The 257359-nt window shown below is 36.9% G+C and overlaps 3 protein-coding genes and 2 long non-coding RNA genes across 14 annotated transcripts; 2 read left to right on the top strand and 3 right to left on the bottom strand.

Annotated features, from left to right (window-relative positions):
• The first annotated feature begins 9634 nt into the window (after positions 1-9634).
• LOC124357866 lies at positions 9635-36840 on the top strand. Its single transcript, XM_046809949.1, has 2 exons — positions 9635-9835; positions 32597-36840. Exon 2 carries the CDS (start codon positions 32737-32739, stop codon positions 34216-34218), a length of 1482 nt encoding a protein of 493 aa, XP_046665905.1. The 5' UTR covers positions 9635-9835; positions 32597-32736; the 3' UTR covers positions 34219-36840.
• A 28186-nt stretch (positions 36841-65026) lies between these two features.
• Positions 65027-73799, bottom strand: LOC124357865. The gene is made up of 2 exons (XR_006922000.1): positions 72953-73799; positions 65027-65276 (listed from the first exon to the last, which is right to left on the bottom strand). It is a non-coding gene; the product is annotated as an uncharacterized LOC124357865 (long non-coding RNA).
• Positions 73800-77388: 3589 nt separating this feature from the next.
• LOC124357862 lies at positions 77389-179670 on the bottom strand. 10 transcript variants are annotated; one of them, XM_046809945.1, is made up of 5 exons: positions 178483-179670; positions 178181-178325; positions 175055-175884; positions 169370-169539; positions 77389-79570 (listed from the first exon to the last, which is right to left on the bottom strand). In XM_046809945.1, exon 5 carries the CDS (start codon positions 78359-78361, stop codon positions 77429-77431), a length of 933 nt encoding a protein of 310 aa, XP_046665901.1. In that variant the 5' UTR covers positions 78362-79570; positions 169370-169539; positions 175055-175884; positions 178181-178325; positions 178483-179670; the 3' UTR covers positions 77389-77428. The 10 variants fall into 10 exon arrangements, with proteins under 10 accessions (XP_046665901.1, XP_046665902.1, XP_046665900.1 ...); XM_046809946.1 differs by having other exon boundaries at positions 178181-178322; XM_046809944.1 differs by lacking the exon at positions 178181-178325 and having other exon boundaries at positions 178483-179668.
• Positions 169546-172907, bottom strand: LOC124357861 (piggyBac transposable element-derived protein 1-like). Its single transcript, XM_046809937.1, has 2 exons — positions 170469-172907; positions 169546-170277 (listed from the first exon to the last, which is right to left on the bottom strand). Exons 1-2 carry the CDS (start codon positions 172162-172164, stop codon positions 170123-170125), a joined length of 1851 nt encoding a protein of 616 aa, XP_046665893.1. The 5' UTR covers positions 172165-172907; the 3' UTR covers positions 169546-170122.
• Positions 179671-179700: 30 nt separating the features above from the next.
• LOC124357864 lies at positions 179701-182975 on the top strand. The gene is made up of 2 exons (XR_006921999.1): positions 179701-180480; positions 182774-182975. It is a non-coding gene; the product is annotated as an uncharacterized LOC124357864 (long non-coding RNA).
• The last annotated feature ends 74384 nt before the right edge of the window (positions 182976-257359 follow it).

Genomic DNA, 257359 nt, shown 5'->3' with positions numbered 1-257359 from the left:
GGGGGGGGGGTGGGGGGGGGGGGGGGTGGGGGGGGGGGGGGGTGGGGAAACTGAACTCATTTCAAAGAATGGCAAGTTGGTAGGCTTTGCCCAACAGGTCCAACAAATCCTTCGGTCCACTAGTTGGACCATCTAGCTTTTCCATTAAATGCCGTAACGGAAGTTCATTTGAATGCAATTGGCAAATAACCCACTGGCAGTGGTCTACCAAGTTTTTCTTCAAGGATTCGAATTACACCGTTGTATTTTCCTGTGTTTGTATTGCATCCATCACAACCAATGCAAACTATTTCGGACATTGTTAGATTGTTGTCAGGAAAGTACTCGAAGATAGAGTTCGCAATGTCTATGGCTTTCCCTGATGAAGGCACTGTAAATCCAATGAACCGCGATCGAGGCTCCTCTATAAGAGAAATTGTGATTCCTCTTTAAACAGTTGTTTCTGTGCATTTTGCCATCTTTCTGTTTGGCGTATATGAAGAGTCTCATCGATTCTTCCGTCAAAATACAGGGCTTGTATGTTAAAGGAATCAATGCTTAGCTCTTTCTTGACAACATCATGACGTGCTTTGATTCTCTCGCGTCTCACTTTACTCCTATCAATAAGTATCAATATGTAAAAGAGCAGATGCCAGTGCTGCTGCTGCTCGATCAGGTAACGCCATACCTATCACATACACGAGAAAACGATGGTATTTTAAGCCTTGTTTGGTTATTTACAGTTGTAGATGACGAAGGGCCGGAACTGGTTCTTCTAGAAGAACATCCAACTCTCCTGAAACGGAAACTACATCTTGAAGGGGGGTACTCATACTCAAGTCTAGAGGAGTTCTCTATTCTCGCCAGTTAAGTTATTGTCATTTCCGTCACAACGTTTTTTACGCAATCTTTCTTCTTCTGCCGTTTTTCTGGCAATTTCTTTTTTTATTTGCCAATGTCACTTTGGTATCAACACATCCAATTGCCATTTTTCGTACACTTCTTTGATTTGTCAAAAATTCACGTTCAAGAATCGGGACCTTTATATCGGGATTGCATGTACACAGTTGAAAATCTTTACATTTGCACGCACTCACATCAAACACAAACTCTCACCTGCGATTCTTGAAGACTGCTATTTTTTTTTCAAAACTGTCTTTGCCTTTGTCGCGACTGTAAGATTTGTTGAGGGTCTGAAGTAAATCTACTTCTTTTCTTAGTAAGTCAGTCATAGTTTTAGCAGTTACACACGGAATAGAAGCTTTTTTCCCACATAAAAAGTAATTTTGTCTACAACGATCTTGGATACTTATAAAAAAGAAGGGTTTTTCCCATTTTTGCTTTGCCTTTTCAGTTTTCCCAAACATAAGTGTAAAATTTTAAAACATCTAGACGGCTAGGAAGGACAGACTCACCCATATCCTGCCCACTACCTATAATAGGATGCGGTATAGTCTTCTCACGAGTTTCTTGGTGAAGCCATAGCGGAGTTATAAGTATCACAGATAACACACAACACTGTCACACCAACCAACAAATTAAACCTGATTTGAATTACGGACTCTCAACAAACATAACGCACCACTTGCCAGTATCGATGCCGAAGCACGACTAAAGTGGAAAAGTAGAGGGGGGGATTCAAGTCGCGACTTGTCTGTACCGTCAACGTCAAAACTACAGTCAGCGCTACCACCTCACTCGTTTCCGCACAGCGGCCGTCAGAAATGTTGACACATGCCTTCTTAAAACTTTTATTGAGCTTCATGAATGAGTTTTTTAATATGAGGTTGCGAAGATATTCACAGTATACAATTTGATTACAAAAGAAATAAGAAAAGTAAATTGTTAAACGAAAAACGCAAAAATCTGATATTTCGAGGATTGTTAATGCATAATGCGCAGACTAACACCCTATCCAGAAACCTTTGAAAAAAATTACGTGGGATATTTTACCCTCTTTGGAATTAATTGGCAACTACCCAACTGCAATTTTTTTATTTTTATACAAAATAAAAAAAGTATTTAAAAATCGAAAAAAATTTGAAAAATTAAAAACTTTATACCAAATGCGCAGACTGAAGATGATTATGATAAAAATTAAATATTTCACAGAATTGCTATTGGGCCTCATACACAATCATTGAAAGGTACCCGGTTCCGAAAAAGATTATTGATTTTTTTTCACTCCACCCTAGTGCAGAGCGACTGAGAAACAGAGGAACAAAGAGGCAGACAACCGACAATGACCTTGACTTGCCGCTAAAACCCCTCTCCCCACCAAGCAGCCCGAGCCATTCCGGCACACCCTTTCCCCTTCCCCTCCTTACTGCCACCCAACACTACTTTCACTCAATAACCTACAGAACTGATTGCGAATTTACTTTTTAGGGAACAACTAGGTGGGATGTAGGAATAAAATATTCGTGACTTATTCTAAGGCAACGTACATTATAAATTTCATCTACATCAATTCAATAGGTTATGACCTAGTATGAAACAATCTAACAACTTCAGTTCAGTTAGACGCCGAGTGGAGAGCGACTCAGTAAACAAAGAGGCAACCGACAATGACCTTCATTCAGTCGCCGCTAAAGCCCCTCCCCCCAAGCCACTCTTCGGCACCCCCCCCCCCAACCATACTGCCCACCAAACTACTTATATTATGTTCCCGATTAGTCTGGAATAGCTGACAACTGCAAACAATAAGGCAATATTCATAAACATAATTATGCGTATATACACGCATTTGAACGCTTGGCCAAAATAAGTGTATGCGTAAATATACGCATATGACCCCCGGGAAAAGTTAAATTAGGCGTATATAACCGTTATTGACCCGGGAAGGGTTAAGGGTTAATGAGGCAGATTGTCATAGGATGAATGATAATCTTTAGGTATAGTCTTCTTGGGCTCTTGCAGGTCTTGATATTTAGAATGTTTTATTTTTAGTCTTTCACCAAACAAATTAGGTAAGTCTTCCATATTCAAAGGTATTATTAAGGAAATATTGGCCCTGACAGGCAGAGGGCGCCAATGATCAGTAAAACGCAACTTGAAATTAATTTCATTTGGCTTGTAATGCAGGCAACAAGGTCAACAACACAAGGATCCCCTACTTTTTCCCCTGGTCTAATAGTTTGATCTCTTTTAAGGCATTTTCACAGTTAAAAAAAATGTGTGTAATCTATATACTTAACATTATGAGGTTTAGGATGTGTACGAGCTTTTTTCATAGCATCGCAATAGTCCGCTGGCACATTGAAGACTCTGTTTTTAACTTGCCTTTCGATTTGTGAATGAACCGAATCGGCGTCCATTTGAGTGTGCCCTTTTGTTAAATATTTTTGTTCTATAGTTATTTTGTGCACTTTTGGAAGATTGAACAGTGTATTTTATAAAACCGCATTGCGGTTTTGGTAGCAACAGCCATCACTAAACGATGTGAGTACTTGGTCATCACTTTGTAAAGGACACTGATTATTGACAAAATCAGAGATGATTGAGGCACACTCATTGGAAGAGAACACCTCCTTCTGACTCATTCCAACCATAGCATGTAACGTCTTTATTCTTGAGGTTAAAAAAGTTAAGTTATGCACAGCAAGTTTAGTTTTATAGTATAGACTTGAAACATTCGACTTGGGACACAATAACACACTCTGCAAGTCCATCGTGTATACATAGTCTCCTTGTGTTTTTGTCAGATTCTTTCTCTGCTCGGGCTTCATCTTTCTTTTTAAGATGAACGTCGTAAACTTCATTTGAAATCTGGCCAAGCCAGCACAGGTTTCACACTCATCTTTCTTTGGGCTGAATAAGCTCAAGTTCTTGTCCAGAAATTTATTGGAAAATACAAAATAAGACAATGATTTTTTATTGCACTCTTCACTCCATCTACAATATCCCCTATACAGATCTTGCTTACTAGTCCAGTTAGGCTCTAAATAATGCTTACTAGTAGACTTCCTACAATAATGTGACTTCATTTTAGGTAATTGATCAAAAAATTCATTTAAAGCAACATTAGCCTCAATGTTAGCTATTAATTTCCTTTTAGGTCTAGGTTCTAAATTATCATCACGATCCCGTTCACCATCCTCGCCCAAGTTTTGCTCTCCTTCATTTGGACAAGATTTTTTCCAGTTTCTGAATGATCTTTCCCCAATATCAATAGTATTCAAAAACATTGTCTTACATACCCTCAGTTTTGAATAATTTATGGGCAAATAATAAAAAACGTCGTACTTACTTGTACTTGTACTTGATGTCATGTCCAGTTGGCCTGGTAACGGCGTTGGACGAGTCATTAGTGCCCTAGGAAAGGGTCACGGGGGGGGGGGTGTTAACTTTCTGTTAAAAACTCTGACAATGAGTAATAACTTTTTTTTATTAAAAAATCTTTGAGTTCACTCTTGAATTTGTTTACAGGAATTATGTTTCTAATGGAAAGTGGTAGTTTTTGATAAATTTTAAGACCTGAGTAGAGTGGTTTTGTTTCAAACAGTTTTAGGTTATGCTGCTCAGAATACAAATGTTTGTTTCTAGTATTGTACCTATGGGTGTTATTAACAAATTCAAGATGGTTGAACTTAATGTAGTTTTGCCATTTCATAAATGTAAAGACTAGGTATAGTACAGATTTCCAGCCTTTGAAAGTGTTGCTTGCAATGGGCTTGAGGGGGCAGTCTCAGCATTGCTCGGATTGCCTTTTTTTGAATAATGAAAATTTTTGCTCAAGGCTGACTCCTTTGCTCCCCACAGGGCGATTGAGTAGGAGATGTGCGATTCGACCAAGCAGTGGTAGACATTTTTCAGGAGTTTCAGATTTTTGAAAGCACTGAGGCTTCGAATGACAAAGATTCCTTTTGAGAGCTTGCTTTCTAATGCCACCAACTGCTCAGTCCAACACAAACCCTCGTCCAACATCACCCCCAACAGTTTTGCTGTTGAGGTCGTTTCCAACTCAACATCACCAATGCAAATGACAGGGGCTCCTGAAAGCTCAGTTTTGGATTTTCTTTGCTGGGTCTGAATGACCATGCATTTTGTTTTTTCTGGGTTGAGTTTGAGAAAATTTTGGGAAAAGAATTGGGCCAAGATTGTTGATTTTGGTGAAAGAGTCAATTTCGAGAGCCTCCCTACTTCTTTGTTTGGTGATAAGAGTGGTATCGTCTGCAAAAATGAAAAGATTTTTTTCGGGAACGACATCTGCGATGTCGTTTATATAAATCAAAAAAAGCAATGGTCCTAGAATTGATCCCTGAGGTACCCCACACTGGATCAGTTCAGGGTTTGAGCGATAATTTTGAATTTTGTTGAATTTTGACTCGTGTTGGATCTCTACCACCTGGAATCGGTTTCTCAGGTATGAGGAGAACCAACCCAACTCTGGATTTTGGATGCCCAAGGAATTCAATTTTTGGATGAGTGTGTCTGCATCAACACAGTCGAAAGCCTTCGAGAGATCGGCATAGCAACCATGAACGATCTCCCCCGCATCAACTGCATCGATACATTCGTTTATGAAATCAATGAGTGCCAATTTTGTCGATTTGTTTTTTTAAAACCATACTGCCTGCCAACCAAGAGATTATTATCTTCTAGGTAGGCAGTCAGTTGGTCACAAACTGCTCTTTCGATAAATTTAGAAAAAATTGGTAAGAGGGATATCGGACGATAGTTGCACACCTCCAACCCATCCCCACCCTTAAAAAGTGGTCTGACCTTGGCCACCTTGCAACCGTCCGGAAAAAACGCCCCCGAGAGTGAGGCATTTATCAGGCTGACGAGAGGTACCTTTAACTCGTCTTTGCAGAATTTTACTGCTTTCATACACACACCATCAAGTCCTGTTGATGTTTTAGGAGAAAAAGTTTTAAAAATTTTTTCAATTTTTTCTTCATTTACCAAAATTCAAATCTATTAAAAATCTTGTCGGTTTTTATGTTTGGATTTTTTATGTTGTTTGTTGCAGTCAAGTTCCTGCCTGATGGTACTGGCAACATTTACAAAATAACTGCTAATTATATCACAGTTGTCTTTAGGATTTTTTAATACATTATTCCCTTGACGTAAAATTAAATTTTTAGCATTAGTGGATGTAGAGGCTCTGTGCTGGTTTACAATTTTCCAAGATTCTTTTGGTTTGTTTGAGGCATTTTCAATTCTCTGGTTTAACCAGGCTGCTTTGGTATCAAGTATACATTGTCTATATTTATTCAGTGAGCCTTTGTATATTTCTTTATTTTCAGTATTTCTAAATTGTAACCAGTGATTATAATGTTCGACCATTTCAGCTTTAAGTGTCATCACCTCATCGTTTTTCCACTTAATTTTAATATTTTCTTTTAAAATAGTTTCTTTTTCCGGACATGAGATGTTAAAGTAATATAAAAAAGTGTCAACAAATTTTTGATATTTTTTGTGTGGGTCTTTTTCATTTAATACATCCATCCAGTTTTCAGTTTTTAGTCTAAGTTTCAGTTCCTGCAAATTTTCATGTTTGAGGGATCTAATCTTTGATTTTTTATTTTTCAGTTTGTCTTTATGGTTTATGTTTACCGTAATTTCTATTGCTTGGTGGTCAGATATTAGTGGCTCAATAATATTGCTGGTAGTGTGAACTAAATTAGTGAAAAAGTTATCTATACAAGTCGCAGTATTTTCAGTGATCCTTGTAGCTGAGTTTATTTTTGGTTTTAATCCATAACTTTTAAAAGCATTTTTTAAAAGTACGGCATTGTTGTCATTTTGAAGAATATTTATATTATAGTCTCCTCCAATTACTATTTTGTTTAAAGTCTTTGTCGATTTAATTTTTGAGAGGTACTGGTTTAGTTTTCCAATAAAAGTATTTATGCAACTGTCTGGACTTCTGTAGATACCAGCTATCAGGAATTTTTCTATTCCAGAGTCAATTTTTATTTCACAACATTCAAACACTTTATTTTCCGATAAATTCTTTCCTATGTTCGAACGGATTGTTTTTAGAATTGTTTGTTTATTTCTGTAAATAGCTACTCCACCCATTTTCATGTTATTTCTCTCATAGCTACTTTCCAAAACAAAATTTTGAAAATTTACCATATTGATTTGTTCAGAGTCTAGCCCATGTTCACTAACAATAAAAAAGTCAGGATTTTCTTCTTCTAGGAAGATTTCAATTTGACCCATTTTCATAAGAAGACTTCTTACATTTAGATGGATGATCTTTAAATTTGTAATTTGATTGTTTTTGATATTTTTTTGTTTAGTGTGCCAATTTTTTAATCGTTTTCTATTTCTGTTGTGTTTAGTTTGTTTTTTTGATTTTGACAATTTTGATTTCCCATTAAACTTATGTAATTATTTATTAGGCTACACATGACATCTTTACCTGCCTGGTTCAAATGTAGGCCATGAGTGGTGTAACAGCTTCTATCAAGCATTGAGTTTAAGCTTAGATATGCCCATTTTCTTTTGGTACATTCATGTTTTATCTTTTCGTTTTGTTCTTTAATTAAAGGGTTTTTGGATACGTCATCAAACCTGAAAGGCGTCTCAACCCACAGGACGTCTCCCTTTCGGATGCCGGCCAACGAGTCAAATTTTTGCGTCAGACCCGAGATACTATCCTCTGAAACTTGGTTTGTCCCCCCCACCACTACCAGTAAATCCGCAGGACTCACCTCCTAAGCTCGTCTGCCTACGACTGGTTTCATCTCCTTTTCGATCTCTTGCTCTTGCAGATGGCTTGCTCATTGTTAAGGTGCTAACAAACATTTTTTTCTCCTCGCACGTCATCTTCCAAAAATTATTAAATACTTTCTTCCTGTCCTCTTCAGTTATCAATGAACATTTCAATACAGACTATTCTCCTCTATTACACTTACATCTTTCTTTGACAGACTTTCCTTCCTTTGGAATTGTGTAGTGCCATTTCCCGTCTATATTTTTCTTTCCCATATATTTTTTTTCCTTTTTCTCTGTTACTTTTATTTATATTAACAGTCCACTCCTCTTCACATACTTGATGACGTTTTTTTTCCGTTTTTCTGTCTTTAGCAACTTGATTTTCTTCATTATTAGGCTGAGTAATTATTTCAACTACGCCTGTTTCCACTATACCCTGAGGTCGATTGAGGCCCACTCCGTCTTGCCTAACTTCCAGTATTTTATCAATTTTGGACTGAATTATTTTGAAATATTTCACTAGTAGGCCTACTTTCAATGCTCACATTTTGTAAGCTTAGGTTATCAAAGCCTATTACTTCTTCCACAACACTTTCATCTAATAATATTATGTTATCAATATCAATACTTCCACTTACATCAAACTGGATATTTTTATTAAAATCATCACCTTCGTTAAGAACTCCAGAAGAAGTTTTTTCTGTTGTTGAAGTGTTCAGTTCAATTAAGTTAACTGAACTGGTAGTACTTACCAAAACGTCATTCACAATACTCGATTCAGCAAGAATAGGATTAGTCACAACTTCAACATCCACACAGTTGAAACCTACATCATACAAATTGGATACAGCACTTATTTCGTTATTTTTATTTAGACTACAAACTGCTTCAGTGTCACTGATAATTTATTAACATTTCACTTGCAGCAACTGCACTACTTAATAAGTCATCACTTATCCTAGGTTTATTAACACTCTTTACATTTTCATTACAAGCCATCTCAGGATTTGTATGAGGTGTTTTGGTTTTAACCTCAATTTTTTCATCTTCGGTCTCAGTATCATTGATTTTGGTCTGGTTTTTTTAACAGTTCCATAATTTTATCAGTCCTCCTGCTAGCCATGTTTAGTGACAATCTGTAAAAATCAATCCCTTTCAGTAATAGAAGTTAAATACATTTGTGAGGTTATGACAACAAGACATTATAAACATAAACAATAACAGCTGGTGTCATTACAACTTTGACTAAACCTAGAAAAAAAGGCAAAATAGTAGTTTCGTACACAGGAGTTACGACATTTGATAATTTGCTTCAAGAGAATTTGATAAAGAGAAAAAGACGTAACAATATTTTTCATTCAAAATTACACGTAATTAATTACGTTAAATACAATAATTTAAAAATACCTATTACATTATATACTTACCTAGTATATAAAACTACAATCAGTACTTTTTTCGCAGTGTAAACCAAGTAAATGAAGAAAACCTAGGCAGAACTCACTGCTCACAGCCACCACCTTGTGTTCTCAAATGGTCCCAATGGAGTTACAACTTTTGAACATTTATATTTTAGGGTGTTTCCGATACGACTTTTGATAATGGTGATTTTGAGGGCTTTAAACATTTTTTGGAGTTATACGGTTTTCTACATGTGTAGAGACCGAACGGAGGAATAAAGTAACACCAAAAAGTTGATTTTCGATTTTTTTGGAGTTACGACCTTTGATAACTAGACCGACGATAATAATATTTCAGGTCCATAAGCATTTGTATAGATCATAAGGAAGCCAATACTCGACGTAACTAACGACTGTATTATAAAGTGTTATTGTAATTAATGGATTATTTGTTACAATTAGATTAACTTTCTTTAGCTATTTTCAAATACAAAAAATGAAATGTAACTTTCATTTTTTCGAGGTAAATTTTACTCCCTAGATGAAAGGTTGGCATGACCGTAGCGTCACAGGCGTTGCTGGTGTCGGCCGAGGAAGTGAAATGGTAGAAATTATAATGGAGTCGTGTGAGTCGTCATTCTTCATGAAGGAAAGCGTTCAGATAATTACACTGGACTTAAAGAATATAATACACACGATCGATTCTGATAACGTGATGTTACGTTATTTTTCTAGGTGAAAAGTGAATAAGTAATAATTGAATATGCTGGCGCACTGGATTTAAGGTTAGTGTTTTTCTGTTATGTTAGATGCCCTGGTGACAGTGCAATTAACATAGGATAGTTAAAATAAATTATTTTGTTATATTCTTAGCTCTCTCTAATTGTCAACCTGAACAAAATGATAACATTTACTTTAGAAAGTTTGTTTGATTTTAGGCTAAGAGGACCATTATGAAGTTGTTTTCATTTTTTATAAAGACAAGGGTAAACTACCATGTGCATGGTAACTAGTAGGACTTCATACTTTAACATTTTTTACTATAGGCTAGGCCTACAATTCTGTTTGATAAAGTTGTTTTTACTTTTTATAAAGACTTAGGGTAAACTACCATGTACATGGTAACCTAGTAGGACTTCATACTTTAACATTTTTTACTATAGGCTAAGCCTACAATTCTGTGTGTTTTCACTTTTTATAAAGACTAGGGTAAACTCTTATGTGTATGGTAATTTAGTAGGACTTCATACTTTAACATTTGTACTATAGGCTAAAACCTACAATTCTGTCTGATGGACTATTTAAAAGTGTTCCAAAATGATCAGAAAATACTCAACAAGTACGTAGACATTGCTCTGTTTTAAAATATCCATATCAGAAAATAGGTGTTTTGAAAAATTTGTTACCTTATAGGCTATTTTAGCCACATTAGCTATAACAATCTCAAACCACGGGTAGGGTACAGTAAGTTGACGTGGTTTTGGTAATTGTCACATTAACGGCCGGAGCGGCAAAATACTAGTTTTGCGTTATTAACTAATTGGAATCATCCTACAGAACAAAACAATATAAGGTTTGACGGGGTGAAAATGAGAAATAACGAAATTCTAGAACATAAAAATGGAACAACTGTTCAAGCGCGGAGCAATATTTCCATGTTCTACATCCACATCGGGTATCACGTGACCTTTTGTAACCTCGTGTTGATGTCATCGGATGCGGCGCCATCTTTGCAAACGTAAATAAAAAATAATACTGAAATGAACAGAATTTTGATCCAAATGAACGTTTTTCTTAAATTTCGAGCTACAAATTAATTAGTTGTTATCGAGTTGAGACGAGTGCCTCCGGCCATCATTTTGGACTTCGGCAGCACCTTCAGTCTAATTATCTAGTGAAGCACTGACTTCTGCCCCGGAGCGTTCAGGGAACAGATATGCTATCAGTCCCAGCTGCAGTTATTATTTACAACACCAGTTCACTACAATTGGTCGAACCAGTGGATGGTTGATCCATGATTATCACACTCACTCGATCCAACCTACAGTACACATTAACTCTGACTTCTGCCCCAGAGCTCTCAGATAACAGATACACTATCAGTCCCATCTGCAGATAATACTTACAGATATCCAGACACAGCACACAAACAGGACATTAAACATTAAGAACTTAACTATTTATGTATATACCCTCTAAAGTCATGTTATTTGTCATTTGCACCCCCTAAAAACCATATATATATTTTGTTCAGGAGGATGAGCAGAATACGTTGATAACGTCAAATTCGTGATTTGCCAGGTCGCCCTTTAATCTTATAATTTCCCCGGTTTTTTAGATTGAAATTGGCAAACGATATTACTTAATCATAACCATTGATATAATCAATTGATACGGATTAATTATTTTGAACAATTAACTTAAATATTGTATATCATATATCAACTATTCTATATATCAACAGCTGTAATCACTTTTAAATAATTCTCGTAATGTAATATTTCAATGTTATATACCATTTGGGTACTTTGGGATTATACCGACCACACCCAGACATGAATCGTTATTTGAAATTTTGCTTCTACTGATTACTAGATTAGCGTAGAACAATATTTCGTCAATATAAAACAGGAATTGTCTTATCGCAAACCCCTCCCCATCCTCAGACAGAGGTCAAAGTCGAGCGGTCTAGTAGATAACGTGATTGCAGAGTCTCACCGCCCGTTCAGCTGGTGCGTCGCTTTGTTGTACTTTTGTATTTTACCCCTACATTTCCCTAAACACAAAAATTCAACAAAAACAAACATTACCAAACAAAAACTAAACTCTTTATTGAAAAAATCACACAAAACTTGTTTTTATTGTTGATCACACTCCGCCACCCAAAAATGCGAGTGCCTCCGGCCATCAGCGCCTTCGGTGCCCCGCGCTGATGTCTATCAGTAAAATATCAAATTCTAGAGGGGCTGATCAGAAATATAAATTTAATTGTAATGGAAAGGCAATTATGTACCGTGCAAAAAACTTAGATAACCATGTGATGCCGCGCGGCCTGCCGTAATCGGGATTCTCGAGAAAGATAAGATAACAGCGACAACAATACCAATCACAATACCTGGAAATGCTTGTTGATTGATGGAATGCTAGTTCTGTTACTCAAGTACATCGTTTTATAACGTTCTAAGTTCACCGACGTGAAACTGGCCATAGATTCCAACCATAAAAAGAACGAGTACCGGGAACTAGTTCCTAAATGAATCCTAACCTAGTTCATCAACTCAAACCATACAAAATATATATTTAATTAATAACGTGAAGATAAATACTACAAATAAAGATTTTAAATGAACAAACAGTACTTTTATGATAATAATCCCCTTTTATAGCGGCAATTTTCAAGACTATATTCAATTAAAAGGCAAGTTTTGAGAAACCCTATAAAAGGGCCCATACCTTAAAAACGTACAAACCGATTTTGATAAAACTTTCTACACACACTCACTACATGGTCTAGTATACTAAAATACAAGCCTCATTCTTAGGCCACGCCTATTTCCGGAGCTACATCGATTTTACAGGCCAAATGCTGTCAAAAATCAATCTATGGATAGCCATATCTCAAAAACGTACGAGCCAATTTTGATAAAACTTTCTGTACACATTCACTACATGGTCTAGTATACTAAAATACAAGCCTCATTCTTAGGCCACGCCTATTTCCGGAGCTACATCGATTTTACAGGCCAAATGCTGACAAAAATCAATCAATGGATAGCCACATCTCAAAAACGTACGAGCCAATTTTGATAAAACTTTCTCTACACATTCACTACATGGTCTAGTATACTAAAATACAAGCCTCATTATTAGGCCACGCCTATTTCCGGAGCTACATCGATTTTACAGGCCAAATGCTGACAAAAATCAATCTATGGATAGCCACATCTCAAAAACGTACGAGCCAATTTTGATAAAACTTTCTGTACACATTCACTACATGGTCTAGTTTACTAAAATACTAGCCTCATTCTTAGGCCACGCCTATTTCCGGAGCTACATCGATTTTACAGGCCAAATGCTGTCAAAAATCAATCTATGGATAGCCATATCTCAAAAACGTACGAGCCAATTTTGATAAAACTTTCTGTACACATTCACTACATGGTCTAGTTTACTAAAATACTAGCCTCATTCTTAGGCCACGCCTATTTCCGGAGCTACATCGATTTTACAGGCCAAATGCTGACAAAAATCAATCTATGGATAGCCATATCTCAAAAACGTACGAGCCAATTTTGATAAAACTTTCTGTACACATTCACTACATGGTCTAGTTTACTAAAATACTAGCCTCATTCTTAGGCCACGCCTATTTCCGGAGCTACATCGATTTTACAGGCCAAATGCTGTCAAAAATCAATCTATGGATAGCCATATCTCAAAAACGTACGAGCCAATTTTGATAAAACTTTTTCTACACATTCACTACATGGTCTAGTTTACTAAAATACTAGCCTCATTCTTAGGCCACGCCTATTTCCGGAGCTACATCGATTTTACAGGCCAAATGCTGACAAAAATCAATCTATCAATCTATGGAAGGCCATATCTCAAAAACGTACGAGCCAATTTTGATAAAACTTTCTGTACACATTCACTACATGGTCTAGTTTACTAAAATACTAGCCTCATTCTTAGGCCACGCCTATTTCCGGAGCTACATCGATTTTACAGGCCAAATGCTGTCAAAAATCAATCTATGGATAGCCATATCTCAAAAACGTACGAGCCAATTTTGATAAAACTTTCTGTACACATTCACTACATGGTCTAGTTTACTAAAATACTAGCCTCATTCTTAGGCCACGCCTATTTCCGGAGCTACATCGATTTTACAGGCCAAATGCTGTCAAAAATCAATCTATGGATAGCCATATCTCAAAAACGTACGAGCCAATTTTGATAAAACTTTCTGTACACATTCACTACATGGTCTAGTTTACTAAAATACTAGCCTCATTCTTAGGCCACGCCTATTTCCGGAGCTACATCGATTTTACAGGCCAAATGCTGACAAAAATCAATCTATCAATCTATGGAAGGCCATATCTCAAAAACGTACGAGCCAATTTTGATAAAACTTTCTGTACACATTCACTACATGGTCTAGTATTTTAACTAGACCATGTAGTGAATGTGTACAGAAAGTTTTATCAAAATTGGCTCGTACGTTTTTGAGATATGGCTATCCATAGATTGATTTTTGTCAGCATTTGGCCTGTAAAATCGATGTAGCTCCGGAAATAGGCGTGGCCTAAGAATGAGGCTAGTATTTTAGTATACTAGACCATGTAGTGAATGTGTACAGAAAGTGTTATCAAAATTGGCTCGTACGTTTTTGAGATATGGCCTTCCATAGATTGATTTTTGTCAGCACTTGGCCTGTAAAATCGATGTAGCTCAGGAAATAGGCGTGGCCTAAGAATGAGGCTAGTATTTTAGTAAACTAGACCATGTAGTGAATGTGTACAGAAAGTTTTATCAAAATTGGCTCGTACGTTTTTGAGATATGGCTATCCATAGATTGATTTTTGTCAGCATTTGGCCTGTAAAATCGATGTAGCTCCGGAAATAGGCGTGGCCTAAGAATGAGGCTTATATTTTAGTATACTAGTCCATGTAGTGAATGTGTACAGAAAGTTTTATCAAAATTGGCTCGTACGTTTTTGAGATATGGCCTTCCATAGATTGATTTTTGTCAGCACTTGGCCTGTAAAAATCGATGTAGCTCCGGAAATAGGCGTGGCCTAAGAATGAGGCTTGTATTTTAGTATACTAGACCATGTAGTGAATGTGTACAGAAAGTTTTATCAAAATTGGCTCGTACGTTTTTGAGATATGGCCTTCCATAGATTGATTTTTGTCAGCACTTGGCCTGTAAAATCGATGTAGCTCCGGAAATAGGCGTGGCCTAAGAATGAGGCTTGTATTTTAGTATACTAGACCATGTAGTGAATGTGTACAGAAAGTTTTATCAAAATTGGCTCGTACGTTTTTGAGATATGGCTATCCATAGATTGATTTTTGTCAGCATTTGGCCTGTAAAATCGATGTAGCTCCGGAAATAGGCGTGGCCTAAGAATGAGGCTTGTATTTTAGTATACTAGACCATGTAGTGAATGTGTACAGAAAGTTTTATCAAAATTGGCTCGTACGTTTTTGAGATATGGCCTTCCATAGATTGATTTTTGTCAGCACTTGGCCTGTAAAATCGATGTAGCTCCGGAAATAGGCGTGGCCTAAGAATGAGGCTAGTATTTTAGTAAACTAGACCATGTAGTGAATGTGTACAGAATGTGTTATCAAAATTGGCTCGTACGTTTTTGAGATATGGCCTTCCATAGATTGATTTTTGTCAGCACTTGGCCTGTAAAATCGATGTAGCTCCGGAAATAGGCGTGGCCTAAGAATGAGGCTTGTATTTTAGTATACTAGACCATGTAGTGAATGTGTACAGAAAGTTTTATCAAAATTGGCTCGTACGTTTTTGAGATATGGCTATCCATAGATTGATTTTTGTCAGCATTTGGCCTGTAAAATCGATGTAGCTCCGGAAATAGGCGTGGCCTAAGAATGAGGCTAGTATTTTAGTAAACTAGACCATGTAGTGAATGTGTACAGAAAGTTTTATCAAAATTGGCTCGTACGTTTTTGAGATATGGCCTTCCATAGATTGATTTTTGTCAGCACTTGGCCTGTAAAATCGATGTAGCTCCGGAAATAGGCGTGGCCTAAGAATGAGGCTAGTATTTTAGTAAACTAGACCATGTAGTGAATGTGTACAGAAAGTTTTATCAAAATTGGCTCGTACGTTTTTGAGATATGGCCTTCCATAGATTGATTTTTGTCAGCACTTGGCCTGTAAAATCGATGTAGCTCCGGAAATAGGCGTGGCCTAAGAATGAGGCTTGTATTTTAGTATACTAGACCATGTAGTGAATGTGTACAGAAAGTTTTATCAAAATTGGCTCGTACGTTTTTGAGATATGGCTATCCATAGATTGATTTTTGTCAGCATTTGGCCTGTAAAATCGATGTAGCTCCGGAAATAGGCGTGGCCTAAGAATGAGGCTAGTATTTTAGTAAACTAGACCATGTAGTGAATGTGTACAGAAAGTTTTATCAAAATTGGCTCGTACGTTTTTGAGATATGGCCTTCCATAGATTGATTTTTGTCAGCACTTGGCCTGTAAAATCGATGTAGCTCCGGAAATAGGCGTGGCCTAAGAATGAGGCTTGTATTTTAGTATACTAGACCATGTAGTGAATGTGTACAGAAAGTTTTATCAAAATTGGCTCGTACGTTTTTCAGATATGGCTATCCATAGATTGATTTTTGTCAGCATTTGGCCTGTAAAATCGATGTAGCTCCGGAAATAGGCGTGGCCTAAGAATGAGGCTAGTATTTTAGTAAACTAGACCATGTAGTGAATGTGTACAGAAAGTTTTATCAAAATTGGCTCGTACGTTTTTGAGATATGGCCTTCCATAGATTGATTTTTGTCAGCACTTGGCCTGTAAAATCGATGTAGCTCCGGAAATAGGCGTGGCCTAAGAATGAGGCTTGTATTTTAGTATACTAGACCATGTAGTGAATGTGTACAGAAAGTTTTATCAAAATTGGCTCGTACGTTTTTGAGATATGGCTATCCATAGATTGATTTTTGTCAGCACTTGGCCTGTAAAATCGATGTAGCTCCGGAAATAGGCGTGGCCTAAGAATGAGGCTTGTATTTTAGTATACTAGACCATGTAGTGAATGTGTACAGAAAGTTTTATCAAAATTGGCTCGTACGTTTTTGAGATATGGCCTTCCATAGATTGGTATTTGTCCAAAAATAGGAGAGGTCTAAAATGAGGGTAGTAATATAATACAGTAGACCATGTATTCAAAGTAATGTATTAAGTATAATCTATAGATATTTTTGTATTTGTTCATTTTTTAAATTATAAAATTTAATTTTAATAATATAATTTAATCCTGAAGTGATTGAACTGGTTCAGGAACTAGGTTAGTTGTAGTTCAGGAACTAGGTCAGGAGTAGTTCATGAACCAGGTTAGGATTCGAGTCAGCGGATTAGTTCTTTTTATGGATGGAATCTATGGCCAGTTTCACACTGCTCTAAGTTCATTGAAAAAAGTTTAAGCGTTGGGGGCATATAACGGAATCTGAACCCATTTAATCGTTGTAAGTTTGTAATTAAAGAGTTGTTTTTTTGTTCTATCATGTTCGTTTCTATAAATTTATATTTTTGTGTTCTTCATACTGGTGTGGTTGGTATAATCCCAAAGTACCAACATTTGATTATTAAAAATGGCAGTCAATTTTAGAAAACTACACTACATTGTTTTGAAAGATGATAAGATACATTGTGACTTCAACATGACTCGTACCTAAAAACGCATTATGTGAAATTAGTGGGAAAGAAACAACTGTAACTGTGAGAGGAGCAAATATGGTCGTCTTCAGTTTTCCTAATTTTGGTTATAATAATTTGTTTGATCACTGTAAATATTAAATTCATATTTTAATTTAAAACATATGATTGTTATTGAGGACTATAGATACTTTTATATCGATTGATAGTCTAGGATTTGAAATGCGAATATTAGGTATCAATGAATACATTCTTCAGTATAAAAAACCGGGTCTGCTTATCGTACCCTATCCCAAACCACTTTTTAAGACAGTATTTTTTCATTCCTAGAAAGAATATTTAAGAGATCGCGATCCATAATTGCACAATAACTGATAGGCTAATATGTTTCAAATTTTAGGTTATATCTCGAATAATCTGAACAATAGGGGACCGACAGGAATAAGGTTTTTGTTTGAGGGAGTATTACAATTTAAGGAGAGGTAGGAAGAATGTGGAGGGGATAAACAACACTCAACACAGGCTAACAAACAAACAAAGTATAAAAAACAGGCCAACAAAGTTGAAGAAATTTGTGAGGTCTTAACATTTTTGCAGCAGTATCTACCTCTGACAACGTTTATTCCTCGTGTCCTGTCCTCAGTTCCTATTTCTAGACGTTTTGCTTAACATTTTCTACCTATGCGTATCTATCTTGCGCATTTCATCATTAATTACTTATTTTTAGCTGTTTTGTGATTGCTCAGACTTTTTGTGTTTTACATTCCAAAATACAGACTTTGTGTTTACACAGCTAGTTCGGACTTTGGTGAAGAAGCGTCACTTATCATAGTTGCATTTTTCTGTGTTTTATAGAACTTAGTAATATACAATTTGTGTCTCAATTAAATTGTTTGAGTGGGTAAGGTAATATGTAAAAGTCTTCTTGCCTCTGTTTCTATTCTAAGTTAACAAATATAAGTTTTATTTCCTTTTAGTTTCATTATATTTTATTTTATTACAATACAAGTAATCAATAAGTAGTCTTCAACATATACCTGTTTAGGCCGGACCCTACATGACTCATTACTCTGACATTGAATACATTGATCGGGCCGATATAAAATCTATTGGTTGCGTCATGTAAAAAATATGAGGCAGCAAATAATTTAGTCGACTCCCAATATCTGTCACAATATAATGTTTTTATATGCTCTGTAAGAATTTACTCTGAAGGTGTAATATTTGTAGAACGTGAAGTATCTGATTAAGAAATTCTTGCAGATACTGAAAGCCCAAATAGAATAATTGAACCTCTTAGAATTAAAAGGCGAGTAAATAATGAACTTACACCCACACAATTTGTAAAACTAACATTTGACTCAGATAGACTACCTGAATATGTAAAACTGAATTATGTTCGAATCAATGTAGATAGGACATATCTCTGTTTTGCATATGGCCATGTAGCAAGTAACTCTTGTAACAACAACAGGTTATGTAGAACCTGTGGTGAAGCATATCACTCTGACGAAAGTAATGTGCCAGCAAAGTGTTTTCATTGTCAGGAACACACAATAGTAACTTCAGAACATGCTCCGAATATACCCGCGAAAGGAATATATATATCTGAATCCTTGTCGTCTTCATCAAAACTCAAGTTATGTCTAATATCCTCCTCATTTCCAGCATTTCTAGGCTGTTTGTATCATTTGATTTTGAAATAAAACAAGCCTTATAATATTGGTTGTAAGAGATGTATTTTGAACTTTACGTTCATAAGAAAATATTATAGCCTATTAACTTTTGAGGTTAAGTTTAATATTTAGAAAAATAACGAGCAAAAACCACCCAGTAATAATTGTTAATAAACGTAGTAGAATTTACAGAACCTTTTCATAAGAAAACATTACATTAACCTTTTGTGGTTATGTTTAATTTTTTTAATGATGTTCAAAACAGTAGCTTACCTATAAATGCAGTAGAAGAATTTGCAGAACTTTTTAGTAGTTCAAGTATCTTTCTCCCATGAGAATGTTTAATTTTTCATACTAATAGTAACAAACATCAAATTTTTAGACTTAACCCTGGAGCTGGCAACTAAAAATCCTGTAGTGGCAGGCTATTTTGGCTTACAAGTACTTATTCTTAATGATCTCTACACTTCAAATATTGTGTTTTTATAATGATGCTTTATGTTGTTTTATTCAGTAATATGTAGAATAACATAACCTACTAATAGATATGAATCAATGTTATACATACTTTTTAAATTAAGTGAAACGTGAAATAAAAAAATTAAATTTACGTAATTTTGAGACCATGCGTAGGAAACTAATAGAATAGAAAGTTTGAAATTTATAATTCCAAAATAACTAAAAGATAGCAAAACTTGTCTAGTTTTAGAAAATATATAGTTGTATGGGGGTTTTACAACAACAAAATTATTTGGTATGCATTTTTTCTAAAGCCATGCATATTTGTGAAAACGCGTTTTGAAAGAAAATTATACATAATATTTTTTTGGAACTAAAGTGCATAAGTTGGGTAGTAAACATGCCAAACATACTTACTAATGTACATAACAATACTAAACATTACAACCAGGACACCACCAAGATGATCTTTTTTTTATTTCGGGAGGACAAACACAGCAAACCCTTGTTTTTTTTTCCTGGAAGATGTTCAAGTTTGTGAGAACCATCTGGAGAGAGGGGTAAATGATGAGGGGCAACTGGTGTTCCAGTGCCTGCCAAGAAGTGAACAATTTGTAAAATGTATTTTCTTCTTGGCATTGGAGTTTGTGGAGTACACTGAAAACCGTATATACTATAAAAGAATTATGAAAGCACATGTCCAGGATGTTGAAGAAAATCTTCTTCCAATATCTTCTAGTAGGCCTAGTGCAAGAAAGGTGATAAATGGACTTATCTGTAGTGTCAACTCCACCCATTAGCTTGTTATAGTGGTCAATGAGCGTAGGTTTTTTTAGCCACAATGCCACTTCTACTTGTAATATCCCTGTCTTCAGCATGGTATCACTGTTTACCAGTACACTGGTTTTCTAGTGGGCTTTTGCTTATAGCCAGTCAAAAGCACTGGTCCCTTTCTAAAATAAACAGATTCTTGTGCCCCCAGTTTTGTGTTAAGCACACTTTTTGATAAGTCCTTAGTATTTTTGTTAGTTGTACCTGTCATAAAGGTGTTGTGTTGTAACAAGGTTTGTTCAATAGGTAACGTTGTATAAAAGTTATCTGTGAATACATAATAACCTTTATTCAAACACTGACCTCTCTCCATGAGATCATACACAACTCTGTGGGTAAAGCTGTCACCTACTCAGTCTTCAACTAAATAGTCTCTACCTGAGTAAAGCGCAGAGTGTATCATATTTGCAGTTTTTGAGTCAACCAACTCAAATTTTTTTATGCCATAGCGTGCATGTCTTTTATTGGGCATATACTGGATGAACGAGCATCTGTTCTTCATCCCTACCATACTCTCATCAATACTAAGATTTTGGTAGGGAGTCCAGTGCCTTTTGAAGGCAGCATTAGCAGCGTCCCAAAATGGCCTGATCTTGACCCAAGGGTCATACCCTGGTTGGCCTCTTTTGATGGGACCGTTGTGAAGTCAAATGCATCATGGCATGAATTGCCTGGAACCTACGTAAGGCCATAATTTTTCCATACCAGGGAATAAAGTCTGCAGGGTCTTGTGACCAATAATCTGCAATGTTTTTACATGAGGACAACCCATATTTATCACTAGCTAAAAACTGCTTCATTTCCTCAATTGTCACATTACGCCAAGTCTGAAGTCTAGATTGTTCTCTCATTTCCCAGATAACAGTTTTTTTTCCCAATCTGCTTTTGCAGCATATTTGTTGGTTTCTCTAGCCATGACATTTATCATGCCTTCATCTACAAATAATTAAAAATATTCTATTGGCTCGTGACTTATAGGACATTCTCTAGCTCCGGGGTTTCTTATCAAGAATTTTTTTTCAAGACTTCAAGAAGTTTTGTCTTGGTTCAGGAGGATAAATTTTTAACCATACATCATTTATGTGTGGAATCTCTTGTGATGGGGAGGAGGTCTGTCGTATAGACAGGTCTTATGGACGAGTTGGTAGTGAGAAATTAGGAAGAGATAGGCCTACATCTCCTTCTGATTCAGATCTAGGAATCTGTCGTTCAGGCCTATTGTTTGCCCTGGAGTCGTCAGAATCAAACTCAAATTGAAGACAATAATTGTCCTCACCACCAGAAGAAAAATCTAACAGGTTTTCATCATCCGATTAAAGATGACTACCAACACTAGCAATGCCACTGTCAGAATCTACTTCATTGTCACTAACTGGGTTTAGTAATTCCCGCAAATCACTTGATCTGTCTGTACAATTTTCCATCATGTATTAAATAACTAAAAATGTATGGTAAAATAGTCTAACAAGAAGTAAAAAGTGATAGACATGCTTTGAAGAAAAAACTACTTACACCACACTAGGCCTATTACAAAAAATGGATTAGGTTCAAAACAAGACATTGATAAGGTTACCAGCAAAACACCAACATTTCTGCCTCAAAAATTTCTAACACACAGTAAATAACGAGACAGACTTTGAAGACAAAACAATTTACATCACCATAGTTGAAAACACAGCTCAGTGAGGTAGACTGTTATACGCTTGCCGGCAAAACACTAACACATAACGTTGAAATATAAATAACCAATTACATAACTTTATTTCGTCACTTACAATCAAACTGAACTATATGTATCATTCTTCAGGTAATAAATACATCACATTCAAACACTGAAATAACTGTTTTACTGAACTAAAATAAGAATGCAGTAATCGTAACCTCAGTTAGCAGACGAGAATGGCAATGCCCACTCTGGACTAAACGACAAGTGAGTAAATAATAGCAGTTTAGAAGGGATAATAAGAACAAAAATCATATTATTTGGATAAAACAACTCTTCGTACAGCATGGTGATGGGCTTGTTGTCTAACCATCGTACAGCAACCAAAGAGTTTTTGAACCCTCTCCCGCTCGCAAGGCAATAATCGGCACGGCCACAACATAGCCACTGCAGCCTAAACGGCACAGATCGGCACGCACTGCTTTATCTACTAGAGCCGATAAGTGCTGCTCTCGAGTAGCAATAGTTTGTACTACTACGGGTTGTTTGCTATCAGGAGACCATTCACTTTACTTTTACAGTAGATTTATTCCATTATTTTGCTATTTATATTAGTTGTGCGGAAACAATGGCGGGTTGTAGTCGTGCACTTCGTGACAGTAAAATCGATCTCGTTATTAGTAGTGATTGCGACGATTCAAGTGAGTGTAGTGATGTACCAGAGCTTTGTGAAGTGGTTGCTGGCATTGCGGATGTAGTTCGGAGTGATCACAGTGGCAGGGGCAGTGACGGCGAGCCAGACAATGACCTTCACCAAGTAACTGCGCAAAAAACAACCCGGCGCCCAGCTGTCCGTGTGCCCCCTCCCTGGTCTCGTACAATTAACTTCATTGAATCAATATATAGTGAAATAATTAATATATATAATTATAGTTAATTACAATGACAGAATGTATGTAAGTTGAGACGCCGTGTATTTTGACCGAGCGCGACCGGCAGAGCGAATTAATTCAGGTTAGAAGCACCGTGAGCGCCTGGAAACAACGCGAGCGGGAGAGGGTTAAATCAACTACGCTGTCATAGGTATCTGAACAATTTAATGGATGTAAACCAATTGTCACAAAATAATCTGTGGCCAATGTTGTGAGCCAGATCCTGACACAAATGAATCACGATATCACCCCGAGAACCTCAAGTTGTACTGTGGACAAGTTTTCTCCTGGCCCACGTACACAGCAAAGTCATGCATCAAGCCAGATGTACCAAATCTCATAAAAGTTTTGTAACCCCATTTTTTTTTGTTTCTTTTTTATTAATTGTTTCATTCTGGAGGTTCCTTTGAAAGGGATCATGTGCTCTTCCACTGACTGGTTTTGCTCAGAGAGGATGTTTCTGCAAACATCTTGCAGATGGTAGAGTAACTGTGCTACTTTAATTAGTCTTTCTCAGCCTGGAACTTGTGTGGTGTTATGAACCACATGAAGATATTTTAAAATTAATTCAAATCTGTCACGTGACATAACATTTTCCACAGGGGGGAAACGGGTTTTGTTGGCCCAAAACATCCTATACTGGGGCATCGGATTAACCCCAGTGAAGACGAGAATGCCAATAAACTGTTTTATTTCAATATCAGTTACTTCCAGTATCCTACCTTGTTGTTGGGCATACAAATTACTCTGTTGTGTAAATAATTCAATGGTTTCATCGTCAATGAAAATCTTAAAATAGTTCAGCGAAGATTTATTTATCGTATCAGCTGGTGCATAATGAATATTTCCACTCCAATTTCCGTCTGGAGGAATAAATTGTTGCTTCCTCCATATTGCTGCTGGAGATACATGACGTCCACGTCCACCTCGACATCTAATACCTTTGATCCTTACTCTTCCTCTTTGCCTTGGTTCCACATAAGGAGTGGTAGCAGCAGTTTGCCTTCCTCCCCTAACTCTAGGCCTACCACGAGTTGGTCTTTGAGAGGAAAGTCCTCGTTCAACTTCTTCTGTCTGATCTTCAACCTCTCCAAAAATTAACTCAACCCTGCTGGTAACCTTTTCTTCACAAATAACTTCCTCAAGCCTGCAGACAACCTCTTCTTCACGAATAACTCTTAACACTGCCGTCAATCTCTTCTTCACCTTCTTCTGCCTCCTCTTCTACACCTTCTGGCCCTTTAACAGTTTTCTGTGTTTCTCTTCTTCAGAAATTGGGAACTGAAAAACCACATATAAATTAGAAATTGGTACTAAACTTTACTTAGTACATAGAACTAGGTTGCAGTACAATAAGCGGCCATCACCACAATCGAATAATTGTATAAATAAATATTGAATTTATCGATATTCATGATTATCTACAGAATAATTACATCATAGATATTTAAAACTCATAGTATAGGTTGCAGTATAATAAGCGGCGATAACCACAATAGAATAATCGTATATTGATTACAAATATCACTGTGTTTCAAACCTTTAACTTTTTTGTTGTTACAGTTCTGTAACCATTTCATCTATGAGAGTCACGAGAAAGCAGTTCCAATCATTTATGTATCGTCTCATGTCTAGTCAAAAACTCTCAAATACAATTTATTCATCAAAATAGTTTAAATTAACTAAATGTTACACTGTTTTGTTTTTTGGATTATATAAATACACACAACCAAGATAGTTTTATATCTCTTGTTAACAGGTTGGCCTCCACGTGCAGCACATATGCTGCATGACAGAATCTTGTCACAGACCATACTGATGGCGAGAGAAAAGAAGAGACCTGGATTCTGGCCTATCTGAAATTTGCAGGCGCTCTACTACTAGTATGTTGCCGCACCTTGTTTCGTAATTCCATTATTGTTTCACTGTTCCATTGCTAGGATAAACAATACGCAGGGTTGGCTGTGGGGCGAAGCGCCTGAAATTACCGCGCGGCAACACACTAGTACACAGCTGTGCGCCGGCACGGGCCAGGTCTCTTCTTTTCTCTCGCCATCAGTAGGTGAAATCGGTTATTATACCAACAGACCAAAGACTAATTAAGAAGTATTTGACATTATTTTTCAATATCTGTGATAAAGCATACATAAATATACTTCATACAATGGATTGTACAGCTTTATGTGAAGTGATCACATATGATACACATTGTCTGTGAATGTAAATTGTATGTGTTTCATATGTGATACACATCAAATCAAGCATGTTAGGTAAATAATAAATACTCCTTTATTACATTAATATTAAAAATAAGGTTTATTTTGCATTGGAAAACGGTTAATAGTTAAATGGTTAGTGGTTAAAATGGTAAATGTACCTTTATTACTTCTTTGCCTTAATAACATGTTTTTTTAAAAAAGCAGTCCGTACACATAGAAGTACTTGGGTTACACCCTGGGTACATTGTTTTAACTTGTTTCGCATGCTTAACAGCATGCCCCCGACCGAATTCACTTTTCATTCTTTCATAACACGAAGAACACCGACTCCTCTTATCTGTTTCATGATAATGTGGTTCAGCTGTGAAGTGTCTTCGGGTGGGGGGGGGGGGGGGGTGGTGTCTTCTGAATTAGGCATACCGTTACATAAAATCTGGGCTTTTTTGATGAGTCCAACAACCAGTTGCTCTCTAAATTCAGTAATTTCCATCTTCTTTTGTGTAAGAGTAGTGTACATAACATGGGCATTTACAATAGATGCGTTAGCAATAATTTCTAAAGCAATTTTTCGATACCATTAAACCGATCTTCTAATAGGTGAATTGTAAGATGCCATTTGATCAGATTGGTCAATGAAACCCTTAAATGCATTGCAGTCTATAATAGTGGATGGTTTTTCTACAATCTTTCCTCCTTTTGTTGTGATAGCCGTCATTTCTGGAACTGATTTAGTTGTTAAAAATAAAATATCCCTCTTATCCTTCCACTTACTCACGATTACATTAGAGTTACTTTGTAGCATTTTAATTTGGCCTTTCTTCAACTTTGCTTTAGTAACAGCTGTAGGGTTGTTTCTACGCATTTTCCTCAGCGTTCCTACTAAGTGAGTCTTTTTTTGCAGAAGGGTTTTAGCTAGATTTACAGAAGTGTAAAAATTATCAGTGTATAGTTCCCTACCCTCATTTACTAGATCTTTGGTCAAATCAAGTACAACATTCTCAGTAACTGTTCCAGTTGAATTTGAATTTCCTTCTTTCCCACCACAGACTTTAACGGTATAGGTATAACCTCTATCAATACATACCTTGTAGAGTTTAATACCGTATCTGTGACGCTTGTTAGGTATATACTGCCTAAATGACAGTCGTCCTCTGAAAGGCACCATAGATTCGTCGATACAACATTTGTCTTCCAACAGTGCAAGCTTTGTGGTATTGTTCATTCAATGCTTGAATTAGCTATTCAATTTTGTACAGTTTATTTCCAGGAATGATATTTTCATTATCTGAAAAATGTAACATGGAAAGCAAGAGCTGTTACCTGTTTCTGGTAATTTTTGTTTCCTGGACAAAGTAATTTTTGTACAAAATCAACTTTGACCAATAATCTGAAATTTGTGGTTTATTATCTAGGCCCATCCAAATAACCAGGGCAAGAAACGATAATACTTCTGATGGGTTAGTATCTGCCACGTAGCAAGTAAGGAATGTTTCGAAATTGATTCATTCAAAGTTCCTTTGATAATGTACTGATAAGCATAAAGATTTGTTTGCTCAACAATTCTATTAATAATGTCAGGGGTTATAAAAGACAGATAGTAGTCTGTGGGAGATTTATCTAAGTAATTTGGACCAACAATATCTGCATTGAAACCACTGTCTACATTAAAATCAAAGCTTTCTAACTTTCCTGTGACATTATACCAAACAACTTCACTTTGGTTACCCGGGTCATGACTAAGTAGATTCTGTGTTGGACTTACTTGCATAGGCCTAACCTCACTTTCTGACAGGTCATCAGAGGACTCGGCTCCCAGTGTTTCATGTGTCCCAGATAAAACATCATCAACATTGTTTGTTGTTACACTTGTATGTCTCTTCTTCGGCATAGACAAAGAACAATCACTACTGTTACTAAAATCATTAATGTTTGGCATGTACTCACGATCGGCATCACTATCATATTCAGAACTTGTGCTGTCATATCTGTCAATATAAATATCTTCACTTCTCAATAATTGTTCACCACTCATTATTTGCAAACTATTTACACAATATATACAAACACATAACCTACAACAGACTTATTAACATAAATATTTCTAACTAATAATAACTCAAACTGTTCCACTCAAATACCATTCATCACAGCTACAGTGTAGGGCAGGCTATTATTTACTAAGGTGGTGGGGGTAACAGGAGCGCCAACATAAAAAACCAAGACTGCCTTTCCCTTAACCACAGACCAGGCAAACACACAATATAGGTCAATAGACAGTAAACGTGCAGCAAATACGATTCATGTAGATAAATAAAGGACTAATATTTGTGATCGTATCTGCTACACACGGTCCGCCGGTAACAAAACTTGTGCAGCACATGTGATACATATGGTCTGCTACAAGGTATTGCCAAAAAAGGCCTGGAGGCCAAACTGTTAAATTATTAAAATTTGTATATATAAACAGGGGACCTATACTATGAGTTTTAAATATCTATGATGTATGTACAGAGCTCCTAACCTTGGCTATCTTGCTGAATTCGAACATGAACTTTCTTAACCTCTTGGCTCGCTGCAGTCATGTTATTGTGATGGGGGACTTTAACACTGATTTACTTGGACCAGCTACTTACGATCAAAACCTTTTTATCCGACATGTTTTTTTCTTGTAACATGACTATACTACCACTTCATGCCACTCACCATACTGCCGCTGCCGACACCTGGCTGGACATAATTGCTGTCGGTGACCCGACCCTCATTGCGCACCATGGACAACTGCCTGCCCCTGGACTTTCAAAACATGATTTGATATTTTGCAATCTACAAACTTCTTCTCCCCAAAACCCAAACCAAAGTTTATTAAATACAGAAACTACAAAAACATTGATCTTGACCTTCTGATTTTCGATACTTCCAATATTTCTTGGCATGAAAATACTATTTTCTCTGATGACGTAAATGATATGGTTTTTCAATTTAATTCCCTAATTCTTCAATTGTTTTGATTAAACCATGCTCCAATAGTCTTCAAACGTGTAACAAAAAAGCCTGCTCCCTGGATTACTGACTTTATATTCGCCATCTGTAAAGACAGAGAGACACTGCTTTCCGCAAGGCTAAGCGAACAAAGAATCAGCACGATTGGAGCTTATATAAAAGACTGAGAAATCAGACACAGCAACAAATTAGAAATTCTAAAATTAGATTTTACTACAATTCTCTTTCTCAGAAACAAAACAACTAAAACCTGTGGACGAAACTGAAAGAGCTGTGGAGTGGGCAAATCTGATGGTGACCAACAAACCCATTTAAAATCCAAATATAATCAATAACTTTTTTGCTAACGTCCCCATTGATCTGTCCCGTGCTCGTGATTATGTCATAGAGCTAGAGGCTTCTCGCTTGACAGACCTGTTCATCAGTTTTCTTTCACTCCGGTGACTGAGGCTGAGGTGTTCAGGGCGGTCATGAGGATGTCTAGCAATGCAGTCGGGGCCGACAACATTCCAATCAAGTTCATTAAGAGCACTCTGCCAGTCACCCTCCCAGTTATTACTGCAATATTTAATAAATCTTTAAGTCCTCAACTTTTCCAGATATATGGAAGCGAGCTCAAATCCGTCCCTTAAATAAGTGTTCTTCCCCTAAAGCTCCATCTGATTTAAGACCTATTAGTATACTGCCTGCGCTATCCAAGTGTTTAGAAAGAATAGTCCACCAACAATTCTCCCGTTTTATTGACAGTGGCAATATTTTGTCGGTATTTCAATCTGGGTTTCGCCCTCACCACAGTACTGCCACAGCCCTTTTAAAAATCACAGAAGATATAAGACTTGCTATGGACAAGCGACAAGCTACAATTTTGACTCTATTAGATTTTTTCCAAGGCCTTCAACTGCGTGTATCACCCTCTTTTACTGATCAAATTGAAGAGGTATGGTTTCTCTGATGGTTGTGTCAGGTGGGTGGGGTCATATCTCTCCGAGCGACAAGCAGCGTGTCAAGACTGACAATGGGTGCTCTGAGTGGAAACCTGTCACCCGAGGGGTGCCTCAGGGTTCTGTACTTGGACCACTTCTTTTTACACTCTACATTAATGACATAACTACTAGCATCCGACACTCAAAGTTCCATCTGTACGCTGACGATTTACAAATTTACCGCCACTTTTCACCTAATGAGATGGACACTTGTGTACAGGTAATGAACTCTGATATTGATTCAATAGCTTACTGGACTTGCAGACATGGACTGAAACTTAATGAAACCAAGACTAACTGTATTTTTAATAGGCTATAAAAGGCTTATTACTAAAATTGACATTAATACTGCTCCAAGACTGATACTGAACAATAAAGAAAATAGTTTTACAATGAAAAAGTAAAAAACCTGGGAATAACTATCAACAAAAACCCTGGGATGGGCTGATCAGGTGTCACAAATTTGTAATAGGGTTTTTGCCTGTATACATGGCCTCAAGCGATTTGCACAATACTTGCCGTTGGATGTTAGAGTGATGTTGGTGAAAACTCTAGTTTTACCTCACTTCAATTACTGTGACGTGGTTGATCAATGACATGACTGTTGACCTTTCTAGTAAAATTCAGCATGCACAGAATTATTGTATTCGGTTTATTTTCAACTTACGACGTGATGATCACGTATCTCCTTATTTTGAGCAATTATCCCTATTAAAATCCAAAGAACTTAGAGATCTTCATGTACTTAGTCTGTTGCACGCAATAATCCACAATGGTTGTCCAAGTTATTTGGCCCAAAGTTTCGTTTTTATGTCTGATATTAGTGCACGTAGAGAACTCGTAGGGGTGCATCTTTATTATCAACTCCAATTCATAGGACAACCTTATATAATAAATCTTTCACTGTTTCCGCATGTCGATTGTGGAACGCTCTCCCAGACAACATCAGAACTATTGACAAGCGCGATCGCTTTGGGGCGGAGGTTCGCGCCTTTCTGCTGCGGACTCTCGGAGGGAGTGGAGTGACGGTTGGTGGTTCTTGTGGTCACACTTGTGGTAACTGTATGTGAGTTGCGTGGATGGGGAATGAAAGCTGATTAGGATAGGATAGTTTTATTAGTTGCCTGTAAAGAGATTTATGTTAGAGTTTAATCTAAATGGTTAATTTTAATTATAATTTATATATATACATTATTATGTTACATCCAATATGTAATTAATTATTAAAGTGATTTAGTTCAAGTGTCAATTACAATGTTGTAATAGGTATGATAATATTTTACTTTGTTTGTTTTTTTTGGAGGTTAAGTGGTAGAGAGGACTTTTAAGTCCTAACTTCGCCTCTGTAAATAAAGGCATTTTTCATTTCATTTTTCATTTCATTCATTTTTCATGTAATTATTCTGTAGATAATCATGAATATCGATAAATTCAATATTTATTTATACAATTATTCAATTGTGGTGATGGCCGCTTATTGTACTACAGCCTAGGCATACTCAAAACATTACAAATAAAAATAATTAATAAATTAAATAATAACAAATAATAATATAATAGTAAATATTACATTTTATGCTCCAGGATTTAAAACGATATAGGCCTACATTGGGCCAAAAGAAACTATCTGCTGTGTACTGTAAATATAAACTAAAACAAGATCCACATAAGAAAATGTAGTTGTATAAGTGTATATATTCAATTACCTCCTCCAAATTATTGTACTGGACTACTTATTGTACATTCCACTTCTGCGTTAAAAATTTGGTTGAAAACTAGCTCATATGGCTCATCATCAGACATATCTTCTAAATCAGAGACATCACTGCTTGGCAACAACAGCCAATCCTCAATATTATCATTATTCATATGAAATAATACGACTATTATAATAACTAGGAAGTCAATTATAAACATTTTTTACATATTTTACAATAATTACAGAAACAATAAATAACCTAAACACTAAGAAGTGATTGTTGCTTAAAAGCAACTATAGGCACAAGACCTATTATTCAAGTATGACTGCTTCATAATCAATTGTTGCTTAGGAGCTACTATCTGCACAAATGCTACATTGTTTATAAAGGTTGTGAACTTCTTGTTCTAATAGTTGCTTCAAAGCAACAGATATCGTTAGACACATACTACATAATGGCATACAATAATCACCATAGCAACTAAATATTTCGGTTGTTTACATGTATAAAAAATTATTCTTCAAGAATAATTTTTCCCACTTCACCAAACATCTTTATAAATAAAAGCCATACCTTTGAAAACTGTGAATGAGTCCAGCTTCAGTAACAAGTGCTCCTCTGGATTTACAACTCAGCCATAATTCCATCAGCAGGGTGACCAACACAGTAAAATTAATTAACCTTTTCAAATGTGTGTTGTTTCTAGACAAAACAGAGTATATCCTGTGACTGCATTAGTTACTGCACAAAAAAATCACAAATATCTGTTGCTTTAAAGCAACAGCAGGAAGGAAAGGGTTAAATCAAATTACATCATTTTTAACTACGTTCCATTTCAGATTACAGTATAAATAGTATTAATGTTATGGTGAATAAAAAACAATCTAGGTGTAGGAGATGTGTATTTGTAATGTAACCTATAACAAACAAAACAGTGTATTTTAACTGTATGTGGCAGTAACAGTTAATTCCGTGGTAACCACTGGGATACTCTTCTTTCAGTAACAGCTGGGCTGAATGGTTTGTTCTCATAACGTTATTTTTGGTTTTGGTTACTCGGTAAATGGTAACAGCTGAGCTCATTTTGTGCAAAGAAAGAGGCTAGGAATAGAAATATTTCACTATGCAATGTTTTTATGCGATATAAGTGGGTTTACATTAGGTTATCATAGATATGTTGCTAGTAGTACCAAACTTAAGCATAACCTTTATAAGCGCTTATGTGATCTGAGCTTGAATTTGGATACTATCTTGAGGGATGTTTTTCCTTGCCGCACTGATGGCAAAAAGCATTTCCTCTCGGTACTTTCCCGATCTTGGATCACATCCTATATCTTACATCGAAGAAGTTTGACAATCTGATTCAGGAAAATACTGATCTGAAGTGCCCCTTGCCATCAGTGCAAGCTTCAGTAGCACCTCAGTACTACCCCGGACTTCTTTCGAAATAAGAAACTAAGATCCCGTGAGCATTTGAAAAGGTTTTATTTAACTTTTTATGTTTACAATACATGAGCAGTTTTGTAAATTTGAATGTAATGATTTGTTTTAATACTAATGAATAAACTGATTATTAATGATTTGTCAGTAATTATGTCTGTCATTTCATCCAGAATCGAGACTAAGCATTTTTTTTTGTTTCAGTTGGGACGATCAAACTGTGACCACATTACATCTTCAGTTGTGGACTATTACTTCTTCAGGCCACTGATTGTCATCTGTAAACAACAAAATCCTGGACATCATTTTGTGATCATTCCAAGAACAAATTTATGCCCTTATAAATGGAGTCTACAGTTGCTGTGTCCATACAAGATCTACCTCCAGAAATAATTGAAACCATTGCAACTTATCTGGGAAGTGACGATCTCCATAGTTGTTTCAGTGTCTGTAGAGATTGGGCGAAGATTTTAAACTCAAACAAAATTTGGAGAAAATACTGTGTTTATCCTGAAAAGTATTTTAAAACCTCAGGATGTACTTCAGGATCTAGTGGTAACAAAGACTTTGAAGATGTATGTTTTTGGAAGAAAAGTTATGATCGGCAAAAGTTGCTGTGGGAAAACTGGAGTAAGGGACGATTTACAAAGAAAAAGACTGATGTGTGTCCATCAAAGTTGAGTAATTTAGTTTACTTTGTTGATAATTTTTTCAATTATTGGTTAGTACATTCACATCATAGTACAGGTATATCAGTTTGGAAAGTAGATGAAATTCCAAGCTTTCATTCTAAACTTGAAAAGATAGATCAGTTTCGTACACTCCCTATTAAGAACAAGCTTATAGCACTCTATTCAGATTACATACGAATTTTTGAGTTTAAACCTCCAGAAAATGAGCTTCTGCTTCAGTATAGGTTTAAATTCAGTGAAGATACTATCATTCCTGAAGATAGTGAGTTCATAAATGAATATGTTTGCCGTCAGCGCTTCATAATTGTTGATAATTTCTTTATCGGGTATTGTGCCAATATCACTGATCTCCGTCACACTTATCTTCACATTTGGGACTGTGATTTAGGTAAAAAAGTAGCAAAACAAAGTATTTTTCAACAGTCATTTGTTGATTACATGTTATCATCAACTGGTATTGACATCACTAAAAATTTTGAAGATGGAAATTTGATGCTTTATGACAGTGATTCTAGACGGTTTCTTGTCAATACGATGGCCTGTGCATATAATCAGTGCGAAATAAGTTTATATAGTTTGGATGAGATGAAGTTTGTCAATGTGGTGGCTCGCATAGAGAGTGTAAGTGCTTGGTGTATCATGAAGGGAGATACGATCTGTATCTTATATTTAAGCAATTGCTACCAAGTGTGTGTATACAATACCAGAGGCACATTCTTGGCTCAAATGGATTTTCCTGGTTTCTATCATCCCTATGAATATCATTGGTTTTGGATGACAAGCACGAAAGTTATTCTCAGTTTCGGGGATACGATTCGTGTACTGGATATTATTGATTCCGAGAATGTGTGTGGAAGAAGTTTCACTACCAACACAAATAAGTTTATACTTGGGTATGTTGAACCAAGATTTTTATTGTTGTATGACAGAATTACCATTAATACATTTCAGTTGATCAGTTTTTATGTAAGTATCTGGGACGTTGAGTCTGGCTTGAGACTGTGGGACTTGGGACACTTAAAAAGTGTTGATTCATGTCGTTTTCTATTTACCGCATCAATCTATCCAAGTAAAGTAATTGTACATTTTGCAGGTGAGGAAGAAGTGAGCATGTTGGATTTTGAAGGTGCTTGATATTTGACAAGTCCCTTTGAGTGAAGTTACTAAATTACATTATATATTTAAATTAATGATTTTATTAGAAAAAAGCCTAGAAGTATTTTATAAAACTTTGACTTAAATCGATTAATAATAAAAATCATATTAGTAATAATCTCAGAAGTGCCAAATTGTAAGTAAAAATGTACAAATTATTTCATGTGTACTAACTTCACATTATTCACAATAATAGGTAATAATAAATTTAATAAAAAGAACTGATAATTTGAAGCACAAACTTGTACTTTATATGTTGATCTCTCTCAGACATAGATTTAAATTGAGAATAAACAATTTCTATCAATGGAATCTATACAGTTCACTATTTCCTTTGCTGCATAGTTTGGCCTGTTTTCAAAGCCCTGTATTGTTGGGAATGGGTTTGTGTCCATAGGTGAACTTGCACATTCATGTCCAGACCTCCTGTATTTCAATATCGTCTCATATCTGTTCTTAAAACAGTACATCTTTAGTATCCTAAATCCTTAATAGACATAGATTGTCAGACCTACTTCCCCATTCCCCTTTACACTTCTGCTGGCTGTAGACTTGTTCACTACTATTTCTGGGGTTCAAATATTTGTTCCTCAAGGGACAACTTGGTTGTCAGAGCATATAATGGTTCCCCCTATGTATGTCTTCAAACCTAGATCTTTTTCGTGCTTGCTATTGATCGATCAGTGTTCAGGCCCGGATCTTGGTTATCAAGTATACTGACATCTGATTATACACACATGTAACACATCACACATTGATGTCATGGAGAATCAGCGGAAGTTGTCATCTTTTATAAATAACTGTATGAATGTCAGAACCTTCCAGGTAAGATTAGGAATAATCAATTCTAGTTAGTAATTTTGTAAAATGGAGTACCCCAAGAGAGGATATAATATATGCTGCAGCAGAAGAATCCTGCTTATATTATGCACTACAGAAGTTATAGTGCATTTTGATTTCCAGACTAAGGAATACATCGGAACCTTCTCTTACACTGAATTATGCTTGTGTATCAATAACTCACACCTTAAAGTTCTTAATTACTCTGTACAATAAATTTACCTGGTGTTACTCCGGTTCCTTCGCAAATTTACCTACATACCATACTTGAAAAATCTAAAATTAAAATGTTAATGCCACTTTCACTTGCTAAAGGTGATGTCCTGTCAGCAAGTAGGCTGCAGCCAGGATTCAAATCCTCGACTTTCTCAAAGCATTTGTTGCTTATGGGCATCCGGTCTACTCTTCTGTTCATTCTAACTTCATCAAAATGTTTGACACCATACGTCACGATTCTATCAGATTGGCATTTGACTGCAAGCTGTGTGGTTAGTCTGTTGACTGAGTGTGGAGATTCACCGTTGTTGCAAAGGCTTTGTTTACTCTACAAACTTTAAGTTAAAAGAAAATTTTACTGAAAAGAACAAATTGTCCCACACATTTTTAATAGAGCACAGGTATGCTGACTAAACTTGTAATAAATATCTCAAATGTAGACATTTATGTAGTTCCATGGTCTGTTTGAAGTCTGACTATCGTAACTTATCTGGCAAGCCATTTGAAATAAATTATGCCTTGAAGCATTATAAATAGTATTTCCTTTCCAGTCAATTCATGAATACTAGAATTACTAAGTTTTTAATTAATTTTAGTCTAAACTGGGTAGGCTACATGCACTCATTTACAATACACTCAGTGATGTATTAAACTAGTTTTAAGTATTTTTAATTGTAATGAATAATGCATTGTTTATTGACTATCATCTAAGTTTTGTGGTTCACAACGCGTAAAAACATCTGTTACAAAAATGTCAAACTCGGTGAGATTAAAAGATAGCTCTCCACAGAGTGGCAATATATTACAAGAATTTTATTATATTAAAAATGTTTTGATGCGGTATGAATAAAAACACTTGGATAATAGTCATAACACCAACCATATAAGCACAAGATTCTAGAGAACAATATGTACTGATTTTTAATATCATATGAGTAAACTGTTAGGTTTTAATTGAACATATATCTAAGATAACTAGTAAGTCATGTTAGTTGATAGAATAGAGTTTTAAATTATTTATTAAATGAATATTTAAACATATCTCCCGATTTATTTGTGAAGTGACTCATGTTAATTTACAATGCTATTACTTTTATTAATAGTAATGTTTGTGTAAACATGTAAAAATTGAGTATGACTTGTACACATGACCGATTATTAACTGATAATGTAATAAACATGTAACAAATCTAGTATTTAATATTTCTTGTAATAAAATTATAATTATTATTGTAAAAGGTTCTAATTATATGAAGCAATAAAAGGAAAAGTGGTGTAAGTCATCTGAGGATCATTTTGAGATAAACAAGATTTTACTAGAAACATTGTAATAAGATATTTGTAACATTTATAAACACGATTGTAGTATAATTTTGTTTACTAAGAACATGCGTAACTCTACCAAAAGTTTTGTACTACGGTAAGGGACGCAATGATGATGTTTTGTTTTATAGGATGCAATGACTTTCTCTACTTCCTTTAAGATAATCTAAAGAAAACAAAACATGTTTATTGTTTGTAAATTAAAAAAAACAAGCTTTAATGTGATTTTTCTCAAATAAAAAGGTAAAACTGATTTAAAAAGTAATTTTTTATCGTGTAAAATTAGCTTAGCACTATCCTTCTGCAGTTCAGTCTAGATCTTTGCAAACATAAATTCACTAGTTTAGTAGTCATTGTTTTATTTTTCTACATCAGGCAGTGGTCCAGCTTCGTCATTGACTTGATCAGACGATGTAAGATTTCAAAATTAACCTTGACGGGAGGAATGTATGGTAGTAAATCACACATCCCTTTTTTAGCTTTACACACACCTGAGCGGTAAAGGTACTTTTGTACAGGTACTTCAGTTGAACATTTTTCAGCAATATTGGTCTTCCCTTCTGCTTGCTTGGAAGGATATTAACTCGTTAAATTGTCTTCATATAATGTTTATAGACAAGTGAGAATGGCTCATCTTGTTTGACTCTATCCACTGCATTTTTAACCATGGCACTGGTTGGTTATCTGTATTGGTTTTCCTTTTTGTGATTTAGTGAGATTTGCCAGATCTTTGAAGTCTTCCCTAAGCATTTTTGAGAAGATAAAAGCTTTTTTCTTTCGACACCGACCTTTGACTGAAAATCAGTCTTCAGGCACATAAATCTTTAGAGTGAGTTTCAGTTGAACCAAAATCTGAGTTGTTTGGTAAGAAAGAGTATCTGCTTACCATAAATTGTGATCAACTATTTCGATACTATTATTTTCACTTTGAACTAACTGTAACCAGGCCAAGGCAAAATTCCAGTTTCTATTTCGGCCGGTGCAGCTGTCACTGTACAACGCGTTTTGAATTAGCTGCATGTAATTCTGTGTGCTTTTTGATACAGGCACTGATTCTAAGTCTGTGTAGTGCGATTGGTAAGATGGAAAATGTTGTTCATTATGTTTCCAAACACAGTTCATACTTTCTTCAGATATTTTATTGGTATACGAGGCACATCCAGAAAGTAGGTGTACTAGTACTCTCACAGCTGTAAGAAATACTTTTTCGGCATCTTGGCAACACTGCCGCGTAGCCTGAATCCTCCCCTTCAAAACGAGACCAATCCGAGGTTATTGTGTTGAAAACTCTTGACGCAGTAGCATCTCTTGCGAAAAAAGTCGATCGTATCTCCCGCCAAGAGCGAAATTTGCGCCATCATTCGCTACCTCGTTGTGAAGTTAAAAGCTCAGGTTGAAATTTATAATGAGAGAAAACTGTTTACGGTAATGGAGCTATGAATCGTACGAGCGTGTACAAGTGGTGGCACGAGTTTAAAATGGCCGTACTTCCGTGCATGACGATCAGAGGAGCGGAAGACCTTCAACTGTGACTGACGAACTTGTGGAAAAAATCGGGAATGCGGTCCGTGACGATCGCAGATTGACGTTAGATGAACTTTCTGCGATGTTTCCGCAAACCTCCAGATCCCTCATACACGAAACAATCGCAGAAACTCTCGGATATCGGAAATTGTCTGCGAGGTGGGTCCCAAAACAGCGGACAGAACAGCACAAGTTGAATCGAGTGCAGAGCTCCAAAGAGTTTACGGAACGCTACGAACTTGAAGACTTCTCTATTCTCTACTATACTGTTAGGCCTACTGGATACGAAACTTGGGTTGCCCACTACACGCCTGAAAATAAGAGGCAATCTAAACAGTTTTCACCTCAAATTTCAACCGGAGCTTTTCCCTTCACAACGAGGTAGCGAATGACTGTGTAAAATGAACAATAGACTGGATGTGGGAAGAAAATAAATTTGTAAAAGTGAGAGCATTCCCGGAAGTATCTTGTCACTTACTTATCTTTTTTACATTTTAAAAGTTTTTTATTTATTTTTGTATTTTATAATTTTTTGACAGTTGTTATAAACATATGTTAATTTAGATATATTTGTTTGCATGACTTTCTTTTGGTCCAAACTTTCACAAAAATCACAACTCTTTATTCTTAAAGACTAGTGTTGTCTATGCAGGTGGTTGAAAAGAAACCCTACTTTTATTTAGTCGCAAGTGTTTTTTACATTTAATATACTATGTATTAAATGAAATGTAAAATGTGAGGAAGAATGTATTTAATCAAACAAGGTATTTTATAAAAATTAAGTATGAAACCTCTCAAAAATCGATGTAAGCCCGTATTTTCTACCAGTTTTGGTAACTTCCTGGAATATGGACTTTGCAGAATTTTTTAGGTATATTTGTAAGCACTTGCTGAATCCTTTTTTCCAGTTCATCAATATTGCTAGGATTTGTGCGATTGACCTCAACCTTTGCCTAACCCCAAAGGAAAAAATCACAAGCCGTGAGATCTGGACTACGAGTAGGCCATTCATGTGGTCCTTGACAATCAAACCAGCCTCCTGAGAAGCAGTTTCAGGTCACTCTCGAACACTCAATGTGAAGTGTGGTGGAACCCCATCTTGCATAAATGCCATGTTCTCAATGTTATCAAAAGCTGAAACAATTGGCCAAAATCTGTTTTCAAACATGTAGAGGTACCGCTCTCCATTATTGTGTCTCATAAGAAAAGGGCCAATAATTTGACTTGATGGCATATCACGCCAAACGGTGATCTTGGGACGGTTTTGCATCTTCTCAGCTGTAACAAGGGTAAACTCTGCTCAGTAGTATGAATTGTGGCAATTAAAACTACCAACATGAAAAACAGGATCAGTCCAGACATTGAACTCAAGAGCTCTGGCTAATCTTCATGCCACCCAAGCATAGTTTCTCCGTATTCTATCCGGTGATTAGTCTTCATGGCATTATTTTTGCAGTAATGTGGTTTCCAAGGATGAAAGACGAGAGACTTCAGGACTCTCGTAACAGTGTGCCGTGTAGGACCACTCTCACAAACTGCTTGTCGAGTTGACTTTCTGGGACTTACTGTGAGCATCTCTTCTACGATTTTAATGTTGTCTTCTGAACTGGATGTCGGCCGGTTTTCTACTGATTCACTGATCCAATAGTCATTAATTTTTAATGACAGATTTTTATTGTTTTGGATCCAACACAGCATGAGTTCCGTTTATATTGCACCACCACCTTTGCACTTCCATTACTGACTGCCACACCTCGTAACGGTAAGCAACTTGCGCTACCTCTTGAGGTGACAACCATCCTGTGTTAATTTTCTTGAATTTTATTTTAATTCTCAATCCGTGAGGCATAAAACTAAATAGATTTATTGCATTTGGCTGAAACTGGCTAAACTGATCGTCCGATGAAATAAGAAATTTCTTTTCTACCACCCAGTATAATTTATCGAGACGTAGCTGTAGGAACTAAATTTAAATTTATTTAGGAACTGTGTCAATTGAACAAAATTGTATTTGAGTTTTATATATTATATATAATTCATATTTCACTATTTCAAAAACATTTCAATTGTTTGTGATACAAAATAACAAGGTGTTTGTATAAATTTATACAAAGTAATTACTTTTATTTAAGCCGACTCCCCCTTTCCGGCGTTGTGCCTAACTAGGTAAACAAAGTGTAGAGATTTTCGTATTTTAATGAAACTAATCAAATAAAATTTGCTAAGTATGGCTAAAAAATTTTATTATTGGCAAAAGATGATTGTTTAAGGATAATAACATGCAGTTTTAGTCCAAAATAAGTTTTATAGGGTACCAATTGACGTATCACAATAAAACACAATCTATAGTTAGTAAAAGTAATAGTTTTATGCTTAAGAATTAATATTTAGTTTACAAAAAGTTATGTATTAACTTATGTTATGTATTAGTTGAAGGATATATAATGATATTGAAATTTGAAAATAAAATAAAAAATTTACTCTTCACAAAAATGTATATTTTTCACTTCCTAAATGTAGTGCAGATTTTTGTAATCTTTTCTGTGAAGAGAGTTTTGTCTTATGACGAGATGTAAGATATTCTTGCAGGACTAAGCTGGTACCCCATGCACGATAGTATAAAGAGACCACATGAAGGTTCGCGTTAATCATATTCATACCGCAGTAGAGTAAAACAGACACGTGTTATACAGTAATACTGAAGTAACTCAAGTACAAGATGTTTACACTCTCATCCCTAACTAAAGATTCCCGCTAATTATCTTTACAGTCAATGTAGAGTAAAATTATAGTTCGTTTAGGGTTGCAACCCTTTTTATAACTCTTTAAGGGTGTGTGATATTCATGAAATTACTTTTTCTTTATAGGTTATGAGGCACGATTGTGTCAAAATTCATCTTGCTATGATATCAAGAATCTGAAAAAATAAAATCCCCAAGGGCTCATACTCTTTTTGAGTACGAGGGTGGCGACCGCTGGGTACCCGAGCTGAGTACGTAATTAATTGCACTTAATTGTGACATCCTCCTTTCTTTGAATCTTCATTCTACTTCCTTTGGAAATGAGATTCTATTCTTGTTTTTGGCCAACTTTGGCTACCCTCTTCTTTTTTCGACACTTGAAATTTCCAGGAGACATTTAACCTTCCTTTATCTTACATGCCTTGTTTGACCGTCCCAGTACATGGCTCGCTGGGAGTGTTTAAGCCAACACTGGTAGCCCTACCTGGAGAGCAGACGTGAGCTTACTCTGCCGAAAGTCGTGTACTGGTTAAGAAGTCAGCCACTTCAGTTCTTGGTCAGGAAGTGCTGAATAGGCAGAAGTGTCGGAGCCCCTGTTGCCACGAGCGAGCCCAAGTTATGCGCGTTTTCCCGACGGAAACCGTGCCTTGGGGAACTGTGGTAGAGTCGTCATCCAAACTACGGTTTGTGTGATGCCCGAGGACATGTCCTGTTCTCGGTCAATCGTTCCGCTATTTTTAGCGGTGCGCTGGTAAACTACTATACGGTAAACACACCCACAACAACCACAGAGCAAATTTAGAAAGTTTTGTAGTCATGTATACTAATGATCCACAGCAGAAAAGATAATTGTCAGGTTCGGAAAATGAAATGGAGTTCGAACAAAGAAAACCCAACAAAATGAAACAATAAGATAGCATGACTCCTATTCCATTTTTCCTTATAGTGAGTTACAGAGAACATGGCAAATCCTTATCTAAGGTAAGCCCATTCTTAATAAATAAGGCGTTTGTAAGTCTAGGAGGCCAGTCAAAATTGATTCGGAAATTAAGGGGTGGCACCATCTTGGTGGAAGCAGCAAGTAGAGTTTCTTAAAATGAAGAGTTTTACAACCAGGTTGAAATATCTGTAGTCACATCTCTCGCCGAACTCATCTATCAGAATCGTTTTTTGTCGACACCTTATAGACTGCAGCGAGTATGAATTAAAGAGCAACTGCGGCTCACAGAAGTTGTTAGAACGTTCCGCACCGAAAACGGGGTAAAGGAGCCTACCCCGGGTCTGATTTTGAGTTTTGTAACACCCCAAACCCCCGAGAATATCAAAGCGGGATATCTGTCCTTGTCCATTCGGCTATATTTAAAAATCTACATCGGTGTTTCCGTTGCCAAAAGTTTGGGCACTCCAGCAAGGAGTGCGAGAACTCTAGTACATGTTCCCAATTTGGCGATGGACATCAGGAAGAGGTACGCCACAACGGAGCTTGGTGTGTACATAACAAGGAAAAGCACCCGTCGTCACTGAGAGATTGCAAGATTTATCTAGAAGAAAAAGAAATGCCAAAAATAATTACTGTGGGTGAACTTAATTTTAATCGCGCAAAGAATACAGAACAAGGGTTGCTTCATCTCCTTAAATAGAAGTTTTATACTCCGAAGCCGCACAAGTCCCTACCATGCCTACTCGATGCTCTTAATGACAAATGTTAGATGGTATGGAGCTTGGCTGAACAGGTTGCTGCTTTGGTGGGACAACTCGCCACTATGACAGGTCAACATTTCTTGTCGAACACCATTGACCCCCAAGCGCTCCTTGTAAACTTCAGACAAGGACCCCAGTAGTGATTACATACAGTGATAAAGCACAACAAAATATGAAACCCGACCTCTCCTTGGAAGGAAGAAGGAAGATTGCTGACAAATAAAAAAACCTTCAAACAAAATTAGATAATAGATCTAAAGTACCAGCAAAGAACTCTTAACCCTTTCATGCCCAAATGGTGAAAAAGTAAGAAAAAAAATTATTTTCTGTAAAAATGCTTTTATATATACTTTGAATAAACACTTTTCATTAATTATTTTGAAAATCCATTACAATTTAAACATTTAGGAAACTGTGTCCATATGGATTCTATAGGAACACAAGTATCCAATATCAATTACTTTGTCACTACACTATTATTTGCCCATAGGTGCCATATGGCACCAATTAAAAAAAAAAAATGGTAGATACATAGGAGAATAACAACAATAACATTTTGTCTTTTCATGAACAATGTATTATTTGCAATACTTGTCAAAATTATTACATATTGCAATATACACAGTTACACACTTGTCACAGGTATGAAAACTGTAAAAACAGTTGCTTACATTGGTCAAACACAGGTGGACTGCACACTTTTGACACCTAATCCTACTTTGTCCTTTGTTGCAATGTGCGCAACGCAACTTGTTCCCAACAGGCGTTGGCCAATGTGCTACGTTCCTCTTCGGTCCTCTTTTAGGAGTAATTGGAGGAGTATCAGTCCGAGGTCTTCCAGGTCCTTTTTTCTCCGTTATGACTCCTTTAGAGCACAGAGCTCTTTCAACATACAACTGAAATTGTACAAGCGTGTATTTACATTCTTGTCCAGTTTGCTTCATAAAGCGCCCATACAAAAGCCACCCATTTACAACTGAAACATTAAAACACCAGTGAAATATTCGCATATATCCACGTTTGCTCCTTATATCAATTCGATATAGTGAAATCAACATCCCAAACAAGTCAACACCTCCCATTGACTCATTGTAGGAGTGAACAGTGGCTTGTCGGGGAACATCTACCTGCTGGCGATCTTTTTTTGACCATCTCCTACATATTTCTATCGGTTCAATGTTGTCAATAGCAGTGAGCATAGTGATTGGTTTGTTATTATACCACCTAACTACCAAAAGATTGCCCTTGTATCCACAGCACTGTCATGTGACCCCCTTCCGAGCCGTTTCAGATCTTTCTCTTCGAACAGTGGGCAATGATTGGTTCGACCTGGACGAACTACTCCGGTACCCCATACCCCCTTCTCCTTTAAGTAATTGAATAACTTTATTGAGGTGAACCTGTTATCTGTAAAAAATTTAAAGCCCTTATCATTTGGCAAATCCAAGCAAAGTTCAACTACAATGTCACCGCTGAACCCGAGACCGTGGTCACCACAAGTCTTTTCACTCCCAATGTATATTGAGAAATCGTGCATCAAACCTGATGCTCCGCATCTCATAAATACTTTGTAGCCCAATTTTTTGGGCTTTTTCTTCACATATTGCTTCATGTGTGAAGTCCCTTTGAATGGTATCATGTGCTCATCAATGGATTGATTCTGTTCTGGTGGAATCGTTCTGCAAGCCTCAGCAATAGTATTTATCAAATGGCGAACTTTGAAAAGGCTGTCTCCAGGAATTCGTATGGTATTATCAACAAGATGAAAATGATTTAATGTATCATCAAACCTGTTCCTAGGCAAAACTTGCTGGGTAGCGAGTCTCCGCTGCCCAATACATACGATATTGGGGAACATTGACTACTCCACTGTACAACAATATGCCAATGTATTGTTGTATTTCAATAGTTGTAACACTCAAGTCCTTTCCCTTCTGCTGAGCATAAAGATTTGTTTGCTCTGTTATTAGTTGAATGGAGTCGTCAAATTACAAAACGTCCTTTGTCCACTTAGTAAAATTTGTGGGAAATCAAGATTTTTCTTTAAAATATTTTTCTACACTTCAAAATAAGCTAATTATGTTTTAAAAAATAGCAAATAAATATTTGAACACAATAAATATGATTAAATAGTCTAATTATGTGTATGTTGTTCATAAAAAGCAAAGTAAGATTGAACAAAAGACGTTTCGGAACTGTAAGAGGGACAAAAGACATTTTGGAACTGTATAACTTGGACAAAAGACACTTTGTTTCAAAAAAGGTAAAAACGAAAGAAACTTTAATACATTTGGTTCGAAACAAAATTGTATTTTATAATACATTATAAAGGCAAAAATTAAATACAAATCTTAACATTAACACTCGTAAAAAATTAAAACTCGGAACATTTTATTGTTCGTTCGTTTCTACATTTACAGTAGTTTTTAAACATTCTAAAATTAGTTTTCTTTGTAAAAAGGTTTATGAGTCCATTATGTACTTTTTACACAATATTGTCAATTTCTTCCATGTGGCCTCCTTCTTCTTCATTTTCTGATTCTTCTGGAAGCTGTTCGTCATTTATAATACGTTTGTAGAAACTGAATGTAGGGTTCTCCTCCCATCCGTCTCCAAAGTGCAGCTGAAGCAGTCGTTTAACATCGTTTTTCTTAGCAGGATTTACAGGTATTCCAACCATAACTTTTTCTATTGGAGCACTATTTACATCCATTGATGGCTTGAAAACCTTTTTAGCAGTTCCAGTATCAAACATGTAAGCAGGTTCTCCTTGGACAAGAACTGAAGTTGTTGGAGCCTTCCCTCGTGTGATAATGAATCGTTTTGTAGGAGCAAAACGAAAGTGCCAGTTAGCCGGAGTTTTCATGACAGTTTGGGCTGGTGTTTTCCAGTCATAAAATTCAAAGTCGGTAGATATTTTCAGAACAGTCCCATGCTTCTGTAAAACATAGTACTCCTCAGGCTGTATGATTGTTTCAATTTTTTTTAGGTCTCTTTCAATGAGTCCAAAAATCCTATCGGGCGGCAAGTATGAATGTCCTGCCACTGGAAAGGTTAACTTTATTCCTTTGATGTTACAAGGAGCACGGTTTGATAACCAATGCATCAACATGAAAATCAAAATAGAATTTTTGTTTTGTCCGCCAGCTCCATCAGCGAAAAGACGAACAAATTTATATCCATCCATGTTTGTGTTACAGAGCTTGTGGTACACAGCTGATGCAATCTGTGAGCCTTTTTTGTTATCGGCTTCAGTCCATGTAAAAATTGACACTTTTTCTTTACTAAGATTTTCTTTGGAAGTGCCTTCACAAACAGTAAAGTTATACAAGTAGAACTGACGGCTGTAATAACAAGCTTGGTCAGTGACTTTTGGCAGTACCAAATTTTTTTGACAATCAAAGGTGAACGTTATTTCACCCTCATTAGCTTCCTTTAGCAAAACATAAAATGAATTTGCTCTCTTTTTGTGCACATTGTATTCAACTGAACAGTTTTCTCCAGACTTTAACCTTTCTTTAAATTGAAGGTATTTTGAGCATTGGTCAGTCGCTGGTGATCCAAATCCAATATTGTAATCTTTAATGAAAATACCTCTAAAGAATTCATACTTAACTTTAAGATGATCTTCTATGGTTTTATTGTATTCTTCACAAAGAGAACTTATAGTTAAATGGCTGGGTAAGTACACTCTCCAGGACTGACGAGCTCTGCAATAATGTTTTTCCAAAGGAACTAAATTTTCAATAAACCTTTTCACACCTCCTCTCTGTTGTACCATCGCTTGAGATCGATGGTCACCTCCACGATTATCAGTAGCTAATGAGCCTGTACTAAAATGCCGTTTACACACTCTCTGGGCTCTTTTTTCAGTAATACCCAAGATCTTACAAAATACTGTCTTACAAACTTGAACCTTACTTTTAACACCTTGTCGAGAAATTGGAATGTAAAATGTATTGCTAACTTCATTGACATGTTTCCTATCGCCTCTAGCTCTATATCTTGCAGGAGACTCGCATGAAGAATACAAAATTATTTTATTATCCTGATCAATTTTAGATTTTGTTTCATAAAAACATTCATGAAACTTGCGGATATCTTGCATTGTTAATGTAGTACATTTAAATTTGGCATTTTTGTGCTGGCAAGTAGGTAAAGTAGGCAATTGCTTAGAAGAGTATCTTTTTTTCTTATTTTGATTCTTTTTCCATTGTTCTACATTTAACTTTCTTTTCCTAGCTTTACCTTCGGCCGCTGGTTGCACCTTCCTAGCTTGGAGAACTTCAATCTCTTCCTGACTATCCATTTGTTTATTGTTAGTTCTTTTCACTGGACACCTAAAGTACAAATTGTTTAATTACTTTAGTTTTCAATAAACATAGTATTTTGTCGAGATAACACAAAACAACTTAAACATTCAGCAAGAAAACTTTAGTAATCTTCAAAGGTACTAGCATAACACACCGAAAGAAAGGTTATGTTCAGTTTTACTTTCTGCTTTCATGCATCGTCTAAAAATCTTTACAGCTGTTTTTTTATACTCAGCAGGGTTGCCACTACATGTTTTAAACATGAATAATGCTCTAAATAATACATTGTTAGAGAAATAAGTGCTAAAACCAACAGCATACCCTTACTTAAACAAAGGACACTTTGAAACTGGAAGGATGTGACGGCATACTTACCAAGCTGAAGATAGGACAATTTGATTCTGTAGAGTTTATGTCCGCCATGTTGGAATTGTTAAAGTGGACAAAGAACGTTTTGGAAATTGGTGCTACTTTCAATATTAATTTTAAATAGGAAAGAGGACGTTTTGGAATACAAATGCTGTTGTTACTTATGCAGTGGATGTTCTGCTTCCATAAACCACCAAAACATCACTTTCCAAAAAAAATGGACATAGGACGTTTTGGAATTTGACGACTCAATTATTTCTTCATCAATAAACATTGAGAAAACGTCTTACTCTGGGGGCATTTTCTTGTCGTCTTCCCCTCCCTCTTCTATGTATACTGCCCTCCTAAGCCAAAAGGTCGTATCTCAACAACTTGTAACTCTCGGGAATTGAGGTTTTAGTAAACTCCTATTGCGCACCCACTATTTTATTAAAATTAGAAACTTTTATACGTTTATCATTGAATTTAGAGTGTGTAGTTTCATTGTATGTGCTTAAATTAAATAAATTGCTATATTTAAAAAAAATTAACGAGATACGCCCTTTTTGCTTACAAAAATATCTTTGAATGTAGTAAACCTAAAAGCCCTAACTCAATGAAATTTGTATTATTCATTGTTAATTTAACTTGTAAATAATATCAAATGTGTAGTCGTAGCATAGCTACATCTACCTACTTGTGTGCAGGTTTACCAAATGGAACAAAATATGTTAATAGTAAACATGTGTTTAAACTAATACCTACATAACACTTGCAACTTATTATAATTTGTAAAATATTACAAGAAAAATACCAGGTTAAATGACAATGCTTAATATCTGAAAATATGTAATGAGACTTTATTTACATCTTAATACAGAAAACAATCATTTGTACAACTAAAAAAGGCCAAACAATTTTGTATACTCATTGGTTTTTTAGCACTGAGGAATGGATATTCTCCCAAAATTTAAGTCTATTTTTTTTTCAATAAAACCTCCTAAGTTTTTTAGGATATTGGGTTTCTTTTCAACAGGTATTCCATTGAATTTAGTTTTACTTGTTGGCCCTGGAAACACTTGAGCTTTTGTTATTTTCGATCCGAGAAAGTCTAGGACAATGAATTCATCTTCTGCAAAGTCATTTTTGTACTTCATGGTTTTGACATACTTCTTCCCACCCTTTTTTTTGCTAGTCGTATAATGTCCCTAGCATTTAGCTGTGCAATTTGAAATTTTTGATAATTTACAGGTGTCATGTCTAGTTTGAAAATTTTTAGTGCTAATCTTCTTTGTGCGGGAACATTCTTGCGTCCACCATGCTTTAGGTTTAAACCCTATTTTATTATTAGGCCTAACTGATTTGATATTTGGTATATTTTCATCTGCTGCTTGATTAATAATTTCATACAGTTTGTCAATATAATCTTGCTGTTGAGTAATTAGAAAAAGAATTAGTTTTTAATTTGTGTATACCGTTCTCAACCGAGTCTGAATAGCCTGACCAGTTAAGTTCCTTTTGTTCGGTAGTCTGGTTTGTTGATTACATAGATTTGATGATGTACTAAGTATATTACTTAAATTTATTTTAAATTGCATGTAAATGGGGTAATGATCACTTCCCATGGGATCACTCCCTACCTTCCATGTCAATAGCTGAGAGTATAAACTAGGTGTAATGAAGGTTAAATCTAAGGTTGATTGCCTATTATATAAATTTGGTACCGTAGTATGGTTGTGATCGTTAACCAGAATGAAATTGGAGTTACTATATTCCTTGAATATTGCATTACCTCTAATATCCGCCTTATTACAATTCCAAAAGGGGTGGTGAGCATTAAAGTCCCCCCCCAATTAGTGTCTGACCACCATCATTCAAGAATAATTCATTGTACCAAAAGGATTGGTCTATATTTCTGTTAGTGCAATATACATTGTATACATTTATAGGTTGGTTAGTGTTTTCAATTCTTACAGCTAAAAACTGTAATGCATCGTTGTTATATTCTCTTATAACATTATATCTTATACTTCTGTGTATAATAATAATAAAATAATAATAAATTTAAATTTATTTCCAAATAACAAGAAATAATTACAATAAATCCAACAGTAATACAATAATTCAAAATAAGGTAAACATTACATAGCATATATAAAAAACATACAATAGCATATACAAAACAAAAATGATTTGCTCAGGCTGACCAATTAATTTTACACTTACCAGTTAATTAAAAGGAAAATACAATGAACATTATTTTTGTTGGTTGTTTTTGGAAAATGAAACCTCCAAGGCAAAGCCTGATTGGAGGAAATAACGTGTACTTATTGGATAAGAAATTGCCGTCAAGTAATACAGGGCTCTATATTCCAGTATCATTGACCCAACTCCCTAAGAATTAAAATAGTATATGAAATTTGAATTCTTATAAAAGACATTATTATGAATTATATAAACAATTTAATAAGTAGGCCTCATTGAACAATATAATATGAGAGACCTAGCAAAAAAAGTTGTATCTTGAGTTAACAAAATTAACCGCTTTAACTAAACGTAAACATCTAGAATATTAACATTAATAAATAAAAAATCCGACCTATACTCAAGCACAAGAATTCCTTCACAAATCTCACAATAGAATATCATCAATATGTATCCTTATATTCACTAATACAACTATGAACATGTACACATACATATTCTCAATACACACATACATTCACATTACACTTGCATATTCACAAAAATACATGCACACACACACCCTTGGATACAAATAGTATAGAATAATTTATAAAAATCACAGTAATTGTAGAAGTAATTTTTCAACTTTGGATTTCAAATAGCAATTCATTTATATCTTGCACTGTGATTAGCCAATCTTTGAGTTTTCTAATAAATTTGTGTGAAGTATCTACAATTTTTATTTCATTAGGCAATCTATTGAATATCAGAGGGGCTAAAAAGTTATATGTTTTAGTGAAAAAGGTTTTTGATGGTCTAGGTACAGCTACATTATCAGAATTTCTTAATTTTCCTTTATATGCATTATAACAATCATGACTATTCCTACTTCTGTTAAAAAAACCTTCATAACTTTATAAACATACATATTTCTTATTGGTAATACCTTTAATGATCTAAATATTGGCCAAGAGGAGTCATATTTATTTCCTTTAGCTACTATTCTTACAAAATACTTCTGCATTGTTATGAGTGATTTTAAATTGGTTATGTAAGTTCCACCCCAGCACTCTATACCATAACTTATTCGACTGTGAACCAAAGAAAAATAAAGTATCCTCATTAGGCCATTTTTACACATCCTTCTTAAAAAGTAAAAGATCCTAAGAATATTTATTAACTTTGTTTTAATCGATGAAATATGTGTTTTCCAATTTAATTCAGAATCCAATATCACACCTAAATATCTAATACTGTCTTCTTGTTTTATCTCTGCACAATATTCACTACATAGTCCACCATTGCAGAGACAAGTAGCGCATTTATAAACAATTTTATCAGAAAAAACCAATTTCCCTCTGAGGCTAAAGTTTATATAATTGGTTTTACTTACACTAAGGACTAAATTATTATTGGTAAACCACCAACGCAAAGCTTCCAAATCAGAATTCATGTCTAGTGCAATTTCGTCTAAATTGTCACCAGCATAGCTCAGAGCTGTATCATCAGCAAAGGAAACTACTTGTCCATGGAAGTCCCCTTTACATAAGTCGTTTATATAAATTAAGAACAATGTAGCCCCTAACACTGAACCTTGAGGAACTCCATGTTTAATCTCACCAAACTGACTAATATTTCCATTGATTTTAACACACTGCTTTCTTTTGGATAAATAACTTTGAAACCAATCATAAACCACTCCCCTTATAATAAAAGCAACTCCACTATACGAATCACCTCTATCTACCCTGACTAACCTATAATTATCATCGGTTAGCTTATCATATGTCTTGTATTAATGCTATATCAATACTATTTTGAGTTAATACATGTAACACCTCATGCCACTTAAGTTTAAGTGACCTAGCATTCCATTGCAAAATAGCAAGATTAGACATGTTTGTTGCTTTTAATTTATAGTTCAAAGTATTTAAATAAACTAACTATTTTTGTTTACTGAGTTTGATTTACTTGTAAACTGTGTAGGTCGTATCGTACTACTTTTACTACTTCTATTACTACCAGGTGTTATCCTCGTAGTTTGTTTACCAGATTCTAATGTATTTTATAAACATTCTCTAATTATATCTTCCACTCTTTTTTTATTTAGATTTCTTTCTTCTTGAATTCTACTAAGTAAGTCATTAATTTTACTGCGTAGCAGAATTTTTTGTTCCCTGTCAACTACAGTGCACTGTTCTGATACAGTTATTTTTCCCTCAACACTAGGACTGGACTGATTTGATTCAGAGTCCAGATTGATTAAATTTAGATTAGATTTAGTTCTATTACCCGCTCTATAGCTAGGTTTCCTGGAATTGTACACTCTATGTGAGCTATTAAAATTACTTTCGGTCTTAGATATACTATTCCCAATATTGTTGTCTACCTCGAATTCCTGATCCAAAAGTGGTAGGTACCGGTTGTTCTCGTGTGCATAACGATTATGCCGATATGTCAGTGCGGGAAAATTATTTACATCAATCTTTGTTACTTTTGCATAACTACCTTTTTTTAGTAAACTGTTATTGAATCTATTACCGACTCTAGAATCTACAGTGTGATTAGGTAAGTGATATTTACTGGCTTCTATATAGGATTCCTTGTATAGACTCATTCTTTCGACAATACATTTTTGTCTTTTAAATTCAGGACATCCTTTGCTATTACTAGGGTGATCTCCATTACAATTGATACATTTAGGTGGTTTTTCACAGTCCCCGCTGTGGTATTCTAGCCAAAATGTCCTACATATCCTAAGCTTTGTACAAGGGGAATTTGCTCCATGACCATAGCAAAAACATCTAAAGCATTGTCTAACCGGTAGTATATAATGATCTACAGTCATCCTAACATAATTTAGAGTCACATATTCTGGTAATTTTTCAGAATCAAATGTTATTCTCATGAAGTAATTATTCATTAGCTTTTTAACAGTCCATTTTTTAATCCTTTGAGCACTTATTATTGGGTATATGCTGTACCCATCTTGTAGTACTTCTTCCTCCGTGACCTCAGGTTCCACATACACTACTCCGATACTCTCAACTTTATTTGCGGGTATGAACACTAAGTATGATTTTAAGTATTGAGAATCTACCAGAGAATTAGCTGCGTAGTATGTTTTGCAAACTACCTTTAACCCTTCAACGCACTATTTAATTTGAACTGAACACCCCCTAAGTGGCCCACTTAATTTCTTGTTTTTCACAGTTTTGTGACAACATTACCTGTACATACATTAAATGATTTTCTATTAAGCCTATACTTGTAAAAGTGATTATATTGCTAAAATATAAGTATACCCATACAAAAATGTACAAAATACCATTACAAAAATGTTTAAGACATGTTTACTGGAAGTTATTTGCTGTACTTATATTAGAAATTTGCAACTGTGGGATATGTCTTGAAGCAGTCCACTAGGCATAGGCCAGCCTCACATTGGGGACACCAGTAGATTGTGTCCCTTCTTCTGCCATGTTTGTAGCAAACCACACATCTCCTTTGAGGCTTTGCTTTTTTTTCCAGTTGGTAGAATCTTTTCAATAAATTGCCTAGGCGCATTGGTGAAGGCTCAGTGGATGGTCTGCCTTGAACTGTACCTCTTGTTGAAATCTTTCCAAGATTTCTTTTACTAGGCCTAATCTAAATGTTAAGTGATCAATATTGTTGTGTTTTGACTTCCAAATGATGTATGAGTTCAGAATTGTAATGTTTAGCATACGCTTGAAGGCTTTCATGTACCATTTAGTACCTCTTTTCTTTTCCAGTAGATAGTTCTCTAGCATTTGATCTCCAAGGGCCACACTCCCGATATTCTTATTATATTCTACTACAATACCAAACATAACCAAACAGATAAACAGCTAAACACAAACACTATCATCGTCATGCCAGCAGACAAAGTAGTTTCACAGTCAATTGCGTAGTTAGAAACAGCTGACAGCAAGCGCCACCTTGATTGATGTTTTTCGTCTACTATAAACTACATGTTGAACGGCTTTCGATACATAGGTATCGATTCACCGATAGTTCATTTCATCTTCTTTCCAACGATGTATAACTCGAATGTATTACACAGAAAATAACCGAAATGTATTCGTTATAAGATCGGACTGCGCGATGCGTACTATGTTTCACATTTTCGTACTATGTTATACTCATATAATTTATGTTACATGTGTTTTTATAACTTGATATGTGTAGGGAAAACCTAGTTAGCTTTTTAACAATTCAACAATTGATAAACAATCTAATACAACAATACAAATAGAAATCACGGAAATACAACAAAATACATACTCAATATACATAAATCATGCACTATACATCTTTTCTTCTTTCTTAATTCACTTTATAATCTGAATCACCGCTATCCTTAAATCACTTATATTTAAGTCACCAAATAACTCCTAAATATTTTTTGGTTCTTTAAGATTTTTGTAAAAACTAAATATTTTATTACTTTGTCGACTTGTCTATTCCAGTTATTACAGAACTGAGTTCAGCATTGCCAACATACCTCCTAGCCATATTGCCATTAATGGTAGAACCGCATCCAGGTTTTGGTCTATTCACATTAAGTTGCATTATAGTTTTTAATTCCAACTCAATTTGCCGATTAGTAATTTCAATTTTTTTGCTTTACTTGCCATTTTTTGAAGGAAAATCTGCACGCAATAGGTAACGAGCATTCCAAACTGTGAATCCAGAGATGTGGAGTTGACAACCCGAGGTTGAAATTCTCAGCTTTAACAAGGCTTTTCGGCAATATCTTAACATTCATATCTGTAGGTTTTGCGTTTGTACATGATAAAATCTTAATACCAATACCATCTAACATATTAAACAACATTGAAAATTCAATTAAAAAAAAAAACCATCGTGTGAACCCTCAGGCATTTCAATACGAGGTAACTGACGAAGTCGTTCTTTTAGTTTCAGTTTTTCAGAACGAATTCAGTTAAGGCTCTAAGGATTTGTTACTTTATTTTAGACACATCTAATTATAAATATAAAACTAATACATCGCTTGGAGCTTTAGTCATAGTCGGGGCGAACTCAATACATTGACGGGTGAGCCATTTTTGGATTTCAGCCTTCAACGTCGCACTGTTTGGTTTTGTCGTGGTCCTTGTTATGGTTGCTTGCCTTGTCCATAACAACCAAACCTTTTACAGAGATTTGGAATTAGACATTGGTTGACCGACTTTGAACAATTGTTACATTTCACATCATCGTGAGATTCTTGAGACACATTGATTTTCTCCCTTCTTGTTACTGGCAGGCTGCCATATTCTTAAGTCATTTGAGACAAATAATTTTGGAGCAAGTCCTTGCCAACGTCGTTCATTATCCCGATTTCGGATTGAGACTGCCAACACCTATGGGTAACATACGACTTGTTAACATACTTTTTGTTTATGTACACTAAATTTTTCTTCTCGTGTCTCAGTTTCTGGATTTCGCATAAATAGTTGGCTTCCCCCGTCATCCCATAGCAATCGAGCTCAGCTCGAGGTCCAGATTTTTATACAAGGTAACCCTTTGTTGCAGTGGCTAAGTGAGAATTCTTTGTTCTAGCTAGTTGACACTGCCTTAGCTCAACCGCTATCCAGTGATAAAAACTGAGCTAGGTAAAGTTAACAACACAGTCACTAATGTAGTCCTAATGGGAAAAGGTAATTGTTATTTATATTCAATTCATTTCTTTTTATATTTCAATACATTTTCCATACATATTTGTACTACTTTTATCAATATATAAAAGAAGAATATTAGATTACATAACAAAAACATATTGGTTTAATTGTAAAGTACGTTGTAAAAAACTAACACTTGGTACATTTACTTTCTTCATTGAAATAGTTTGAAGTTAAAACGTTTAGAAATGCTTGTCCATTACACTGCACACAAATTAAATGCATTGAAATCCTTATATGCACTTTTCAATAATCTACATGCACTGTCACAGATTTCAAAAATATTTATGTGACCGTCATTTCTTTTAGTACTCGTCCAATTATTTGGCCTCATTTAGTTGAGTAACTCTTAAAATTGTAGAACATTTTTATCTATACCAGAACTGATTTAATCATAAACAAAAACCTTCTAGCCATATTCAATGTTAAGGCCGCATCCAGTCTTTGGCGTATATTAAGTTGCATTCTAGTTTCAAATTCCAACTGAATTTACCGTTTAGTAATTTCAAATTTCTCTTTGTTTTCTTGTTTTACTTGCCATTTTTTAAGGAAAGTGTATACGCAATATGTAACGAGCATTCCAAACTATCAATCCAGTGGTACAGAGTTGACAAACCAAGGTTGAATTCTCAGCTTTAACATACTTTTAGGCATTATCTGAACATACACATCTGTAGGCTTTGCGTTTGTACATGATAACATCTTAATACCAATACCATCTAACATAGTATTAAACAACATTGAAAATTCAATAAAATAAAACAAGTGTGTGAACCTGCAAGCATTTCAATACGAGGTAAATGACGAAGTTGTTCTTTTATTTTCAGTTCCTCATGACGAATTCAGTCAAGGCTCTAAGGATTTGTTACTTTATTTTAGACAAATCTAATTATAAATATAAAACTAATGCATCGCTTGGAGCTTTAGTCATAGTCGGGGCGAACTCAATACCTTGACGGGTGAGCCAGTTTTGGATGTCAGCCTTCAACGTCGCACTGTTTGGTTTTTTGTTATAACAAAATACCAAACATCCATAACAACCACACTTTTTTCAGGGAGATTTGGAATTAGACATTGGTTGACCGATTTTGAACAATTGTTACACTCCATATGGTCGTGATAGTCTTGAGACACATTGATTTTCTCCCTTCTTCTTACGGGCAGGCTGCCATATTCCCAAGGCATTTGAAACAAATCCCTTTGGAGCAAGCCCTTCCCAACGTCTTTCATTATCCCGATTTCGGATTGAGACTGCCAACACTTATGGGTAACATACGACTTGTTAACATACTTTTTGTTTATGTACACTAAATTTTTCTTCTCGTGTCTCAGTTTTTGGATATCGCGTAAATTGTTTGCTTCCCCCGTCATCTCATAGCAATCGAGCCCAGCTCGAGGTGCAGATTTTTATACAAGGCCGTAGCCCTTTGTTGCAGTGGCTAAGTTAGAATTCTTTGTTCTAGCTAGTTGACACTGGCTTAGCTCAGCCACTATCCGGTGATAAAAACTGAGCTAGGTAAAGTTAACAACACAGTCACTTATTTAGTCCTAATGGGAAAAGGTAATTGTTATTTATATTCAATTAATTTCTTTTTATGTTTCAATACATTTTCCATACATATTTTTACTACTTTTATCAATATATAAAAGAAGAATATTAGATTACATAACAAAAAAATATTGGTTTAATTGTAAAGTACGTTGTAAAAAATTAACACTTGCTTCATTTACTCTCTTCATTGTATTCGTCTGAAGTTAAAACGTTTAGAGATGCGTGCCCATTACACTGCACACAAATTAAAAAGCATCAAAATCATTATATGCACTTTTCGATAATCGACATGCACTGTCAGATTTGAAAGTATTTAAATATTTATACGAGTGTAACCGTAATTTTTATTAATAATCGTCCAATTACTTGGACTAGTTTAGTCGAGTAACTCGTAAAATTGTAGAAAATTTTAAATTACATTTTTCTCTATTCCATTTGTTAAAGAACTAACTGATTTATTTCATCATTACCAAAAAATCTTCTATCCATATTCAATTGTAGAGCCGCATCCAGGCTTTGGCGTATATTAAGTTGCATTATAGTTTTAAATTCCAACTGAATTTGCCGTTTAGTAATTTCAAATTTTTTGCTTTACTTGCCATTTTTGAAGGAAAACCTGCACGCAATAGGCAACGAGCATTCCAAACTCTGAATCCAGAGATGTGGAGTTGACAAACCAAGGATCAAATTCTCAGCTTTAACAAGGCTTTTTGGCAATATCTGAACATTCATATCTGTACATGGTAAAATGTTAATACGAATACCATGTAACATATTAAACAACTTTAAAAATTCAGTAAAAATCAATCGTGTGAAACCGCAAACATTACAATACGACGTAAATGACAAAGTCGTTCTTTTAGTTTCAGTTCTTCAAAACGAATTCAGTCAAGGCTCTAAGGATTTGTTACTTGATTTGTTACTAATACATAGCTTGGAGCTTTAGTCATAGTCGGGGCGAACTCAATACATTGTCGGTTGAGTCATTTTTTGATGTAAGCCTTCAACGTCGCACTGTTATTAGTTTTGTCGTGGTCCTTGTTATGGTAGCTTGCCTTGTTCATAACAACCACACTTTTCAGGGAGATTTGGAATTAGACATTGATTGACGACTTTGAACAATTGTTACACTCCATATCATCGTGAGATTCTTGAGACACATTGATTTTCTCCCTTCTTCTTACTGGCAGGCTGCCATATTCTTAAGGCATTTGAAACAAATAACTTTGGAGGAAGCTCTTGCCAACGTCTTTCATTATCCCGATTTCGAATTGAGACTGTCAACACTTATGGGGTCTCTTTCGTTAAGGGCCAGCACAAAAGACCCCAGCTTGCCTATTGAAAACTCAGATCACGCGATGCTTGCCTGCTCCGCAGCGCTTTGCGCTGCTTGCTCTTGTAGAAAAAAAAAATTAACTTGCAAAGTCCAAGCCCAGATCAACTAACCACGTTTTTTACAAGAAAAACTAAGTATAACTCACTCATGAGAAAATGGAAGTAATTAAGAGCAAAACTTGTTGTTCTGGAGGCCAATACAAATTGATATCCCTCCAAATGGCATTACACAAATCAACGTCTTTGTTCCTCTTCCTCCACATAAACTCACATAGATAGGAATCAACGTGACTACGACTCGTTCCACATTCCCGCTTGTTCCTGCGTTTGGCAGACGCCCACATACATTCAACAGACTGCGTGTTAGCACCAGTAACTGGGTCGACGAAATTTTCACTGTAATTTACAGTTAGGTGGTGGAAATTCATACCTGGCATATTTGGTATACCATTGTATGATCTCCATAAATCATAAATAATTGTCGTACCTGGCAAAATCGAGTCTAATAAAAAGCTCGGCCCTTAAACGAAAAAGACACCACTTATGGGTAACATACGACTTGTTAACATACGTTTTGTTTATGTACACTATATTTTTCTTCTCGTGTCTCAGTTTTTGGATATCGCGTAAGTAGTTTGCTTCCCCCCTCATCTTTTGAAGGAAAATCTGCACGTAATAGCTAACGAGCATTGCAAACTATGAATCCAGAGATTTAGAGTTGACAAACCAAGGTTGAAACTCTCAGCTTTAACAGGCTTTTCAGCATTATATGAGTCGTCCAATTCCAAAACCGGCTAGTTGTGTCAAATGTAATTTTTGGCAAAATGAGAAAAAACCGGATATTTTAATACTCTGTACAATAATTATATTATGTGAATACTTTAAAATGATGATAAGTGTCCAAAGATTTTCAAAAATGCAAGTTATTAGTCAATAAATTGTAATATAATCAAGATATTGTCAATTTCAATTTGCAACAAGCCAGTTTTTTGTATCAGTTTTTATTAATTAGCTAGTTTTTGAAATGGCCGCTTCGCAACTAGCTAGTTTTGGCAAAGTAAGAGCAACTAGCCACTTTTTGGAATTGAAAATAAATGCGTACATTAATAGGACAGGAAATTTCTGAATAAAGGCCAATTTTATTATTTTTTATGACTTTATTATACAATACAAGTTAACACGGTCTATACAAAACTTGTCAAATTGAAATGACATTTTTAAAATGAATTTTTAAAAAGCTAAAAATAAAAATGAAATGGTCATTTTTCTTACAACAATCAAGACGAATGCCTATAAATCTCATTATTTTATCTAAAACAAAAATTCTTGGGCAATTAGAACTATTGAAGATAAATTCAGACATACTGACCATAAAACACAATAGACCCTAGGTTATACAAAACTTTTACAATATTTTCATACAAAAAATTAAGTCCATCAAAGTCCATGTGTTAAAATTCTTGGCTGTACACATCAAACTCCTTGCATTCATTTCATCCATTGGCTCATCATTTTCTTCCTCATTTTCTAATACATGAGTAACTTCATTTGATGAAAAAACCTGCTGGAAATACTTTAGCTCTTCATTTTTTCGACTACTCCTTACCATAGAGAATCTGTTGAGGAACCTTCGCAAATCGTGAAGTTATACTGATATAGTTGTTTCGAGTAATAGTTACTCTGATCTAGCAGTTTTGGCAAGGGTAGTTTCTTCTGACAGTCGAAGGAAAGTTTTTTTTCACTCCATCCTTAGTGGTTCTAAGGTTTTCATAAAAATTACTTGCTCTCAGCTTATGCACCCCTAAGCTCAGTCATCAAGTTAAATTTTATCGTTACCTTGTGCACTTTTTATCTGATCCTTCAACTGCAAACAAGTGGAACAGACGTCTGTAGCAGGAGTCTTAAAACTTATATTGTACTCTCCGTTAAAACATTTTCCTGAAATATTCATATTTAACCTTACGATCATCAGGTGCACTAGCATTGTAGGCTAACCATAACTTCTTCACGGTCAAGGTCACTTGATAGGTAATTTCTATTACAACCTTTTTCCCTGCAGTAATGAGATTCAAGGGGTTCTAAGGACTCAATGAATGTTTTAAACCGAGCCATGTCTGTCAGAATACTTAGTTGTAAATCGATCCCCAACTCGCCTTTCCCTAGGGCTTCCAGAAGTTAACAGATTGCGCCTGCTAATAAGCTGCACTCGATGTTTTCGATATTGCTAGTATGTCTAAAAACTGTTTTTGGCAAACCTGCACGTCATGGTGTCCACATTCCACTCTAAATCTAGGGACAAAATATCTGTTTTGTACATACCCGTTTGACAAAATGTTCGGCAGGACCAGGATTATTGTTACCTTTACGATAACTAGGCCCAGGCCTGGTTGGCGTTACCTTTACGATAACTAGGCCCAGGCCTGGTTGGCGTTTCATTGCTAATGTATTTCAACAGGAATGCATCCTGTGTTTATTTTGTCACAAGAAGCATAGAAGGCCTGATGAAACTTTCGTACGTCTTGCATGTTCAAAGTGTCACATTTAAACAAAGATTTCTTCTTTTCATCATGATTGCACCTTTTAAGAGTAGGCAGTTTCTTAGAGACATGTCTTTGTCTCTTCTTAACATTTTTGTTCCACATAGTATGATCTCTTACCTTTTTACGGCTTTCCTTCCCACACACACTTTTTAATCACTCCATCCCTTCTTACTTCATCTTCCAAAATTATATTTGTACTCATTTTCACAAATTAAAATTAAATCAAAAACTGTTACCAAAGCAAGGAATAACCTACAAACCAAACTGCACACTTTTCAATGATCTCAAGCCAAGATAAATAATACAGGCAACAGAGTGAAAGTCAGTGTAGCCAACTGAAGAAATTAATGAACTTTTGAAAAAACATTGGTGTTACTACAAAAAGTGTAATAGATATTGTTGTATTAAGAATTTTTGAAAAGCTTACCAGATGAGTCAGTGCTACAACTAGCTAGTTTTGTAACTGACCCTTATAAAGGTGCTATAATTGAAAGCCAGGAACTAGCCAGTTTTTTAAACTGCTTATGGCATTTGCAACTGGGCAGTTTTGGAAAAGTTTTCAAATGCAATTAGACCGGTTTGAATCTGTATCCAGTTTTCACATTGAATTTTAAAAGGGAATTACCTACCTTTTGCCACTTGAAAAACTATTTGGACATGCGCAATTCAGTCTAATGAACATGTTTCAATAACAATCAAAGCTTTTTAAATTTTGTCAATTAGCCGGTTTTGGAATTGGAATCCTCATATAAACATTCATATCTGTAGGCTTTGCGTTTGAACATGATAAAATCTTAATACCAATACCATCTAACATATTAATCAACATTGAAAATTTAATAAAAACCAATTGTGTTAATCCGCAATCATTTCTATATGAGGTAAATGACTAAGTCGTCCTTTTAGTTTCAGTTCTTCAAAACGAATTCAGTCAAGGCTCTAAGGATTTGTTACTTTATTTTAGACACATCTAATTATAAATATAAAACTAATATATCGCTTGGAGCTTTAGTCATAGTCAGGGCGAACCCAATACCTTGACGGGTGAGCCAGTTTTGGATGTCAGCCTTCAACGTCGCACTGTTTAGTTTTTTGTCGTGTTCCTTCTTATGGTAGCTTGCCTTGTTCATAACAACCAAAATTTTCAGGGAGATTTGGAATTAGACATTGGTTGACCGTTTTTGAACAATTGTTATAACCCATATCATCGTGAGATTCTTTAAACACATTGATTATCTCCCATTTTCTTACTGGCAGACTGCCATATTTTTAAGGCATTTGAAACAAATCCCTTTGGAGCAAGCCTTTCCCTACGTCTTTCATTATTCCTTTTTATTATCTTTCATTATCGGATTGAGACTGCCAACACTTATGGGTAACATACGTCTTGTTTACATACTTTTTGTTTATGCACACTAAATTTTTTCTCGTGTCTCAGTTTTTGGATATCGCATAAATAGTTGGCTTCCCCCGTTATCTCTAATAGCAATCGAGCCCAGCTCAATGATATTTTTATCTATACCAGTTATTATAGAACTGAGTTCAGCATTGCCAAAAAAACGACCTAGCCATTATTGCTAACAATGGTAGAGCCGCATCTAGGTTTTGGGTTAACCATATTAAGTCCCATTTTAGTTTAATATTTCAACTGAATTTGCCCTTTAGTCATTTCAAATTTCTCTTTGTTTTCACGTTTTACTAGCTATTTTTTGAAGGAAAGTCTTTACGCAATATGTGACGAGCATTCTAAACGGTGAATCCAGAGATGCGAAGTTGAGAAACCAAGGTTGAAATTTTCAATGTTAGCAGGCTTTTTTTGCAATATCTGAACGTTTGATTTCTGTAGGCTTTACGTTTGTACCTGATTAAATGTTAATAGGCCTACCACTGTCATCTAACATACTAAACAACATTGAAAATTCAATAAAACAATCGGGTGAACCTGCAAACATATCAATACGAGGTAAATGACGAAGTCGTTCTTTTAGTTTCAGTTCTTCAGAACGAATTCAGACAGCATTTTCTTACATGAAAATGTGTTTCATTGTCAAAAATTTTTTATTCAACAAATTTTACATAGCTTACAATTTTGCTATACCCAAGCAGCCAAAAGCGCGCGCGAGGGTTAGTATTATACAAATATCATATTATATTTAAGCTTCGTAGCAGTTAAACTTTCTTTTTCTTATTCTCGTTTAATAATTGCACTAGCTGTTTTTATTTTTAGCAACCAGAAATTTGACTTTTTAACGAATATTCAAAATCTTAACTAACACAATAAACTTACAAATATTACCTTACATAAAAATTATAAATAAACAAACAATCATACAAATCTCAACACACAACCTGAAACAGGCACCAACAACGAGCTATAGAACAATTTTGCTTATACAGTTATGTAATAATTTAGACAATTATAATAAATAACAAGGAAATAAAATGGAATACAACAGTACAACAAGATATAGACTATAAAGTGATAACATTATACAATTATTTATAAGTTATATAATTTATATTGTGTAACTGAGCCAACACCCTGTTCCAGATCATGCACTAGGAGTATGCTCCACACTCTTAAAATAAGTTATATAAAACACAATCTGTAGATTATATATTAAATAACAAGGATATATTCTATAATGTGATAACAAAGACATAACCTACAGTACAGTAACATTACATATAGATTTTGCCAATAAATACATGTCAAAGGAAGCAAAATTTGGGTATTAACATGTTCTTATGACCCCTGTTCAGTTTGAGGCAACACTCGTACCGTTCTTATAGGGTTTGCATCATTTTTATAAATAGGGGTTGTTTCATTCTCCTAATGCACATGGTTTTTTTTTTTTTTTTTTTTTTTTTAGTTGAAACTTGTGTTGCAAGTTCGGGGGAGTGGGCTGGTTAAGGAAAGTTTGTTCTAAGGGAGATGAGACGGTTACCAAAGGTTTGTTGGAGAAAAGCAATGTTTTTAACGGCAGTGTGACTGGTCGCGCCGTCTTGTTGAAACCACTGTGAATGTATCGGCAGGTTTCGTGCAAGACAAAATCTCCTGAGATCTCTCACAAAACTATCAAGAATTGCCCAATACTGATTGATTTACAGTAAGGGTCTCTCCATTGTTGCCTTAAAAAAAGTATGGTCCCATTATACCCCTCCCAACACAACGCATCAAATGGTTATACTCTTACTATGCTGTGGCCGCTCTACAACAATGTTAGGACGTTCAAATCCAAGGAAACGTGTCTGGTTTGTTTATGTAACCATTAAGGTGCACATGACATTCATCTGTATACCATACATCACTTAGAAACTCCTGCTCATGCGACGATAAATATTCTGTTGTTAAAATTTGCATTGATGCTAGACACACTAGTTCGTCTACCGTCCTATCATGCAGATGTTAGCCCAATAGAGTTAGTGTGGGGTGATATTAAGAGCAGAATCGCAGAAAACTATACAGATTGAAAAAGAAACAAAAAGAAAAGAAAGAGCTCAGCTATAAGTTATTTAGTTGCGAAATGGCGGAAGTGTTGTGAGTACGTCTACGAGATAGAATATACATATAGACAGAGGGAAGGTGTCATAGACGAAGCAGTGGATACATTTATCATCTCTGTCAACAGCGACTTATCGAGTTTCGATTACGATGACCGCACCGGTAGTGATGGTCTAGAGGATCTAACATCTGAAAGTGACAGCGAAATATACGAAAGCACTGGTATTACCTTTTTACAATTCGACCAAAATTGATCAACGAGTAACCATCTTTTATGTTATAAATATATGAGTAAATATACACATTTATTTACCGTTCACATCGAGTTTATATACACACGCACGCAAACGTATGTTCTACTGTCAGTAATTTTTATTGTAATTAAAAGACTATTCCATTTCGCGAATTTGGTTTGATATATACGCGCGCGCGCGTGTGTGTGTGTGTGCGTGTGTGCGCGCGCGCGCGCGCGCGTGTGTGTGTGTGTGTGTGTGTGTGTTAAGGGTAAATTTCATTATAACATATATGGGTGCAGGGCAGATGTATGTAACGAGGGAGCTTGGGTTTTGGTGTGAGATTAGCCTCGCAGTTGGTCAGGTCAGGGAATAGAGTGAGCAGGCGATTGCCGAAAAGTGGTGGGGATACTGGGAGGGCGCGCGGCATCACATCGGCGTAGGGGTATTTACCCCACCCTACGAGAACTCGATGTCACCCAGTGTCTTTTTGTAAATGGATTACCTATTACATACAAATTATCATCTCAAAATCTGACTTGGAATCATCATTATTTTGATTTAGGTGTTTTGTCGGCTTCCCTAGCGAGTGCAGCACCATACAGTGTGCTGAACCTACTGTTTTCACTCACTGAGACGAAATAAGTTTTTATTGTCATGATTTATAGTCGATTTACGTAACAAGTCGAATTACATGGGAAATGGGTTAAGAAAGATTATTAGACAATTTCGAACTCATATTATTAGGTGATTTCAGTTTGGGTAGATTGAAACTTTTATTACCATCGTCATTTTTATTTGTAAGCCGTTAACAATTAGTGGCGGTATGACGTTTTGCGAAAAATTCTCAGTGTTTACTGGTATTTGAAGTTTGGAATCTTCTCATGTTCTAGCTTAGTTCTGGAGGTGCAGACATGTCTGAGTCGTATGTGTTCAAATATAAGGCCAGTTGAAGCCACATCAACAGTTCGTACCTAAAAAAGAAAATGTAATAATTTATTAAACTATTACTCCATTTATTATTATTATTATTTATAAATATTAAGGAAACTAGTGGGTACTATAGGTTACAGCTTTTAAAATAAATACCTTTTGCAGTCAGTGCCTCCGATAGCTGCATTTTGTTTTAAATATGAAAATGAATGTATTCGTTAAAATTAAACGTGGGGGGGGGGTTATATCTACGGGTGTTCAAGAACTCTCCGCAAATCTTTTGGGAATTAGATCCTCGAGTCCAGGTAAATAGATGTTGCAGTGTAAACATTGGTCAGAAATGCTTAGTTTACCATCTGTATGTCTGTCTGGTTTTTTTATTTGATTTTTCTTTCCAAATTAAGTTAAAATGCAAAATTCATTTTTGTGATTCGTTATTCTGAAAGCCACATATTAAGAGAAGCATTTAAAACTCACATAAAAATAAGCCAGGTAATAATTTGCAATATTCCTGTATGTGAGCTAATAACTGATGTAATAAAAATACTAAAATTTTCATGATACACGTATGTTTATATATTTTTTACTTTGACCTAATGAACACATTTTTAAAGAATCTCCGGAGAATTGGCATGTCGGGATAGCATGGGGTTCACCCCACTCTTTTTCGTACTATTTAAGGAATTATGTAATACTTAGCATTTAATATAAATCAGAACAATTAAGTAGTCCGGTAGATAATTTTGTCATAAACTGAAAAATTAAGCCATAAATTATATTGACAGTGTAAAGTATTCAAATATTTTAAACGTTTGAAACTAAAAATATCAAACACAACATTACAAATCCTAATTATTGCGTATAGTTTGTTATATAATTTGTTTTCTTAATACACCTTAATATGTAAAGTCTAATGTACGTTATGTGGAAAGAAATCAAATAAAAATATTTATTGTTCAAAGACATACATCCATAGAACATAGTCACTAAATACTTTTTACTACATAATATCAGAACTATGTATTATATAGTAGTAGTAGTAGTAGTATATGTTATAAATACCAAAACCTAACATATGAATTGCTATTATACAAATATTGTCATTAAAACTAAAAACTATAGGCAATCACGCATCCGTTAATGGTCCATGCTAAGGAGCCCCGTCCAACAGCTCGTCCACGGAGTAAAACGCATGTTTTAATAAGTACTGCTTTAAATTATTTTTAAATTCTAAAGTTAAGAATAAATAAAGATAACATTCTAAAGATAAATTATAAATGTAGGATCGAACAACCTTACTGAACCGGAGACTTTGAACGTCTATTTATCCACAATCTATCAAATCTTTATGCAGTCAATTATAACCTCACTTTTTAACACGCTAACCACTGAAGCCATACTTGTAGTAAAAGAAGTGAAGTAATGATGGGAGATTTGAGTACAGAATCAAATAGTAATCGAATACGGCCCGAGTTATCACATATTTGAATACTTAAAAATGAATTCGGATATTTTTTAAATGAATACAAATCCTCTAAAATAATTCAATAAAACCTGTAGTATGTTTTTAAATTTGACAAAATATGCTACTGTTCAATAATTCAAGTAATGAATATTTATGTTAAGAGTTATATTTGTAAACAACAAAGACACAAATAAAAGTTTATTTCGTATTGCGTAAAAATAAAGTATAGTTTAGCTTTTCTGTCCTTAATCTATTTCAACTATCATTGGCGACAAGGCCTGCAGTCGAAAAGAGTCTTTCATATGGAAATGGTTATCTTTCACGATTTCATAAGTTATTTATTCAATTATATATACAATAACCACAGCTGCAATATCCTATTGTGACAATTTATAAAACTAAAAAAAATCAGTAGATTTCAGTACAAAGGAAAGAATACTACTAAAAATGAGAATATTAGGCTAGGAAAAAAATGAATTAATTGAAATAAGGCTCTGTACAAGCTCAGAAACTTGGTATACCTAACTAAACAAAAATCGTGATGGGTCTGATATGTTTGTAGGAGGGACAAAAAGACAACAGATTTGTCTACCTGTTTGGCAAGAGCAATAACAAATAGTTCCTTAATCCCAAAGATATACTAGCAACAGCATATAAAAAATTTGATATTTTTTTGTGTTACTCTATTGTTGACCTTTTCCCAGAGTCGATTACGAGCTAGTTTTTGTTTTTGCGTTACTAATATTTTCAAGTGTTTCATCATTGCGATTATTGTCATCGCTCTGTGTACTTTCACCTGCAGTTTGCAACGTTTCTTCAAATGGCTCCAGTAATTTTTAGCAATCGCATTAGACCCTGCCATTCCGATGCATCTAGATCACTTCTGGTGATTCGGGAACTGAGATAATGCCGTTAGAGATGCCCTTATCTGTGAAAGCCTCTTGAAACGTACCAAAAGACGTGTTATATCACATAGACACATATTGTATAACTGTCAATTGTGGTAATAGCATTTCTCTCATTTTATCGCTTTCCAAGTTACTCATTTTAAAATAAGTAACTATAGTTTTATTAATTTCCTTAAAACATTTGTATAAAGGATACTGTCTTCGATAAGTTCTGTGACTCAAAGGGTCCAGAGTATACGCGACACAGGTGAAATGAATTATGTATATTGAGCTGAACAGTGATGACTCAACGTTAGAGCCATTTTTAGTCAATGAAATAGCATTGTTTACTGATATATGGTTTTGTTAATTATTACTATAGATAAAGTGACAGCTCATGGTAATACATGACCCCTGAAGACCATATGTTAGTAATACCAACACTAGTGCTTTCATTGAGCATATGCTTAACTTTTAATAGTAATTTCACTGACGAAAGTTGGAATTAAACTGTCAGTAAAGTATTTCTAGATGCTTGACTGTAGAGGCTATAGTTCCTTCTTCACCTAAGAAGCGGCGTATTGCCATGCACTTAACTTTCAATGGTCTAGTGTGCACCGCGGAAGTACACCATGAGGTTGGCCAGTTTCATCATCGGCTGTAGTTTACTAGGATATTCCATTGGGCCCTGATTTCTACTACTGACAATGGGTGGATATGTTCCACTTAATCTACGTTCTTCATTAAGAGTCAGTCCCTGGTTTAGCAAACAAATTTAATTTTTGTTTCTTACTGTTTTCGTTTAAATCAATTACGGTACTTTAGTCAGTGAAGAAGCAGAACTTGTTGAGACACTATGGTTGATATCGCACTCGCAGATAGTCCTATGCACAGGATACACGTAACATTATTTACGTTAATGTCTGTTCCCTATAAGGTATTTGTGGAGGTTTCGTATAAAGTGTACTTTCGTGGTACTACTGTTACTTTTGCGTTTGAATTGTTTTTACATATTTTCCAAGCTATATAATCTTTTTCAGTTTATCAAAACGTTCCCAAACACAACGTTGGTCAACACCTTTTGGGACGCATATTACAAGAGCAGTAAAACAACAACTAAACTTCAATACGGTACGGTGTAACGTAAATTTCCTCTATTAGGGGTCACAGAGATTGACAAATAATTAAATTAACACAGCAAAATAGATAGTAAAACGGCAGTGAAAGACATGTCTAGACTTCTCTGTTAGAAACGCTCAGTTCAGGTAAAGTTTTCGTATACAAATGTGATGTGGAAAGCGAAAAGGTGAAACAAATGTTGGAAATTTTCAAAATTGAGTTATTGTTATATCCCAGTAGAGCATAAAATTCTGAACATTTTAACACTAAACGTACTTTGATACGATTACATTTGACAAAGTTATGGCAAGTTGTTATATAAACATTCGGAAAATAGGTTATTGAGAAAAACTCATTTAACCTTCGTTCTCGTTCAATATTTTTAGCTTAGACTGAGTGCTTTCGCTGGTTGCGTCTGGCTGTTGTAGTCTCCTTCACTTGTGCTGCATTTTCTACCGGCCTATTTGGATTCCCCTCCTCTTCTTCATTGGCATTGTCAGGAACTTCTGGGCAAATAATATCCTTAAACTGTTCTTTGCAATACTGACGGATATTTTTGAAAAGGTATTGTTGCATTTTCTGCCGGCTCATTTGGATTCCCTTCCTCTTCTTCATTGGCATTGTCAGGAACTTCTGGGCAAATAATATCCTTAAACTGTTCTTTGCAATACTGACGGATATTTTTGAAAAGGTATTGTTGCATTTTCTGCCGGCTCATTTGGATTCCCTTCCTCTTCTTCATTGGCATTGTCAGGAACTTCTGGGCAAATAATATCCTTAAACTGATCTTTGCAATACTGACGGATATTTTTGAAAAGGTATTGTTGCATTTTCTGCCGGCTCATTTGGATTCCCTTCCTCTTCTTCATTGGCATTGTCAGGAACTTCTGGGCAAATAATATCCTTAAACTGATCTTTGCAATACTGACGGATATTTTTGAAAAGTTATTGTTTCCTCTGCAGAGTCAATCCATTTGGTGGTATCTCGTTTGGGAAACCTTCCACTGTACAAAGTTCTGTCTCATCAGTTGTAGTTGGAAATATATTGTGTACAAAAGTATTTCCATCAAGAGTAGTTTTGCAATTCACTACTCCTTTCTTTGAATTTTGGAAATTCAATGTGATTTAGCTTGTTAAACGAGGGACTTTATTACATCCTTTCTCTGCAAGAACACTTAACCAGTCAAATATCAGGACATGACACACCAGCTTCATACAAACAGACACAGCTGAATTAACTTTTGATATTGGCGTTGACTGTTCAATGGTTTCAATTAAGTCATTCACTGAAGATACATCATATTCTGAACATTTTATTCAAAAGGTCAAATCCTCAGTCGCAAGAATATTTGCTGTGTCCAACTGGCAGGAATGACAGAACAATATTCTTATTCATATCATGAAAATCTCTCTAGGCTAGGTGACCTATCATTATGTTGTTTTTATTTTGTCCCACACAATTGTCTGCGTGAACATACATTGTCTCCTCACCATGGCTGAATTTACTAAGGTAGTAATGAAAAGACTGACAATCAAGTTAGATCCTTTTCCAATATTAAACGACTCGGGAATTAAGTAGTTTATTTATTTGTTAATTGTGTCACACATGACTCCAAAAATCTCTATTTTATACGGCACAAGGAAATAAATACGACCTGGTTGCATCGGGTCACTTGGAATATGGACTTTCAAAACTGTAGTGCACTACTTTCTTAAGAGCAGCACTATAGGTTCACATGTCTCTCAAAACTACCACGCGACTCTTTTATAGTTTTGTGGTAAAACCCTGTTTCTTGTGACACAAGTTCAAGATGACTGCTCACTTTTTGCAAGTTCTGCATTTTCTCCTCAACTGTTGTTTGTGCCATTTGTGCACCTGATGTGTAATGTTTTGTACATGTCTCACATATATCAGATCTTGGTTTCATTCAACAATGTAGCCACTGGCCTCCCTCCAAATATTAAAAAAACTTTATAGGAAACTGGGTTTTCATTCATATTATTGGTAAAAGATGTAGTGTAATTTTTGTAAACAGAACGTTTAGTTTCATTGGAAGGCAATAACTGGAGATAAGCATTATAAACAGTGCTTGCTCAACCAGGCAACAAAATTATATTCTGTTCTGAAAAAGTTTTAGAGAAATTTGACAACAAATTGTGCTGATTGAAAACTTTTTCAGTTTGCTTATGTTTTGATAGCGCAGTTTCACTGGAATCTAATGTTAGAGAGTGAAGCTTGCTTAAAATAACCTGGTCAAGTTTGTTTACGTGAGATTTATACAAATCTAGCTCTGCACATTCTTGGCGCATGGAAACCAAACCGTTGGGATGAAATTTCCGGGAACAAACTTTGTTACAGCCACAGCATCTTTCTAAAAACTTTGTAACCTCCTCTACGTCTGTAAATGGATTATAATTAACGCAATTTAATTGTTTGTAGGCTGTACTATTTTTAAGTCTACTCCAGAATCTTCCTCATTTACTACCTGACCATTCTCAGAATTCTCTTCTATTTCCATTATAATGTCATCAACAATATTGATATCATAGTAACTTACATTTCCACCAATACCTGGGATGTCTGTCAACAATGAAACGTTATGTAAGCTGTTATTTTGAACTGCATTAATGTCACCATCAACACTAGCCTCATCACTACTGTCAGGCACATCGCCATTGCTAAAGTAGTCTTGTATAATTGATAATCCTCAATACTAATATTGTTCACACCAAAATCATTTAACACATTCAAAACTCTGTTTTCATCCATTGCAAACACACTGATCAACTAACCTTGTCTACTTCACATCTGAGACTGAACCAAAACAAAACAGTAAACACTTTTCAACCAACGGGTCTTAAGAAAACCAGCCAGTCATTATGAGTGTAAAACAGGTGTACCACTTCCAAACAGTAATTGTGTTGATAGCAAATTTACATGAATACTAAGTTCAAATTGAAAGGGCTATTACGTCGTCGGGAAAGATTTTAATAGAACCATACGATGTTCTGTTATTGGAGAGAATCTCAAGTAGTTCGCTGAAACACCACTAGAATGCATGACAATGTATTTTTATAAAGTACTACACAGACTGTTTATGGTCTTGGAAAAGGGAACCTATGTCGGCCCCATGTTATTTTGCCATAACGACAAATGGGTCCTTTTCCCAACAATGAGGTTTCTCACTTTAAACAGCTGTTTAATATAGTTACAGTGGTCTCATACGTTAAATATTACTTCTAATATTAAATAAACATTATCAAAATCAATAATCAGTAAAATACAGAAATTGCAACTTTTTGACCTAAACATGGATTTTGATTTGTACTGAAAATTTTACTTTACCATATTAAGGGCCCTTTTCGCTTTCCGCATCACAAATGTGTATTCAAAAACACAGTATTCGATTCTCATCACTAGAGTATAGTATAGCCCAGTGACTGCGGATTGTGGAATTGTATTAGATTATCATCACTAGAGTAGTGTTGAATGACTTTGCGGAGTGTGCAAGTGTAGTCGATTCTCATCACTTGAGTAGAGCCCAGTGACAGCGGCGTGTGGAAGTGGTAGCGTGGCGCTGGATGGTGGCGCTTGCGTAGAACAGAGAGATTGATGAGGGCAGGCGTTGCGATAATGAGTTACGACTGTCTCTTCACTCATAAATAATATGAGTGAGATTTTCCTCATATAATCTCTGTGTGACAAAAGTAGTTTTTCCTATGATCATTTCTTGATATTGTTATTGGCTGTAATGCCTGTTTTTATAAATGAATTTGGCAATCCAAATTCATTTATATTTATATTTACAATGTAATGTTGCAATTTCGCGCAGGTGAAGAACGCTTGCAGTCGCCCACCACCAGACTCCATTCTTTAGAAAATGGAAATTGATTGAATCCGTTTAGAAGTGTCAAAGTACATAAATTACAAATATTTATCCACACCACTGATCACTGACTTATATCAATGTCAGTTGTATTGTATCAATCCCAATTTTTTTAAGTTTTAGAATTTGTTACTTGTTTTATCCAAAGATTCTTATGTTTATGTTGGTTTGGTTAACCTTTAAATGTATTAATCAAACTTTTAATGTAAACAAAGTACTGGATACTGCTCGGTACAAACTTGGCATATTGTATTGTCCCTCACTTACAGACAAATTTTTTGACAACAGTAATAATTTGTTTATAATCTAGTTTCTTAAAGACATAACCTGTATTAAACCTAAATATAGGTTGCACTCACATACGCCTGCAGCCAAGGTGAAGAAGAAGATGAGGAACAGTGAAAAAATCACCACATTTAATATTTTCATCTTGTACAGGCCCATGGAACACAACTACTGTGACGTGATTAATAAGGCAGTGAATGATGAAGCAATACGCAACAGTGCAAGTCGCAATACATTGAATAGTATTGCGTAAGTGGTGGTAAAGTCGGGTTTATCTCCTTTAGTGGATCCCCGATTATTTATGCCAATAGTAATGCTCTTGCATCCTGACCACGTGACGCATTATGCAATGTGGTTCGATATTACGTGGCTACAATTTCATGAACCAATTCAAACTTTATTGAAATGAGCTGATTTGGAACTATTTCTGTCGTCCTTCTAATATTCTGGTTATCGCCTATGCGTGTTTTGGAAATTATTATTTATAACCATTTAAAGTGAACTGAATAAAATTAAAAATTTGTTTATTTTTGCTCAATCATTGAATAAGTTCAAAACTTCAATAATTAGATATATTATGTGTATCTCTAGGAAAATCTCAATAACGTGCGTATACGATGTCAAACTATATATGCTCATACTTACCTAGTTTTTGAAACTGCAATAGCCTTACAAGACAATTTCTCTTATATTAATTGACCTATAGCAAACATATTTTTTAACACACGTTAATGAATCTGCGATATATCTTTTGCCTCAATTTATCTTAAGTTTTTCTTCAGATCAACTTTATTTTCTTTATTCATAAAATTACAACAATCAGAGCAAAACCTTGTCCCTTTATTGCCTTAATCGGTGTTAACCCTTGAAACTAAGTGCCAGCACGATATCTCGAGAACTCATTGACCTGTGGAAATGAAATTTTTGCACGTTATTTACTCCCAAGATAACTATGACATAATCGTATCAAAAATAATTAAGGAAAAAATGCCTGCAAGATTAATATTTATTTTAAAAGCTCGCCCAGATTCCTCATCGAATGCTCGGACTTAACCTGTTCCCGAAATACGCTTATCCTCGAATTTGCTAACACCCTACTTAGGGGCCTGAGGGCGTAGCCCCCAGCGAGCCGTAGGCCAGTTATTTATATAAAGATTAAAAAGTACCGGCCCCAAATTACTTCCCTGTGGAACACCTAGATTGTAAAATTGATTTTCACTAAATGTTCGCTTAATTTTTACTCTAAATGACCTGTTATTGAGGTAAGACCTAAACCAGGTCACTCTCCAGTAATACTCACCCCTTCAAGTACCTTTCTCATTTTCCCATGGTCAATAGTATCGAATGCTTTACTTAAATCAATGAACAGGGCTAGAATGTAACACCCTTTATCACTCTGTATATTAATGTATTCACCAACAGACTTTAATAGGCTCTCAATACTTTCCCCTTTTGGAATGAAAATTGGCTATTACTTAATACAGAGCATTCTACTAATAACTTATTCAATGACTGAGCAACATAAATTTAAAAAATATTTTCCTGGCATGGGAGTAAAGCGATCGGTCTATAATTTTCACAATCTCCTCTAGGACCGCTCACAACAGACGTTTTTAAGCAGTCGGGAAATACCCCAGTCCTAACTGACAAGTTTATAGCTTTTACTAATGCAGGGGTCATTCTTTCAGATGCATTTTTAATGTCTTTAAATCTGACAGAGTCAATTTCACGTCCTTTGTTTATGTCACAGTTACGTATGATTTTCCTTATAGACTCTTCAGTAGCATTTGGTATGTAAAATCCATGTCTACTATTTCCATTTACTACTATTTCATCTTTATTGTTGCAAGTATGTTTTAATTCTAACACCCCATATTTAAATTTCTCAGCAAAGTTATTGGAGATCTGGCTTGCCGAACCCGTCATAGACATCATTATTTGCTCATCTATAGATCTATTTTTGGCGCGGCCCAATAATTTATTAACTCCTTTCCACGTTTTTCCTACTATTATTAGCTACTGAGTTAAAATAGTTCTTATAATATTCGTCTTTTCTTTTCTTAATATCCCTGTTTACTCTGTTCCTAAATGAAGTGTGGTTTAGCTTATGTGCAATATTTTCAGGATCGGCCTTCCACACTCTAAACAGTCTATCCCTCTCCTTAGTAATAGCCCTTAGGTTATTAGTCATCCATTCTTTCTCAATTCTAGCCTGTTTATTATTTATTCTGAAAGTCTTTTTGCTGTCATTTTTTGCAGTTATAAATTGTTTTACCAAATAATTAAAAGCAAGTTTGGAATTAGTCACTGGCATGTTCTCCCAATCAAAGCTATCAATTCTTAGCTTTAATTTATTTTCGTCAATTATTTCTCTTTGGATTTGATTTCGAACTGAGCATTCGGTGGGAAGCAAACCATACCCCATCCTAACAGCTATAGGATAATGGTCCGAGAGTTTTGTTTTTATTATACCACCCAGAATTAATGAAATCTCTAACGTATATGTGATCAATACAAGTCTGAGTCAATTCTCCCATCTCGAACCTCCTCACTAGTGTAATCCGAGATCACCGCTGTTAAACCTTTTGAGGACAGTAATGTTTCATATTCTAATTATATCTGAGAAGTTCTTAATATCAATATTGGTATCGCCAATCAAAATCATATTTCCATGCAAAAATTTACTGTTTATTATATCCTCAACTTCCTTCAAGAATGATTGCGGGCCACAGCCAGTGCTCTGAGACGGGGGTCTATATAAAGATAACAACAAAATTTGTGCGCGACCTAAAGGTTCAATTGGCTCAACCATGCCACATATACATTCATTCAAATAATTTTGCATTTAAACTGACAACTGTAAATTTAATTTTTTTAAATGTTGTAGTATAATACCAGGCCACCACCATTCTTACCTTTTCTACAATTACAAACCTTTAAAAAAAATTCATATAAGCAGTCGTGGGACTGCCGATAGAAGTGAAAACGGAACTATTAAGTTGAGAGTAATTAAAACTATATGCAAAAATTATATGAATTTTTTTTATGTTTTATTTATTAGTTTTACATATGATGGGTTAAACAAATCATGAACAAAATATAAATACAAAGTGGTTGAAAAAATAATTAATATACAATTATTTTAATTATACATAGTATTTATATTTACACGAATTTCAATGAATTCAAGTTTGAACATTATTTTCATTATTTACATCATTGTCATCATTAATTTCGACAATACTTAGATTATCTGTTCGTTCAATCATTTCATTGTATTCTAAAAAAGATACAATAGGTTTATGGTAACTGAAATAAGAAATAAAAATGTTTGATTGAAATTTATCTAAATATCGTATAAAAACAGCATCGATAGTCGTTTTATACTTTGTTGTACTGACTTTTCGATCATTAGACATAGTCAAACCTAATGTTTCATTCAAAAAATTCAATTAATGATAAATTTTTGTCATCTGCGAAGTTAATATTAAAAGTCTCCGCTTAATATCAATGTTTAAAAATATATTCGTTGTTTTCATTATTTATTTATCTGTATAAAAATATTAATATGTTTCATACTCACTTTTATACTGAAGTCAATGAATTTAAATTCAATAAATAAACAGTAATCCTTCAATTAAATAATTACAATAATAGTCAAATTAAAAATTCACTTAAATAAACAAAATCCAGTACACACAAGTTGAACTTCCCACGTGGTCAATTTAACTTTACTTATGTATTCTACACTCTAATACTTAATGTACAACGCGTCACATTTACAATTACAGATGTACTGCTACTATAACGTATTGTTGACGTGACTCACAAAATTATACTTATCCAAAAAGCGTCCAACGCGCACATAATACAGTCAGAAATAGTCGATGTATTAGTGTATACGTGTACACAGGCTACTGCGCGTGCGCTAGTCTGGCTCTCCATAGCTATAGATATACTATTATCATTAGCATATTACATTGCGTAGATTTAGTATTAGGCGTTTAATATATCATAAATAGCACAAAGTGACTAAAATAGAATAAACAGATTTTCCAAAGATTATTAACGTTTTCCATGGAAACTACTTTAGCATGTCGGTGACGCGAAACCGAGGATTTTACCCTCTACCAAAACGCTCAACGCGCCTAAAGAAGTTTTCATTTCAAAAACCATCAATATTGTAACCGGCCAAATCATGTTCAGAACAATTTATCTCTGAAAGTACAATTATATCAATTTTGTCAATGTTGTACAATATCTGTAATATAAAAGTATCTCAGTTTTTTTCTAATTTACCTTATATTTAAATATACATTATATGTACAAAAATACATTAATGCCTAACGACCTATTTACATTCGAGCAATGTATGAACCAACTTTCAAAACATAAATAACTGTCTAACATAACAGAATGCAAGTCTATCTCATATTGTATGTTGTTTGATCTATTTATAATTAAAAAAAAAGATTGATACATCTTAAAACAACCAATCTCTATACCAGGATGAGATGCAAATTCAATGAGATACATTGGTTTTAGATTAGCTAACCAATTTTGTTAATGTCATCTAATGTTTTTATTACAATAATGTTTCTATCTTCCTCATTTTTCTTAACCATGATTTTTCCATTTTTGAACCAAACAAACCTGTGGTTGTGGATCCTTGTTTTGGATTTAGCCTCCTTCAGAAGTCCCTTGAAAAAATAGGTCAGGATTTCGTTGAAATAAATCTTCTGACCTGACGATTTATCGGACAACCGTGCCTTCTTGCCAGCTAGTAGCAATGTTCCCCTAGCAGTACTGGTCATAAACTGGATCATTATAGCGGGCGGCCTGTCGTCACTCCTTCTTTGTAGTCTGTGCAGTTTACGGATTTGTTCGGGAACATAGGGAACATTTATTCCACCTGCCAGGTCTCTAACCACTTCTTCGGTCTTCTCATCTTCCAAATTTTCTCCACGGACCGGAACACTCTGTATCTCAAGTTTAACTCTTCTCCCATACTGGTCCAGGTCATTTAGGCGCTCAGTAAGAGATTTCACATCATCTTCACTCCTCACTAACCTCTTCCTAACCTCACTGAGTTCTCTCTTGGTGACCCTATTTTCCTCCCTTAGTGATTTTATTTCTTCTATAATTACATCATATTTTTCTGACATATACTCTAGAGTCTTTTGTACATCATCGACAGTTTTTTTCATTTTCAGTAAGCTATCAAGCTTAGCAGCTATGTTAACCGGGACGGAATCACTATGACCTTCCTCGGAAGTACTCGCAGGCTTATCCTTTCTTCTGCAAGTTGCGCAGGACCACTTGGATTGACCAGCCTTACCCAAACCCTCCCAAGACTGGCCCCGAATACTACATTCGCCAAAATGATAGCCTACCCGACATAACCTACAAATGGCGTAGTCCCCATCATTTGACAGCTCTTCATTACATTTGCCACAATTATTGTTGCCCTCGCTATTTTCCATTGTAGATCAAGTTTAATTTACAATTTGAGCGAAATACACAGACAAATATTACTTTTTCTATATCAAAAAGCACTAAAATAACGGAGCCAAAGATAGCCCAGCCGAACCACACCAGTGCCACCTGGATATCCCTATAGGATATGCCTACGCTTATCGGTAATAAACAACACCCAAATGAATTCTTTGACTCGAGCCTAATAGAATCAGTAGTCACAGTTAAGCTTTCATCTCAATCGACATCACAACCTAGCCCTTTTATTTACGTTATTTTTAGTCCTAATGTCATTACCTTGACGTTTCGATAATCCCAATACATAAAATTCTTCATCGTAAACAATCAGCAGACCTCGCTTTTGGTGTTTTATAATTACGTCGTCAAACCTGTTATCGGTTCGCTGTCACAATTCAGTATCACTGTCCAAGCATCTGTCTATTTCTGAAGTACGCGAATTGTCTTGTTCCATAAGTTAGCGAATGAACTAAAAACTCGTTAAACAACTATAAATAGTTAAACACTAAACATGGAGATCACAATAAGCAGAATATTGATGCGATAAAAATTGAGCACATGACAAAGTATAAACAATAACGAAAGTGCTAACATAAGAAAACGAAACGGAACGATTTGTTCATAAGGATTCAAGATGGCACACAATTGCGATCTAGAGAACAAACAAACAATTATGTGTATCGTTAGCGTCTACAAAGAACACAATGAGTGTAGCACCATCATGCTCTCGCTGGCAACGAGTAACTCTCGGACAAGTTCCTCAATGGGTTAAATGTATTACTTTGCTATTTTCTCGTTGTCACCAAGGTTACTCATAGAACAATTGTATAAATATTTACAGGGGCAAATCACATGGGATGAGATGCACCATCATCGGACTCAATGTTGCTAATCCTAGTATAATCCTATATAAATGAATCTTCATCCAAAACTTTTTAGTCAGTAGCTCAGTTAATTTTCGAGATAAAATACGAAGAGGTAAATGGAAAATTTCTCCAGCCCCTCGAGTTGGACATCAGTTTGGATAAATAAAACTTGATTAGATCATATTTATTTGTAAGACATTGACAAGTGATGTTATACTGGTATTTCACATTCGGAATTTTCTCATGGCCTAGTGCAGTTTCGGAGATGCAGACATGTCGAAGTCGTTAATTTTCATACCCAAAGTCGGTCGCAGCCAGATCTTTAGACCACGCCTGAAACAATATACAATAATTTAATCAAGTACTACTCCATTTTGGTTATTTTGTTTATTAACCCTTTTAGCCCCGGCGTCCGATATACCGGACAGAGGTGGTCTAGCTAAAATGCCCAACGTCCGATATACCGGACGTCTCGAGAATTTAATGTAGCTGGCTAATAATATGTCCAAATGCCAATCAGTTTCGGTATAGTAGTCGGTGAAGAAACGGACTACATGCAAAAACAATAAACCTTCCAATTGGCATCGTATTTCGTCGTCATTGAGCGTAGTTTATTTGTCGATGTCAGATGTCAGACGACTTCAGTTGCATTGTTGTTGTATGCTGACTTATAACCTCAATTAGTTTGCGTGATTGAAAGCGGTTGTTTTTCGTGTGATTTATTGTATTATTAGTAAAAGATCATTAGTAAACGTCGTAGAGAAAAGTTACCAGTGAGTGAAAACACTTTGATAAAACACTGGTACTTTGGCATTATACCAACCACACCCATACATGAATCGTTATTTGACATTTTGCTTCTACTGATTACTAGATTAGCGTAGAACAATATTTCGTCAATATAAAACAGGAATTGTCTTATCGCAAAACCCCTCCCCATCCTCAGACAGAGGTCAAAGTCGAGCGGTCTCGTAGATAAGTGATTGCAGAGTCCCGCCGCGCGGGCCTGCCGTAATCGGGATTCTCGAGAAAGATAAGATAACAGCGACAAAAATACCGATCACAATACCTGGAAATTCTTGTTGATTAATGGAATGTTAGTTCTGTTACTCAACTACATCGTTTTATAACGTTCTAAGTTCATTGAAAAAGGTTTAAGCGTTGGGGGCATATAACGGAATCTGACCCCATTCCCAAAGTACCATAAAATGTATATATTGTAAATATTATTTCTTTTACTTTTTTGAAAAATTAAACAAGTTTTAGTCTTACAAAACCATTACAATTAGTTTGTGTTATTTTACAATTGTTATTATTTCAAAAGTGCAAAAACAAGTAAACATATCTGTATACTTCTACTGACGTGTATGTGGAAATATGAAGAAGTGCTTATGCAGCAATACAATTAATTGGATATATCTCCTGAATTTATCAAGGAAAGTTCTTAAAATTTTGTGTGTGTAGTAAGAAATATGTGTACAACAAAATTGCTTCATTTTTCAGGGGCTACAATTTTTTTTTCTACCGTTTATGTATGTCCAAACTATAAAAAATTAAAAAAATAAAAAAAAAAATTTATGTATAAATACGCTAAAAAAACAAATCATTCTGTAAAAGTACTTTTTAACTATTACATCTAAGAGTACAATTATTTTTGAACAATTTAAAACAAAAACCTAAAAATTATCTTCAAAAAGCACTACGGTCCCTTATCGCCATGGGCTTTCTGGCAAGTCCATGGAAAAATGGCTGGGGTTAAAAGGGTTAATATTTAAAAAATGTCAGACGTGAACTGATGTGCATATTAGTGCACATCTGAGTTTAAAGGGTTGCAAACGCAGAGTTCGAAATTTTATTGAACATCTCTTAGCAGTTAAAAACTCTCATTAAAAATTAAGTTGAACATAAGTTTCGATTAAATAGAAGCTTAAATAAATCATATTTATTTGTAAGACATTGACAAGTGATGCATTATTGATAATTTCACTGGTGGTTTACGTTCTGAGTGTTCTCATGGCCTAGCGCACTTTCGGATATGCAGACATGTCGCAGACGTTAATGTTCATAACCAAAGCCAGTTGAAGCCAGATCGTTAGTCCATGTCTGAAAACAATATTCAATAATTTAATCAAATATTCCTCCGTTTTTATTATTTTGTTTATTAATATAATTGTCTCTGTAACAAAAGTATTTCGAAAGCTCAACACTTTGACAAGTGGAATTTCTGTATAAACATTTTCGAGGAAAATGTGATGGCCTTCATCTAATAATTCAGGCTTTTTAAGAAGTTTAATCACATCCTTTTGGTTATCTCCAAGTTATTATCCAAATAATCTGATCCGCTGTACAATTCAATGTGATTGATGTAATTTGAACTGATATCACACAGTTCAAACTTTTATTCTATATCTGGAATATCTTTTATAGGGAAGATATTGATTATTTGCGCATCTATTTTTCCTCTCAACAATAGACTCATCTATACTTAAGTTCTGAAAGGGAACAAAATACTTTTTTTATATTGTCATTGATGTTTTCCAATAAAAACCTTATTCTGATCCAGAGATTGTAACCTGGCTGTCCTCTCCATACGGTCTGTTGTGATGTTATGTGAAAAATTGAATTTATTATTTGAATCTATTGCAGCTCATTATTTTTGAAAAAAGGGACATTTTATTCAAATCTTGTATCACAGTAAGTTTTTAATTTTTTTTGCCAAATAGACCCATGTTTATGAGCTCTCCAAAATATCTCCTTAGTTCATTTAGTGTCAGCTCAACCCATTACTGTAGTCTAAATGCATTTCTCATCTCATATTTTAATTGGCAATAAAAAATTAATTAAATAAATATAAGTATGGATTGGAAACAAAAAAACTATTGCACTGCACTTACTGACTAATTACTATAATGGTTTGTTTACGATTTAGTATGTTAAAATACATATATATATATATATATATATATATATATATATATATATATATATATATATATATACAAGTATATATAAGTATATATACAAAGTGCAAAATAAATAAGATTGCACTCACTTATTGCCGCAACTATGATAATGCAGGATATAAGAAATATGGCGGATATTAACAATTGCAGTATTTTCATCTTGTATAGGCGCACGACAAACAGCTACTGTGACGTGATCAATAAGGCAGTGAAGGATGAAGCAATACACACTAGAACTTGTACTATCTGTAATAGCATTACGTAAGTGGTGGTAACGTCGGTTTTATCTCCTTTAATGGATCCACTGTTTATTACTAACCATTAATGCTAATAGTGCTGATATTCTATTCTGACCACGTGACGCATTATGCATTGTGATCCGATATGACGTGGCTAAAATTTCAAGAGCTAATTTAAACTTTTTGCAGGGACTTGATTTGAAACCATTTATGTCGTCCTTGCAGAAATTCGTATCTAGCTACATTCCATAGAGATTATGCGCCCAAACACGACCTGGGAGAGTGGAATGTGGGTAACCCGAACCAGTATAACACTTTTATATAATATTCATGGTATGAGGCAAATTGCTATGTCTAATGACAGTCTAGGAGCAGAAAGCCAATTTAAATTTTATAAGCACATAAACTTTTATTCCTTATTAAAATCGATAATGGAATATGCCTTATGAAAGTTCGATTGTAAGCCGCTCTTTTTTGTAGAGGTTGACTAGAAGGCTATAAAATGGGTCGTTTCAAATATTTAATTCAATAAAAAAACTTGTGTTTAAAACCCATTAGGGAGGAGTTAACTTTATTCTGAACTGACCTTTACAAGGCAATTAAAATCAGCTCTTTTGGAGGCAGTTGGTAAAGAATTCATAAAATAATTTCCATTAAAGATAAACTTATAATTTTGTTTTGTTTTGTAGAAAACATTGCGTTCTTTAAAAACAAAATATAATCACTGTACATAAAAAAAATGTTTGTAACAATATAAAATATTATTAATTCTTTTAGGAATTTTAAAAGCAATTTGCTATAAAAACTATTTCAAAAATTTTAAGCCATCTAAACCATATATTTTCTAAAACTCTATAATGTTTTTCACGTGGAAACAAAAACTTACATTTATATCTGAAGGGTTAGGGGTGAAAAGGGGAATGTCAATTTTTCACATTTTTCAGGAATTGAGATTTACTGTCTAAATCTAATTCTACGCCTACAGATACGTTCATATTTTCTTAGTTTTTTTAATATGATTTGCGCTAATGTTTGCTACTACTATTAATATAACTCCCTAGTCATAAAAAATATCTTTTATACTCGTATTTAAATAAAATAAAATTGGTAGGTTAACTCTTGTTTTTAGGAGGAAAAAAAGGAGGAATGTCAAATAAATTATTCAAACAAAGAGAACAGTTTATTGAAAATAACTTTCAAAATAGTCTCAAGTAGCAAAAAGGAACCTTATATTATTGTTACAGCTATTATATAACTGGATTGCAGGTGTTTCATATTTTACTGCCGGTTAGTCTTTTTTTTCCTTTTTTCCCCTGGTTCCATTTTCGGTAGGTGACCGAAGAACTCGACTTTTTAAACTTGATTCCCTTTTCCTTACAGAAAACATGTTAGCTTTCATTAGATGCACTTTTTTATCTAGTGTGGTGCAAATTTCTTTAACTTTTTCTCCCACTCCAACTTTTCGAGGACGATCTTAGAGCAGTGTTCATTTAGCCCACTATGAACAGAACTCCTACTGTTGTATCAGATCACATGAACAGCAGGTGCCCTTGTCCTGTGGTATCCAACACGAAATAATTGAATTTTTTGCGTTAACAAAATTTTCTCGTACTTGTCGTATTGAAACTACAATAATCTGAGCGGATACTTCTCCTTTGTTTACAGTACTAAAGCATTTTTGCACTATTTAAATTTAAGGGTTAATAAGTTTTTTTAGAATCTTTTAGGCAAAGAGTGTTCTTTTTCCCCTTCTGAAACAAAGCAAATTTGTTCATTATACAGCATCAAAAGTTTGTTTAGTAACAGTATGCTTATGTTAGTAATGCTTGCCTTCGCCCATCAGTTGGTTGTGGATTCCTTTCTTAACGTACATTTCGAATTATCTCAACATTATTTTGGCTAATTCCATGCAAAGAGTAAAATGCTTTAAAGGCCATGGAACAGAGGGAGTTCTTCAACACCGAGATATGATCACGAATGAAGTCTGTGCTTTATGTCTTCCTCCTTGTCCACTAAGTGCCTACCGTTTGAGGAACAGGCCTAAACTATAATTAAAACCAACCAAATAACTGTTCTGTTTCATTAACAGCAGTTGTGTTAAAATCTGATGAAAGACTTGTTGCTCTCTGTTTTTATTGATGTTATTAAATACATTTTTAACCTAGCACAGGCTGCAACGGTTGGTCCTAACCTCACATGTGTGTTAAGTGTGAGATAAAAGTTTGTTTTTAACATCACTCAGCCTGCCCAGAACTGAATGGGAATTTTTTTTTCTTCAACCAATGTAGGGTCCACTAACATTACCTTCTTCATCCAACCTAATTATACTGATTGGAACTTTCATTCCACCAATTATGACTAATTTAACTATTCCCCACTAACCATGTCAAACAACTCCCAAACAGCACAATAATCATAAACTCAATACAGTCTGACCACAATCATTGAACAGTTGTGTACCAGCAGTTGCTTATTGCTGGGATATTTTGACATTCCCCCTTTTTTTCCTCTTATCACTATGACAGTCCCCCATTTTTCCTCTTGCCTATTTTCAAATGCCTGTATCTCATAGACTATCCCCATTATTTCCTATTAAGCAGAATACTAAAAACCACCTTTCTTTCATCATTATGGCAGTATAGTACATTAAAACACTTGAAAAATTGACATTCCCCCTTTTTCCATCTGACCCTTCATCTGTGAAAATAAACATGCGACAAATGTGTTTTGTGATAACCTACGGTTCTGCATTTGCGATTTCATCATCAGTTGTAGGTTGCCATGGAATTTAGTCTATATTGAAATGAAATTTTAAAACACTGGATTACTGTAGTTACTAAGTCTTATTATTTACACTATATACACATGTTTCTTCAGGACTTTTAGTAGTTTAGCTTCGTATGAAAATCCTTGAAAACATTTTTCAAGATGCAGTGGAATTTGACACCGGTCACACATCCAAGCAGTCTCAGACCTCTTGTTGTGGGAAAAGCAAACTTTACAAGCTCTGGTCGGATGAAGTTTGCTTGCTGTGGGTGGGACTTTCATAGGGAAAATGTGCCCACTGCTTTGCCTGGAGTCGCAATGGTGACGGATTGATTGCGGCTCTTCCAGGTGACGTCTTTGATGGAATTGTTACTGCGGCGGTCAAAATCTGTTCAAGGTTTAGTCGAAAATCTGTAAAATGCATCTTTTTTTATCTTTTTGATTTTCTTAAAAATACAGAATTCATTGTAGAGTTTCACATCAAGAAGATAGAAAAAAATCTTCTTATTAGCCTTTACAGTTCGTCTTATTATAGAGAAGGTCGACAGTACTTGGTCTTGTCGATCCACACCCAACATACCTTTGTTTATAGTCAATCACGCATTTAGGGTTTTTTTTTATTTCTACTTGTTGGTCTTCTTCATTCACAATTTTAGAAACTTCCATTTCAATATATTCATGTACTGTTGATAACATGTGTACATATTTGTGGTCGCTCCATTTTATAGCAAGAACGCCCCGACCAGATCGTTTGATCGCTTCCCTCTTTTGCAGTTCAACATGCTTGAATACTTGAGGCATACATCTCCTAGGCAACAAAGCAGTACCCACAGCATACGTATCATGTTCAAGAAGCTTCTCGTACAGGTGGGGGGGAGGAATATCAATTATCAAGGTAAAAAACATAATCCATATCGAAAAAAGGCTGTAGCAAATTAAGCGTGACAGCTTCACTAGCCAATTTGTCGTCAATTTTGTCCTCCCCAACGTATATTTTTAATGTACAACAGTAACCAGAGGAAGATTCACAAACCTTGTAAATCTTAACCCGAATCGAGCCCTTTTCTTGGGATTGAAGTGAATTATACTTAGCCTGCTTCTCATTTCAGTTTCATCTAGCGCAATGTCTCTTTCTGGCTCCAACATATGAAGGAACTTTGTTTCTAAATATCTAATAACTGGTCTCAGTGTTTTCAACTTATCATGCTGATTTTCGGTTTTAATGTTTTCATAATAAAAAAGGAAGAAATTGAGATATATTATTGAATCTCAAATGAAATTGTTTCGGTAAATATGGGCGGTAAATATTTTCTTATGGGTCCAGTAGTGTTTGAGTTCAGGCTTTTCCACCTGGCCCATGTTCACATAAAGCGCAAAGTAAACTTTTAGCTCATCCCTAGTAACATCTACTCACTTACTATCTGACGTCAACCTCTTCCTACCAGGTAACGTAAGCTACGTAGCGTGTGTACATTTATTCCAGGTACACCACGAAACTTTTTTGGGGGACATTTTTTATGTCTAACCAAGGCCAATCACTGTCAACAAACTAGGTTTTTCTTAGCTTTACATTTGGGGGGATTTTTGAAGATCTTACAGTAGGAGATTGTTTAGGCCTAGGCCTACCAGGGTTTTGTTTTTTGGGGACCTGAGTCTTTGTTATATGTTTTTAAAGAAACCAAACTTTTTCAGGTAGATTTTGTTTTGGATTAGTCTCAATATTTGGCTCAAAAGTACTACAAATCATATGAATAGGCTCCATACTAGTATCAATGCTAGTACTTGGAACTTCAGTAAAATCAGTGTCTTCAATAGGGTTAGGACTACCATTATTATTTAGGCCTACCTCACTGTTCTCTGTGAACTCCTCAAACAATCTAGGTGAAAGCCGAGACTCACTTGGTGATTGCCTAGATTTGGATTTGGAAGTCAGGCTCGTGTGTATGCATTCAGTCCGCTAGGAGCGGCATCGAGTCAGACTCGTCTGTATTCCTCAATGGGTTAACAAAGTAAAATATACAGGAATGTGATGAACTGTAAAAATCAACCTGTTTAACAACTTAAATAAGTATATGTTATACAATGTAAATTGATGCCCTAATTATATAGTCAAATGATTGTACAGTATTACATTTACTCAACATAATTCCAAGATACAGAGTAAACAAGGTATGAATTTTCTATAAATAGTTACAAAAAAATGTTTTTCTTTTTTATAATGGAACCGATTATAATAGTGAAACTGAGTGCAAGCAATTGTGTAGGCATAAAATTTAAAACCTTGAAACTAATTTTGTGTACTATCTATATTCGAGCTGAGCGCTTTGTATAATAATCTCATTTTAAATTTACATATGTACATTGAATATAGGTTTTGTTCTGTGTGTCAGTCATATTGCTAAACACGGTATCAAGAAGTTGTTCATTTGTACAAACTACCGCGAACATGTGCAAAATTATTAAATTCTTATGGATGAAAATATAAGATGGCTCACAAGTAGCATAAAGGTAAGTTATACATTGACGGAGTTGACTGATAGGAAAGGGTTGTTATTTTAGGGACGTGCCTCAATATATAGTTGTGGCTCTGGATATAATTGACACCTACACGTAGTAACATGAAAATATGAATAATCTAATATATATACAACCGCATGTGTAACTGACTGACTGACTGACTCACTCACTCACGTATACTAATTCTAACCTACTTCCAGATGAGTTAGAGACTTGAAATTTGGTACACAGATAGCTTTCCACGTGTAACCACCAGGAAAATCCCGAAAAGTGAGAATTTTTCATTTTCAACCCCTCAAAAAAATTTCCCAAAAAATCGCGCATTCTTCACCCCTGCAGGCATATTTTTTTGTAAGCCCGATAGCGGGCGAACCGTTGGAGCTAGCTCGGATCTGACGGAAAATTCCATGGTCAGGAATGAAGTGAACTACAAAAAAGGTCTAATGACTTTTTGCTCTATCTTCCATGGTTAAGCGACAAAACGCTCGAACATTTGAAATTCCAGAGATTTTTTCGATAAAAATAATGTTTCAAGCCCGATAGCGGCCGAACCGTTGGTCGTAGCTCAAATCTGATTGACCCATCAAATTAGCAAATTGCGCGATCTACAGAAAAGGTCCAGTAATCTTTTGCCCTATCTCGATTGGTTTGGCCGAAAAACGTGATTATGTACAATTTTGTTGTAACTTTTACGCGAAACTTTTGTTTTTGGGGTCGATAGCGGCGAAACCATTGGTCGGAGGTCAAAATAAGACTAACGTTTTATTTAGGAAATAAGATGACCTACAAAAAAGGTCCAGTGACTTTTTACTATATTTCCCTTAGTTTGACCGCAAAACGCGATTAAGTGAAAAAATTGGACATTTTCGCCTAAAAATTTACATTCCGGGCTTGATAGCGGCTAAACGGTTGGTCGTAACTCAAAACAAATTTTAAACGGGATTTAGGAAATCACGTGATCTACAGAAAAGGTTCAGTGACTTCGGGAGTTGGCTGAGCGTTAGCTAAGCGTCAATAGTAGATAGGGACAGAGGAATATTTATTATGTTCACAGACACAATACCCTCTAAAAAAGGCCCAAGTGTGTCATTAACCCCCGGTAATATTAACCCCCCCCCCGGGGATTTCCTGGTATGACCTGATAACCTCCTGTACATTCAACCCCCTGATGTGTTTAACCCCCCTGGTAACATTAAACCCCCCCAGGGAATTTCCTGCCATGACCTCATGTCCGAATTTTACCAGTCACCAAATCTCTTAACCCCCCCCCCTGGGAAGATCCTGGTATGACCAGATAACCCCCTGGAGACTTATCCCCCGGTAACGTTAACCCCCCCTGGGAATTTGTTCATATGACCAGACAATATCCTGACGAAATTAAACCCCCTCTTGTCTTAACCTCCTTAACATTAATCACCCACCCAGGGAATTTCTCGCCTTGACTAGATAGTCTCCTGGTGATATTAAACCCCCTGTTCGACTTAAAAATACTGCCTTGAGGTCGGTTTTTATTATGTTTATACTAAACAATTCAAGATAGCTGACCCGTGCAGACTTTTCTCCCGAGCTCATTTCTGGCTAAACCATAGGTCGTAGATCAGATCTGAGGGCACAATCGAAAGACAAAATTAAATTTCCAACAAGAAAGGTCCAGTCACTTTTTGTCGTATCTCTAACGGTTTAACCGCAAAATGCCCTCAAAGTCAAAAGTTTTTACGAATCCGGAAAAAAATCTATGAAAAAGGTCAATTTTTAAATCCCTTGTCATTTACTTAATGTCCGGACTTTAGGTTTAAAAAAAGTCTCCACTCCAGAAACAGTCTACCAACAAGAATTCCGTCAAATACTAGGCAGCCTCGCACCTTGCGATGTTGTCTACACTGACGGGTCAAAGGAACGTTGTAGAACTGGATGTGCTTTCGTCACTGGGGTAAGACGATACGGATTTCGTCTCCCCAACGACTCTTCTATTTTCACGGCCGAATTAACAGCCATCCAAAAGGCCCTAAATATAACGTTTCCCATGACTAAAAAATTGGTTATCTGCAGCGACTCCCTTAGTGGTATACAAGCCATCAGCGACATGTTTTCAAAACACATCATCATCCGCGAAATATGGCACTCTTTGTCTTCCCTTCAGTCCGAAGGTGTTGCTGTCTTCCTTGTCTGGGTACCTGGACACATTGGAGTATCCGGAAACGAGCTGGCAGATAGAGGAGCTAAGGAAGCATTACAACTCCAGCCTTACACCGCACGGATGATTTCTTCCGACATTACCCCGGTAGTGAAGGCCAAACTGAAAGCCAAATGGAATAGCGATTGGCGGGCAGTCGTCAACAACAAGTTACGGCTTATTAAAGACTGTGTTGGACTCTGGGAAACAGCGAACCGCCTGAGTCGTCGTGAGGAGGTTGTGTTGTGTCGCCTGCGGCTAGGCCACACGCTTCTCACACATGGCTTCCTCATGAGTAGAGATGATCCTCCGGTCTGCGACACATGTGACACTGTCATTACTGTCAAACATGTGCTTGTTGACTGCCCTCGCTATTCGGTACATAGGCGCAACTCGAATCTGCCGGCTTCGTTGAACGATATTCTTTGTGACGACGAGACGGTAACTCAAAGATTGCTGTGTTTTCTGAATGCAACGTCACTGATTAATAAAATATAATTTAAATTTTAAATTTATTTATTCAGATTATCTATTGTTGTTAATATTTATAAATTTTATTATTTATTTTATATATCATTATCTTGACAGCTGCCAAATTAGCCCCTTTACAGCTAACTTGGTGGCAGTAAATTGTGTTAAGTTTTTACAGTTTATTTAATTAATGTTATGTACCTTGTCCTTATTTATGTTCTATTTATCTTTTAGTCCTTATATAGGTTAAGACCTCTCTACAGTCTTTCCCTTGTCATATTTATTGTTATCTAGTTTTAAGTATAAATTATTTACTCACCTACTTGTCGTAATTCCTATTTTTGTTATATACAATGTAATCTGTATGCACCTAATTGACACTACCAGATACGAGTAGGTGTCAATTCTTTCTTGAGGGCTATGATAACCTCAGCGTTTTTTGCCCCTTAGGACTTAACCAGTCACCGAATTCCGCTTATCCCCGAATTTGCAAGCGTTTACTTTGGGGGCCTGGGGGCGTAGCCCCCAGCGAGCCGAAGGCGAGTCCTATATATATACAGCCGCATGTGAAACTGACTGACTCACTCACTCACTCACTGATATATAGATACAAATTCTAACATACTTCTAGAAGTGCTGGAAACTTCAAATTTGGCACGCAGGTACCTTTCACAATATGATCCGGAGGAAAAGTCTGAAAACCGGACTTTTTTACTTTTAAAGCCCTCAAAAAAATTCGAGAAAATTCACGCATTTTTCACCCCTGCAGGCCTTTTTTGTAAGCCCGATAGCGGGCGAACCGTTGGAGCTAGCTCGGATCTGACGGAAAATTCATAATCAGGAATGAAATGAACTACAAAAAAGGTCCAGTGACTTTTTGCTCTATCTTCCATGGTTAAGCGACAAAACGCTCGAACATTTGACATTCCAGAGATTTTTTCGCTTAAAATAAAGTTTTCGAGCCCGATAGCGGCCGAACCGTTGGTCGTAGCTCAAATCTGATTGACCCATCAAATTAGCAAATTGCGCGATCTACAGAAAAGGTCCAGTGACTTTTTGCCCTTTCTCTATTGGTTTGGCCGAAAAACGTGATTATGTGCAATTTTTTTGTAATATTTTACGTGAAAAGTTTGTTTTTGAGGTCGATAGCGGAGAAACAATTGGTCGGAGGTCAAACTAAAACAAAGGTTCGATTTAGGAAATAATATGATCTACAAAAAAGGTCCAGTGACTTTTTACTATATCTCCATTAGTTTGACCGCAAAACGCGATTAAGTGAAAATATTTGGAAATTTTCGCCTACACATTTACATTCCGGCCTTGATAGCGGCTAAACGGTTGGTCGTAGCTCAAAACAAATTTTGACTGAGATTTAGGAAATCACGTGATCTAAAGAAAAAGTTCAGTAACATTTTGCCCTATCCTCAACGGTTTGGCCGCATAACGCGTTTTAAAGTTTTTGATTTTTTGAGTTTTACGTGAGATTTTGTTTTCTGGTCTCTATTTCAGACAAAATCTTAGGTCTAGCCCAGGTGAAAAATTTGATTTTAATACAAAATAATGCGATCTACACAAAAGGCCCAGTGACCTTTTAATCTATCTTCCATGATTTAGCCGTAAAACGTGATTATATTGAAAATTTCACTTAAAAACTAACTTTTCGTGCTCGATAGTGGCCGAACCGTTGCCCCTAGCTTAGTTTCCAAGCCCGATAGATGCAAAACCATTTGTCGTAGCTCATAATATATTTGTAAGACAATTTAGGAATTAGCGTGATCTACAAAAAGATTTCAGTAACTTTTGGTCCTATATCTATTGGTTTAGCTGAAAAACGCGTTTTAAAGCAAAGTTAGTGTAATTTTAACGTAAAAAATAGATTCCGGGCTCGATAGCGGCCAAACTGTAGGACGTTGCTCAAAACAATAACAATATGCGATTTAGGAAATAAAGTGCTCTACAAAAAAGTTTGAGTGTCTTTTGGCCCTATCTATATTGGTTTAACCGTAAAACGCGTTCAAATGTAAAAATGTTGTAATTTTCACATGAAAAGTTTATTTGCGGTCCTGATAATGGCCTAGTAGCTTTTTCAACGTAGCTCCAAACGTTAATCCAAAGTTAGTAAATGAAGTAAACTACAAAAAATGTTCAGTGACGTTTTGTTCTATCTCTTATTGTTAGGCGAGAAAACGCTCGCGTAGATGATATTACCGTGACCTTCGCGTTGCAAACAACGATTTGAGCTCGAAAGTGGCTGAGTGAGTGGCGGTAGCTGAACTTTAATTTCAGTTTCAGTTAGAAAATGGGGAGATCTACAAATAAGATCATGTGTATGTTTCATGTATCTTTAACGGTTTACCCGAAAAATGGAAATTTTATGAAGATAGTAGTTAGGGACAGAATACGTGATTTCACCGTACACACCTTCAGTTAGTAATAAATTGCGGCAAAACTAGAGGGCATATCAAAAATCTGAGGTCAGAACACCCAAAACAAATCATATTTCCTACATAAAATGTCCAGTCACTTTTTATCATATCTTCAACGGTTAAGAGACAAAACGCCTCAAAGTTAAAAGTTTGGTTCACGTCGTAAAACTGAGTTTATTCTATCTACTATATTTGAAATGCAGAGTCCGTTCGAGAAGTGATGGAAACGTGAAATTTTGCACGCACGTCGCTCGTATCTTCAAACCTGCGGGAAAAGTCTGAAAACCCGATTTTTTTTTATTTTGATCCCCTCAAAAGAATTCCCGAACGGACCCCTGTTTTGCCTTTGCAGGCTTTCCTTTGAGGCCCGATAGCGGGCGAACCGTTGGAGCTAGCTTCAATCTGAGGGAAAGTCGTTAGTGGGGAATGAAGTGCTCTACAAAAAAAGGTCTGGTGACTTTCCACTCTATCTCCATCGGTTTGGCTGCAAAACGCGATTAAGTGAAATTTTTTCGTAATTTTCGCCCAAAAATTTACCTTTTAGGCTCGATGGCGGCTAAACGGTTGGTCGTAGCTCAAAACAAATTTTCTGTGGAATTTAGGAAATCACGAGATCTACATAAAAGGTCAATTAACATATTGCCCTATCCGCAATGGTTTGGCCGCAACACGCGTTTTAAAGTTTTGATGTTTTAAGTTTTACTTCAGAATTTAGTTTCTGGGCTCTGTGTCAGCGGAACGTTTATAGTTAGGGTAGATAAAAAAATCGCAATTTAATACGAAACAATGAGGTCTACAAAAAAGGTCCAGTGACTTTTCGCTCTCTCTCCATTGTTTTGGCTGCAAAACGCGCTTGAACAAAAATTTTTATTCGATTTTTCAACAATATTTTACTCCTGATCCGATTGCGACCGAACCATCAGAATCAGCTCAAATGTTTTTTCCAGTGTGTGTTACAAAATGAGGAGATCTACAAAAAAGGTCCTTATCACGTATCCCGTATCTTTAACGGTTAACCTGAAAATGAGAATAATATGAAATTAGTAGATAGGGACGGATTGCTGTTTTTACTGTGCAGACTTCTAGTAAATAATAAATAGCGGCCGAACTAGAGGTTATATCAAAATTCTGAGGGCAGAACACCCAAAACAAATTATATTTCCTACAAGAAATGTCCAGTCACTTTTTATCATATCTTTAACGGTTAAGCGACAAACCGTCTTCAAAGTTAAAAGTTCAGTTCAGTTCACGTTGTAAAATTCAGTCTATCCCTAACTACTAATCTTGAAATGCAGAGTCCGGCTAGCTCTGTACGGTACGTAACAGAGTACCTTAGGCCGTGTGAAACAGAGGCTGATCTTTCCGTTAATTCGTAGATAGGGACGGAGAAGAGAAATTTCCGGATACAAAACATTGTGGAAGCTGTGAACTGTTGGAACACTACTTCATTAGTCTTCCAAGTTAGTTTTTTTCTTATAAGTCTTGTGATTATTCATTTGTTCACGGTACTATGGCGTTTTATTTGCGTTGCTAAGGGCTCTTTCCATCAAGGGAACGAGCAGTTGTTTCCGACGAGCAAAAACTCGCAGTGCACTGCGATTTCTGCTTGTGCCCTTGCCTGGAAAAACTCTTAGATTGGAATTTTCTACTGCGGCCATCGATACGATTCTCATCGCTGGTGATCGTATTTATAGAACATTGCGGGATGAGAATCGTATGGGTGGAAACCGGTATTTGTGTGCTGATGAACTTCCTACCGATTTTCTCATCCATGAACAGTCCGTATCCGTTACAGAAAATTCCTTTGTGCACGACGCTCTGTATCCTCTTGCAGTGGGAGATATGGGCGACTGTATTTTATCTCTGTCCAATGTTTTGGAGGGTTTGATGGCCGAGGATTTTGAAAACATTGGGTTTCTCTTCACTGGACAAACAGTTACAGTTGCTTTTTGGCGATCCCAGGAACAGCTGTACTTGTTTGATCCTCATCCAGTGAACGAGGACAGAGTTTATGATTTGGCCGATGACAAACAATAACCTGGCCCGCCTCTTCCAGTGCGAAAACTATTCTGCACTGGCCTCGTTATTGTTGTCAAATGCTGCTTTGGATGGGTCAGTGAGACAATTCACTGTAAGTAGACTAAAATTTGGTCAGCCGGCCCTTAGTGACAGTGAACCAGTCCAAACCATTTCCCCTATATTCGAAATTAAACCAAAAGCATGCGATACAATGTCGAAAGACACTAAAGGACACGATTTTGAATATCCCAATGTAAAAGAGGAGCCATAAAGTAACTGTATCTCCTGTAGAAAGTTTAATAAAACCTAAATCTTTCGGTAGACCTAAGAAAGTACGTCGCGGGCGCCCCAAATTACTTAAGACCACGAGAGACGAGCAAATGAGGGAGGCGAATAGAAGATATGTTCAGCGGAATCCCAAACTAAGTCGTGACGCACTTCGCAAATATCTTGAACAACATCCTGAAGTCCACAGGGAGGCTGTCCGTCGTTACAGCCAACAGTATCCTGAGGTCAACAGAGATGCTGTACGCCGTTATAGTGAACAGCATCCTGAGGTCAACAGAGATGCTGTACGCCGTTATAGTGAACAGCACCCTGAGATCAACAGAGATGCTGTCCGCCGTTATAGTCAACAGCATCCTGAAGTAAATAGAGATGCTGTTCGCCGTTACAATGAACAGCATGCTGAGGTCCACAGGGATGCTGTCCATCGTTATAGTCAACAACATCCTGAGGTCCACAGGGAAGCTGTTTTTCGCTACGACAAACAAAACGCGGACGCACGTCGCAAAAGAGTTCAAGGTTTTCGTCATACTAATCCTAAGCTAGCTGAACTACGTCACTTGAAAATTTCACTTGCTCGACTCATCGTTGCCCACGGACCAATGGGACATTGGAGTGGCGTTTTACTACATGACGTTAACAGCTACAGATTGAATAAAACTAGTCTCTGGGATGATGACGTTTTCATCTGCCCTCACTGTCAAGCACATCTGTTCGAAGAAGAAGAGAATAGGAGGAAATGGTGTTGCGGTGAGGGAGTCTACAACGTCACAAAGTTACCCCCTCTAAATGCACCTTTCTATTCTGACCGCCGCTTCCTCGACAGAGCGCGTGCCTACAATGATCTCTTTGCTTTCTGTGCCCTCGAAATTTCTGGCGGATACCGGCACCCAAGTGGCCTCTCATTTTTCAAAATCGAAGGGAGGATGTACCACCAGGTGTACAGCTTGGACGCCCCGGGCCAAAGGTTTGTTACTAAGGGCGGTGACGTCCAATTCGTAAACCGGTGCCGCCTGTATATCGACGATGGCGAAGAACGCAGAAACATGGCCATGAGTAGATCGCTTGATGCCGACATAACTGACGCCATTACCAATCACTTGTATTCACTGAATCCACATGTTCGTGAATTTCGGCGTTTGAGTAATGAGCCCTCGGTCAACGCACACCTGGAATTCCAGTTGACAAGTCGAGCTACTCATGGCAATGTTCTTGGTGACAGGCAAAGAGGTATTGAAGTGCACGCCGTGCTTAGTTGTGATGACGCAGTCACTGAGCCTCGTAGGCTCACCGTCTGGAAAGTGGGGGCTGGAAGACCTTCTACCATCGATCTCTTTAGTCCTCTGATGGAGCCCTTCCAGTACCCACTTCTCTATCCGCAAGGCACTTTGGGTTGGCACATCGGCATGCTGGATAATAACGGGAAAAAACTTTCCCAATATAACTATTCACGTTGTCTCTTGCTCTCGAATCCTCGTTTCTCTTATCTTGGCCGTCTTTCTCAAGCGTGGCAGGTCGAAATGTTTGCGAGGTTTGAAGAGGAGAGACTTCGTTTCATAAAATATTCCCAGTCAAGGTCTTCAGCCCAAAATGCCATGCGGATAGGACAGCTGAATGAACTTCTTGATGCTCAACGTGATTGTCTGGCAGGAAGGCAGGTTCGGGATGACATAGCAGGAGACGAGACCGTCCAAGGTGAGGGTGGGGCACAGCCTGGCAAAGTTTACCTCCCAAGTACGTTCACTGGTGGGCCCAGGTATATGAAGATTCATTACGAGAACGCGATGGCTCTCGTCACACGCCTGGGTTCACCAACGTACTTCCTCACATTCACGTACAGTGCTACTTGGGAGGAAAACAAGAGAGCGTGTCCTCACGGCAGTGGTCGCAGTGACCCAAGCACGGCTTGCAGAGTCTTCCAGATCAAACTCCTCGAGCTTCTTCGAGATCTGCGGAGCGGAGCGATGTTCGGCTGCACGAACTATATCGTCTACGTCATCGAGATGCAAATGAGGGGCCTTCCTCACGCCCACATTGTATTTAAGATTGACGGAGACGGTCCAGTACAAGCAGACGAAATCGACTCTGTAATCCGCGCTGACATCCCCTCGGAAGAAGAAGCCGGTGGAAGACTCAGGAAGTTGGTCTTGCAGCATATGATCCACGGTCCTTGTGGCACGGATCACCGCACCGACTTCCTGTGCTGGGACGTTGTCAAGGGTCACTGCACAAAGTTCTATCCTAAGCCTTCATGCCAGACAACTCACGTAGATGACAGAGGATTCATTCAGTACAGGCGGGACTATAGAAATACAGGTCAGATCAAGTCACGCAACAGGTCTGTTACTGTTCACGATGGGTGGGTTGTTCCATACAACGCCGCACTATTGCTTAAGTATGAAGCACACATTAACTTGGAGCTTGCGTCTACCCGTCGCGTCATCAAGTATCTATTCAAATACCTGATGAAGGGTGGATCACTTCAAAACGTCACCGTCACTCCTTTGTGGCAACAAGAGGACGAGGTAGAACACTATGTGACTAAGAGAATGGTTGGTGCAAGCGACGCATGCTGGCGTCTCTTGGACTTCCCAATCTCAAAGTCAGAACCGACAGTTGAGTGTCTACCCGTCCATCTTGAGGGTAAACAGCACGTCTGTTTTCGTCCCGGTGATCTCACCTCCGCGATAAGTAGATCAAGCTCCAAGTTGTTATTGTATTTTAACAGACCTGTTGATTCAACTTTTGACAGTTTAACCTACCTGACATTTTTTGAAAAATACATAGTACATGACAAACGACCGAAAACCGAACCGTTATATGAACATCAAGACGGGAAACACTTCGTCACACCTCGCCAGCGTGGAGGGAAGGTATGTAGGGTATTTTGGGTCTCGCCTAATCGTGGAGAACTCTACTACCTTCGGATGCTCCTCTTGTCAACACCTTGTCGCGGCTACTCCGACCTCCTGTCACACGGTGGTCCTGATTGCCGTACGTTCCAGGAGGTTTGTCGTCAGCTCGGCTTGATTGAAGACGAGGATGAGTACCGCGAAGCGCTGCGAGAGGCTTCTGGGTTTATGGTCGCTTCGAGACTTCGTTCCTTCTTCGTGCTCCTATGTAATATGGGTGCTCCTGCAGCAATTCTGTGGGATTCCTTCCGTGACACCCTTTGCGAGGACCACTTGGAAAGGAGCCCACTTGACCCTGAGAGAGCGTATACACTTTCCTTGATCGATATCGATCGCAGTCTACGTCGGCAGGGATTGTCTTTAGTGGATTGTGGTCTCCCCGACGTGCAAGATGATACGACAGAAGTGGGAAGGGAGCTGTTGGACTATGGCGAGAACCAACAGCGGGCCATTGTCGAGGAATGGGAACAAAAGCTCTCAGAAGACCAGAGACGCGTTTTGCAACACGTGCGTTCCCTTCTCGACAACCCCGGTGACCGCCGATCCTCAAGAGCAATCTTCCTCGATGGTCCCGGGGGATATGGTAAAACGTCACTTCTTCGTGTCATACTGGCACACGTGCGTAGTTGTCGTCAGATTGCACTGGCCGTCGCCAGCTCGGGCATCGCTGCAGGAAACATGCCTGGTGGTTCAACGGCTCACAGCATGTTCCGGCTTCCGCTCGATCTGGGCGACGGGTCTGGCGTTTGGAACATAACCAACGGGTCCCAGCGCGCAGAACTGATAAGAGCTGCTCAGCTCATCGTCTTCGACGAGGCCCCGATGGCCCATCGCTACATCTTTGAGATCCTCGACCGCTCGCTTCGAGATCTTATGAACCGCGATGAGCCATTCGGTGGCAAGATCTTTCTGTGCTCTGGAGATTTCCGGCAGATCGCACCCGTTGTTGTAAAGGCACGTACGGCAGATGCCGTCGCGTGCGTTTCACTTCGGGCCCTCGCGTCTGTGGCGACTGTTCCGCGTCTTCTCTCTGACGACACCGCACAGGACGAGCAGTTCCGTTGGCTACTCTGACTTCCTTCTCGCAGTAGGCAACGGCACTGTTCCGTCCACAACTTTCGGGGAGGGTAGAGAGAGTGACACACTTATTCCCTTGGCCGAGGTGAGGTATGTCCACTGCATTACAAGTCCTCATCTCAACCGTCTTTCCTGCCGACGTACTCCGCGATCCCGATCAGTGTGCTCGTCGTGCGATCCTCTCGACTCTGAACTTGAACGTTAGAGAGATCAACGACATAATCTTGAACTCTGTAGACGGTCACCTTCATGAGCTGCGAAGCGCCGACACTTTGGACCGTGAAAACGATGACAATCTGGGTGTTGAAGTCCCTCTACTGAACCAGGCTACAGGCAAGGGTGTTTCCTGATCACGTGCTGCGACTTAAGATCGGCTCAGTGTGCCTCATCATGAGGAATCTAAACATCGCTGACGGCCTTGTAAACGGCACTAAGGTCATTGTGACGGCTATAACCAATCGGTTGATTACCGTCAGACGCCCTCACGACGCGCAACCTATCGGTATTCCTAGAATAATCTTTAGGTTCGCGATCGTTGAAGGTTCGCCGTTACTTGTCCGTCGACGTCAGTTTCCTCTGATGCTGGCATACGCGATGACCGGCCACAAGAGCCAAGGTCAGACAATAGATCAGGTCGGAGTCGATCTTCGCACTGATTGTTTCACTCATGGCCAGCTGTACGTCCTGCTCAGTAGAGTTCGATGTCCGGAAGACATAGTTGTCCTCGTCCGCCCCGAAAGGGTACACAATGAAGTCGCCTACGCGAAGAACATCGTGTACGGCGAACTTCTTCAGTGAACCGATTTGAGATTGGCAGTAGGCTAGGGGGCCTGCCCAAACAAAACTCCCCGTCGAGATTGACACTGGCAGTAGGCTAGGGGGCCTGCCCAAACAAAACTCCCCGTCGTGATTGACACTGGCAGTAGGCTAGGGGACCTGCCCAAACAAAACTCCCCGTCGTGATTGACTAGGCAGTAGGCTAGGGGACCTGCCAAAACAAAACTCCCCGTAGTGACTGATTAGGCAGTAGGCAATGGGACCTGCCAGAACAAAACTCCCCATTCTGATTGATGCGGCAGTAGGCTAGAGGGCCTGCCAAAACAAAACTCCTCGTAGATGTAAATAAGTTTTTTGTATATATGTAAATATATGGTCTCTATGTTTGCCGGCCTCCCCGTGGCGAGACTGGATACGTCATGCTTGCATTTAAAGCATTGACAAACTAACGGGCAAACAACAGTTTCAATAAAAATACATTATTACCCAATAATTTTACACAAGTATATACACAACTAATTATGCAAAGATGTACACGACATTGAAGATCAACATTAACCAACGATTGATGTAATTTTGTTAATAATATATGGTCTCCACGTTTGCCGGCCTCCCCGTGGCGAGACTGGATACGTTATGCTTGCATTTAAAGCATTGACAAACTAACGGGCAAACAACAGTTTCAACAACAATATGTTATTACCAAATCATTTGACACGTGTATATACACAACCAAATATGCAAATTTCCACACGACATCAGAGAATATCATTGACTGCAATTTTGCTGTAATAGCTGTGATTTTGTTAATAATATATGGTCTCCGTATTTGAGCATTGACAAACTAACGGGCAAAGAACAGTTTTATCAACTTAAAGTTACTAGCAACTTATTTGACACAAACATATGTAGCGCTAAATCTCCCAACTTGCAGCCGTGTTGCGTAAACAATATTAGTAACGGTTTGACCGCTATCGGACCCGAAATCTCAATTTTCACGATTTTCGCACGTAATGGCGTTTTACGGCTGTAAGGGAGATACAGCAATATATTACTTGAACTTTCTTGTAGACCACATTATACACTAAATATTGTTTCCCACGAGAAAGGACACAGTTGGGGACACGTAAATTTAAAACCTCTAGTTCGATTTTAACCAACAACCGAATCCCTCCTGTCCCCGAATTCCGCTTATCCCCGATTTTGGCCAATAGCCAAATGGGGGCCTGGGGGCGTAGCCCCCAGCGAGCCGAAGGCGAGTCTAATATACTATACAGCCGCATGTGTAACTGACTGACTGATATATAGATACAAATTCTAACATAGTTCTAGAAGTGCTGGAAACTTGAAATTTGGCATGCAGGTACCTTTTGCAATATGACCCACAGGAAAAGTCTGAAACCCGGGAATTTTTACTTTTAAACCCCTCAAAAAATTATCAAAAAAACGCGCATTTTTTACCCTTGCAGGGCTTTTTTGTAAGCCCGATAGCGGGCGAACCTTTGGAGCTAGCTCGGATCTGACGAAAAATCGTTAGTCAGGAATGAAGTGAACTACAAAAAAGGTCCAGTGACTTTTTGCTCTATCTTCCATGGTTAAGCGACAAAACGCGGGAATGTTTGACATTCCAGAGATTTTTTCGCTTAAAATAAGTTTTGGAGCCCGATAGTGGCCGCGATAGTAGTTGAACGATTCATTATAAAATTTACAAACTTTCATAACATTGTTTTGTATAACTGTTACGTTTTTTATACTGTATCTACATATATTGATTACTGTAGAACCAATGCCTTTTTTAGTTGCATTGCCAAGGGCTCTTTTCATCAAGGGAACTGTTTGGGTTCACGGCGTGAAGTAGATTGAGCCTCGCGAGCTCTGTACGGTACGTAACAACGTACCTTATACTGTGTCTAACACCGTTTCAATAATTATTTTGCTTCTGTTTACCTGTTTAATCTTGAATGACATTTTAAGCGCGATAGTAGTTAATTATTCATAATACAATTTACAATCTTTTATAACATTGTTGGTATAACATAATGTCTTACAGTTGTATTGCTAAGGGCTCTTTCCATCAAGGGAACGAGCAGCTGTTTCCGACGAGCAAAAACTCACAGTGCACTGCGATTTCTGCATGTGCCCTTGTGTGGAAGGCCCTTGGTTTAGAGTTTTCTTCAACGGCCATCGATACGATTATCATCGCTGGTGACTGTATTTACAGAACATTAAGGGATCGGAATCGTATGGGTGGGAATCGGTACTTGTGCCCTGATGAACTTCCAAGCGAAATCTCCATCCAGGGCCAATCCGTAGCCGTTGAAGAAAATGTATTTGTGCACGACGCCTTATATCCTGTGACAGAGGAGGATGTAAGCGAAAGTGTTATCTCTTTGTCCAATGTTTTAGAATCTCTGATGGCCGAGGAATTTGAAAACATTGGGTTTTTGTTTACTGGACAAACGGTAACTGTAGCTTTCTGGCGCTCCCAGGACCAGCTGTACCTGTTTGATCCTCATCCAGTGAACGAGGACAGACATTATGATTTGAATGATGACATTAACAACCTGGCCCGGCTCTTCCAGTGCGAAAACTATTCTGCACTGGCGTCGTTATTATTATCAAATGCTGCTCTCGATGGTTCAGTGAGGCAGTTCACTTTAAGTAGACTAAGGTTTTGTCTGACGTCCATTGCTGAGAGTGAACCAATCCAGATAGGTTCAGAAACATTTGATATTATGTTTCAAAGACGTAAAACACTGTCAAAGCACCACAAAGAAAATTGTTTCAAATATTCTAAAACGGAAAGTAGCTCTAAAATAATTTTATCCCCTTTAAAAAGTGCGGTTAAGTGTAAAGCCATTGGAAGACCGAAGAAAGTTCGACGTGGACGCCCTAAACTTCTCACAACAACAAGAGACGAGCAAGTGAGAGAGGCGAACAAAAATTATGTTAAGCGGAATCCCAAAGTAAGCTGTGACGCACTTCGTAGATATCTTGAACATCACCCCGAAGTCCACAGGAAAGCAGTCTCTCGATATAGCCAACAACATCCTGGGGTCCACAGAGATTCTGTTCGCCGTTACAGCCAACAGCATCCTGAGGTCCACAGGGAAGCCGTTCAGCGCTACCACAAACAAAACGTGGAAGCATCTCGGGAAAGAGTTCAGGGGTTTCGTTTGATCAATCCTAAATTAAATGAACTGCGACATTTGCCAATTTCACTTGCTCGACTCATCGTTGCCCACGGACCAATGGCACATTGGAATGGTGTATTACTTTTTAATATTTATGCTTACAAACTAAAGAAAACTTGTCTTTGGGATGACGATGTTCTTATCTGCTCTCACTGCCAAGCACCTCTGTTTTGAGGAAGAAGAGGAGAGAAAAAAATGGTGTTGCGGCGAGGGAGCGTACAATGTGACCAGTTTACCACCTCTCAATGCACCATTCTACTCTAACCGACGCTTCCTCGACAGAGCACGAGCCTACAACGACCTCTTTGCACTCTGTGCCCTCGAAATATCTGGCGGATATCGGCATCCAAGTGGCCTCTCCTTCTTCAAAATCGAAGGGAGAATGTACCACCAAGTGTACAGTTTGGACGCCCCCGGTCAAAAGTTTCGTTACTAAGAGCGGTGACGTCCAACTTGTAAACCGGTGCCGCTTGTATATAGACGATGGAGAAGAACGCAGGAACATGGCCATGAGTAGATCACTTGATGCCACCATAATTGACGACATTAAAATTTATTTAGATTCACAGAACCCTTATGTCCATGAATTTCGGCGGTTGAGTGATGAGCCCTCGGTCAACGCTCACTTGGATTTCCAGATAACAAGTCGAGCTACTCATGGCCCTGCTCTTGGCGACAGGCAAAGAGGCGTTTGAAGTGCACGCCGTGCTTAGCACTGAAGACACATTTGTTGAACCTCGAAAACTTACTGTCTGGAAGGTGGGCGCTGGAAGGCCATCAACAATTGACCTCTTCAGTCCTTTGATGGAGCCCTTTCAGTACCCACTGCTCTATCCGCAAGGCAATTTGGGTTGGCATATCGGCATGCTGGACAACAACGGGAAAAAGCTTTCCCAGTACTGTTATGCTCGTTGTCTTTTGCTCTCCAACCCTCGTTTTTCTTATCTTGGCCGTCTTTCTCAAGCTTGGCAGGTCGAGATGTTTGCGAGGTTTGAAGAGGAGAGACTACGTTTTATAAGATTTTCACAGACTAAGTCCTCAGCACAAAATGCAATGCGGATAGGACAACTGAACGAGCTTCTTAACGCTCAACGCAGTGGTCCGGCAGGAAGGCAGGTTAGAGATGACATCGCTCGGGATGAAACAGTCCAAGGCGAGGGTGGGGCACAGCCTGGAAAGATTTACCTCCCTAGTACGTTTACTGGTGGGCCCAGGTACATGAAGATACACTACGAAAACGCGATGGCTCTCGTATCACGTCTGGGTTCACCAACGTACTTTCTTACGTTCACGTATAGCGCTACTTGGGAAGAGAACAAGAGAGCGTGTCCCCACGGCAGTGGACGCAGTGACCCTAGCACGGCCTGCAGAGTGTTCCATATTAAACTTCTAGAGCTTCTTCTCCGAGATCTGCGGAGCGGAGCGATGTTCGGCTGCACGAGCTATATCGTCTACGTCATCGAAATGCAAATGAGGGGCCTTCCTCACGCCCACATTGTGTTTAAGATTGACGGAGACGGTCCAGTACAAGCAGACGAAATCGACTCTGTAATCCGCGCAGACATCCCCTCGGAAGAAGAAGCCGGTGGAAGACTCAGGAAGTTGGTGTTGCAGCACATGATCCACGGTCCTTGTGGCACTGATCATCGCACCGACTTCCTGTGCTGGGACGCTGTAAAGGGTCACTGTACAAAGTTTTATCCCAAGCCTTCGTGCCAGACCACTCACGTAGACGAAAGAGGTTTTGTGCAGTACAGACGAGACTATGGTAATACTGATCAAATTACGTCACGCAACAGGTCTGTTGCTGTTCACGATGGATGGGTCGTTCCTTATAACGCCACACTATTGCTGAAGTACGAAGCCCATATTAACTTGGAACTTGCGTCTACTCGTCGTGTCATAAAATACTTATTTAAATACCTGATGAAGGGTGGATCCCTTCAAAACGTCACAGTTACACCTTTGTGGCAACAAGATGACGAGGTAGAAAAACTATGTGACTAAGAGAATGGTTGGTGCAAGCGACGCTTGCTGGCGTCCTCTTGGACTTTTCAATCTCCAAGTCAGAACCGTCGGTCGAGTGTCTACCTGTTCATCTTGAGGGAAAGCAGCATGTGTATTTTTCGTCCCGGTGATCTGACAGACGCAATTAGTAGATCAAGTTCCAAGTTATTACTGTACTTTAACAGGCCTGTTGACAACATCTTCGACAATATGACATATCAAGCTTTTTTTTGAAAAATTCATTTTACACGTGAAACGACCTAACACGGAAGAATTATACACACATACAGATGGAAAACACTTCATCACTGCTCGCCAGCGTGGAGAGAAGGTATGCAGACTTTTTTGGGTCTCGCCCAATCGTGGTGAGCTGTACTACCTGCGGATGCTCCTGATGTCCACGCCTTGCCGCGGCTACTCTGACCTCCTGTCACGAGGTGGTCCTGGATGCCGCACGTTTTCAGGAGGTCTGTCGTCATCTCGGCTTGGTGGAGGATGAAGATGAGCACCGCGAAGCACTGCGCGAAGCCTCTGAGTTTATGGTAGCTACAAGGCTGCGTTTCATTCTTTGTGCTCCTCTGCAACATGGGTGCTCCCGCAGCTCTTCTGTGGGACGCGTTCCGCGACACACTATGCGAGGACCACTTGGAAAGAAACCCGCTTGACCCAGAAAAAAGCATACAAACTGTCTTTAATTGAAATCGATCGAAGTCTAACGTCGACAGGGATTATCTTTGGTGGAATGTGGTCTCCCCGATGTGCAGGATGACACGACTGAACTGGGAAGGGAGCTGTTGGACTATGGCGAGAACCAACAGCGGGCCATTGTCGAGGATTGGGAACCAAAGCTCTCACAAGATCAGAGACGCGTTTCTACAACACGTTCGTTCCCTTCTCGACAACCCCGGTGACCGCCGAACTTCGAGGGTCATCTTCCTTGACGGTCCCGGGGGATATGGAAAAACATCCCTCCTTCGTGTCATACTGGCACACGTGCGTAGTGGTCGGCAGGTTGCACTAGCCGTCGCCAGTTCGGGCATTGCTGCCGGGAATATGCCGGGTGGCTCAACAGCCCATAGCATGTTTCGGCTTCCGCTCGATCTCGGCGACGGAACTGGCGTGTGGAACATAACCAACGGATCCCAGCGCGCGGAACTGATCAGAGCCGCACAGCTCATCGTCTTTGACGAGGCCCCAATGGCCCATCGCTACATCTTCGAGATCCTCGACCGCTCACTTCGAGATCTCATGAACCGCGATGAGCCATTCGGAGGAAAGATCTTTCTGTGTGCTCTGGGGACTTCCGGCAGATCGCACCCGTTGTTGTAAAAGCACGGACGGCAGCTGCCGTTGCGTGCGTTTCTCTTCGGGCCTCGCGTCTGTGGCGACTGTTCCGCATCTTCTCTCTGACCACACCGCACAGGACGAGCAGTTCCGTTGACTACTCCGACTTCCTTCTCGCAGTAGGCAACGGCACTGTTCCGTCCACAACTTTCGGGGGAGGGCAGAGAGAGTGGCGCTCTTATTCCTCTGACCGGAGTAAATTACGTTTACTTCTCTACAAGCCCTAATCTCCAAAGTCTTCCCTGTTTGAAGTCCTCCGCGATCCCGATCAGTGTGCTCGTCGCGCGATCCTCTCTACCATGAATGTGAATGTCAAGGAAATCAACGACATCATCCTAGACTCCGTTGACGGTCGCCTTCATGAGTTGAGAAGCGCCGACTCTGTGGACACTGAGAACGATGATCATCTTGGCGTCGAAGTTCCTCTGCTAAACCAGGCTACAGGCAAGGGTATTCCAGATCACGTACTGCGACTTAAGATCGGTTCAGTGTGTCTAATCATGAGGAATCTTAACATCGCCGACGGACTCGTTAACGGCACTAAGGTCATTGTGACGGCTATAAACCAACCGGTTGGTCACCGTCAGACACCCTCACGACGCGCAACCTATCGGCATTCCTAGAATAATGTTTAGGTTCGCGATCGTTGAAGGTTCGCCGTTACTTGTCCGTCGACGTCAGTTTTCCTCTGATGCTGGCATACTCGATGACCGGTCACAAGAGCCAAGGTCAGACAATCGATCTTGTCGGAGTCGATCTTCGCACTGACTGTTTTACCCACGGCCAGTTTGTACGTCCTGTTAAGTAGAGTTCGACGCCCAGAAGACATCGTGGTCCTTGTCCGTCCACATAGGGTATGCGATGAAGTCGCCTACGCGAAGAACATCGTGTACAGCGAACTTCTTTAGTAAACCTGATTGAAACTGGCAGTAGGCTAGGGGACCTGCCCAAACAAAACTCCCCGTCGTGATTGACTAGGCAGTAGGCTAGGGGGCCTGCCTAAACAAAACTCCCCGTCGTGATTGACTAGGCAGTAGGCTAGGGGGCCTGCCGAAACAAAACTCCCCCGTCGTGATTGACTAGGCAGTAGGCTAGGGGGCCTGCCTAAACAAAACTCCCCGTCGTGATTGACTAGGCAGTAGGCTAGGGGGCCTGCCGAAACAAAACTCCCCGTCGTGATTGACTAGGCAGTAGGCTAGGGGGCCTGCCGAAACAAAACTCCCCGTCGTGATTGAGACTGGCAGTAGGCTAGAGGGCCTGCTGCTAAAACAAAACTCCTCGTCGGTGTAAATAAGTTTTTCCGTAAATATATAAATATATAAAACTCCCCGTTCTGATTGATAAGGCAGTAGGCAAGAGGGCCTGCCAAAACAAAACTCCTCGTCTGTGTAAATAAGTTTACTGTAAATATATGGTCCTCTACGTTTGCCGGCCTCCCCGTGGCGAGACTGGATATGTCATGCATGCATTTAAAGCATTGACAAACTAACGGGCAAACAACATTATCAACAATAATAAGTTATTACCAACTCATTTGACACATGTATATACACAACTAAATATGCAAATTTTCACACGATGAGAGAACATCATTAACCAACGATAGCTGTAATTCTGTTAATAATATATGGTCTCTGTGTTTGCCGGCCTCCCCGTGGCGAGACTGGATACGTTATGCTTGCATTTCAAGCATTGACAAACTAACGGGCAAACAACATTATCAACAATAATAAGTTATTACCAACTCATTTGACACAAGTATATACACAACTAAATATGCAAATTTGCACAAGATTTGAGACAACATCATTAACCAACGATAGCTGTAATTCTGTTAATAATATACGGTCTCTACGTTTGCCGGCCTCCCCGTGGCGAGACTGGATATGTCATGCATGCATTTAAAGCATTGACAAAGTAGTAACGGGCAAACAACATTATCAACAATAATAAGTTATTACCAACTCATTTGACACAAGTATATACACAACTAAATATGCAAATTTGCACAAGATTTGAGACAACATCATTAACCAACGATAGCTGTAATTCTGTTAATAATATACGGTCTCTTGTGTTTGCCGGCCTCCCCGTGGTGAGACTGGATATGTCATGCATGCATTTAAAGCATTGACAAAGTAACGGCCAAACAACATTATCAACAATAATAAGTTATTACCAACTCATTTGACACGTGTATATACACAACTAAATATGCAAATTTTCACACGATATGAGAGAACATCATTAACCAACGATAGCTGTAATTCTATTAATAATATATGGTCTCTGTGATTGCCGGCCTCCCCGTGGCGAGACTGGATACGTTATGCAATTTCAATCATTGACAAACTAACGGGCAAACAACAGTTTTATCAACTAAAAGTTACTTGCAACTAATTTGACATAAGTATAGCCACAGCTAAATCTCCCAACTTGCACACATGTTGCTAGAACAATATTAGTTAATGTGGTAATAACATATGGAGACAACAATAACAATGAGACTAAATAAACCACGCAAAAATTGAAACCATTGGTGAACTAACACGCAATCACAAGTACAACAACTTTTAATACCAATAAGTACACATGTATAAACCAGTAAATATTTCTAATTACAAACGGAATTGTTCCACTAAGAGGTATCAACTTTAACCACCTATTTCTCTACATCTTTTAAAGTATTTTCCGGCCTCTTCGCATTGAGATCAGATACATCATACTAATGTAAGAAGCATTGGTGAACCACGGATCAAAAACAAAAGTTTTGCCTCCAATTGCTATTCATCTAATTTCTTTATTTCAACGGCCTATATGTTTCTATTTAATTGCCCATATTTTTTTACTTGGGCAGATACATGATAAACCATCCTTTATTTCCAGCTTTCTCGACATTAAGTTACTTCTAAATTACTTATAATATTATTTTATATTTGCCTGCTTAACTGTTATGATACCAAATAGAGGTTACTAAATAAAGACGTGATTTTTTACCAACGGTCAAATAGAATAATTTTAATCACATTCCTAATAAGTTGACAACCTCGTGTGACATTAAATACATCATTCGCTAACCAACGCACTAATAAGTTGTCTGACCTACAGTTATTAAGAATGAACCTTAGTACAAATGCTCGGACTTAACCTGTTCCCGAAATACGCTTATCCTCGAAATTGCTAACTAACACCCCACTTAGGGGCCTGGGGGCGTAGCCCCCAGCGAGCCGAAGGCGAGTCTAATATACTATACAGCCGCATGTGTAACTGACTGACTGATATATAGATACAAATTCTAACATAGTTCTAGAAGTGCTGGAAACTTGAAATTTGGCATGCAGGTACCTTTTGCAATATGACCCACAGGAAAAGTCTGAAACCCGGGAATTTTTACTTTTAAACCCCTCAAAAAATTATCAAAAAAACGCGCATTTTTTACCCTTGCAGGGCTTTTTTGTAAGCCCGATAGCGGGCGAACCTTTGGAGCTAGCTCGGATCTGACGAAAAATCGTTAGTCAGGAATGAAGTGAACTACAAAAAAGGTCCAGTGACTTTTTGCTCTATCTTCCATGGTTAAGCGACAAAACGCGGGAATGTTTGACATTCCAGAGATTTTTTCGCTTAAAATAAGTTTTGGAGCCCGATAGTGGCCGAACGGTTGGTCGTAGCTCAAATCTAATCGACCCATCAAATTAGCAAATTGCGAGATCTACAGAAAAGGCTCAGTGACTTTTTGCTCTATCTCCATTGGTTTGGCCGCAAAACAGACAAAACACCCTCAAAGCCAATATTACTCTGTCCCTATTTACGTAGATAGGAATAGAATCCAGTTATTTCCGTGCAGACTGTTCTTAAATAATAAATACCGGCCGAAGTATAGGTTATAGTAGCTAAAATCTGAGAGCAGAACGTCTAAAGTAAATTATATTACTACAAAAATTGTCCAGTCACTTTTTATCTTATCTCCATCGGTTAAGCGACAAAACGCACTTAAAATGAAATACGGCGTTAAGTAGATAGAGTATGGCGAGCTCTGTTACGGTACGTAACAACGTACCTTACACCATGTCAAACACCGTTTTCAATAATTATTTTCCTTCTGTTTACCTGGTTGTCCTATTATGACATTTGAAGCGCGATAGTAGTTGAACGATTCATTATAAAATTTACAAACTTTCATAACATTGTTTTGTATAACTGTTACGTTTTTATACTGTATCTACATATATTGATTACTGTAGAACCAATGCCTTTTTTAGTTGCATTGCCAAGGGCTCTTTTCATCAAGGGAACTGTTTGGGTTCACGGCGTGAAGTAGATTGAGCCTCGCGAGCTCTGTACGGTACGTAACAACGTACCTTATACTGTGTCTAACACCGTTTCAATAATTATTTTGCTTCTGTTTACCTGTTTAATCTTGAATGACATTTTAAGCGCGATAGTAGTTAACTATTCATAATACAATTTACAATCTTTTATAACATTGTTGGTATAACATAATGTCTTACAGTTGTATTGCTAAGGGCTCTTTCCATCAAGGGAACGAGCAGCTGTTTCCGACGAGCAAAAACTCACAGTGCACTGCGATTTCTGCATGTGCCCTTGTGTGGAAGGCCCTTGGTTTAGAGTTTTCTTCAACGGCCATCGATACGATTATCATCGCTGGTGACTGTATTTACAGAACATTAAGGGATCGGAATCGTATGGGTGGGAATCGGTACTTGTGCCCTGATGAACTTCCAAGCGAAATCTCCATCCAGGGCCAATCCGTAGCCGTTGAAGAAAATGTATTTGTGCACGACGCCTTATATCCTGTGACAGAGGAGGATGTAAGCGAAAGTGTTATCTCTTTGTCCAATGTTTTAGAATCTCTGATGGCCGAGGAATTTGAAAACATTGGGTTTTTGTTTACTGGACAAACGGTAACTGTAGCTTTCTGGCGCTCCCAGGACCAGCTGTACCTGTTTGATCCTCATCCAGTGAACGAGGACAGACATTATGATTTGAATGATGACATTAACAACCTGGCCCGGCTCTTCCAGTGCGAAAACTATTCTGCACTGGCGTCGTTATTATTATCAAATGCTGCTCTCGATGGTTCAGTGAGGCAGTTCACTTTAAGTAGACTAAGGTTTTGTCTGACGTCCATTGCTGAGAGTGAACCAATCCAGATAGGTTCAGAAACATTTGATATTATGTTTCAAAGACGTAAAACACTGTCAAAGCACCACAAAGAAAATTGTTTCAAATATTCTAAAACGGAAAGTAGCTCTAAAATAATTTTATCCCCTTTAAAAAGTGCGGTTAAGTGTAAAGCCATTGGAAGACCGAAGAAAGTTCGACGTGGACGCCCTAAACTTCTCACAACACAACAAGAGACGAGCAAGTGAGAGAGGCGAACAAAAATTATGTTAAGCGGAATCCCAAAGTAAGCTGTGACGCACTTCGTAGATATCTTGAACATCACCCCGAAGTCCACAGGAAAGCAGTCTCTCGATATAGCCAACAACATCCTGGGGTCCACAGAGATTCTGTTCGCCGTTACAGCCAACAGCATCCTGAGGTCCACAGGGAAGCCGTTCAGCGCTACCACAAACAAAACGTGGAAGCATCTCGGGAAAGAGTTCAGGGGTTTCGTTTGATCAATCCTAAATTAAATGAACTGCGACATTTGCCAATTTCACTTGCTCGACTCATCGTTGCCCACGGACCAATGGCACATTGGAATGGTGTATTACTTTTTAATATTTATGCTTACAAACTAAAGAAAACTTGTCTTTGGGATGACGATGTTCTTATCTGCTCTCACTGCCAAGCACCTCTGTTTGAGGAAGAAGAGGAGAGAAAAAAATGGTGTGTTGCGGCGAGGGAGCGTACAATGTGACCAGTTTACCACCTCTCAATGCACCATTCTACTCTAACCGACGCTTCCTCGACAGAGCACGAGCCTACAACGACCTCTTTGCACTCTGTGCCCTCGAAATATCTGGCGGATATCGGCATCCAAGTGGCCTCTCCTTCTTCAAAATCGAAGGGAGAATGTACCACCAAGTGTACAGTTTGGACGCCCCCGGTCAAAAGTTCGTTACTAAGAGCGGTGACGTCCAACTTGTAAACCGGTGCCGCTTGTATATAGACGATGGAGAAGAACGCAGGAACATGGCCATGAGTAGATCACTTGATGCCACCATAATTGACGACATTAAAATTTATTTAGATTCACAGAACCCTTATGTCCATGAATTTCGGCGGTTGAGTGATGAGCCCTCGGTCAACGCTCACTTGGATTTCCAGATAACAAGTCGAGCTACTCATGGCCCTGCTCTTGGCGACAGGCAAAGAGGCGTTGAAGTGCACGCCGTGCTTAGCACTGAAGACACATTTGTTGAACCTCGAAAACTTACTGTCTGGAAGGTGGGCGCTGGAAGGCCATCAACAATTGACCTCTTCAGTCCTTTGATGGAGCCCTTTCAGTACCCACTGCTCTATCCGCAAGGCAATTTGGGTTGGCATATCGGCATGCTGGACAACAACGGGAAAAAGCTTTCCCAGTACTGTTATGCTCGTTGTCTTTTGCTCTCCAACCCTCGTTTTTCTTATCTTGGCCGTCTTTCTCAAGCTTGGCAGGTCGAGATGTTTGCGAGGTTTGAAGAGGAGAGACTACGTTTTATAAGATTTTCACAGACTAAGTCCTCAGCACAAAATGCAATGCGGATAGGACAACTGAACGAGCTTCTTAACGCTCAACGCAGTGGTCCGGCAGGAAGGCAGGTTAGAGATGACATCGCTCGGGATGAAACAGTCCAAGGCGAGGGTGGGGCACAGCCTGGAAAGATTTACCTCCCTAGTACGTTTACTGGTGGGCCCAGGTACATGAAGATACACTACGAAAACGCGATGGCTCTCGTATCACGTCTGGGTTCACCAACGTACTTTCTTACGTTCACGTATAGCGCTACTTGGGAAGAGAACAAGAGAGCGTGTCCCCACGGCAGTGGACGCAGTGACCCTAGCACGGCCTGCAGAGTGTTCCATATTAAACTTCTAGAGCTTCTCCGAGATCTGCGGAGCGGAGCGATGTTCGGCTGCACGAGCTATATCGTCTACGTCATCGAAATGCAAATGAGGGGCCTTCCTCACGCCCACATTGTGTTTAAGATTGACGGAGACGGTCCAGTACAAGCAGACGAAATCGACTCTGTAATCCGCGCAGACATCCCCTCGGAAGAAGAAGCCGGTGGAAGACTCAGGAAGTTGGTGTTGCAGCACATGATCCACGGTCCTTGTGGCACTGATCATCGCACCGACTTCCTGTGCTGGGACGCTGTAAAGGGTCACTGTACAAAGTTTTATCCCAAGCCTTCGTGCCAGACCACTCACGTAGACGAAAGAGGTTTTGTGCAGTACAGACGAGACTATGGTAATACTGATCAAATTACGTCACGCAACAGGTCTGTTGCTGTTCACGATGGATGGGTCGTTCCTTATAACGCCACACTATTGCTGAAGTACGAAGCCCATATTAACTTGGAACTTGCGTCTACTCGTCGTGTCATAAAATACTTATTTAAATACCTGATGAAGGGTGGATCCCTTCAAAACGTCACAGTTACACCTTTGTGGCAACAAGATGACGAGGTAGAAAACTATGTGACTAAGAGAATGGTTGGTGCAAGCGACGCTTGCTGGCGTCTCTTGGACTTTTCAATCTCCAAGTCAGAACCGTCGGTCGAGTGTCTACCTGTTCATCTTGAGGGAAAGCAGCATGTGTATTTTCGTCCCGGTGATCTGACAGACGCAATTAGTAGATCAAGTTCCAAGTTATTACTGTACTTTAACAGGCCTGTTGACAACATCTTCGACAATATGACATATCAAGCTTTTTTTGAAAAATTCATTTTACACGTGAAACGACCTAACACGGAAGAATTATACACACATACAGATGGAAAACACTTCATCACTGCTCGCCAGCGTGGAGAGAAGGTATGCAGACTTTTTTGGGTCTCGCCCAATCGTGGTGAGCTGTACTACCTGCGGATGCTCCTGATGTCCACGCCTTGCCGCGGCTACTCTGACCTCCTGTCACGAGGTGGTCCTGGATGCCGCACGTTTCAGGAGGTCTGTCGTCATCTCGGCTTGGTGGAGGATGAAGATGAGCACCGCGAAGCACTGCGCGAAGCCTCTGAGTTTATGGTAGCTACAAGGCTGCGTTCATTCTTTGTGCTCCTCTGCAACATGGGTGCTCCCGCAGCTCTTCTGTGGGACGCGTTCCGCGACACACTATGCGAGGACCACTTGGAAAGAAACCCGCTTGACCCAGAAAAAGCATACAAACTGTCTTTAATTGAAATCGATCGAAGTCTACGTCGACAGGGATTATCTTTGGTGGAATGTGGTCTCCCCGATGTGCAGGATGACACGACTGAACTGGGAAGGGAGCTGTTGGACTATGGCGAGAACCAACAGCGGGCCATTGTCGAGGATTGGGAACCAAAGCTCTCACAAGATCAGAGACGCGTTCTACAACACGTTCGTTCCCTTCTCGACAACCCCCCGGTGACCGCCGAACTTCGAGGGTCATCTTCCTTGACGGTCCCGGGGGATATGGAAAAACATCCCTCCTTCGTGTCATACTGGCACACGTGCGTAGTGGTCGGCAGGTTGCACTAGCCGTCGCCAGTTCGGGCATTGCTGCCGGGAATATGCCGGGTGGCTCAACAGCCCATAGCATGTTTCGGCTTCCGCTCGATCTCGGCGACGGAACTGGCGTGTGGAACATAACCAACGGATCCCAGCGCGCGGAACTGATCAGAGCCGCACAGCTCATCGTCTTTGACGAGGCCCCAATGGCCCATCGCTACATCTTCGAGATCCTCGACCGCTCACTTCGAGATCTCATGAACCGCGATGAGCCATTCGGAGGAAAGATCTTTCTGTGCTCTGGGGACTTCCGGCAGATCGCACCCGTTGTTGTAAAAGCACGGACGGCAGCTGCCGTTGCGTGCGTTTCTCTTCGGGCCTCGCGTCTGTGGCGACTGTTCCGCATCTTCTCTCTGACCACACCGCACAGGACGAGCAGTTCCGTTGACTACTCCGACTTCCTTCTCGCAGTAGGCAACGGCACTGTTCCGTCCACAACTTTCGGGGAGGGCAGAGAGAGTGGCGCTCTTATTCCTCTGACCGGAGTAAATTACGTTACTTCTCTACAAGCCCTAATCTCCAAAGTCTTCCCTGTTGAAGTCCTCCGCGATCCCGATCAGTGGTGCTCGTCGCGCGATCCTCTCTACCATGAATGTGAATGTCAAGGAAATCAACGACATCATCCTAGACTCCGTTGACGGTCGCCTTCATGAGTTGAGAAGCGCCGACTCTGTGGACACTGAGAACGATGATCATCTTGGCGTCGAAGTTCCTCTGCTAAACCAGGCTACAGGCAAGGGTATTCCAGATCACGTACTGCGACTTAAGATCGGTTCAGTGTGTCTAATCATGAGGAATCTTAACATCGCCGACGGACTCGTTAACGGCACTAAGGTCATTGTGACGGCTATAACCAACCGGTTGGTCACCGTCAGACACCCTCACGACGCGCAACCTATCGGCATTCCTAGAATAATGTTTAGGTTCGCGATCGTTGAAGGTTCGCCGTTACTTGTCCGTCGACGTCAGTTTCCTCTGATGCTGGCATACTCGATGACCGGTCACAAGAGCCAAGGTCAGACAATCGATCTTGTCGGAGTCGATCTTCGCACTGACTGTTTTTAACCCACGGCCAGTTGTACGTCCTGTTAAGTAGAGTTCGACGCCCAGAAGACATCGTGGTCCTTGTCCGTCCACATAGGGTATGCGATGAAGTCGCCTACGCGAAGAACATCGTGTACAGCGAACTTCTTTAGTAAACCTGATTGAAACTGGCAGTAGGCTAGGGGACCTGCCCAAACAAAACTCCCCGTCGTGATTGACTAGGCAGTAGGCTAGGGGGCCTGCCTAAACAAAACTCCCCGTCGTGATTGACTAGGCAGTAGGCTAGGGGGCCTGCCGAAACAAAACTCCCCGTCGTGATTGACTAGGCAGTAGGCTAGGGGGCCTGCCTAAACAAAACTCCCCGTCGTGATTGACTAGGCAGTAGGCTAGGGGGCCTGCCGAAACAAAACTCCCCGTCGTGATTGACTAGGCAGTAGGCTAGGGGGCCTGCCGAAACAAAACTCCCCGTCGTGATTGAGACTGGCAGTAGGCTAGAGGGCCTGCTAAAAACAAAACTCCTCGTCGGTGTAAATAAGTTTTCCGTAAATATATAAATATATAAAACTCCCCGTTCTGATTGATAAGGCAGTAGGCAAGAGGGCCTGCCAAAACAAAACTCCTCGTCTGTGTAAATAAGTTTACTGTAAATATATGGTCTCTACGTTTGCCGGCCTCCCCGTGGCGAGACTGGATATGTCATGCATGCATTTAAAGCATTGACAAACTAACGGGCAAACAACATTATCAACAATAATAAGTTATTACCAACTCATTTGACACATGTATATACACAACTAAATATGCAAATTTTCACAACGATGAGAGAACATCATTAACCAACGATAGCTGTAATTCTGTTAATAATATATGGTCTCTGTGTTTGCCGGCCTCCCCGTGGCGAGACTGGATACGTTATGCTTGCATTTCAAGCATTGACAAACTAACGGGCAAACAACATTATCAACAATAATAAGTTATTACCAACTCATTTGACACAAGTATATACACAACTAAATATGCAAATTTGCACAAGATTTGAGACAACATCATTAACCAACGATAGCTGTAATTCTGTTAATAATATACGGTCTCTACGTTTGCCGGCCTCCCCGTGGCGAGACTGGATATGTCATGCATGCATTTAAAGCATTGACAAAGTAACGGGCAAACAACATTATCAACAATAATAAGTTATTACCAACTCATTTGACACAAGTATATACACAACTAAATATGCAAATTTGCACAAGATTTGAGACAACATCATTAACCAACGATAGCTGTAATTCTGTTAATAATATACGGTCTCTTGTGTTTGCCGGCCTCCCCGTGGTGAGACTGGATATGTCATGCATGCATTTAAAGCATTGACAAAGTAACGGCCAAACAACATTATCAACAATAATAAGTTATTACCAACTCATTTGACACGTGTATATACACAACTAAATATGCAAATTTTCACACGATATGAGAGAACATCATTAACCAACGATAGCTGTAATTCTATTAATAATATATGGTCTCTGTGATTGCCGGCCTCCCCGTGGCGAGACTGGATACGTTATGCAATTTCAATCATTGACAAACTAACGGGCAAACAACAGTTTTATCAACTAAAAGTTACTTGCAACTAATTTGACATAAGTATAGCCACAGCTAAATCTCCCAACTTGCACACATGTTGCTAGAACAATATTAGTTAATGTGGTAATAACATATGGAGACAACAATAACAATGAGACTAAATAAACCACGCAAAAATTGAAACCATTGGTGAACTAACACGCAATCACAAGTACAACAACTTTTAATACCAATAAGTACACATGTATAAACCAGTAAATATTTCTAATTACAAACGGAATTGTTCCACTAAGAGGTATCAACTTTAACCACCTATTTCTCTACATCTTTTAAAGTATTTTCCGGCCTCTTCGCATTGAGATCAGATACATCATACTAATGTAAGAAGCATTGGTGAACCACGGATCAAAAACAAAAGTTTTGCCTCCAATTGCTATTCATCTAATTTCTTTATTTCAACGGCCTATATGTTTCTATTTAATTGCCCATATTTTTTACTTGGGCAGATACATGATAAACCATCCTTTATTTCCAGCTTTCTCGACATTAAGTTACTTCTAAATTACTTATAATATTATTTTATATTTGCCTGCTTAACTGTTATGATACCAAATAGAGGTTACTAAATAAAGACGTGATTTTTTACCAACGGTCAAATAGAATAATTTTAATCACATTCCTAATAAGTTGACAACCTCGTGTGACATTAAATACATCATTCGCTAACCAACGCACTAATAAGTTGTCTGACCTACAGTTATTAAGAATGAACCTTAGTACAAATGCTCGGACTTAACCTGTTCCCGAAATACGCTTATCCTCGAAATTGCTAACACCCCACTTAGGGGCCTGGGGGCGTAGCCCCCAGCGAGCCGAAGGCGAGTCTAATATACTATACAGCCGCATGTGTAACTGACTGACTGACATATAGATACAAATTCTAACATAGTTCTAGAAGTGCTGGAAACTTGAAATTTGGCACGCAGGTACCTTTCACAATATGACCCGGAGGAAAAGTCTGAAAACTGGGAATTTTTACTTTTAAACCCCTCAAAAAAATTCCTCAAAAATCGCGCATTCTTCACCCCTGCAGGCATTTCTTGTAAGCCTGATAGCGGGTGAACCGTTGGAGCTAGCTTCGATCTGACGAAAAATCGTTAGTCAGGAATGAAGTGAACTACAAGAAAGGTCCTGTGACTTTTTGTCCTATCTCGTGTGGTTAAGCCACAAAACACGGAAATGTTTGACATTCCAGAGATTTTTTTCGCTTAAAATAAAGTTTCGAGCCCGATAGCGGCCGAATGGTAGGTCGTAGCTCAAATCTGATTGACCCATCAAATTAGCAAATTGCGTTATCTACAGAAAAGGTCCAGTGACTTCTTGCCCTATCTCCATTGGTTTGGCCGAAAAAACGTGATTATGTGCAATTTTTTTGTAACTTTTACGTGAAACTTTTGTTTTTGGGGTCGATAGCGGCGAAACAAATGGTCGGAGGTCAAAATAAAACAAAGGTTAGATTTAGGAAATAATATGATCTACAAAAAAGGTTCAGTGACCTTTTTACTATATCTCCATTAGTTTGACCGCAAAACGCGATTAAATGAAAATATTTGAAAATTTTCGCCTACAAATTTACATTCCGGGCTTGATAGCGGCTAAAACGGTTGGTCGTAGCTCAAAACAAATTTTCAGCCGGATTTAGGAAATCACGTGATCTACAAAAAAAGTTTAGTAACATTTTGCCCTATCCTCAACGGTTTGGCCGCATAACGCGTTTTAAAGTTTTGATTTTTTTGAGTTTTACGTGAGATTTTGTTTTCTGGGCTCTATTTCAGACAAAATATTAGTTCTAGCCTAGATTAAAAATTTGATTCTAATACAAAATAATGCGATCTACACAAAAGATCCAGTGACCCTTTACTCTATCTTCCATGATTTAGCCGTGTAAAACGTGATTATATTGAAAACTTCAATTATAAACTTACTTTTCGTGCTCGATAGTGGCCGAACCGTTGGCTCTAGCTTAAATGTAAAACTTTTTGTAAGTAGCTATTGATAGGATCTACAAAAAAGGCCCAGCAGCTTTCTATCGTTTATCTTTCCGTAAGCCTGATAAATGCTCTAAATGGCTAATTATTTGACGTCACTTTTAGGTGTTTTAAAGTTTGCAACAATAATTAGTGCGATTCATGCTGGTTCCATATTGACCTTGTATTACTACGTTAACGAGTGACTAAAACCCCCTCCACATCGGGAGTTTGCTGAGCGTTAGTGAAGCTTCAATAGTAGATAGGGACAGAGTGTTTTTTTTTTTTTTTTTTTTTTTTTTTTTTTTTTTTTTTTTTTACGAAATATTACTTCCGAAGTAATTTAAACCCCCTGATCAACGTTTTATTTTGATAAAAATTCCTCGTGCCCAGACACAAATTTACTAGAAAAGTACCACGCGTTCTTTAACCCCAAGAACATAAACCCCCTCTCCCGGGAAGTTCTTGGTTGATGAACTCCTGATTAAATTAAACCCCCTGATCAACTTAATAATCTGATAAAGGCAGTTTTTAATTTATTTACACTAAATCTGTTTACACAACAGCTGACCGGTGCAGACTTTTATCCCAAGCGTTGTACCGACTAAACCATAGGTCGTAGATCAAATCTGAGGGCACAATCGAATTAAATTTTAAAATTAAATTTCCGACAAGAAAGGTCCAGTCGCTTTTTGTCGTATCTCTAAAGGTTAAGCCACAAAATGGCCTTAGAGTCAAAACTTTGATTAAAACTGGAAAATTCAATAAAATAGGTCTAATACTATTCCGAATTCCGCTTATCCCTGAATTTGGACAACACCCCAAAAGGGGGCCTGGAGTGTGTCATTAACCCCCGGTAACATTAACCATAACCTCCTGAGTACATAAAACCCCCTGAAGTGTGAACCCTCCCCCAGTAATATTAAACCCCCCCCCAGGGAATTTCCTGGCATGACCTCATGTCCGAATTTTACCAATCACCAAATCTCTTAACGCCCCTTTGGGAAGTTCCCAGTATGACCAGATAACCCCTGATGTCTTAACCCTTGGTAACGTTAACTCCACCCCCTGGGAATTCCTTGTATGACCTCATGTCCGAATTTTACCTATAAATAAAACCACTCTTATCCCCGAATTTGGCAAACACCCAAAAGGGGGCCTGGGGGCGTAGCCCCCAGCGAGCCGAAGGCGAGTCTAATATACTATACAGCCGCATGTGTAACTGACTGACTGATATATAGATACAAATTCTAACATAGTTCTAGAAGTGCTGGAAACTTGAAATTTGGCATGCAGGTACCTTTTGCAATATGACCCACAGGAAAAGTCTGAAACCCGGGAATTTTTACTTTTAAACCCCTCAAAAAATTATCAAAAAAACGCGCATTTTTTACCCTTGCAGGGCTTTTTTGTAAGCCCGATAGCGGGCGAACCTTTGGAGCTAGCTCGGATCTGACGAAAAATCGTTAGTCAGGAATGAAGTGAACTACAAAAAAGGTCCAGTGACTTTTTGCTCTATCTTCCATGGTTAAGCGACAAAACGCGGGAATGTTTGACATTCCAGAGATTTTTTCGCTTAAAATAAGTTTTGGAGCCCGATAGTGGCCGAACGGTTGGTCGTAGCTCAAATCTAATCGACCCATCAAATTAGCAAATTGCGAGATCTACAGAAAAGGCTCAGTGACTTTTTGCTCTATCTCCATTGGTTTGGCCGCAAAACAGACAAAACACCCTCAAAGCCAATATTACTCTGTCCCTATTTACGTAGATAGGAATAGAATCCAGTTATTTCCGTGCAGACTGTTCTTAAATAATAAATACCGGCCGAAGTATAGGTTATAGTAGCTAAAATCTGAGAGCAGAACGTCTAAAGTAAATTATATTACTACAAAAATTGTCCAGTCACTTTTTATCTTATCTCCATCGGTTAAGCGACAAAACGCACTTAAAATGAAATACGGCGTTAAGTAGATAGAGTATGGCGAGCTCTGTACGGTACGTAACAACGTACCTTACACCATGTCAAAACACCGTTTCAATAATTATTTTCCTTCTGTTTACCTGGTTGTCCTATTATGACATTTGAAGCGCGATAGTAGTTGAACGATTCATTATAAAATTTACAAACTTTCATAACATTGTTTGTATAACTGTTACGTTTTTATACTGTATCTACATATATTGATTACTGTAGAACCAATGCCTTTTTTAGTTGCATTGCCAAGGGCTCTTTTCATCAAGGGAACTGTTTGGGTTCACGGCGTGAAGTAGATTGAGCCTCGCGAGCTCTGTACGGTACGTAACAACGTACCTTATACTGTGTCTAACACCGTTTCAATAATTATTTTGCTTCTGTTTACCTGTTTAATCTTGAATGACATTTTAAGCGCGATAGTAGTTAACTATTCATAATACAATTTACAATCTTTTTATAACATTGTTGGTATAACATAATGTCTTACAGTTGTATTGCTAAGGGCTCTTTCCATCAAGGGAACGAGCAGCTGTTTCCGACGAGCAAAAACTCACAGTGCACTGCGATTTCTGCATGTGCCCTTGTGTGGAAGGCCCTTGGTTTAGAGTTTTCTTCAACGGCCATCGATACGATTATCATCGCTGGTGACTGTATTTACAGAACATTAAGGGATCGGAATCGTATGGGTGGGAATCGGTACTTGTGCCCTGATGAACTTCCAAGCGAAATCTCCATCCAGGGCCAATCCGTAGCCGTTGAAGAAAATGTATTTGTGCACGACGCCTTATATCCTGTGACAGAGGAGGATGTAAGCGAAAGTGTTATCTCTTTGTCCAATGTTTTAGAATCTCTGATGGCCGAGGAATTTGAAAACATTGGGTTTTTGTTTACTGGACAAACGGTAACTGTAGCTTTCTGGCGCTCCCAGGACCAGCTGTACCTGTTTGATCCTCATCCAGTGAACGAGGACAGACATTATGATTTGAATGATGACATTAACAACCTGGCCCGGCTCTTCCAGTGCGAAAACTATTCTGCACTGGCGTCGTTATTATTATCAAATGCTGCTCTCGATGGTTCAGTGAGGCAGTTCACTTTAAGTAGACTAAGGTTTTGTCTGACGTCCATTGCTGAGAGTGAACCAATCCAGATAGGTTCAGAAACATTTGATATTATGTTTCAAAGACGTAAAACACTGTCAAAGCACCACAAAGAAAATTGTTTCAAATATTCTAAAACGGAAAGTAGCTCTAAAATAATTTTATCCCCTTTAAAAAGTGCGGTTAAGTGTAAAGCCATTGGAAGACCGAAGAAAGTTCGACGTGGACGCCCTAAACTTCTCACAACAACAAGAGACGAGCAAGTGAGAGAGGCGAACAAAAATTATGTTAAGCGGAATCCCAAAGTAAGCTGTGACGCACTTCGTAGATATCTTGAACATCACCCCGAAGTCCACAGGAAAGCAGTCTCTCGATATAGCCAACAACATCCTGGGGTCCACAGAGATTCTGTTCGCCGTTACAGCCAACAGCATCCTGAGGTCCACAGGGAAGCCGTTCAGCGCTACCACAAACAAAACGTGGAAGCATCTCGGGAAAGAGTTCAGGGGTTTCGTTTGATCAATCCTAAATTAAATGAACTGCGACATTTGCCAATTTCACTTGCTCGACTCATCGTTGCCCACGGACCAATGGCACATTGGAATGGTGTATTACTTTTTAATATTTATGCTTACAAACTAAAGAAAACTTGTCTTTGGGATGACGATGTTCTTATCTGCTCTCACTGCCAAGCACCTCTGTTTGAGGAAGAAGAGGAGAGAAAAAAATGGTGTTGCGGCGAGGGAGCGTACAATGTGACCAGTTTACCACCTCTCAATGCACCATTCTACTCTAACCGACGCTTCCTCGACAGAGCACGAGCCTACAACGACCTCTTTGCACTCTGTGCCCTCGAAATATCTGGCGGATATCGGCATCCAAGTGGCCTCTCCTTCTTCAAAATCGAAGGGAGAATGTACCACCAAGTGTACAGTTTGGACGCCCCCGGTCAAAAGTTCGTTACTAAGAGCGGTGACGTCCAACTTGTAAACCGGTGCCGCTTGTATATAGACGATGGAGAAGAACGCAGGAACATGGCCATGAGTAGATCACTTGATGCCACCATAATTGACGACATTAAAATTTATTTAGATTCACAGAACCCTTATGTCCATGAATTTCGGCGGTTGAGTGATGAGCCCTCGGTCAACGCTCACTTGGATTTCCAGATAACAAGTCGAGCTACTCATGGCCCTGCTCTTGGCGACAGGCAAAGAGGCGTTGAAGTGCACGCCGTGCTTAGCACTGAAGACACATTTGTTGAACCTCGAAAACTTACTGTCTGGAAGGTGGGCGCTGGAAGGCCATCAACAATTGACCTCTTCAGTCCTTTGATGGAGCCCTTTCAGTACCCACTGCTCTATCCGCAAGGCAATTTGGGTTGGCATATCGGCATGCTGGACAACAACGGGAAAAAGCTTTCCCAGTACTGTTATGCTCGTTGTCTTTTGCTCTCCAACCCTCGTTTTTCTTATCTTGGCCGTCTTTCTCAAGCTTGGCAGGTCGAGATGTTTGCGAGGTTTGAAGAGGAGAGACTACGTTTTATAAGATTTTCACAGACTAAGTCCTCAGCACAAAATGCAATGCGGATAGGACAACTGAACGAGCTTCTTAACGCTCAACGCAGTGGTCCGGCAGGAAGGCAGGTTAGAGATGACATCGCTCGGGATGAAACAGTCCAAGGCGAGGGTGGGGCACAGCCTGGAAAGATTTACCTCCCTAGTACGTTTACTGGTGGGCCCAGGTACATGAAGATACACTACGAAAACGCGATGGCTCTCGTATCACGTCTGGGTTCACCAACGTACTTTCTTACGTTCACGTATAGCGCTACTTGGGAAGAGAACAAGAGAGCGTGTCCCCACGGCAGTGGACGCAGTGACCCTAGCACGGCCTGCAGAGTGTTCCATATTAAACTTCTAGAGCTTCTCCGAGATCTGCGGAGCGGAGCGATGTTCGGCTGCACGAGCTATATCGTCTACGTCATCGAAATGCAAATGAGGGGCCTTCCTCACGCCCACATTGTGTTTAAGATTGACGGAGACGGTCCAGTACAAGCAGACGAAATCGACTCTGTAATCCGCGCAGACATCCCCTCGGAAGAAGAAGCCGGTGGAAGACTCAGGAAGTTGGTGTTGCAGCACATGATCCACGGTCCTTGTGGCACTGATCATCGCACCGACTTCCTGTGCTGGGACGCTGTAAAGGGTCACTGTACAAAGTTTTATCCCAAGCCTTCGTGCCAGACCACTCACGTAGACGAAAGAGGTTTTGTGCAGTACAGACGAGACTATGGTAATACTGATCAAATTACGTCACGCAACAGGTCTGTTGCTGTTCACGATGGATGGGTCGTTCCTTATAACGCCACACTATTGCTGAAGTACGAAGCCCATATTAACTTGGAACTTGCGTCTACTCGTCGTGTCATAAAATACTTATTTAAATACCTGATGAAGGGTGGATCCCTTCAAAACGTCACAGTTACACCTTTGTGGCAACAAGATGACGAGGTAGAAAACTATGTGACTAAGAGAATGGTTGGTGCAAGCGACGCTTGCTGGCGTCTCTTGGACTTTTCAATCTCCAAGTCAGAACCGTCGGTCGAGTGTCTACCTGTTCATCTTGAGGGAAAGCAGCATGTGTATTTTCGTCCCGGTGATCTGACAGACGCAATTAGTAGATCAAGTTCCAAGTTATTACTGTACTTTAACAGGCCTGTTGACAACATCTTCGACAATATGACATATCAAGCTTTTTTTGAAAAATTCATTTTACACGTGAAACGACCTAACACGGAAGAATTATACACACATACAGATGGAAAACACTTCATCACTGCTCGCCAGCGTGGAGAGAAGGTATGCAGACTTTTTTGGGTCTCGCCCAATCGTGGTGAGCTGTACTACCTGCGGATGCTCCTGATGTCCACGCCTTGCCGCGGCTACTCTGACCTCCTGTCACGAGGTGGTCCTGGATGCCGCACGTTTCAGGAGGTCTGTCGTCATCTCGGCTTGGTGGAGGATGAAGATGAGCACCGCGAAGCACTGCGCGAAGCCTCTGAGTTTATGGTAGCTACAAGGCTGCGTTCATTCTTTGTGCTCCTCTGCAACATGGGTGCTCCCGCAGCTCTTCTGTGGGACGCGTTCCGCGACACACTATGCGAGGACCACTTGGAAAGAAACCCGCTTGACCCAGAAAAAGCATACAAACTGTCTTTAATTGAAATCGATCGAAGTCTACGTCGACAGGGATTATCTTTGGTGGAATGTGGTCTCCCCGATGTGCAGGATGACACGACTGAACTGGGAAGGGAGCTGTTGGACTATGGCGAGAACCAACAGCGGGCCATTGTCGAGGATTGGGAACCAAAGCTCTCACAAGATCAGAGACGCGTTTCTACAACACGTTCGTTCCCTTCTCGACAACCCCGGTGACCGCCGAACTTCGAGGGTCATCTTCCTTGACGGTCCCGGGGGATATGGAAAAACATCCCTCCTTCGTGTCATACTGGCACACGTGCGTAGTGGTCGGCAGGTTGCACTAGCCGTCGCCAGTTCGGGCATTGCTGCCGGGAATATGCCGGGTGGCTCAACAGCCCATAGCATGTTTCGGCTTCCGCTCGATCTCGGCGACGGAACTGGCGTGTGGAACATAACCAACGGATCCCAGCGCGCGGAACTGATCAGAGCCGCACAGCTCATCGTCTTTGACGAGGCCCCAATGGCCCATCGCTACATCTTCGAGATCCTCGACCGCTCACTTCGAGATCTCATGAACCGCGATGAGCCATTCGGAGGAAAGATCTTTCTGTGCTCTGGGGACTTCCGGCAGATCGCACCCGTTGTTGTAAAAGCACGGACGGCAGCTGCCGTTGCGTGCGTTTCTCTTCGGGCCTCGCGTCTGTGGCGACTGTTCCGCATCTTCTCTCTGACCACACCGCACAGGACGAGCAGTTCCGTTGACTACTCCGACTTCCTTCTCGCAGTAGGCAACGGCACTGTTCCGTCCACAACTTTCGGGGAGGGCAGAGAGAGTGGCGCTCTTATTCCTCTGACCGGAGTAAATTACGTTACTTCTCTACAAGCCCTAATCTCCAAAGTCTTCCCTGTTGAAGTCCTCCGCGATCCCGATCAGTGTGCTCGTTCGCGCGATCCTCTCTACCATGAATGTGAATGTCAAGGAAATCAACGACATCATCCTAGACTCCGTTGACGGTCGCCTTCATGAGTTGAGAAGCGCCGACTCTGTGGACACTGAGAACGATGATCATCTTGGCGTCGAAGTTCCTCTGCTAAACCAGGCTACAGGCAAGGGTATTCCAGATCACGTACTGCGACTTAAGATCGGTTCAGTGTGTCTAATCATGAGGAATCTTAACATCGCCGACGGACTCGTTAACGGCACTAAGGTCATTGTGACGGCTATAACCAACCGGTTGGTCACCGTCAGACACCCTCACGACGCGCAACCTATCGGCATTCCTAGAATAATGTTTAGGTTCGCGATCGTTGAAGGTTCGCCGTTACTTGTCCGTCGACGTCAGTTTTCCTCTGATGCTGGCATACTCGATGACCGGTCACAAGAGCCAAGGTCAGACAATCGATCTTGTCGGAGTCGATCTTCGCACTGACTGTTTTACCCACGGCCAGTTGTACGTCCTGTTAAGTAGAGTTCGACGCCCAGAAGACATCGTGGTCCTTGTCCGTCCACATAGGGTATGCGATGAAGTCGCCTACGCGAAGAACATCGTGTACAGCGAACTTCTTTAGTAAACCTGATTGAAACTGGCAGTAGGCTAGGGGACCTGCCCAAACAAAACTCCCCGTCGTGATTGACTAGGCAGTAGGCTAGGGGGCCTGCCTAAACAAAAACTCCCCGTCGTGATTGACTAGGCAGTAGGCTAGGGGGCCTGCCGAAACAAAACTCCCCGTCGTGATTGAGACTGGCAGTAGGCTAGAGGGCCTGCTAAAACAAAACTCCTCGTCGGTGTAAATAAGTTTACTGTAAATATATGGTCTCTACGTTTGCCGGCCTCCCCGTGGCGAGACTGGATATGTCATGCATGCATTTAAAGCATTGACAAACTAACGGGCAAACAACATTATCAACAATAATAAGTTATTACCAACTCATTTGACACATGTATATACACAACTAAATATGCAAATTTTCACACGATGAGAGAACATCATTAACCAACGATAGCTGTAATTCTGTTAATAATATATGGTCTCTGTGTTTGCCGGCCTCCCCGTGGCGAGACTGGATACGTTATGCTTGCATTTCAAGCATTGACAAACTAACGGGCAAACAACATTATCAACAATAATAAGTTATTACCAACTCATTTGACACAAGTATATACACAACTAAATATGCAAATTTGCACAAGATTTGAGACAACATCATTAACCAACGATAGCTGTAATTCTGTTAATAATATACGGTCTCTACGTTTGCCGGCCTCCCCGTGGCGAGACTGGATATGTCATGCATGCATTTAAAGCATTGACAAAGTAACGGGCAAACAACATTATCAACAATAATAAGTTATTACCAACTCATTTGACACAAGTATATACACAACTAAATATGCAAATTTGCACAAGATTTGAGACAACATCATTAACCAACGATAGCTGTAATTCTGTTAATAATATACGGTCTCTTGTGTTTGCCGGCCTCCCCGTGGTGAGACTGGATATGTCATGCATGCATTTAAAGCATTGACAAAGTAACGGCCAAACAACATTATCAACAATAATAAGTTATTACCAACTCATTTGACACGTGTATATACACAACTAAATATGCAAATTTTCACACGATATGAGAGAACATCATTAACCAACGATAGCTGTAATTCTATTAATAATATATGGTCTCTGTGATTGCCGGCCTCCCCGTGGCGAGACTGGATACGTTATGCAATTTCAATCATTGACAAACTAACGGGCAAACAACAGTTTTATCAACTAAAAGTTACTTGCAACTAATTTGACATAAGTATAGCCACAGCTAAATCTCCCAACTTGCACACATGTTGCTAGAAACAATATTAGTTAATGTGGTAATAACATATGGAGACAACAATAACAATGAGACTAAATAAACCACGCAAAAATTGAAACCATTGGTGAACTAACACGCAATCACAAGTACAACAACTTTTAATACCAATAAGTACACATGTATAAACCAGTAAATATTTCTAATTACAAACGGAATTGTTTCCCACTAAGAGGTATCAACTTTAACCACCTATTTCTCTACATCTTTTAAAGTATTTTCCGGCCTCTTCGCATTGAGATCAGATACATCATACTAATGTAAGAAGCATTGGTGAACCACGGATCAAAAACAAAAGTTTTGCCTCCAATTGCTATTCATCTAATTTCTTTATTTCAACGGCCTATATGTTTCTATTTAATTGCCCATATTTTTTACTTGGGCAGATACATGATAAACCATCCTTTATTTCCAGCTTTCTCGACATTAAGTTACTTCTAAATTACTTATAATATTATTTTATATTTGCCTGCTTAACTGTTATGATACCAAATAGAGGTTACTAAATAAAGACGTGATTTTTTACCAACGGTCAAATAGAATAATTTTAATCACATTCCTAATAAGTTGACAACCTCGTGTGACATTAAATACATCATTCGCTAACCAACGCACTAATAAGTTGTCTGACCTACAGTTATTAAGAATGAACCTTAGTACAAATGCTCGGACTTAACCTGTTCCCGAAATACGCTTATCCTCGAAATTGCTAACACCCCACTTAGGGGCCTGGGGGCGTAGCCCCCAGCGAGCCGAAGGCGAGTCCTATATATATACAGCCGCATGTGAAACTGACTGACTCACTCACTCACTCACTGATATATAGATACAAATTCTAACATACTTCTAGAAGTGCTGGAAACTTCAAATTTGGCACGCAGGTACCTTTCACAATATGATCCGGAGGAAAAGTCTGAAAACCGGACTTTTTTACTTTTAAAGCCCTCAAAAAAATTCGAGAAAATTCACGCATTTTTCACCCCTGCAGGCCTTTTTTGTAAGCCCGATAGCGGGCGGGCGAACCGTTGGAGCTAGCTCGGATCTGACGGAAAATTCATAATCAGGAATGAAATGAACTACAAAAAAGGTCCAGTGACTTTTTGCTCTATCTTCCATGGTTAAGCGACAAAACGCTCGAACATTTGACATTCCAGAGATTTTTTCGCTTAAAATAAAGTTTCGAGCCCGATAGCGGCCGAACCGTTGGTCGTAGCTCAAATCTGATTGACCCATCAAATTAGCAAATTGCGCGATCTACAGAAAAGGTCCAGTGACTTTTTGCCCTTTCTCTATTGGTTTGGCCGAAAAAACGTGATTATGTGCAATTTTTTTGTAATATTTACGTGAAAAGTTTGTTTTTGAGGTCGATAGCGGAGAAACAATTGGTCGGAGGTCAAACTAAAACAAAGGTTCGATTTAGGAAATAATATGATCTACAAAAAAGGTCCAGTGACTTTTTACTATATCTCCATTAGTTTGACCGCAAAACGCGATTAAGTGAAAATATTTGGAAATTTTCGCCTACACATTTACATTCCGGCCTTGATAGCGGCTAAACGGTTGGTCGTAGCTCAAAACAAATTTTGACTGAGATTTAGGAAATCACGTGATCTAAAGAAAAAGTTCAGTAACATTTTGCCCTATCCTCAACGGTTTGGCCGCATAACGCGTTTTAAAGTTTTGATTTTTTGAGTTTTACGTGAGATTTTGTTTTCTGGTCTCTATTTCAGACAAAATCTTAGGTCTAGCCCAGGTGAAAAATTTGATTTTAATACAAAATAATGCGATCTACACAAAAGGCCCAGTGACCTTTTAATCTATCTTCCATGATTTAGCCGTAAAACGTGATTATATTGAAAATTTCACTTAAAAACTAACTTTTCGTGCTCGATAGTGGCCGAACCGTTGCCCCTAGCTTAGTTTCCAAGCCCGATAGATGCAAAACCATTTGTCGTAGCTCATAATATATTTGTAAGACAATTTAGGAATTAGCGTGATCTACAAAAAGATTTCAGTAACTTTTGGTCCTATATCTATTGGTTTAGCTGAAAAACGCGTTTTAAAGCAAAGTTAGTGTAATTTTAACGTAAAAAATAGATTCCGGGCTCGATAGCGGCCAAACTGTAGGACGTTGCTCAAAACAATAACAATATGCGATTTAGGAAATAAAGTGCTCTACAAAAAAGTTTGAGTGTCTTTTGGCCCTATCTATATTGGTTTAACCGTAAAACGCGTTCAAATGTAAAAATGTTGTAATTTTCACATGAAAAGTTTATTTGCGGTCCTGATAATGGCCTAGTAGCTTTTTCAACGTAGCTCCAAACGTTAATCCAAAGTTAGTAAATGAAGTAAACTACAAAAAATGTTCAGTCACGTTTTGTTCTATCTCTTATTGTTAGGCGAGAAAACGCTCGCGTAGATGATATTACCGTGACCTTCGCGTTGCAAACAACGATTTGAGCTCGAAAGTGGCTGAGTGAGTGGCGGTAGCTGAACTTTAATTTCAGTTTCAGTTAGAAAATGGGGAGATCTACAAATAAGATCATGTGTATGTTTCATGTATCTTTAACGGTTTACCCGAAAATGGAAATTTTATGAAGATAGTAGTTAGGGACAGAATACGTGATTTCACCGTACACACCTTCAGTTAGTAATAAATTGCGGCAAAACTAGAGGGCATATCAAAAATCTGAGGTCAGAACACCCAAAACAAATCATATTTCCTACATAAAATGTCCAGTCACTTTTTATCATATCTTCAACGGTTAAGAGACAAAACGCCTCAAAGTTAAAAGTTTGGTTCACGTCGTAAAACTGAGTTTATTCTATCTACTATATTTGAAATGCAGAGTCCGTTCGAGAAGTGATGGAAACGTGAAATTTTGCACGCACGTCGCTCGTATCTTCAAACCTGCGGGAAAAGTCTGAAAACCCGATTTTTTTTATTTTGATCCCCTCAAAAGAATTCCCGAACGGACCCCTGTTTTGCCTTTGCAGGCTTTCCTTTGAGGCCCGATAGCGGGCGAACCGTTGGAGCTAGCTTCAATCTGAGGGAAAGTCGTTAGTGGGGAATGAAGTGCTCTACAAAAAAGGTCTGGTGACTTTCCACTCTATCTCCATCGGTTTGGCTGCAAAACGCGATTAAGTGAAATTTTTTCGTAATTTTCGCCCAAAAATTTACCTTTTAGGCTCGATGGCGGCTAAACGGTTGGTCGTAGCTCAAAACAAATTTTCTGTGGAATTTAGGAAATCACGAGATCTACATAAAAGGTCAATTAACATATTGCCCTATCCGCAATGGTTTGGCCGCAACACGCGTTTTAAAGTTTTGATGTTTTAAGTTTTACTTCAGAATTTAGTTTCTGGGCTCTGTGTCAGCGGAACGTTTATAGTTAGGGTAGATAAAAAAATCGCAATTTAATACGAAACAATGAGGTCTACAAAAAAGGTCCAGTGACTTTTCGCTCTCTCTCCATTGTTTTGGCTGCAAAACGCGCTTGAACAAAAATTTTTATTCGATTTTTCAACAATATTTTACTCCTGATCCGATTGCGACCGAACCATCAGAATCAGCTCAAATGTTTTTTCCAGTGTGTGTTACAAAATGAGGAGATCTACAAAAAAGGTCCTTATCACGTATCCCGTATCTTTAACGGTTAACCTGAAAATGAGAATAATATGAAATTAGTAGATAGGGACGGATTGCTGTTTTTACTGTGCAGACTTCTAGTAAATAATAAATAGCGGCCGAACTAGAGGTTATATCAAAATTCTGAGGGCAGAACACCCAAAACAAATTATATTTCCTACAAGAAATGTCCAGTCACTTTTTATCATATCTTTAACGGTTAAGCGACAAACCGTCTTCAAAGTTAAAAGTTCAGTTCAGTTCACGTTGTAAAATTCAGTCTATCCCTAACTACTAATCTTGAAATGCAGAGTCCGGCTAGCTCTGTACGGTACGTAACAGAGTACCTTAGGCCGTGTGAAACAGAGGCTGATCTTTCCGTTAATTCGTAGATAGGGACGGAGAAATTTCCGGATACAAAACATTGTGGAAGCTGTGAACTGTTGGAACACTACTTCATTAGTCTTCCAAGTTAGTTTTTTCTTATAAGTCTTGTGATTATTCATTTGTTCACGGTACTATGGCGTTTTATTGCGTTGCTAAGGGCTCTTTCCATCAAGGGAACGAGCAGTTGTTTCCGACGAGCAAAAACTCGCAGTGCACTGCGATTTCTGCTTGTGCCCTTGCCTGGAAAACTCTTAGATTGGAATTTTCTACTGCGGCCATCGATACGATTCTCATCGCTGGTGATCGTATTTATAGAACATTGCGGGATGAGAATCGTATGGGTGGAAACCGGTATTTGTGTGCTGATGAACTTCCTACCGATTTTCTCATCCATGAACAGTCCGTATCCGTTACAGAAAATTCCTTTGTGCACGACGCTCTGTATCCTCTTGCAGTGGGAGATATGGGCGACTGTATTTTATCTCTGTCCAATGTTTTGGAGGGTTTGATGGCCGAGGATTTTGAAAACATTGGGTTTCTCTTCACTGGACAAACAGTTACAGTTGCTTTTTGGCGATCCCAGGAACAGCTGTACTTGTTTGATCCTCATCCAGTGAACGAGGACAGAGTTTATGATTTGGCCGATGACAACAATAACCTGGCCCGCCTCTTCCAGTGCGAAAACTATTCTGCACTGGCCTCGTTATTGTTGTCAAATGCTGCTTTGGATGGGTCAGTGAGACAATTCACTGTAAGTAGACTAAAATTTGGTCAGCCGGCCCTTAGTGACAGTGAACCAGTCCAAACCATTTCCCCTATATTCGAAATTAAACCAAAAGCATGCGATACAATGTCGAAAGACACTAAAGGACACGATTTTGAATATCCCAATGTAAAAGAGAGCCATAAAGTAACTGTATCTCCTGTAGAAAGTTTAATAAAACCTAAATCTTTCGGTAGACCTAAGAAAGTACGTCGCGGGCGCCCCAAATTACTTAAGACCACGAGAGACGAGCAAATGAGGGAGGCGAATAGAAGATATGTTCAGCGGAATCCCAAACTAAGTCGTGACGCACTTCGTAAATATCTTGAACAACATCCTGAAGTCCACAGGGAGGCTGTCCGTCGTTACAGCCAACAGTATCCTGAGGTCAACAGAGATGCTGTACGCCGTTATAGTGAACAGCATCCTGAGGTCAACAGAGATGCTGTACGCCGTTATAGTGAACAGCACCCTGAGATCAACAGAGATGCTGTCCGCCGTTATAGTCAACAGCATCCTGAAGTAAATAGAGATGCTGTTCGCCGTTACAATGAACAGCATGCTGAGGTCCACAGGGATGCTGTCCATCGTTATAGTCAACAACATCCTGAGGTCCACAGGGAAGCTGTTTTTCGCTACGACAAACAAAACGCGGACGCACGTCGCAAAAGAGTTCAAGGTTTTCGTCATACTAATCCTAAGCTAGCTGAACTACGTCACTTGAAAATTTCACTTGCTCGACTCATCGTTGCCCACGGACCAATGGGACATTGGAGTGGCGTTTTACTACATGACGTTAACAGCTACAGATTGAATAAAACTAGTCTCTGGGATGATGACGTTTTCATCTGCCCTCACTGTCAAGCACATCTGTTCGAAGAAGAAGAGAATAGGAGGAAATGGTGTTGCGGTGAGGGAGTCTACAACGTCACAAAGTTACCCCCTCTAAATGCACCTTTCTATTCTGACCGCCGCTTCCTCGACAGAGCGCGTGCCTACAATGATCTCTTTGCTTTCTGTGCCCTCGAAATTTCTGGCGGATACCGGCACCCAAGTGGCCTCTCATTTTTCAAAATCGAAGGGAGGATGTACCACCAGGTGTACAGCTTGGACGCCCCGGGCCAAAGGTTTGTTACTAAGGGCGGTGACGTCCAATTCGTAAACCGGTGCCGCCTGTATATCGACGATGGCGAAGAACGCAGAAACATGGCCATGAGTAGATCGCTTGATGCCGACATAACTGACGCCATTACCAATCACTTGTATTCACTGAATCCACATGTTCGTGAATTTCGGCGTTTGAGTAATGAGCCCTCGGTCAACGCACACCTGGAATTCCAGTTGACAAGTCGAGCTACTCATGGCAATGTTCTTGGTGACAGGCAAAGAGGTATTGAAGTGCACGCCGTGCTTAGTTGTGATGACGCAGTCACTGAGCCTCGTAGGCTCACCGTCTGGAAAGTGGGGGCTGGAAGACCTTCTACCATCGATCTCTTTAGTCCTCTGATGGAGCCCTTCCAGTACCCACTTCTCTATCCGCAAGGCACTTTGGGTTGGCACATCGGCATGCTGGATAATAACGGGAAAAAACTTTCCCAATATAACTATTCACGTTGTCTCTTGCTCTCGAATCCTCGTTTCTCTTATCTTGGCCGTCTTTCTCAAGCGTGGCAGGTCGAAATGTTTGCGAGGTTTGAAGAGGAGAGACTTCGTTTCATAAAATATTCCCAGTCAAGGTCTTCAGCCCAAAATGCCATGCGGATAGGACAGCTGAATGAACTTCTTGATGCTCAACGTGATTGTCTGGCAGGAAGGCAGGTTCGGGATGACATAGCAGGAGACGAGACCGTCCAAGGTGAGGGTGGGGCACAGCCTGGCAAAGTTTACCTCCCAAGTACGTTCACTGGTGGGCCCAGGTATATGAAGATTCATTACGAGAACGCGATGGCTCTCGTCACACGCCTGGGTTCACCAACGTACTTCCTCACATTCACGTACAGTGCTACTTGGGAGGAAAACAAGAGAGCGTGTCCTCACGGCAGTGGTCGCAGTGACCCAAGCACGGCTTGCAGAGTCTTCCAGATCAAACTCCTCGAGCTTCTTCGAGATCTGCGGAGCGGAGCGATGTTCGGCTGCACGAACTATATCGTCTACGTCATCGAGATGCAAATGAGGGGCCTTCCTCACGCCCACATTGTATTTAAGATTGACGGAGACGGTCCAGTACAAGCAGACGAAATCGACTCTGTAATCCGCGCTGACATCCCCTCGGAAGAAGAAGCCGGTGGAAGACTCAGGAAGTTGGTCTTGCAGCATATGATCCACGGTCCTTGTGGCACGGATCACCGCACCGACTTCCTGTGCTGGGACGTTGTCAAGGGTCACTGCACAAAGTTCTATCCTAAGCCTTCATGCCAGACAACTCACGTAGATGACAGAGGATTCATTCAGTACAGGCGGGACTATAGAAATACAGGTCAGATCAAGTCACGCAACAGGTCTGTTACTGTTCACGATGGGTGGGTTGTTCCATACAACGCCGCACTATTGCTTAAGTATGAAGCACACATTAACTTGGAGCTTGCGTCTACCCGTCGCGTCATCAAGTATCTATTCAAATACCTGATGAAGGGTGGATCACTTCAAAACGTCACCGTCACTCCTTTGTGGCAACAAGAGGACGAGGTAGAACACTATGTGACTAAGAGAATGGTTGGTGCAAGCGACGCATGCTGGCGTCTCTTGGACTTCCCAATCTCAAAGTCAGAACCGACAGTTGAGTGTCTACCCGTCCATCTTGAGGGTAAACAGCACGTCTGTTTTCGTCCCGGTGATCTCACCTCCGCGATAAGTAGATCAAGCTCCAAGTTGTTATTGTATTTTAACAGACCTGTTGATTCAACTTTTGACAGTTTAACCTACCTGACATTTTTTGAAAAATACATAGTACATGACAAACGACCGAAAACCGAACCGTTATATGAACATCAAGACGGGAAACACTTCGTCACACCTCGCCAGCGTGGAGGGAAGGTATGTAGGGTATTTTGGGTCTCGCCTAATCGTGGAGAACTCTACTACCTTCGGATGCTCCTCTTGTCAACACCTTGTCGCGGCTACTCCGACCTCCTGTCACACGGTGGTCCTGATTGCCGTACGTTCCAGGAGGTTTGTCGTCAGCTCGGCTTGATTGAAGACGAGGATGAGTACCGCGAAGCGCTGCGAGAGGCTTCTGGGTTTATGGTCGCTTCGAGACTTCGTTCCTTCTTCGTGCTCCTATGTAATATGGGTGCTCCTGCAGCAATTCTGTGGGATTCCTTCCGTGACACCCTTTGCGAGGACCACTTGGAAAGGAGCCCACTTGACCCTGAGAGAGCGTATACACTTTCCTTGATCGATATCGATCGCAGTCTACGTCGGCAGGGATTGTCTTTAGTGGATTGTGGTCTCCCCGACGTGCAAGATGATACGACAGAAGTGGGAAGGGAGCTGTTGGACTATGGCGAGAACCAACAGCGGGCCATTGTCGAGGAATGGGAACAAAAGCTCTCAGAAGACCAGAGACGCGTTTTGCAACACGTGCGTTCCCTTCTCGACAACCCCGGTGACCGCCGATCCTCAAGAGCAATCTTCCTCGATGGTCCCGGGGGATATGGTAAAACGTCACTTCTTCGTGTCATACTGGCACACGTGCGTAGTTGTCGTCAGATTGCACTGGCCGTCGCCAGCTCGGGCATCGCTGCAGGAAACATGCCTGGTGGTTCAACGGCTCACAGCATGTTCCGGCTTCCGCTCGATCTGGGCGACGGGTCTGGCGTTTGGAACATAACCAACGGGTCCCAGCGCGCAGAACTGATAAGAGCTGCTCAGCTCATCGTCTTCGACGAGGCCCCGATGGCCCATCGCTACATCTTTGAGATCCTCGACCGCTCGCTTCGAGATCTTATGAACCGCGATGAGCCATTCGGTGGCAAGATCTTTCTGTGCTCTGGAGATTTCCGGCAGATCGCACCCGTTGTTGTAAAGGCACGTACGGCAGATGCCGTCGCGTGCGTTTCACTTCGGGCCTCGCGTCTGTGGCGACTGTTCCGCGTCTTCTCTCTGACGACACCGCACAGGACGAGCAGTTCCGTTGGCTACTCTGACTTCCTTCTCGCAGTAGGCAACGGCACTGTTCCGTCCACAACTTTCGGGGAGGGTAGAGAGAGTGACACACTTATTCCCTTGGCCGAGGTGAGGTATGTCACTGCATTACAAGTCCTCATCTCAACCGTCTTTCCTGCCGACGTACTCCGCGATCCCGATCAGTGTGCTCGTCGTGCGATCCTCTCGACTCTGAACTTGAACGTTAGAGAGATCAACGACATAATCTTGAACTCTGTAGACGGTCACCTTCATGAGCTGCGAAGCGCCGACACTTTGGACCGTGAAAACGATGACAATCTGGGTGTTGAAGTCCCTCTACTGAACCAGGCTACAGGCAAGGGTGTTCCTGATCACGTGCTGCGACTTAAGATCGGCTCAGTGTGCCTCATCATGAGGAATCTAAACATCGCTGACGGCCTTGTAAACGGCACTAAGGTCATTGTGACGGCTATAACCAATCGGTTGATTACCGTCAGACGCCCTCACGACGCGCAACCTATCGGTATTCCTAGAATAATCTTTAGGTTCGCGATCGTTGAAGGTTCGCCGTTACTTGTCCGTCGACGTCAGTTTCCTCTGATGCTGGCATACGCGATGACCGGCCACAAGAGCCAAGGTCAGACAATAGATCAGGTCGGAGTCGATCTTCGCACTGATTGTTTCACTCATGGCCAGCTGTACGTCCTGCTCAGTAGAGTTCGATGTCCGGAAGACATAGTTGTCCTCGTCCGCCCCGAAAGGGTACACAATGAAGTCGCCTACGCGAAGAACATCGTGTACGGCGAACTTCTTCAGTGAACCGGATTGAGATTGGCAGTAGGCTAGGGGGCCTGCCCAAACAAAACTCCCCGTCGAGATTGACACTGGCAGTAGGCTAGGGGGCCTGCCCAAACAAAACTCCCCGTCGTGATTGACACTGGCAGTAGGCTAGGGGACCTGCCCAAACAAAACTCCCCGTCGTGATTGACTAGGCAGTAGGCTAGGGGACCTGCCAAAACAAAACTCCCCGTAGTGACTGATTAGGCAGTAGGCAATGGGACCTGCCAGAACAAAACTCCCCATTCTGATTGATGCGGCAGTAGGCTAGAGGGCCTGCCAAAACAAAACTCCTCGTAGATGTAAATAAGTTTTTTGTATATATGTAAATATATGGTCTCTATGTTTGCCGGCCTCCCCGTGGCGAGACTGGATACGTCATGCTTGCATTTAAAGCATTGACAAACTAACGGGCAAACAACAGTTTCAATAAAAATACATTATTACCCAATAATTTTACACAAGTATATACACAACTAATTATGCAAAGATGTACACGACATTGAAGATCAACATTAACCAACGATTGATGTAATTTTGTTAATAATATATGGTCTCCACGTTTGCCGGCCTCCCCGTGGCGAGACTGGATACGTCATGCTTGCATTTAAAGCATTGACAAACTAACGGGCAAACAACAGTTTCAACAACAATATGTTATTACCAAATCATTTGACACGTGTATATACACAACCAAATATGCAAATTTCCACACGACATCAGAGAATATCATTGACTGCAATTTTGCTGTAATAGCTGTGATTTTGTTAATAATATATGGTCTCCGTATTTGAGCATTGACAAACTAACGGGCAAAGAACAGTTTTATCAACTTAAAGTTACTAGCAACTTATTTGACACAAACATATGTAGCGCTAAATCTCCCAACTTGCAGCCGTGTTGCGTAAACAATATTAGTAACGGTTTGACCGCTATCGGACCCGAAATCTCAATTTTCACGATTTTCGCACGTAATGGCGTTTTAAACGGCTGTAAAGGGAGATACAGCAATATATTACTTGAACTTTCTTGTAGACCACATTATACACTAAATATTGTTTCCCACGAGAAAGGACACAGTTGGGGACACGTAAATTTAAAACCTCTAGTTCGATTTTAACCAACAACCGAATCCCTCCTGTCCCCGAATTCCGCTTATCCCCGATTTTGGCCAATAGCCCAAATGGGGGCCTGGGGGCGTAGCCCCCAGCGAGCCGAAGGCGAGTCTAATATATATACAACCGCATGTGTAACTGACTGACACTCACTCACTCACGTATACTAATTCTAACCTACTTCCAGATGAGTTAGAGACTTGAAATTTGGTACACAGATAGCTTTCCACGTGTAACCACCAGGAAAATCCCGAAAAGTGAGAATTTTTCATTTTCAACCCCTCAAAAAAATTCCCAAAAAAAATCTGCGCATTCTTCACCCCTGCAGGCATTTTTTGTAAGCCCGATACGGGCGAACCGTTTGGAGCTAGCTCGGATCTGACGGAAAATTCATGGTCAGGAATGAAGTGAACTACAAAAAAAGGTCTAATGACTTTTTGCTCTATCTTCCATGGTTTAAGCGACAAAACGCTCGAACATTTGAAATTCCCAGAGATTTTTTCGATAAAAATAATGTTTCAAGCCCGATAGCGGCCGAACCGTTGGTCGTAGCTCAAATCTGATTGACCCATCAAATTAGCAAATTGCCGCGATCTACAGAAAAGGTCCAGTAATCTTTTGCCCTATCTCGATTGGTTTGGCCGAAAAACGTGATTATGTACAATTTTGTTGTAACTTTTTACGCGAAAACTTTTGTTTTTGGGGTCGATAGCGGCGAAACCATTGGTCGGAGGTCAAAATAAGACTAACGTTTTATTTAGGAAATGAAGATGACCTACAAAAAAGGTCCAGTGACTTTTTACTATATTTCCCTTAGTTTGACCGCAAAACGCGATTAAGTGAAAATATTGGACATTTTCGCCTAAAAATTTTACATTCCGGGCTTGATAGCGGCTAAACGGTTGGTCGTAACTCAAAACAAATTTTTAAACGGGATTTAGGAAATCACGTGATCTACAGAAAAGGTTCAGTGACTTCGGGAGTTGGCTGAGCGTTTAGCTAAGCGTCAATAGTAGAATAAGGGACAGAGGAATATTTATTATGTTCACAGACACAATACCCTCTAAAAAAAGGCCCAAGTGTGTCATTAACCCCCGGTAATATTAACCCCCCCCCCGGGGATTTCCTGTATGACCTGATAACCTCCTGTAACATTTTCAACCCCCTGATGTGTTAACCCCCCTGGTAACATTAAACCCCCCCAGGGAATTTCCTGCCATGACCTCATGTCCGAATTTACCAGTCACCAAATCTCTTAACCCCCCCCCCCTGGGAAGATCCTGGTATGACCAGATAACCCCCTGGAGACTTATCCCCCGGTAACGTTTAACCCCCCCTGGGAATTTGTTCATATGAACCAGACAATATCCTGACGAAATTAAAACCCCCTCTTGTCTTAACCTCCTTAACATTAATCACCCACCCAGGGAATTTCTCGCCTTGACTAGATAGTCTCCTGGTGATATTAAACCCCTGTTCGACTTAAAATACTGCCTTGAGGTCGGTTTTTATTATGTTTATACTAAACAATTCAAGATAGCTGACCCGTGCAGACTTTTCTCTCCCGAGCTCATTTCTGGCTAAACCATAGGTCGTAGATCAGATCTGAGGGCACAATCGAAAAAACAAAATTAAATTTCCAACAAGAAAGGTCCAGTCACTTTTTCTCGTATCTCTAACGGTTTAACCCGCAAAATGCCCTCAAAGTCAAAAGTTTTTAACGAATCCGGCCGGAAAAAATCTAATGAAAAAGGTCAATTTTTAAATCCCTTGTCATTTACTTAATGTCCGGACTTAACCCAGTCATCAGACCGAATTCCGCTTATTCCCCGAATTTGCAAGCGTTTACTTTGGGGGGCCTGGGGCGTAGCCCCCAGCGAGCCGAAGGCGAGTCCTATATATATACAGCCGCATGTGAAACTGACTGACTCACTCACTCACTCACTGATATATAGATACAAATTCTAACATACTTCTAGAAGTGCTGGAAACTTCAAATTTGGCACGCAGGTACCTTTCACAATATGATCCGGAGGAAAAGTCTGAAAACCGGACTTTTTTACTTTTAAAGCCCTCAAAAAAATTCGAGAAAATTCACGCATTTTTCACCCCTGCAGGCCTTTTTTGTAAGCCCGATAGCGGGCGAACCGTTGGAGCTAGCTCGGATCTGACGGAAAATTCATAATCAGGAATGAAATGAACTACAAAAAAGGTCCAGTGACTTTTTGCTCTATCTTCCATGGTTAAGCGACAAAACGCTCGAACATTTGACATTCCAGAGATTTTTTCGCTTAAAATAAAGTTTCGAGCCCGATAGCGGCCGAACCGTTGGTCGTAGCTCAAATCTGATTGACCCATCAAATTAGCAAATTGCGCGATCTACAGAAAAGGTCCAGTGACTTTTTGCCCTTTCTCTATTGGTTTGGCCGAAAAACGTGATTATGTGCAATTTTTTTGTAATATTTACGTGAAAAGTTTGTTTTTGAGGTCGATAGCGGAGAAACAATTGGTCGGAGGTCAAAATAAAACAAAGGTTCGATTTAGGAAATAATATGATCTACAAAAAAGGTCCAGTGACTTTTTACTATATCTCCATTAGTTTGACCGCAAAACGCGATTAAGTGAAAATATTTGGAAATTTTCGCCTACACATTTACATTCCGGCCTTGATAGCGGCTAAACGGTTGGTCGTAGCTCAAAACAAATTTTGACTGAGATTTAGGAAATCACGTGATCTAAAGAAAAAGTTCAGTAACATTTTGCCCTATCCTCAACGGTTTGGCCGCATAACGCGTTTTAAAGTTTTGATTTTTTGAGTTTTACGTGAGATTTTGTTTTCTGGTCTCTATTTCAGACAAAATCTTAGGTCTAGCCCAGGTGAAAAATTTGATTTTAATACAAAATAATGCGATCTACACAAAAGGCCCAGTGACCTTTTAATCTATCTTCCATGATTTAGCCGTAAAACGTGATTATATTGAAAATTTCACTTAAAAACTAACTTTTCGTGCTCGATAGTGGCCGAACCGTTGCCCCTAGCTTAGTTTCCAAGCCCGATAGATGCAAAACCATTTGTCGTAGCTCATAATATATTTGTAAGACAATTTAGGAATTAGCGTGATCTACAAAAAGATTTCAGTAACTTTTGGTCCTATATCTATTGGTTTAGCTGAAAAACGCGTTTTAAAGCAAAGTTAGTGTAATTTTAACGTAAAAAATAGATTCCGGGCTCGATAGCGGCCAAACTGTAGGACGTTGCTCAAAACAATAACAATATGCGATTTAGGAAATAAAGTGCTCTACAAAAAAGTTTGAGTGTCTTTTGGCCCTATCTATATTGGTTTAACCGTAAAAACGCGTTCAAATGTAAAAATGTTGTAATTTTCACATGAAAAGTTTATTTGCGGTCCTGATAATGGCCTAGTAGCTTTTTCAACGTAGCTCCAAACGTTAATCCAAAGTTAGTAAATGAAGTAAACTACAAAAAATGTTCAGTGACGTTTTGTTCTATCTCTTATTGTTAGGCGAGAAAAACGCTCGCGTAGATGATATTACCGTGACCTTCGCGTTGCAAACAACGATTTGAGCTCGAAAGTGGCTGAGTGAGTGGCGGTAGCTGAACTTTAATTTCAGTTTCAGTTAGAAAATGGGGAGATCTACAAATAAGATCATGTGTATGTTTCATGTATCTTTAACGGTTTACCCGAAAATGGAAATTTTATGAAGATAGTAGTTAGGGACAGAATACGTGATTTCACCGTACACACCTTCAGTTAGTAATAAATTGCGGCAAAACTAGAGGGCATATCAAAAATCTGAGGTCAGAACACCCAAAACAAATCATATTTCCTACATAAAATGTCCAGTCACTTTTTATCATATCTTCAACGGTTAAGAGACAAAACGCCTCAAAGTTAAAAGTTTGGTTCACGTCGTAAAACTGAGTTTATTCTATCTACTATATTTGAAATGCAGAGTCCGTTCGAGAAGTGATGGAAACGTGAAATTTTGCACGCACGTCGCTCGTATCTTCAAACCTGCGGGAAAAGTCTGAAAACCCGATTTTTTTTATTTTGATCCCCTCAAAAGAATTCCCGAACGGACCCCTGTTTTGCCTTTGCAGGCTTTCCTTTGAGGCCCGATAGCGGGCGAACCGTTGGAGCTAGCTTCAATCTGAGGGAAAGTCGTTAGTGGGGAATGAAGTGCTCTACAAAAAAGGTCTGGTGACTTTCCACTCTATCTCCATCGGTTTGGCTGCAAAACGCGATTAAGTGAAATTTTTTCGAAATTTTCGCCCAAAAATTTACCTTTTAGGCTCGATGGCGGCTAAACGGTTGGTCGTAGCTCAAAACAAATTTTCTGTGGAATTTAGGAAATCACGAGATCTACATAAAAGGTCAATTAACATATTGCCCTATCCGCAATGGTTTGGCCGCAACACGCGTTTTAAAGTTTTGATGTTTTAAGTTTTACTTCAGAATTTAGTTTCTGGGCTCTGTGTCAGCGGAACGTTTATAGTTAGGGTAGATAAAAAAATCGCAATTTAATACGAAACAATGAGGTCTACAAAAAAGGTCCAGTGACTTTTCGCTCTCTCTCCATTGTTTTGGCTGCAAAACGCGCTTGAACAAAAATTTTTATTCGATTTTTCAACAATATTTTACTCCTGATCCGATTGCGACCGAACCATCAGAATCAGCTCAAATGTTTTTCCAGTGTGTGTTACAAAATGAGGAGATCTACAAAAAAGGTCCTTATCACGTATCCCGTATCTTTAACGGTTAACCTGAAAATGAGAATAATATGAAATTAGTAGATAGGGACGGATTGCTGTTTTTACTGTGCAGACTTCTAGTAAATAATAAATAGCGGCCGAACTAGAGGTTATATCAAAATTCTGAGGGCAGAACACCCAAAACAAATTATATTTCCTACAAGAAATGTCCAGTCACTTTTTATCATATCTTTAACGGTTAAGCGACAAACCGTCTTCAAAGTTAAAAGTTCAGTTCAGTTCACGTTGTAAAATTCAGTCTATCCCTAACTACTAATCTTGAAATGCAGAGTCCGGCTAGCTCTGTACGGTACGTAACAGAGTACCTTAGGCCGTGTGAAACAGAGGCTGATCTTTCCGTTAATTCGTAGATAGGGACGGAGAAATTTCCGGATACAAAACATTGTGGAAGCTGTGAACTGTTGGAACACTACTTCATTAGTCTTCCAAGTTAGTTTTTTCTTATAAGTCTTGTGATTATTCATTTGTTCACGGTACTATGGCGTTTTATTGCGTTGCTAAGGGCTCTTTCCATCAAGGGAACGAGCAGTTGTTTCCGACGAGCAAAAACTCGCAGTGCACTGCGATTTCTGCTTGTGCCCTTGCCTGGAAAACTCTTAGATTGGAATTTTCTACTGCGGCCATCGATACGATTCTCATCGCTGGTGATCGTATTTATAGAACATTGCGGGATGAGAATCGTATGGGTGGAAACCGGTATTTGTGTGCTGATGAACTTCCTACCGATTTTCTCATCCATGAACAGTCCGTATCCGTTACAGAAAATTCCTTTGTGCACGACGCTCTGTATCCTCTTGCAGTGGGAGATATGGGCGACTGTATTTTATCTCTGTCCAATGTTTTGGAGGGTTTGATGGCCGAGGATTTTGAAAACATTGGGTTTCTCTTCACTGGACAAACAGTTACAGTTGCTTTTTGGCGATCCCAGGAACAGCTGTACTTGTTTGATCCTCATCCAGTGAACGAGGACAGAGTTTATGATTTGGCCGATGACAACAATAACCTGGCCCGCCTCTTCCAGTGCGAAAACTATTCTGCACTGGCCTCGTTATTGTTGTCAAATGCTGCTTTGGATGGGTCAGTGAGACAATTCACTGTAAGTAGACTAAAATTTGGTCAGCCGGCCCTTAGTGACAGTGAACCAGTCCAAACCATTTCCCCTATATTCGAAATTAAAACCAAAAGCATGCGATACAATGTCGAAAGACACTAAAGGACACGATTTTGAATATCCCAATGTAAAAGAGAGCCATAAAGTAACTGTATCTCCTGTAGAAAGTTTAATAAAACCTAAATCTTTCGGTAGACCTAAGAAAGTACGTCGCGGGCGCCCCAAATTACTTAAGACCACGAGAGACGAGCAAATGAGGGAGGCGAATAGAAGATATGTTCAGCGGAATCCCAAACTAAGTCGTGACGCACTTCGTAAATATCTTGAACAACATCCTGAAGTCCACAGGGAGGCTGTCCGTCGTTACAGCCAACAGTATCCTGAGGTCAACAGAGATGCTGTACGCCGTTATAGTGAACAGCATCCTGAGGTCAACAGAGATGCTGTACGCCGTTATAGTGAACAGCACCCTGAGATCAACAGAGATGCTGTCCGCCGTTATAGTCAACAGCATCCTGAAGTAAATAGAGATGCTGTTCGCCGTTACAATGAACAGCATGCTGAGGTCCACAGGGATGCTGTCCATCGTTATAGTCAACAACATCCTGAGGTCCACAGGGAAGCTGTTTTTCGCTACGACAAACAAAACGCGGACGCACGTCGCAAAAGAGTTCAAGGTTTTCGTCATACTAATCCTAAGCTAGCTGAACTACGTCACTTGAAAATTTCACTTGCTCGACTCATCGTTGCCCACGGACCAATGGGACATTGGAGTGGCGTTTTACTACATGACGTTAACAGCTACAGATTGAATAAAACTAGTCTCTGGGATGATGACGTTTTCATCTGCCCTCACTGTCAAGCACATCTGTTCGAAGAAGAAGAGAATAGGAGGAAATGGTGTTGCGGTGAGGGAGTCTACAACGTCACAAAGTTACCCCCTCTAAATGCACCTTTCTATTCTGACCGCCGCTTCCTCGACAGAGCGCGTGCCTACAATGATCTCTTTGCTTTCTGTGCCCTCGAAATTTCTGGCGGATACCGGCACCCAAGTGGCCTCTCATTTTTCAAAATCGAAGGGAGGATGTACCACCAGGTGTACAGCTTGGACGCCCCGGGCCAAAGGTTTGTTACTAAGGGCGGTGACGTCCAATTCGTAAACCGGTGCCGCCTGTATATCGACGATGGCGAAGAACGCAGGAACATGGCCATGAGTAGATCGCTTGATGCCGACATAACTGACGCCATTACCAATCACTTGTATTCACTGAATCCACATGTTCGTGAATTTCGGCGTTTGAGTAATGAGCCCTCGGTCAACGCACACCTGGAATTCCAGTTGACAAGTCGAGCTACTCATGGCAATGTTCTTGGTGACAGGCAAAGAGGTATTGAAGTGCACGCCGTGCTTAGTTGTGATGACGCAGTCACTGAGCCTCGTAGGCTCACCGTCTGGAAAGTGGGGGCTGGAAGACCTTCTACCATCGATCTCTTTAGTCCTCTGATGGAGCCCTTCCAGTACCCACTTCTCTATCCGCAAGGCACTTTGGGTTGGCACATCGGCATGCTGGATAATAACGGGAAAAAACTTTCCCAATATAACTATTCACGTTGTCTCTTGCTCTCGAATCCTCGTTTCTCTTATCTTGGCCGTCTTTCTCAAGCGTGGCAGGTCGAAATGTTTGCGAGGTTTGAAGAGGAGAGACTTCGTTTCATAAAATATTCCCAGTCAAGGTCTTCAGCCCAAAATGCCATGCGGATAGGACAGCTGAATGAACTTCTTGATGCTCAACGTGATTGTCTGGCAGGAAGGCAGGTTCGGGATGACATAGCAGGAGACGAGACCGTCCAAGGTGAGGGTGGGGCACAGCCTGGCAAAGTTTACCTCCCAAGTACGTTCACTGGTGGGCCCAGGTATATGAAGATTCATTACGAGAACGCGATGGCTCTCGTCACACGCCTGGGTTCACCAACGTACTTCCTCACATTCACGTACAGTGCTACTTGGGAGGAAAACAAGAGAGCGTGTCCTCACGGCAGTGGTCGCAGTGACCCAAGCACGGCTTGCAGAGTCTTCCAGATCAAACTCCTCGAGCTTCTTCGAGATCTGCGGAGCGGAGCGATGTTCGGCTGCACGAACTATATCGTCTACGTCATCGAGATGCAAATGAGGGGCCTTCCTCACGCCCACATTGTATTTAAGATTGACGGAGACGGTCCAGTACAAGCAGACGAAATCGACTCTGTAATCCGCGCTGACATCCCCTCGGAAGAAGAAGCCGGTGGAAGACTCAGGAAGTTGGTCTTGCAGCATATGATCCACGGTCCTTGTGGCACGGATCACCGCACCGACTTCCTGTGCTGGGACGTTGTCAAGGGTCACTGCACAAAGTTTCTATCCTAAGCCTTCATGCCAGACAACTCACGTAGATGACAGAGGATTCATTCAGTACAGGCGGGACTATAGAAATACAGGTCAGATCAAGTCACGCAACAGGTCTGTTACTGTTCACGATGGGTGGGTTGTTCCATACAACGCCGCACTATTGCTTAAGTATGAAGCACACATTAACTTGGAGCTTGCGTCTACCCGTCGCGTCATCAAGTATCTATTCAAATACCTGATGAAGGGTGGATCACTTCAAAACGTCACCGTCACTCCTTTGTGGCAACAAGAGGACGAGGTAGAACACTATGTGACTAAGAGAATGGTTGGTGCAAGCGACGCATGCTGGCGTCTCTTGGACTTCCCAATCTCAAAGTCAGAACCGACAGTTGAGTGTCTACCCGTCCATCTTGAGGGTAAACAGCACGTCTGTTTTCGTCCCGGTGATCTCACCTCCGCGATAAGTAGATCAAGCTCCAAGTTGTTATTGTATTTTAACAGACCTGTTGATTCAACTTTTGACAGTTTAACCTACCTGACATTTTTTGAAAAATACATAGTACATGACAAACGACCGAAAACCGAACCGTTATATGAACATCAAGACGGGAAACACTTCGTCACACCTCGCCAGCGTGGAGGGAAGGTATGTAGGGTATTTTGGGTCTCGCCTAATCGTGGAGAACTCTACTACCTTCGGATGCTCCTCTTGTCAACACCTTGTCGCGGCTACTCCGACCTCCTGTCACACGGTGGTCCTGATTGCCGTACGTTCCAGGAGGTTTGTCGTCAGCTCGGCTTGATTGAAGACGAGGATGAGTACCGCGAAGCGCTGCGAGAGGCTTCTGGGTTTATGGTCGCTTCGAGACTTCGTTCCTTCTTCGTGCTCCTATGTAATATGGGTGCTCCTGCAGCAATTCTGTGGGATTCCTTCCGTGACACCCTTTGCGAGGACCACTTGGAAAGGAGCCCACTTGACCCTGAGAGAGCGTATACACTTTCCTTGATCGATATCGATCGCAGTCTACGTCGGCAGGGATTGTCTTTAGTGGATTGTGGTCTCCCCGACGTGCAAGATGATACGACAGAAGTGGGAAGGGAGCTGTTGGACTATGGCGAGAACCAACAGCGGGCCATTGTCGAGGAATGGGAACAAAAGCTCTCAGAAGACCAGAGACGCGTTTTGCAACACGTGCGTTCCCTTCTCGACAACCCCGGTGACCGCCGATCCTCAAGAGCAATCTTCCTCGATGGTCCCGGGGGATATGGTAAAACGTCACTTCTTCGTGTCATACTGGCACACGTGCGTAGTTGTCGTCAGATTGCACTGGCCGTCGCCAGCTCGGGCATCGCTGCAGGAAACATGCCTGGTGGTTCAAACGGCTCACAGCATGTTCCGGCTTCCGCTCGATCTGGGCGACGGGTCTGGCGTTTGGAACATAACCAACGGGTCCCAGCGCGCAGAACTGATAAGAGCTGCTCAGCTCATCGTCTTCGACGAGGCCCCGATGGCCCATCGCTACATCTTTGAGATCCTCGACCGCTCGCTTCGAGATCTTATGAACCGCGATGAGCCATTCGGTGGCAAGATCTTTCTGTGCTCTGGAGATTTCCGGCAGATCGCACCCGTTGTTGTAAAGGCACGTACGGCAGATGCCGTCGCGTGCGTTTCACTTCGGGCCTCGCGTCTGTGGCGACTGTTCCGCGTCTTCTCTCTGACGACACCGCACAGGACGAGCAGTTCCGTTGGCTACTCTGACTTCCTTCTCGCAGTAGGCAACGGCACTGTTCCGTCCACAACTTTCGGGGAGGGTAGAGAGAGTGACACACTTATTCCCTTGGCCGAGGTGAGGTATGTCACTGCATTACAAGTCCTCATCTCAACCGTCTTTCCTGCCGACGTACTCCGCGATCCCGATCAGTGTGCTCGTCGTGCGATCCTCTCGACTCTGAACTTGAACGTTAGAGAGATCAACGACATAATCTTGAACTCTGTAGACGGTCACCTTCATGAGCTGCGAAGCGCCGACACTTTGGACCGTGAAAACGATGACAATCTGGGTGTTGAAGTCTCTCTACTGAACCAGGCTACAGGCAAGGGTGTTCCTGATCACGTGCTGCGACTTAAGATCGGCTCAGTGTGCCTCATCATGAGGAATCTAAACATCGCTGACGGCCTTGTAAACGGCACTAAGGTCATTGTGACGGCTATAACCAATCGGTTGATTACCGTCAGACGCCCTCACGACGCGCAACCTATCGGTATTCCTAGAATAATCTTTAGGTTCGCGATCGTTGAAGGTTCGCCGTTACTTGTCCGTCGACGTCAGTTTCCTCTGATGCTGGCATACGCGATGACCGGCCACAAGAGCCAAGGTCAGACAATAGATCAGGTCGGAGTCGATCTTCGCACTGATTGTTTCACTCATGGCCAGCTGTACGTCCTGCTCAGTAGAGTTCGATGTCCGGAAGACATAGTTGTCCTCGTCCGCCCCGAAAGGGTACACAATGAAGTCGCCTACGCGAAGAACATCGTGTACGGCGAACTTCTTCAGTGAACCGGATTGAGATTGGCAGTAGGCTAGGGGGCCTGCCCAAACAAAACTCCCCGTCGAGATTGACACTGGCAGTAGGCTAGGGGGCCTGCCCAAACAAAACTCCCCGTCGTGATTGACACTGGCAGTAGGCTAGGGGACCTGCCCAAACAAAACTCCCCGTCGTGATTGACTAGGCAGTAGGCTAGGGGACCTGCCAAAACAAAACTCCCCGTAGTGACTGATTAGGCAGTAGGCAATGGGACCTGCCAGAACAAAACTCCCCATTCTGATTGATGCGGCAGTAGGCTAGAGGGCCTGCCAAAACAAAACTCCTCGTAGATGTAAATAAGTTTTTTGTATATATGTAAATATATGGTCTCTATGTTTGCCGGCCTCCCCGTGGCGAGACTGGATACGTCATGCTTGCATTTAAAGCATTGACAAACTAACGGGCAAACAACAGTTTCAATAAAAATACATTATTACCCAATAATTTTACACAAGTATATACACAACTAATTATGCAAAGATGTACACGACATTGAAGATCAACATTAACCAACGATTGATGTAATTTTGTTAATAATATATGGTCTCCACGTTTGCCGGCCTCCCCGTGGCGAGACTGGATACGTTATGCTTGCATTTAAAGCATTGACAAACTAACGGGCAAACAACAGTTTCAACAACAATATGTTATTACCAAATCATTTGACACGTGTATATACACAACCAAATATGCAAATTTCCACACGACATCAGAGAATATCATTGACTGCAATTTTGCTGTAATAGCTGTGATTTTGTTAATAATATATGGTCTCCGTATTTGAGCATTGACAAACTAACGGGCAAAGAACAGTTTTATCAACTTAAAGTTACTAGCAACTTATTTGACACAAACATATGTAGCGCTAAATCTCCCAACTTGCAGCCGTGTTGCGTAAACAATATTAGTAACGGTTTGACCGCTATCGGACCCGAAATCTCAATTTTCACGATTTTCGCACGTAATGGCGTTTTATAACGGCTGTAAGGGAGATACAGCAATATATTACTTGAACTTTCTTGTAGACCACATTATACACTAAATATTGTTTCCCACGAGAAAGGACACAGTTGGGGACACGTAAATTTAAAACCTCTAGTTCGATTTTAACCAACAACCGAATCCCTCCTGTCCCCGAATTCCGCTTATCCCCGATTTTGGCCAATAGCCAAATGGGGGCCTGGGGGCGTAGCCCCCAGCGAGCCGAAGGCGAGTCTAATATTATATACAACCGCATGTGTAACTGACCGACTGACTGACTCACTCACGTATACTAATTCTAACCTACTTCCAGATGAGTTAGAGACTTGAAATTTGGTACACAGATAGCTTTCCACGTGTAACCACCAGGAAAATCCCGAAAAGTGAGAATTTTTCATTTTCAACCCCTCAAAAAAATTCCCAAAAAATCGCGCATTCTTCACCCCTGCAGGCATTTTTTGTAAGCCCGATAGCGGGCGAACCGTTGGAGCTAGCTCGGATCTGACGGAAAATTCATGGTCAGGAATGAAGTGAACTACAAAAAAGGTCTAATGACTTTTTGCTCTATCTTCCATGGTTAAGCGACAAAACGCTCGAACATTTGAAATTCCAGAGATTTTTTCGATAAAAATAATGTTTCAAGCCCGATAGCGGCCGAACCGTTGGTCGTAGCTCAAATCTGATTGACCCATCAAATTAGCAAATTGCGCGATCTACAGAAAAGGTCCAGTAATCTTTTGCCCTATCTCGATTGGTTTGGCCGAAAAACGTGATTATGTACAATTTTGTTGTAACTTTTACGCGAAACTTTTGTTTTTGGGGTCGATAGCGGCGAAACCATTGGTCGGAGGTCAAAATAAGACTAACGTTTTATTTAGGAAATAAGATGACCTACAAAAAAGGTCCAGTGACTTTTTACTATATTTCCCTTAGTTTGACCGCAAAACGCGATTAAGTGAAAATATTGGACATTTTCGCCTAAAAATTTACATTCCGGGCTTGATAGCGGCTAAACGGTTGGTCGTAACTCAAAACAAATTTTAAACGGGATTTAGGAAATCACGTGATCTACAGAAAAGGTTCAGTGACTTCGGGAGTTGGCTGAGCGTTAGCTAAGCGTCAATAGTAGATAGGGACAGAGGAATATTTATTATGTTCACAGACACAATACCCTCTAAAAAAGGCCCAAGTGTGTCATTAACCCCCGGTAATATTAAACCCCCCCCCCCGGGGATTTCCTGGTATGACCTGATAACCTCCTGTACATTCAACCCCCTGATGTGTTAACCCCCCTGGTAACATTAAACCCCCCCAGGGAATTTCCTGCCATGACCTCATGTCCGAATTTTACCAGTCACCAAATCTCTTAAACCCCCCCCCTGGGAAGATCCTGGTATGACCAGATAACCCCCTGGAGACTTATCCCCCGGTAACGTTAACCCCCCCTGGGAATTTGTTCATATGACCAGACAATATCCTGACGAAATTAAACCCCCTCTTGTCTTAACCTCCTTAACATTAATCACCCACCCAGGGAATTTCTCGCCTTGACTAGATAGTCTCCTGGTGATATTAAACCCCCTGTTCGACTTAAAATACTGCCTTGAGGTCGGTTTTTTATTATGTTTATACTAAACAATTCAAGATAGCTGACCCGTGCAGACTTTTCTCCCGAGCTCATTTCTGGCTAAACCATAGGTCGTAGATCAGATCTGAGGGCACAATCGAATGCATACACACGAGCCTGACTTCCAAATCCAAATCTAGGCAATCACCAAGTGAGTCTCGGCTTTCACCTAGATTGTTTGAGGAGTTCGCAGAGAACAGTGAGGTAGGCCTTAATAATAATGGTAGTCCTAACCCTATTGAAGACACTGATTTTACTGAAGTTCCAAGTACTAGCACTGATACTAGTATGGAGCCTATTCCTATGATTTGTAGTACTTTTGAGCCAAATATTGAGACTAATCCATAACAAAATCTACCTGAAAAAATTTGGTTTCTTTAAAAACATATAACAAAGACTCAGGTCCCCAAAAAACAAAACCCTGGTAGGCCTAGACCTAAACAATCTCTTACTGTAAGATCTTAAAAAATCCCCCCAAATGTAAAGCTAAGAAAACACTAGTTTGTTGACAGTGATTGGCCTTGGTTAGACATAAAAAGTGTCCCCCAAAAAAGTTTCGTGGTGTACCTGGAATAAATGTACACACGCTACGTAGCTTAAAAAATATATAAAAGTTTGTTTTTAACATCACTCAGCCTGCCATGGATTTTTCTTTTCTTCACCGATGTAGGTCCACTAACATTACCTTCTTCATCACTAATTACTGATTGACATTCTTCCACTATTATCACTAATAACTCACTAATATGTCAAACAACTCCCAAACAGCACAATAACATAAACTCAATACAGCTGACTCACAATATTGAACAGTGGTACCAGCTGTTGCTATGCTGGATATTTGACATTCCCCCTTTCTTTCCTCTTATCACTATGACAGTCCCCCATTTTTCCTCTTGCCTATTTTCAAATGCCTGTATCTCATAGACTATCCCCATTATTTCCATTAAGCAGAATACTAAAAACCACCTTCCTTTCATCATTATGGCAGTATAGTACATTAAAACACTTGAAAAATTGACATTCCCTCTTTTTCCCTCTGACCCTTCATCTGTAAAAATAAACATGCGACAAATGTGTTTTGTGATTACCTACGGTTCTGCATTTGCGATTTCATCATCAGTTGTAGGTTACCATGGAATTTAGTCTATATTGAAATGAAATTTTAAAACACTGGATTACTGTAGTTACTAAGTCTTATTATTTACACTATATACACATGTTTCTTTAGGGCTTTTAGTAGTTTAGCTTCGTATGAAAATCCTTGAAACATTTTTCAAGATGCAGTGGAACTTGAGACCGGTCACACATCCAAGCAGTCTCAGACCTCTTGTTGTGGGAAAAGCAAACTTTACAAGCTCTGGTCGGATGAAGTTTGCTTGCTGTGGGTGGGACTTTCATAGGGAAATGTGCCCACTGCTTTGCCTGGAGTCGCAATGGTGACGGATTGATTGCGGCTCTTCCAGGTGACGTCTTTGATGGAATTGTTACTGCGGTCAAAATCTGTTCAAGGTTTAGTCGAAAATCTGTAAAATGCATCTTTTTTTATCTTTTTGATTTTCTTAAAAATACAGAATTCATTGTAGAGTTTCACATCAAGAAGATAGAAAAAAATCTTCTTATTAGCCTTTACAGTTCGTCTTATTATAGAGAAGGTCGACAGTACTTGGTCTTGTCGATCCACACCCAACATACCTTTGTTATAGTCAATCACGCATTTAGGGTTTTTATTTCTACTTGTTGGTCTTCTTCATTCACAATTTTAGAAACTTCCATTTCAATATATTCATGTACTGTTGATAACATGTGTACATATTTGTGGTCGCTCCATTTTATAGCAAGAACGCCCCGACCAGATCGTTTGATCGCTTCCCTCTTTTGCAGTTCAACATGCTTGAATACTTGAGGCATACATCTCCTAGGCAACAAAGCAGTACCCACAGCATACGTATCATGTTCAAGAAGCTTCTCGTACAGGTGGGGGGAGGAATATCAATTATCAAGGTAAAAAACATAATCCATATCGAAAAAAGGCTGTAGCAAATTAAGCGTGACAGCTTCACTAGCCAATTTGTCGTCAATTTTGTCCTCCCCAACGTATATTTTTAATGTACAACAGTAACCAGAGGAAGATTCACAAACCTTGTAAATCTTAACCCGAATCGAGCCCTTTTCTTGGGATTGAAGTGAATTATACTTAGCCTGCTTCTCATTTCAGTTTCATCTAGCGCAATGTCTCTTTCTGGCTCCAACATATGAAGGAACTTTGTTTCTAAATATCTAATAACTGGTCTCAGTGTTTTCAACTTATCATGCTGATTTTCGGTTTTAATGTTTTCATAATAAAAAATGAAGAAATTGAGATATATTATTGAATCTCTCAAATGAAATTGTTTCGGTAAATATGGGCGGTAAATATTTTCTTATGGGTCCAGTAGTGTTTGAGTTCAGGCTTTTCCACCTGGCCCATGTTCACATAAAGCGCAAAGTAAACTTTTAGCTCATCCCTAGTAACATCTACTCACTTACTATCTGACGTCAACCTCTTCCTACCAGGTAACGTAAGCTACGTAGCGTGTGTACATTTATTCCAGGTACACCACGAAACTTTTTTGGGGGACATTTTTTATGTCTAACCAAGGCCAATCACTGTCAACAAACTAGGTTTTTCTTAGCTTTACATTTGGGGGGATTTTTGAAGATCTTACAGTAGGAGATTGTTTAGGCCTAGGCCTACCAGGGTTTTGTTTTTTGGGGACCTGAGTCTTTGTTATATGTTTTTAAAGAAACCAAACTTTTTCAGGTAGATTTTGTTTTGGATTAGTCTCAATATTTGGCTCAAAAGTACTACAAATCATATGAATAGGCTCCATACTAGTATCAATGCTAGTACTTGGAACTTCAGTAAAATCAGTGTCTTCAATAGGGTTAGGACTACCATTATTATTTAGGCCTACCTCACTGTTCTCTGTGAACTCCTCAAACAATCTAGGTGAAAGCCGAGTCTCACTTGGTGATTGCCTAGATTTGGATTTGGAAGTCTGGCTCGTGTGTATGCATTCAGTCCGCTAGGAGCGGCATCGAGTCAGACTCAGCTGTCTTCCTCAATGGGTTAACAAAGTAAAATATACAGGAATGTGATGAACTGTGAAAAATCAACCTGTTTAACAACTTAAATAAGTATATGTTATACAATGTAAATTGATGCCCTAATTATATAGTCAAATGATTGTACAGTATTACATTTACTCAACATAATTCCAAGATACAGAGTAAACAAGGTATGAATTTTCTATAAATAGTTACAAAAAAATGTTTTTCTTTTTTATAATGGAACCGATTATAATAGTGAAACTGAGTGCAAGCAATTGTGTAGGCATAAAATTTAAAACCTTGAAACTAATTTTGTGTACTATCTATATTCGAGCTGAGCGCTTTGTATAATAATCTCATTTTAAATTTACATATGTACATTGAATATAGGTTTTGTTCTGTGTGTCAGTCATATTGCTAAACACGGTATCAAGAAGTTGTTCATTTGTACAAACTACCGCGAACATGTGCAAAATTATTAAATTCTTATGGATGAAAATATAAGATGGCTCACAAGTAGCATAAAGGTAAGTTATACATTGACGGAGTTGACTGATAGGAAAGGGTTGTTATTTTAGGACGTGCCTCAATATATAGTTGTGGCTCTGGATATAATTGACACCTACACGTAGTAACATGAAAATATGAATAATACATCTTAAAACAATCAATTGTATAAAATAAACCGGTAGTATATCATAATGACTTCGTATATTATATTTCTGGCAAATTAACATTTTTAAATGTACGTAATTTTCGGCACATATAAAAAGATACACATATAAATTGTTTTTTTTTTCGGTTTTCTAATCTTTCTTATAAATGATCCACTAAATTAGTTTCAAGATTTTAAATCATATGCCTACACAATTGCTTGCATTCAGATTCACTATTGTAATCGGTTCTATTAGAAAATTGAAAAACATTATTGTTTCTTGTAACTATTTATAGAAAATTCATACCTAGTTTACTCTATCTTGGAATTATATTGAGTACATTTAATACTGTACAATCATTTGACTATATAATTAGGGCAACAATTTACATTGTATAACATATACTTATTTAAGTTGTTAAACGGGTTGATTTTTCACAGTTCATCACATTCCTGTATATTTTACTTTGTTAACCCATTGAGGAAGACAGCCGAGTCTGACTCGATGCCGCTCCTAGCGGACTGAATGCATACACATGAGCCTGACTTCCAAATCCAAATCTAGGCAATCACCAAGTGAGACTCGGCTTTCACCTAGATTGTTTGAGGAGTTCGCAGAGAACAGTGAGGTAGGCCTTAATAATAATGGTAGTCCTAACCCTATTGAAGACACTGATTTTACTGAAGTTCCAAGTACTAGCACTGATACTATTATGGAGCCTATTCCTATGATTCGTAGTACTTTTGAGCCAAATATTGAGACTAATCCAAAACAAAATCTACCTGAAAAAATTTGGTTTCTTTAAAAACATATAACAAAGACTCAGGTCCCCAAAAAACAAAACCCTGGTAGGCCTAGACCTAAACAATCTCTTACTGTAAGATCTTAAAAAATCCCCCCAAATGTAAAGCTAAGAAAACACTAGTTTGTTGACAGTGATTGGCCTTGGTTAGACATAAAAAGTGTCCCCCAAAAAAGTTTCGTGGTGTACCTGGAATAAATGTACACACGCTACGTAGCTTAAAAAATATATAAAAGTTTGTTTTTAACATCACTCAGCCTGCCATGGATTTTTCTTTTCTTCACCGATGTAGGTCCACTAACATTACCTTCTTCATCACTAATTACTGATTGACATTCTTCCACTATTATCACTAATAACTCACTAATATGTCAAACAACTCCCAAACAGCACAATAACATAAACTCAATACAGCTGACTCACAATATTGAACAGTGGTACCAGCTGTTGCTATGCTGGATATTTGACATTCCCCCTTTCTTTCCTCTTATCACTATGACAGTCCCCCATTTTTCCTCTTGCCTATTTTCAAATGCCTGTATCTCATAGACTATCCCCATTATTTCCCATTAAGCAGAATACTAAAAACCACCTTCCTTTCATCATTATGGCAGTATAGTACATTAAAACACTTGAAAAATTGACATTCCCTCTTTTTCCCTCTGACCCTTCATCTGTAAAAATAAACATGCGACAAATGTGTTTTGTGATTACCTACGGTTCTGCATTTGCGATTTCATCATCAGTTGTAGGTTACCATGGAATTTAGTCTATATTGAAATGAAATTTTAAAACACTGGATTACTGTAGTTACTAAGTCTTATTATTTACACTATATACACATGTTTCTTTAGGGCTTTTAGTAGTTTAGCTTCGTATGAAAATCCTTGAAACATTTTTCAAGATGCAGTGGAACTTGAGACCGGTCACACATCCAAGCAGTCTCAGACCTCTTGTTGTGGGAAAAGCAAACTTTACAAGCTCTGGTCGGATGAAGTTTGCTTGCTGTGGGTGGGACTTTCATAGGGAAATGTGCCCACTGCTTTGCCTGGAGTCGCAATGGTGACGGATTGATTGCGGCTCTTCCAGGTGACGTCTTTGATGGAATTGTTACTGCGGTCAAAATCTGTTCAAGGTTTAGTCGAAAATCTGTAAAATGCATCTTTTTTTATCTTTTTGATTTTCTTAAAAATACAGAATTCATTGTAGAGTTTCACATCAAGAAGATAGAAAAAAATCTTCTTATTAGCCTTTACAGTTCGTCTTATTATAGAGAAGGTCGACAGTACTTGGTCTTGTCGATCCACACCCAACATACCTTTGTTATAGTCAATCACGCATTTAGGGTTTTTATTTCTACTTGTTGGTCTTCTTCATTCACAATTTTAGAAACTTCCATTTCAATATATTCATGTACTGTTGATAACATGTGTACATATTTGTGGTCGCTCCATTTTATAGCAAGAACGCCCCGACCAGATCGTTTGATCGCTTCCCTCTTTTGCAGTTCAACATGCTTGAATACTTGAGGCATACATCTCCTAGGCAACAAAGCAGTACCCACAGCATACGTATCATGTTCAAGAAGCTTCTCGTACAGGTGGGGGGGAGGAATATCAATTATCAAGGTAAAAAACATAATCCATATCGAAAAAAGGCTGTAGCAAATTAAGCGTGACAGCTTCACTAGCCAATTTGTCGTCAATTTTGTCCTCCCCAACGTATATTTTTAATGTACAACAGTAACCAGAGGAAGATTCACAAACCTTGTAAATCTTAACCCGAATCGAGCCCTTTTCTTGGGATTGAAGTGAATTATACTTAGCCTGCTTCTCATTTCAGTTTCATCTAGCGCAATGTCTCTTTCTGGCTCCAACATATGAAGGAACTTTGTTTCTAAATATCTAATAACTGGTCTCAGTGTTTTCAACTTATCATGCTGATTTTCGGTTTTAATGTTTTCATAATAAAAAATGAAGAAATTGAGATATATTATTGAATCTCTCAAATGAAATTGTTTCGGTAAATATGGGCGGTAAATATTTTCTTATGGGTCCAGTAGTGTTTGAGTTCAGGCTTTTCCACCTGGCCCATGTTCACATAAAGCGCAAAGTAAACTTTTAGCTCATCCCTAGTAACATCTACTCACTTACTATCTGACGTCAACCTCTTCCTACCAGGTAACGTAAGCTACGTAGCGTGTGTACATTTATTCCAGGTACACCACGAAACTTTTTTGGGGGACATTTTTTATGTCTAACCAAGGCCAATCACTGTCAACAAACTAGGTTTTTCTTAGCTTTACATTTGGGGGGATTTTTGAAGATCTTACAGTAGGAGATTGTTTAGGCCTAGGCCTACCAGGGTTTTGTTTTTTGGGGACCTGAGTCTTTGTTATATGTTTTTAAAGAAACCAAACTTTTTCAGGTAGATTTTGTTTTGGATTAGTCTCAATATTTGGCTCAAAAGTACTACAAATCATATGAATAGGCTCCATACTAGTATCAATGCTAGTACTTGGAACTTCAGTAAAATCAGTGTCTTCAATAGGGTTAGGACTACCATTATTATTTAGGCCTACCTCACTGTTCTCTGTGAACTCCTCAAACAATCTAGGTGAAAGCCGAGTCTCACTTGGTGATTGCCTAGATTTGGATTTGGAAGTCTGGCTCGTGTGTATGCATTCAGTCCGCTAGGAGCGGCATCGAGTCAGACTCAGCTGTCTTCCTCAATGGGTTAACAAAGTAAAATATACAGGAATGTGATGAACTGTGAAAAATCAACCTGTTTAACAACTTAAATAAGTATATGTTATACAATGTAAATTGATGCCCTAATTATATAGTCAAATGATTGTACAGTATTACATTTACTCAACATAATTCCAAGATACAGAGTAAACAAGGTATGAATTTTCTATAAATAGTTACAAAAAAATGTTTTTCTTTTTTATAATGGAACCGATTATAATAGTGAAACTGAGTGCAAGCAATTGTGTAGGCATAAAATTTAAAACCTTGAAACTAATTTTGTGTACTATCTATATTCGAGCTGAGCGCTTTGTATAATAATCTCATTTTAAATTTACATATGTACATTGAATATAGGTTTTGTTCTGTGTGTCAGTCATATTGCTAAACACGGTATCAAGAAGTTGTTCATTTGTACAAACTACCGCGAACATGTGCAAAATTATTAAATTCTTATGGATGAAAATATAAGATGGCTCACAAGTAGCATAAAGGTAAGTTATACATTGACGGAGTTGACTGATAGGAAAGGGTTGTTATTTTAGGACGTGCCTCAATATATAGTTGTGGCTCTGGATATAATTGACACCTACACGTAGTAACATGAAAATATGAATAATACATCTTAAAACAATCAATTGTATAAAATAAACCGGTAGTATATCATAATGACTTCGTATATTATATTTCTGGCAAATTAACATTTTTAAATGTACGTAATTTTCGGCACATATAAAAAGATACACATATAAATTGTTTTTCGGTTTTCTAATCTTTCTTATAAATGATCCACTAAATTAGTTTCAAGATTTTAAATCATATGCCTACACAATTGCTTGCATTCAGATTCACTATTGTAATCGGTTCTATTAGAAAATTGAAAAACATTATTGTTTCTTGTAACTATTTATAGAAAATTCATACCTAGTTTTACTCTATCTTGGAATTATATTGAGTACATTTAATACTGTACAATCATTTGACTATATAATTAGGGCAACAATTTACATTGTATAACATATACTTATTTAAGTTGTTAAACGGGTTGATTTTTCACAGTTCATCACATTCCTGTATATTTTACTTTGTTAACCCATTGAGGAAGACAGCCGAGTCTGACTCGATGCCGCTCCTAGCGGACTGAATGCATACACATGAGCCTGACTTCCAAATCCAAATCTAGGCAATCACCAAGTGAGACTCGGCTTTCACCTAGATTGTTTGAGGAGTTCGCAGAGAACAGTGAGGTAGGCCTTAATAATAATGGTAGTCCTAACCCTATTGAAGACACTGATTTTACTGAAGTTCCAAGTACTAGCACTGATACTATTATGGAGCCTATTCCTATGATTCGTAGTACTTTTGAGCCAAATATTGAGACTAATCCAAAACAAAATCTACCTGAAAAAAATTTGGTTTCTTTAAAAACATATAACAAAGACTCAGGTCCCCAAAAAACAAAACCCTGGTAGGCCTAGACCTAAACAATCTCTTACTGTAAGATCTTAAAAAATCCCCCCAAATGTAAAGCTAAGAAAACACTAGTTTGTTGACAGTGATTGGCCTTGGTTAGACATAAAAAGTGTCCCCCAAAAAAGTTTCGTGGTGTACCTGGAATAAATGTACACACGCTACGTAGCTTAAAAAATATATAAAAGTTTGTTTTTAACATCACTCAGCCTGCCATGGATTTTTCTTTTCTTCACCGATGTAGGTCCACTAACATTACCTTCTTCATCACTAATTACTGATTGACATTCTTCCACTATTATCACTAATAACTCACTAATATGTCAAACAACTCCCAAACAGCACAATAACATAAACTCAATACAGCTGACTCACAATATTGAACAGTGGTACCAGCTGTTGCTATGCTGGATATTTGACATTCCCCCTTTCTTTCCTCTTATCACTATGACAGTCCCCCATTTTTCCTCTTGCCTATTTTCAAATGCCTGTATCTCATAGACTATCCCCATTATTTCCCATTAAGCAGAATACTAAAAACCACCTTCCTTTCATCATTATGGCAGTATAGTACATTAAAACACTTGAAAAATTGACATTCCCTCTTTTTCCCTCTGACCCTTCATCTGTAAAAATAAACATGCGACAAATGTGTTTTGTGATTACCTACGGTTCTGCATTTGCGATTTCATCATCAGTTGTAGGTTACCATGGAATTTAGTCTATATTGAAATGAAATTTTAAAACACTGGATTACTGTAGTTACTAAGTCTTATTATTTACACTATATACACATGTTTCTTTAGGGCTTTTAGTAGTTTAGCTTCGTATGAAAATCCTTGAAACATTTTTCAAGATGCAGTGGAACTTGAGACCGGTCACACATCCAAGCAGTCTCAGACCTCTTGTTGTGGGAAAAGCAAACTTTACAAGCTCTGGTCGGATGAAGTTTGCTTGCTGTGGGTGGGACTTTCATAGGGAAATGTGCCCACTGCTTTGCCTGGAGTCGCAATGGTGACGGATTGATTGCGGCTCTTCCAGGTGACGTCTTTGATGGAATTGTTACTGCGGTCAAAATCTGTTCAAGGTTTAGTCGAAAATCTGTAAAATGCATCTTTTTTTATCTTTTTGATTTTCTTAAAAATACAGAATTCATTGTAGAGTTTCACATCAAGAAGATAGAAAAAAATCTTCTTATTAGCCTTTACAGTTCGTCTTATTATAGAGAAGGTCGACAGTACTTGGTCTTGTCGATCCACACCCAACATACCTTTGTTATAGTCAATCACGCATTTAGGGTTTTTATTTCTACTTGTTGGTCTTCTTCATTCACAATTTTAGAAACTTCCATTTCAATATATTCATGTACTGTTGATAACATGTGTACATATTTGTGGTCGCTCCATTTTATAGCAAGAACGCCCCGACCAGATCGTTTGATCGCTTCCCTCTTTTGCAGTTCAACATGCTTGAATACTTGAGGCATACATCTCCTAGGCAACAAAGCAGTACCCACAGCATACGTATCATGTTCAAGAAGCTTCTCGTACAGGTGGGGGGGAGGAATATCAATTATCAAGGTAAAAAACATAATCCATATCGAAAAAAGGCTGTAGCAAATTAAGCGTGACAGCTTCACTAGCCAATTTGTCGTCAATTTTGTCCTCCCCAACGTATATTTTTAATGTACAACAGTAACCAGAGGAAGATTCACAAACCTTGTAAATCTTAACCCGAATCGAGCCCTTTTCTTGGGATTGAAGTGAATTATACTTAGCCTGCTTCTCATTTCAGTTTCATCTAGCGCAATGTCTCTTTCTGGCTCCAACATATGAAGGAACTTTGTTTCTAAATATCTAATAACTGGTCTCAGTGTTTTCAACTTATCATGCTGATTTTCGGTTTTAATGTTTTCATAATAAAAAATGAAGAAATTGAGATATATTATTGAATCTCTCAAATGAAATTGTTTCGGTAAATATGGGCGGTAAATATTTTCTTATGGGTCCAGTAGTGTTTGAGTTCAGGCTTTTCCACCTGGCCCATGTTCACATAAAGCGCAAAGTAAACTTTTAGCTCATCCCTAGTAACATCTACTCACTTACTATCTGACGTCAACCTCTTCCTACCAGGTAACGTAAGCTACGTAGCGTGTGTACATTTATTCCAGGTACACCACGAAACTTTTTTGGGGGACATTTTTTATGTCTAACCAAGGCCAATCACTGTCAACAAACTAGGTTTTTCTTAGCTTTACATTTGGGGGGATTTTTGAAGATCTTACAGTAGGAGATTGTTTAGGCCTAGGCCTACCAGGGTTTTGTTTTTTGGGGACCTGAGTCTTTGTTATATGTTTTTAAAGAAACCAAACTTTTTCAGGTAGATTTTGTTTTGGATTAGTCTCAATATTTGGCTCAAAAGTACTACAAATCATATGAATAGGCTCCATACTAGTATCAATGCTAGTACTTGGAACTTCAGTAAAATCAGTGTCTTCAATAGGGTTAGGACTACCATTATTATTTAGGCCTACCTCACTGTTCTCTGTGAACTCCTCAAACAATCTAGGTGAAAGCCGAGTCTCACTTGGTGATTGCCTAGATTTGGATTTGGAAGTCTGGCTCGTGTGTATGCATTCAGTCCGCTAGGAGCGGCATCGAGTCAGACTCAGCTGTCTTCCTCAATGGGTTAACAAAGTAAAATATACAGGAATGTGATGAACTGTGAAAAATCAACCTGTTTAACAACTTAAATAAGTATATGTTATACAATGTAAATTGATGCCCTAATTATATAGTCAAATGATTGTACAGTATTACATTTACTCAACATAATTCCAAGATACAGAGTAAACAAGGTATGAATTTTCTATAAATAGTTACAAAAAAATGTTTTTCTTTTTTATAATGGAACCGATTATAATAGTGAAACTGAGTGCAAGCAATTGTGTAGGCATAAAATTTAAAACCTTGAAACTAATTTTGTGTACTATCTATATTCGAGCTGAGCGCTTTGTATAATAATCTCATTTTAAATTTACATATGTACATTGAATATAGGTTTTGTTCTGTGTGTCAGTCATATTGCTAAACACGGTATCAAGAAGTTGTTCATTTGTACAAACTACCGCGAACATGTGCAAAATTATTAAATTCTTATGGATGAAAATATAAGATGGCTCACAAGTAGCATAAAGGTAAGTTATACATTGACGGAGTTGACTGATAGGAAAGGGTTGTTATTTTAGGACGTGCCTCAATATATAGTTGTGGCTCTGGATATAATTGACACCTACACGTAGTAACATGAAAATATGAATAATACATCTTAAAACAATCAATTGTATAAAATAAACCGGTAGTATATCATAATGACTTAGTATATTATATTTCTGGCAAATTAACATTTTTAAATGTACGTAATTTTCGGCACATATAAAAAGATACACATATAAATTGTTTTTCGGTTTTCTAATCTTTCTTATAAATGATCCACTAAATTAGTTTCAAGATTTTAAATCATATGCCTACACAATTGCTTGCATTCAGATTCACTATTGTAATCGGTTCTATTAGAAAATTGAAAAACATTATTGTTTCTTGTAACTATTTATAGAAAATTCATACCTAGTTTACTCTATCTTGGAATTATATTGAGTACATTTAATACTGTACAATCATTTGACTATATAATTAGGGCAACAATTTACATTGTATAACATATACTTATTTAAGTTGTTAAACGGGTTGATTTTTCACAGTTCATCACATTCCTGTATATTTTACTTTGTTAACCCATTGAGGAAGACAGCTGAGTCTGACTCGATGCCGCTCCTAGCGGACTGAATGCATACACACGAGCCTGACTTCCAAATCCAAATCTAGGCAATCACCAAGTGAGTCTCGGCTTTCACCTAGATTGTTTGAGGAGTTCGCAGAGAACAGTGAGGTAGGCCTTAATAATAATGGTAGTCCTAACCCTATTGAAGACACTGATTTTACTGAAGTTCCAAGTACTAGCACTGATACTAGTATGGAGCCTATTCCTATGATTCGTAGTACTTTTGAGCCAAATATTGAGACTAATCCAAAACAAAATCTACCTGAAAAAGTTTGGTTTCTTTAAAAACATATAACAAAGACTCAGGTCCCCAAAAAACAAAACCCTGGTAGGCCTAGACCTAAACAATCTCTTACTGTAAGATCTTAAAAAATCCCCCCAAATGTAAAGCTAAGAAAACACTAGTTTGTTGACAGTGATTGGCCTTGGTTAGACATAAAAAGTGTCCCCCAAAAAAGTTTCGTGGTGTACCTGGAATAAATGTACACACGCTACGTAGCTTAAAAAATATATAAAAGTTTGTTTTTAACATCACTCAGCCTGCCATGGATTTTTCTTTTCTTCACCGATGTAGGTCCACTAACATTACCTTCTTCATCACTAATTACTGATTGACATTCTTCCACTATTATCACTAATAACTCACTAATATGTCAAACAACTCCCAAACAGCACAATAACATAAACTCAATACAGCTGACTCACAATATTGAACAGTGGTACCAGCTGTTGCTATGCTGGATATTTGACATTCCCCCTTTCTTTCCTCTTATCACTATGACAGTCCCCCATTTTTCCTCTTGCCTATTTTCAAATGCCTGTATCTCATAGACTATCCCCATTATTTCCCATTAAGCAGAATACTAAAAACCACCTTCCTTTCATCATTATGGCAGTATAGTACATTAAAACACTTGAAAAATTGACATTCCCTCTTTTTCCCTCTGACCCTTCATCTGTAAAAATAAACATGCGACAAATGTGTTTTGTGATTACCTACGGTTCTGCATTTGCGATTTCATCATCAGTTGTAGGTTACCATGGAATTTAGTCTATATTGAAATGAAATTTTAAAACACTGGATTACTGTAGTTACTAAGTCTTATTATTTACACTATATACACATGTTTCTTTAGGGCTTTTAGTAGTTTAGCTTCGTATGAAAATCCTTGAAACATTTTTCAAGATGCAGTGGAACTTGACACCGGTCACACATCCAAGCAGTCTCAGACCTCTTGTTGTGGGAAAAGCAAACTTTACAAGCTCTGGTCGGATGAAGTTTGCTTGCTGTGGGTGGGACTTTCATAGGGAAATGTGCCTACCGCTTTGCCTGGAGTCGCAATGGTGACGGATTGATTGCGGCTCTTCCAGGTGACGTCTTTGATGGAATTGTTACTGCGGTCAAAATCCGTTCAAGGTTTAGTCGAAAATCTGTAAAATGCATCTTTTTTATCTTTTTGATTTTCTTAAAAATACAGAATTCATTGTAGAGTTTCACATCAAGAAGATAGAAAAAATCTTCTTATAAGCCTTTACAGTTCGTCTCATTATGGGGAAGGTCGACAGTACTTGGTCTTGTCGATCCACACCCAACAAGTCAATCACACATTTAGGTTTTTTTATTTCTACTTGTTGGTCTTCTTCATTCACAATTTTAGAAACTTCCATTTCAATATATTCATGTACTGTTGATAACATGTGTACATATTTGTGGTCACTCCATTTTATAGCAAGAACGCCCCGACCAGATCGTTTGATCGCTTCCCCCTTTTGCAGTTCAACATGCTTGAATACTTGTGGCATACATCTCCTAGGCAACAAAGCAGTACCCACAGCATACGTATCATGTTCAAGAAGCTTCTCGTACAGGTGGGGGGGAGGAATATCAATTATCAAGGTAAAAAACATAATCCATATCGAAAAAAGGCTGTAGCAAATTAAGCGTGACAGCTTCACTAGCCAATTTGTCGTCAATTTTGTCCTCCCCAACGTATATTTTTAATGTACAACAGTAACCAGAGGAAGATTCACAAACCTTGTAAATCTTAACCCGAATCGAGCCCTTTTCTTGGGATTGAAGTGAATTATACTTAGCCTGCTTCTCATTTCAGTTTCATCTAGGGCAATGTCTCTTTCTGGCTCCAACATATGAAGGAACTTTGTTTCTAAATATCTAATAACTGATCTCAGTGTTTTCAACTTATCATGCTGATTTTCGGTTTTAATGTTTTCATAATAAAAATGAAGAAATTGAGATATATTATTGAATCTCTCAAATGACATTGTTTCGGTAAATATGGGCGGTAAATATTTTCTTATGGGTCCAGTAGTGTTTGAGTTCAGGCTTTTCCACCTGGCCAATGTTCACATAAAGCGCAAAGTAAACTTTTAGCTCATCCCTAGTAACATCTACCCACTTACTATCTGACGTCAACCTCTTCCTACCAGGTAACGTAAGCTACGTAGCGTGTGTACATTTATTCCAGGTACACCACGAAATTTTTTTTGGGGACATTTTTTATGTCTAACCAAGGCCAATCACTGTCAACAAACTAGGTTTTTCTTAGCTTTACATTTGGGGGGATTTTTGAAGATCTTACAGTAGGAGATTGTTTAGGCCTAGGCCTACCAGGTTTTTGTTTTTTGGGGACCTGAGTCTTTGTTATATTTTTTTAAAGAAACCAAACTTTTTCAGGTAGATTTTGTTTTGGATTAGTCTCAATATTTGGCTCAAAAGTACTACAAATCATAGGAATAGGCTCCATACTAGTATCAGTGCTAGTACTTGGAACTTCAGTAAAATCCATGTCTTCAATAGGGTTAGGACTACCATTATTATTTAGGCCTACCTCACTGTTCTCTTCGAACTCCTCAAACAATCTAGGTGAAAGCCGAGTCTCACTTGGTGATTGCCTAGATTTGGATTTGGAAGTCAGGCTAGTGTATTTGCATTCATTCCGCTAGGAGCGGCATCGAGTCAGACTCGTCTGTCTTCCTCAATGGGTTAACAAAGTAAAAAATACAGGAATGTGATGAACTGTGAAAAATCAACCCGTTTAACAACTTAAATAAGTATATGTTATACAATGTAAATTGTTGCCCTAATTATATAGTCAAATGATTGTACAGTATTAAATTTACTCAATATAATTCCAAGATACAGAGTGAAACTAGGTATGAATTTTCTATAAATAGTTACAAGAAAAAATAATGTTTTTCAATTTTCTAATAGAACCGATTACAATAGTGAATCTGAGTGCAAGCAATTGTGTAGGCATAAGATTTAAAAACTTGAAACAAATTTAGTGCACTATCTATAATCGAGCTAAGCGCTTTGTATAATAATTTCATTTTTAATTTACATGTAACATTAAATATAGGTTTTTTCTGTGTGTCAGTCATATTGCTGAACACGGCATAAAGAAGTTGTTCATTTGTACAAACCACCGCGAACATGTGCAAAATTATCAAATTCTTATAGATAAAATATAAAATGGCTTACAAGTAGCATAACGCTTGATTAAATCATATTTATTTGTAAGACAGTGACAAGTGATGTTATACTGGTAATGCTCAGTGTTAACTGGTATTTTACGTTCGGAATGTTCTTATGGGCAGTTTTGGAGATGCATTCATGTCGAAGTCAGTTGAATCCAGATCGTTAGTCCATGTCTGAAAACAATATTCAATAATTTAATAAAATATTCCTCCATTTTGATTATTTTGTTTATTAATATTTAGAAAACATCAGATGTGACCTGATGTGCATATCTTTTAACATCAGAGTTTGCAAATGGGTTACAAACGCAGTGTTCCGAATGGTATTGAAAATCAGCAGCAGTTAAAAACTCCTTAAGTTTAACCCGTGAGGAGTCCCGTATATTCCACTTACGTAGTAGGTCACCTGTATAGCTGCCATCTAACATTGCGTTTTTTATTGCTATTTGCTCTCTATTGCTTTTAAATCTTAACTTGCACTTATAATGCAATTTGTACCTGTTTCCTGATAAGTTAATTTGTATTTTACAAGTGTCAGGCAATTAAAAAAAATTAATAACAAAAATAATTACTAACTATTGGATTTTTTTAATTTTATTAATTTATCCCCATTCACTTACACATGCAGAAGGTTGAAATAATTTTTTTCAGTTACTAAGGAAATGTTTTTTATTACTTAAGACATTCTAAATTAAATTGATAATGTAAAAATAATGCATGTGAAGTGGAAACTAATACAAGAAACAAAAACTTAGATCTAGTTCCCTTCTGCTGCACAGTTGTGGCACCAATAGCTTGTTTTGGCAGTGTGCTCCTTGCATACGGATCTTTTACAAGCTGAGCATTTGTATGGAGTAAACCTGTTTTTCCTGACAGGGCAGTAGTGACACCTTGGTTTTCGTCCCTCGACAACTGAAAAAACATACAAACAGATATATATATATATACATATATATATATTTTTATATGTAGGATCGGATCAAAGAATTTATTGTGTTCACAATCAAGAAGTATTAGAGTTTTTTGTAAGACCAAGGTGTTTTTATCGGTAAAATATTAAATGTATACAGTTTTAGTTACTGGTAAAAAAGATCAATCCCTACCTGGTGGGGGGTTTGGCTCAGGAAGTTCTACACCGGCGACAGCCCTGATGCTGGTCCTCAACGGGAGTGAGAGGGTCTGAATAGAAGCTCTATGTAGAATATGCGGCTTTACTAGGTCCCTCGCAAGGCTCGTTATGAAAGTCCTCCTCTGCATGGTGTCTTTTGTATTCAGGTTGTAGATAATCTGACCATTTATAGTTGCCAGATTCAGGAGTCCACAAAAAATCGTCAAAGGCCACCTGTTACTAATACGTTTTACAGAGTAGTCCTTTTTCTTTCTGTCTACAACATCGATCCCACCTTTGGTCATGTTATAAAAAGTAATGACCTCTGGTTTGTTAGCCTCAGAATCGGGATCAATAGAGTCATCATCATGAAATGTCGACAACATCAAAACATTTTTCCCTTTTTTCGGGACATAAGAGACTAATGTGGCTCTATTCGGGTCACAGCCAAAAGCAAACATGCTGCTGCCTACTGGTCTACCGTTGACATCTTTAAATGAATCTGGGATCTCTCGCTTATTTTTTTTTATAGTCCCTACTATAGTGGTTCTATGATGCATGAACAACTCATTGGCAAGGGGAACAGAGGTATAGTAATTATCCATCGTAATGTTCCTTCCTGTTCTGTCGATAGGTTCCATTAGTCTCAAAACCACGCTACTTGCTGAGTTGTCATACGCATAAGGGCCCGGGGGCTGTTTGCCCGGATAAATTTCCATGTTCAACACATAGAATGTTCGAGCGTCCGACATTGCATAAATTTTTATACCATACTTGTCTGGTTTATTGCTCAGGTATTGTCTGAACTTACATCTTCCCCGAAATGCCTCCAGCATCTCATCAATAGTAACGTACTCTCCTGGAGTGTAGTGTTCCTTACACAAACTGACAAAAGTTTCGAATACATCCCTAAATGCAGCCAAGTTGTCAATTTTTTTACGTTCCTCCCTGGTTCTATTGTCATCAAATCTGATTGCTCTTACAAGCTGATGGAATCTTTTTTGAGACATGACTGCTTTGAAAAAGTCAGGGGCAGTTCCATCATTGACCCACATTTCACTAGTGTTTAGGTGGTTTCCTTTTTTTACTCCTAACATATAAAGAACCCCAAAAAATGATAGCAATTCATCAACATTAGTATTAGGACAATCTTGTTTGTCACGAGCATAGTTTGAGGAGATATCATCCAACTCGTCATTGGTAAAGTTGACAATGTTCTGAATCATTTGATCTGGGAAGAAAAGTTTCCATGAATCAAAGATAGTTCTACTGTTCTTAGCAGCGCCTTTTACACCTGGCAATTTTTTTATAATATTCTGTTGAGAAGTTTTCGTTCTTCTAGCATCAGATTTATGAATGTACCATTTTGTGAAAGTATCCTTACCTACATACACTGGACCGGGATGTTGTCTCCTACTCTGCACTTGGATAGGTCCAGGCTCCCTTACTGGCTGAGCTACAGGTTCGTGCACCGCTATGTCCATAGCAGACGTTGATGGAGCATCCAGATTTGTAAAGCTTACATTTGCATCCTCTAGATCCCCGTCACTTTCACCAGACTGTTCAGTGTTCGAATCGTGGAGTGAATGCTCTGAAGGAGCATCTTGTTCACTATCACTACCAAGATTAGGAAAAGTCTCTTCATCCTCTTCAATCCAACTAAGAATAAGATGATCTTGAATCTTAGACATCTTGAAGTTTTCCAATGCTAAACTGCATAACACCACACTAAGTGACACTTGAAATTAATTCTACGCTAAAATGTTTCACTTAGACACTCAAATAACAATAAAAGACTAAAAACTTTGTTCATAAGAAACGCGAACTAAGCATACAAAACGCTAACGCGATCAGTCCCGTGTATAGATGTCGCCTAACTAATGCGCCAACGTGAATGGTCCCGTGTCGAGATGGCAACTAACAGAGTATGCGGCGCGCGCTTCCACCCCTCCCCCCTCCACTGCCTACGCATGAATCATATCACAACCACAGTGAAAACACGTGTTATATAGCCTATGAGGCACTTGCTAAGATTCAGGAGGCTAAATTAGAAAATAAAAACAATTTCTTCAGAGCTACTATTTTGTTAGATGGCATCTAACAAGGGGACCCCTCACGGGTTTATTTCTTTTTAAAAGTAAAATTAAGTTATTTTACCAAATCCATCGGAAAATTTTGGGAGATTTGTTCTTCAGGTCAACAGAAACAAAAATTGAAATATAAGCATGACCCAGAAATGTTTAGTTTTTCACTAGTCTGCTTATGTATGTTTTTTAGATTTGATTTTTAATTCAATTACTAGTAAATTTGCAAAATGTATGTTTGGAACTGTGTTTGATTTTAGTCACACACCAAGAGAAAATGTTATATTAATTAAATAAATATAAGAATGGATTGGAATCAAAAAACTATTGCACTACTACATATATATATATATGTATATATATGTAGTATATATATATATATATATATATACTCCCGGCGGAGCAAGTACTTTTTGCGATTCAATGTTTATTGAAATTATATATATATATATATATATATATATATATATATATATATATATACAAAGTGCAAAATAAATAAGATTGCACTCACTTATTGCCGCAATTATGATAATCCAGGATATAACAAACATGGCGGTTGTTAACAATTTCATTATTTTCATCTTGTATAGGCGCACGACAAACAGCTACTGTGACGTGATCAATAAGGCAGTGAAGGATGAAGCAATACACACTAGAACTTGTATTATCTGTAATAGCATTATGTAAGTGGTCGGTTTTAGCCTGTAATAGGTCGGTGCTATCTGTAATAGCATTAACGTCGGTTTTATCTCCTTTAATGGATCCACTGTTTATTACTAACCATTAATGCTAATAGTGCTGATATTCTATTCTGACCACGTGACGCATTATGCATTGTGACCCGATATTACGTGGCTAAAATTTCAAGAGCTAATTTGAACTTTTCGCAGGGACTTGATTTGAAACCATTTATGTCGTCCTTGCAGAAATTCGTATCTAACTACATTCCATAGAGATTATGCGCCCAAACACGACCTGGGAGAGTGGAATGTGGGTAACCCGAACCAGTATAACACGTTTAAATGATATTCATGGTATAAGCCAATTTGAATTTTATAAGCACATAAACTTTTATTCCTTATTAAAATCGATAATGGAATATGCCTTATAAAAGTACGATTGTAGGCCGCTCTTTTTTGTAGAGGTTGACTAGAAGGCTATAAAATGGGTCGTTTCAAATATTTAATTCAATAAAAAACTTGTGTTTAAAACCCATTAGGGAGGAGTTAACTTTATTCTGAACTGACCTTTACAAGGCAATTAAAATCAGCTCTTTTGGAGGCAGTTGGTAAAGAATTCATAAAATAATTTCCATTAAAGATAAACTTATAATTTTTGTTTTGTTTTGTAGAAAACATTGCGTTCTTTAAAAACAAAATATATTCACGGTACATAAAAAAAAGTTTGTAACAATATAAAATATTATTAATTCTTTTAGGAATTTTAAAAGCAATTTGCTATAAAAACTATTTCAAAAATTTTAAGCCATCTAAACCATATATTTTCTGAAACTCTATAATGTTTTTCACGTGGAAACAAAAACTTACATTTATATCTGAATGGTAAAAAAGTTGTCAATAAACACATGATACCCTTTTCGTAGATAGTTTGCTGCTTCTAATAGCTTCATCACAATAGAGGGACCAAGACCATACTTTTTCGTTTGCTCTTTATTTTCATTTGACGCCTTTCCTTTATAACAAAAGAATTTAACACAATATTTGGATACCGAATCACAAAGTGCTCATAACTTGATTCCCCACCTATGGTGATGTTTATTAGGCATGTATTGCATTAAACTGGTTTGAGTTTTAGTGCCGACCATACTCTCATCGATTGATACTTGCTGGTTACATAAATAATAGAAAGGAAAAAATCTGTTTCAATCGTCAAACTTTGGTTGAAATCTAGCGCAGGGATCATAATTTGGCTCATCGGGTTTTGCAACTTTTGACGTGTCTACCATGTGAAAAAAAGATAACAGATTTTCAAATCGGTCACGTGAAAATACTCGTGTAAACCATGGTGTTTCAGAGCAAGTTTTACTCCAGTACGACTTTATCGTTGGTTTTTTTTTTACCAAACCCATGTAAGAATTGTAGCTATAAATATACGCATTTCTGGGACAGTGACAGGCAACCAGGATCGGAAACGACTTCTTGGAGAAAGGTTGTCTCCTTTCATCCTGAGAAAGATTCTGCATATCTGTTTGTCTCATTGACAAACAATTCAATCAGTCCGGTAGTAAAAAATAAATCTAAAAAATCAATAGGTTTTATCGCATTTTGTGGTATATGTTTTAGACCAGGAGTTTCTTGATAGTCAAAATGGTGTTCAATGCTAGGTGAGCTACTCTCAACTACTTCCTCCCAATCACTTTCAATATCATCGTCGTCGTCGTCATCAGAACTGCTCAATACTCTCCATTTCCAGCATTAGGCCTACTGTCAACATTATGAGATTCGCTGTCAGATTCATGTGAAGGTATACTCACGGGCAACCTAATATTTGTGGGCGGGGATGGTGTGGGGTTAATAAAATTTTCAGAGTCATAAAATATATCTTCAAGCTGGAAGTCAGGGTCTTCGTCCGTGTCGTCTACAAAATCAGAACTAGAATGTTCAGATGCACTTTCTGAGTATTCTAACTCACGGTCCAGTTCACTGCTGTAATCAGCTAAAGTAAATTGATCCATGTTCACAAAAGAAGTTGAACAAAACACATTTCACTATAAATCTATAAACACTAAGTTTATAACTGATCTGAAACAATCAACTATTTGTCAGTTTTATTATTACTACTTTTGTCTGTAATGTCATATCGCTTTATTTTTTGCATACTGCTACAATGATTTGAGTGCCGTTCTTTTCAAATGTTGTTTAAAGAGTTTTATGTTATTTCTCCGAGAAAAACTTTGCATTCTCTCTTTATTTATTTTACATCAAAGTTTACTATAAACCATATAGTATTTTCTCAGCTAATAAAATATAAATATCCTATCTGGTATAAATCAAGCCTTTCACCAATCAAATTAATTTCAAATTTCTGATTTCATATAAGGAATATTGAAGATATTGTCAGGTTGCATTCTCAGGTTTTATACCAGTTTGGATAGAATGAAAGCTTGATTACATCATATTTATATGTAAGAAATTAACAGTAAGTGGTGATATGTAAAAGTTCTTGATGTTATCAGTATCTGAAGTTTGGAATGTCCATTGGAAGTTGACCTTGAGGGCATATCTCTGTTTTGGAGATGCTGAGATATTGGAGTCGCTCCTGTTATAATACAAGGCCAGCTGAAGTCACATCTTTAGCCCCAATCTGAAAACAATATGTCGTCATTTGATCAACCATTCTGTGTATGTTATTTATGAAAATAGTGCATATTATAGTTAAAACAAATGAAAACGCAGGTTTAAAATGTTACTCAACTTCCTTTTTAGTTAAATCCTGTCAAAGTTTAGCCATATGTTGTAACTAAAATTAAGGTATTTTGATCAAAATACACGAGGGGATTTATATGCAAGAGTTATTTTGTGAATATGTTCTTCAGGGCGAGGCAAACAAAGAATAAAATATAAGCATGGGTCAGAAATGCATGGTTGACCGCCCTACTGTGTGGGTGTCTTTCTAAGACTTGGTTTTTATTTCAAAACGAGTAAGTAAATAGTGACTGAAAATAACATAATTTAAAACATGTTTAAACTTTTTAAATTTACACTGATTTTTGAAATAAAAATTAAATCTACAAAACACAGTAAATGCAGTCATAAGGTAAACAAAGTATTTATGAGCTGTGTTATTATTTTTCTTTACCACGACCACAAATCCTCACAATAGAAAAAAATACAAAATAACAAATAGTATTACATTATACTAAAATTTATATTTATCTAATTTAAGGGTCAGATATTTGCAATGTGAGCGATTTAACACTGGAATGAATTCAATCAATTCCCATTATCTGAAATATTAGAATTTGGAGGTGGAAGCTTGGAGGCGTAACTCCACCAGCCTAAAATTGCAACACCTCAATCCAAATGAAAGAATAAATGGACGGTTGGCAATCTTATCATGTTACAGTTTAGCAGTTCCTTCTGGGAGATTCAAGAACCCCTATCTCCCTATACAGAGAGATCAACTCATGTTGGCCACCATAGGGGATCTCCGAAAGTATTAATAACAAAACAAATTAAAGTTTATAAAGTTTGTTTTAAAATTAACACACACATTAGTACATGTAATATATATATATATATATATATATATATATATAATATTACATGAGTATATAAGGAAAAATTATCTAGAGTTTTAGAAAAAAGTCGTCTCTAAGTTCCACTCACGATCTGCCAAAAGCACGCAGGCAATGAAGAACAGTACAGCGATGGTCGCATTAATCACCGGCATGTTGTACAGACATACGTCGCACAGCTACTGTGGTGTGATAAACAAGGCAGTGAGTGGAGTTCAAAGCAATACGCAACAATAGAAGTTGTACTATCTGTACTATATCATTTTATGTATCCGCTGTTTACTACCAGTCGTTTTTGATAACAGTAATGCTGGTCCATTCTGACCACGTGACGCATTATGCAATGTGATCCATAATTGAGTGGCTAAAATTTCATCAGCTAATACAAATTTTGTTTGGAAGAACCTGATTTTAAAACATTTCTATTGTTCTTGCACAAATTCTCTTCTAGCAAAATCCAATTGCGAGTAGAACTACTCTGGTTCCGATATAGTGATCCAGCGGTCCAACATGCTCAATTCCCTGAGTGGTCAATAAAGATTTGCAAATCTTTGCTCAGCTTCCTTAAAACAATATGATATTGTATATTAAACATGGTACCGGTGCGGAAAGAATCTCTTAAAGAAATTTACACAATATTCAAAATTCAGATAAAAATACATTTGAAAACACATTTAACCGTTTTACTTTGATATTAACTTTATGTGGTGCGGTAGATTTTTGTTTGCAAAAATCTTTGAAGACAATTTGGTTACAGCTCGTTAAAGTGCCATTTTTGTAAACCCGAAATATATAAAGCACTTTTTTTTCGACGAAGAGTGGTTCATTTTCAATCTTTATTTACCTCTTAGGGAATCGAACCCGTGTCTTCTCAGTTTAGGAGCCACAGCCTAACCCCTACACTGTGACGAAGATAATAGTTTAAACTGAGAGGTAATTTACACGGTGATGAGAGAGGTAATATTTTTTCAGGTTATATCTTCCTGTGTTGATGAACTTAATGCCGTCAATAACAGGTATATCACTGTCAGGTAAGTGAAAGACGCCACTTTAAATGTCGTCGCCAAAATATTTCATACTCTCAACAGAATTTCGCTAAGTGAGAATTTGTGCAGAAACAACAGTGATGACTTCAAATCAGGTCCATCCAATAAAGTTCGAATTAGCTCATTTATTCAATTAACAAATTTTAAAATGGGCGTACGCTCACCATCAAATACTCTTGCTTAAATGGTGGTGGCTGATGACTCAGATAAGATTAACATTCTGTATCGTATACATACACTAAATATTTAAAGAATTATTCACTGTCCGCTGCTATACATTATGATCTTACGTAATATATTTATGTGATGGACCTACGCCAAAGATAACGTTGATGTACTATATTGTTGGACAATTGATGACATATCTTAATGGATGATGAAATTTAGTTGTTGAGTCAACGGAGAGGGTGTAATATTAAGCTACAGCATTATAGTTGAGTTGCTCAACTCTTCACGTTCTGCTAAGAGGATTTAGTACCTTAAATGTTTTTCTTTGTTTGTTTTCCTTTCTAGTTTTAGGGTTTTTTTTAGTTAAACCAATTTATCATACAAGTGTTATTAATTATTAGAACGTTTAAAAAGGTTTTAAACTATACATGCAGTGTCTTTTGGGAATACCATTTGTCCACGTTGTATTATTTCTTATTTAAAACACAACTTTGTTGAGCATTTATGTTTTGGGAATGTTAAAAATTTTAGTAACAGTGAACTGTGACCATCTGTTTGATTTTCTATGCTACTAATATATTTGTAGTTTTTGTAGATGTTTATGATGCGGTAGCCTTGTTTTGAAAGGAGTATTGTTTTTAACAGTTTAATTGGGTTTCTTGCGTACCAAAATGATATTGCCATAGTTTTATGCATTATCATGCTTAGATCATTTCTCATCAATTGTGTTTTTAAATTTAGGAAAAGTCAGGGTGATTGATCCAGCCAAATAGCCAAGTCTAGCTCAACCTATCTACTCCTAAGCCTGGATCTTCAATAGAAGGCATATTTGATGACCAAAACAAGGTTTTACGAAGTGCCTCAAACATTAAAGAACTCTTATCTTAAGGAACCCCAAATAGAGAGCAAAATTTGCTAAGAGATGGCTTGAGGTTGAAATGGAAAACAAAGACAGCAAATTTGGAATCTCCTATGGAGCCAGCGTTTACTAAAACTCTGTTTCTTCCCAATGCTGTATTTTTTATTATAAAAAGGAATATTTCTTAAAAAGTTCCCAAGACATAAATCACATATTCAGTATATTATTCCAAACCTACTGAGTTTTTTATACTTATTGGGCATCTTAACAAAGTAAACAAAACATAGTTGTAGTAAAATAACAATTTTTAAAACTCGTTATTTTGTTTATTTTTTATAAATTTTTAATTTTTCATAATTTTAAGAAGAAATCTCAACTTTATAACACATGTGTTAAAAATTTGGTGCCTCTAAGTTAAGAAATCTTTGAGAAATTTCAACTTGCAACTGCACAAATCAACATTGACAGTATAGGCTTTAGCAAACTCCCGTAACACTTGTTACCTAGAAAAGAACTATTCCAGTAGCAACTTCAAGCCTTCTTTTAGCAATTTTTGTGTGTGTTGGTTTGTAAAAAACACTTTAATACGTAAAAAACCAACTAAACTGTTACAAACAATACACCTTTCAAAACAACGCTACCGCATCGGAAACATAAACAACAAACTGGAAATATAAGACTTGCACAGAAAATCAAACAGCTGCTATAAAAATATTACATCCTTTCCGTTGACTCAATAACTAAATTTCATCATCCATTAACATATTTCATCACTTGTCAAACAATATAGTACATCAAATTATGTTAAGTATAGCGTTGGCGCATCACATAAATATATTACGTAAGATCATAATGTATAGTGGCGGACAGTGAATAACTCTTTAATATTTAGTGTATGTGTACGATACAGAATGATCTTATCTGAATTATCAGCCACCACGATTTTTAAGCAAGAGTGTCTGATGGTGAGCGTACAGGCATTTAAAAAATCTGTTATTTAAATAAATTAGCTAATTCGAAGTTTGTTATATGAATCTAATTTGAACTAATCACTTTTGTTCCTAAACAAATTCTCATTTGTTGACATTCTATTGACAGTATGAAATATTCTAGACACCGCCATAGTCATCTAATCCTAATCACTCAAACTCTATTCATATATGTGGCATATTTTATGTCATAATTGTAGTTCAGGTGCCGAGAGCTAATTTATATTGTAATCAGGCAACCTGGTTTATATCGAAATCAACAAAGGAATATCCCCCTAAGAAAGAAGTTAGTCGTCAGCCACTCTAGTTTCAGTGGAGGAGTTCTAACCACGCAATATCGGATAACATTGCATAATGCGTCACGTGGTCAGAATGGACCAGCATTACTATTATCAAAAACGATCGGTAGTAAACAGCGGATACATAAAATGATATAGTACAGATAGTACAACTTCTATTGTTGCGTATTGCTTTGAACTCCACTCACTGCCTTGTTTATCACACCACAGTGGCTGCCCGACGTATGTCTCTACAACATGCCGGTGATCGCTCCGGTCTTCGTTGTACTGTTCTTCATTTTCTGCGTGGTTGCTGGAAATTGTGAGTGTAACTTAGAGACAACTTTTTCTATAGATCTAGATATTTTTCCTTATATATACATGTATATTATTACGTTAGTCCACATTTGACATGGTTCGTTTTGGGTACATGTAATATTCTATTGTACATGTGTGTTTTGTATACAACACACATGTACAAAAGTAGTAAAAACTACTTCATTATGTAGAAAGCTGTCAACTGACAAGTATAAATCAATAGCAGTCACCATAATCCGTGAACTTAAGGGGAGTCGGGTGTCCCTATCCTTACAATGTTAAATTGACTGTATTTGATGTACCTTTTTGAAATAAGTACAAATACCACAATTCTAATTTTTATTTTAAATTAAAGCCATCTTCTTTCTCTACCATTTATATGGATGGTTTACTGTTTAAAATAATATTGGTATTTTTATGATTTTTTTAAATTGACTTTTACATCTTATGTAAATTAGTTTTTTAATTCTCTTAAAAATAAAGTAAAATAGTTGCAAAAATATTCTCCATACAAATTAACGAGGACAATGAGCTAAACAAAGTTTAAAAAGCATCATTCAGATATCTTATGTGGTTCTGAGAAAAGGTACATTAAAGCTGAAAAATGTTAACTTCCGGAAAACGCAAAAAACGCGTAGGGCTAGAAATACTAGGATCACAATTAGGTATGCTAGGCCTACGACTAACTTCACAAGTAGAGTTGTTTATACTGTCCTCCACTACCTCTAGTCTAACTACATGATATTTTGGTGTACCAATAAACACCCTTTTACGCTTCTTGAATATTTTACCGACTGATCCAGGCATTTTTGAACTAAAAGAACTGTAAAAATAATTCAATACTTGTTGGTAAGCAAATCACAATATGAAATGCAACAGACAAACTTCAGTGAATAAATGTCAAATGAAAACAGCTGGCAATATTACAGGCAAAGGCAACCAAATGATATTATCAAGTAACTATAGCAACTAAGAAACAACTGTACTATAACAAGTGATACTGCTGGGAGTTGAGTGAACATGCGAAACTTGAACAAGCGCAACTTCAAAAATTTATAACTAAAAAAGTAATGGTCATAGAGGAATGAAGTTTTCAGTAAAATACACAGTAATAATTTGGGAATATAAAAAAAATAATCTGGAAATTTCTTTTATTTTTAGTCACCTGACACCCCTCAAGTTTCTGAAAACTTGAAAAATGACGCTTACTTTAACACACACGCACACACACAAAGTAAAAATTTCCTTATGTGATCTAAAAGCACAAATGGACAGAGATTAATGATACAGTGTAATTCTTTTTTTATCATCTCTTATGTTAAACACTAAAATTACTAAAAAAATAAAGCATCGTGATAAAAATTCAGGCTTATTAAAATGTAACGTATGTTAGAAATTGAAGAATAACACACTTGAGGCACAAAGTGGAGACTCAAAAAATAAACTGCCACACCTTACTGAAAAATAGTCCAGTAATAATGGCAAACAGTGTTGCCAACTTATAATATGCTGTTGCGTCCATCTAGAGGTTTTATTTCAGATGTGGAAGAAACTATATCGCTTTAGGTAAATGTTAATGTACCCAGATGGGCTAAACTCCCTGAAGATGAAAACTAAATTGTAAGAAAATTATTGCAAATGTCACAATAATTTGTTGGTATGTTAGGTCAATCACAACATGCTATGTTTGTACCGTGCTGGAGTCATTGGTTTACAATCCATAGAATTTTTTTACCTAAGAGCCTGCAAACCCTCTCTCTGTACATAATCATGACGTAAAAATACAGTCTTTAAATTAAACCACTTTCCGTCACTCGATCAAGCCGAAATAGTGCATATGTAACTCAAATCCTGTGACATATTATTAAAATTATATAATATTAAATTACCCAGACTTTTTATTTAAAAAATTCAGTGTTAATGTTAAAAGTTTAAACTTTTTAATTTTTTTTATTAGCAATCACTATTTACCTGTTTTGAACTAAAAATAAAGTCTTAGAAAGACACCCACACAGAAGGGCGGTAAACCATACATTCCTGACCCATGCTTATATTTTATTCTTAGTTTACCTCGCCCTGAAGAATAAATTCACAAAATAACACTTTACATATAAACCCTCTCGTGTCATTTCATCAAACCTTAATTTTAGTTACAAAAAATGGATAAACTTTCGGAGTCTTTGGGAGAGTTTAGTAAATTTTTAAAGCTGTGCATGTATATATTTGTTTTAACGGTGATACTAGTTTCCTAAATAATATAGAATGTGGTTAATTAATTGACAAAATATTGTTTTCAGATTGGTGCTAAAGATGTTCCTTTAGCTGGCCTTATTTTTCAACAGGAAACTCCGCCATGCCTCCATCTCCAAAACTGCGATAGGCCCTCAAGGTCAACTTCCGCTGAACATTCCAAACTTCTGATACTAATAAGCATCAAGAACTTTTACACATCACCACTTACTGTTAATTTATTACAAATAAATATGAAGTAATCAAGTTTTTATTCCAATCAAACTGGTATAACCTGAGAATGCAACCCTATTCGAAATCGTCTCTTAGGGTTCTCAAAAACTATAATTTTTTAACATCCTAGTTACAGAGTTTAAATTAACCAAAAAATAAATGGGAAACACATATATACAGATCCACACAACCCTCAGTCAACAGGGGAGTACCTCAGGGCTCTATATATTTACTATCTTAGAACACTGTTTCTGTTATCTTACTTCACTTCACACTCGTATTCAATAACTGAGTGTAAAAATTATTTTTATATATTTCAAGTGTAAGAAAATTTCTTTACAACTCTTGTACAGAATGAAGAATAGAATGTGGGTGTAACAGTAAGGCATGTTTGACTGTAAAACTTCCTGTCTAGAAAAGAACTTTGACAGAGTGCCTTTGCTTTAAATGCTTTAGGAAATAAAAATGAATCTTTGTAACGGGTAGACACTTTTCGTTTCTTGCTATTAAGTACCAAAGCGGATCAAATAATTTGGCTTAAAGATTGCCAAATTCTAGCAATTACGAGCTTTTTGAAGCATTTATTATATTTTCCCATCCAATGGAGGATGGTACACTAGGAGTTTGACAAAAATATTAAACGTAACGAGAAGTCAAGATGTATATAATTTTAAACATTATCTGGTATATGTTTAGGCATTTTATAACAGCGATGAATACAGCATACAAAACTTTCAAAGATTGATCCAGTAGAAATACAGGATATGTTCATATATTTTACTTGGTTATATAAAACAGACCTTATATCAACAGCCGCAATCTATGTAAGCAAACATAAAAACGCTACTATATACTGAATATAGTATTATAAATGTTATATAAAAGTACATTATAAAAATAGTTATGTACCTTTTCGGCTGCATTAGTTTTAATTTTACAATTTTTTGTATAAAAAGGGGTTTATAGTATTAGGAAGATTTGTCAGACGGTATGTAATTACGTTGAAATGTACTCCTTTGGCAAGTCTGCTCATGTCACGCGAAGATACAAAGTTCGATTCAGAACTTTGTATTTATGTACTGGGTATTTTGTCCAACTATTACTGGGGTTTTTGGTTTGTCCTAATTAGGGGGTTTCTTGCTATAGAACAATTCACTTATTTAGGCAAGACTAGATTGCCGCTTTATTAAAGTAATCCAGTGAAATGGAAAGCCTTAAAAAAAAGAAAAATTCTCATATAGAATACTTTTTTCTGTTTGAACAACAATCTTTATTACAGATCAGACATGAACTCTTTGTGACTAATTTGTGTACTTTTGAATATTAATAAGAATTAACTTTATAGCAAGTTGTATTTGCCATCGTTCAGTGAAACGAAGAATCAGTAACACTACGTTTCGAGATCTGAAATATGACCTCTTCTTCAGGTAAATAACTAACCTAATACGTAATTACAAACTAGGTTAAAATAAGCAAATCATACTAAAGCGTTATGGCACGCCATGTTGTGTGTCAACTTCACTAACTCTAAAAAATGCACTTAATAAAAAAAATATACCTTACACAATACCAATCATTAAAACTGAACTACAGAATACAGGTCACCAAGACGTCTGCATTCGTCTACCAACCACCTACGACTGACCAGAGGCTAGACCCAAGAAAAACTCAATTATGTGCTTAGACAACGCACATATGCTCTCGGCTCCTGTACTATAATGAAACGTTTAAACTAATATTTGAAACGCGATATTAGAGCGCGATATCAGAACTGAATCGTTAGTGCGCAGTTATATCAATATATCGTATAATTTAAAAGTTGTGTAGACTAATCTATTATAAACCGCATTACTATTAAGAAAAGTAAAATATGAGGACAATTATGTTTCGTACGGTTCTAAAACATAATAACGAGCATATTGACGTTACTTTCTTATGAAACAGTGAAGGAAACTGTCGGGAGAAAACAATAAGGCAATGTTGAAAAGTTGAAAAGAGGAATAAATTACGTCTGAAAGCTTGACGTCACAACACGATAACTGCGGCATTCATAACTTACTCCGTCTAGCTGTGATAGATGGTTACAGAGAGACGAGTCCAGTGAGACGCTCTGTGAATGCCGGTTTGTTTTGGTGCATTCTGTTACAACTGGAATCGTCCTTTAAAAGATAACAACAGTGTTACGGGAGTTTGGTAATGTCTATACTGTCAATGTTGATTTTTGCAGTTGTAAAGAAACATTTCACAAAAAAATTTTAATTTAGATCTACCAAATATTTAGTATTTGGTTATAAAGTTGAGATTTCTTCTTAAAATCATGTTCAATTTTAAATTTAAAACATAAACCAAATAACGACTTTCAAAAACGTGTTTGTTTTAAGATACCCAATGAGTATAAAAAAAAACTCTGTAGATTTGGAATAATATACTGAATATGTGAGTTAAGTCTTGGATTTATATCTTGTGAACTTTTTCCATAATGTATCGTTTTTTAACAAAATAAAGACAACTTTAGGTAGAAACACAGTTTTAGTAAACGCTAGCTTCATATGAGGTTCCAGATTTACTGTCAAAGAAAATCTGAACCTGAAGGAAGATTGTCTTTTTCCTTTGTTAACATTATTTCGTGTTTTAATAGATGAGGCACTACAACTAAAGTGATATATTACTATAAATGCGCTCTATTCAGTTCTGATATCTGCAACATAATAAAGTGATGCGTCTCAAATATTAGTTTAAACTTTTTACTATAGTGCAGGAGGCGAGAGTCAATGTCCATTGTACAAGCACACAATTGAGCTTTACTTGAATACTATAGAGGAATTTATAATTATACAATACAATGTCGAATTTTAGACGCTATACTAAGAGGTGAACTGGAGCTGTACTGAACCCGGGTGGGTCGCAACCTATAGAATTCCTTGGTGAGAGCGTCTGCCCACATCTCTACCCCATAAAGGAGCACGGACTGGATTGCGGACATCAATAACCGTCTTCTGCCGGACCGAGGACCCCCGACATTGGCCATTAGCTTACTAAGATAAGAGACCAGCCTAGTCCGCTGTACGGAAGATTTTGTCTCTCCAGCTTAACTTGTTGTCCACCATGACTCATATATTTGAGGGTACTGAAAGGTTTAAAAATATCAATCGGTAATTTTTCTCTCAGAGTATATTATTCTTAGCTCGACATATTTAAACTGAACGTCAACCACACAAAACATTGTTATATCGCCATTAGGCAACTAGATAAATGAGCTGAGCGTCACTTCCAGTCAAAATAATAGCTAGTCTGTATGTACAGATTACGGCTGAAACCGGTTTAAAATTTACTCTTGACGGTGGGTTTTAACTCTGTCGTGAAAGTTGAACACAACGTTTTGAGAGTTGGAATCCATCTTCTTCGTCAGGTGGCGAAGAGGTGGTATGATTCATATGTTCATTGCGACTGTATTCTCATCATTACAAAACGTAAAAACACACTACGTAGTACATAAGTAAAACATGGACACGAAAGATATCCTGAGAAAACACGTTTTTAATGTGATGAACCAAGTAAGTCGTCTATTCTTATACGATCTGTATGAGTTGAAATAGTAATTTGTATTTACTTTAACAGACGCTTCTGGGTTGATAATACAATAGTCTTGAGGAACTGTAGACTCGTCTTCTATGATGGTTGTTTCTTCTACGCCACCTTCTGCAATTTTTGCTAGGGGTTTAGACACAACTGGAGTTACATCATCAACTACTATGGAAATAAATTTAAATTCCCTTCTACACAGGACAGTAAGGAGATGAATATAAAAGATACAAGTACTTTTCTGTTATTGACGGTAGTATGTTCAACTGATGTACTAGTCCAAATGGTCGATGGCACAATCCAATTTCAAAATACCGTTTTTAGAACAGTGTCTTGAAATGTACTCGTACTTGCAAGAGCTATTGTACTTTTCTTGTAGACCATTCAATTCGCTCCTTTGTTCACAAGGTGTTTTGCTACGTCTAATATTGTGTAATTATATATATATATATATATATATATATATATATATATATATATATATATATATAAGTGAAGTTAATAACATAATATATATAATAAGTCTTCTGTTTAAAGCCTCTCTATAAAATTGACTTTCAGAGTACGCAGACGCAAAAATTTGGGGGTATCAAAACTGCAAGTGTTCACAATGAAAGTTTACACTCGCCGAGGCATTTATCAGTTTTAAATTCGGATTGGTACTCTAGTGGTATCAATCAGGTCTTTTTTATGGGGGGGGGGGGAGAATATTCCTACCAGCCTTCAACAACTGATACATTTACAGTTCTTTCAGCTTTTAATACCACTGTTGACAAATCAGTATGTTCTACTGTGTGGAGCTCACGAGTAGAGTAGCAGTTGGAGTGCGCCTTCTTCCTGTCAGGGCTCTCTGTCAATCACGTTTCATGCGATTATAAAAACATTGCGCATGTTGTGCCAGGAATAATTTATTTATTATTAAAAGTTTATTTACGTTTTTGAATGAAATAACATGTATTTCATTTGTATTTTCAGTAAGATTTTTTTGTATATTGACTACAAACTACAACTATACTACAACTTTTTTATTACTATAGTGTTATGTTTGCATAGTATAATTGTTATATAGTTTTGTCTATTAGTTTATTTCCACTTTTTACTTATTCTAAATTTTCTCATTATATTAATATGACTGTAACATTGTATAATATTATTAATTGCATTACCACTATTCTAGCAAATTGAATGTTCATCGTAATACGACTTTGTTTAAATAATGCTCTACAAACAATTAAATGAACAAATATTTTGTAAGAAGTAACTTTTTATAAATATTACAGTGACTTATGTTTACAACTGTTATTGCTAAATATTTCCTAAGTTGAGTTTATTTATAATTTATTTTAATTCATTTGGCTCCATTTGAGATATTTTAAACATTTTTATCTCTTTTCAAAAGCAATAAAAGTTGATATTGTATTGTATGATATGTTCTCAAAGGAAACCCATGTTCAAAGAGTTATTCCTGCAAAGAGTAGTTTATGTTAACATATTAATGATTGAGGTTTTCTCTTCTGTTCAAACCATGTCGTTGACTACGTTAGAGCCGGGCGAAAACTTTTCCCACATAATGGAGAATTTGAACTACTTTCGGTGTAACACATGAGGTTTTTAATACCACAAACGTAATTCGTTTGAATTGTTTGTATACAATATTAGTAACCTGTACAGTAGACAATTTTCTAGCTTCGTGTTGTAACTTGATTTTCTTCTATTTTTTACTGTAGTTATAAAGAAGCTTGCAGTGTTAATAAAAGATTTGTTCAATTTTTTATAAGTAGATAATTGCGTGTACAGTGGAATTTAGCTTCCAGTGAAAAATATTGGCTGTGACTTACTCTTAAGTAAAATTTGTAGAAAATGAGAACAACCAATACCACCTGGTTTGTTAATAACACTGTACTTTATGTATATAAATACTGACCACCAAAATGTAACAGTGTGGTTTGCTTGTGTCTCTCGTAGATATAATGAATTTTACTTAAAGAAATGTTGGTTAATGTTACGTGTACAAAGGAGTAAGTAATTTATTATAGAGCGGATATTAATTAATTTTTTATCTCCCTGTTATATCTCCCAAAATTGGGTTTTTAATAATATAATCCCGGGACCAAGTCTTACCCTAAATATTACCCAGATTATTAAGGGCATTATTAGTTTTTTATATCTTATTTTACATTTAGGCGTATCAGGAAATTTCAAGGAATGATCTCAAAATCTCTAAAAAGACACGTTGGTGAGTGCCCTTATTAAATTGCCTTGCTTGTCCACACAATTAAACTTGCTTGCCTGATGAACACATATTTCAAAGTGAGGATGATCCCTTTTCTACAAATTTTTACTTAAGGGGCGTCCGGGGGCCATATGCTGCGCATGTTAAATTAGTCATTTTAAGGTACACATATCTCTAAAACCTTACGACGTAACCTACTATAATTTTTTTTATTTTGTTATGTATGTCTTTTAGAGTATTTATGGCACAGGAATTTCTAAAATAACTTTATTTAGGTATTTTAACAAATTTTTCTAAAACTTACTTTTTTTATTCGAAAATTTTGACTTTTCAATCATGTAGAATTGGTTTTAGGCTTTAAAACCAAATTTCCTGTGCTGTAAATAAAAACCATGAAATTGTTAACAAAACAAAACAAAAACTATACTAATATCTCGAGTAGTTTGGAAGATCTGGGTACCGAAGTGTAAAAAAAACAAGTTTTTCGGGAATTACATTTTTTCTAGGCTATAACCTAAACAATAGTGACTCATGTATCTCAGTGCATTCCTGCTGCATAGGCTGGGTTATATGGATCCTCCTGCTGCTCATATATATCCTACAGACGTCTTTTAGCTGCCTCCCGCTTCTGGCGACACTTCTTTTCAATCTCTTCCACCGCCTTTTGCGCCTTACTTATGCGCATCCTGTCGAATCGCTTCATAACATCAACACAGTTTTTGCCTGGCATTATACCTACTTTCTTGAGTACTTCACATTTAACAATTTTTCCTTTGTTGAAACAGGCAATGGCTTCATAAACACCAAACTCAAGGGTCTTTTTCATAACTAAAGTCGATTTTGGAATACGCGACCACACCACACTGTTTAGCGACTCGCCCGGAATTTGGGTCTGTCCATGAAGACATTTCGCCAGCAGCGTGGAGTTAGCTAAGTCCTTGAAAATTTGTTTATCTGTTCCATTACTACAGGGGCAATGTGGAAGTGTTCATTGTGGTCATATAGGCTGCTTTCTTCTGGATAGCATATTGGTATTTGCACCACGTATCAACAGTTTTCGGACACAAACTAAGCGCTGGTTCTTTATTTGTTGAAATGAGATGAAAATACTCCGCCCAAACAGCCCTCTTCATATTTTCCAGACTGTCAAAATTTCTTCTAATGGCCAGCCCATAGTATAATTAAATTTCATTCATAGCCTCAAGAGTCAAACTACCTTTCCCCCCAATAGTTTTATCATCAGGAAGTGTAAACAACACAATTCACAAAGCAAATAACACAGAAACTTTGTTATAACAGATGAAAACAAATGAGAAAGAACCACATGACAGTAAAGAACCAACAGTGTTACCAACACAACAAGTATGTGTAGCTTATATTATTACAACTGTAGTATGTATAAACATACATCCCTCGCCCTGACGCCCCTGCCAGCAAAAAACACAGTGCAGACCATTACAAATAAATTAATTACATAAGGTTGCACTCGTCCAAATTGTATGTATGATATGTCAAATTATTCTTAAGATTCAAAAGAATACAAAAATGTCAAAAAATAAAAATTGAAATTTTGGCCCAAAATGGACCCCAGACGCCCCTTAAGAGTAAGGCACAGCCAATATTTTTCACTGGAAGCTAAATTCCACTGTACACGCAATTATCTAATTATAAAAGAATTAAAAAAATCATTTATTAACACTGAACGCTTTTTTATAACTACAGTAAAAAATAGAAGAAAATCAAGTTATAACACGAAGCTAGAAAATTGTCTACTGTACAGGTTACTAATATTGTATACAAACAATTCAAACGAATTACGTTTGTGGTATTAAAAACCTCATGTGTTACACCGAAAGTAGTTCAAAATATTCTCCATTATGTGGGAAAAGTTTTCGCCCGGCTCTAACGTAGTCAACGACATGGTTTGAACAGAGGGGAAAACCTCAATCATTAATATGTTAACATAGACTACTTTTTACAGGAATAACTCTTCGAAAATGGGTTTCCTTCGAGAACGCATCATACAATACAATATCAACTTTTATTGCTTTTGAAAAGAGGTGATAAATGTTTAAAACATCTTAAATGGTGCCAAATGACAGATACAGACCACTAAAATTGTATAAAAATCATTCAAATCAATTACATTTGCGGTATTAAAATACTCTTTTGTTATACCGAAAGTGGTTACAAATGTTGTCCATCGTGTCGAAAAAGTGTTCTCCTGACGATAACGTAGTCAACGACTTGTTTTGCAGAGATGAGACAACCTCAATCATTAATATGAAAGCATCGACTACTTTTTACAGGAATAACTTCGAAAATGGGTTTCCTTTGAGAACGTAACATATAGTAAAATATCTACTCTTATTGCTTTTAAAAAGAGGTGAAAAATGTTTTTAAATATCTTAAATCGTGTCGAATGAATTGAAATCATTCACTAAATCGTGAAATAATTTATAAATAAACATAACTTAGTAAATATTTAGCAACTATTTGGACCCAGAACAGTTTTGAAACATCTGTCACTATATTTATAAAAGTAACTTCTTATAAAATATTATTTGTTCAAATTATTGTTTGTAGAGAGCGTTATTTGAACGTTGAAGTCATTTACGATGAACATGTCATTAGCTGCCAACTCACTCTAGTCCACTACTTACAATAATTGGCAAATGAACACAATTATTTCCTCAATTAGTAAGCAGTGTGTGAATGAATATTATTTCACCTTACGCTTAAATTTATATGTAATACAATATATATACAATATATATATATATAAATTTATATGTATATATATATATATATATATATAAAATTCAATAGTATTCTTGATGATCAAATTTTTTATATTTTTTTTATCATAAACAATCAATACATGGAAAAAGATTGTAATGTTTAATAAACGATGAGAGTGAAAATATAAGCAATATCAATTTTTAAAATAATCACTGTTTCGAAATTTACCAATTTGTAAGTGTTTATAATATTTTGTAAATCACCTTAAAAATAACACATTTTAAGAAGTTGCAGTGTTTATATAATAAACATAATTCAAATTATTAAGTTTTCATTCACAAGTGGATGTATGGTCGGACTTAGACCTCAATCGTAGCTAAGGCAAAATATGATCCGTTTAAAGAGCATTAGTTGACTGCATAAGAACGCATTTTTAGGGTCACTATTCGTTGTATACATGACCTACCACGATTTGTGGTCTCTAATGAAATATTTCCGAGAAGGGACAGCCGAATTGTACTTTTTATACATAGTATATAATTGTCAAATAACTAAGAAGTATAAAAATTCTAGTCAATAATTATTGTAGAGTTGTTTATACTGTCCTCCACTACTTCTAGTCTAACTACATGACATTTTGGTGTACCAATAAACACCCTTTTACGCTTCTTGAATACTTTACCGACTGCTCCAGGCATTTTTGAACTAAAAGAACTGTAAACATAATTCAATACTTGTTGGTAAGCAAATCACAATATAAAATGCAACAGACAAACTTCAGTGAATAAATGTCAAATGAAAACAGCTGGGAATATTACAGGCAAAAGCAACCAAATGATATTATCAAGTAATTATAGCAACTAAGAATACAACTGTGCTTATAACAAGTAATACTGCTGGGAGTTGAGTGAACATGCGAAACTTGTTGAACAAGCGCAACTTCAAAACTGTATAACTAAAAAAGTAATGGTCATGAATGAATGAAGTTTTCAGTAAAATACACAGTTATAATTCGGGGATATAAAAAAAATAATCTGGAAATTTTTTCTTATTTTTAGTCACCTGACACCCCTTAAGTTTCTGTAAACGCTTACTTTAACACACACGCACACACACAAAGTAAAAATTTCCTTATGTGATCTAAAAGCACAAATGGACAGAGATTAATGATAGAGTGTAATTCTTTTTTTATCATCTCTTATGTTAAACACTAAAATTATTAAAAAAATAAAGCATCGTGATAAAAATTCAGGCTTATAAATTGTATGTAACATATGTTAGAAATTGAAGAATCACACACTTGAGGCACAAAGTGGAGACTCAAAAATAAACTGCCACAGCTTACTGAAAAATAGTCCAGTAATAATGACAAACAGTGTTGCCAACTTATAGTATGCTATTGGGTCCATCTGAAGGTTTTGTTTCAGATGTGGAACAAACTATATCGCTTTAGGTAAATGTTAATGTACCCAGATGGGCTAAACTCCCTGAAGATGAAAACTAAATTGTAAGAAAATTATTGCAAATGTCACAATAATTTGTTGGTATGTTAGGTCAATCACAACATGCTATGTTTGTACCGTGCTGGAGTCATTGGTTTACAATCCATAGAATTTTTTAATACCTAAGAGCTTGCAAACCCTCTCTCTGTACATAATCATGACGTAAAAATACAGTCTTTAAATTAAACCACTTTCCGTCACTCGATCAAACCGAAATAGTGCATATGTAACTCAAATCCTGTGACATATTATTAAAAATATATTATTAAAATTATATAGTATTAAAATACCCAAACTTTTTATTTTAAAAAATCAGTGTTAATGTAAAAAGTTTAAACTTTTTAATTATTTTTTTATTTGCAAATACTATTTACCGGTTTTGAAATAAAAATCAAGTTTTAGAAAGACCCCCACACAGAAGGGCGGTAAACCATACATTTCTGACCCATTCTTATTTTTATTCTTTGTTTTCCTCGTCCTGCAGAACAAATTCACAAAATAACTCGTACTGTACATATAAACCCCCTCGTGTCATTTGATGAAATACCTTAATTTTAGTTGCAAAAAATGGATAAACTTTCAGAGACATTGGGAGAGTTTAGTAAATTTTTAAAGCTGTTCATGTATTTGTTTTAACGGTGATACTAGTTTCCTAAATCATATATATTGTGGTTAATTAATTGACAAAATATTATTTTCAGATTGGTGCTAAAGATGTGGCATTAGCTGACCTCATATTTCAACAGGAAACTCCGACATGCCTCTATCTCCAAAACTGCGATAGGCCCTCAAGGTCAACTTCCGATGAACATTCCAAACTTCTGATACTAATAAGCATCAAGAACTTTTACACATCACCACTTACTGTTAATTTATTACAAATAAATATGACGTAATCAAGCTTTCATTTTTATCAAACTGGTATAACGTGAGAATGCAACCCTATTCGAAATCGTCTTTTAGGGTTCTCACAAACTATAACTTTTTAACATCCTAGTTACAGAGTTTAAATTAACCAAAACATAAATGGGAAACATATATACAGATCCACACCACCCTCAGTCTACAGAGGAGTACCTTAGGGCTCTATATTTACTATCTTAGAACACTGTTTCTGTTATCTTACTTCACTTCACACTCGTATTCAATAACTGAGTGTAAAAATTATTTTTATATATTTCAAGTGTAAGAAAATTTCTTTACAACTCTTGTACAGAATGAAGAACAGAATGTAGGTGTAACAGTAAGGCCTGTTTGACTGTAAAACTTTCTGTCTAGAAAAGAACTTTGACAGAGTGCCTTTACTTTAAATGCATTAGGAAATAAAAATTAATCTTTGTAACGGGTAGAAACTTTTCATTTATTGCTATTAAGTACCAAAGCGGATCAAATAATTTGGCTTAAAGATTGCCAAATTCTAGCAATTACGAGCTTTTTGAAGCATTTATTATATTTCCCCATCCAATGGAGGATGGTACACTAGGAGTTTGACAAAAATATTAAACGTAACGAGAAGTCAAGATGTATATAATTTTAAACATTATCTGGTATATGTTTAGGCATTTTATAACAGAGATGAATACAGCATACAAAACTTTCAAAGATTGATAAATACAGGATATGTTCATATATTTTACTTGGTTATATAAAACAGACCTTATATCAACAGCCGCAATCTATGTAAGCAAACATAAAAACGCTACTATATACTGAATATTGTATTATAAATGTTATATAAAAGTACATTATAAAAATAGTTATGTACCTTTTCGGCTGCATTAGTTTTAATTTTAAAATTTTTTGTATAAAAAGTGGTTTATAGTATTAGGAAGATTTGTCAGACGGTATGTAATTACGTTGAAATGTACTCCTTTGGCAAGTCTGCTCATGTCACGCGAAGATAATAGTTCGATTCAGAACTTTGTATTTATGTACTGGGTATTTTGTCCAACTATTACTGGGGTTTTTGGTTTGTCCTAATTTAGGGGGTTTCTTGCTATAGAACAATTCACTTATTTAGGCAAGACTAGATTGCCGCTTTATTAAAGTAATCCAGTGAAATGGAAAGCCTTAAAAAAAAGAAAATTCTCATATAGAATACTTTTTTCTGTTTGAACAACAATCTTTATTACAGATCAGACATGAACTCTTTGTTACTAATTTGTGTACTTTTGAATATTAATAAGAATTAACTTTATAGCAAGTTGTATTTGCCATCGTTCAGTGAAATAAATAATCAGTAACATTACGTTTCGAAATCTGAAATATGACCTCTTCTTCAGGTAAATAACTAACCTAATACGTAATTACAAACTAGGTTAAAATAAGCAAATCATATTAAAGCGTTATGGCACGTCATGTTGTGTGTCAACTTCACTAACTCTAAAAAATGCACTTAATAAAAAAATATACCTTACACAATACCAATCATTAAAACTGAACTACAGAATACAGGTCACCAAGACGTCTGCATTCGTCTACCAACCACCTACAACCGACTAGAGGCTAGACCCAAGAAAAACTCAATTATGTGCTTAGACAACGCACATATGCTCTTGGCTCCTGTACTATAATGAAACGTTTAAACTAATATTTGAAACGCGATATTAGAGCGCAGATATCAGAACTGAATCGTTAGTGCGCAGTTATATCAATATATCTTATAATTTAAAAGTTGTGTAAACTAATCTATTATAAACCGCATTACTATTAAGAAAAGTAAAATATGAGGACAATTATGTTTCGTACGGTTCTAAAACATAATAACGAGCATATTGACGTTACTTTCTTAACAAACAGTGACGGAAACTGTCGGGAGAAAACAATAAGGCAATGTTGAAAAGAGGAATAATTTACGTCTGAAAGCTTGACGTCACAACACGATAACTGCGGCATTCATAACTTACTCCGTCTAGCTGTGATAGATGGTTACAGAGAGACGAGTCCAGTGAGACGCTCTGTGAATGCCGGTTTGTTTCGGTGCATTCTGTTACAACTGGAATCGTCCTTTAAAAGATAACAACAGTGTTACGGGAGTTTGGTAATGTCTATACTGTCAATGTTGATTTTTGCAGTTGTAAAGAAACATTTCACAAAAAAATTTTAATTTAGATCTACCAAATATTTAGTATTTGGTTATAAAGTTGAGATTTCTTCTTAAAATCATGTTCAATTTTAAATTTAAAACATAAACCAAATAACGACTTTCAAAAACGTGTTTGTTTTAAGATACCCAATGAGTATAAAAAAAAAACTCTGTAGATTTGGAATAATATACTAAATATGTGAGTTAAGTCTTGGATTTATATCTTGTGAACTTTTTCCATAATGTATCGTTTTATAACAAAATAAAGACAACTTTAGGTAGAAACACAGTTTTAGTAAACGCTAGCTTCATATGAGGTTCCAGATTTACTGTCAAAGATAATCTGAACCTGAAGGAAGATTGTCTTTTTCCTTTGTTAACATTATTTCGTGTTTTAATAGATGAGGCACTACAACTAAAGTGATATATTACTATAAATGCGCTCTATTCAGTTCTGATATCTGCAACATAATAAAGTGATGCGTCTCAAATATTAGTTTAAAACTTTTTACTATAGTGCAGGAGGCGAGAGTCAATGTCCATTGTACAAGCACACAATTGAGCTTTACTTGAATACTATAGAGGAATTTATAATTATACAATACAATGTCGAATTTCAGACGCTATACTAAGAGGTGAACTGGAGCTGTACTGAACCCGGGTGGGTCGCAACCTATAGAATTCCTTGGTGAGAGCGTCTGCCCACATCTCTACCCCATAAAGGAGCACGGACTGGATTGCGGACATCAATAACCGTCTTCTGCCGGACCGAGGACCCCCGACATTGGCCATTAGCTTACTAAGATAAGAGACCAGCCTAGTCCGCTGTACGGAAGATTTTGTCTCTCCAGCTTAACTTGTTGTCCACCATGACTCATATATTTGAGGGTACTGAAAGGTTTAAAAATATCAATCGGTAATTTTTCTCTCAGAGTATATTATTCTTAGCTCGACATATTTAAACTGAACGTCAACCACACAAAACATCCAAGAGATGAATTGTTTCCTCCTGTCATCTCTCCATCATGCGTGGTCGCAGAGAACCTTCGCTTTTGCGCTCTGCTGAAGGAGGGCCACCATGATGGACATTTCTTGTATTGTATTGGATATTGTATTGTATGATATGTTCTCAAAGGAAACCCATGTTCAAAGAGTTATTCCTGTAAAAAGTTGTCTATGTTAACATATTAATGATTGAGGTTTTCCCCTCTGTTCAAACCATGTCGTTGACTACGTTAGAGCCGGGCGAAAACTTTTCCCACATAATGGAGAATTTGAACTACTTTCGGTGTAACACATGAGGTTTTTAATACCACAAACGTAATTCGTTTGAATTGTTTGTATACAATATTAGTAACCTTTACAGTAGACAATTTTCTAGTCTTCTGTGATACCCTGCTTACATTCTTCTATTTATTTGTTATTGTTGCCATTTATATAGTTTATATTTTGTTATTTAATTTTAAGTATAGTTTTAGATATATTTAGTTATTTCTTGGATTTCATTAGGAGCCCGCCCTTAGCCGAAGGATACCGGGTGAAATTGGCATTTCTTGTTTCAAATTATGGCGTTTCTAATTTTTGTATGCAGGTGCACCTGACAAGGATTGTTTGAGGTATCTACTACTGCAGGCACTTTTTATTTTTTTTTTATTTATAGTATTTATACATAGATATTTCTATTGACTGGATAGGCCTATGGTTGTCTTAGTGAATGAACCTGAGTATACTGACCACGGTGTTCTTATTTTACCTAGTTAGTTTTGATCCGGCATCCCGTTCGCCGTTATGGGCGCGCGCTTCCCTGATGTTTGCTGTGGGTGTGCGAGCGGCGATGTAACGGTTTCAATGGTATCGCCATTAGGCAACTAGATAAATGAGCTGAGCGTCACTTCCAGTCAAAATAATAGCTAGTCTGTATGTACAGATTACGGCTGAAACCGGTTTAAAATTTACTCTTGACGGTGGGTTTTAACTCTGTCGTGAAAGTTGAACACAACGTTTTGAGAATTGGAATCCATCTTCTTCGTCAGGTGGCGAAGAGGTGGTATGATTCATATGTTCATTGCGACTGTATTCTCATCATTACAAAACGTAAAAACACACTACGTAGTACATAAGTAAAACATGGACACGAAAGATATCCTGAGAAAACACGTTTTTAATGTGATGAACCAAGTAAGTCGTCTATTCTTATACGATCTGTATGAGTTGAAATAGTAATTTGTATTTACTTTAACAGACGCTTCTGGGTTGATAATACAATAGTCTTGAGGAACTGTAGACTCGTCTTCTATGATGGTTGTTTCTTCTACGCCACCTTCTGCAATGTTTGCTAGGGGTTTAGACACAACTGGAGTTACATCATCAACTACTATGGAAATAAATTTAAATTCCCTTCTACACAGGACAGTAAGGAGATGAATATAAAAGATACAAGTACTTTTCTGTTATTGACGGTAGTATGTTCAACTGATGTACTAGTCCAAATGGTCGATGGCACAATCCAATTTCAAAATACCGTTTTTAGAACAGTGTCTTGAAATGTACTCGTACTTGCAAGAGCTATTGTACTTTTCTTGTAGACCATTCAATTCGCTCCTTTGTTCACAAGGTGTTTTGCTACGTCTACGTCTAATATTGTGTAATTATATATATATATATATATATATATATATATATATATATATATATATATATATAAGTGAAGTTAATAACATAATATATATAATAAGTCTTCTGTTTAAAGCCTCTCTATAAAATTGACTTTCAGAGTACGCAGACGCAAAAATTTGGGGGTATCAAAACTGCAAGTGTTCACAATGAAAGTTTACACTCGCCGAGGCATTTATCAGTTTTAAATTCGGATTGGTACTCTAGTGGTATCAATCAGGTCTTTTTTATGGGGGGGGGGGGGAGAATATTCCTACCAGCCTTCAACAACTGATACATTTACAGTTCTTTCAGCTTTTAATACCACTGTTGACAAATCAGTATGTTCTACTGTGTGGAGCTCACGAGTAGAGTAGCAGTTGGAGTGCGCCTTCTTCCTGTCAGGGCTCTCTGTCAATCACGTTTCATGCGATTATAAAAACATTGCGCATGTTGTGCCAGGAATAATTTATTTATTATTAAAAGTTTATTTACGTTTTTGAATGAAATAACATGTATTTCATTTGTATTTTCAGTAAGATTTTTTTGTATATTGACTACAAACTACAACTACAGGTATACTACAACTTTTTTATTACTATAGTGTTATGTTTGCATCGTATAATTGTTATATAGTTTTGTCTATTAGTTTTATTTCCACTTTTTACTTATTCTAAATTTTCTCATTATATTAATATGACTGTAACATTGTATAATATTATTAATTGCATTACCACTATTCTAGCAAATTGAATGTTCATCGTAATACGACTTTGTTTAAATAATGCTCTACAAACAATTAAATGAACAAATATTTTGTAAGAAGTAACTTTTTATAAATATTACAGTGACTTATGTTTACAACTGTTATTGCTAAATATTTCCTAAGTTGAGTTTATTTATAATTTATTTTAATTCATTTGGCTCCATTTGAGATATTTTAAACATTTTTATCTCTTTTCAAAAGCAATAAAAGTTGATATTGTATTGTATGATATGTTCTCAAAGGAAACCCATGTTCAAAGAGTTATTCCTGCAAAGAGTAGTTTATGTTAACATATTAATGATTGAGGTTTTCTCTTCTGTTCAAACCATGTCGTTGACAACGTTAGAGCCGGGCGAAAACTTTTCCCACATAATGGAGAATTTGAACTACTTTCGGTGTAACACATGAGGTTTTTAATACCACAAACGTAATTCGTTTGAATTGTTTGTATACAATATTAGTAACCTGTACAGTAGACAATTTTCTAGCTTCGTGTTGTAACTTGATTTTCTTCTATTTTTTACTGTAGTTATAAAGAAGCTTGCAGTGTTAATAAAAGATTTGTTCAATTTTTTATAAGTAGATAATTGCGTGTACAGTGGAATTTAGCTTCCAGTGAAAAATATTGGCTGTGACTTACTCTTAAGTAAAATTTGTAGAAAATGAGAACAACCAATACCACCTGGTTTGTTATTAACACTGTACTTTATGTATATAAATACTGACCACCAAAATGTAACAGTGTGGTTTGCTTGTGTCTCTCGTAGATATAATGAATTTTACTTAAAGAAATGTTGGTTAATGTTACGTGTACAAAGGAGTAAGTAATTTATTATAGAGCGGATATTAATTAATTTTTTATCTCCCTGTTATATCTCCCAAAATTGGGTTTTTAATAATATAATCCCGGGACCAAGTCTTACCCTAAATATTACCCAGATTATTAAGGGCATTATTAGTTTTTTATATCTTATTTTACATTTAGGCGTATCAGGAAATTTCAAGGAATGATCTCAAAATCTCTAAAAAGACACGTTGGTGAGTGCCCTTATTAAATTGCCTTGCTTGTCCACACAATTAAACTTGCTTGCCTGATGAACACATATTTCAAAGTGAGGATGATCCCTTTTCTACAAATTTTTACTTAAGAGTAAGGCACAGCCAATATTTTTCACTGGAAGCTAAATTCCACTGTACACGCAATTATCTAATTATAAAAGAATTAAAAAAATCATTTATTAACACTGAACGCTTTTTTATAACTACAGTAAAAAATAGAAGAAAATCAAGTTATAACACGAAGCTAGAAAATTGTCTACTGTACAGGTTACTAATATTGTATACAAACAATTCAAACGAATTACGTTTGTGGTATTAAAAACCTCATGTGTTACACCGAAAGTAGTTCAAAATATTCTCCATTATGTGGGAAAAGTTTTCGCCCGGCTCTAACGTAGTCAACGACATGGTTTGAACAGAGGGGAAAACCTCAATCATTAATATGTTAACATAGACTACTTTTTACAGGAATAACTCTTCGAAAATGGGTTTCCTTCGAGAACGCATCATACAATACAATATCAACTTTTATTGCTTTTGAAAAGAGGTGATAAATGTTTAAAACATCTTAAATGGTGCCAAATGACAGATACAGACCACTAAAATTGTATAAAAATCATTCAAATCAATTACATTTGTGGTATTAAAATACTCTTTTGCTATACCGAAAGTGGTTACAAATGTTGTCCATCGTGTCGAAAAAGTGTTCTCCTGACGATAACGTAGTCAACGACTTGTTTTGCAGAGATGAGACAACCTCAATCATTAATATGAAAGCATCGACTACTTTTTACAGGAATAACTCTTCGAAAATGGGTTTCCTTTGAGAACGTAACATACAGTAAAATATCTACTCTTATTGCTTTTAAAAAGAGGTGAAAAATGTTTTTAAATATCTTAAATCGTGTCAAATGAATTGAAATCATTCACTAAATCGTGAAATAATTTATAAATAAACATAACTTAGTAAATATTTAGCAACTATTTGGACCCAAAACAGTTTGGAAACATCTGTCACTATATTTATAAAAGTAACTTCTTATAAAATATTATTTGTTCAAATTTGAGGGGTCTAGAAGCAAAACAGGACATGTCCAATTTCGTGTATTTTTCAGTAAACTCAAAAAACTTCTGTAATAGTGGCATTTTTTGTTATTCTATATCAGATTTTTTTTTGCAATAAACTTTAGGGTAACCAAAAATGAATTACAACTCAAACCATGTATCTAAGCAACCATTATTTAATAATTTTAATTTTAAGTTTGGAAATGTTCGCTTTTTGCATCTGAAAATGGAAATGACCACTTTGCATCTGAACAAATGGAAAAGTCTAGTTTTGCACCTCAAAATTAACTACAGTGAAAAAGTGTGTAAGCAGTAAAAACCAGGCAAATAATTTCTGTATGATTTTTATTTTAATACAGGTAATTAGGAAAAGTAACATTTCACAGAACTTTCGTCCATGTCAAAAAAGTAGTGGTTAAGCCTTGGCACTAGACTCGCAAATCTTCAAACAACTTCTGAAGGTTCGCAAACAGGATCATCACCAGGTTCTATAATGGTTGAGTTGTGATCATATACTGCGTTCTTATAAAACTGCAAATGAGGAAAATTCTTCCAATCAGAACCAAAATGTTTGTTAAGCAACTCCTCAACATTGTTTAATTTGGACTGTTTCACCTTAACACCCATTGGCAAAACATTTGGTTTGATGTCAACAACAGTTTTTTCCTACTTTGAAAATAGATAAACTACGTCCAGTGTTTGATCTGTAAAAATATTTCACCTCGCACAAGGATTTTATAACCAAGTTTTACCTATTTACGTTCAATGATGATTCTTGAACACTTGCTGATTTGAAAATGCCAGCTCTGCAGGGATTTTTAAACATTTGTTTTTTTTTCAGTTTTCCAATCAAGTACCTCACAGTCAGAAAGCTTTACTGCCGTTGCAGCACTACCAAAAGCTTCAAAAATACTCTTCAGGTTGAATTATGCTGGTTTTCTTACGAACAGTCTTCTCAATTTGACCAAAAAACCCGGTCCGGAGGCAAATAACTATGACCAGTTACTGGAAAAATAAGTTCAAGCGTATTGATATTAGTTAGGAGCATCAATTGCTAACCATTTTTGACCTATCAACAACAACATGGAGTTCTTATTTTGGCCGCCACACCCGTCTGCAACAAGTCTTACTGTATTATTTTCAGGATTGAAATTTGTGTTCTTAGTCTGTGGTAGACTGCAGAAGCTATTTTCGCAAGACCCTTTTGGACGCTCCAGTTCTGACCATGTGTATGAAAAAACGTTGTCATGTGTAAGTCTACTTTTGGAAGTCCCTTCAACAATGGTGAAATTAAAAATGTAAAGTTGTCTGGAATAGTAAGTTGCTTGATCCGGGATCCTAGGTAGGGCATGTTTTTTTGGCAGTCAAAGCTAAAGTTCTTAACATTAACACTGTCATCTCTTAATATATCAAAAAAGCTTTTAGCTCGTAATTTGTGTACTCGGAGCTCAGTCATTATTTTGTTCTTATCTGCCTCATGAAGTGCTCGATTTATTCCCTCGCGCAAACGGAGGCAAGTGGAACAAACATCCACAGCTGGCGTCCCCAAAACCAATGTTGTATTTCGTATTGAACAAATTACGAAAGAAGCATTCTCGTACTTTAAATTCAGGTAAAGCAGTGGAGTTGTACAAACTCCAAAGTTTTCTGATGTTCATTTCAGGGGGTAGGTACACTCTTACAGAAGAAGATGATCGGCAGTAGTGAGATTCATTACATTTCAGGGACTCAACAAATTGTTTAATCTTTGCTCTATGACCAGATTTTAAGTGGGATATTCTATCGCCTCCTCTTTTTTCCTTAGGAGACTGACCTGTATTTTTATACCTTTTTGCAATACTCAGAACTCTATGCTTACTAATACCAAGTATTTCAATAAACGCTTTTCTGCAAACAGGTACTCTTCTGTTTGTAGATGTACTGTAGACATAATACTTCATACTTACAGATCTAGCCTTCTTTAGAGGTTCATACTTATGGCGCTTAGGTACAAGTGCTTCACAATGCTTCAAAATAAACGAATCTTGAATATCCTTCCTCTTGATTTCATAAAAGTTTTTATGAAATGTTTTAATGTCAAACATGGTAAGGCATGATGAACACTGGTAGGACTGGTAAGGTTTCCCTTTGTGTTACACCTCGGATGTTGTGGTAATCCTTTAGCAGAATACTTGGAACAAAACAAAAGTAATTAGGTTTTATTCAGTTAGATTTAATGCACTTAGGTTTAAGTTAAGGTTAAGTTGTTATGCGTACAAACAGGTGTTAAGCTTAGGTTAAGTTTTGTAAAAAGAGTTTACAATGCAAAGGCTTATAAGACTTTCAAGTTAATAGACACTGTGCTAGATGATAATTTAAAATATTTGAACTAATCAGCAAAGACCATAATGCCATTATACTTAAAACACTTTTCATGGCCTAGGTCTAACCTAAGTTTGTATACTAGTGTTGAATCTTACCTTGCAACTTTTTCCCTCTCTCTCTTCCATGCTGTGGGATTTCTCTGCCTTTTCATTGATTCCCTAGCATTTGTAGGCACTGGATTGCATTCCGCTTCATTCATATTATTAAATGATTTAATAATATTAAAAGCTTGGGAAAGCTACTGTTCTCAGTTTAACACAAAATAGCAGACAGCAACAAACCAACACAAAACAGCTGATTTCATTGGCTGAATACTCTTATCTCATTGGTCGGGGGAAATGTCCCAGTTCTGCTTTCTCATGGAAGTACAAATGTCCAAGTTTGCACCTCAACTGGATTTTAAACATTAAAAATATAATAGAAATGTCCATTTCTGCTTCTCAACTACTGCACCATTCAGTGTGTCTTTACACAAAGTATATAATAATTGAATTCTAACTCAATTTGACCCAAAAGTGGGACATGTCCCTGTTTTGCTTCTAGACCCCTCAATTATTGTTTGTAGAGAGCGTTAATTGAACGTTGAAGTCATTTACGATGAACATGTCATTAGCTGGCAACTCACTCTAGTCCACTACTTACAATAATTGGCAAATGAACACAATTATTTCCTCAATTAGTAAGCAGTGTGTGAATGAATATTATTTCACCCTACGCTTAAATTTATATGTAATACACATTAATTATATATATATATATATAAAATTCAATAGTATTCTTGACGATCAAATTATTTTTTTATCATAAACAATCAATAAATGGAAAAAAGATTGTAATGTTTAATAAACGATTAGAGTGAAAATATAAGCAATATCAATTTTTAAAATAATCACTGTTTCGAAATTTACCAATTTGTAATTGTTTATAATATTTTGTAAATCACCTTAAAAATAACACATTTTAAGAAGTTGTAGTGTTTATACAATAAACATAATTCAAATTACTAAGTTTTCATTCACAAGTGGATGTATGGTCGGACGTAGACCTCAATCGTAGCTAAGGCAAAATATGATCCGTTTAAAGAGCATTAGTTGACTGCATAAGAACGCATTTTTAGGGTCACTATTCGTTGTATACATGACCTACCACGATTTGTGGTCTCTAATGAAATATTTCCGAGCAGGCTACAGCCGAATTGTACTTTTTATACGTAGTATACAGGTATACTACGTATAATTGTCAAATGACTAAGGAAATATAAAAATTCTAGTCAATATTAATTAGAGGCTACGAATAAACTTGGATAATTTTGCAAATTGAATATTCATATATCTTTTGGTTTCTACCAGTAAATGAACATGAGAAAATATAATCATTTTCTCACATAAGGTTTAAATACTGTGCATAGTACTGCCATACGGCTTCACTGGGCTGATCATACCTGTTGTTATTTGATCTTGTCTTGTTCGAAGTCAAATACCAGTAGACATCCTAACAGATTAGTTATGGGTGTAATAGAAACACTAAGATATATATTTTATTCAATACATCACTCGTTTAACAATGCATTTACATTGGTAATATTTCTTCATTCAGCTAGATCACTGTGAACTCAGCGATGCCTCCATCTTGTCGAAGTCTATTTGTGGTTTGTTTTGGAAGAAAGGGTACCAGCAGGGTACGACAGCACATCGTTTTTTGATACACCTGTAGGTTAACGGACACTGCATGTCGGTCCAGCAGACAGCTGTAACATTCAATTGTTTTATTCTTCAAACCACCCCAGTCAATAATGAACTGTTAATTGTCAATTAGAATCGCCTATTAAATAGTAGTGTTAGAACATTAATATGAGAACTTGTTATATAGTACAGCGTGTCCCTAAAAGAATGACCTGATTTAAATATATTTATTTATTAGCAAAAAAAGGTTCACACCAACTAAGTGCATCCTCAATTACTCACAAAATACTAAAATTTACGAAAATGCATTATAAATTTTTAACGTGTCTTCTTTTGGCTTTACGTATGACCTAGACAAGCTGAATTCAACCCAAACCTTTCTTAAGGTGTCTTCTTCACTGAAGCTAAAGCAGATGATATTCTGTTTTTAGTTCATCAATAACATGATATAATGGAGGAACGTGAACACGTTCTTTAACATATCCCCACTGGATACAATCACAAGGTGTTAAGTCAGGGGGCCTAGGAGGCCAAGAGTGTATCGCTGTCCTGTACGCCCTATCCAACGTTGAGGCAAGTTGTCATTGAGGAATCTGCGCACGTTGTGGTGCCAGTACGGTGGTGCACCATCTTGCTGGTAGATGAAATTGTCAGAGATATCCCAAAAAAATAGAGTCTATAAACCGTAGTTTGCGAAACCACCAAAAACTTGAGCTTTTTCTAAACACGTTCGTGTTTTATGGTTTCATCAGGATTTTCGAGCGGCTCCCACATACGCACATTATGACCTTGCCGCTAATATGAAAAGTTGCCTCGTCGCTCAATGTCAACTGTAGCATAAGTGTCATCTTCCATGTCTTCCAGCATAGCATTGTTAAAGTCCACTCGAAGAGCTTGTGCCAGTTGTAATCGGTATGGTTTGTAATCGTTATGGCTAAACGACGCCGTAACACACTCCACACTGATATGCGTAGTAACGCAAGTTCTCGGCTAGCATGGCGCGTAGATTTGCGGAACTCATCTTAAATGCTCGTCGGATTGGTTCCACTGTTTGTTCAGGAACGCGTGGCCGACCAGGACTTTTCCCTTTACAGAGGCACTCGGGTTCTTCTAACTGTTTCTACCACCGTCGAATGGTCTTTGTTGATGAGCGCAAAATCGAATACGAAACGCCCGCTGAACTGTGCTCACTGATTATGTACGACTAAATTCAATAACACAATACGCCTTCTGTTGCGCGGACGCCATCTTGTGAGAGACTGGCTGCACACTCAAGGTCAGAGCTGGTAGCGACATACAGCGGATTTTTCCGAAACTCTAGACCATGCCTATTACGCGTACATCTAGCCCTGTTTCAGTTACCTTGTGACATGTGTTTCGATATCACTAAAAGTTAAAATCGGGTCATTCTTTTAGGGACACGCTGTATTTTGGTTTTGAATCGTAGATGTCTTGTGTCGTGATTGACTGTAATTGTGTGACAAGTTTCACGCGTGTTTAGCTTGTGTTTCATTATCTAAATAGACAGCGATATTTAAATACCCTTGCCCTTGAAATCTCCGAGTGCTTAGAACACCGTTACCTCCTATGCTCCCTAAAAGCTTAGATACCTCTGTCTAAGCTCTATCAAGGGAATGGTGGTTAAAATAGTCGTCGCTCGTGGCGTAGTGTTACAATCCAGGAGCGTAGTGGAGCAGATGTTCTACGACGTCAGTTTACGTCATTCGTACATTACGAAACTATCAAATCCATTTTAACACATAAAATACGCGGAGTACGATAATCGACAGTTAACTTCATTTTAAAAGTACTTCAATGAATCAATCTGTTTTTTTTTTTTATAGACACCGATGTTGTATGAGGCATAGTCGAATATAGGTATACGTTCATAACTGTAAATTAATGAAAGCTATACAATTTTTAATGAATATAGATACTCACATAAACAATTCTTCATTCTAATACAATTTTGTTATTATATGGCGGTGTTCTTAATATTTTTAGGCTTTAAAACTTCATCGTAATTATTATAATTTTACAATTACTTTAATAAAATTTTTTATTGATTCCCTAAAGGTTTTTGTCGCTCTCCATTTATTCAAAGCCAATTTTTTGTTAAACTTAACCCATTATCTTAATAGTTTCTTCTAGCAAATTCTCATTACTGTAATACTAATGAGACATTATTGAATGTCGTAAATTAACAAAACAGATTACGCTATCTTGATAGTATCACACGCCTCTCTCCCGCACTTATAGTTTCCGCCAGTAGGTCTCCTCTTTGAAATAGAAATGCCCTTTATTTCTTCTATAAAACATAAAGGTAATCATAGACACTGCTCTAACAATGCCTCCTTCTCTTTAACGCTGGAAATAAATGGTGATATACCTTTATACATTTTCTTTCCTTCACATACCTCATCCATCCATTGTAGTCTAAGTCTGGCACGTTCTTTATTGGTTGTACTTTTAAGTCGCTTCATTATCTATGTATTCGTGTCACGTTCGCGGGAAAAACGTAAACTATTAGAATAGTTTGTTATGTCCACAAGAGGACATAAATCTCTACTTACGATAGGCATACAGAACAAATGTATGCCAACTGTACTACGCTAAATGTCGAGAAATGGACTTGGCTATGATTGCATGCAATGTTCAAGTCTGTAGCACATTTAATTCCAGAGATGTTCCTAGGATCGTTAGCCAGGCAGACAATTACAGAAAAAGTTTTTAAATACCCACTGGCTGATAGTGATTATTTTTTTCAATCTAATCTAACGGTTGGATTTTGTTAAGTTAAACACAATGGTTGTAAAAATTGTATTATTAGTGGTTTTTTAAGCTTTTGAATCTTTTTCAACCACCAAAACTAGCATTGCTGACGGTCAACTTCTTTCTTAGTGAAAAATCTGCTATCAATTTCATGAATAACTGAGTTTTCTACTTTACAATCCAACGCGACTTTTTACTCCTGGGCTATAATTTGTGTCTGGGTTGTTGTAGAAACTATATTTTAATTTTTACATTTCATGAATGGTTAAAATTTTTTAAACACATTATCTATGGGATAATTAACAGAAATTTTACTGTCTAAAGTTTTATCAACATATTATCTATGGGATAATTAACAGAAATTTTACTGTCTAAAGTTTTTTAAACGTATTATCTATGGGATAATTAACAGAAATTTTACTGTCCTAAAGTTTTTTAAACATGGATTATTTTTTATCCGTGAAAACTCGTAACTGTCTGGGTTGCCTTATTAGGGGTTTCAAAACCATTTACAGTTTTTATTTATTTTGTAGAATTAAAAATTAATTGTTAAATATTTGCAATAATTCTCACACGTAATTAATATAGCAAGAAAATGAAAATTACAATTGTGCAACGTTGTCTACTTGTCATTTGCCTAACTATATTACATTCAGAGTTTTTTTTATCAACTAATTCTTTTATTAACTATTAATTGCTTTGCAATGCAGAATAGACAAAGGCAGGTGATCGCGAAGTATGAATCGAATTATTAATTAAAAGGGATTTAATAATTAATTTATCATTTTTCTTCTCTTTGTCTAACTTTTAATCACATTAATTAATAATATTCACAAAATTAAGTATTGTTGCTTTTATCACGTCTCTTCATTCCAAATCTGTTGTGTTAATTAGAAATACTCAAGTTAGTTATTGTATTGTATATTTTTGTTTCATTTATAAAAGGTCAAGTTAGAGTTAACACAAATACTATCACACATTGTAATTACTTTGTTTATGTTCGATTTCAAGTTTGGTCACAAAATAATTTCGTATAACCATTAGGTGTGTTCTTTAAAATTTATTTGTAAATCGCATAAGAGAAATTGATTACATCCATTACATAATTTTCTGTCTCTTCTTTAAAACATTTTTTTGGCTGAAATTTAGCGTGGGGGACTATCGCTAGTGGAGGTAGAAACATTTCATTTGTCTGCCTGTTGGTATGATATTTCTAAATCAAAATGACCTATACACTAAACCTAAATTGTAATAAAGCTACTTTATTTATGCGGATCACTGATTTTTTTGATCGTGCATGTCATTTCACAGGATTTGGCTGAGCGTTAACGAATATTTTTACATTCATCGTTTGGGTAACAACGGTAGCAACTGTTTCCACTGGACATCTCGTGAATAAAATAAGTTATAGATTTAAATTTGCACGCAACCACATTTATGTCTGTAATACACGTGGTATGACATTCTTCTGCCTTGTTTTTAGTACTTTCCGTTCGATATTATTTACTTCATTAATTTATTATGTATCTTACGAATTATGAAACACTCAGTAATATCATTACATGTACAATATACCTGGTAATAAATGATTTAATGTTGGCAAAGTTACTTGTATTTGTTTGCAAGTACGAGACAATAATATGCTGTCTCTCTCAACCGATAATTGATTCATCTATCAATTAGTCTGATTCATCTATTAATTAGTCTGTATTGTTCAGTCTGATTAAGCGCTGAAAAAACATTTACTCTGAGTCTCTCAATCTAGTTCATCGGAATTGTGGTGATGGTGATCTTTTAAGTGTATTCTTTTTCAGCTCGATAATTTTACAGGACTAATAGTTCTCTGGAATAATGCATTAAGAAAGAAACTCCTTCTATTATCCATTATTTTTTTCCTTACGTGAAGTTACATTTTTATTAAATATACAGCTCACGCAAATTGGAGTATGCATCCAATTTAATTCCTCTGTTATTTTTTATATCGTTTTACATTTATAATCTTCAATGTTTGTCAAAAAATTATAAAATTTCTTTATACACTTTGCATGTGAACTGTAACGATGCATGGAACATTATTGTGTTTGTAACTTAATATGACCCGAATAGTAATAGTCTTAATTTTTAGATGTAGAATACATTCGCTCTTTTAGTTCATGTATACTCCGCCCAAAGAAACTTGCCAATTGAGGGATTACAATCAATTTAATTATGTAATTGTGGCCTATGAGAAATTGTAGACACTTTAATGATAAAACTACACTTTTAATCATCGACTGTATATTCTATGTCCATTTATCAATTTTTAAACCAAATTTTTTTAACCAATTCACTACATTACGTATGTAGTTTTCATAACGAAATATCTAAAAATGTGTCTAATTACAATTTACTTTTTTACAAGAAGATTAGGAAACCTTTTATTCCTAAAAGGTTTGAGTTTATTGCTAAAATGACCTTTACATTGATTTCGAAGTACAATAGTATCAGCGTGTGTGAGGGCAGGGGTGGAGCCACCTCCTGTTAAGATGAGCAGGGACAACCGGGAATTCATTGCGACGTAGGGGAGACTCTGTCAACTCTTTCTCAGCCAAACTGTTCATAGGAGACGGAGAAGAAAACTTTCCCCTATTTTTAGGTTTGAAAATACCTTTTAACACTAATGGATTATCATCCAATAAACTAGGATGCGCAGTAAACTAGACCTAACGAGTCTTTTTATTCCAACATCATCCGACCTGTTAAGGATGTGCTGCTACTGGACATTCACTGAGATACTTATAGTTATGTTACAAATATATATTTGTTGTATATAGGTTTCACTGGCAGGTACAATACAGCTAGAAGGAAACCCTTCTGGGATATACTGTACAGTGTGCTATGTATGATATAGTAATGCTGACTTTAATTTAAATTTATAGTACAAAAATAGCAGAATATGTACGCGCTCGGATATTAAAATCATTCCGCTGCCCTATTATTTTAAACTTATAGTGTGTTCGAACTAATTTTATTGATGTTTTCACGGATATATCGTATTGTTTGCAATAAATTCAATACTTAAAATTAATTTTAAAGTAGGTTTATGTGTGCCAGCTGGTGACCCATAACGGACTAGGGAGTTCAGCCGTGTTATAATGTGTGTATCGGTGAAGGTTACATAATTTCTCAGAAGACGGGTTCTCATAAAGAATCTAGTAACTTACTTTTGGTTGGGTCTTCGAATCCAGCAAGGACAAGCCCAAAGAAGAGCATCGAGAAGAGAACAACGCCGATCACCCGCATCTTTGTGAAATAACAGCATTCGACTGATAGCACACTAGAGCCACGCTGTTATCTCTACATTCCATGTAAATCATGAGTTTGCTTTCTTAATAAATCTTAATCAATTAGTTGGAATCAGAAAGCAATGATAAACACATGATTCAATTCCACGCTCGATAATTACCCATATATATCAGATAAATATATGTTAAAACTTATATCTCTGCAGTTATATTTCTTTAGCCTTATTTATAGCATTGTGTTAATCACAAAGTGTTTTAGTCGGAAAGTGATTGAAAGGACGGTTGTTATGGTAACCCTGAGCTTAAAACAACTGGGTGGCTCCTTCTTGTTTGGAACCTCTAAACCAGTTGATACATTCCTTAAGTTTTCAACCAACTGTTTGATCAAAAACACAAGTGGAACCTCAAAACCAGTAGATGGATTTTTAAGTCACGCGTACATTTAGTCTAGGAACTTGAATAGCCTTTAACCTTTAAAAGAGCAGGAATTGTCTGGAGAAAAAGGGTCCAACGGGCCAGAAGATTGTAGAGGATGGCGTGTATACTCGTTCTGGTGAGTATGGCTTGTATACAATGACCAAGAATACATATGACACGTTTCATTTCTTGAATACACCATTGTACGGCAAAAAGCCAAGATACAAAACACCAAAGCTACTGTACTATGATATTTGGTATGGAATAATATATGACTAGTGCTCTCTACGAGTCGTATAACGACCCATAAGATGCAACCCGTAGTTATAATGGTAAAGTTTCTTACGCGCTTTGAACTTTATAATCACTGACATAATGAAGGAGCACTTATATTCGTATTCCTTGTCGACGATGGGGATAAATTAAAAATATTCACTCAAATGATTTTAAGCCCATTCCATCCATTTTTTGTCCGTTAGGCATTAGTGTAATTGATTGTATGTCTTAAGCAATGCATTTTCCCAAGCCGCGACTTTGTTATTGATTACCTGACTGAGCTTTCTTAAAATGGTATTGCCCGTTCGTGTGATAACTATTGATAGAAAGGTGCTTATATACTTGAAGGTGGAGCATAGCTTCCTCTTGTTCCAAGAATAACTCTATTGATTCTGTGGTCAAAGGTCCATCTGACTGTCCTTCAAGCCTTACTCTAATAGACTGTAATATAAATAAGCAATGAATTTTCCCAAGCCGCGACTTTGTTATTGATGACCTGACTGAGCCTTCTTAAAATCATAGCTTCCTCTTGTTCCAACAATAACTATTGATTCTGTGGTCAGAGGTCCATCTGACTGTCCATCAAGCCGTACTCTAATAGACTGTAATAAATAAGCAATGAATTTACCCAAGCCGCGACTTTGTTATTGATGACCTGACTGAGCCTTCTTAAAATCATAGCTTCATTCTTGTTCCAACAATAATTCTATTGATTCTGTGGTCAAAGGTCCATCTGACTGTCATTCAAGCCGTACTTCTAATATACTGTAATATAAATAAGCAATGGAATTTTCCCAAGCCGCGACTTTGTTATTGATGACCTGACTGAGCTTTCTTAAAATGGTATTGCCCATTCGTGTGATAACTATTGATAGAAAGGTCCTATATACTTGAATGTGGAGCATAGCTTCCTCTTGTTCCAAGAATAACTCTATTGATTCTGTGGTCAAAGGTCCATCTGACTGTCCGTCAAGCCTTACTCTAATAGACTGTAATATAAATAAGCAATGAATTTTCCCAAGCCGCGACTTTGTTATTGATGACCTGACTGAGCCTTCTTAAAATCATAGCTTCCTCTTGTTCCAACAATAACTATTATTTCTGTGGTCAGAGGTCCATCTGACTGTCCGTCAAGCCGTACTCTAATAGACTGTAATATAAATAAGCAATGGATTTTCCCCAGCAGCGACTTTGTTATTGATGACCTGACTGAGCCTTCTTAAAATCGTATTGTCCGTTCGTGTGATAACTATTGATAGAAAGGTGCTATATCTACTTGAAGGTGGAACATAGCTTCCTCTTGTTCCAAGAATAATTCTATTGATTCTGTGGTCAAAGGTCCATCTGACTGTCCTTCAAGCCTTACTCTAATAGACTGTAATATAAATAAGCAATGAATTTACCCAAGCCGCGACTTTGTTATTGATGACCTGACTGAGCCTTCTTAAAATCGTATTGTCCTTCGTGTGATAACTATTGATAGAAAGGTGCATAGGAACAACGCTTCCTCTTGTTCCAAGAACAACTCTATTGATTCTGTGGTCAAAGGTCCATCTGACTGTCCGTCAAGCCGTACTCTAATAAACTGTAATATGTATAAGCAATGAATTTTCCCAAGCCGCGACTTTGTTATTGATGACCTGACTGAGCCTTCTTAAAATCGTATTGTCCGTTCGTGTGATAACTATTGATAGAAAGGTGCTATATCTACTTGAAGGTGGAACATAGCTTCCTCTTGTTCCAAGAATAATTCTATTGATTCTGTGGTCAAAGGTACATCTGACTGTCCGTCAAGCCTTACTCTAATATACTGTAATATAAATAAGCAATGAATTTTTCCAAGCCGCGACTTTGTTATTGATGACCTGACTGAGCCTTCTTAAAATCGTATTGTCCGTTCGTGTGATAACTATTGATAGAAAGGTGCTATATCTACTTGAAGGTGGAACATAGCTTCCTCTTGTTCCAAGAATAACTCTATTGATTCTGTGGTCAAAGGTCCATCTGACTGTCCGTCAAGCCTTACTCTAATATACTGTAATATAAATAAGCAATGAATTTTCCCAAGCCGCGACTTTGTTATTGATGACCTGACTGAGCCTTCTTAAAATCGTATTGTCCGTTCGTGTGATAACTATTGATAGAAAGGTGCTATATCTACTTGAAGGTGGAACATAGCTTCCTCTTGTTCCAAGAATAACTCTATTGATTCTGTGGTCAAAGGTCGATCCGACTGTCCGTCAAGCCTTACTCTAATAGACTGTAATATAAATAAGCAATGAATTTTCCCAAGCCGCGACTTTGTTATTGATGACCTGACTGAGCCTTCTTAAAATCGTATTGTCCGTTCGTGTGATAACTATTGATAGAAAGGTGCTATATCTACTTGAAGGTGGAACATAGCTTCCTCTTGTTCCAAGAATAATTCTATTGATTCTGTGGTCAAAGGTCCATCTGACTGTCCGTCAAGCCTTACTCTAATAGACTGTAATATAAATAAGCAATGAATTTACCCAAGCCGCGACTTTGTTATTGATGACCTGACTGAGCCTTCTTAAAATCATAGCTTCCTCTTGTTCCAACTTGAATAACTATTATTGATTCTGTGGTGAAAGGTCCATCTGACTGTCCGTCAAGCCGTACTCTAATATACTGTAATATGTATAAGCAATGAATTTTCCCAAGCCACGACTTTGTTATTGATGACCTGACTGAGCCTTCTTAAAATCGTATTGTCCGTTCGTGTGATAACTATTGATAGAAAGGTGCTGTATCTACTTGAAGGTGGAACATAGCTTCCTCTTGTTCCAAGAATAATTCTATTGATTCTGTGGTCAAAGGTACATCTGACTGTCCGTCAAGCCGTACTCTAATATACTGTAATATAAATAAGCAATGGATTTTCCCAAGCCGCGACTTTGTTATTGATGACCTGACTGAGCCTTCTTAAAATCGTATTGTCCGTTCGTGTGATAACTATTGATAGAAAGGTGCTATATCTACTTGAAGGTGGAACATAGCTTCCTCTTGTTCCAAGAATAATTCTATTGATTCTGTGGTCAAAGGTCTATCTGACTGTCCGTCAAGCCGTACTCTAATATACTGTAATATAAATAAGCAATGAATTTTACCAAGCCGCGACTTTGTTATTGATGACCTGACTGAGCCTTCTTAAAATCGTATTGCCCGTTCGTGTGATAACTATTGATAGAAAGGTGCTATATCTACTTGAAGGTGGAACATAGCTTCCTCTTGTTCCAAGAATAACTCTATTGATTCTGTGGTCAAAGGTACATCTCTCTGTCCTTCAAGCCTTACTCTAATAAACTGTAATATGTATAAGCAATAAATTTTCCCAAGCCGCGACTTTGTTATTGATGACCTGACTGAGCTTTCTTAAAATCGTATTGTCCGTTCGTTTAATAACTATTGATAGAAAGGTGCTATATCTACTTGAAGGTGGAACATAGCTTCCTCTTGTTCCAAGAATAACTCTATTGATTCTGTGGTCAAAGGTACATCTCTCTGTCCTTCAAGCCTTACTCTAATAAACTGTAATATGTATAAGCAATGAATTTTCCCAAGCCGCGACTTTGTTATTGATGACCTGACTGAGCCTTCTTAAAATCGTATTGTCCGTTCGTGTGATAACTATTGATAGAAGGGTGCTATATCTACTTGAAGGTGGAACATAGCTTCCTCTTGTTCCAAGAATAACTCTATTGATTCTGTGGTCAAAGGTCCATCTGACTGTCCGTCAAGCCTTACTCTAATATACTGTAATATAAATAAGCAATGAATTTTCCCAAGCCGCGACTTTGTTATTGATGACCTGACTGAGCCTTCTTAAAATCGTATTGTCCGTTCGTGTGATAACTATTGATAGAAAGGTGCTATATCTACTTGAAGGTGGAACATAGCTTCCTCTTGTTCCAAGAATAATTCTATTGATTCCGTGGTCAAAGGTCCATCTGACTGTCCTTCAAGCCTTATTCTAATAGACTGTTATATAAATAAGCAATGAATTTACCCAAGCCGCGACTTTGTTATTGATGACCTGACTGAACCTTTTTAAAATCGTATTGTCCGTCCGTCAATCCGTTTGTCTGTCCAGTTTTGTGATAAAAATTACTGGTTCTGTGACGTCAAGTCGGAAGACAGCGGCTTCTATTGTTTCAAAAAGTACTCCAGTCCGTTCACCTTTCTGTCCGTCAGAAATAACTCTTCCGTTGCGTTTTGTCTGGTCCTTCAATCAATAAACCAATACTTTGTTGTATCGGTTGATTCAAATTTCTATATTAAATAGTTTGTTGTACAGCTCGACGTTAAAATATTGTTCCCTTTTAACTATATTTAAATAGTTGTAATCCAAATAGATGTTAGAATCTTATTCCTTTTTTACATTCCGAAAACAAACCAATACAAAAAAAAACTTATTACTATCAATTTTTTAATCGACACTACTTATAATACTAGTAATCGTTATTAAATACATTTTTGCTTGAAACACAATTTTATCAAGTTGAAAGTTTTAAACTGTTTTTCCATAAATTAAAAATATAATTAATTGTATGTAATGTGTTAAATAATCTAAAAAACGTTTTAAGCCAAACCTAATTAATAATTCGAAACTTGAAAATTGACAAATTGTTTTATTAACTTGTATAGTTTCCATAAGTTGAATGAAAACAGAAGAGTAAACTTTACCGTATAGTTTGTGGAATACAGATTTGAAGTTTCTCTGTTTTCTTTCAACCAGATATTCTGATTCAGGACTGTTTGTTAATTAAACCAAAGAAATACTGGCTACAAAGCACGATGTTGCTTCGCCTTATCTAGATATGGGATAGGTACATGTATGAATCTAAATGAAAGCTAGATGAAGTGAAGGTAGATCTACATTTCAATGTAGCGATGCATATATAATGTACCGCAGCCATAACGATGTTGCTTCGCCTTATCTAGATATGGGATAGGTACATGTATGAATCTAAATGAAAGCTAGATGAAGTGAAGGTAGATCTACATTTCAATGTAGCGATGCATATATAATTTACCGCAGCCATAACGATGTTGCTTCGCCTTATCTAGATATGGGATAGGTACATGTATGAATCTAAATGAAAGCTAGATGAAGTGAAGGTAGATCTACATTTCAATGTAGCGATGCATATATAATGTACCGCAGCCATAACGATGCGCGAGCCGCAGACAGTTGCTGCATTCATATGCATATCTTAATCATCGCGCTGACCTTTACCTCCAATCTTTGTTGTACCTCTTAAATAAGGAATGTTATGGAACTCCAACCGTTAAGATTAAATAGTTCTGCTGTTAAACTAAGATTGATTTTAGCTTCGTATTTCAGCTTTTGCATTTAAATACTCTTATCCAGCATTTAACAAGGAGAGACGAGTCGAAACGTTGTGTAAACTGAGACCTAAATATGTGTGGGACACGTCATAACCAGAATGACTAATTTTGAAACGTGTCAATAATTTGATTACCATGGAAATTATAGTCGTGAAAACTTTGTAGTGATGACTGATGGAAATGTTCATAAGTTAATTTTGATATGTTCAAATGTATTTATGACACTTGTAAGTACCTGTTCATGATATAGTGTCTAAAATTGAATTTATATGATAGGTAAGATAGGTGAAAATCTTACGTTAATGCCGTGATTGTTGATACATTAGTGTGAAGTTCCTCTGTTGTCATGTAATGGTATATTGACTATATTAGAAAGTGTCCAAAATATTATTAGATATGAACAAGTTTTAAATCTTGGAGCGCGTCTTTATTGGGCCGCAGAGAACGACAGTGCCTACTACACTTTCTTCTGCAAGCGGTGGAAAAACTAATTAGGGCTCCAGATTACCATAGGCTGATCAAACCATTTTTTCGGAAAATGGTCTCTGACTGATTTTGAACTTAGGAAAGTGTCTCAGCATATGTAGACAGGGCCCTAAAACCTAAGAAATTATAAAAAAGGTATTACATCGGTGACGACTGTTGCTTAACCGATAGACTGTTATTGTAGGACCCTTTTCGTGTGAAGTAGGCACCATCTTGAAAAAATACAGAAAGCATTTCCGTAAAAGACCGATAGCTGGGCCGATGGGATTTAGTTGAGTGGTTTAGCCCCACTCACCAGCAGAATATGCTGACGATGTATTAGCATTTGTTGCATTTTCACAAAAGATTCATCATAGAAAAGTATGCAATGAAAAAGTATCTGTGGTGTGTGTAGATCCCATTTGCAGAATGGCTAGTACTTTAATTTAATTAATCTAAAGCTGTGTTGATAATTAAATCCTCATGGAAACTGTAATAGTCAAAGCAGTAGAAAAAGTGATAGAACATTAATTAAAATGTGTGTTGTTTTGTAATGTTATGAGCAAAATGAATACTTTTGATTTATTTTCAGTAATTACATTTAGATTCTAACATGGATTGTTGGAACATTATTTGGAAAGCGTAATGCCTACTTTGAAATTCTGTTAGTAGTTATTAACATTTTCTACGAAATTTAAATAAAAAATATATCGTAGATAATTATGATGGATAGTTACAAAACATTGAGGAAAACAGGATTTCTACCGGGCATATGCCATATTTCAGTGATACGAAACTCGGTAGCAATACCTTTCGAGATCTGCAATCTGATCTCTTCCTCAGGCGATAACTAACGTAACATAACTACAATCTAGTTTAAAATAAAAATATCATACTATAGGTTGTGAGAAGCATAACTCAGGAATTGAAACTACGATGTTGTGTGTCCAATCCTAACACACTATCTTTATAATATCAAGTAGGTAAGTATAATACAACACCAATTTTTGAAACTGAACTAAAGAATACTGTTCTCAATAGGTCTGCTCTACAATCAATAAAATACCACAAATCTCCTTTGTATCACTGAACGGTAGCAAATGTCTGGAAAAAATCTTGTTTTATTCACAACCCTACTGTCGTAAAATATTCAAACAATGATTATGAAGTTGGTTTGCAATGTAAGAGCTGAATGATTAAATTTTTGTTAGTAAATACGTTTTCATAACAATTGAATGCATTACTTTTGATTAGAATAGTAATAGTAGTCTTTTCGTTATATTATGTTATGTTATCACATTTACGTAATGTCTTATATCGTAAAGATATCGTTAAAATATGAGTGAGCGTATATTAAATGTATAAATAGTAATACAACGTAGGAGATAAAAAAATAATAGTTTTAAATCGATTGTTTAAAAAAACACAGTTTGTAATTGAATAGAGATCTTTGGACTTGACAGTGAAAACTCTCAAGTTTCTATTACTTTTACCAACAGCTTCAATAAGAGGATGAAGAGTTAGCATTTAAAAATTTAAAATGATATTTGCCATTTCAACATACTGTAGATTTACAAATTTAAACCTTTATTGAATACTCAACGCTGAAGTGTTTGACTAGTTAACCCTACACTTTAAATGTATACAAATATTAGTTGAACGAATTACATACAAACTGTGGCTGACATTATTTAACGGGAGTTGTATTAAACTATGCCGACGCAGCGTTAATATATGCCTATTTATATTCCGCCGGTTTTACTGAAACAAACAATAATGTGGACACGATTTACATAAAAAGGCAGTCTATATTCACAGCATATGGAAATATTGTGTCTGTTTATCTGATAGGACAGTGCCGGTTTATATTAAGAACATGAGTGATTTCATTGGTTATTATCATAAACATTGCATGAATACATTACCGCCAAATCGTCCATTTCGATAACGAAATATAGTGCACGTGTTATCTTGTATTGTGTCTGTTTGAATTAGTCACCATTGTAATCTTAAGTTTGGGAGCAAAATTAAAATGGGCAACCTTTCTTAATTTTGAATGAAACTTAAAAGATGTATTTTCAAATATTTAAGAACTGCAATAATCTATCAATACAGCTGTAATTTGTGTTTTATGGAAGAACTGTGTTTAAATATTATTTTTTATAGAAAAAGTACATTTGCAGCAGTTTTAATCATGTAATTTGTTATATTCCCATTTATAATGGTGGTACGAAATTTCTCCCCCTTCATATCGGAATTTTGAGATTCTTTGTGGAGTTTATTACTGCGAAATCACTTTTAAGTAGGCGACCATATGAATAGGGTATTTCCAAGATCAGAATGGTGGCCAATATACAAGCCATTATATACAGGGTGTTCCTGAAATATCAGGTAGTGTTTTGGGGATTTGTTCTTCGGATCACGGGAAAAAGAAAATTTGGGTTCATGGTTTAGAAATGCTTAGTTTATATCTACAAGGTGTGTATATAGTGCTTACATATTAATCTTTATTTCAGAAACTAGATAATTTAATATAAATAACGTTCTTTCTCTCTTGAATGGGTAGGAAAATTGATGTTGGATTATCACTAGAGTCGTTCAGATTGTAACATTCCTCTACTAGTCACTAATATTTGCTATTTTCTACATCACTAAAGTGTTCTTAGATAAAAAAAAAACTGCATTATTTATCTACCATATTTTCCTCAAATGTTTACAATAATAAGGCAGTTACTAAAAAATATATCACGAGTTCATCTTTAGTATTTCCAAAGTCACATTCAATTATTATACTCTGCTTGTACAGTCTATAGTTATATTGGTCTTAAAAAAACGGTCTATGTAGAGTTCTTGACGTTGATTTGGATTTATTGTAAAATGAATATAACCAGCAGATAGTGCTAAAACTTTCGAGGTGTTAGTGATCTATCTAACCTCCTGCAGCTCATTATACGGACATAATTTTCAATGTCTTTTATGCCCCAGATATAATTGTAATGTGTTTACCACATCATATCTAAAGAATCTCGCACCAAAATAGGCCGATGGTGGCAGTTTCGTTCCAATTATAGACAATAGACAAGTTTCTTTATTGATATATTCTTAAAGAATAGTAATAGAGTCACATATTATTAAAAAAAGTTAGCTTATGATAAAACAAAGTCAAGGTTTTTGTAGTCTACATTCTCCATTGCAGGCGTTCAGGAACTCCTTCAATGTATAAAAAGGTTGATTTACTAGGAGGATGTGCAGTCTTCCTTGTAGTGCAATCCTCTTCAATCCTTTTATTGTATCTGGTTGAGCATTCCACAACTTCCGGCCGATGTAGGACGGTTTTTCTTCAAAGATTGCTGTGCGATGTGGGGGCAGAACGTAGTTAGTTGCATGATAAGTAATTGTACGAGTGGAAGTCTTTCCCTGTGTTAAGACTCAGACTATGAGCATGTAGAATAACTTCTTGAATGTACAGAGCAGTGATAGTCTTTATGCCAAGGGCTTGGAAGGCTTGCCTGCAGCTTTGTTGAGGTCCAAGTTCAGCGAGGATTCTGATGGCTTTTTTCTGTAGGATGAGCACCCTGTTGAGGTTCCCAGCAGAGGACCCACCCCATACAGCGAGCCCATACCTCATGTGCGTTTCTACTAGTGAATAGTAAGGTGTTTTTGCTGTTTCTAAATTTAAAGTCCATTTTATGCGCCGCACAGCATATATACATGTGCTGATCTACATGCTCTGTGCAGTTTAGACTTCCATCCAGGATGACTCCTAGAAATTTAACGTGTTTTTCAATTTCTACGTCAGGTATTTTTGGAATGTAGTCTTTTCTTTTACTAAAATTAATTTGTATTGTTTTTGATGGGTTTACATGTAAGTAATTTTTTCTGCAGTATTTTTTCTTAAGGAAGTAAAATCTTTGATGTTTGTAATTGTGCAGTAAGACTAGTATTTTATTTCAATAATATAAATGTCTGTCGATAATTAAATCATCATGGAAACTATAATACTTAAAAAGACTTTCAAAAATGATTGAACTGTAATTAAAATTAATTTTGTTTTGTAATGTTAAAAGCAAAATGAATTATTTTGACTCATTTTCAGTAAATCCATTTCGATTATAACTAGTTAAAAGGAGAAGCAGCAGGTCTACTCTGAAATCGTATTAGTAATTATTTACATTTCCAAATAAATTTAAATCTTGATATATTGTAGAAAATGTGGTGGATAGTTGACAACAATTTGATAGTAACAGGATTTTTCTGGACATATACTATATTTCAGTGATACGTTTGATATCTGCATTCTGATCTCTTCCTCAGGTTAATATCTAACGAACATAGTCAAAATGGGTCTGCACTAACCGACCAATCTGTAGAGTACCAAAGCTCTCTTTTGTGTTACTGAACAATACCAAATGTTCGTAAAAAAATCTAGTTTCCTTGCCAATTCTCCCATCGCCAAAACGTATTAAAACAATTATTAAACTGATTATTTTTTCAGTTGGCAATGTTCGGACTGGATGGTTAATTCAACGACGGTGTAGTATAATGTTTCTTCTGAAACGGGAGAGGTTTTCTGGAACAAGTGTGTTTATTTTAATACTATATATTTTTTAAATGTGTATACATTTTCAACAATAATATATTAATTAGATGTCTTGTCCTCAATTATTACACAAAATATCAATATATATATATATATATATATATATATATATATATATATATATATATGTATATATATATATATTTTTATTCTCGTATGTTTATTTAAAAGCGGGTTACCATTCTTTTTGTACGTGACACTCCCGATATAATATGTTTATTACGACAGCATGATATGACGAGACAGGCACTTTATTCCAGTTGGCCAATTTGCATCTATTTGCATCTGTAACGGTGTCGAGCTTTTATGCTTGGAGTGGTGCATTCATATGGTAATTAAGGCGTCTGGATGAAGAGGAAATAACGTAACCGTTACTAATGAAAATTGAGTGATATATATAGTAAGCATCCGTACTATTAGAGATCATCCTTGCTAAACCTTGTGGACGACACTTTGATGATTGGAAGCTCTAATCTGTGTTCAAACTATTCCAGACTAGGCTCAAATTTAATTATTTTTAATCAACCAAAACCCCTGTTAGCCTGCCCATTATGGGATTCGAGCCCGCGTTCCTGAGGGAGAAAGAGACGCTAATTACTCGTCTACCCGTGACAGTTTGCGGATTAAATGTAGTCTAGTAAAGCTGTACCTGTGAACAGCTGATTGATTGGTGTTTAATTCCAAGCTGGTAAATGATTTTGGCAGTTTACTATTACATGCAATACTGTAGTTAAAACGTAAAGCTACATCACTTTTTGCTGCCACATATGTACAGGATGTCCCGTAACTCTCTGGACAAAGATATACCACGTTATTCTTCAGGTCAAAACAAACATATTTCACCATATGAACATGCGCCTCCGATGCTTATTTTCTTATCTGTTTATTTTCTTATCTGTCTGTATATATGTGTGTGTGTTTTTTTAGTTAATATCTTTAAAACTAATATAATAAAGGATATCAATTTTGGCCTAAATGTTTATGATAACGAGAACAGCTACGGGGAAACCATTATGATATTATCTTTATTTTCATAATGGCAGCCATTAACACTTTTATAATTTTAAGTTCGATGCTTAGTTTCTCATCTGTTTGTATGTATGTGTGTTTTATAAAAATATTAATATCTTAAAAAGTAATAAATTAAATCGTACCAAGTACGGCTCAAATGTTTATGATAACAAGGCCAGTTACTAAAACATATATCACGAAGTCATCTTTATTATTTTAGAAACGGCAGCCATTTAAACTTTGAATATTTTAAGAACCTGCAATTTTTCTCAAGAATTATAAGAAAAACAAGTTTTAGGTTCTCATTGAATAGCCAGATATACAAAAACTGAATAAACAGCAATTCTCAATACGGGCCATGTTTTGTTTGAGAAAATCTGCTCTAATTCAGCTATTTTTTATTCGATTTAAATTATTATTGATAAAATCCTCTAAAAACTGTTGTTTTCGTAATTCTTGAGAAAAATTGCAGGTTCTTAAGATATTGAAATTTTAAAGTTTCAATGGTCGCCATTGTGAATCTAAAGATCTGGTTTCTTAAGAATGGCAGACGTGTTGCTAGAACCCTTTGTCGAGGCTGGTGCAAATTGTAAACTTGGGCTAAGGCCCTTGATCAAATGTGGCAAATGAGAGCGAATAATTAAGCTGCGTGTGTGATTAAATTAATGTTGGTGAGTAGATGTTGTCTGAATAAAGACACGTATATTGTTAACAACATTTCTGAAGGTATATAAACTTATTTTTAAGTATAATAGTTGAATAGCTATAACAAGATGTCAAGGAGTATGGGTCACCTGGCTTCAGTAGTATTTTAATAAATGTTACCAAAAATTACAAATTAACAATTAGGTGAATGACAATGAAAGGAGGATGACAGTCTCCCTTAAACTGTTAACTTCTTTTTTAATTATGCTATATGTACCAAAACTTTGTTGTGCATATACTATAAATCAGGAATATCGCCAATATTGCACATGAGATAGCTACATGTTAATATTGTAATCGTGCCGAATCTGGCTGGCTGCCACATCTGACAGTACATGAATTAGCTGAACTAGCTATAAATCTAGTGCTAACCTCAGAGTGAGTAGAAAATGTGTGTTGTAAAAATAAAGAAATATTAGATCTACGCCTACATTTAAAATATAAAAGTTATTGTTTTATTTCTTGTTAAACAGTTGGAAAATCGGAAGTTTATTTATCACCATAAAATATTCCTTTTCTGCATGATTTAACATGGACGCTAACTGACAAATAATAGAGTATATTACTGACTCAAATTCTACAACCAAGTAAAATAAAACAAAAGTCACAAAAAACGTTACACAGTACAGCAAATCAAAGTCATTAGTCTACAATCCAATAGCCGATTTCAATTGTATATAACACACCCTGGTATTTATTTGAATCTGTAAAGGAATTATTTATCATTTAAATCAGAGGTAAAAGTGAGTATGCTGACTCCTACATTAGTACATTAATACATGCATAACTATGGTATTTGTTATAAATCTGTGAAATTAAGGAAAAGTTTATAAATGTATGCATTAACTAATTGCACATTAAATTTTTATTTATAATTTAAACATTTTTTATAAATCCTAATGGTGTGCCCAATCTCATGCCTAATAATGTATCTACAGTTCACCTCTTGAAAATTTCGAAAATATCCCTTCGACCCCTCACTTCTAAACATAGATATACTTGAACATCATCATTTGGTTCATTGGTTCATAATTGAGGAAATAATTGTGTTCACTTGCCAAATTGTAAGTAGTGGACTAGTTTGAGTTGCCAGCAAATTGAATGTTCATTGTTATGTAACTTGTCCGTTGTTCTGTTTTAATAACAGTCAATATTATATTGCATGAAAAATCTTAAGGGATAACCAATACCAAAGATCTATTCTTTTAAAAAGTAGTCGATGCTCTCATATTTATTACTGAGGTTCTCCTATCTGTTCAAACCAAGTCGTTGACTACGTTACCGTCGGCCAAACAGTTTTGGAGAACACTTGGAACTACTCTCGGTGTAACAAGTGATTGTTTTTATTATCAGAAACGTAATTACTTTGAATTATTTTTATACAATACTAATAGTCAGTAATGTAGACAATTTTGTTGCCTCGTATTGTAATTTGGTCTTACTCTATTTTTCACTGTAGTTTTAATGACACGGCCAGGGATATTACTAAATTTGTACAAGTCTCTTGTATGTAGAGAATTGCATGTACAGTGGAATTTAGCTTCTAATAAAAATTATTGGTTGTGATTTACTTCATAAGTAAAATTTGTACAAAAATGTACAAGCAGTGTTCCCTGAATTGTTACTAACACTCAAATTTATGTATATAAAGACTGAGTACCAAAATGTATGTAACCGTGTGGTTTGCCTGTGCCCGTGGTAGTTAACTTATTTCGATCCACGAATTGTGTTCTTTTTTATGCATAAATAATAAATTTGACCTAAAGGTATGTTAGTTGTATTTGCGTGTACAAAAGAGTACGTAAAATATTAATGAGCGGCTTTTAATTTTTTTAACACACCCTCTTAAAACATTATAAATCGTTTTTAATAATAAAATTAAATGGCAAATTTCTAATCAGATTATTAAGGTAATTGAGAGTTTTTGAAATCTTATGATACACATTGATGTAATCAGGGAATTTCAGAGAATAATATTAAAATCTGTAATAAACACGTTAGTGCTCTCTTTATTTGATGCTCTCTCTTGTCTACATAAACAACATTGCTTGCCTCATTAACCCATACTCGAAGTGAGGGAAGTCTCTGTTTAGGTTAAAGCTTTCCTGCTGGCATATGGTTGAAAGTTATCTACGAGGGACACAGGCAAACTGCACTCTTACATACATTTTTCCACAAATTTTACTTATAAAATAAATCACAGCCAATAATTTTTTATTAGAAGTTGAATTCCACTATACATGCAATTCTCTACATATAAGAGACTTGAACAAATTTAGTATTATCACTGGCCGCTTCCTTATAACTACAGTGAAAAATAGAGGAAGACCATATTACAATACGAGGCTACAAAATTGTCCACATTACTGACTAGTAGTATTGAATAAAAATAATTCAAATTTATTACGTTTCTGGTAATGAAAAATTTACTTGTTACACCGAAAGTAGTTCGTAGTGTTCTCCAAAACTGTTTGCCCGACGGTAACGTAGTCTACGATTTGAACAGATAAGGCAACTTCAATAATAAATATGAGAGCATCGACTACTTTTTACAAGAATAGCTCTTTGGTATTGGGTATCCCTTGACATTTTACATGCAATATAATATCGATCTTACTAAAACAGTACAATGGACATTCAATTTGCTGGCAACTCAAACTAGTCCACTACTTCCAATTTGCAAGTGAACACAATTATTTCCTCGACTAGGAACCAATGAGTGAATGATTATGATCATGTCGATAATTGACTATGTTTAAAGCGAGAACCATGTCTTTGTGTCATCCAAAGTTGCATTTTGGATGAAAAAAATAGCACAGATTTCGTTGTTACCAACATAATTTGCAAGCTATTACTTTTTAATAATGTTCTGTTTCTGTCTAAACAAGCTAAATTTATTCGAGTTCCCGTTATTGTAGCTCTAACGGTTAGTTTTCGATTAACTTTCCAACTACGGTGTCTGGAGTCTTTTTATGCAATATGAAATATTGATTCTCAATGTAGCCTGAATAGAAACCGTTTAAATTACAATTATCTTATACACTGATATTCAGATAGTTAGATAACGAGATATACCTTGTGTCTACTTCACGCTGATGGAACTACTGGCTCGTTATTGATGCTGAAACAAGGTCACCTGGACAGCCAATGAAGTCTGATGGTTATCTTTGACGGAATGTATTAAAGTAGGTTTAAGTTGGGAAGTTTATTATTAGAACGCCTAAATTAGTTTTCTACATTTTTAAACGGCTTTGGAATGATTAAAATAGTTTGCCTACGATTTTTAAAACTGCTGTGGCTATAAAACTAAAAAATAATAAATTTTCACGAAACTAGATAGCAATGTATGTGCACCCTTTGATAAATTTCCTTTGGTGATTATCCCTTTATGATCGTCAGGTTGTACGAAAACCTGTATATATAAAAAGGCACAATCATTGGTCCATTCAGACAACTAAAAATATTGTTGATACACTAAAAAAATTAACCAAATATCAAAATAGGCAATGTTTTGTTTTTGTTTGAGATTCCACTTACACACACAATCTTTGAATCTTTCTTTAAAGAAGGTATTGAAATAGGTTTTGAGTTATTTTATTCTCTTAATTTAAGTGCCACCGCCTTTACGATATCCCTAGAGGCAATAAAAGAACTTTTCACGCCACAATAAATTTTATGAGTTGAAGTTTTTTTCTTATTTTGATAAATGTTTTGAGAAATTGGTAATTATAGCAATATAACTTTTTATAGTTTTATTTGAAATACGATTAAAAGAGGTGACTGACCTTTTTTAACCATCACACTAAATTTTATTTCATACTGGAAATATTCAATTTTTGGTTCTCTTTGACGTAAATATATCGCATTCCTGTCTGAAAGTGTATTATGTATGGAATTCATATCAAGGTTTCCCCATTTTAAACTGCTGTACCTATAATGTAATAAATCATTAATTTGCACATAGCTCGACAAAAAATGTACGCGCACGATTTTAAAATTGTTGATTCCTAATAAGGTTAATTTTTATTGAAAATCATTTAATGGGAAACTTGTGGAAGTAATTAAATCATCTTAGTTACACTAACTGATTTAATTGCCAAGAGAAAAGCTGATTAGTTTACGCTACTACAGAGCACAGCTGATGTCTAAGGAGATTATATTTATGTATGTGGAGCCAACGAATGCGCACAATTAAATTGTAATTTTTCAGTAGGTTTGTAATGATAATTTGATGCGTTTTCCAACCAACTTGAGTAATTGATTTGAAGCCTTATAAACTAAATGTAGCTACTCAGTAAAGTGCATTTCCTAATGCAAAGGAAATGAAACACGAACGTTGAATTCAGCTACATTTCATCCTACACTACTTCCATTGCAGTGTTTAAAATCTGAAATTTTCTCAGATTTAATTCCTGGAATATGGAGTTCACAACGGTCTAAAAAGATTAAAAAAGTCAACGATTCAAAATGAACTCTGTATCGTTTCGACATGGGATGATAGGCAAGGTGTGATGATGGGATAAGCAGAAGACTTTTTAGATTTCCCTCAATTCCCCGTTGCTGTATCGTACGGAAATCTGGGCCCTGTAACTGTCCTATAATGAGTTTCATGGATAATTGAGTCTGAAGACAAGTCTGCACTCTAGTGACTAGACTCCTGTTTGGAAGTTATAGGCCGGGAAGAACTGTAAGTATGTGTTGATAGCCATTACTACTCAAGCAATTCTGTAGTAAAGTCACACCGTCCAGATCAGAATCTGTATTAAACCTCTGCGGGGTTTCAAGATGTTGGTTGCGCATTTTTGATCCCTAATAACTTTGAGGATACAACTGAAATTTTAGCTCTTTAGTAAGGATTAGGAAGTTGACATTTAGCCTGAATACATCTCGTGCATTACGTAGAAAAGTGAAATCTTTGAAACAAAAAAGTATATATTCCTTGCGTTAAACGAAAAGTGGTTCGTGTGTCGATCAAATGAGTAATCCATAGAAACTTCCATCAAACCCTCTACATTTTTGTATTGTTTGTTAGCAGGAAAAAGATCCTTACTTTTAGCAAAATGCGTGGATACCGATAAGGTATTTCTCTACATGTAAGCGACTTTCAGACTCTTTAGCTAGTTTTTATAATGGTGATGGCTAGTTATAGTATTTTTGTGTCTAACGTCCAGTTTTGAGCGTTTTAAACTCCGAAAAGTATAATTTTATACAAAACTATCTTTTTTATATTTTTAACATTTTCGATACCTTTCCATTTCGTGTTCTCTACAAAAAACTATCAAGGCTGATGATTTCTTTCTTCAGAAAAATTCCTTTACAGATTCAAATAAATACCAGGGTGTGTTATATACAATTGAAATCGGCTATTGGATTGTAGACTAATGACTTTGATTTGCTGTACTGTGTAACGTTTTTTGTGACTTTTGTTTTTATTTTACTTGGTTGTAGAATTTGAGTCAGTAATATACTCTATTATTTGTCAGTTAGCGTCCATGTTAAATCATGCAGAAAAGGAATATTTTATGGTGACGTATAAAAGGTGTTAACGGATTAATGTTAAAATAATTTACAATGTGCCGTTTTGACATGCTGTCAACCAATCTAAGCTTCAATATTGGCTTACTTGTAACTGATAATATTTATTACGCAGATACATACAGACAACATAGTTTTAAACATTAAGTTGTAAATACATTTATATTAAAGTGCCATAATTCTGGCGTTTGTTTATCTATTTAAATTTCAATTGGATGATAGTTAGCGAAACCGTCATTTTCTTGGAATAGAACTGATCTATATATTTAAAAATTTGTATATATTTCTTTATTTGTATATAAGTAATATCGGGTTCGATGATAGAGAAAGTCACGCATTGGGATTTTGCGGAACTTTAGAGATAAGTTTCACACTGATCCTTTGGGTTAGTGTGGCAACGGAAAATAGCAGAACAATAAAAATTGTATAACTGAGTCTGATAATCTGACATAGTGTCACATGTTGCATATGATTACTATATATAATATTCCATTCCAAGTATTTTTGATGTTAAAACTCACGAAAAGTTAACCTTATGAGTTTCCTGATCATCACTTTCTCTCAGTGTACTATTTTGCATTGTAAAGTCAATTACCTTACGGGCATGGTTGTTTCTACTTTACTTACACTAATGTTTAATTATTATGGAAACTTTGCAGATTAGTCCAGCTGAAGCAATGCAATAATATTATTAAGCACTTAGAAAGTGTATTAATAGTTAAAGGGCGGCTCAGCCCGGGTCTCAGAGAGACAGAGAGAGACAATGGCAGCCCTATAGGCTCTTGGTCGCGCCGAAAAGAACATTGTACCTTCCCTGAAACAGCTGAAATATTGCTTCAGGTCATTACAAGGTCAGTAAACAAATCCTATAGAATATTCGTTCCGAAATTTGTAGTAATTTCCTCCAATACTTATTTTATATTTATCTATATTATTATAATTTTCTTTATTTGTAGAAAAATAGAGTCAATGGATAATAGATATTTTCCTTCTGTTCAGATGCAGTTCAAGCTCGAGTCTAGACGATTGCTAGAGCTGATCTAGACGAGTGTCAACGTCAGTTGTCTAGATACCCACAAGTATTTAGATAAAACATACACAGATTAATGAAAACAACATAGATATGGTTAATATTTTTACGTAACTTTAATATAATTTGATAGTGAAATTATTAACCCTAACACACGTTTAATACGGACTGACCTATGAGTTAAATATGGGATTGTCATACTTATGTACATTTATGTACCAACCTAGATACCCTGAAAGAGATATTTTGACGTATTGTTCGAGGCGGTGTTACTTTTCGACATTAACCGTTGTGGCACGCCTACAGCTACTGTATGTTGTTTCATGTATCTTGATACATTCCTTATCGTTCTTTAACTAAGATGTATATGTAAGAAACTTTTTGGGGGTTTTTAAAGTAAACAAAAAAATGTGATGATGTTTCTTGCTGGCATGCTAGCTCTTTTTCTGAATTATTTGGAGTGTACTATCCACTTTTTACAGTTAATAAATGTATACCCTCATCGCTGTGTAGGAATAAGGATTCCTAGAGTGAGGTCAATAAATTTGAAAGTGGGTTTAGATTTGTTTTCCCTAAAACAAAACTACTACTATGCTATGCTTTATTTAAAATGCCTTTGGCGTATAAAGATCCCCTTTTAAGCAATATATGTACACTAACTGAATGGAACTAGTAATGTATGTAAGGGTTAGAGGTGAAACCTCGTAATTTAAGAGCTCTATAGTAATACTAAGACTAAGCAAGAATTTATTAATATTTATTTAATAACCCATTTTATTTCGCTATGCATCACAGCTACACACTACGTTCATTAAATGTTGTTTAGTAAAAATATATAACTATTTTTGTGAGTACTATATTATTAAATATAGTACAATTATAACGAGACTAATTCATGAAATGAGCACTAATTAACTGAACTTACATTACAAAGTTTTAAAGTTAAGTTCAAATGTATAGATGAAACCTCTTTATTCGGAGTTATAAGAGAACAACTTTGTCAATTAAATCAATATAATAAAGTTCAGGATTGATTGAAACAAGGTTTGGATGTGTGAATGTACTTCACTTAATGTTATGTAATGTAGGGTTAACTATTGCTTCTTGTTGAAGAAACTGGTACTTTAATTAATTACTGGTTCATTGTTACTTTAATGTCAAACAAAGACTTGGTAAACTGTATTAGTAAAAGTTGTGTTGTTAATAACATTAAAATACTCTCAAGATCTAACCAAGAGTTATTTGTAGTCCTTCACTTGAGTAATCTCCGATATTACTTGGGAAACTACTCATTTTTATGTTAAATTGAAGAGTACCGAATTTCTGGGTCATCATCCCGCCCCCACCACCTGTGACAGAATGTAACACCAGTAGAATGAGCCCAGGATTGCTCCTTGAACTGTCGAATCCCAATCATACTCACCCTCTTCCTGTAACCATAAAATCAACTTTGAATAATTTAATACAAGTAAACAAGACGCAAAATGTTTTAGCTTTGTTTTTGGACAATTATCCAGCCATAAGTTTTTGCGAATAAAATAATATAGAATTGGGTAAGGTCTTAAATATTAGGAACACACTCCAACGACTCCGTCATTAGCACATATAATCAGTCACAGTGAACAATTACCATTGATCTCTGTAATCTCATTGTGATTCTATCTCTTTACTGTGTCGAAAACATCCATTGTGTTGTCAATCTGTATACGAGTCTATCACCAGACTCTACTCTCACTCTGCCAACCATCCCGTCATTAGCATCTATCATCAGTGACAGTGAACAATTACGTTTGATCTCTGTAATCTCATTCTATTTCTATCTCTTTACTGTGTCGAAAACATCCATTGTGTTGTCAATCTGTATACGAGTCTATCACCAGACTCTACTCTCACTCTGCCAACCATCCCGTCATTAGCATCTATCATCAGGGACAGTGAACAATTACGATTGATCTCTGTAATCTCATTCTAATTCTATCTCTTTACTGTCTCGAAAACATCCATTGTGTTGTTCAAGGCTACTTTTTGAAGGGAAGTATGTGGATTTTTCACAGCACTCTGCAAAACATCCAGACAAAGTTCGTCGTCTGTTGCACTTTGGGTCTTTCAGATTTTGAACGGTGTTTTACACTACTTATCATTTCAAACCGTTGAACAGTTTTTATGACTGTTGCTAAGATATTGGATTCCTATCTTGAAATAAATTACTGAACAAATCTCGCACTTCGCGAAAGGACCTGACAAGGTAACAAAATATTTACTTTATTTGTTTACAACATTGATTTATTTGCCTTAATTTATATTAGTTTATATAAGATTAAAGTTACTTGTATACTGTATTATTGCATTCTTGTTTATACTATGATATTAACTTACCTACTATACTTTAAAGTGAAATCGGAAGGGTCTAGTCCAGGGAGCCACTATGGCCAGCATTTATTCTTCGTGTGCTGCGAACAACTGAAGGATACCTCTACACATATGAAGTAGAAATGTAGGGTGACATCAACCCTTGCAGGGTTATAGTTCCTGAAACACAAATCTGGCTAGCTACTCAGTACAGGTTGAGGCTGAACTTAAAAATGTCGATCCACACAGTTTCCAAGAAGCATTGAAAGAAGTGATTTTACCATCGGATATGATTAAAAAGATGCAGAGAGAAGAAAACAGGAAGAAAAAGGTTTGAAGAAAACGTAATCTGATGGAAATGTTCATAAGTCAATTTTGATATGTTCAAATGTATTTATGACACTGGTAAGTAACTGTTCATGAGATAGTCTTTAATTAGATTTCTATGATAAGTGCATCCGTCGAAATCCTACGTGGAATGTGTGATCGTTGATAGATTAGTGTGAAGGTCCTCTGTTGTCATGCGATGTCTATTAACTACATTAGAAAGTGTCAAAAAATTTACTTCCTTTGCAACAGAATCTCTTGAAACAATCATAAGAGAAGTTATGGACAATTTTGAAATATCGAAGAGCGTCTTTATTGGGACGCTAAGAACGACAGCGCCTACTACAATTTCTTCTACAGGCGGTGGAAAAACGAAAGGGGCTCCCGATTATCATAGGCTCACCTGAACCTTTTTTTTCGGAAAATGGTCTCTGACTGACTTCGGCTTAAGAAACTGTTGTAGCTTATGTTGAAGGGGTACTAAAACTAATAAATTATAAGAAAGGTAATACATCGGTGTCGACTGTTGTCTAACCGATAGACTGTTATTGTAGGACCCTTTTCGGGTTAAGTAGGCACCATCTTGATGAAATGGAGAAAGCATTTCCGTAAAAGACCCATGCCTGGGCCCTCTCACCAGCAGAATACGAGATGATGTATTAGCATTTGTTGCATCTTCACAAAAGAATCATCATAGAAGAGTACGCAATGAAAAAGTATCTGTGATGTGTGTAGGTACAATTTGCAGAATGACTAGTACTTTAATTTAATTAATCTAAAGCTGTGTTGATAATTAAATCCTCATGGAAACTGTAATAGTCAAAGCAGTAGAAAAAGTGATAGAACATTAATTAAAATGTGTGTTGTTTTGTAATGTTATGAGCAAAATGAATACTTTTGATTCATTTTCAGTAATTACATTTCGGTTGTAACTTGAATTGTTAGTTGAAATTCTGTTAGTAGTTATTTACATTTTCTACGAATTTAAATAAAAAATATATCTTAGATAATTATGATGGATAGTTACAAAACATTGAGGGAAACAGGATTTCTACCGGGCATATGCCATATTTCAGTGATACTAAAACACGGTACCAATACCTTTCGAGATCTGCAATCTGATCTCTTCCTCAGGTAAATAACTAACGTACCATAATTACAATCTAGTTTAAAATAAAAATATCATACTAGAGGTTGTGAGAAGCATAACTCAGGAATTAAAACTACGATGTTGTGTGGCTAATCCTAACACACTATCTCTATAATATCAAGTAGGTAAGTATAATAAAACCAATTTTTTAAACTGAACTTAAAAATACTGTTCTCAATAGGTCTGCTCTACAATCAATAAAATACCACGAATCTCCTTTGTATCACTGAACGGTAGCAAATGTCTGGAAAAAATCTTGTTTCATTCACAACCCTACCGTCGTAATTTTCAAACAATGATTATGAAGTAAATGGTTTCCAATGTAAGAGCTGGAATGATTAAATGTTTGTTAGTAAATACGTTTTCATAACAATTGAATGCATTACCGTTAATTAGAATAGTAATAGTAGTCTTTGTGTTACATTACGTTATGTTATACTATATTATATAACATTTACGTAATGTCTTACATTGTAAAAATATCGTTAAAATATGAGTGAGCATTAAATGTATAAATAGTAAAACAACGTAGGAGATCTAAAAATAATTGTTTTAAATCGATTGTTTAAAAAAACACAGTTTGCAATTGAATATAGATCTTTGGACTTGACAGTGAAAACTCTCAAGTTTCTTTTACTTTTACCAACAGCTTCAGTAAGAGGATGATGAAGAGTTAGCATTTAAAAATTTAAAATGATATTTGCCATTTCAACATACTGTAGATTTACAAATTTATACCTTCAATGAATACTCAACACTGAAGTGTTTTAGTAGTTAACCCTACACTTTATATGTATACAAATATTAGATGAACGAATTATATACAAACTGCGGTTGACATTATTTAACGGGAGTTGTATTAAACTATGCCGACGCAGCGTTAATATGTGCCTATTTATATTCCGCCGGTTTTACTGAAACAAGCAATAATGTGGACACGATTTACATAAAAAGGCAGTCTATATTCACAGCATATGGAAATATTGTGTCTGTTTATCTGATAGTACAGTGCCGGTATATATTAAGAACATGAGTGATTTCATTGGTTATTATCATAAACATTGCATGAATACATTACCGCCGAATCGTCCATTTCGATAACGAAATATAGTGCACGTGTTATATTAGTATCTGTTTGAATTAGTCACCATTGTAATTTTAAGTTTAGGAGCAAAATTAAAATTGGCAATCTTTCTTAATTTTGAATGAAACTTAAAAAGATCAATCTATCAATACAGCTGTTAATTTGTGTTTTATGGAAGACCTGTATTTAAATGTTATTTTTGATAGAAAAAGTAAATATGCAGCAGTTTTAATCATATAATTTGTTATATTCCCATTTATAATGGTGGAACGAAATCTCTCCCCCTTCATATCGGAATTTTCATATTCTTTGTGGAGTTTAATGCTGTGAAATAACTTTTCAGTAGGCGACCATATGAATAGGGTATTTCCAAGATCAGAATGGTGTCCAATATACAAGCCATTATATACAGGGTGTTCCTGAAATATCAGGTAATGTTTTGGGGATTTGTTCTTCGGATCACGGCAAAGAGAAAATTTGGGTTCATGGTTCAGAAATGCTTAATTTATATCTATATGTATGTATATATTGCTTACATATAAATCTTTATTTCAGAAGCTGGATAATTTGATATAATTAATTAACGTTCTTTCTCTCTTGAATTAATTAGATATCTTGTCCTTAATTGGTACATTAATATATATTCTCATATTTTTATTTAAAAGCGGGTTACCGTTCTTTTTGGTAGTGGCACTCCCGATATAGTATGTTTATTACCACAGGATGATATGATGAGCCAGGCACTTTATTCCAGTTGGCCAATTTGCATCTGTAACTGTGTCGAGCTTTTATGCTCGGAGTGGTGCATTCGTATGGTAATTAAGGCGTCTGGATGAAGAGCAAATAACATATATCCGTTACTAATACAAATTGACTGAAATATATAGTAAGCATCCGTACTATTAGAGATCATCCTTGCTAAACCTTGTGGACGACACTTTGATGATTGGAAGCTGTAATCTGTTACACTATTCCAGACTAGGCTCAAATTTAATTATTTTTTAGCCAATCAAAACACCTGTTAGCCTGCCCATAATGGGATTCGAACCCGGGATCCTGAGGGAGAAAGAGACGCTAATATTCGTCTACCCGTGACAGTTTGCGGATTAAATATAATCTAGTAAAGCTTTACCTGTGAACAGCTGTTTGGAGTTTAATTCCAAGCTGGTAAATGATTTTGGAAGTTTACTATTACGTGCAATACTATAGTTAAAACATAAAGGTACATCACTGTTGGCTGCCATATATGTACAGGATGTCCCGTAACTCTCTGGACAAAGGTACACCACGTTATTCTTCAGGTCAAAACAAACATATTTTTCCATATGAACACGGATCTCCAAAGCTTAGTTTCCCATCGGTCTGCCTGTATGTGTTTTTTATAAAAATATTATTATCCTTTAAGCCAATAAATTAAATCATACCAAATATGGCTCAAATGTTTGTGGTAATAATAATAGTTACTGAACAATATATCACGAAGTTATCTTTAGTATTTTCAAAATGGTGGCCATTAAAACTTTAAACTTTGAATATGTTAAGAGTCTGCTATTTTTCTCAAGAATTGCAAGAATTAAAGTTTAAATATGTTTAAATAGGTAATTTTTAGTAAAAAGGTGTTACGTTCATTTTCAGTAGTTTTCTTGATGTATCTTGATCTATTTTATGCATAGTTTGATGTACAATACGTATATGTTTCAATTTAATAAGCTACTCAAATAAATGTTATAACGTTATATGGCTCTTGGTGATTTTGCAATTTTTTTATTATTTTACTAGTATAACTTATGAAGTATTGATATTTCTTAATATTTTATGTTGTCTATGACCTCCGTTTGCAAATGAAATAATCATCCAAATGTTAAGAGATTTTTCATACAAGACTCTATTCCAGAAATGCCATTGAAAGATTCAAAGTCCTAGTAATTCTTTGAATATTGTTCTGCAATCACGGATACAAAAACTAGTTTTGTTGCACTTGAAATACTCAAAATAGGAGTTTTGGATTCTATAGCAAATTACAACTCTGGTTACTTAGGAAGGGCAAACGTGTTGCAAGAACACTTTGTTGAGGCTGATGCAAATTGTAAACTTGGGCTAAGGCCCTTAATCAAATGTGACAAATGAATGTCTATAAGTAAGCTGAGTGTGTGATTAAATTGATGTTGGTGAATATATATTGTCTAAATAAAGACACGTATATTGTTTTACAACATTTCTGTAGGTATATAAACTTATTTTTAAGTATAATAGTTGAATAGCCTTAACAAGATGTCAAGGAGTTTGGGTCACCTGGCTTCAGTAGTATTTTAATAAATGTTACCAAAAATTACAAATTTAACAATTAGGTGAATAGGATGACAGTCTCCCCTAAACTTTTAACTTTTTTAATTATGCGAAATGTACCAAAACTTTGTTGTGCATATACTGTAAGTCAGGAATATCGCCAATATTGCACATGAGATAGCTATGTGTTAATATTGTAATCGTGCCGAGTCTGGCTGCCACATCTGACAGTACATGAATTAGCTGAACTAGTTATAAATCTAGTGCTAACCTCAGAGTGAGTAGAAAATGTGTATTGTAAAAATAAAGAAATATTAGATCTACGCCTACATTTAAAATATATAATTTATTATTTTATTTCTTGGTAAACAGTTGGAAAATTGATAGCTTATTTTATACAGTGGGGTCATTCAAATCAGAGGTAAAAGTAAGTGTGCTGACTCCTACATTAGTACATTTATATACATGCGTAACTATGGTATTTGTTATAAATCTGTGAAATTAAGGAAAAGTTTATAAATGTATGCATTAACTAATTGCACATTAAATTTTTATTTATAATTTAAACATTTTTTATAAATCCTAATGGTGTGCCCAATCTCATGCCTAATAATGTATCTACAGTTCACCTCTTGAAAATTTCGAAAATATCCCTTCGACCCCTCACTTCTAAACATAGTAAATTATATACTTGAACATCATCATTTGGTTCATTGGTTCATAATTGAGGAAATAATTGTGTTCACTTGCCAAATTGTAAGTAGTGGACTAGTTTGAGTTGCCAGCAAATTGAATGTTCATTGTTATGTAACTTGTCCATTGTTCTGTTTTAATGACAGTCAATATTATATTGCATGTAAAATCTCAAGGGATTACCAATACCAAAGAGCTATTCTTGTAAAAAGAAGTCGATGCTCTCATATTTATTACTGAGGTTCTCCTATCTGTTCAAACCAAGTCGTTGACTACGTTACCGTCGGCCAAACAGTTTTCGAGAACACTTGGAACTACTCTCGGTGTAACGAGTGATTTTTTTTTATTACCAGAAACGTAATTACTTTGAATTATTTTTTATACAATACTAATAGTCAGTAATGTAGACAATTTTGTTTTGCCTCGTATTGTAATTTGGTCTTCCTCTATTTTTCACTGTAGTTTTAATGACACGGCCAGGGATATTACTAAATTTGTACAAGTCTCTTGTATGTACAGAATTGCATGTACAGTGGAATTTAGCTTCTAATAAAAATTATTGGTTGTGATTTACTTCATAAGTAAAATTTGTACAAAAATGTACAAGCAGTGTTCCCTGAATTGTTACTAACACTCAAATTTATGTATATAAAGACTGAGTACCAAAATGTATGTAACAGTGTGGTTTGCTTGTGCCCGTGGTAGTTAACTTATTTCGATCGACGAATTGTGTTCTTTTTTTATCCATAAATAATGAATATTACCTAAAGGTACGTTAGTTGTATTTGCGTGTACAAAAGAGTACGTAAAATATTAATGAGCGGCTTTTAATTTTTTTGAAACACACCCTCTTAAAAAATTATAAATTGTTTTTAATAATATAATTAAATGACAAATTTCTAATCAGATTATTAAGGTAATTAAGAGTTTTTGAAATCTTATGATACATATTGATGTAATCGGGGAATTTCAGAGAATAATATTAATAAATATTATTAATATTTATTAATAATATTTAACGAGTAATAAACACGTTAGTGCTCTCTTTATTTAATGCCGTCTCTTGTCTACATAAACAACATTGCTTGCCTCATCAACCCATACTCAAAGTGAGGGAAGTCTCTGTTTAGGTTTAAGCTTTCCTGCTGGCATATGTTTGAAAGTTATCTACTAGGGACACAGGCAAACCACAATGTTACATACGTTTTGGTAGTCAGTCTTAATATACTTAAATTTGAGTGTTAGAAACAATTTAGCGAAGACTGCTTGCACGTTTTTCTACAAATTTTACTTATGAAATAAATCACAGCCAATAATTTTTATTAGAAGCTGAATTTCACTATACATGCAATTCTCTACATATAAGAGACTTGAACAAATTTAGTAATATCCCTGGCCGCTTCATTAAAACTACAGTGAAAAAAAGAGGAAGACCAAATTACAATACGAGGCTACAAAATTGTTTACATTACTGACTAGTAGTATTGAATAAAAATAATTCAAATTTATTACGTTTCTGGTAATAAAAAACTTACTTTATTACATCGAAAGTAGTTCCAAGTGTTCTCCAAAACTATTTTCCCGACGGTAACGTAGTCAACGACTTGGTTTAAACAGATAAGGCAACTTTAATAATAAATATGAGAGCATCGACTTCTTTTTACAAGAATAGCTCTTTGGTATTGGTAATCCCTTGAGATTTTACATGCAATATAATATTGACTGTTATTGAAACAGTACAATGGACATTCATTTTGCTGGCAACTCAAACTAGTCCACTACTTACAATTAGCAAGTGAACACAATTATTTCCTTGATTAGGAATCAAAGAGTGAATGATTATGATCATGTCGATAATTAACCATGCTCAAAGGGAGGAGCATGTCTTTTTTCATCCAAAGTTGCATTTTGGTTGAAAAAGAAAAATATAGCACAGATTTCGTTGTTACCAACATAACATTTTCAAGATATTACTTTTAAATAGATTTCTGTTTATAAATAAACAAGCTAAATCAATTTCAATTCACGTTATTGTAGTTCTAACGGTTAGTTTGCGATTAACTTTCCAACTTCGGTGTCTGGAGTCTTTTTATCTAAAAGGAAATATTGATTCTTAATGTAGCCTAAATAGAAACCGTTTAAATTCAAATGATCTTAAACACTGGTATTCAGATAGTTAGTTAACGAGATATATTTTGTGTCTACTTCACGCTTTTGGAACTACTGGCTCGTTATTGATGCTGAAACAAGGTCACTTGGACAGCCAATGAAGTCTGATGGTTATCTTTGACGGAATGTATTAAAGTAGGTTTAAGTTGGGAAAGTTTATTATTAGAATGACCAAAATAGTTTTCTACTTTTTTTAACTTTAGTTTTCCCTGAACTGTCGAGTCGCAATGTAAACTCCCCCTCTTCCTGTAACTATAAAAATCAACTTTGTAATTTTGATGAAATAATGGTAAACTCGATGCAATTGTTTCTGCTTTATTTTTTTAAATTTTCTAGTCATAAGTGTTTGTGAGTACAATAATATAGAATTGACAAGTTGTTAAGTATTAGAAACACACTAGTAAAATAGATTGGAGAGTACACTTTCATAGGTATAATAGTTCTGTGACTTTTCACCAATATTTTAATTTATTTATGAAATCTGTCATTATTCTAATATTAAACTGGTATAAAGAAATACCTATTAGTTTTTGAAACGTGTTAGAGAAACAGGAAACGTCAAAAATAACCTTAGTTACAGGGGCTTAGAAATAGACGGGCTTCCTCCATCCTCCTCAGATCGTCGCTGGGAAACAAACATAAAACCGTAACAGGCAACAAACAAACGCGGTACTTATTGGCATTGGCTACGGAAGTTCACTCTCAACGATAACCAGAACAAATTATCTACAACATGTTTTTAGAATTGAAACTTTTTATCTTTCTTAATTCTATTCTTGACTACCGTAAACTTTTATTAGGGTAGCAGGTAATGGTTTTGGTGTACAAACGCTTCATTACCATCTGTAACGTTGTGCTCTTGGTGATTGGTACATGCATGGGGAAATAAAGGGCAGAAATACCCTTTAAAAGGTATGGTGCCACGGGTTCAATATCAACAGAAGTTTCTTTATTTATCCTTGGGAATGATGAACTTTTATGTTGTTCACTAAAGAGAGGTTCTATTTACTCCAGATCAAATTTGTCGTGTTGATTGCTTTTTATCTATATTCAATATTTGAATAGGAATGTGTGTGAGTAGTAACAGCCCTGGGAGTTTACGAGAACTGAGTAATAAGGTTACTTGTGCATTGAAAATATTGTTTCAGGTCACTACAAGGTCAGATAACAAATGCTATAGAATATTCATTTAAAATTTGTAGTAATTTCCTCGAATTCTTATGTAATTTCTCTATGTAAGTAGCCACAAGTTTCATCTCAAAAGGACAACTCTAGCAAAAATGGCGACTGTTCGGAATGTATTAAACATTAGTATGTGAGTGTTCAAGATCTGTTTTAAATGCTATTACAAACCGGTGATACTGTAATCAACTAAATCTTAGGAACAACAAGTCAGTATTCCACAAGTACAATTGGTATTTGAATTTATTAAGCAGAAAGATTTGATTTTGTCTACAAACATTATAGTATTGAAATCAATTATTACAGACGCGATGTCTTTAAGAAATACGTTGAAGAATAAAGGTCCGAGGTGTGACCCTTGAGACACTCCCGAGTAGCAGGAAACCCATCAGAAAGGTTCCGAGTACATCTGACTACAAGACTTCTCTTAGCAAGATATCCTCTCATCCATGCGTGATCTCGGAGTGATCCTTAGTCTAGATTTGAATACTGACGAATATATACGGCAGTCTGTGCTAATGATTTTAGTACTGTTGGAATATTGGCTTGTTCTCTTCACATCAATGATCCCACTGGTCAGAGAACTATCTTCTGTGCTCATGTTCGTTCGCTCTTGGAGTATTCTTCTGAGGCATGGTTCCCTAATCAGCGCTACTGTAAGCAAGTAATTCAGCCTCTACAGAACAAATGTGTTCGCATTGTTGGTGTAGGATATGATATCAAATCAAATCAAATCAAATCAGATATGGGTTCCTCGATGTTGTGTGGCTGATGTGGCGTTAACCTAGTGCTTGGATTCTTTTGAGATGAGAAGGAATGTTCAGGATTAATTGTTTCTGTTCAAACTTAGAAATTATGTAATCGATTCCTTCTCCTTTTCCTAACTGTTGCTTCATTACGTTGTGTTTAATATTATACATCCGTAGTCAGGTCAATCCTCATCAGGCTCTTTTGCGCGAAAGATTTGGAGCATTATTGTCTAATTTCTCAAAGGTTAAGAATTGTGTTGCTTGTTAATTCTGGTTGTAAGTAAATAATTATGTTTTATTTGTTCTAATTTTCGTGTTTGGAAGCCATTATAAAACTTTCCTGAAGAAAACTTTAAAGAAATACCAATTTTAAGACTGACGTGATTGAAGTATGCTAGATTACTTCTACTTTTCTTATGTAGACATGGTAAAATCATAAAAAAATGTTGGATTAATTCTTGATTGTCTATGGAGAAATTATAAAATGATCAAAGACTTTTCATTGGTAGTGGTCATTCAATTGTACTTGGATATTCTAATTCTATAGATATTTAATTAATATATATTTTTGGATTTTCTATAAATTTTTCATCTGAAATATATTAATTAGATGTCTTGTCCTTAAACTGTTACATGAAATATTACTATATATTCCCTTTTTTTTATTTAAAACCGGGTTACGGTCCTGTTTGGTAGTGACACTCTAGATATAGTATGTTTATTACAACCGCATGATATGACTACTATATAGTAACCATCCGTACTATTAGAGATCACCCTTGCTAAACCTTGTGGACGACACTTTGATGATTGAAAGCTGTAATCTGTTGTCACACTATTCCAGACTAGGCTCAAATTTAATTATTTTTAAGCCAACCAAAACACCTGTTAGCCTGCCCATAATGAGATTCGAACCCGGGTTCCTAAGGGAGAAAGAGACGCTAATTACTCGTCTACCCGTGACAGTTTGCTGATGAAATGTAGTCTAGTAAAGCTGTACCTGTGAACAGGTGATTGATTGTTGTTTAATACCAAGCTTGTAAATGATTTTGGCAGTTACCTATTACATGCAATACTGCAATTAAGTCGTAAAGCTACATCGCGAATTGAAATTTTATATGAATTGGCCCTGCATATGAATTGAAATTTTTGTTGAAATCATATCTATGAAATTTTGTCCATTTTGTTGAAATTTAAAACTAAAAATTTAACATTCAATTACTATACTCTGCCAGTTTAGACTATAATTATATTTGTCTTAAAACAAGGGTCTTTGTAAGGTTTTTGATGTTGATTTGGGTTTATTGTAAAATAAATTTAACCAGCAGATAGTGCTAAAAACTCTCATGGTGACCAAGTTGTAGTGGTCTATCTAACCTCTAACAGTTAGTTATTATTGTTAGAAATTTGTCACGAAATCATGGACATAATTTTCAATGCCTTTCGTTACCAAATATAAGTTAAATTTGAGAAAATTGAATGTTCATTGTAATGCAACCTGTTCATTGTTCTGTTTTATTAAAGTCGATATAATATATCATGTAAAACCTCAAGAACTACTGAATTCTAAAGAGCTATTCTTGTAAAAATTAGTAGACCCTTTCATATTTATTATCGAGGTTGTCTTATCTGTTCAAACCAAGTCGTTGATTTCGTTACCGTCCGGCAAGCAGTTTTGGAGAACACTTGGAACTACTTTCGATGTAACAAGTAAATATACATAAATAAATATAAAGCACATATAAATCCTAATTGTGTGCCCAATCTCATGCCTTACAATGGATCCATAGTTCAGTTGAGAATGTTCATAGTAATGTAACTTGTACATTCTTCTGTTTTAATAACAGTTGATATTATATTGTATGTAAAATCTCAAGGGATACCCAATACCAAAGAGCTATTCTTGTAAAAAGAAGTCGATGCTCTCGTATTTATTATTGAAGTTGTTTTATCTGTTCAAACCAAATAGTTGATTTCGTTACGGTCGCGCAAATAGTTTCGGGGAATACTTGGAACTACTTTCGGTGTAAGTGAGCTTTTAATTACCAGAAACGTAATTAATTTAAATTATTTTTATTCAATACTACTAGTCAGTAATGCAGACAGTTTTGTAGCCTCGTATTGTCATATGGTCTTCCTCTATTTTTGACTGTAGTTATAAGGAAGCGGCCATTGATAATACTAAATTTGTTCAAGTCTCTTATGTGTAGAGAATTGCATGTATAGTGGAATTTAGCTTCCAGTGTAAATTATTGGCTGTGATTTACTTCATAAGTAAAATGTGTACAAAAACGTACAATCAGTGTTCCTTAAATTGTTTTCTAACAATATAATTTATGCATATAAAGACTGAATACCATAATGTATGTAACAGTGTGGTTTCCCTGTACCCGTGGTTATTAACTTATTTCGATAGACGAGTTGTGTTCTTTTTTTTATCCATAAATAATGAATTTGACCCAAAGGTATCTTAGTTGTATTTGCGTGTACAAAAGAGTACGTAATGCATTAAAGAGCGGCTTTTAACTTATTTTTATCCCCCTGTTGAAACATCCTAAATTGTTTAAAAAAATATAATCCCATGACCAATTTTTAATCAGATTATTAAGGTAAATAAGAGTTTTTGAAATCTTATGATACATATTGATGTAATCGGGGAATTTCAGAGAATAATCTCAAAACCTGTAATAAACATGTTAGTGCTCTCTTTATTTAATGCTCTCTCTTGTCTACATAAATAACATTGCTTGCCTCATTAACCCATACTGAAAGTGAGGGAAGTATCTGTTTAGGTTAAAGCTTTCCTGCTGGCATATGGTTGAAAGTTATCTTCGAGGGACACAGGCAAACCACACCATATGACAATACGAGGCTACAAAACTGTCTACATTACTGACTAGTAGTATTGAATAAAAATAATTTAAATTAATTACGTTTCTGGTAATAAAAAGCTCACTTTTACCGAAAGTAGTTCCAAGTGTTCCCCGAAACTATTTGCCCGACGGTAACGAAATCAACTATTTGGTTTGAACAGATAAAACAACTTCAATAATAAATACGAGAGCATCGACTACTTTTTACAAGAATAGGTCTTTGGTATTGGGTATCCCTTGAGATTTTACATACAATATTATACCGATTGTTGTTAAAACAGTACTGTACAATGGACATTCATTTTGCTGGCAACTCAAACTAGTCCACTACTTACAATTGGCAAGTGAACCCGATTATTTCCTTTATTAGGAACCAATGACTGATTGATTATGATCATGTAGATAATTGACCATGTTTAAAGGGAGGACCATGACTTGTTTTCATCTAAAGTTGCATTTTGGATGAAAAAAGAAAATAAAGCACAGATTTCGTTGTTACCAACATAACATTTTCAAGATATTACCTTTAAATAGATTTCTGTTTAGGTCTAAACAAGCTAAATTAATTTAAGTTCACGTTGTTGTAATTCTAACGGTTAGTTTGCGATTTACTTTCCTAACTTCGGTGTCTGAAGTCTTTTTATCCAAAAGGAAATATTGATTTTTAATATAGCCTAAATATAAACAGTTTAAATTACATTTATCTTACACACTATATTCAGATAGTTAGTTAACGAGATATACCTTGTGTCTACTTCACGCTGTTGGAACTACTGGCTCGTTATTGATGCTGAAACAAGGTAGTCTGATGGTTATCTTTGACGGAATGTATTAAAGTTGACTCTAGTTGGGAAGGTTTTTTTAGAATTACCAAAATAGTTTTTTTTATTTCCTTAAACGGCTGTGGAATGATCAAAATTGTATCCTACGATTTTTTAAACTGTTGTGGCTGTAAACCAGAAATAAATAATTTAATTTTCATTCATTTTAAACTCGACAGCAATGTATGTGCAGCATTTGATAAATTTCACTTGGTGATTATCCCTTTATCATCATCAGGTTGTACGAAAACCTGTATGTTTAAAAATGCACAATTACTGGTGCATTCAGACAACTAAAATATTGCTGATACACTAACATATTTAAAAAAATCTAAATAGGCAATGTTTTGTTTTTGTTTGAGATTCCACTCACACAAAATCTTTGAATATTTCTTTAAAGAAGGTATGGAAATAGGTTTTAAGTTGTTTTATTTTCTTAATTCGATTGCCACCGTCTTTAAGATAGCATTAGAGGCAAAAAAACATCTTTTTTCACGGTACGAAAAATGTTATGAGTTTATTTTTATTAATGTTTAGTAAAAATTGCTAATTATAACAATATAACTTTTACAGTTTTATTTCAATTACTATTAAAAAAGTGACAGACTCTTTATTTAATCTTCACATTAATTTTTATTTCTTGTAGGAAAGTAAACTTTAGGTCTCTTTGACGTAATTATGTCGCTTTCTTCTCTGAAAGTGTGCTATCTGTGGAACTCATTTCAAGGTCACCTTATTTTTAATTTGAAATATTTACAGTTCTTTTTGGAATAATCAAAATTGTTTTCTATCATTTTGAAACTGCTGTAACTATAAAATTAATAAATCAATAATTTGCACAATAGCTCGACTAAAATGTGCGCGCATGATTTTATAATTGTTGTTTCCGAATAAAGTTAATGTTTATTAAAAATCATTTAATAGGAAGTTTAAGCAAGTAATTAAATCATCTTAGTTACACTAACTGATTTAACTGCCAAGTCAAAAGCTGATTAGTTTACGCTACTACAGAGCACAGCTGATGTCTAAGGAGATTACATTTTATGTATGTGTAGCCAACGAAGTGCAAAATTAAATTGTAATTTTTCAGTAGGTTTGTAATGTTAATTTGATGCGTTTTGCAACAAACTTGAGTAAATGATTTGAAGCTTTATAAACTAAATGTAGCTACTCAGTAAAGTGCATTTCCTAATGCGAATAAAATGAAACTCGAACGTAGATTTCAGCTACATTTCATCCTACACTGCTTCCATTGCAGCGTTTAATAATCTGAAATTTTCTCAGATTTTAACTCCTGGAATATGGTGTTTACAACGGTCTAAAAAGATTCAGAAAGTAAACGAATCAAAATGAACTTTTTATTGTTTCGACATGAGAGACACCTTGATTACAAAATATGTTACTGGATTACTCAGCAGCCATCCAGGGTAATCTAGATGAAGAGGTGTTTGTCATTGTCTCATCAGATGTAAAATTTCAGACAGTGTCGGATATTAGACCCTGTAATACGCGGAGTGTGAATTGAAGCTAAACTCAACGATCGCATTGAATTCCTGTTCCACCATAGCTACATTATTTGTAAATAAAATTGTTACTTATTGGGCATTATAAAAGCTTCAGCAATAGCTTTAGTGAGGACTCATGGTTCCTACATTGCGATTCCTTATTATAACACGTGCGTCAAGCTAGTACTTTCGGGTCTGTTTTGGGAGATATTTTCTGTTGTACTTTAAATCAATGAGAACAAACACGTATAATAGTTATACTGTACTCTCACTGTACTCTTTTATTTTTATAGCCTAATCAATAACCATCGGATGGTATCTTTGTACCTGTCTACTACCAGTATTTCCGACGTTTATCGGCAGTATCAATCAGTAACAGGTTTCCAATTTTACATCATCATAATTGTAGTAATTTTTAATTTTAATAGTTGCAAATTGTGTTTGAAGTGCAATACTTACATCTGTGAGGGAATCTGACAAAGTGGGTGGAGTTGTGAGTAATTAGGAGACGTTGCGGTGTTTGGTAAAAGTGTTGAAATTACTGGGAAAGACGTGATTCGTTAACTGTTTATCCATGAGCCGATGATAGGCAAGGTGTGATAATGGGATAAGCACGAGACTTTTCACATTTCCCTCAATTCCCGTTGCTGTATTGTACTGAAAATCTGGGACTTCTAACAGCCCAATAATGAGTTTTAAGGATAATTGAGTCTGAAGACAAGTCTGCCCTCTAGTGACTAGCTTCCTGTTTGGTAGTTATATGCTGGGAAGAACTGTAAGTATGTGTTGATAGAGATTACAACTCAAGCAAATGTTTGGGAACGTCTTCGGGTACTCAAGATGGTGGTTGCGCATGTGGATCGATAATGACTTGAAGGATACAAGGATCATTTCGCTTTTCAGTAAGGATTAGGAAGTTGACGTTTAGCATAAATGCATCTCGTGCATTATATAGAAAAGTGAAATCTTTGAGACAAAAAATGAAGTAAACATTCAATATAATAATACGAGTGTAATCCTTGCGTTAAACGAGAATTGGTGCGTGTGTCGTTGAAATGAGTAATCCATAGCAAATTCCTTTACACTTTTGTATTGTTTATTAATAGGAAGAAGATCCTTATTTTAACGTATAATTATTTAATCTTTCCACATAAAAAGATTTTCTTAATGGTATTTTCTCGAAGGATTAGTGGGCTCACAGGAGTAGAGCTGGTGCTCACATCTCATAAATAATAAGTGCAGGTTTCAGGAGTTTATATGAAAGTGAGCTAATAACGAAACGTACACGAATATGAGACACGATCTGCTGACTAACTTAAAGTACTCAGCACTCGTCTCTACTGTCTGGACGAGCAAGTTTACAACCACTTGTTTATTTACTGAGAAACTGTAAAGTTGTATCCTTACCTCTGAGATGTGTCCTGCATAGACAGACTAATAACCTTAGTTGTTCTAAACTTGTCCAAATGTTAACCAACGAGCGAAAACTAGTATAGGTTACTGTGGGGAGGAGTTTGAAAACTGTGGCTAAATCTTTACACCAGATACACATAGTTGTATAAATTAAAGAAATTCGCCGTACAAATAACGCTCCTCTTATTTTGTGTCTTCGTGAAAAAGGCTACTTGGCCATTATTCTACATGATGAGCTAGAGATCTCCAACAGTGCCGAAGTAACGTTCAATAGAACCCACAGTTGTTTTTTCACTGTGAGAGTGTTCAGATATAATCGAGTAGCCGAGAACCAATTTGCATTCTATAAGCATACAATTTTATTTTTCTTGATATATATCTGTAAAGTATCCTTCCCCCAATATTGAAGGTAATCATTCGTGTTTCTCTTATTGAATGTCAAGAGAGAGGATATCTTAAGAGTAGCAGATCTAAAACTATAGATTTTAGTTTACGTTTGATTTTTAATATCTTGATTCACTTTAAAAACCAACCATCAGTGACGTAAATAAAATTTTGTAAGTTTAAGCAAAATGCGTTGATACCGATAAGGTATTTGTCTACAAGTAGCGACTTTCTGACTCTTTAGCTAGTTTTATAATGGTGATGGCTAGTTTTATAGTATTTGTGTATCTAACGGCCAGTTTCAAGTGTTTTAAGCTCGGAAAAGTATAATTTGAGACAAAACTATCATTTTATATTTTTAAACTTTTCAATACCTTTTCATTTCGTGTTCTCTACAAAAACTATCAAGGCTGACGATCGATTTCTTTCTTCAGAAAAATTCCTTTACAGATTCAAAATAATACCAGGATGTGTTATATACAATTCAAATCGGCTATTGGATCTTAGACTAATGACTTTGATTTGCTGTACTGTGTAACTTTTTTGTGACTTTTTTATTATACTTGGTTGTAGAATTTGCATCAGTAATATCCTCTATTATTTGTCAGTTAGCGTCCATGTTAAATCATGCAGAAATGGAATATTTGATGGTGACACATAAAAGGTGTAGCGGATAAATGATAAATAATTTACAATGTACCATTTGACATGCTGTCAACCAATCTAAGCTCTAATATTGGCTTACTTGTAACTGATAATATTTATTACGTAGACACATACAGACAACATAGTTTTAACATTAAGTTATAAATACATATTATATTTAAGTGCCCTAATCTGGCGTTGTATAAAAATTTAAATTCTAATTGGATGATGGTTAGCGAAACATATTGCTGACGTGCTGGAAAACCGTTATTTTCTTGGGATCGAACTAACCTATAGATTTGATAATTTGCATATATTCTTTATTTCTATATAAGTATATCGGGTTCGACGACAGAGGAAGTCACGCATTGGGAGAAATCAGAGACCAGTTGAGCTTTAGAGATCAGTTTTACACTGGTCCTTTGGGTTAATGTGTCAATGAAAAATAGCAAAACAATAAAAATTGTATAAACTGAGTATGATAATCTGACATAGTAACACATGTAGTATATGATTACTATATATATGAATATAATATTCCATTCCAAGTTTGTTGTTGTGAAAACTCACGAACACTGAACTGTATGAGTCTCAAGATCATCACTTTCTCTCAGTGTACTATTTACATTGTAAAGTCTATTACCTTACTGGCATGGTTGTTTCAACTTTACTTACACAAATTTTTAAATAAATATTTCATTATTATTGAAAACCTTGCAGATTAATTCCAGCCGAAGCAATGCAATAAATATTAAGGACTTAGAAAGAGTATTAGTTGTTAAAGGGGCTCAGCCCGAGTCCCAGAGAGAGAGAGAGAGAGAGACAATGGCAGCTCTGGACGATCTTCGTCCCGCCGAAGAGAACAATGTACCTTCCCTCAAACAGCCGAAATATTGCTTCAGGTCATTACAAGGTCAAGTAACAAATCCTATAGAATATTCATTCCGAAATTTGTAGTAATTTCCTCGAATTCTTATTTTATACTTATCTATAGTATTATAATTTCTTTATTTGTAAAAAATAGAGTCAATTGATGATTGATATTTTTCTTCTGTTCAGATGCGGCTCTAGCTCGGGTGGTTCTTCACCTTCTGTCTTTCTCTGGTTTCCTTCTCATGTTCACGATGAGTGCAGACATGAACATTGCCGTAGTCGCCATGGTTAAGCTGCGAACACCCTCTAATAACCAAAACTCTACTCAGGATTCTCCTCTCGTTTGCTATGATCACTCCATCAACTGTACCTCTCCAAGACGATGACGCTCCCGCCACTTCCCGAGTTAGTATGTGTGAATGTAGCGTAATCTGAATTTTTAATCTAATTTCTAATTTGTATATTCAGATTTACAAAAGGTCCTGTTGAAAGATTATAATTCATGTTTGCAGTAAAATGAAAAAAAGTGTTAACTTGAATTAACTAATTCAACATCGACCTTCCTGATATCAAATGACTTAACAGACCCAAACATTTTCTGTCCCGATTGACTGCATTTTCCTGAGGTATTGTTCTTTGCAACTTTACTCTCCTTTGATCTTTAGCAGTACAGCGCAGGAGGGAACCCCTCCGGCGTGGGGTTGTGGTCGGAGTGCGTCTTGTATCTATTTATCACCTGTGTGCAGCTCTCACAGTTTTGTTAACACTGTAGCTACTTTACCTGCTCTATAACTGTATTATATTTTTGATTAGACTTCATTCACATATACTAACTTGGGAAGTGGCTGGATCATCATCGTTTTGAAGAGAGGTAAAGTTGAGGGATTAATTGTAGCAAACGACATGAGAATCCTGAGTAGAGTTTTGGTTATTGGAGGGTGTTGGCAGCTCAACCATGGCAACTATAGCAATGTGTATGTCTGTTCTCATCATGAAGCTGATCATGAAACCAGAGAAAGACAGAAGGTAGAGAACCACCCGAGCTTGAACTGCATCTGAACAGAAGGAAAATATCTATTATCCATTGACTCTATTTTTCTACAAATAAAGAAATTATAATAATATAGATAAGTATAAAACAAGAATTCAAGGAAGTTACTACAAATTTTGTAATGAATATTCTATAGGATTTGTTAACTGACCTTGTAGTGACCTGAAACAATATTTCGGCTGTTTGAGAGAAGGTACATTGTTCTCTTCGGCGCGACCAAGATCCTCCGGGGCTGCCATTGTTGCTCTCTCTGAGACCCGGGCTGATCCCCCTTTAACAATGAATACACTAAGTGCCTAATGTTTATTGCATTGCTTCAACTCGAATTAATGTGCATAGTGTCAATAATACAGAGTGAAAGATTAGTGTAAGTAAAGTTGAACCAACCATGCCAGTAAGGTAATAGACTTTACAATGCAAATAGTACACTGAGAGAAAGTGATGGTCATGAAACTCTCATAAATGTCGGCTCTGCTTGTCAATATATTAAACTGACGCTTTTCCCTAATTCTAAGAATATAAATAAACAAACTATGAGTAAATGTGCTGAAAATTAACGCAGACCTTTAGTTTATTGTTTAAAATCAATAATAACAAAAGATATGTAATTTTACACAAGTTTACTCAAAATCAGAGTTTCTATAATTTTAATAAACTTAATCTTATTGCATAATGGTAATGTTTTATAAACATAAGTCAAAACAATTTTAAAAAAATTTTTCATAAAATCCGTATAATACGCTAAATTTACACTCGTCTTCAAATGATGTATCTAGTTTAAGTCATATTCATCATGGGCTTTTTTATCCCCATTGCAAAGGTTGAAAGGCACCACCTGTTTTGACATCAGTAAATGATGGGAGCGGTTTATCTATAGGCATATAAAAGAAACAATAGTTATAGATTCTCAGAAGCCACTCCTTGTATGGACTGAAGGACAATGAGGAGCCTGTAGTGGATGGAGGCAGCTTGAGGGATGAACAGACAGCACATGGCAGTGGCCAGCTGGGAGTAGCCAAATACTGCCTTGGTCCCGAACTTCTGGGTCAACATTCCTCCCCCCCGCCACCTGGGGCAAGAAGTAGCACCAGTGGAATGAGCCCGGGATCGCTCCCTGAACTGATTTATGATCAAGATTCAAGAAATAAGGTAAATAAGTCTGGGATCTAGGAGCAAGGAAACTACAGTGGGCGAAAATGATTAATTAGAAAATTGTTAATAGAACATTTAATCATGACAAATATTAGTTTAGTATTTCAGAAATAGCCCATGTTTCAAATACGATGGCTAAATATATTTACCATTTCTCTAAACACGAGTCTTACTTATTGAATATTGCAATTACACCAAATCCTCCATTGATGTGCTTTAAACTGTGACATATTGAACATCATCTAGCCTACAAAATACGCCATGATTCTTATATTCCATACTTGACAGAAAGTGATAATTTCATTATTTCATTTCCGAATACGACAAAATCTGTCTTATAAATGTGTATAATTTGCTTTTCTGCACTACCGATGAAATTTTAGGACAATTTGCGCCAGATGGAAGCTCAGAATCTGTCATTGATCAAGACAGCTCTTAGATCAATTTGGCCATTGTATGTTTAGTAAACCAAAACAAAAGATTCTAGTATTGCGTGGTGATTGAAAATGAATCGAAACAGCCATTCTGTGGAAGATAATGAACATTTGCAATAGGGATAAAAGAGTCCATGACGAATATGATTCAAACTAGATACTTTGTTTTAAGAAAACGATTATCTAATTTAGTATATTATGGGTTTTTTTATATATTTTAATTACTTCTGCTTACAAAACCTATACCATTATGCAATTAAATGCAGTTTGTTAATGTTATAGAACCTTTGAATTTGTATAAACATGTTTAAAAACATATATTTTGTTCAATTAATGAGTGTACACTATAAATTAAAACTTCAGTTTAATGTAATAACTAGCGGAGTCAACATTTATAGAAAAAATATTAAACAATGCAATTGAACTATAATTAAGTTCATAACCTACCAATTATCAAAATTAAATAAAAAATACTGGTAAATACTTGTGATTAAAAATAGATCTTGATCTATCGTTTGGTTAGAGACAATAATCTTTTCGAGAGGTAAACGGTTAGGGTAAAAAGAACCCATGCTGAAGACGACTCTTAGTAAATGCTACATTCATTTCTACAGTTTTTTTATTCATGTTTTGTTTATAAAAAATTGGTGTAATTAATAATCAATTAAAGATTATAGTATATTTATAAGCATTCAGATTAACTGTGTTTCCCTATTGAACTTCATTTAAAACAATCTCATTTAAGAGGTTGATCAAAGAGAATCCTGAGCTAAAAGGCCAAGAATGGTTAATAACGCACATATAATCTATATTTGATAGTATCTTGAGTTTAGAAAAAAAGTTCATCTGAAGCGGCTCATTGTATGGGTAACATTGAATATGGTGTTCACACTCAGTGTGTAGGTAGCATTAAATCTAAAAGTTGTGTGATATACGTGATGCACAATATTTTACCTCCAGTAGTTGAACGTGATTGTGTTAAATCTCGTAATTAGCTAATGAGTGCACTCAATTATGTCTCATTAATTTGATCAAAAGTCAGGTTATACTTACTGTATAACATCTCGCGCTTAGACTTGTTATACTGGATCATTCTTGCCGTCACTAATTTCCGGCTGAGCAAAGTTTGAATGCTCATATTATCAATTTTGTGTTGACGAGGTTATTACGTGGCTGATACGATAGGAATATTAACATGGGGATATGTAATAGTAGGTATCGCAACTTGCGCGTTGTGTTACGATAATGACGCTCCATAACATACGAGATTAACGTGGAGTACGGCACGATTTCGGTAATGTGACAAGTTGTGCATATTACTTTATCTGTGACAGAGTTATTCAACATTTTTTCAAACTTGTTGCTTTTATATTTACTATAAACGCAGTGTTTACAGTATTGTACCAGTAACCAACAGGTTATCTACTTATAAATTTTTAACATGAATAATTTAGGTTATCCCAAAACAATGAAATCAGTTACATAAATTTATTATCACTGCGGTTTTGACGGCTTATCCTGTGCTAACGGCAGAGTGGTAGAGTGTAATTTCGAATTTTTAATGCTGCTTTGTCTGCCTAGGTACGTGAAAATCGATTTCAGTAAGAAACTGGGGACAGTTGACGTTAACAGCGATGATTTTGCGAAGGAATAATTTTCCGTCTTCTTCGTGCCTTAAGTGTGGTATTCACAAATTGTTGAAGAGATTTTATTTATCTTACTTCGTCAAAAGTTTGTTATATATTGATATCATAATACGTGATCTAGACGAGTCTCAACGACATTTGTCTAGATACCCACAAGTATTTAGACAAAACATACACAGATTAATGAAATACAACATAGATATGATTAATATTTTACGTAACTTTAATATAATTAGATAGTGAAATTATTAACCCTAACACACGTATAATACGGACTGACCTGTGAGTAAAATATGGGACTTTCATACTTATGTACATTTATGTACCAACCTAGATACCCTGAAAGAGATATTTTGACGTATTGTTCGAGGCGGTGTTGCTTTCGACATTACCGTTGTGGGCACGCCTCCAGCTACTGTATGTTGTGTCATGTATCTTGATACATTCCCTTCTTATCTTTTCTTCAACTAAGATGTATATGTAAGAAACGTTTTGGGGGTTTTTAAAGTAAACAAAGAATATGATGATGTTTCTTGCTGCATGCTAGCCCTTTTTATGAATTATGTGTAGTGTACAATCCACATTTTACAGTTATAAACATAAACCCTCATCGCGGTCTAGGGATAACTATTCTCTAGGAGGTCAATAAATATTTTTAAATGGGTTTAGGTTTGTTTTCCCTAAGAAACTATTACCATGCTTAATTTAAATGCCTTTGGCGTATAAAAAATCCCTTTAACAATATATGTACACTAACTAAATGGAACTATTAATGTACATAAGGTTTAGAGGTGAAACCTCATAATTTAAGAGCTCTATAGTAATAGTAAGCCTAATTAAATATAATTAAATAGTTATTAATTAAATATTTATTTCATAGCCCATTTTATTTCGTTATGCATCACAGCTAGACACTACGTTCATTAAATGTTGTTCAGTAAAAATATTATAATTATTTTGTGAGTACTATATTATTAAATATAGCACAATTTTAACTGGATTAATTAATAAAATGTGCACTAATTAACTTCAACATAAATTACAAATTTTAAAATTTAGTTGAATAGTATAGATGAAACCTCCTTATTCGAAGTCATAAGAGAACAACTTTGTTAATTAAATCAATATAATGCAGTTTAGGATTGGTTAAACAAAAGTTTGGATGACGTACATCACTTAATTTTATGAAATGTAGGATAAATTATTGTTCGTTGTTGAATGAAAAAGGTACTTTATATTCAGACTTAATGTTATAAAACAACTTGGTAATATGTATTAGTGCAAGTTTTTTTGTTAATAACTCGAAAAGACTTACAAGATCCAACCTTGAGTTATTTGTAGTACTTCACTTGAGTAATCTCCGATATTACTTGGAAAACTTTACTCATTTTTATGTCAAATTGAAGACTGACGGACCGAAGTTTTCTTACGATA

The sequence above is a fragment of the Homalodisca vitripennis genome, chromosome 3 (assembly GCF_021130785.1).
Source record: "Homalodisca vitripennis isolate AUS2020 chromosome 3, UT_GWSS_2.1, whole genome shotgun sequence".
Classification (NCBI taxonomy): domain Eukaryota; kingdom Metazoa; phylum Arthropoda; class Insecta; order Hemiptera; family Cicadellidae; genus Homalodisca; species Homalodisca vitripennis.
Note: the sequence above shows the minus strand (reverse complement) of the source record. Positions and strands in the feature narration are given on the sequence as shown.

Bases quoted from the DNA above. Each gene is read 5' to 3' on its own strand.
- LOC124357866 (XM_046809949.1), top strand. From the start codon at position 32,737: ATGGAGTCTACAGTTGCTGTGTCCATACAAGATCTACCTCCAGAAATA.
- LOC124357862 (XM_046809945.1), bottom strand. From the start codon at position 78,361: ATGGAAAATAGCGAGGGCAACAATAATTGTGGCAAATGTAATGAAGAG.
- LOC124357861 (XM_046809937.1), bottom strand. From the start codon at position 172,164: ATGTCTAAGATTCAAGATCATCTTATTCTTAGTTGGATTGAAGAGGAT. The intron at 170,278-170,468 runs GTAGGGATTGAT...ATGTTTTTTCAG, and splicing joins TGAGCCAAACCCCCCACCAG to TTGTCGAGGGACGAAAACCA.